The sequence below is a fragment of the Myotis nattereri genome (genome assembly GCF_964212035.1).
Source record: "Myotis nattereri genome assembly, chromosome: 10".
NCBI lineage: Eukaryota > Metazoa > Chordata > Mammalia > Chiroptera > Vespertilionidae > Myotis > Myotis nattereri.
In genome coordinates this window covers 7,635,019-7,923,376 of record NC_138085.1, presented here as the reverse complement: position 1 = coordinate 7,923,376, position 288,358 = coordinate 7,635,019, and the positions used below count along the sequence as shown (strand labels likewise).

Genomic DNA, 288,358 nt, shown 5'->3' with positions numbered 1-288,358 from the left:
ACTCAAACTACTCTTTTAAGCATTATGGTCGATCATTTCAGAGAGGTAAGGGAAAGAGCCAGGGACCTCAGTGCAGAGGTTCAGAAAGACCGGTGGCAGACTTTTTGTTCCAGGGAGATAGGCACTGTGGTCAGCTGGCCAGCTTAATAAAAGGCTCTTAAATTTAAATTCTGAGTCGGTGGTCTATCTCGTTGAGCCAACCCATAACATTTGGAGGCCCGCAGCGAGATACCCGGCAGGGAGGAGAGGGACCCCCTATTCAAGGCAGGAGGCTCTCCCCCAGCAGGGGTGAGAGGGACCCCTTGTTTAGGGCAGGAGGCTCTCCCCCACTTGTCGCTGGGCACTCAGCGAGATACCCCACACCTGTGGATTACGACTACCAAGGAGGCCTCCAGTGCACCCAAAAACTTTCAATTCGGAAACCGAGCCACCTGGACTCTCGAGAGAGGTAAGGACCGGTCGTTAAACTGGAATTGGGACGTCCCACGGAAGGACCTATACAGAGGGCTGGACTCAGCGGTACTCCTGGTCCTGACGTGGCCGCGGTCCCTGGTTCGTGCGGCTGTAGGCTTCACTGGGTTTGTCTGTCTGGTATTTGTTTGTCTTGGTGTTTATTGTCAAAAAGTTGTCTGCTTCTGTGTACACCCTGCTGCAATGTTTTTTGAAAATTTTCAGGACTTCAGGGAGCAAGCTGCAGGTTCCAGGCAACCTTAGGTTGCATTTGGCTGATTTATTTTGTCTCTGTTCTTTGTTGTCTTTGTCTTTGTCAAATGGGATAGGGTCAGTCATCTTCGTCGACCCCCTATCAGTCAGGCCCACTCCGGGTGAGTGGAAGGGGAGCTTGATCACCTCCCGGGAAGCTATAGAGCTCCCTCAGGAATTGGGAAATTGTTAGGAATCGGGTGGATTGTTTAAACTCTGAGTGAATGTCTGGTGAAAGTGTGTGAGTGTGGAGGGAGGGGGCCTGCCCTCTCCTCTCCTTTGTGTGGCTCCACGACTTCGGTTATGGAGTCCGAGTGGGCCCCAACCTGCGGTTCCGCGATTCGTCATATGGCATAACGGTAACTCACCCACACGTGGAGGTGACCAGGCCCAGGGTTTATATGGGTGCACCTTAGCTAAGACGAATCTAAGCTCCCAAGGGACATGGCCAGGCGGGCATCTGCGTGAGGATCTGTGAAAACAGGTCACCCCCTCCCTTGTCTGTCTCTCACCACCGATCATCATGAGGTCGGGAAAACGTTTGTTTGTTTGGGACTAGCCAAATTACTATAGAGAAGGAGGACTAGATACAGCTCTAGCCTGGGCTGATCTACTAAGAAAGTGTAAATCATTACTGGTCTATGTAAAGTAAAAGCTACTTTGATTTATTCTGCTTTCTGTTGATGCGCTTGGCTGAACGTTTGGGCTGGCCCCTTTAATAGTCTTCAAAGCCTCTTGCAGCTGCGAGAATTATTTTTTCTCAGAGTCTTTTGCTCACTGTTAAAGGGAATCAGCCCACTTAGTTAATAAAGATTTCTGTCTATCAGTTGCTCTTACCTGGGTTGTAATTTACTGTATTAAACTGAAGTTCTGGGGTAGATTTAAAAGTTATAATGTTAATGATTTTGATTTACAGCGATTCTGTGAATGGGAGTGGCCCACTCTCCAGGAGGGGTGGCCGGATGCAGGGTCTTTTGATCGGACAGCTGCCTACCGGGTCCATTATGTCATATACGGCCGCCCAGGGCATCCTGATCAAATTCCTTATATTCAGGTTTAGATTGACATATTGTCCAAGAAACCCCAGTGGATGAGGGCATGCCTCCCGAGGGGAAAATTGGGACAGAGACAGACAATTCTTTTGGCCAGGCCCCAGAAGGGAAAGGCTCCCCCGGTCCTTCAGGGAGAGAGAGGGAGAACCTGCAGGACCTTGCGACATCCGCCAGTCCTGCTGTTCCTATGTTGCCACTAGGGTAGGCCGGCCCTCTATAGATCTGGGGCCAGAGAAGCAGCCCTCTGGGGATGCAAGGCAGATAGAGGCGCTATTCCCCAGCTACAGACCAGGAGATTGGGTCTACGTCAGAAGGCACCGCCGGGAGACCCTAGAACCACGTTTGGAAGGGTCCCTACACTGTGGTGCTGACGACCCCCACCGCTCTCAAGGTAGACGGTGTCGCGACCTGGATCCATCACACTCACGTCCGGTCAGCGGATCCATCCATGACCCGGAAAGACTTCATCACCAAATGGAGCATCAATCGACATCAACGCAACCCGCTCAAGCTCAAGCTACGGCGTGCTTGACCTGCCTGATGCTGGTAACATGACTCGCGATCACTCCTGTCATCAGGAGCCCCCACAATACTGTGTAATACACTTAGATAATGCCTGCATCTTCATGGACAAGGCTCCAAAGAAACAAGGACAATTTATGGGGTCACATGTTTAGTAGCAGAAGATTTGGCTGCTTAAAGCGGCCATGATGTTTCATTGTATTGATATGTTATATTAACCTTTGCTTCTTTTGCAGGTTTGAGTGTGTGTTGGCTGTCCTGGAAGGGAGCTGTGTGGGGTGACCCCCAAAAGTAAAGGGTGTCTAGCTGCCAAGGGGGCAGGTGCCCAACTGGGCAGGAAAGGGTGCCCATCAGGTTTTGGACTCTGTTGAGAGACAGCTAACAGTTGGCAGCCTGTATACTGCCTTGCAGGCCTGAGTCACCATGCCCATGTTGGGTAGTAAAGCTAGGAAAAAAGCCTGTTTAGAATAGAAGGTCTGGGGCATAGTTATGCATGGATAGAAGGTTTTATGCCAACAGTTACTGTTTTGTTTTAAATCCATGAAAAGGAATTAGCAAGGAAAGTCAGAAAATCTTAGAGTAGATCAGTATGTTCTTCTCCTTATGTAATGCCTCCGGAATCTGGCGATATGTGAAGGGATTTATTCCCTCCTGGGAGGGCACTTAAGCATTCTGTATTGCCAAAAGGATCCCAATTGTCTACAGCTGTTGTCTGAGCTCTCCGTTCAAGCTGGGTTTATGAAGAGCTGGTACCATGGATCTGTCTCTTGCCCAATGGCGTAAGCCGGGCCCTCTCTGGAGAAGAAACCTGGGTTTCCCAAGAGATGTGATCAATGCCGGGGCCCCGCCAACAGGCGAGGGGAACCCAAGGCGGGTGCTGGGCGTGGAGGCCACAGGGGGCATAGGCTAACAAGGAGACGGAACTGAACCTCACATCACCCTACTTGGCCCAGAGATGGTTGGTAGTCAGAGACGGGTAAGACTCCACAGAGGTGGGGCGACCTAAGACAGACACAGCCGAGGGCCAGTAGGAGAGAACTTGGGGTTCAACAGAGGTGGGGCACAGATCCTCACCCCCCCAATGGTGCAGGGGCTTGAACACTCACCCCTTCTGAGGAAGGTCTCCTGTCCCCGTGGCTGCTTCTTGCTTCCCATGCCCATCCCAGACCAGGAACCAAATAACAGAAGAGACTTGGTCCAGCTGAAAATGGTGCCCAGAAAAACGGAGGCTTAGTTCAACAGACTCTAAATTTAAACCTAGCCTAACAAACAGGAATGCTTGAGCCTCTTCAAGGCAAATAATACTAAATCTTGATTTGGTTTTTTATGATAACCATGGAGGAATTCTAAGAAGAAAGATCCTATTTCAATAGAAGTTATTAAATCTAAAATGGTTTCTTTCACTTCCACCGGACCATTTGTTAACCTTATAGGGATAGTTCAGTTGATAGTTTTGGTGGAATAGAATTTCAGTCCGTCTCATGATTGAGCCAGAAGTTCCAAGACAAGGGGGGAATGAAAGGTGCGCCGCCCGCCTCTCCCGGCAGTGCGGGAGGAGGAGTCTGGCCGCTGGGCTCTGAAATCCCTCTGCGCCCGCCTTAGGGCCTGGCCTCCCTGGAGCGGGTCCGAGTGTCCGGACCGGCTGCATGGTGGCCGGCGGCGGGCCAAGGGTTGGGGCCGGGCGGCGACCGACCACGGGGGAGGTCATGGGAGCAGAAGGCCTCACCGCCTGGCTCTTTCCTCCCTTCCCCTGTGGTTGGCTCCCGCTTGCCCGCGCTGGGGCCGGGGGTCCATGCGGCCCTTGGGGCCCGGTCGGGGGGACCGGGGCCTGCGTGGGCCGACCGCCGGGCCCCATGGGGGGGGGCATTGGCTCCCCGGCCCACGGCGGGAGCCCAGCGCTGGCTGCCACCCGCCCGCTGCCCCCCAGACCGGGCCCAGTGCAGCAGCAGCAGCAGCGGAGTGGGGCGCGTGCCCTAGCTTGGGGAGGCCGCCATGCTGCAGTGCACCGGCCCCATGGCCGGGCCTGCTCCGAGCGGATGTCGCTCCTCCGGAGCTGGGCCACTCCACCGGCCGCACCCTGTTTGATGGGCCTGTGCCGCCCAGACGCGCTGGAGTCCCAGTCTGCCCGCAGGCCAGCTGTGGGTGCTGTGCGGGAGGGCCATCCTGCCTTGTGGCGAGTTCGAGCGGCAGCAGCAGGGGCCGGACAAGGACTGTGCCCTCCATCTTGCCTTGGGTCTTCCATCTTGGGCCAGAGCCATGTGCGCCCTCCAACTTGCCTTGGGTCCTCCATTTTGGGAGGGTGCCATGTGCTTCCTCACGGGAAGAAGCCGCTGCTAGCCACACCCAGGATTTCTCTGGACTAACCAATAATAATCAAGGGAAGTGCACGCCATCACTATGACCACATCCTGTACCTACTCGCGCCTGGCCAATCGGCGGGGCCCACAGTCCCCTCTCCTGCCCTCAGTCCACCCCCCTTTAAAACCCCCTGTCCCATCAGGCCTCTCTCTCGGCCACTGGAGCTTACCGTTGCATCAGTGAGTGTGGCAGGGGAGCCAAACCTAGGTTTGAAATAAATGACTCTTTGCTTTTGCATCGGACTGACTGGCTCCCTGGAGGTCTTGGGAACTTTGAAATCTGGGCACAACACCGGCCTCCTTCCCAGGTGAGCACAGTGTCACGTTAGCTCAAGTGAAAAATCTGGAAGCAATCCAGACAGCTGAAATGTGTTCTCCAAGTTACGGACAAATGTGTCCAAGTAACATCAGAGGGCAGTTCTTTCACCTCTATTTTTTCGTGATTTTTAAGCGTTAGTGTTCAGTGCAGGCAGAGTTAGGATTTATTTTTGGTGAAATAGTACTTTTAGAATTAGGACTCTATTCCTGACAACTACCTTTGCCCTGGGTATTTCCAGAAAAGGGTACATATTTTCAAATGTCAGGCGTTACATTAGGAGACTGGGTGAGACAGAATCAGTCTGACCTGTATTTAAGCTGCGTGGACTTTGTTGCGGGTTTAGGTTCGATTTAGTTCACTCCTTTCAACTATTCCGAAGCAGGATGTTTCCCTCAGCGGGGCCTGAGACCTGAACCTGCACGTTTGCGATCCGCTTGTGCTCACAGGGAAGCCAACAGCCTTTGGAAAACGTGAGCTCCATCGCCCTGCCTCACAGCGCGAGTGCTTTTCTGGGATCTGAGATCCCTTTGCTTTCCAGTTCTGACTTCAGAGCTCCCAGCCCTGTGTGAAGGCCTAGCTCTCCTGAGCCCTCCCCCATGTTTTGTAGTGCAAAGCCCTACGTGCATTGGGGTGGTTTTCATATACCTGAGGGGGTGGGCAGCAACAGGCAAGGGATGGTGTGCTCTCTGAGTCCTTTACCCGTCTCTCAGCCTAAAAGTACAGATCGCCTCGAATGGGTTTCCTTCAACTATTGCATTGTCCACCTTCCTGCCCTCAGATAGCGTCTGCCTTGCACTTAGAAGTCAGCCCAATCTTTCATTTTTCGCTTTCTCTGCCAACCTCATACTTGTCATACTATCCCTAAGGGTCCGTGATGACCCAGGGGAAAGAGTGGCTGGAAACGCCTCTGTGGTGTGGTTCTCTGGGTTTCTAAGCCCACACGCCAGCCAAGGCGACTGGTCTACGCAGGACATCACCTCTTCCTGCCCTTGCACCCAGGATGAGAGCCGCAACTCCTTGCTGATAAAAAATGTTCCTTCGTTTCTAGTGCGTTGTTCCTTTGGGTTTCTTTGTTCTGTTATTTTTGAAGCTTACCCAGTTGGTTTAACCAGAGCATGACTGATTTGTAAAAATTGGAAATTTTCTGTTTCTGACATAACAATTCCTTATAACTTTTTGTTTTCACACCTTGGCTAAAATTTCCATTACGTTGTTCAATAAATGTGATGAGCATCCTGGTAATTTTCTACAAAAAAAAAAAAGAATGCAAGTAATTAACCTCCTTTTGCCTGTCAATCAATGAGGTTTGCTGTTCGTGGGTGTACATCTGCAGCTCCTCCTGATGCCCATTCAGCCCCTTTAACTGGGCCTACCAGAGGATCACCTCCATTTGCAGGTCATTCAATGAGTTTCCCAGTTCCTGGGTGTAGATCTGCAGCTCCTCCTGCTCCTTGCTCAGCCAATTGCACTGGGCAGACAAACACTTTACCTCCAGCTGTGTGCCTTTCAGGGCAGTTTGCACCCCCTTGGTGTGGGTCTCCAGCTCAAACTCTTCCACTATTAGCCAGTTGCACTAAGAATGCAAGCAGTTATCCTCCTTTTGTCTGTCATTCAATGGGGTTTGCAGTTCCTGTGTGTAGATCTGTAGCTCCTCCTGCTGCCCATTGAGCACTTTATACTGATAGCAGATACTCATTTGCAATGGCTCATGTACATAATGCTATTTACAAGGTAGGGGACTCCACAGAAGCAAGAGGGAACCGGCAATAGACTACGCAGCCTGGGAGGCTGCCCTAAATCCAGTGGGGCCTCTACAGATTCTAGTGACTCTTCCAGACCCTGACCTACCCAATCTAAAAAATCTGAAATCCATAACCAATCTTTATTAGAGTTCTTACAGGCTTTACAGTCCCCCCAGAAACAGTCCAGAAGCACGTGCCAGATGCTCTGCCTTTATCAACTTCTGATCTGGTCCATCCCTTCAAACCTGGTGACTCTCTTTAGATAAAGAAATTTGCCACCCAAGGACTGACTCCTACCTGAAAAGGACCATGCCCATGGCATTCAAGGTCAATGGGATCCCGAAGTGTCTTTACCACAGACAGCTTAAGAGAACCAGGCAAAATAGAGTCCAGGACTCTTCAGACCCTCTAGAGCAGTGGATCTCAACCTTATGGCCCTTTAAATACAGTCCCTCATGTTGTGACCCAACCATAAAATTATTTTCTTTTTTTTTAAAAAAAATATATATATTATTGATTTTTTTACAGAGAGGAAGGTAGAGGGATAGAGAGTTAGAAACATCGATGAGAGAGAAACATCAATCAGCTGCCTCCTGCACATCTCCTACTGGGGATGTGCCCGCAACCCAGGTACATGCGCTTGACCGGAATCGAATCTGGGACCCTTCAGTCCACAGGCTGATGCTCTATCCACTGAGCCAAACCGGTTCGGCCATAAAATTATTTTCGTTGCTACTTCATAACTGTAATGTTGCTACTGTTATGAATCGTAATGTAAATGTCTGATATGCAGGATGGTCTTAGGCGACCCCTGTGATAGGGTTGTTCGACCGCTAAAGGGGTCTCGACCCACAGGTCGAGAACCAATGCTGTAGAGATTATTCCTGGCCCTCATTCTGGGCCCTTATCTTATAAACAGGCCCACTGACTTTATTTGGCAGATAATTAATTCTATGAAGCTTATAGTCCTCAGGGGTCAATATAACTCCCTCCCCAACAATGACACAAAAGAGTCAATGATTTGACTCATGTACATAAAACCAATGGGGAATGAAGTATCCATCTTATACAAAAACTGTTTGAAATTTTTTTTTTAATATTTTTTATTGATTAAGATATTACATATGTGTACCCTCTACCCCCCCTCCCCCCGCTCATCCCCTCACCTCCTCGTTGTCCGTGTCCATTGGTTAGGCCTATATGCTTGCATATAAGTCCTTTGGTTGATCTTTCCCCCTTGCCCCCACCCTCCCCTACCTTCCCTCCAAGGCCCGACAGTCCAATCAAAGCCTCTCCGTCTCTGGATCAGTCCTTGTTCATCAGTTTATGTTGTTCATTATATTCCACAAATAAGTGAGATCTTGTGGTATTTATCCGCTCTCCAGTTCCATCCATGCTGTGGCAAATGGTAAGAGTTCCTTTTTCTTCTTCCTCTTCTTAAAGAATACCTTTCAGCATTTCATATACTGCTGGTTTGGTGGTGATGAACTCCTTTAGCTTTTTCTTATCCGTGAAGCTCTTTATCTGACCTTCCATTCTGAATGATAGCTTTGCTGGATAAAGTAATCTTGGTTGCAGGTTCTTGCTATTCATCTCTTTGAATATTTCTTGCCACTCTCTTCTGGCCTGCATGGTTTCTGTTGAGAAATCAGCTGACAGCCGGATGGGTACTCCCTTGTAGGTAACTGACTGTCTTTCTCTTGCTGCTTTTAAGATTCTCTCTTTATCTTTTGCTCTTGGCATTTTAATTATGATGTGTCTTGGTGTGGTCCTCTTTGGATTCCTTTTGTTTGGAGTTCTCTGCGCTTCCTGGACTTGTAAGTCCATTTCTTTCACCAGGTGGGGGAAGTTTTCTGTCATTATTTCTTCGAAAAGGTTTTCAATATCTTGCCCTCTCTCTCCTTCTGGTACCCCTATAATTCTGATGTTGGTACGCTTGAAGTTGTCCCAGAGGTTCCTTACACTATCTTCGTATTTTTTGAATCTCTTTTCTTTTTTCTTTTTCGGTTGGGTATTTTTTTTCTTTGCATTTCAAATCTTTGACTTGGTTCTTGGGATCCTCTTGTCTGCTGTTGGATCTCTGTAAATTATTCTTTATTTTAGTCAGTGTATGCTTAATTTCTAGTTGGTCCTTTTTCATGACCTCCATGGTCTCACTATACTCCTTGAGGGATTTATTAAATTTATCGGCGGTTTCCATAAAATTCTTGAAAAACCTTATAAACGTGGCCTTGAACTCTATATCCAGTCGTCTGGCCTCCTCCGTTTCTGCCAATTGCGACCTGTTTCTTTGTCTTCGCATTTTGGCTGCTTCCCTGTGTTGATAGAGTGGCCCTGTGCGGCAGGTGTCCTGTAGGGCCCAGTGGCTCAGCCTCCCCAGTTACCCGGGGTGGACACTCTTGGTGCACTCTTGGTGCCTTGGTTGTTGTAGGATCACTGGGAGGAATTGACCTCCAGTCCAATTGGCTGTGGGAAGCAGCTGTGTCTGAAGTGGGAGAATGGTCCCCCTCTGACCACTGGGTACAGTGGCTCCTGGATCTAAGGAGGTGCTAAGTCAGCCCCTGCCTGAGGCCACACAGCAGGAGCCACGGAGAGGTTCAGCTGTGAAGCAATGCAAGCCGCTGCGGGGCCTTGGGCCTTCTCTTGGAAGTTCCGGGTCTGCTTGGCTGGGCTATAGTTAGGTACATTCACATGCAAAAGCCTCTGCCACAGCCTGGGTGGGGCGGGGTCTCAGGGAGTCAAAAGGGGCGGAGAAAGACACTATGGCTGATTCTCCGCGCCCGGAGTCGCGCGTCTCAGTGTCCCGGTAAAGGCTGCAAGCACCTCTGAGGGAAATCCGCCCTCAAGTTCGCCCGCTGCCGCCTGACAGAGTCGCCTCTCCCCCATATGAGACCTGGGTCCCCAGAGACTTCCCGGAACCGAAGTTCAGAGCAGTCGGGAGCTTGTGATTCAAAAAGACAGCCGCGTCCTCAGGTGCCACCCCCTTTCCGCGCGCGAGCCGCAGCCGCCACCTCCGCCGCCTCCGTACCTCTGCACTCAGCCTCCGCAGCTCCTCTGGCTCTCAGCGTGCTTTTCTTCTAGTTGTAGAAATTACACTCAGCCAGCCTTCCTGTTGTTTTGGACGATGTTTGCTCCGTCCTATGGGATAATTTTCAATTGTTGTGTGGGGCCACTATTTCCTGGTGTTTATGCTGCCATCTTGGTTTCTCCCCTCAACTGTTTGAAATTTTAACCCTGCTATTTGGCTTCTGTAAATGCTTGCTTGGTTAAATAATAAGGAAAATAAGACTACTCCCATTCTAGAGAGGCCATTAAACCTTCCCCGACGAACTTATCAGTGCTGGCACCAGGCCAAGCCTTTGGTTGAGGTCTCAAAGCCCCAGAAAACAGGGCCTCTCTAAGAACTCGCAAAGGTGACCAGAAAACCCCATATTTGGGAGACAAATAGGGTAAAAAGGTATAAATACAGGAAACTTCCTGTGTGACTTCGCCCAGAATTCTAGAGGCATTTTTCTCTGGGCCCGCGCGTAATAATAAATGTAACTCCATCTCTCTAAGCGTTGCTTGGTTCTTCTCCGGTCTTCTGTAACACCTGCACTAGGCTGCTCCAGGCTGGGAGGTGCTGACAGAAGGTGGCAGTCCCCAGAGCAGGGTCAGAACTGGGCCTCCGTGGGCTCTGCCGACCCCCCTTGTGGTGGGAAAGGACTGGTTGCATCGCCAAAGGGAAGCCCAGCTGGCACGCTGCTCAGCGGGGGGCAGCCTGAAGGGAAAAGTGGTGGGTGGCCATCCCCTGCATAGTCTTGGCCTTGAGTTCCCCTCACCTGCCTCACTCGTTCCCTCCCACCACCCCCTTTCCCAGATCAGGAGAAGGGTCTAGGTGGCTGCAAGGGTTTTGAGTGGGGCTGGTCTTCATGCATTTCTCTTCCTTGTGGCCTAAGATGAAACCCTCGCCAGGCGCCTGAGCTGGTGGACTGAGGACAGAGCACAGTCTGCCCAGTCAGCTCCGCCTCCCCCTCTGCTGGGCGGGAAATGAGGAACAGAAGGAAACAGTGGGCTGTGCTCAGGCTTCCAGGTGTGACCTGCCCTGAGTGGATGAGTTTGTGGAAAGCCACTTCCCTCTCTGGGTCTGTTTTCTTGCTGGTGAAGTTAGGGGCTGCCTCGTGCCATCTGGCTTTTCTCCCTGACCCTGTGTTGCACCGGTCCCACCATCCTCACCAAGGGCAGTGTGTGTGCTCTTGCCTCTCCCTTGCACAGCCCTGCACACTGGTCCCCAGGCCCCCGGGCAGAAGTCAGCCATGGCCCACCAGTCGGCACGGTGGGAGGTACCCAGGGATGGGGGCAGGCCAGTGCCCCAGGCACCCCCTCCCCCTGCTCCAAACCCTCAGACTGGCGGCATTGGCTGGGAGTCTCTTCCCCTCTGGCGCTTGTCTCCAGGAGCTTAGGAAACTGTGGTCCAGGCAGGTGGGCAGTGACCAGAGCCCTCCACACTGAAGCTTGTCCAGCCTCCAGGGCTCCCAGCTCAGCCTGTGAAATACTCATCCCCAGAAATCAAGGTGCGGGCAGGGTGGGCTCCTTCTGGGTCCACCCCAGCTGCTGGTGGCAGCCAGCTATCCTTGGTCCATGACTCGGAGACCCATCCCCCACCCACCCCTGAGTCCCAGTCACATGGCCTGTGAGTCCAAATTTCATCTTAGAAGAACACCTGTCATTGCAGGTAAGGCCCACCCAATCCAAGCCCTCCTCTGAACTTAATGACATCTGCAAAGGCCCTATTCCAAATAAGGTCACGGCCACTATTCCCAAAGGCATGGGTTGGGGACACTGTAGAACACACCCCAGGAGACGTATCACAGGCCACACGGAGACAGAGGCCCAGGGTTGAGTCGAAACCCAAGTCTCAGAGCAGCAAGTTGAGTATGAAATACCCCATAACCACTGGTAACACAAGCAGGAATAACTCGGCACATTTTCCTGTGGGTAGATGGGCATCCAGGTAGATGTGCCCACGTGTGAAAAGGTTCACGCCCTGCCGACGAGCAGGGTTCCTTCGGTGGCAGGTCCTGAAGAGGCCTCTTGTCCATAACCTGTAGGGACCTCCTGTACGAAGTGAGAACATATCCCTGCACTCACCACCAAGTCAGGGGACCATGTGTTCTGAGAGGAGACACACTGAGGCTGCTGAGCCTTTTCCGGCACTGCTGCCCTCCCGCCAACAGGGGGCGCCACCCCACCTCTCGCAGAGCGCTGCTCTCTACCTGGAAATCCTGCCCAGGCCAGAAGTCCACAGGCGAGGGAGCTTCTGCTGGTGGTTATGCACCACGTGGCCGCTGGAAGCCCAGAGGGGTCAGTGCCCTGAAGCAGCTAAGCCCATGGTGAGGAGTCCTTTCTGGGGCCTCCGAGGCCAGCCCTGCAGTGGAGCAGCGCCCATTGCAGGGGGTCCATTTCCTTCCCCCAGAAGGTGGCCAGGGCAGGGCAGGGCAGGCGGGGCTCATGTCCTCCCGTTGGGGCCCCCGCTCTGCGGGCACCAGCTGCTTAGGGAGCCACCTTCTGAGGTCAGGGTTTCCCTTCATCCTCACCAGAGCCAGGCCCGCTCCTCCCTGCAGAGTGTGACGGAGCCCAGCGCCTTCCTCGTGCCCTGTGCTGCCAGGACTCGGGGATGTGCCAGGGTTTCCTAGTGCCCGCCCTCCCTCTCCCCCGCAGCTTGCACCCTTTCCAATCTGGGACCCCCTCGGGGATTATCTGACTGCTGGTTTAGGCCTGATCCTGTAGTCAATCGCTGTAGGATCAGGCCTAAACTGGCAGTCAGACATCCCTCTCGCAATCCAGGACCACTGGCTCGTAACCGCTCACCTGCCTGTCTGCCTGATCGCCCCTAAGCACTCTGCCTGCCTGCTCACCCCCAACTGCCCCCTCCACTGGCCTTCTTGCCCCCAACCTCTCCCCCCCTTTGCCAGCCTGATTACCTCCACTGACCCCTGCAGGCCTGTTTTCCCCCAGCTGCCCCCACACCAGCCTGCTCACCCCCAACTGCCCTCCCCTTCTGGCCTGATCACCCCCAACTGCCCTCCCCTTCCAGCCTGATCGCCCCTAACTGCCTCTGCCGCGACTTCGCCACCATGGCTTTGTCTAGAAGGACTTCTGAAAGGTTTCCCGGAAGGTCCTGGTCTAATTAGCATATTACCCTTTATTAGTATAGAGGTCTGGTGCACAGGTGGGGGCTGGCTGCTGTGCCGTGTAGGGGGTCCCGCTTCAGGGTGGGGGTCCCTATGGGGGGCGGGACCGGCCTGGGTGAGGGGCTGCCAAGGGTTTGCAGGCGGTCACACCCTGATCAGGGTGGGGAGGGGGGGTCTTGCTGGGGGGCGTGGCCTGCCTGGTTGAGTGGCTGAGGGCTGTTTGCAGACTGGCCATGCCCCCACTAGGGTGAGAGTACCTGCTCGGGGGTATGGCTGGCCTGGGCGAGGAGCTGAGGGCCGTTTGGGGGTGGTTTGCAGGCTGGCCAAGCCCCGGCTTTGTCTGGAAGGACATCCAGAAGGTCTCCGGAAGGTCTCCCAGTCTAATTAGCATATTACTCTCTCATTAGTATAGATGATTAAATACCAGTGAGCTAGATGTCAACTCAAAAGTTTAGAAAAAGAATATGAAAGAAACAAAGAAAATAAAAGGAATGAAGTAGTAAAGGAACATCATGAAAGAAATAGAAAAAAATGAGAGGCTTGGCAAAGTTATTTATTGAATGAGAATAAGAAAATGGACAAATCTCTAGCAAATTGCTCAATTAGAAAAGTTAAAAGTCAATAGTAGTAATTTGAAAGAAAATATTACTATAATTAAAAGGATAAAAAATAAGGAAATTCTATAAACAACATGGTGCCAGAAAATGTAAAAAGAAAAAATATACCATTTTCTGTAAACATATAACTTACCAAAATCCACTCAAGAAGAAATCAAAAACCTACATATAACTAAAAATGTGTGGATGAAAGGGGTCACATGCTAACCTGACAAGCTCAGGGAAGGCCTGCTTGTCGGTCTTGAAAACTCAGACCTAAAGTCACCACAAAGGATGGTCTGAAATTAAACTTTAACTAAAACCAGTTATGGTGGGCAGTTACATCGTAGGCCCATATCTTCACTGACAAGGTCAACCTTTACCTTAAGTGAGCCTATGTGCCGTTGTGCATCTATAATAACTTATCCTTGAGATGTCTAGGTAACTTGTGACTTCTCTTTTCTGGACCCCTTGGGGCACAACCTAATGTGCTGGGCACCAGGACAGATACCACAAATTCCTTCATTGTTATCATGTTAATTGTTTCTGCACCCACCTAAGTGTGTGTCTATCATTTTACTTTTTATTCAATCCCAGGGGTTCCCGCCACCCCACCCCTTTGCTTTCTCCCTCCTCTCTAGTCTAGCACCAATGGATTTCATGTAACCCACCTACGTCCCTTTCCTTTGATTGCAATGTATAAATACAGATGTAACCCGCCATTCTCTGGAGCATTATCTCAATTCGTTGAGGTTCTGCTTCCCGGCATATGTCGACAGTTTGGCTCAAATAAACTCACAAAAATTCTTTACAAGTTTAAATGCTTTTTTATGTTAACAAATGTTTTTAAAACATTAAATCAGTATTTTAAAAGCCAATCGAACTCACCTAAGAGAGAAAAAAGAAAAGGAAAAAATGTACCCTGATAGCATGTAGAGGAATAGGAATAGGATCCCTGTCTTATATAAACTATTCCAAATTCATTTCATATAAAGCCATTACTTACCAACAGTGCTTCTGATTTTTTCTTTTTCTATACGCATCAATGTAAAAATTCTAAGTGAATCTTTAAATTAGTGGAACTAATATGAAGTCAGCAATATTGCTATGTACAAGATAACATTCCTACGCTTTGTCAAGAAAAACTTAGATATTCTAACTTTTATAAATAGGAACGAAAACTATAACATTAACAGAAATAAATTTAATATATGTATGCAGCATTACAAAGAAAATCATAAAAATGTTATTGAAGAACATAAAGACAAAAAATGGGAAGATATAAATATTCACTTAGGCAAAATCATTGATTGGAGAATTCAATATCCAAAGATGGCAGTTCTCTCCAAATTTACTTATAAATTCCATTCCACACTTCCTGTAGGGAAGCAACAGACTGAGACTAGAGAAGATAGTGAAGGAGGAGGAAGTCGGTCAGGGGAAAGGAGAAGAGAATAGTAGGTAAAGAGTGAAGAGGAAAAAGATCTCACTGCCCAGCTGACATGGCTCAGTAGTTGAGTGTCAATCTATGAACCAGACGATCACAGTTTGATTCCTGGTAAGGTTATAGGTTCAGGTTGTGGGTTCCATCCCTAGTGTGGAGTGTGCAAAAGGCAGCCGATCAATGATTCTCTCTCATCATTGATGCTTCTATCTCTCTTCCTCTCTGAAATGAATAAAAATATATATTTTTAAAAAAGATCTCAGCTTTCCAGATTTAAGACCTAGTGTAAAATCATGGCCTTTAAGACATTTGGGTTTGACTTAAGGCGAGGCAAATAGACAAAAGGAATTGAATGAAGAGCCTAGGAATAGATTCACGAGCATGCATAGGAATCTGGCATATGAAAGATTGAATTTTAAATCAGTAAGGAAAGGAATAACTGACTATTCAATGAAAGTTGGGTCAACTGGATTATCTATATAAAAAGAAATAAGATCTTCACCATGTCGTTTATAAAATTTCCTTATTTTTTAACCTCTTTTAATTGTAGTAAAATTAAAGTGTAGTAAAGTCAACATGCTAGAGATATGTCTATTTTATTATTATCATCCAATAAATAACTTTGTCAAGCCTCTTATTTTTTCTATTTCTTTCATGATGTTCCTTTACTACTTCCTTTCTTGTTCTGAGATGGGTCTCTTGTACACAGCATATAGTTGGGTCACATTTTTGTATCCATTCAGCTACCCCACAGAACAAAAGATACAGACAAGATGAGAGTAGTGGAATGATAGTAGAAATCAATCAGAGTATAAATAGCCAAAAGCAAACACATGAAGATTAAATAGCATGTTATTAAACAATGAATGGGTTATCAAGGAGATCAAGAAAGAAATCAAAAACTTCCTGAAACAAATGAAAATGAACACACAACAACCCAAAAATCTCTGGGACACAGCAAAAGCAGTCCTGAGAGGGATGTTCATAGTACTACAGGCATACCTCAAGACACAAGAAAAATCAACACTAAACTATTTAACCCTGCAACTTAAAGAACTAGAAAGAAAACAAAAAGAAAAGCCCTGAGTAAGTAGAAGGAATGAAATAATAAAGATTAGAGCAGAAGTAAATTAAATAGAGACCAAAAAAAAACCAATGAAACCTAGAGCTCGTTTTTTGAAAGGATAAACAAAATTGATGAACCATTAGCCAGACTCATCAAGAAAAAAAGAGAAAGGACCCAAATGAATAAAATCAGAAACAAAAGCAGAGAAGTAACCACTGACACCACAGAAATACAAAGGATTGTAACAAATACTATGAATAACTATATGCCAAGAAGCTGGACAATGTGGATGAAATGGACAAATTCATAGGAAAATACAATCTTCCAAAACTGAACCAGGAAGTATCAGAAAATCTGAATAGGCCAATAACAACTGATGAAATAGAAGCAGTAATGAAAAAATTCCCAGCAAACAAAAGCCCAGGTCCAGACGGCTTTACAGGGGAGTTTTACCGAACATTCAAAGAAGAACTATCACGTACACTCCTCAAATTATTCCAAAAAGTCCAAGAGGAAGGAACACTATCAAGTTCTTTTAATGAGGCCAGGATTATCCTAATTCCAAAACCAGATAAAGAGACTACAAAGAAATAGAATTATAGGCCAATATCCCTGATGAACACAGATGCTGAAATCCTCAACAAAATATTAGCAAATCGGATCTAGCAGTACATTAAAAAGATCATACACCATGTCCAAGTGGAGTTTATTCCAGGAATGCAAGACTGGTACAATATTTGCCCTAACCGGTTTGGCTCAGTGGATAGAGCATTGGCCTGTGGACTGAAGGGTAGCAGGTTTGATTCCGGTCAAGGGCATGTACCTTGGTTGCGGGCACATCACTAGTGGGGAATTCGCAGGAGGCAGCTGATGCATGTTTCTCTCTCATCGATGTTTGTGACTCTCTATGCCTCTCCCTTCCTCTCTGTAAAAAATCAATAAAATATATTTTAAAAAAACACACAAAAAATAATTGCCAAGTATAATAGAGGTGTTTGTGTGTCTGATCTGGCTACCCAGTATGGCAGAAATTGACCATTAACACAATTTTAAAACATGAAGTGGCCATCAAGAGCACTGATGTTGCCAAGGGTATGAAAATGCTTACAAAACAACATCACTGGCAAGTGAAGAGGTAGAAAAATTGTTGTTGATTGGGATAAACAAAAAGCAGTTAGCAGGTGATAGCATTTTGGAGGCAATGATATGTGAAAAGTAGAAGATGCTGCATACTGGCCTCCTGAAAGACACCCTGGGATGAACACTGAAAGAGATTCATTTAAACCCAGTAGGAGGTGGTTCGATAAATGTAAGAAAAGAGGTGGCATTCATAGTGTAGTGAGGCAGGGGAGGCTGCCTGTCCTACGCAAGTAGCTGCTGATAATTTCATGACAAAATTTCAAGAAAATAGAGATGTTCCCCAACAAGTGTTCAGTTGTGATGAGACAGGCCTCTTCTGGAAGAAAATGCCAACGAGGACCTACATCACCCGGGAGGAGAAGTCATTGCCAGGACACAAACCAGTGAAGGACAGGCTGATATTATTGTTAGTGGAATGCGAGTGGGGACTTCAGAATGAAACCTCTACTCATCTACCATTCTGGAAACTCACGAGGTTTTGAGAAAAATAATGTCATGAAAAACAAGGTGCATGCGATGTGGAAGGCTTAGAGCAAAGCTTGGGTAACCAGGAAATTTTTTATTGAGTGGATTCACAAAGTGTTTGCCCAGGCGTGAAGAAATTCCTCGGGGAAGAACAGTCGCCACTCAGAGCACTTGGGATGGACAAGGCTCCTGCCCACCCCCTGGGCTTGGAGACCGAGTTGGCGGAGGAGTACAGCTTCATCACTGTCAGGTTCTTGCCACCTAACGCCATTCCTCTCTTCCAGGCCATGGACCAGCAGCTCATTTCTAACTTTAAGAAACTCTACACAGCGACACTATTTCACAGGTGTTTTGAGGTGACCTCTGATCCTAATTTAACCCTCAGAGAGAGTTCTGGAAGGAACCTTTTATTTATTTATTTTAAGTATATTTTGATTTTAGAGAGGAAAGGAGAAGGAGAGAGAGATAGAAACATTGATGATGAGAATCATTGATTGGCTGCCTCCTGCGTGCCCCCTACTGGGGATTGAGCCGGCAACCTGTGCATGTGCCCTGGCCAGGAATTGAACCTGGGACCCTTCAGTCCCAAGGCGGATGCTCTATCCACTGAGCAAAACTGGCGAGGGTTGGAAGGAACATTTTAATATCCTCACTGGCTTGAGGCTCATAGACAAAGCATGGGGGGAAGTGTTTTCCAGGACCATGCAGTCAGCCTGGAAGAAACTGTGGCCTGAGTGTGTTGCTGAAAGAGACTTTGAGGATGAGCTGGTGTCTGATGTGAAGGCTATGGTGTCTCCGAGCAAGTCCATGGGCTTGGAGGTGGATGATGATAATGGGGAGGAGTTGTTGGAAGACCTCACCACTGAGCTGACCACCGAGGAACTCCAAGACCCTTCCGAGGGAGCAGCAAGAGACGGCAGCAGAGGAGCTCTCTTCAGAGGAGGAGGGCAGGGAGGATATTCCCACTTCACTAATCAAGGAAATGCTTGGGAAATGGGGAGAAATGCAAAGTTTTATTGAGAAATATCACTCTGACAAAGAAGCAGCAAACCGAGTGATTATCTTGTCCTGCCCACACTGCACAGATTGGTGAATTTTCCTTAGAGAAATGAAAGGACGGTGTACAACCATCCATGTAAGAACTGTGGGCTCTCTGAGATGCCATGAGGCCCACAATATATACCACATCTTTCAAGCTATTAGACTACGGAGAGGTTTAACTACTATCACAGACCGACACCCACTGGCTCAATACTTCACATGATGTTCAGCTAATCCAAGTTTCTGGTGTTCCCTTTAAAAAATCACCACTTGGCCAGATCCCTTAATTAGAATCCACATTCACAAGGTTAACTTCCCTCTATCTCCAGGAGAGAGGGGAAACCCCTGGGTATAAATTGTCCATTACCTGGCACATAACCTTTAGAACCTGAAATCTGGCTTTGTTTAGTTACAGAATACATGTAGCTGACATCTGATTTGAGATTGTTTTTCTTTTTTAAAAAAAGGTATTTTCTGTTGTTGTTTTATTTGCTTGTTGTCACCAATCACTAGCCAATAGTAAGGTTTTCTGGTGTTGCTCAGTAATGCACCATGGTTGCTTTTCCTTTTTACCCCTTTATCCATTTTTACCGTCCCCCAACTATGGCAGCCACTAGTCTGTCCTCTGCATCTATGAGGGTGTTTTGTTTATAATTCCACATATAAGCCAGGTCGTATGGTATTTGTCTTTCTCTGTCCAACTTAGTTCACTTAGCATCATGCCCTGAAGACCATCTATGTTGTTGCAAATGTCAAGATTTCATTCGTTTTTATGACTGAATAACACTCTCCTGTGTATATGCCCCACATCTTCTTTATCCAGTTGTCTATGGGTGGACACTTAGGCTGCTTCCATAGCTGTGCTCTTGTAAGTAATGTTGCAATAAACACAGAGGCACATATATCCTTTTGAATTAGTGTTTGGGATTTCCTCCTAGAACCATAATTGAAATAGCTGGGTCGTATCATAGTTCTATTTTTAATCTTTTGAGGAACTTTCATACTTTTTTTCCCTAGTGGGTGCACCAATTTATAATCCTACCAACAGTGCCCAAGGGTTCCCTTTTCCCCCCTTCCTCACACCACTTGTCCCTTCTTGTCTTTTTGATAACGGTCTTTCTGGCAGTGGGAGGTGACATTTTGTGGTTCTTATTTGCATTTTCCCTGTGATTAGTGACCTTGAGCATCTCCTATAATTTGATTTTGAATGCTAAAGAATAGGCAGCACTGTATGTAAAAGTGAAACCACTGCCATCCCCATTCCTCAAGGATTATAATTCTACTACACTAAAAACATCAATTATTTTACTTGTAAATACAAGCTTTTTTTGAAACCTCTTTTAACTAATACATTAGAAAGCTTTAACTTTCAACTGTTATACATTGGGAATATAAGAAATTCTAAGGTCAAATAATATCCCAAATCTGGAGATGAAGGATTTGACCTGATAAAACAATCACCATCAAGCAAGCATGGCAAGGTGCCAGTAACCTGAAACAATGAAAAATTAAAGTCACTAATAAAAATTAAAATGGGGGGTGGGGGGAGGGAGTGTTCAGCTCCATTCACTTGTAAATGCTTCATGACCTTGTAGCACAGTAAAGGTCTCTTACAGGAAACAAAACGCAGATGGACTGGACTCATCTGAACCAATGATTTGAAATGCAAAACTTTCACTTTGTGTTAAAGGGAAATAACTTTAAGTTCACTTACCCTTTCCTTAGAGAGGCTAAGTAAAACAAGTACTACACCTACACGCCCAGGGTGTGATGGATGTCATTTGCACATATAAGATCTTTATACTGGCCACAGTTCCTTGTGAACAGAGCTAAAATTAAAGACTTCATACTCACATTGGTATGTGAGCCCTGTGAATTTCCCTTTGCTCATTCTCCTCCCTCTCCTGGGACATCCACATACCTCTTTCCTGCCAATAAAACCCTACCATCCTTCAAGGTCTAGTTCTCCCTCCTCTGTGCTTCCACAGCACAGGAGGCCCACAACTGCTACATTCTGCCATTGAGACAGTTCTAACAGTACCCACCCCATAGGGTGCTCTAAGGATTCCATGAGATAATGCACATGGTTAGAGCTGCATAAACACAGGTGTTTAATTATGTGTGCATATGTTTCTTCCCTAACACCATGTAAGTTCCCTCAATACCTAGGAAAGGTGCCTTGTACCTCACAGATGCTAAATTTCATTCAACATACTTATCCTTCCAAACAGTTCACCTCTCTGTCTGAGAAAACATTAGAAAACTCTACTCCAAACACTTCACATACACAGACATGCCACAGCAGGACTATGAAGTGTTGTGCCAAAATACCAGCAGGAGGAAGCTTAGAGGATCACAGGGCCTTTTAGGAGTTGTACTCCAGACATGTGTGCACACACAGCACACAGCCTGCAGGCACCTCTGCCACACCTGGTGCCCTCTCACTGAACCTCTGTCCTGCTTTAAGGTCTTTTGATGCCATAAGAGGGAGTTAATGAAGGTTCTTAGGGTGCAGGGACACACGGGAACTAGTGTGGCAGGGAAGTAAATACTAAAGCAATGACAATGTGAGGGAAGACAAAATAAAGTGAAATAAACCACAGACAAGTAATCTTATCAAAAGAGCACCGACACCTTCGTCTTCATTGCTGCCACGCAGTGCTGACTCAGGGGTTGGAAACCACCGGGTCTCACTCCAGTCCCTTCATCCCTGTATTAACAGTCCCTGGGCGTGATGTCCCAGACACCTAGGCGTCAACCTTGATTTTATCTGAAGAAAGAACAGCTTTCATCTTTGGAAAACACCTCCGAAATGTCATTTTTCTGTTTTCATCAGAGGGGATTTGTTAGACTTGAACCCTGAAATGCATTGAATGAGATGATTCATAGGAATTATGACTTTGCTGAGTCAATAACGTAAGTAATTTTTATCTACATCTTCAAAGAACATTAAATAATCTAAAGATTTGAATCTGACCCCATATTTTCTAAACATAACCATGCCATTTCAGAAATACACTTTACATTCTCGCCTTAAAAATTAATTGCCTATCACTTGACAGATAAGAGAAGTTCACCTTCCATTGCATTCATTCAGCAGATGACTCACCTGGGGAGAAAGGTCCATGTTTTGGGCTTTCTAGGCTGCCATGTGGCTCTCACTGCACAAATGATGCTCAGAACCGGAAATGATATTTTCCCATTTGAAGCATGTAGGAAGCTCTCTGAAACACCAGGAAACCTCAACACCCCAAACAGTGAACAGGGACTATGCTGTCTGGGGCAGGGGGAGAAGGGTCTTTCACTTCTTTCTTTGTGCAATTCTGTGATTCCTTTTCGTTTAATGTCAAGTACATAGGAGAACAGTATGGAGCTTTCTCAAAAAACTAAAAATGGAACTCCCATTTGACCCAGTGATCCCACTGCTAGGAATATATCCCAAGAAACAAGAAACGCCAATCAGAAAGGATATATGCACCCTATGTTCATAGCAGCACAATTCACCATAGCTAAGATTTGGAAACAGCCTAAGTACCCATCAGCAGGTGAGTGGATTAGAAAACTGTGGTACATCCAATGGAATACTATGCTGCAGTAAAAAAGAAGGAACTCTTGCCTTTTGCAACAGCATGGATGGAACTGGAGAGCATTATGCTAAGTGAAATAAGCCAGTCAGAGAAAGATAAATACCACATGATCTCACTCATTTGTGGATTATAGAGAACAACATAGACTGATGAAAAGGGACAGATTCAAAGACTGAGAAACAGCGATCTGGCTATCAATCCCCAGAAGGAAAGTTGGGGAGGGAGGGGGTAAGGGGAAGAGATCAACTGAAGGACTTGTATACATGCATATAAGCCAAACCAATGGACATGGACAACAGGGGGATGGGAGCATGCATGAGTGTGCGGGGGGCGGGGACGGGGAGTCAGGGGGGGAGGTTGGACTTTAATGGGGTGCGGATGAGGACGCATTTGTAATACCTTAACTAATAATTAAAAATAAATGCAAGGACATTTAGGCAATGCCAAAAAAAAAAATTATCAAGTACATATATCACTTTAAAAATGATTAACAAAAACAAATTTTACAGGACTTATTTATAAAACAGAAAAGGAACTAATAAAATGAACCCAGACTCAGATCTTTGCACTAGTAATAAATTACATTAAGTGAGATACATCTGAACTGAACTAGGTTTATCAGAAAAGTCAGTGAAATTTCGGGTACAAATGACCTTTTAGGACACGTGACCTTGCCAGAGCATTTCATGTGTAGTCCCTCACCTGCCCCTCAGACAGACAAGGCAACAGCTCAGATACATGCTTCCATCTTCTTCAAGATCTCAAGGCCCATCCTACATAATAAAAGTCTACTATGCAAATTGACCAAACGGTGGAACGACTGGACGCTATGATGCACACTGACCACTTGGGGGCAGGAGCTTCCCCCTGGTGGTCAGTGTGCTCCCACAGCAGGAGCACCACTCACCCAGAAACCAGCCTCACAGCTGGTGAGCACAGCGGTGGTGGTGGGAGCCTCTCTTGCCTCCGTGGCAGCGCTAAGGACGTCTGACTGCTGACTTCTCCCAAGGGCTCCTGGACTGCAAGAGGGTGCAGGCTGGGCTGAGGGACCACCACCCATGCACTATATTCATGCCCTGGGCCTCTAATACATTATATTCTTCCTGCAACTTACTTCTTTTAAAATGCCACTGTAGAACCTAGCCCCACAATATACATAAAACAATGAAACACAACAGGGGCCATAACTGTAAAGATGGGTTCAAATTCTGTAAATTTATGGTCAAAATTGGCATCTTTCAAAGGAATAATCAATTTTTATTTTCAACAAATGTATTTTAGTATAGCACTTCTAAAACTAAGCTTTAAAAGTAATTAGAAATTACCCTAAAACATGTCAGCTTAGGTCAAATTCAATCCATTGCCCTCCAAGCCCCTACTGGTAGGCAGTTAGCAGTATCTCACGGGCATCCCAGTAGTTTTCCACATACGAAAGTTACCGTCTCCCTCAACACCTAATACACATGAATTTATTTAAACTCTCCCTAAAGTAATATGTATTATCAACCTGGACTCTTGGAGTACAAACTCCTTCTGACTATTATCTTCTGTTTAAGGTGAGACTGCATTTTATTTATTCTAAGATGCCAAGGAGAGGAGAGTTTGGAGCCAGAATGTAATAGAGAAAATCATGGCTGAAAAATCCCAAAATCTGGCAAAAGACATAAGCTACAGATTTAATAAGCTACACAAACCCCAACTAGGATAAACCCAAGAAATCCATGCCGAGATACAACTATTTTACTCCCAGTTCAGATGAAAGAACACCACTTTTCTTGAATCATGAGTTAGATGTCTACCAGGATAAGCTAAGCAAAACCCACCAACCCCTTCAGAGCTTATCTGCTTTCAGTGTCCTGACCAAAGTGTACATCAGCACCATGGACAGGACACATTCTCCTTGACCAGCCACATCTCAAAGGGAGACCTCATCTGCATCTCCTAGGCTGAAAGCAAACCTGCCCTTTGTTCCAGAGGCTGACACACTCTTCCAAAACTGTTCCCTACACACCAAGGAACAAGGGCAGACAGTGCCCCGTGCAAGACGGGCAGAACCATGGGGGAGCCCCAGAGAACTGTCTCCCATCAGGCAACATGTAACTTTCACTTTCAGGAAATTGTGTTATGAACAAGCACCCTCTCCAATAGGAAGATTCTTCTATACAAGTCAACTAAGGACGGAGAACCTGATTAGATAAAGGACATGGCGTATATTCCTTGCTGTTATCACTAACCTAGTGACAGTACACATTCCTGGCTATCTGACAGCTTCTGCAGTCAGGAGCAGGGCATGGCATAAGTGGTCCCTCTGATTTGGCGCTCACAAGACCAGGGTTTTGGCTGAGACTGTGGTCTCCCCTGAGTGTCCAGGAGGAAAGAAGATGCTTCCAATCTCACCCCAGTTGTGGGCAGAATTCGGTTTCCTGCAGGTGTAGGACTGAGGGTGGATCTCCTGCGGCTGCAGCTGCAGGCGTCCTCAGCTCTGAGAGGCCACAGGGAGCTTCTTGACCCATAGGTCACTTGCTGCTGCAGAACCCACAGAGCAAAGCGCCAGCAACTCCAGCTGAATGGGCACTGCAGTCTGTGTGAGGAACCCATCAATGTGTCGGTGCCACCGCGGTGGACATGTGCTCTCCTGCTGTCTTCAGATGTGTTCCTGGATGGGGCTGGATGGGATCAGAATCAGTGGGGTGGATGCCAGGGTGTCCTACCATAAGCCACCATTTGGGGTTGAGTGACAGTGTGTGTGTGAGGAGGGTGTGGGCACGAGGAGCCTGTGGACTTAGAAACTTGAGAAGTGGCCGTTGAATTGTCATTGAATGATCTGACTGGGTGTGTCTCTGTCCCACAGCCTGACCATTCCCTGACCCAAGGCCCTGACGGTCACCAAGTGGAGCAGGGTCCCAAGACAGGAAGCATTAACTGGGCTTTTCCCCAAAGGCCTTGGCTGGAAGCCCAGCTTCAACGTCCATGGAAACACCAGGGAGGAGGCGTGTTCTCCTGAGAGCTGGGGCTGCATCTGTGATTCTTGGGGGCAGGAGTCCTGCAGCTGTGGGCGCCGGGTTTGCATATCCTCCAGCTCCCACTCTAGCACCCAAACTAGCCATCCCTGACCAGGCCCTTCATGGGCTTCCACCCTCTGCCCTGTGCACAGGTGCAGGCCCTGGTTCATGCAGCACAGCCCAGGGCCCTTGGGGGGGCACCGCAGGGAAGTTCCCGTACCCTTTGCGGGCAATGGGTGAAAACCTGTGTGGCAGGTGTGCCCACTCAGTCACACAGGACAATCTCCTTGTACCCGAGAGAGAAGAAATGAGACTTAACTGGCTCCTTCCTGCCTTATTCCTACAGATCAAACAGTGCCCCCTGTATCCTCAGGCCAGGGAAATACGTGGATAGTTTGCTTTTAGGGAAATGACCATAGAGAACGACAGGCCACTCAAGTTCTAAGAGTGACACTGTCTTAGTATGTTTGGGCTGCTGTGACAAAAATACCATCAACTGCATGGCTTATAAGCAACAATTTATTTCTCATAGTTCTGCAGGCTGGGAAGTCCAAGATCATGGTGCTGGTAGTTTCAGTGTCTGCTGAGGGCCTGCTTTCTGGCTCATTGCCAACCTTCCCTTCACTGGGTCCTCACTTTGTGGAAGGGGCACTAATGCCAGTCAGGAATGCTCCACTCTCATGACCTAAGCACCACCTCCAAACACCATCACATACAGCATATGGCTTCCACATGGGAATTTTGGGGTGCAGCGGGGGGGGGGGGGGCACAAGTATTCCGTCCTCTCAGCACGCTCCTTCTTGGATTGAAGTCTTCTGAGAAGAGGCATTTGAGCTAAACCCTGAGGGCTGGCATTCCAAATAAAGAAATGAGGATGTACCCAGATCCCAAGACCACAAAGTGCAAGGTGTGTTTGGGGACTCTCAGGAGATGATCTTAGTGCAGACATAGGTTTCAGCCAATTTTATATTTCAGGATAAAGAATTTGAACTTGATTTCTTAGGCCATAAGTTGTCTATTGAATATATAGTTTTCATCTGAGGATTTATTTATTTATTTATTTAGAGAGAGAGAGAGAGAGAGAAAGAGAGAGACATCTATGTGAGAGAGAAACTTCAATCAATTGCCTCCTGCATGCCCCTCACCCGGGATCAAACTGCAACCTAGGTATGTGCCCTGATTGGAAATCAAACTCCCAACCTTTTTTGGTTACAAGAGGACACTCAACCAATTGAACAACGGGGTCAGAGCTCCATTGATATTTTTTAAAATATATTTTTTTTATTGATTTCAGAGAGGAAGGGAGGAGAGAGAGATAGAAACATCAATGATGAGAGAGAATCACTGATCAGCTGCCTCCTGCACACCCCCTACAGGGGATGGAGCCTGCAACCCAGGCATATGCCCTTGGCCTGGATGGAACCTGGGACCCCTCAGTCCGCAGGCTGACTCTGTATCCACTGATCCAAGCCTGCTAGGGCTCCATTGACATTTTTAACCTAGACATCCTATGCAGTGGGAGAGCAGAGCTCAGGAAAGTTTTCTAGTTTCCATCAGTGTGCGATTGTACAGCTAAGTCCACGGAGAGCGAAGGCCGGTAAAGCTGGGGTGCTTCATCCAGGTCTAGGGGTCACCTGGCGGTGTGTCTGTGAAGCTCAGAAATGGCACGCCATGTTTCTGTGAGGACCTCCGTGTCTTTCCTGCACTTTTCACAGGGTCTGGCCCTACAGGGTGAAGGAGCACCAGCAGAGGGGAAATCAGCGCGCCCCTCACCGCCCCAGTCCCACCGGGGAGCGAGCAGAACCGGCCTGGAAGTGCGGCAGCTCCGGGTGGAGGCAGCTCAGGCTCCTAGTGACAGGACCTGGCGCAGATGGAGAGGCCGGGACGGTCTGGTCACAGCTCAGACTCCAGCTGACCGGGTCCTGCTTCCGGGCTCCAGGCGGCGCCAGGGACCAGGTGGTACTGGCGGGCGGACCCAGCATCCTCCCCCAAGGCGAGCAGAGCCGGACCGCGGGCTGCGGCGCCTCCCGCGAGACCCGGTGCTGCAAGGCCCCGCCCCCGGGCCCCGCGCGAAGCAGGACGGGAAATTCAGCGGAGTCCTTCATTTGGTTTTAGAGCTGGAGCTGACGCCCGCGGTCCTCGGCTGCCGCTCGCTGGGTCTCGGGAGCGGGGGACGGAGGGGGAGGAAACGCTCAGCGGCGGCGGAGTCCCCGTGACCGACTCTGCTGTGGCCCCGGGGGCGCAGCCGGGCTCCCGCGCATCACGTGTCCCGAGTGACTCAGGCGAGGCCCGGCCGGCAGCGCTGCTGGTCACCGCGTGTCCCTGACCCCGCACCCGACCGCCCCGGGCGGCGCGGCCTGGGCTCCGCGCCGCCCCTCCCCGCGCCGCCCCCGGCCTCCTTCCCAGCTGAGCGCGGTGTCCCCGCGGCCCCAGCTCTGGGTGGGCCCTCCCAGCGGCTGGCGCTGCTGAGGCCCTGGCTCAGCCCGCGGGTCTTGCGGACCCTGAGGCCCCGGACGCGGCCCTTCCGACCAGACCCGGCTCCCGCTCCGGTGCCTCCTGTGCCTTCGGGTCCCCCCGAGCCGCCTCGGGTGCTCTTGGCAGGTCCCTGTTCCCAGGAAGCGAGGCCGCGGTCTCCCTGGGAGCGCATCAGTTCCATGTGGTGCTGTTATAGGGCCCTGGGAAGCGCACACACAGTTGGGGCTGCAAAGATCTAAATATACTAATCAGCACAAAGTGGCCATTGTTCTGTGCAGGCGATCCTTTAATTACCGATTCTGTGGCTTCCTCTCAGAGTTAATATGTTGGTTAACTCGTTGACTAGAACATAGGAAGGCCGGCTGGATTTTGTGGTGTTTGGTGTAAGTTTTATAAGGCACTGTGGGGTGCACAGTCCTCTGCCAGGGGCTGTACCCACGTGAATGCCGGGCAGTAGACAAAGAGGACATGAGAGACAGAGGCATATAGGAGAGTCTTTTTTAAAAAAATATTTTCATTTTTTTACATAGAGGAAGGGAGAGGGATAGTTAGAAACATCGTGAGAGAGAAACATGCATCACCTGCCTCCTGCACACTCCCTACTGGGGATGTGCCTGCAACCAAGGTACATGCCCTTGACTGTGACCCTTCAGTCCACAGGCTGTTCTCTATCCACTGAGCAAAACCGGTTAGGGCAGGAGAGTCTCTTTTGCAGGCCATGTAGCCATTGCTAACAAGGAGCCATCAGACAAAACAGTTCTTCAAAGTAGCTTCACACAGTGGCTGCGCCAAGCAGCCCTTGCTAATACAGTAGCAAACAGGAACCATACCAAGCAGCCACCCACTGGCTGGTTAGTAACACGTTTGTACTAACTTAGACACAAAGGCCTCCTGCCGAATAGTGACATCAGTATTTGGGCTATAGTAAGGTACTCCTGCCCAGTGTGTACAGTACAATCTCTGTGTCCTTGCTTAGATTGGCCTTGAACATCCTCATTAGGATTCTCCTGCTCAGATTGGCCTTGAACATCGGCGTTCTCTGATTAGGCTCCAACAGGCACTATCTCAGTCATGGCCCAAGTTTAAGTTTTCTCAAAACTGACTTATCGGAAGGAGGAAAAAGTGTCATGAATGTGACATAACCGTTCTCTCAGGAATAACACTTAACTCCCAGAAAACATAACTGCAACCCTAGAGGAGCTGCATGGGAACCACAGGCTCAGATATTTCAGCCAAGAAAGCTGCTGGTGCCAAAAAGACCTCAGAGGAGAAACCAAGTCAAATTAAACTGTTTGTGATGGGAAAGCCATTTCCAACACTGTTTTTAAAGGTTGTCTAGTGCTGACATGAATGTTTGTTTTGATTCCTGTATTTGAGGATTGCAGCTTAACCTCTATGCCACAAAACCGTTTTCCATATAAGAGTTGTCTGAGACAGAACTGTCATCCACCTTCTACAGTGGCCGAATTTGACTGGCTGTCAGTTACTGTTTGTAGAAATGTTCTGGAGGTAAGGGGTGAGGGCTGTTTCCACCCACAGCTCATCCACTTCTTTGTAGTAACAAGCTGAACTGTAGTAGATTATGTTCTTTCAAAGCTAGAACTGTTAAGTTTGCAAACAAGCATGACTGTTCCATTGCCAGTAATTTTATTCATGCCTTGGTCTTTTGGGTTTGCACCAGAAATTGGCATTGCTTGCAATTATATGTATAGGTGGATTGAGGCTCAAAATTAATGATGACATTTACTAGTTTCTTAAAGTACCAAGTGGTTCAACTTTTGATGAATTAGAAATGATATGTTGTTTTTGTTTCACTTCAATATGCCAGTGATCTGTTAGGTGTGCTTTTTAAATGTTGTTCCAGCATTTGAACAGAAATGCCCTTAAATGTTGAGAGCCATTTACTATAAAGTAAAACTTGTCTAAATCCTTCAATGTGAAATGTGGAGAAATTAGTGAGTAGTAGTAGGAAATGTAGGATCAATATTGTCAGACATAAGTGCTTATCTCTCAGCCCAGTGATTTCCTACAGTTGATTTTGTCAGCAGCTAACATGTAGCTGTAATGTTAATTATGTACTGATAGTGTAAGGTAACTATGAAATGGTAAGTAATTACCTGAAAGAATCAGATCTGGAATGCCCTTTGATGTTATGATTACTTGTACACCTACAATGTGATAGGATTGTATGACACTCATCTAAGGATTAATGGCTCTTCTGTAAACTTCTGATAATTTCCTTCTCGTTTTGATTCCAACAGCTGTCCAGAATGTGTTTGAATTCACACAGAAATAATATTGATATCTGAAAGCTATGTTGAACTTCTCTGAAGAAAGGGCAACAATGATTGCAGCTGGGGATTTGCAGGAATTTGTTCCTTTTGGTCGAGACCACTGCAGACACCACCCTAATGCTTTGAACCTTCAGCTTCGGCAGCTGCAGCCAGCCTCTGAGTTGTGGTCCTCTGATGGTGCTGCTGGCTTGGTGGGATCCCTGCAGGAGGTTACAATCCACGAAAAACAGAAGGTTTTATCAAAGTACTCAGTTTGCTTTTGAAATGTAGAGAGATTCGATCTACTTGTAATTTAAGGCTACCCAGATGCAACTGAGAAATGAGTATGATGCTACTTCTAGGGTATAGGTTAAGATTTGGTCATTTTTATCAAAGCTAAAAATAATGACCTTAATTGTATTACAGTGTCATGGCCGTTTAGACATATAACTCAGGGATTTATAATGAGAGTCACTATGATTATGCTCCATTTAAATCTCTTTTTCTCCACTTAGTATGTGGGACCAGATTTCATGTTATTTGATGGTTAGATAGTCGAGTTAGCAATGGTCCCTGCTGCCAAAAATTTACATGTTTCCAGAGGAGAAAAGAAATGCCACATAAGTAGATACAGTACTAGTTTTTAAATAGGGGAATGCGAAGTAAGTGCATGTTAAACAGTCAGTCTTTCTAATCTTAATTCCATTTCTGTATCCCTTTTGGGATACCAAAATTTCCAGGAGCGGAAGTCTGTAGTTGGGAATCCAAACCTTTCTCTGCCCTGTTCATTTTGATGGTTGGCACAAGGGCAGGAAGGTGAATGTATATGCAGTTGTGAAGCAGGGAAGTCTGCATGGTGGGTAAGCTCCCCAGTGTCCTATGTGCACTTCACTGCGCCCTCTGCTTCACCCCCCATATGCTTAATATGTCTAGTCTCCCAAGAATGTTGGTTTAATTTTTGGATATATAGGTAAGGTCTAGTTTTTGTTTATTTATGTTTTTAGCAGCATAAAATGGTAGTGTAATAATAAAATACTTAATATAGAGAATTCTTGAGGTAAATTCCCATTTTTGAAATCCTGTAAGATACAGTATGATACATACACCCACACCCCCTCCTCTGTTAATCAGTGGCACCAAACCTAAGAGTTGGGCTTGGACTGAGTCTTACTCCACAGACAGAGTAGGAGACTCTTATCTGGATTGCTGTTCAATTTTAATGAATAAATCTTGCTCCATAATGTTGCAAAAGAAATAAAAACCGTGTAAACATGTCTTATGTATGTAAATTTTTAAGGAAAGCTGGCAGTTAAGGAGAGGCGGAAGTGAAATTGGAGAAGTGGATTATGAGGAGGAACTCTATTTGGCTGGAAATATGGTGATCTGGAGCAAAGGAAGTAAAAGCCAGGCATTGGCTCTTTACAAGGCCTTTACAGTTGATAGTCCTGTTCAACAGGTGAGTTGATTGGAATTTTAGTATTTGATTGATTATTGAGTAATTTTTTTAAAAAAACAAAGCTTTTATCCTAAAATTTAACAGAAATAATAAAAACAATATATAATGATCCCAGTAGCTAGATATATGTTTTAACATATAGTGAAGATAATGGTAGGGAAATAAACATTTCATTTATTTTCTATATCATCATTTTTTTGCACTGTTCTTTGTCAATTTAATGGTAATGTGTAAACACTTGAGTAATTCCATTAGTTATTGCCAAAAAAATTTATAAGACTTAAATTTTAGGGTGTAAGAATATATTAGCACATGATTATATTTGGTTGCAAAGTGTTGAATAAATAAAAATCAAGTTCATAGTAAAAATACTCAGAGAGTAAGGGAAAGGAAAAAAAAATTTGCTGTCATTGCACATGCTTGGGTTGCACTCAGGGGGCAGACTCAGTGAGCACCAAAGCCCCATTGAAGCAAGTCTTGCCCCGGAGGGGTGTGTCCAGCATAGAAGTTCTCCCTCTGCAGACACAGCTGATTCTCACAGCCGATTGGCCTGGAGGTCAATTCCTCCCAGTGATAACTACAACAATCAAGGCTTAACTACAACAAGACTGTGCACAAAGACCACAAGGGGGTGCACCAAGAGTGTCCTCCTCAGGTAATTGGGGAGGCTGAACCACTGGGCCCTAGTGGACACTCAGCACAGAAAACCACTTTATCAACACAGGGAAGCATAAAAAATGCGGAGACAAAGAAGAAGGACACAAATGATAGAAATGGAGGAAAGCAAACTACTGGATATAGAGTTCAAAACCACACTTTTAAGGTTTTTCAAGAATTTCCTAGAAACTGCCGATAAACTTAATGAGGTCTACAAGAAATCTAATGAGACCCTCGAGGTTGCGATAAAGGACCAACTAGAAATTAAGCATACACTGACTGAAATAAAGAATATTATACAGACTCCCAACAACAGACTAGAGGATTGCGAGAATGAAGTCAACGATTTGAAATACGAAGAAGCAAAAAACACCCAACCAGAAAAGCAAAATGAAAAAAGAATCCAAAAATACGAAGATAGTGTAAGGAGCCTCTGGGATAGCTTCAAGCGTACCAACATCCGAATTATAGGGGTGCCAGAAGAAGAGAGAGAGCAAGATATTGAAAACCTATTTGAAGAAATAATGACAGAAAACTTCCTCTACCTGGTGAAAGAAATAGACTTACAAGTCCAGGAAGCGCAGAGAACCCCAAACAAAAGGAATCCAAAGAGGACCACACCAAGACACATCATCATTAAAATGCCAAGAGCAAAAGACAAAGAGAGAATCTTAAAAGCGGCAAGAGAAAGAAAGTCAGTTGCCTACAAGGGAGTGCCCATACGACTGTCAGCTGATTTCTCAACAGAAACTTTGCAGTCCAGAAGGGAGTGGAAGAAATTTTCAAAGTGATGAATGCCAAGAACCTACAACCAAGATGACTTTATCCAGGAAAGCTATCATTCAGAATTGAAGGTCAGATAAAGAGCTTCACAGATAAGGAAAAGCTAAAGGAGTTCATCACCACCAAACCAGCATTATATGAAATGCTGAAAGGTATCCTTTAAGAAGAGGAAGAAGAAGAAAAAGGTAAAGATACAAATTTTGACACCAAATACACATCTATCAACGAGTGAATCTGAAAATCAAGTGAACAATCTGATGAACAGAATGAACTGGTGATTATAATAGAATCAGGGGCATAGAAAGCAAGTGGACTGGCTATTCTTGGGGGGCAAAGGGGTGAAGGGGATGTGGGAAGAGATTGGACAAAAATCGCGCACCTATGGATGAGGACAGTGGATGGGGAGTGAGGGACGAGGGTGGGGTGAGAACTGGGTGGAGGGGAGTTATGGGGCGAAAAAAGAGGAACAAATGTAATAATCTGAACAATACAGATGTAATTACTTTAAAAAAAAAGAAAAAAAAAGAATAGTAGTAAAAAGCAAAAAAAAAAAAAAAAAAAAAAAAAAAAGAGTCATGGAGGGGGAAAAAGGTGGGGCCCATTCTATGTTAAAAGAGACTAAAGGGCCGAAACCGGTTTGGCTCAGTGGATAGAGCGTCGGCCTGCGGACTGAGAGGTCCCAGGTTCGATTCCGGTCGGGGGCATGTACCTGGGTTGCGGGCACATCCCCAGTAGGAGATGTGCAGGAGGCAGCTGATCGATGTTTCTCTCTCATCGATGTTTCTAACTCTCTACCTCTCTCCCTTTCTCTCTGTAAAAATTCAATAAAATATATTTAAAAAGAAAAAAAGAGACTAAAGGACATCACCAAATGCAATATTTTTTGCACCATTTTGAATGAACTTTGATTGAGTCCTGGTTCTAGAAAATTATCTTAAAAAAACATTTTGGGGAAAATTTGAAAAAGTTGCAAATGGACTGAATATTAGGCGATGTTAGAAAAATTTTTTCTTAGGCAAGATGATGGTTTTGTGGTGTATAGGAGAGAATATTTATTTTGGGGAAATGCATGATGAAGTCATGATGTGGGGGATATTCAGGTAGTCAGCACCCCCCACTCAAATCCCTCACCTGCACATAAGCAGATATGGCATAATGGTAACCACAGTTAGATTTATTTCTTTATTTTTAAAACATTTTTTATTGATTTTAGGGAGGAAGGGAGAGGGAGAGAGAGAGAGGAACATCAGTAACATCAATGGTAAGAAGAGAATCATTGATTGGCTGCCTCCTGCATGCCCACTACTAGGGATTGAGCCCGCAACCTGGGTATGTGCCCATGACTGGAATCAAACGCAGGACCAGTCTGCAGGCCGATGCTCTATCCACTGAACCAAACAGGCTAGGCCTTAACAACTGTTAGATTTAGATGAAACAGGTGTTCACTGTATTATTTCAAATTTTCTTAATGAATATTTTTAGAATAAAAAGTTTTGGAGCGAGGGAGAATATAATTATAGCAGTTTAATTAATTATTGGGCTATTGACAAGAGATTTCAAGACTTTTTGACTAATGTTAAATTCCTTAGTGGTAAGCACTGCAATCTTGGTACCTGGACATTGCTTTTTTGTGTTTTCCCCCATTAACTGTTTCCTGATGAACATTGTACCCTTCTAACAATATACTGGGAACAGTAAACTGAATTATTCCTAAACTTGAGGGCATGTGTAAAAGCATTTCTGTCCAGGAGTGTTGAAGCCAGTGACCATTTTTTTTAAAATATATTTTTATTGATTTCAGAGAGGAAGGGAGAGGGATAGAAAGATAGAAAAATTAATGATGAGAGAGAATCATTGATCGGCTGCCTCCTGCACGCCCCCTACTGGGGATTGAGCCCACAACCCGGTCATGTGACCTTGACTGGAATCGAACCTGGGACCCTTCAGTCTACAGGCTAACGCTCTATCCACTGAGCCAAACCAGCTAGGGCGCCAGTGACCATTTTGATGATATTTCCGCCCCGCCCTCCCCTCCACCCCCATGTAACCATATGGTTAGTGTAGTTGTGAAAGTGGCATGGCGATATCCAACAAGTGTTTGGTTTTTTGGTTGTTTTTTTTTTTTTAATATGTATTTTTATTTCCTCAGAGAGGAAAGGAGAGGGAGAGAGAGATAGAGACATCAATGATGAGAGAGAATCATTGCTTGGCTGCCTCCTGCACAACCCACACTGGGGATCGAGGCTGCAACTCAAACATATGCCCTGACCTGGAATCAAACTGTGACCTCCTGGTTCATTGGTCGATGCTTAACCACAGAGCCATGCTGGCTGGGCTCAAACTAATTCTTTGCTTCTATGTTTCCATCTTAAATTCTCCAAAGGATGATTGCATGTTTACTACATTCCATGGATGTGCAGTTAGATGAATTGTCTCTTTTGTCTCCTTTATCTTAAGATTGCTTGTAAATAGAACGATAAGATTTTTAATTTCAGTCCTTTTGGTCTGGAAAACATATTGTTCTTTAGTCTTCTTACTATATGGGGGAAGATATTTTGTATTTAGTTAGGAATCAAGACCAGGTGTATGTGACTCAGATTTAGTTGAACAAATAAACAGATAACTATAATGCTGTATGCAGATAAATTAAAATGCCATATAATACCTGTGTGTCCTGACTCCTGTGTGGTGAGTCAGGGGACTGGCTCTGAAGGCAGGATTTCTCAAAGAAGTTGCTGATTGAACTGGAAGTTGGGAAAAGAAGGGCATTCTAGGCAGAGCGAATCAGCCAAACGATTTATGGAAAAACATGATGTTTTCTAAGTTCAGAACGGATGTACACAGGGTTTGGGTGTGGAGAGATGCTTGCAGGTGCTGAGTGGATCCAAACTGAAGGGCCTTGTTTGTACCTGGGAACTTGAAATTTACACTGTGCACAGAAGGAGCCTGTCAAGGATGTTAAAATGGAAAGTACATCTTCAGTTCTGTATTTTGAGAAGATATGACTTTGGTGGCAATGTGTAGGATGTGTAGGATTGGCTGGAGAGTAGACAGACTGTTGTCAAGGATACTGTTCTATGATAGTCCAGGGGGAAAAGATTGGCTCTGAAGAGAGAAGACAGAGATGAGAGACAGAGCTGAGGGAATGTGCAAGTCCTGAGACATCCATCAGGATTAAGGGAGAGTATGAAAAAACTATTGGGATGGGGATGGGAGTGGCCTGGAAGAGATTAATGCGGGGAAAGGAGGACCTATGTAATACTTTCAACAATATAGATTTAAAAAATAAAAAGAAAATAAAATACTATCTGCTTTTAGAGACTGGGAGGATGGGATTTCATAAAAGGAAGCTGAGTCAATAATAGGTACAGTGTAGATTTGAGACATTTCAGGTGGGAGTGCAGCTCTAATGCCGGTTTTTCCTAAATTTAACAACCGCAGATCAGACAATTCAATTTAAAACTGGACAGAGAGCTTGAACGGGAATTTCTCTAAAGATATGTACATGGCCAATGAGCACATGAAACAGTGCTCAGCATGTTTAATCATTAGGCAAATGCAAATCAAAACCACAGTGAGATATCATGTCATACCTACTGAGATGACTGATATATTAAACAATGAAAAAAATAAGTGAGGATGTTGAAACTGGAACCCTGTGATTACTGGTGGAAAAGTAAAAAATGCCACTGTGGGAAACCATTTGCTGTTTCTCAAAAAGTTAAACCTCCGCAGGGTGGAGGGGATCAATGGGGGATAGAAAGGGACATCTATAATATTTTCAACAATAAATTTCAAGATAAATTGGGGGGGGGAGTTAAACCTAGAATCACCATATGATTCAACAATTCCCCTTTTGGGTATATATACACAAAAGACAGAAGCATCGATCAGATGCTCAAACCTCAGAGGGAAGGTAGGGGAGGGTGGGGGTCAGGGATAGAGGTCAACCAAAGGACTTGTATACATGCATATAAGCATAACCAATGGACACAGACCCAGGGGAGTGAGGTCATGAATGGGAGTGGGGTGGGGGGCAATGGGGGAATTATGACATATATGTAATACCTTAATAAAAAAATGTTGAAATTAAAAGAAAAGATTTGAAAGCAGGGACTCAGTCGAACACCAGTGTTCATAGCAGCATTATTCACAATAGCTGAAATTGGAAACAACCCCAATGTGTATGGAGAGATGACTGGATATACAATATGTGGTATATGCCTACAATGAAATATTTAGCCTTTAAAATGAAGGAAATTCTGAGATGTGCTACAACATGGATGAACCTTGAGGATGTTATACCCAACATAACATAAATACTGTATAATTCCACCTTCATGGGGTACTTTGCTTTGAATAGGTAAATTCATAAGGACAGAAAATATAATAGAAGCTGAGGGAGGGAGAAAGGGGGAGTTGTTGAATTGGCAGTTTCTGTTTGGGATAATGGAAAAGTTCTGGAAATGGATAGCATTGAGGTTACACAACTTTATGAATGAATGTATTTAATGGTACTGAATTTGTACACCATAAATGGTTAAAATGGTAAATTTTACATTATGTATATTTAACCACAATTAAAAAACCCATAAAATACCATGAAATAATTTCAAGTAAGTGATTGTTAGGCATGCTAGTGAAAGTTGAATGGCATTTCCTAGTTATGTTTTGCAAGATGAAACGGAAAGTTTAGTTTTTCTAAAGATTTTTTTCTGACTGTCTAAAAATGATGAGATCATTAAGAAACCTGTAGGTTATGAATAGCTCTTCTGGTAATCTTTAGTTTTATAAAGGACCTAAGGTCAATACAGGTTGAGCCACGGTTTGAGGACACTTTTGTGGCAAGGCTTCTATCTAGTAGATTTTTAAAATTTTGTCTACTCTTTCCTTAAAATTTATTTACACACATACTTTATCTTTTCTTATAATATTTATCATTAATCTGTTTAATTTTATTTTACCTTTTTTAGTTCCCATGGTGCATGTGTTGAGCTGGTGAGAAGATAGTATATAGCTATATGTCATAATTATTTATTTGTTTATTTTTAAAATCTTTCCTTTTGAAAGTATTATAGATGTCCCCCACCCCGTTTTTAAAAATATATTTTATTGATTTCTTACAGAGAGGAAGGGAGAGAGATAGAGAGTTAGAAACATCACTGAGAGAGAAACATCGATCAGCTGCCTCCTGCACACCCCCTGGGGATGTGCCCACAACCCAGGTACATGCCCTTGACCGGAATCGAACCTGGGACCTTTCAGTCTGCAGGCCGACGCTCTATCCACTGAGCCAAACTGGTTTTGGTGTCCCCCCTTTGTTATTGTTCCCTTCTAGCTCACCATAATTCTTATTTAGATACTATTTGTTAATAGGCTATTATTTAGATGCAATTCTTAGATAAGCATTTTGTCTTAATTTTAGGCATTTATCATATCACAGGGTAAGTCTGAAAAAGCCTACAATAAGTTTCTTTTTAGAATTTTATTGAACTTTTTGATTCCAAATGTATACCTCTTTTTTTTGTTGTTCAAAACAAAGTGAACAATTGTGGTTTTGTCTAAGCATTTTTATATTATTCATTAAAGGAAGAGTCCCACATCTCTTTCTGGAGAAGGTGCTGTGGAGACTGTGGAAATGACAACAAAGAGCCTCAAATCTCGTGGAGAAAGTGCTTTGGAGACTGGAAATGACAACAGAGGATTTAGAAGATCACTAAAGTCATTTAGGTGTTTTGATATTCCTTTCATTTTCCAGCATTGTGATTACTTAATTTTTAAAATGTTTTCATTGATTTCAGGGACAGGAAGGGAGAGGGAGAGAGATAGAAATATCCTTGATGAGAGAGAATCATCAGTTGGCTGCCTCCTGCACACTCCCTCCTGGGAATAAAACCGGAAACCTGGGCATGTGCCCGGGTCAGGAATTGAACCATGACCTCTTGGTTCATGGATTGATGCTCAACCACTGAGCCACACCTGCTGGGCCAGCATTGTGATTTTTTTTTTTCATATTCTTAGATCAACTTAATGTGAAAATGGAACTTGAATCCTTTAATTGAACTTTTTATTGTTTGAAGCAGTGGTTCTCAACCTGTGGGTCATGAGCCCTTTAGGGGTCGAATGACCCTTTCACAGGGGACGCCTAATACCATGGGAAAACACATATATAATTACATATTGTTTTTGTGATTAATCACTATGCTTTAATTATGTTTAATTTGTAACAGTGAAATTGGGAGTCAACATAACATGAGGAACTATATTAAAGGGTCGCGGCATTAGGAAGGTTGAGTTTAACACTGGTTTAAAGTATTACATATGTCTCCTTCTCCCCCCATCGACCCCTCCTTGGTCACTCCCACCCCCCTAATTACAAGGAGGCATGATTTAAAAAATCAATATCTGTTTCTTCTTCTCGGGATTGGGAGTATTTACTGAATTCAGACCACCCCCAGAAGGTTGAGTCTCACCTTTTGAACAGATCTTTATGTCTGAATCCTTTGGAAAGTTTCTCAGATGAAGGATGAAGACTTGTCACAGAATCTCAGTCTGGATTCTTCTACACTTCTCTCACATACCTGCAATCTTTTTCCTTCTTCACTGGGTCTCTGAGGAGCCTAAATGGAATACTCTGATGGGAGAAGGAATTCATTCACTTGTTGACCCCCCTTGTTCAGTTGGCAAGGTAAATACTGTGTGTAGAGTGAGAACTTCCAGGAGTGCTCAGGTGACTCAGAAATTGGCCTTAGGAACCCAGAGCATTTTTTGCAAAACACAGAATTGTTTGAAGATATTGGCTATGTAAGGTCTTATGAGTCATCTTTGTCCTAAGATCAGCAGGAAGCCAGGAAACATGGTAAACACTGGGGATGACCCAGTGCATTTCATGTTGACAAACTGACTGCCTGCACTGTGGATGAAGGTCTATAACAATACCTGCTATGCTGTAACAATACCTACATTCTAGTAGTGCTTACAGTTCCGAGAATTGCAGTTTAGCTAAATAAATTGTCAACAAGGCCAGGGAATCTGACCCCCATTAGTGATGAGAAAACCTGACAGAGTGTGTTTCCAAGACCATGACGCTTGGTTCGCTGTGGGCTCTCCTGCACTTGTGCTGTTGCCTTCGGTGTCTGTCAGGTTCCTGGTGGATCTGCGTTTAAATGGTGCTAACACTGCACTCTCCCAGCCTGGCCAGCACTCTGTTTAACACTGAATTCTAAAGGTCACACACTTGGGTATTGTGACCCTTGATAATAAAATTGAATGGAATAAAAATATCAACATCTGAGTTAATATTACAGCACGTTTTCTAATTTTTGTGATCTTCCTTGAGATAAAGAAGTTGTATTCTGAGACATGGCACTTTTAATTTTTTTATTTCTCTTAGGACAAATCATTACTATCATGAAAACTGTTTTATAATGAAATGATTTCCAACCCTAATAACGGGCTCTGGTATTTTTCACATATTTTATTTAGTTTTAAAACATCATAGTGAATTAACTGGTATTTCCCCATTTTCTGGAGAAAATATTGAGGCTGTAGAGATGGTTTTTTGAAGATTAACAGCTAAAAGGTAATGGAAGAGAACCGAGATCACAGTGTTTTTACAGTAGTTTCACCTGCACAAAATTTGTCTAGCAAAAGTCGTTGAGGTTGCACTTATCAAACTGGGCACTGGAAAGTCCAGAAATAGAATAAAGGGGCTCTGGATTTGATTATCTTTTTTCACATAAGTATGTTTTTAAATGGGAAAGTTCTACTGATGAATGCTAACTGTTGGGGTGTAAATATAATAATACCTTCCTAGTTATTTGTAGTTTATATGTTCTTGTTGTTGTAGGGACTAAAAATTGGAGTTTTACTTAGATCATTACTGCAAGGATTACACAATGCTTTTCAGAACAACTGAAGAAGTATGCACACTTGATCAAGGTAAGCATCTGTGTCATTAAAGGTTTTGTGAAGAGTATGGTGACATTTGCTTGTATTTCTGTTATGTTTGGACTCTATGTCATAAACTCGCTTCTAAACAACATAGAGTACAGCCCAGCTGATGGGGTGTCAGGTCCTGTCACTTCTCTGGTACTCTCGTTCTTGAGGTCCCTTCCTTCCTCTCAGCCTCTCTCTCGCTTTCTCTGTGTGTGTGCGTCTCTGTCTGTGTCACTGACCTCCTGTTGTTCAGTCAGTAAGCTGAGTCCACCCCCTTTTCCTTACCACTTTAGTAAATCTTGGTTTTGGTAAGTGCTCCATTTTGTTCTGAGAGTGTCTTGGTCTGAGAAAAGATATGGCATATCGTGCTACTTTATTATAACTTCTAGACATAAACTGTCAAGTGCCATGAGTGGGATAGATTTCCACCTTGACATTCCTGATACGACGATTCTAGTGTGAAGCCATCAAGGTGAGCAGCAAGAGTACTAAGCCACATTGACTTCAGGGCCTCCTGATACCATGTGTTCTCTGCGACCTGTCAACCTCTAGTATCGCCAGGTCCCTAACCATTCTCTACCTGCAGGCCGAAGGATCTTTTGAAAATGTCAATATGATCATGTCTCTTCTGAAAACTGCCAGTGGTCTCCTATGGCCTTTAGAAATGAGTCCCAAATCCTTAGCGTGTCCGTCCAGGCTGTCCATGATCCGACCTTAGCTTCTTTTGCAGTCTTATCTCTCCCTCACCCCTTTTCTGTGGTCACACTTTGAGATCCGCATTGGCATCATACTCTGCCAGCCCCGCTTAGAGCTGTGCCATGCCCTGTATCCGAACGTCTCCCTCTGGAGTCGGTGGGAGGCTGGTGTTCTTTGCGGCATCTCCCATCTTTCCCCTGTCCTGCTCTCTGCTCCCATAGTTGTTTTGTTTTTGTTTTCGTGTTTGTTGTTGTTGTTTTCAGCAATACCATGAAATGCTACAACCTTGTCCACCCTCAGGAGTTTTAAGGATCTCATTCAGTGTGGAAGTTGAGAATTATAAGCAGCAGAATAGTGATGAAGCTAACAGGAGGGACTTGTCTTTCTCACAAAAGAACAAGTCCACAGGTAGGTGGATCCAATATTGAAGTCAGCTGCTCAGTGATGTCAGGGTAAGCTCCCAGCATCAACGAGAGGAAAAAAATCCTCTGCTCGCTATTGTGCTTTATATCAGGGAGGAAAATAGTGTCTCAGAAATCAACTATGAGACTCTTGGGTGAACCCATGGGCAGAACGGGCCGAATTGCAAGGGACATAGAGCAGTTTAGTGTCAAACTGCTCCTGAAAGAGGTGCCTCAGCCCAGGAGGAGGTGGTGAGGGGAAGGGCAGTGGGGACCTGTGGGATGGTGAGCTTCGTGTTTCTACTGTGATCACTGATAGCCCCGGACATTTCTTCTTTGTAGACTTGTGGAGGAAAGGTGCCCCGAGATTCAGGGATGACTTTTAAACAACGGTTTCCTAGCGTTTTGAAGTGCCCTGTCTCATAGGGTCCATATTATCCACATATAACTGGTTAAACATATATGTCATTATTGATCTCAGAGAGAGGAAGGGAAAGGGAACAGAGAGAGCGGGGGGTGGGGATGGGGGCGGTGAGCAGGCTGGGGAAGGGGAAAGAGAAACATCAATGATGAGAGAGCATCATCAGTCCCATAGCCCCAGCGCGCAACCCCGGTACGGGCCCTGACTGGGAATGAAACGGGGATCTCTTGGTTCTGGGGTCCACGCTCAAGCACTGAGCCACGCCATCCCGGCAGCCACATATCACTTTAAAATGAAACTTTTTTTTTTAATTCAAATTTACTAATACTTAAAATTCACTGGGACATTTCGGTTTCTCTTGTTGGATACCTGAGGAGTGTTGGCTTGGTGTATTGACAACCTGGTTTGCCTTGAAAGCAAATATGAAATGAAAGAAAGGAAATGTGTCTCCCCTCAGAGCAAAGTGTTCACATGAGAATGATGAGCTTTGGATGATTGGGCCACAGCACTGAACGGATCCCTCTTGCACAGCGTGCCTCCCTTTGAAATACTCACCAGTGGCATTGCTTTGTCCTTTTCTGCTTAGAATTTTCTGACATGGTGGTTTTCATTTTAATTATAGATTGTTCCAGTGGTGGGCCTTCCGGTGGAACCAGGCTGTGTACCTTGTTTCCCTAGCGACCTGTTCCAGTGGAACCATTGCCTCTCCCTAAGCTGAGTTTGACTGGTGAGTTAAATTCTGTGGGCATGGAGGAAGGGAAATGATTCAGGAAGTGTTTAGTGGAGGGAGTTGTTTTGAGTTACTCCTGTTGCAACCAAAGCAATGCTCTTGCTATTCCTAGTGATATTAAATATGGTTAAGAGCTAGTCTACTGGTTGTTTCTGGCCAAATAGCAAATCCAGCTAAATAGCAAGGGAAGTAGAAGGTCCCCCATTAAGTAATTTTTCCTTTCATGAGACCATTTCAAGATACAAATTGGCATTTGGGAAAGTTTAGAAAGATATGATTGAGTCTGGCCAGTGTTGCACAGTGGTTGAGCGTCTGCCTGGGAACCAGACAGGAGTGCACAGTTGGTTTGATTCGGGGTCAGGGAACAGGCCCGGGTTGCAGACTGGATCACCAATAGGGGTCGTGAAGGAGGCAACCGATCAATGCTTCTCTCTCATCATTTACGTTTCTGTCTCGCCCTTTCTCCCTCCCTGAAATCAATCAAAGTGTATTTTTAAAATATAGATTGAGTCTAGCCCCGGCTGATGGGGCTCATTGGATGGGCATCTCCCCTTGCACTGAAAGGTTTCCGGATCAGTTCCCAGGGAGGGCACGTGGCAGGGTTTTGCGGTCAATTCCATGTCACGGGGGTGGGCAGGAGGCGGCTGGTGCGCCTCTCATCTGTGCTCTCTGCCTCTCCCTTCCTCTCTCTACTGTCTGTGTATATACTGGAGGTATGATCCTTGTGTCAACCAGAACCTATACATGAAGCAAAATGAGAAGAAACTGTCACTTCTGGTAGTTTCACTGCTGACAGTTCACCAGTGTGAACATTCTGGTGTATATATTTCCAGATTTTATTTGCCCATTTTATCAGTGTAAACGTAGTTATCAGAAGAAATTAAATGTTTCAAAACTTATTTTAAAACTGTATTATACAGTGAGCACCTTCCATGTCAGCATGTATGTGTACGTGTGTGCGTGCGTGTGTGTGTGTGTGTGTGTGTGTATGGAATTATGTATATGTACATGAGAAGACATGGTCTACACGTTTTTTTATTTTTTTTATTTTTTTTTTATTTGTTAAGGTATTACAAATGTGTCCTCATCCCCCCCTTTAACCCCCAACCTCCCCCACACACACAAACTCATGCTCCCATCCCCCCGTTGTCCATGTCCATTTATTTGGCTTATATACATGTATACAAGTCCTTCTGTTGATCTCTTCCCCTTACCCCGCCCTCCCCTACTTTCCTTCTGGGGATTGATAGCCTGATCGCTGTTTCTCAGTCTTTGGGTCTGTCCTTTTTCATCAGTCTATGTTGTTCTCTATAATCCACAAATGAGTGATATCATGTGGTATTTATCTTTCTCTGACTGGCTTATTTCACTTAGCATAATGCTCTCCAGTTCCATCCATGCTGTTGCAAAAGGCAAGAGTTCCTTTTTTTTACCGCAGCATAGTATTCCATTGTGTATATGTACCACAGTTTTCTAATCCACTCATCTGCTGATGGGCACTTAGGCTGTTTCCAAATCTTAGCTATGGTGAATTGTGCTGCTATGAACATAGGGGTGCATATATCCTTTCTAATTGGCGTTTCTGGTTTCTTGGGATATATTCCTAGGAGTGGGATCACAGGGTCAAATGGGAGTTCCATTTTTAGTCTTCTGAGGTAGCTCCATACTGTTCTCCACAGTGGCTGCACCAGTCTGCATTCCCACCAGCAGTGCAGAAGAGTTCCTTTTTCTCCACATCCTCTCCAACACTTGTTGTTTGTTGATTTGTTGATGATAGCCATTCTGACAGGTGTGAGATGATAACGCATTGTCGTTTTGATTTGCATCTCTCGTATAATTAGTGACTTTGAGCAGGTTTTCATATGTCTTTCTGCCTTCTGTATGTCCTCTTTCGAAAAGTGTCTATCTAGGTCCGTTGCCCATTTTTTTATTGGATTTTTTATCTTCCTTTTGTTAAGTTTCATGAGATCCCTGTATATGTTGGAAATTAAACCCTTATCGGTGGTATCATTGGTAAATATGTTCTCCCATGTAGTGGGTCTTCTTGTTGTTTTTTTGATGGTTTCCTTTGCTGTGCAAAAGCTTTTTATTTTGATGTAGTCCCATTTGTTTATTTTCTCTTTAGTTTCCATTGCCCTAGGAGCATTATCAGAGAAGAAATTTCTTCGGCATATGTTTGCGATTTCGCTGCCTGTGGATTCCTCTAGTATTTTTATGGTTTCCCGTCTTACGTTTAAGTCTTTTATCCATTTTGAGTTTATTTTTGTGTATGGTGTGAGTTGGTGATCTAGTTTCATCCTTTTGCATGTATCTGTCCAATTTCCCAACACCATTTATTGAAAAGACTGTCTTGACTCCATTGAATGCTCTTGCCTCCTTTGTCGAATATTAATTGGGCATAGTGGTTTGGGTCGACTTCTGGGGTCTCTATTCTATTCCATTGATCTATATGTCTGTTCTTGTGCCAGTACCAAGCTGTTTTAAGAACAGTGGCTTTGTAATACAGTTTGATATCTGGTATTGAGATCCCACCTACTTTGTGTTTTCTCAGGATTGCTGCAGCTATTCGGGGTCTTTTTTTATTCCAGATGAATTTTTGGAACGTTCGTTCTAGATTTGTGAAATATGCCGTTGGTAATTTAATGGGGATTGCATTGAATCTATAAATTGCTTTGGGTAGTATGGACATTTTGATGATGTTGATTCTACCAATCCGTGAACACGGTATATTCTTCCATCTGTTTATGTCTTCCTCTATCTCTTTTTTCAGTGTCCTGTAGTTTTCAGCATATAAGTCTTTTACCTCCTTAGTTAAGTTTATTCCTAGGTATTTTAATTTTTTTGGTGCAATGGTAAATGGGATTGCTTCTGTAGTTTCACTTTCTGTAAGTTCACTATTGGTGTAAAGAAATGCCATGGATTTCTTAGCATTAATTTTGTATCCTGCTACATTGCCAAATTCATTTATTAAGTCTAATAATTTTTTGATGGAGGCTTTAGGGTTCTGTATGTACAGTATCATGTCATCTGCAAATAAGGACAGTTTTACTTCTTCTTTTCCAATCTGGATGCCTTTTATTTCTTCTTCGTGTCTGATCGCAATGGCTAGTACTTCCAGTACTATGTTGAACAGGAGTGGTGAGAGGGGGCATCCCTGTCTTGTTCCTGTTTTTAGGGGGAATGGTTTTAGTTTTTGCCCATTGATTATGATGTTGGCTGTGGGTTTGTCATATATGGCTTTTATTATGTTGAGGTATGATCCCTCAATTCCTATCTTGCTGAGAGTTTTTATCAAGAAAGGGTGTTGGATTTTGTCAAATGCTTTTTCCGCATCAATTGATATGACTATGTGGTTTTTTTCTCTCAATTTGTTTATGTGGTGTATCACGTTTATTGATTTGCGGATATTGTACCATCCTTGCATCCCTGGGATAAATCCTACTTGGTCATGGTGTATGATCTTTTTGATGTACTGCTGGATCCGATTTGCTAGGATTTTGTTGAGGATTTTGGCATCTATGTTCATGAGGGATATTGGCCTATAATTCTCTTTCATTGTATTGTCTTTATCTGGTTTTGGGATTAGGGTGATGTTGGCTTCATAGAATGAGCTGGGAAGTGTTCCTTCCTCAAAGATCTTTCGACATAGTCTGAGGAGGATAGGTTTTAGGTCTTCCTTGAATGTTTGGTAAAACTCCCCTGTGAAGCCATCTGGCCCCGCGCTTTTGTTTGCTGGAAGCTTTTTGATTACTGCTTCGTTTTCCTCCATAGTTATTGGCCTATTGAGATTTTTAGATTCTTCCTGGTTAAGTTTTGGAAGGTTGTATTTATCTAGGAATATGTCCATTTCCTCCAGGTTGTCTAGTGTGTTGGAGTAGAGTTGTTCATAGTATTTTCTAACAATCCTTTGTATTTCTACGGGGTCTGTTGTTATTTCTCCTCTTTCATTTCTGATTTTGTTTATTTGGGTCCTCTCTCTTTGTTTCTTGGTGAGCCTGGCTAGAGGTGTATCAATCTTGTTTATCCTTTCAAAGAACCAGCTCTTGGTTTTGTTGATCTTTTGTATTGTTTTTTTGGTCTCTATGTCGTTTATCTCCGCTCTGATCTTTGTTATTTCCTTCCTTCTGCTTACAGTGGGCTTTTTTTGTTGCTCTCTTTCTAATTCTTCGAGTTGTAGAGTTAGGTCATTTATTCTCATTGTTTCTTGTTTCTTGCAGTAGGCTTGTAGAGCTGTGAACTTCCCTCTCAAGACTGCTTTTGCTGTGTCCCATAGGTTTTGGATTGTTGTGTTTTCATTGTCATTCGTTGCCATGATGTTTTTTATTTCTTCTTTGATGTTTTTTATTTCTTCTTTGATCTCACTGGTGACCCAGTCGTTGTTTAATAGCATGCTATTTAGTCTCCATGTGTTTGATTTTTTTGGATTGTTTTTGTTGTAGTTGATTTCCAGTTTTATGCCTTTGTGGTCTGAGAAGATACTTGATATGATTTCAATTTTCTTGAATTTGAAGAGACTTTGTCTGTGACCCAATATATGGTCTATCTTTGAAGATGACAAATGTGCACCTGAGGAGAATGTATATTCTGTGGCTTTGGGGTGAAATGTTCTGAAGATGTCAATTAATTCCATCTGATCTAGTGAGTCATTTAGGATTGATGTTTCTTTGCTGAGTTTCTGTTTAGAGGATTTGTCCAGTGGCAATAATGGGGTGTTAAGGTCTCCTACTATGATTGTATTGCTGTCAATCTCTCCCTTGATCTTCTCCAGAAGATTTCTTACGTATTTGGGTGCTCCTATATTGGGTGCATATATATTTACCAGAGTTATTTCTTCTTGTTGGACTGCTCCCTTTAGTATTATGAAGTGGCCTTCTTGATCTCTTTTTATGTCCTTCACTTTGAGATCTAATTTGTCAGATATAAGTATTGCTACCCCGGCTCTTTTTTCACTTCCATTGGCCTGAAAAACCTTTTTCCATCCCTTCACCATCAGTCTGTGTGCGTCTTTTTTTCTGAGGTGGGTTTCCTGTAGACAGCAGATATATGGGTCATGTTTTCTTATCCACTCATTTACCCTATGCCTTTTGACTGGGGAATTTAATCCATTTACATTTAAAGTTATTATTGATAGAAACTTGTTAGTCACCATTTTTGTTCTTTACCGCTGTGTTCCTTCTTTGTTTCCTGTTTTTTCTATTTACAGCAGACACTTTAGCATTTCTTGCATTGCTGGTTTGGTTGTAATCAACTCCCGTAGACCATTTTTGTCTGTGAAGCTCCTGATTTGACCCTCAATTTTGATTGATAGCCTCGCTGGGTATAGTATTCTTGGATTCAGACCCTTCCTTTGCATGACTTTGTATATTTCATTCCATTCCCTTCTTGCCTGATGTGTTTCTGTTGAGAAATCGGTCGCTAGTCTGATGGGGGATCCTTTGTAGGTAACTTTCCGTCTCTCTCTGGCTGCTTTTAAGATTCTTGCTTTGTCGTTGGTGTTTGCCAATTTAATTATTATGTGCCTTGGTGTCGGTCTTTTCGGGTTCATTTTGTTTGGGACTCTGTGAGCTTCTTGGATTTGTGTGAGTTTTTTCCTCCCTATATCAGGGAAATTTTCTGTTAATATTTTTTCAAACAGGTTTTCTATTCCTTGCTCAGTTTCCTCTCCTTCTGGCACCCCTATTATTCAGATGTTGTTCCGTTTAGCATTGTCCCAGAGTTCTCTTAGGCTCTCTTCCTGCTTTTTAATTTTTTTACACGTGTTTTTAAATAACAACCTTATTTATTCAAAAGGAGTATTTAACTTAATGGGAAATAGTCTACATAAATAGGTAGGTACTTTTAGAAATTATCCTTATTTACTATTATAAATGTACAGTTGGGATGTATTCCTCTGAATTATTGAAGATAATTGCCTAGAACTCTTCTGACAGCACAAGAGAAGTCTTCCAGGGCAGCCAGTAGCTGGCTCCATAATGGCTTCAGGTACTGCCTCGGGCCAGGCCTAGCCAGGGCAGGGCCTCTCATTGGACCAGTCTGGCCCCTGAGCAGGCCCTTCCTCTGCCTCCGGAGAGCTCTGGAGCTCTGGGCTTGGACCTGGAGCAGGAGAAAGAGACACATTGACTCACACTCCTGGCTTTCCTGTGACTTAGTGCAGACAGGAAAGATGCCACCGCCTTAAGGAAACTCCAACCCATGAGCCTGCCATTCCCCGATGATCTGCCCACATGATCATTCCCCCTCACCTTGTTGAGTTGCCTCGGTGGGCTCAAGGTGCTGCAGTGCCAACCATAGATTTTGGGCATGGCCCACCAAGTGTGAGGCAGAGTTGACGGTCACCAAGGCCTGCTCTACCTCGAAGCAGGCGAAAGGAAGGGGCTGCCCAAAACCCTGGACCTGGTCCAGCCAGGTCCCCACCATCGCAGCAAAGGCCCTGGGGAGAGGCAGGTGGGCAACAGAGTCTGAGTCCTGGTCTTTCTTTCCACTCTGCCCTCCCATGGCACACTTGTTTAGATCTGAGCCTCTGTGCAGGCCCCCCTTGCCCACCCAGGGGACAACCCCATGCCACCCTCGGCCCCTGTGTGGCTCTGCTGGTTGTAGCAGTTGTGGGATCCAGCAGGTTCAACACGGAGTCTGAGTAAGACTCTTCTTCCCACTGGCAGCTCTCCGGAAGGTCCTGTGCACTGCACACACCCACCCTCGGGGCACTGGGTGTCTGGGATGAGGACTGAGACAGACTGCTGACCACAGTCCTGTTCTGAGCTTGGCCACAGTGGTAAGGGGAGATGGATATGGAGAGGGGAAGGGAGAGCGAGGCGGGATGTTTTTCACAAAACTTTCTCATACTGGCAAGGAAAAAAGAAGGTGATGTTTAATATAGGTTTGAATTTGGGAGGGTGGGAGGAATGGTGGTGGTCAAAGTCATGAGAAACAGGGTGTTGTGTTAGTGCCGGCAGTGTATAATAATGAATTTGATTTCCTTTTACATGGTAGACTATTGAATATTGTTAAACTCTTGAAAGGATGGTCAGCTCAATATCTGAAGTTTTATGCCACAACTGGTCCAGTTTTTCATTTAAAAACTTGGTCTAGAACAGCATGGTTGGATATTGGAGATACTAGAGAAGTGAGGTTTTACTGTTTCACTGATGTTTCACTTCATGTTACTTTTGCCCCATACATAAGTAAGATATTAGCACTAAGGGAAATTGGGTATGGTGTACATGGTTATTATCTTCACAATTTTTCTGTAAATGTGGAACTATTCTAAAATAAACATCCATTAAAACAACACTCAATATCCTAGGAAATTGTAGCAACTGAACCTAGTGGAATGGACCACTGAAATGACGGGGGAGTATGGGAATTGTCTTAGAGGAAACACCACCTCCCTGCCAAATGCTGGACTGTAATGGAACAAGAGGAAATGAGAGAGAGAGAGGACAGTTTGGGAAAAATGTTAGGAGTTAAGAGGAAGGTCTCAGTTTTAAAACTAGAGTGCGTGAGATTTCAGCATCTTCTGCCACCCCCGCCCCTCCTGGATAGTCTAGCTGAGGCTTTGTGATGTCACGCCCCACCATGGCAACCACAGATTTTGGGCAACCAAAGCTGAAGGGAGTGGCTCCTCATTACCCTAAAGAATATAAATGGAGACCAGGCCCCCTTCAGTAGTGTCTGTTGCCTCAAGATAGCGAACCTTAATAAGAGGATATTGTAGACTAGTAGAGATAAGGAGTAAGACTCCAAACAGAAGGGTGAATGAAGAAACTGTGAGTCCAAACGTGAATTTATGTTCGTATTGGGGGTAGGTGGGATGGATGGTGGACGTCGCAGTCATGAGTAACTGCGTGTTGTGTTAGTGATGGCAGTGTATAATTAAGTATTTGATTTCCTTTTTATATGTCAGACTATTGAATATTGTTAAAGTATGGAAAGGATGGTCAGCTCAAGATGTGAATTTTATTCCACAACTGGTACAGTTTTTCTTTTAACAACTTGGTCTAGAACAGCACTTTTGGATATTGGAGATACTAGAGAACTGAGGTTTTACTCTGTTTCACAGATGATTCACTTCATGTTACTTTTGCCCCATACATAAGAAAGATATTAGTGCTAAGGGAAATTGGGTATGATGTACATGGTTATTATCTTCACAATTTTTCTGTAAATGTGGAATTATTCTAAAATAAACATCCATTAAAACAACACTCAAAATCTTAGGAAATTGTAGCAACTGAACCTAGTGGAATGGACTATTGAAATGACGGGGGAGTATGGGAATTGTCTTAGAAGAAACAACACCTCCCTCCCATATGCTGGACTGTAATAGAACTAGAGGAAATGAGAGAGAGAGAGGACAGTTTGGGAAAAATGTTAGGAGTTAAGAGGAAGGTCTCTGTTTTATAACCAGAGTGTGTGAGATTTCTGCATCTTCTGCCACCCACGCCCCACCTGGATGGTCTAGCTGAGGCATTGTGATGTCAAGCCACACCATGGCAACCACAGAATTTGGGCATCCAGACCTGAAGGGAGTGGCTCCTCATTACCCTAAAGAGTATAAATAGAGGCCAGGCCCCCTTCAGAAGTGTCTGTTGCCTCAAGACAGCGAACCTTAATAAGAGGATTTTGTAGACTAGTAGAGATAAGGAGTAAGACTCCAAACAGAAGGGTGGATGAAGAAACTGTAAGTCCAAAAGTGAATTTATATTCGTATTGGGGGTAGGTGGGATGGATGGTGGAGGTCGCAGTCATGAGTAACAGGGTGTTGTGTTAGTGATGGCAGTGTATAATTATTTGATTTCCTTTTTATATGGCAGACTATTGAATATTGTTAAAGTATGGAAAGGATGGTCAGCTCAAGATGTGAATTTTATGCTACAACTGGTACAGTTTTTCCTTTAACAACTTGGTCTAGAACATCATTTTTGGATGTTGGAGATACTAGAGAAGTGAGGTTTCACTCTGTTTCACTGATGATTCACTTCATGTTATTTTTGCCCCATACATAAGTAAGATATTAGTAATAAGGGAAATTGGGTATGGTGTACATGGTTATTATCTTCACAATTTTTCTGTAAATGTGGAACTATTCTAAAATAAACATCCATTAAACCAACACTCAAAATCCTAGGAAATTGTAGCAACTCAACCTAGCGGAATGGACCACTGAAATGACGGGGGAGTATGGGAATTGTCTTAGAGGAAACACCACCTCCCTGCCATATGCTGGACTGTAATGGAACTAGAGGAAATGACAGAGAGAGAGAGGACAGTTTGGGAAAAATGTTAGGAGTTAAGAGGAAGGTCTCTGTTTTATAACCAGAGTGTGTGAGATTTCTGCATCTTCTGCTCCCCCCGCCCCTCCTGGATGTTCTAGCTGAGGCATTGTGATGTCAAGCCACACCATGGCAACCACAGAATTTGGGCAACCAGAGCTGAAGGGAGTGGCTCCTCATTACCTTATAGAGTATAAATAGAGGCCAGGCCCCCTTCAGTAGTGTCTGTTGCCTCAAGGTAGCGAAACTTAATAAGACGATATTGTAGACTAGTAGAGATAAGGAGTAAGACCTCAAACAGAAGGGTGGATGAAGAAACTGTAAGTCCAAAAGTGAATTTATGTTCGTATTGGCGGTGGGTGGGATGGATGGTGGAGGTCGCAGTCATGAGTAACAGGGTGTTGTGTTAGTGATGGCTGTGTATAATTAAGTATTTGATTTCCTTTTTATATGGCAGACTATTGAATATTGTTAAAGTATGGAAAGGATGGTCAGCTCAAGATGTGAATTTTATTCCACAACTGGTACAGTTTTTCTTTTAACAACTTGGTCTAGAACAGCACTTTTGGATATTGGAGGTACTAGAGAACTGAGGTTTTACTCTGTTTCACAGATGATTCACTTCATGTTACTTTTGCCCCATACATAAGAAAGATATTAGTGCTAAGGGAAATTGGGTATGATGTACATGGTTATTATCTTCACAGTTTTTCTGTAAATGTGGAACTATTCTAAAATAAACAGCCATTAAAACAACACTCAAAATCCTAGGAAATTGTAGCAACTCAACCTAACGGAATGGACCACTGAAATGACGGGGGAGTATGGGAATTGTCTTAGAGGAAACACCACCTCCCTGCCATATGCTGGAGTGTAATGGAACTAGAGGAAATGAGAGAGAGAGAGAGGACAGTTTGGGAAAAATGTTAGGAGTTAAGAGGAAGGTCTCTGTTTTATAACCAGAGTGTGTGAGATTTCTGCATCTTCTGCTCCCCCCGCCCCTCCTGGATGGTCTAGCTGAGGCATGGTGATGTCAAGCCACACCATGGCAACCACAGAATTTGGGCAACCAGAGCTGAAGGGAGTGGCTCCTCATTACCTAATAGAGTATAAATAGAGGCCAGGCCCCCTTCAGTAGTGTCTGTTGCCTCAAGGTAGCGAAACTTAATAAGACGATATTGTAGACTAGTAGAGATAAGGAGTAAGACGTCAAACAGAAGGGTGGATGAAGAAACTGTAAGTCCAAAAGTGAATTTATGTTCGTATTGGGGGTAGGTGGGATGGATGGTGGAGGTCGCAGTCATGAGTAACAGGGTGTTGTGTTAGTGATGGCTGTGTATAATTAAGTATTTGATTTCCTTTTTATATGGCAGACTATTGAATATTGTTAAAGTATGGAAAGGATGGTCAGCTCAAGATGTGAATTTTATGATACAACTGGTAGAGTTTTTCCTTGAACAACTTGGTCTAGAACAGCATTTTTGGATATTGGAGATACTAGAGAAGTGAGGTTTCACTCTGTTTCACTGATGATTCACTTCATGTTACTTTTGCCCCATACATAAGTAAGATATTAGTAATAAGGGAAATTGGGTATGGTGTATATGGTTATTATCTTCACAATTTTTCTGTAAATGTGGAACTATTCTAAAATAAACAGCCATTAAAACAACACTCAAAATCCTAGGAAATTGTAGCAACTCAACCTAGCGGAATGGACAACTGAAATGACGGGGGAGTATGGGAATTGTCTTAGAGGAAACACCACCTCCCTGCCATATGCTGGAGTGTAATGGAACTAGAGGAAATGAGAGAGAGAGAGAGGACAGTTTGGGAAAAATGTTAGGAGTTAAGAGGAAGGTCTCTGTTTTATAACCAGAGTGTGTGAGATTTCTGCATCTTCTGCTCCCCCTGCCCCTCCTGGATGGTCTAGCTGAGGCATGGTGATGTCAAGCCACACCATGGCAACCACAGAATTTGGGCAACCAGAGCTGAAGGGAGTGGCTTCTCATTACCTTATAGAGTATAAATAGAGGCCAGGCCCCCTTCAGTAGTGTCTGTTGCCTCAAGGTAGCGAAACTTAATAAGAGGATATTGTAGACTAGTAGAGATAACGAGTAAGACGTCAAACAGAAGGGTGGATGAAGAAACTGTAAGTCCAAAAGTGAATTTATGTTCGTATTGGCGGTAGGTGGGATGGATGGTGAAGGTCGCAGTCATGAGTAACAGGGAGTTGTGTTAGTGATGGCAGTGTATAATTAAATATTTTATTTCCTTTTTATATGGCAGACTATTGAATATTGTTAAACTATGGAAAGGATGGTCACCTCAAGATGTTAATTTTATTCCACAACTGGTACAGTTTTTCTTTAACATCATGGTGTAAAACAGAATTGTTGGATATTGGAGATACTAGAGAAGTGATTTTTGACTCTGTTTCACTGAAGGGGAGGGAGCTAAGCAGGGGGCAGGCATGTGAGACTGGAGTAATGTAGATTTCCCCTGTTGTGGCACCTGAGAAGCCATTCCATACTGAGCCTGACACTTAGAATAAGGACAAGGAGAAGTCTGAATCGGGATTTTTTCACAACACTTTCTCATACTGGAAAATAAAAAACAAGTTGATGTTTAATTTAGGTTTGGATTCGCTGGGTGGGATAGATGGTAGTGGTCGCAGTCATGAGGAACAGGGTGTTGTGTTAGTGCTGGCAGTGTATAATAATGCATTTGATTTCCTTTTTACTTGGTAGACTATTGAATATTGTTAAATTCTTGAAAGGATGGTCAGCTCAAGATCTGAAGTTTTATGCCACAACTGGTCCAGTTTTTCCTTGAACAAGTTGGTCTAGAACAGCATTGCTGGGTATTGGAGATACTAGAGAATTGAGGTTTCACTCTGTTTCACTGATTATTCATTTCATGTTACATTTGCCCAAACATAAGTAAGATGTTAGTAATAAGGGAAATTGGGTATTGTGTACATGGTTATTACCTTCACAATTTTTCTGTAAATGTGGAACTATTCTAAAATAAAACATCCATTAAAACAACACTCAAAATCCTAGGAAATGATTGCAACTGAACATAGTGGAATGGACCACTGAAATGACGGGGAGTATGGGAATTGTCTTAGAGGAAACACCACCTCCCTGCCATATGCTGGGCTATAATGGAACTAGAGGAAATGAGAGAGAGAGAGGACAGTTTGGGAAAAATGTAAGGAGTTAAAAGGAAGGTCTCTGTTTTATAACCAGAGTGTGTGAGATTTCTGCATCTTCTGCCACCCCCGCCCCTCCTGGATGGTCTAGCTTAGGCTTTGTGATGTCAAGCCACACCATGGCAACCACAGAATTTGGGCAACCAGAGCTGAAGGGAGTGGCTCCTCATTACCCTAAAGAGTATAAATAGAGGCCAGGCCCCCTTCAGTAGTGTCTGTTGCCTCAAGATAGCGAACCTTAATAAGATGATATTGTAGACTAGTAGAGATAAGGAGTAAGACTCTTAACAGAAGGGTGGATGAAGATTCTGTAAGTCCAAAAGTGAATTTATGTTCGTATTGGGGGTAGGTGGGATGGATGGTGATTGGAGTCATGAGTAACAGGGTGTTGTGTTAGTGATGGCAGTGTATAATAAAAAATTTGATTTCTTTTTTATATGGCAGACTATTGAATATTGTTAAAGTAAGGAAAGGATGATCAGCTCAAGATGTGAATTTTATGCCACAACTTGTACAGTTTTTCCTTTAACATCATGGTCTAGAACAGCATTGTTGGATATTGGAGATTCTAGAGAAGTGAGGTTTGACTCTGTTTCACTGATGGGGAGGAATCTAAGGAGGGGGCTGGCATGTGAGAAGGGAGTAATGTAGATTTCTTTAGTGGGGGCACCAGACAAGCCATTCCATACTGAGCCATAAACTTTAAATAAGGAGAAGGAGGAGTCTGACTGGGGATGTTTTTCGCAAAACTTTCTCATACTGGAAAAGAAAATGGAAGCTGATGTTTAATTTAGGTTTGGTTTCGGGGGGTGGGATGGATGGTAGTGGTCGCAGTCATAAGGAACAGGGTGTTGTGTTAGTATTGGCAGTGTATAATAATGCATTTGATTTCCTTTTTACATGGTAGACTATTGAATATTGTTAACTTTTGAACGGATGGTCAGCTCAATATCTGAAATTTTAAGCCACACCTGGTCCAGTTTTACGTTTAACAACTTGGTCTAGAACAGCATTGTTGGATATTGGAGATACTAGAGAAGTGAGGTTTTACTCTGTTTCACTGATGATTCACTTCATGTTACTTTTGCCCCATACATAATTATGATATTAGTAATAAGGGAAATTGGGTAGGGTGTACATGGTTATTATTTCACAATTTTTCTGTAAATGTAGAACTATTCTAAAATAAAACAGCCATTAAAACAACACTCAAAATCCTAGGAAATTGTAGCAACTGAACATAGGAATGGACCACTGAAATGACGGGGAGTATGGCAATTGTCTTAGAGGAAACACCACCTCCCTGCCATATGCTGGACTGTAATGGAACTAGAGGAAATGACAGAGAGAGAGAGGACAGTTTGGGAAAAATGTTAGGAGTTAAGAGGAAGGTCTCTGTTTTTTAACCAGAGTGTGTGAGATTTCTGCATCTTCTGCTACCCCCGCCCCTCCTGGATGGTCTAGCTGAGGTGTTGTGATGTCAAGTCATACCATGGAAACCACTGATGTTGGGCAACCTGATCTTAAGTGAGTGGCTCTTCATTAACCTAAAAAGTACATATAGAGGCCAGTACCCTCTGAGTAGTGTCTGTTGCCTCAAGATAGCGAAACTTAATAACACGATCTTGTAGACTAGTAGAGATAAGGGGTAAGACTCCAAACAGAAGGGTGGATGAAGACACTGCAAGTCCAAAAGTGAATTTATGTTTGTATTGGGGATAGGTGGGATGGATGCTGCAGTTCGCAGTCATGAGTAACAGTTTGCGGTGTTAGTGCTGGCAGTGTATAATAATGAATTTGATTTCCTTTTACATGGTAGACTATTGAATATTGTTAAATTATTGAAAGGATGGGCAGCTCAAGATCTGAAGTTTTATGCCACAACCGGTCCAGTTTTTTCGTTAACAACTTGGTCTAGAACAGCATTCCTGGATATTGGAGATACTAGAGAATTGAGGTTTCACTCTAACTGTTACACTGATTATGCATTTCATGTTACATTTGCCCAAACATAAGAAAGATATTAGTAATGAGGGAAATTGGGTATGGTGTACATTGTTATTATCTTAGCGATTTTTCTGTAAATCTGGAACTATTCTAAAATCAAACATCCATTGAAACAACACTCAAAAGCATAGGAAATTGTATTAAGGGAACATAGTGGAATGGACCACTGAAATGTCGGGGGAGTTTGGGAATTGTCTTAGAGGAAACACCACCTCCTTGCCATATCCTGGACTATAATGGAAGTAGAGGAAATGAGAGAGAAAGACAGATTGGGAAAAATTTTAGGAGTTAGGAGGAAGTTTTCTGTTTTATAACCAGAGTGTGTGAGATTTCTGCATCTTCGGCCACTCCCGCCCCTCCTGGATGGTCTAGCTGAGGCTTTGTGATGTCAAGCCACACCATGGCAACCACAGATTTTGGGCAACCAGAGCTGAAGTGAGTGGCTCCTCATTAACCTAGAGTATATATAGATGCCAGGCACCCTTGAGTACTGTCTGGTGCCTCAAGATAGTGAAACTTAATAAGACGATATTGTAGACTAGTAGAGATAAGGAGTAAGACTCCAAACACAAGGATGGATGAAGAAACTGCAAGTCCAAAAGTGAATTTATGTTCGTAGTGGGGGTAGGTGGGATGGATGGTGGAGGTCGCAGTCCTAACAGGGTGTTGTGTTAGTGATGGCAGTGTATAATAAAGAATTTGATTTCGTTTTTATGTGGCAGACTATTGAATATTGTTAAACCATTTGAAAGGATGGTCAGCTCAAGACGTGAATTTTATGCCACAACTTGTACAGTTTTTCCTTAACATCATGGTCTAGAACATCATTTTTGGATGTTGGAGATACTAGAGAAGTGAGGTTTGACTCTGTTTCACGGATGGGGAAGGATCTACGGAGGGGCAGGCATGTGAGAAGGGAGTAATGTAGATTCCTTTAGTTGGGGCACCAGACAAGCCATTCCATAATGAGCCAGAAACTTAGAATATGGAGAAGAAACCTGATTGAGGATGTTTTTCACAAAACTTTCTCATACTGGCAAGGAAAAAAGAACCTGATGTTGAATATAGGCTTGGAATTGGGAGGGTGGGATGGATGGTGGTGGTCGCAGTCCTGAGGAACAGGGTGTTGTGTTAGTGCTGGCCATGTATAATAATGAATTTGATTTCCTTTTACATGGTAGACTATTGAATATTGTTAAATTATTGAAAGGATGGGCAGCTCAAGATCTGAAGTTCTATGCCACAACCCGTCCAGTTTTTTCGTTAACAACTTGGTCTAGAACAGCATTGCTGGATATTGGAGATACTAGAGAATTGAGGTTTCACTCTGTTTCACTGATTATGCATTTCATGTTACATTTGCCCAAACATAAGTAAGATATTAGTAATGAGGGAAATTGGGTATCGTGTACATTGTTATTATCTTCACGATTTGTATGTAAACCTGGGACTATTCAAAAATCAAACATCCATTAAAACAACACTCAAAATCCTAGGAAATGATTGCAACTGAACATAGTGAAATGGACCACTGAAATGAGGAGGAGTATGATAATTGTCTTAGAGGAAACACCACCACTCTGCGATATCCTGGACTATAATGGAAGTAGAGAAAATGAGATGGAAAGAGGAGAAATTGGGAAAAATTTTAGGAGTTAAGAGGAAGTTTTCTGTTTTATAACCAGAGTGTGTGAGATTTCTGCATCTTCGGCCACCCGCCACCTCCTGGATGGTCTAGCTGAGGCTTTGTGATGTCAAGCCACACCATGGCAACCACAGATTTGGGGCAACCAGAGCTGAAGTGAGTGGCTCCTCATTAACCTAGAGTATATATAGATGCCAGGCACCCTTCAGTACTGTCTGGTGCCTCAAGATAGTGAAACTTAATAAGACGATATTGTAGACTAGTAGAGATAAGGAGTAAGATTCCAAACACAAGGATGGATGAAGAAACTGCAAGTCCAAAAGTGAATTTATGTTCGTAGTGGGGGTAGGTGGGATGGATGGTGGAGGTCTCAGTCGTAACAGGGTGTTGTGTTAGTGATGTCAGTGTGTAAAAAAGAATTTGATTTCCTTTTTATATGGCAGACTATTGAATATTGTTAAATTATTGAAAGGATGGTCAGCTCAAGACGTGAATTTTATGCCACAAGTTGTACAGTTTTTCCTTAACATCATGGTCTAGAACAGCATTCTGGGATAATCGAGATACTAGAGAAGTGAGGTTTGACTCTGTTTCACGGATGGGGAATGATCTAAGGAGGGGCAGGCATGTGAGAAGGGAGTAATGTAGATTCCTTTAGTTGGGGCACCAGACAAGCCATTCCATACTGAGCCAGAAACTTAGAATATGGAGAAGAAGTCTGATTGAGGAGGTTATTCACAAAACTTTCTCATACTGGCAAGGAAAAAAGAAGCTGATGTTGAATATAGGTTTGGAATTGGGAGGGTGGGATGGATGGTGGTAGTCGCAGTCCTGAGAAACAGGGTGTTGTGTTAGTGCTGGCAGTGTATAATAATGAATTTGATTTTCTTGTACATGGTAGACTATTGAATATTGTTAAATTATTGAAAGGATGGGCAGCTCAAGATCTGAAGTTTTATGCCACGACCGGTCCAGTTTTTTCGTTAACAACTTGGTCTAGAACAGCATTGCTGGATATTGGAGATATTAGAGAATTGAGGTTTCACTCTAACTGTTACACTGATTATGCATTTCATGTTACATTTGCCCAAACATAAGAAAGATATTAGTAATGAGGGAAATGGGTATGGTGTACATTGTTATTATCGTCACGATTTTTCTGTAAATCTGGAACTATTCTAAAATCAAACATCCATTGAAACAACACTCAAAAACATAGGAAATTGTATTAAGGGAACATAGTGGAATGGACCACTGCAATGTCGGGGGAGTTTGGGAATTGTCTTAGAGGAAACACCACCTCACTGCCATATGCTGGAGTATAATGGAAGTAGAGGAAATGAGAGAGAAAGAGGACAGATTGGGAAAAATTTTAGGAGTTAGGAGGAAGTTTTCTGTTTTATAACCAGAGTGTGTGAGATTTCTGCATCTTCGGCCACCCCCGCCCCTCCTGGATGGTCTAGCTGAGGCTTTGTGATGTCAAGCCACACCATGGCAACCACAGATTTTGGGCAACCAGAGCTGAAGTGAGTGGCTCCTCATTAACCTAGAGTATATATAGATGCCAGGAACCCTTCAGTACTGTTTGGTGCCCCAAGATAGTGAAACTTAATAAGACGATATTGTAGACTAGTAGAGATAAGGAGTAAGATTCCAAACACAAGGATGGATGAAGAAACTGCAAGTCCAAAAGTGAATTTATGTTCGTAGTGGGGGTAGGTGGGATGGATGGTGGAGGTCGCAGTCAAGAGTAACAGGGTGTTGTGTTAGTGATGTCAGTGTGTAAAAAAGAATTTTATTTCCTTTTTATACGGCAGATGAATATTGTTAAACTATTGAAAGGATGGTCAGCTCAAGATGTGAATTTTACGCCACAACTTGTGCATTTTTTTCTTTAACATCCTGGTGGTCAACAGAATTGTGGGAGATTAGAGGTACTAGAGAAGTGAGGTTTGACTCTGTTTCACGGATGGGGAGGGACCTAAGGAGGGGCCAGGCATGTGAGAAGGGAGTAATGTAGATTTCTTTAGTTGGGGCACCAGACAAGGCATTCCATACTGAGCCAGAAACTTAGAATAAGGAGAAGGAGAAGTCTGATTGGGGATGTTTTTCACAAAACTTTCTCATACTGGCAAGGAAAAAAGAAGCTGATGTTTAATATAGGTTTAGAATTGGGATGGTGGGATGGATGGTGGTGGTGGCAGTCATGAGGAACAGGGTGTTGTGTAGGTGCTGGCAGTGTATAATAATGAATTTGATTTCCTTTTACATGGTAGACTATTGAATATTGTTAGATTATTGAAAGGGTGGTCAGCTCCAGATCTAAAGTTTATGCCAAAACCGGTCCAGTTTTTCCTTTAACAACTTGGTCTAGAACTGCATAGCTGGATATTGGAGATACTAGAAAATGAGGTTTCACTCTAACTGTTTCAGTGATTATTCACTTCATGTTACACTTGCCCAAACATAAGTAAGATAGTAGTTATAAGGGAAATTGGGTATGGTGTACATGGTTATTATCTTCACGATTTTTATGTAAATCTGGGACTATTCAAAAATCAAACATCCATTAAAACAACACTCAAAATCCCAGGAAATGATTGCAATTGAACATAGTGGAATGGACCACTGAAATGACGGGAAGTATGTTAATTGTCTTAGAGGATACACCACCTCCCTGCCATATGCTGGACTCTAATGGAAGTAGAGGAAATGAGAGAGAAAGAGGACAGATTGAGAAAATTTTAGGACTTAAGAGGAAGTTTTCTGTTTTATAACCAGAGTACGTGAGATTTCTGCATCTTCGGCCACCCCCGCCCCTCCTGGATGGTCTAGCTTAGGCTTTGTGATGTCAAGCCACACCATGGCAACCACAGATTTTGGGCAACCAGAGCTGAAGTGAGTGGCTCCTCATTAACCTAGAGTATATATAGATGCCAGGCACCCTTCAGTAATGTCTGGTGCCTCAAGATAGTGAAACTTAATAAGACGATATTGTAGACTAGTAGAGATAAGGAGTAAGACTCCAAACACAAGGATGGATGAAGAAACTGCAAGTCCAAAAGTGAATTTATGTTCCTAGCGAGGGTAGGTGGGATGGATGGTGGAGGTCGCAGTCATAACAGGGTGTTGTGTTAGTGATGGCAGTGTATAATCTGAATTTGATTTCGTTTTTATGTGGCAGACTATTGAATATTGTTAAACTATGGAAAGGATGGTCAGCTCAAGATGTGAATTTTATGCCACTTGTACAGTTTTTCCTTAACATCATGGTCTAGAACAGCATTCTGGGATAATCGAGATACTGGAGAAGTGAGGTTTGACTCTTGTTTCAAGGATGGGGAATGATCTAAGGAGGGGCAGGCATGTGAGAAGGGAGTAATGTAGATTCCTTTAGTTGGGGCACCAGACACACTATTCCATACTGAGCCAGAAACTTAGATTAGGAGAACGAGAAGTCTTATTTGGGATGTTTTTCACAAAACTTTCGCATCCTGGCAAGGAAAAAAGAAGCGGATTTTTAATTTAGCTTTGGATTCGGGGGGTGGGATGGATGGTGGTGGTCGCAGTCATGAGGAACAGTTTGCGGTGTTAGTGCTGGCAATGTATAATAATGAATTTGATTTTCTTTATACATGGCAGACTATTGAATATTGTTAAACTCTTGAAAGGATGGTCAGCTCAAGATGGGAAGTTTTATGCCACAACTGGTACAGTTTACACTTTAACAACTTGGTCTAGAACAGCACTGTTGGATATTGGAGATACCAGAGAAGTGATTTTTGACTCTGTTTCACTGATGGGGAGGGATCTAAGCTGGGGGCAGGCATGTGAGAAGGGAGTAATGTAGATTTCCTACGTTGGGGCACCAGAGAAGCCATTCCATACTGAGCCAGACACTTAGAATAAGGACAAGGAGAAGTCTGAATGGGGATTTTTTTCACAACACTTTCTCATACTGGAAAAGAAAAAAGGAGCGGATGTTTAATTTAGGTTTGGATTCCGGGGGTGGGATGGATGGTAGTGGTCGCAGTGATGAGGAACAGGGTGTTGTGTTGGTGCTGGCAGTGTATAATAATGCATTTGATTTCCTTTTTACATGGTAGACTATTGAATTTTGATAAATTCTTGAAAGGATGGTCAGCTCCAGATCTGAGGTTTTATGCCACTACTGGTCCAGTTTTTCCTTTAAGAACTTAGTCTAGAACAGCACTGCTAGATATTGGAGATACTAGAGGATTGAGGTTTCACTCTAACTGTATCACTGATTATTCACTTCATGTTACATTTGCCCAAACATAAGTAAAATGTTAGTAATGAGGGAAAATGGGTATGGTGTACATGGTTATTATCTTCACAATTTTTCTGTAAATCTGGAACTGTTGTAAAATAAAAGAGCCCTTAAAACAACACTCAAAATCATAGGAAATTATATTAACTGAACCTATTGGAATGGACCACTGCAATGACGGGGGAGTATGGGAATTGTCTTAGAGGAAACACCACCTCCCTGCCATATGCTGGACTGTAATGGAACTACAGGAAATGAGAGAGAGAGAGGACAGTTTGGGAAAAATATTAGGCGTTAAGAGGAAGGTCTCTGTTTTATAACCAGAGTGTGTGAGATTTCAGCATCTTCTGCCACCCCCGCCCCTCCTGGATGGTCTAGCTGAGGCTTTGTGATGTCAAGCCACACCATGGCAACCACAGAATTTGGGCAACCAGAGCTGAAGGGAGTGGCTCCTCATTAACCTAAAGTGTATAAATAGAGGCCAGGCCCTCTTCAGTAGTGTCTGTTGCCTCTAGATAGCGAAACTTAATAAGACGATATTGTAGACTAGTAGAGATAAGGAGTAAGACTCCAAACAGAAGGGTGGATGAAGAAACTGTGAGTCCAAAAGTGAATTTATGTTCGTATTGGGGGTAGGTGGGATGGATGGTGGAGATCGCAGTCATGAGTAACAGGGTGTTGTGTTAGTGATGGCAGTATATAATAAAGAATTTGATTTCCTTTTTATATGGCAGTCTATTGAATATTGTTAAACTGTGGAAAGGATGGTCAGCTCAAGATGTGAATTTTATGCCACAACTTGTACAGTTTTTCCTTTAACATCATGGTCTAGAACAACATTGTTGGATATTGGAGATACAGAGAAGTGAGGTTTGACTCTGTTTCACTGATGGGGAGGGACATACGGAGGGGCCAGGCATGTGAGAAGGGAGTAATGTAGATTTCTTTAGTTGGGGCAACAGACACGCTATTCCATACTGAGCCAGAAACTTAGATTAGGAGAACGAGAAGTCTGATTGGGGATGTTTTTCACAAAACTTTCGCATACTGGCAAGGAAAAAAGAAGCGGATTTTTAATTTAGCTTTGGATTCGGGGCGTTGGATGGATGGTGGTGGTCGCAGTCATGAGGAACAGTTTGCGGTGTTAGTGCTGGCAATGTATAATAATGAATTTGATTTTCTTTTTACATGGCAGACTATTGAATATTGTTAAACTCTTGAAAGGATGGTCAGCTCAAGATGGGAAGTTTTATGCCACAACTGGTACAGTATACACTTTAACAACTTGGTCTAGAACAGCACTGTTGGATATTGGAGATACCAGATAAGTGATTTTTGACTCTGTTTCACTGATGGGGAGGGATCTAAGCAGGGGGCAGGCATGTGAGAAGGGAGTAATGTAGATTTCCTACGTTGGGGCACCAGAGAAGCCATTCCATACTGAGCCAGACACTTAGAATAAGGACAAGGAGAAGTCTGAATGGGGATTTTTTTCACAACACTTTCTCATACTGGAAAAGAAAAAAGGAGCGGATGTTTAATTTAGGTTTGGATTCTGGGGGTGGGATGGATGGTAGTGGTCGCAGTGATGAGGAACAGGGTGTTGTGTTGGTGCTGGCAGTGTATAATAATGCATTTGATTTCCTTTTTACATGGTAGACTATTGAATTTTGATAAATTCTTGAAAGGATGGTCAGCTCCAGATCTGAGGTTTTATGCCACTACTGGTCCAGTTTTTCCTTTAAGAACTTAGTCTAGAACAGCACTGCTAGATATTGGAGATACTAGAGGATTGAGGTTTCACTCTAACTGTATCACTGATTATTCACTTCATGTTACATTTGCCCAAACATAAGTAAAATGTTAGTAATGAGGGAAAATGGGTATGGTGTACATGGTTATTATCTTCAAATTTTTTTGTAAATCTGGAACTGTTGTAAAATAAAAGAGCCCTTAAAACAACACTCAAAATCATAGGAAATTATATTAACTGAACCTATTGGAATGGACCACTGCAATGACGGGGGAGTATGGGAATTGTCTTAGAGGAAACACCACCTCCCTGCCATATGCTGGACTGTAATGGAACTGAGAGAGAGAGGACAGTTTGGGAAAAATATTAGGCGTTAAGAGGAAGGTCTCTGTTTTATAACCAGAGTGTGTGAGATTTCAGCATCTTCTGCCACCCCCGCCCCTCCTGGATGGTCTAGCTGAGGCTTTGTGATGTCAAGCCACACCATGGCAACCACAGAATTTGGGCAACCAGAGCTGAAGGGAGTGGCTCCTCATTAACCTAAAGTGTATAAATAGAGGCCAGGCCCTCTTCAGTAGTGTCTGTTGCCTCTAGATAGCGAAACTTAATAAGACGATATTGTAGACTAGTAGAGATAAGGAGTAAGACTCCAAACAGAAGGGTGGATGAAGAAACTGTGAGTCCAAAAGTGAATTTATGTTCGTATTGGGGGTAGGTGGGATGGATGGTGGAGATCGCAGTCATGAGTAACAGGGTGTTGTGTTAGTGATGGCAGTGTATAATAAAGAATTTGATTTCCTTTTTATATGGCAGACTATTGAATATTGTTAAACTATGGAAAGTATGGTCAGCTCAAGATGTGAATTTTATGCCACAACTTGTACAGTTTTTCCTTTAACATCATGGTCTAGAACAACATTGTTGGATATTGGAGATACTAGAGAAGTGAGGTTTGACTCTGTTTCACTGATGGGGAGGGACGTAAGGAGGGGCCAGGCATGTGAGAAGGGAGTAATGTAGATTTCTTTAGTTGGGGCAACAGACAAGCTATTCCATACTGAGCCAGAAACTTAGATAAGGGGAACGAGAAGTCTGATTGGGGATGTTTTTCACAAAACTTTCGCATACTGGCAAGGAAAAAAGAAGCGGATTTTTAATTTAGCTTTGGATTCGGGGGTTGGGATGGATGGTGGTGGTCGCAGTCATGAGGAACAGTTTGCGGTGTTAGTGCTGGCAATGTATAATAATGAATTTGATTTTCTTTTTACATGGCAGACTATTGAATATTGTTAAACTCTTGAAAGGATGGTCAGCTCAAGATGGGAAGTTTTATGCCAGAACTGGTACAGTTTACACTTTAACAACTTGGTCTAGAACAGCACTGTTGGATATTGGAGATACCAGAGAAGTGATTTTTGACTCTGTTTCACTGATGGGGATGGATCTAAGCAGGGGGCAGGCATGTGAGAAGGGAGTAATGTAGATTTCCTACGTTGGGGCACCAGAGAAGCCATTCCATACTGAGCCAGACACTTAGAATAAGGACAAGGAGAAGTCTGAATGGGGATTTTTTTCACAACACTTTCTCATACTGGAAAAGAAAAAAGGAGCGGATGTTTAATTTAGGTTTGGATTCCGGGGGTGGGATGGATGGTAGTGGTCGCAGTGATGAGGAACAGGGTGTTGTGTTGGTGCTGGCAGTGTATAATAATGCATTTGATTTCCTTTTTACATGGTAGACTATTGAATTTTGATAAATTCTTGAAAGGATGGTCAGCTCCAGATCTGAGGTTTTATGCCACTACTGGTCCAGTTTTTCCTTTAACAACTTAGTCTAGAACAGCACTGGTAGATATTGGAGATACTAGAGGATTGAGGTTTCACTCTAACTGTATCACTGATTATTCACTTCATGTTACATTTGCCCAAACATAAGTAAAATGTTAGTAATGAGGGAAAATGGGTATGGTGTACATGGTTATTATCTTCACAATTTTTCTGTAAATCTGGAACTGTTGTAAAATAAAAGAGCCCTTAAAACAACACTCAAAATCATAGGAAATTATATTAACTGAACCTATTGGAATGGACCACTGCAATGACGGGGGAGTATGGGAATTGTCTTAGAGGAAACACCACCTCCCTGCCATATGCTGGACTGTAATGGAACTGAGAGAGAGAGGACAGTTTGGGAAAAATATTAGGCGTTAAGAGGAAGGTCTCTGTTTTATAACCAGAGTGTGTGAGATTTCAGCATCTTCTGCCACCCCCGCCCCTCCTGGATGGTCTAGCTGAGGCTTTGTGATGTCAAGCCACACCATGGCAACCACAGAATTTGGGCAACCAGAGCTGAAGGGAGTGGCTCCTCATTAACCTAAAGTGTATAAATAGAGGCCAGGCCCTCTTCAGTAGTGTCTGTTGCCTCTAGATAGCGAAACTTAATAAGACGATATTGTAGACTAGTAGAGATAAGGAGTAAGACTCCAAACAGAAGGGTGGATGAAGAAACTGTGAGTCCAAAAGTGAATTTATGTTCGTATTGGGGGTAGGTGGGATGGATGGTGGAGATCGCAGTCATGAGTAACAGGGTGTTGTGTTAGTGATGGCAGTGTATAATAAAGAATTTGATTTCCTTTTTATATGGCAGTCTATTGAATATTGTTAAACTGTGGAAAGGATGGTCAGCTCAAGATGTGAATTTTATGCCACAACTTGTACAGTTTTTCCTTTAACATCATGGTCTAGAACAACATTGTTGGATATTGGAGATACAGAGAAGTGAGGTTTGACTCTGTTTCACTGATGGGGAGGGACATACGGAGGGGCCAGGCATGTGAGAAGGGAGTAATGTAGATTTCTTTAGTTGGGGCAACAGACACGCTATTCCATACTGAGCCAGAAACTTAGATTAGGAGAACGAGAAGTCTGATTGGGGATGTTTTTCACAAAACTTTCGCATCCTGGCAAGGAAAAAAGAAGCGGATTTTTAATTTACCTTTGGATTCGGGGGGTGGGATGGATGGTGGTGGTCGCAGTCATGAGGAACAGTTTGCGGTGTTAGTGCTGGCAATGTATAATAATGAATTTGATTTTCTTTTTACATGGCAGACTATTGAATATTGTTAAACTCTTGAAAGGATGGTCAGCTCAAGATGGGAAGTTTTATGCCACAACTGGTACAGTATACACTTTAACAACTTGGTCTAGAACAGCACTGTTGGATATTGGAGATACCAGAGAAGTGATTTTTGACTCTGTTTCACTGATGGGGAGGGATCTAAGCAGGGGGCATGCATGTGAGAAGGGAGTAATGTAGATTTCCTTCGTTGGGGCACCAGAGAAGCTATTCCATACTGAGCCAGACACTTAGAATAAGGACAAGGAGAAGTCTGAATGGGGATTTTTTTCACAACACTTTCTCATACTGGAAAAGAAAAAAGGAGCTGATGTTTAATTTAGGTTTGGATTCGGAGTGTGGGATGGATGGTAGTAGTCGCAGTTATGAGGAACAGGGTGTTGTGTTAGTGCTGGCAGTGTAATAATGCATTTGATTTCCTTTTTACATGGTAGACTATTGAATTTTGATAAATTCTTGAAAGGATGGTCAGCTCTAGATCTGAGGTTTTATGCCACTACTGGTCCAGTTTTTCCTTTAACAACTTAGTCTAGAACAGCACTGCTCGATATTGGATATACAAGAGGATTGAGGTTTCACTCTAACTGTATCACTGATTATTCACTTCAGTTACATTTGCCCAAACATAATTAAGATGTTAATAAGAAGGGAAATTGGGCATGGTGTATATGGTTATTATCTTCACAATTTTTCTGTAAATCTGGAACTGTTGTAAAATAAAAGAGCCCTTACAACAACACTCAAAATCATAGGAACTTATATTAACTGAACCTAGTAATGGACCACTGCAATGATGGGGGAGTCTTGGAATTGTCTTAGAGGAAACACCACCTCCCTGCCATATGCTGGACTGTAATGGAACTACAGGAAATGAGAGAGAGAGAGGACAGTTTGGGAAAAATATTAGGCGTTAAGAGGAAGGTCTCTGTTTTATAACGAGAGTGTGTGAGATTTCTGCATCTTCTGCCACCCCCGCCAGAGCTAAAGGGAGTGGCTCCTCATTAACCTAAAGTGTATAAATAGAGGCCAGGCCCTCTTCAGTAGTGTCTGTTGCCTCAAGATAGCGAAACTTAATAAGACGATATTGTAGACTAGTAGAGATAAGGAGTAAGACTCCAAACAGAAGGGTGGATGAAGAAACTGTAAGTCCAAAAGTGAATTTATGTTCGTATTTGGGGTAGGTGGGATGGATGGTGGAGATCGCAGTCATGAGTAACAGGGTGTTGTGTTAGTGATGGCAGTGTATAATAAAGAATTTGATTTCCTTTTTATATGGCAGACTATTGAATATTGTTAAACTATGGAAAGTATGGTCAGCTCAAGATGTGAATTATATGCCACAACTTGTACAGTTTTTCCTTTAACATCATGGTCTAGAAAAACATTGTTGGATATTGGAGATACTAGAGAAGTGAGGTTTGACTCTGTTTCACTGATGGGGAGGGACATACGGAGGTGCCAGGCATGTGAGAATGGAGTAATGTAGATTTCTTTAGTTGGGGCAACAGACACGCTATTCCATACTGAGCCAGAAACTTAGATAAGAGAACGAGAAGTCTGATTGGGGATGTTTTTCACAAAACTTTCGCATCCTGGCAAGGAAAAAAGAAGCTGATTTTTAATTTAGCTTTGGATTCGGGGGGTGGGATGGATGGTGGTGGTCGCAGTCATGAGGAACAGTTTGCGGTGTTAGTGCTGGCAATGTATAATAATGAATTTGATTTTCTTTTTACGTGGCAGACTATTAAATATTGTTAAACTCTTGAAAGGATGGTCAGCTCAAGATGGGAAGTTTTATGCCACAACTGGTACAGTATACACTTTAACAACTTGGTCTAGAACAGCACTGTTGGATATTGGAGATACCAGAGAAGAGATTTTTGACACTGTTTCACTGATGGGGAGGGATCTAAGCAGGGGGCATGCATGTGAGAAGGGAGTAATGTAGATTTCCTTCGTTGGGGCACCAGAGAAGCTATTCCATACTGAGCCAGACACTTAGAATAAGGACAAGGAGAAGTCTGAATGGGGATTTTTTTCACAACACTTTCTCATACTGGAAAAGAAAAAAGGAGCTGATGTTTAATTTAGGTTTGTATTCGGGGTGGGGAAGGATGGTAGTAGTCGCAGTTATGAGGAACAGGGTGTTGTGTTACTGCTGGCAGTGTAATAATGCATTTGATTTCCTTTTTACATGGTAGACTATTGAATTTTGATAAATTCTTGAAAGGATGGTCAGCTCCAGATCTGAGGTTTTATGCCACTACTGGTCCAGTTTTTCCTTTAACAACTTAGTCTAGAACAGCACTGCTCGATATTGGATATACAAGAGGATTAAGGTTTCACTCTAACTGTTTCACTGATTATTCACTTCAGTTACATTTGCCCAAACATAATTAACATGTTAGTAAGAAGGGAAATTGGGCATGGTGTACATGGTTATTATCTTCACAATTTTTCTGTAAATCTGGAACTGTTGTAAAATAAAAGAGCCCTTAAAACAACACTCAAAATCATAGGAAATTATATTAACTGAACCTATTGGAATGGACCACTGCAATGACGGGGGAGTATGGGAATTGTCTTAGAGGAAACACCACCTCCCTGCCATATGCTGGACTGTAATGGAACTGAGAGAGAGAGGACAGTTTGGGAAAAATATTAGGCGTTAAGAGGAAGGTCTCTGTTTTATAACCAGAGTGTGTGAGATTTCAGCATCTTCTGCCACCCCCGCCCCTCCTGGATGGTCTAGCTGAGGCTTTGTGATGTCAAGCCACACCATGGCAACCACAGAATTTGGGCAACCAGAGCTGAAGGGAGTGGCTCCTCATTAACCTAAAGTGTATAAATAGAGGCCAGGCCCTCTTCAGTAGTGTCTGTTGCCTCTAGATAGCGAAACTTAATAAGACGATATTGTAGACTAGTAGAGATAAGGAGTAAGACTCCAAACAGAAGGGTGGATGAAGAAACTGTGAGTCCAAAAGTGAATTTATGTTCGTATTGGGGGTAGGTGGGATGGATGGTGGAGATCGCAGTCATGAGTAACAGGGTGTTGTGTTAGTGATGGCAGTGTATAATAAAGAATTTGATTTCCTTTTTATATGGCAGTCTATTGAATATTGTTAAACTGTGGAAAGGATGGTCAGCTCAAGATGTGAATTTTATGCCACAACTTGTACAGTTTTTCCTTTAACATCATGGTCTAGAACAACATTGTTGGATATTGGAGATACAGAGAAGTGAGGTTTGACTCTGTTTCACTGATGGGGAGGGACATACGGAGGGGCCAGGCATGTGAGAAGGGAGTAATGTAGATTTCTTTAGTTGGGGCAACAGACACGCTATTCCATACTGAGCCAGAAACTTAGATTAGGAGAACGAGAAGTCTGATTGGGGATGTTTTTCACAAAACTTTCGCATACTGGCAAGGAAAAAAGAAGCGGATTTTTAATTTAGCTTTGGATTCGGGGGGTGGTTTGGATGGTGGTGGTCGCAGTCATGAGGAACAGTTTGCGGTGTTAGTGCTGGCAATGTATAATAATGAATTTGATTTTCTTTTTACATGGCAGACTATTGAATATTGTTAAACTCTTGAAAGGATTGTCAGCTCAAGATGGGAAGTTTTATGCCACAACTGGTACAGTATACACTTTAACAACTTGGTCTAGAACAGCACTGTTGGATATTGGAGATACCGGAGAAGTGATTTTTGACTCTGTTTCACTGATGGGGAGGGATCTAAGCTGGGGGCAGGCATGTGAGAAGGGAGTAATGTAGATTTCCTTCCTTGGGGCACCAGAGAAGCTATTCCATACTGAGCCAGACACTTAGAATAAGGACAAGGAGAAGTCTGAATGGGGAATTTTTTCACAACACTTTGTCATACTGGAAAAGAAAAAAGGAGCTGATGTTTAATTTAGGTTTGGATTCGGGGTGTGGGATGGACGGTAGTAGTCGCAGTTATGAAGAACAGGGTGTTGTGTTAGTGCTGGCAGTGTAATAATGCATTTGATTTCCTTTTTACATGGTAGACTATTGAATTTTGATAAATTCTTGAAAGGATGGTCAGCTCCAGATCTGAGGTTTTATGCCACTGCTGGTCCAGTTTTTCCTTTAACAACTTTGTCTGGAACAGCACTGCTCGATATTGGATATACAAGAGGATTGAGGTTTCACTCTAACTGTTTCACTGATTATTCACTTCAGTTACATTTGCCCAAACATAATTGAGATGTTAGTAAGAAGGGAAATTGGGCATGGTGTACATGGTTATTATCTTCACAATTTTTATGTAAATCTGGAACTGTTGTAAAATAAAAGAGCCCTTACAACAACACTCAAAATCATAGGAAATTATATTAACGGAACCTAGTGGAATGGACCACTGGAGTCTGGGAATTGTCTTAGAGGAAACACCACCTCCCTGCCATATGCTGGACTGTAATGGAACTACAGGAAATGAGAGAGAGAGAGGACAGTTTGGGAAAAATATTAGGCGTTAAGTGGAAGGTCTTTGTTTTACAACCAGAGTGTGTGAGATTTCTGCATCTTCTGTCCCACCCCGCCCCCCCCCCCCCCGCCCCTCCTGGATGGTCTAGCTGAGGCTTTGTGATGTCAAGTCACACCATGGCAACCACAGAATTTGGGCAACCAGAGCTGAAGGGAGTGGCTCCTCATTAACCTAGTGTATAAATAGAGGCATGGCCCTCTTCAGTAGTGTCTGTTGCCTCAAGATAGCGACACTTAATAAGAGGATATTGTAGACTAGTAGAGATAAGGAGTAAGCCTCCAAACAGAAGGGTGGATGAAGAAACTGTGAGTCCAAAAGTGAATTTATGTTCGTATTGGGCGTAGGTGGGATGGATGGTGGAGATCGCAGTCATGAGTAACAGGGTGTTGTGTTAGTGATGGCAGTGTATAATAAAGAATTTGATTTCCTTTTTATATGGCAGACTATTGAATATTGTTAAACTATGGAAACGATCGTCAGCTCAAGATGTGAATTTCATGCCACAACTTGTACAGTTTTTCCTTTAACATCATGGTCTAGAACAGCATTGTTGGATATTGGAGATACTAGAGAAGTGAGGTTTGACTCTGTTTCAGTGATGGGGAGGGACCTAAGGAGGGGCTAGGCATGTGAAAAGGGAGTAATGTAGATTTCTTTAGTTGGGGCAACAGACAAGCTATTCCATACTGAGCCAGAAACTTAGATAAGGAGAACGAGAAGTCTGATTGGGGATGTTTTTCACAAAACTTTCACATACTGGCAAGGAAAAAAGAAGCGGATTTTTAATTTAGCTTTGGATTCGGGGGGTGGGATGGATGGTGGTGGTCGCAGTCATGAGGAACAGTTTGCGGTGTTAGTGCTGGCAATGTATAATAATGAATTTGATTTTCTTTTTACATGGGAGACTATTGAATATTGTTAAACTCTTGAAAGGATGGTCAGCTGAAGATGGGAATTTTTATGCCACAACTGGTACAGTTTACACTTTAACAACTTGGTCTGGAACAGCACTGTTGGATATTGGAGATACTAGACAAGTGATTTTTGACTCTGTTTCACTGATGGGGAGGGATCTAAGCTGGGGGCAGGCATGTGAGAAGGGAGTAATGTAGATTTCCTACCTTGGGGCACCAGAGAAGCCATTCCATACTGAGCCAGACACTTAGAATAAGGACAAGGAGAAGTCTGAATGGGGATTTTTTTCACAACACTTTCTCATACTGGAAAAGAAAAAAGGAGCTGATGTTTAATTTAGGTTTGGATTCGGGGTGTGGGATGGACGGTAGTAGTCGCAGTTATGAAGAACAGGGTGTTGTGTTAGTGCTGGCAGTGTAATAATGCATTTGATTTCCTTTTTACATGGTAGACTATTGAATTTTGATAAATTCTTGAAAGGATGGTCAGCTCCAGATCTGAGGTTTTATGCCACTACTGGTCCAGTTTTTCCTTTAACAACTTTGTCTGGAACAGCACTGCTCGATATTGGATATACAAGAGGATTGAGGTTTCACTCTAACTGTTTCACTGATTATTCACTTTAGTTACATTTGCCCAAACATAATTCAGATGTTAGTAATAAGGGAAATTGGGCATGGTGTACATGGTTATTATCTTCACAATTTTTATGTAAATCTGGAACTGTTGTAAAATAAAAGAGCCCTTACAACAACACTCAAAATCATAGGAAATTATATTAACTGAACCTAGTGGAATGGACCACTGGAGTCTGGGAATTGTCTTAGAGGAAACACCACCTCCCTGCCATATGCTGGACTGTAATGGAACTACAGGAAATGAGAGAGAGAGGACAGTTTGGGAAAAATATTAGGCGTTAAGTGGAAGGTCTTTGTTTTACAACCAGAGTGTGTGAGATTTCTGCATCTTCTGTCCCCCCCCCCACCCCCCCCCGCCCCTCCTGGATGGTAAAGCTTAGGCTTTGTGATGTCAAGCCACACCATGGCAACCACAGAATTTGGGAAACCAGAGCTGAAGGGAGTGGCTCCTCATTAACCTAAGTGTATAAATAGAGGACAGGCCTCCTTCAGTAGTGTCTGTTGCCTCAAGATAGCGAAACTTAATAAGGCGATATTGTAGACTAGTAGAGATAAGGAGTAAGACTCCAAACACAAGGATGGATGAAGAAACTGTAAGTCCAAAAGTGATTTTATGTTCGTATTGGGGGTAGGTGGGATGGATGGTGGAGATCGCAGTCATGAGTAACAGGGTGTTGTGTTAGTAATGGCAGTGTATAATAAAGAATTTGATTTCCTTTTTATATGGCAGTCTATTGAATATTGTGAAACTATGGAAACGATCGTCAGCTCAAGATGTGAATTTTATGCCACAACTTGTACAGTTTTTCCTTTAACATCATGGTCTAGAACAGCATTGTTGGATATTGGAGATACTAGAGAAGTGAGGTTTGACTGTTTCACTGATGGGGAGTGACCTAAGGAGGGGGCAGGCATGTGAGAAGGGAGTAATGTAGATTTCTTTAGTTGGGGCAACAGACAAGCCATTCCATATTGAGCCAGAAACTTAGATAAGGAGAACAACAATTCTGATTGGGGATGTTTATCACAAAACTTTCGCATACTGGCAAGGAAAAAAGAAGCGGATTTTTAATTTAGCTTTGGATTCGGGGGGTGGGATGGATGGTGGTGGTCGCAGTCATGAGGAACAGTTTGCGGTGTTAGTGCTGGCAATGTATAATGAATTTGATTTTCTTTTTACATGGCAGACTATTGAATATTGTTAAACTCTTGAAAGGATGGTCAGCTCAAGATGGGAAGTTTTTTGCCACAACTGGTACAGTTTATCCTTTAACATCATGGTGTAGAACAGAGTTGTTGGATACTGGAGATACCAGAGAAGTGATTTTTGACTCTGTTTCACTGATGGGGAGGGATCTAAGCAGGGGGCATGCATGTGAGAAGGGAGTAATGTAGATTTCCTACGTTGGGGCACCAGAGACGCCATTCCATACTGAGCCAGACACTTAGAATAAGGACTGGAGAAGTCTGAATGGGGATTTTTTTCACAACATTTTCTCATACTGGAAAAGAAAAAAGCAGCTGATGTTTAATTTAGGTTTGGATTCGGGGTGTGGGATGGACGGTAGTAGTCGCAGTTATGAGGAACAGGGTGTTGTGTTGGTGCTGGCAGTGTAATAATGCATTTGATTTCCTTTTTACATGGTAGACTATTGAATTTTGATAAATTCTTGAAAGGATGGTCAGCTCCAGATCTGAGGTTTTATGCCACTGCTGGTCCAGTTTTTCCTTTAACAACTAAGTCTGGAACAGCACTGCTCGATATTGGATATACAAGAGGATTGAGGTTTCACTCTAACTGTTTCACTGATTATTCACTTCAGTTACATTTGCCCAAACATAATTAAGATGTTAGTAAGAAGGGAAATTGGGCATGGTGTACATGGTTATTATCTTCACAATTTTTCTGTAAATCTGGAACTGTTGTAAAATAAAAGAGCCCTTACAACAACACTCAAAATCATAGGAAATTATATTAACTGAACCTAGTGGAATGGACCACTGGAGTCTGGGAATTGTCTTAGAGGAAACACCACCTCCCTGCCATATGCTGGACTGTAATGGAACTACAGGAAATGAGAGAGAGAGGACAGTTTGGGAAAAATATTAGGCGTTAAGTGGAAGGTCTTTGTTTTACAACCAGAGTGTGTGAGATTTCTGCATCTTCTGTCCCCCCCCCACCCCCCCCGCCCCTCCTGGATGGTCAAGCTTAGGCTTTGTGATGTCAAGCCACACCATGGCAACCACAGAATTTGGGAAACCAGAGCTGAAGGGAGTGGCTCCTCATTAACCTAAGTGTATAAATAGAGGACAGGCCTCCTTCAGTAGTGTCTGTTGCCTCAAGATAGCGAAACTTAATAAGACGATATTGTAGACTAGTAGAGATAAGGAGTAAGACTCCAAACACAAGGATGGATGAAGAAACTGTAAGTCCAAAAGTGATTTTATGTTCGTATTGGGGGTAGGTGGGATGGATGGTGGAGATCGCAGTCATGAGTAACAGGGTGTTGTGTTAGTAATGGCAGTGTATAATAAAGAATTTGATTTCCTTTTTATATGGCAGTCTATTGAATATTGTGAAACTATGGAAACGATCGTCAGCTCAAGATGTGAATTTTATGCCACAACTTGTACAGTTTTTCCTTTAACATCATGGTCTAGAACAGCATTGTTGGATATTGGAGATACTAGAGAAGTGAGGTTTGACTGTTTCACTGATGGGGAGTGACCTAAGGAGGGGGCAGGCATGTGAGAAGGGAGTAATGTAGATTTCTTTAGTTGGGGCAACAGACAAGCCATTCCATATTGAGCCAGAAACTTAGATAAGGAGAACAACAAGTCTGATTGGGGATGTTTTTCACAAAACTTTCGCATACTGGCAAGGAAAAAAGAAGCGGATTTTTAATTTAGCTTTGGATTCGGGGCGTTGGATGGATGGTGGTGGTCGCAGTCATGAGGAACAGTTTGCGGTGTTAGTGCTGGCAATGTATAATAATGAATTTGATTTTCTTTTTACATGGCAGACTATTGAATATTGTTAAACTCTTGAAAGGATGGTCAGCTCAAGATGGGAAGTTTTATGCCACAACGGGTACAGTATACACTTTAACAACTTGGTCTAGAACAGCACTGTTGGATATTGGAGATACCAGAGAAGTGATTTTTGACTCTGTTTCACTGATGGGGACGGATCTAAGCAGGGGGCATGCATGTGAGAAGGGAGTAATGTAGATTTCCTTCGTTTGGGCACCAGAGAAGCTATTCCATACTGAGCCAGACACTTAGAATAAGGACAAGGAGAAGTCTGAATGGGGATTTTTTTCACAACACTTTCTCATACTGGAAAAGAAAAAAGGAGCTGATGTTTAATTTAGGTTTGGATTCGGGGTGGGGAAGGATGGTAGTAGTCGCAGTTATGAGGAACAGGGTGTTGTGTTAGTGCTGGCAGTGTAATAATGCATTTGATTTCCTTTTTACATGGTAGACTATTGAATTTTGATAAATTCTTGAAAGGATGGTCAGCTCCAGATCTGAGGTTTTATGCCACTACTGGTCCAGTTTTTCCTTTAACAACTTAGTCTAGAACAGCACTGCTCGATATTGGATATACAAGAGGATTAAGGTTTCACTCTAACTGTTTCACTGATTATTCACTTCAGTTACATTTGCTCAAACATAATTAAGATGTTAGTAAGAAGGGAAATTGGGCATGGTGTACATGGTTATTATCTTCACAATTTTTCTGTAAATCTGGAACTGCTGTAAAATAAAAGAGCCCTTACAACAACACTCAAAATCATAGGAAATTATATTAACTGAACCTAGTGGAATGGACCACTGCAATGACGGGGGAATCTGGGAATTGTCTTAGAGGAAACACCACCTCCCTGCCATATGCTGGACTGTAATGGAACTACAGGAAATGAGAGAGAGAGAGGACAGTTGGGGAAAAATATTAGGCGTTAAGAGGAAGGTCTGTTTTACAACCAGAGTGTGTGAGATTTCTGCATCTTCTGTTCCCCTCCCCACACCCCCCCCCTCCTGGATGGTCAAGCTGAGGCGTTGTGATGTAAAGCCACACCATGGCAACCACAGAATTTGGGCAACCAGACCTGAAGGGAGTGGCTCCTCATTAACCTAAAGTGTATAAATAGAGGCCAGGCCCTCTTCAGTAGTGTCTGTTGCCTCTAGATAGCGAAACTTAATAAGACGATATTGTAGACTAGTAGAGATAAGGAGTAAGACTCCAAACAGAAGGGTGGATGAAGAAACTGTGAGTCCAAAAGTGAATTTATGTTCGTATTGGGGGTAGGTGGGATGGATGGTGGAGATCGCAGTCATGAGTAACAGGGTGTTGTGTTAGTGATGGCAGTGTATAATAAAGAATTTGATTTCCTTTTTATATGGCAGTCTATTGAGTATTGTTAAACTGTGGAAAGGATGGTCAGCTCAAGATGTGAATTTTATGCCACAACTTGTACAGTTTTTCATTTAACATCATGGTCTAGAACAACATTGTTGGATATTGGAGATACAGAGAAGTGAGGTTTGACTCTGTTTCACTGCTGGGGAGGGACATACGGAGGTGCCAGGCATGTGAGAAGGGAGTAATGTAGATTTCTTTAGTTGGGGCAACAGACACGCTATTCCATACTGAGCCAGAAACTTAGATTAGGAGAACGAGAAGTCTGATTGGGGATGTTTTTCACAAAATTTTCGCATACTGGCAAGGAAAAAAGAAGCTGATTTTTAATTTAGCTTTGGATTCGGGGGCTAGGATGGATAGTGGTGGTCGCAGTCATGAGGAACAGTTTGTTGTGTTAGAGCTGGCAATGTATAATAATGAATTTGATTTCCTTTTTACATGGCAGACTATTGAATATTGTTAAACTCTTGAAAGGATGGTCAGCTCAAGATGAGAAATTTTATGCCACAACTGGTACAGTTTATCCTTTAACATCATGGTGTAGAACAGAGTTGTTGGATATTGGAGATACCAGAGAAGTGATTTTTGACTCTGTTTCACTGATGGGGAGGGATCTAAGCAGGGGGCATGCATGTGAGAAGGGAGTAATGTAGATTTCCTAAGTTGGGGCACCAGAGAAGCCATTCCATACTGAGCCAGACACTTAGAATAAGGACAAGGAGAAGTCTGAATGGGGATTTTTTTCACAACACTTTCTCATACTGGAAAAGAAAAAAGCAGCTGATGTTTAATTTAGGTTTGGATACGGGGTGTGGGATGGACGGTAGTAGTCGCAGTTATGAGGAACAGGGTGTTGTGTTAGTGCTGGCAGTGTAATAATGCATTTGATTTCCTTTTTACATGGTAGACTATTGAATTTTGATAATTTCTTGAAAGGATGCTCAGCTCCAGATCTGAGGTTTTATGCCACTACTGGTCCAGTTTTTCCTTTAACAACTTAGTCTAGAACAGCACTGCTAGATATTGGAGATACTAGAGGATTGAGGTTTCACTCTAACTATATCACTGATTATTCACTTCATGTTACATTTGCCCAAACATAAGTAAGATGTTAGTAATGAGGGAAAATGGGTATGGTGTACATGGTTATTATCTTCACAATTTTTCTGTAAATCTGGAACTGTTGTAAAATAAAAGAGCCCTTACAACAACACTCAAAATCATAGGAAATTATATTAACTGAACCTAGTGGAATAGACCACTGCAATGACGGGGGAGTATGGGAATTGTCTTAGAGGAAACACCACCTCCCTGCCATATGCTGGACTGTAATGGAACTACAGAAAATGAGAGAGAGAGAGGACAGTTTGGGAAAAATATTAGGCGTTAAGAGGAAGGTCTCTGTTTTATAACCAGAGTGTGTGAGATTTCTGCATCTTCTGCCACCCCCGCCCCTCCTGGATGGTCAAGCTGAGGCTTTGTGATGTCAAGCCACACCATGGCAACCACAGAATTTGGGCAACCAGAGCTGAAGGGAGTGGATCCTCATTAACCTAAAGTGTATAAATAGAGGCCAGGCCCTCTTCAGTAGTGTCTGTTGCCTCTAGATAGCGAAACTTAATAAGACGATATTGTAGACTAGTAGAGATAAGGAGTAAGACTCCAAACAGAAGGGTGGATGAAGAAACTGTGAGTCCAAAAGTGAATTTATGTTTGTATTGGGGGTAGGTGGGATGGATGGTGGAGATCGCAGTCATGAGTAACAGGGTGTTGTGTTAGTGATGGCAGTGTATAATAAAGAATTTGATTTCCTTTTTATATGGCAGACTATTGAATATTGTTAAACTATGGAAAGGATGGTCAGCTCAAGATGTGAATTTTATGCCACAACTTGTACATTTTTTCCTTTAACATCATGGTCTAGAACAGCATTGTTGGATATTGGAGATAATAGAGAAGTGAGGTTTGACTGTTTCACTGATGGGGAGTGACCTAAGGAGGGGGCAGGCATGTGAGAAGGGAGTAATGTAGATTTCTTTAGTTGGGGCAACAGACAAGCCATTCCATACTGAGCCAGAAACTTAGATAAGGAGAACAACAAGTCTGATTGGGGATGTTTTTCACAAAACTTTCGCATACTGGCAAGGAAAAAAGAAGCGGATTTTTAATTTAGCTTTGGATTCGGGGCGTTGGATGGATGGTGGTGGTCGCAGTCATGAGGAACAGTTTGCGGTGTTAGTGCTGGCAATGTATAATGAATTTGATTTTCTTTTTACATGGCAGACTATTGAATATTGTTAAACTCTTGAAAGGATGGTCAGCTCAAGATGGGAAGTTTTTTGCCACAACTGGTACAGTTTATCCTTTAACATCATGGTGTAGAACAGAGTTGTTGGATACTGGAGATACCAGAGAAGTGATTTTTGACTGTTTCACTGATGGGGAGGGATCTAAGCAGGGGGCATGCTTGTGAGAAGGGAGTAATGTAGATTTCCTACGTTGGGGCACCAGAGAAGCCATTCCATACTGAGCCAGACACTTAGAATAAGGACAAGGAGAAGTCTGAATGGGGATTTTTTTCACAACACTTTCTCATACTGGAAAAGAAAAAAGGAGCTAATGTTTAATTTAGGTTTCGATTCGGGGGGTGGGATGGATGGTAGTGGTCGCAGTCATGAGGAACAGGGTGTTGTGTTGGTGCTGGCAGTGTATAATAATGCATTTGATTTCCTTTTTACATGGTAGACTATTGAATTTTGATAAATTCTTGAAAGGATGGTCAGCTCCAGATCTGAGGTTTTATGCCACTACTGGTCCAGTTTTTCCTTTAACAACTTAGTCTAGAACAGCACTGCTCGATATTGGATATACAAGAGGATTGAGGTTTCACTCTAACTGTTTCACTGATTATTCACTTCAGTTACATTTGCCCAAACATAATTAAGATGTTAGTAATAAGGGAAATTGGGCATGGTGTACATGGTTATTATCTTCACAATTTTTCTGTAAATCTGGAACTGTTGTAAAATAAAAGAGCCCTTACAACAACATTCAAAATCATAGGAAATTATATTAACTGAACCTAGTGGAATGGACCACTGCAATGACGGGGGAGTATGGGAATTGTCTTAGAGGAAACACCACCTCCCTGCCATATGCTGGACTGTAATGGAACTACAGGAAATGAGAGAGAGAGAGGACAGTTTGGGAAAAATATTAGGCGTTAAGAGGAAGGTCTCTGTTTTATAACCAGAGTGTGTGAGATTTATGCATCTTCTGCCACCCCTACCATAGCTAAAGGGAGTGGCTCCTCATTTACCTAAAGTGTATAAATAGAGGCCAGGCCCTCTTCAGTAGTGTCTGTTGCCTCAAGATAGCGAAACTTAATAAGACGATATTGTAGACTAGTAGAGATAAGGAGTAAGCCTCCAAAGAGAAGGGTGGATGAAGAAACTGTGAGTCCAAAAGTGAATTTATGTTCGTATTGGGGGTAGGTGGGATGGATGGTGGAGATCGCAGTCATGAGTAACAGGGTGTTGTGTTAGTGAAGGCAGTGTATAATAAAGAATTTGATTTCCTTTTTATACGGCAGACTATTGAATATTGTTAAACTATGGAAAGGATCGTCAGCTCAAGATGTGAATTTTATGCCACAACTTGTACAGTTTTTCCTTTAACATCATGGTCTAGAACAACATTGTTGGATATTGGAGATACTAGAGAAGTGAGGTTTGACTCTGTTTCACTGAAGGGGAGGGACCTAAGGAGGGGCCAGGCATGTGAGAAGGGAGTAATGTAGATTTCTTTAGTTGGGGCAACAGACAAGCTATTCCATACTGAGCCAGAAACTTAGATAAGGAGAATGAGAAGTCTGATTGGGGATGTTTTTCACAAAACTTTCGCATACTGGCAAGGAAAAAAGAAGCTGATTTTTAATTTAGCTTTGGATTCGGGGGGTTGGATGGATGGTGGCGGTCGCAGTCATGTGGAACAGTTTGCGGTGTTAGTGCTGGCAATGTATAATGAATTTGATTTTCTTTTTACATGGCAGACTATTGAATATTGTTAACCTCTTGAAAGGATGGTCAGCTCAAGATGGGAAGTTTTTTGCCACAACTGGTACAGTTTATCCTTTAACATCATGGTGTAGAACAGAGTTGTTGGATTTGGAGATACCAGAGAAGTGATTTTTGACTCTGTTTCACTGATGGGGAGGGATCTAAGCAGGGGGCATGCATGTGAGAAGGGAGTAATGTAGATTTCCTACGTTGGGGCACCAGAGAAGCCATTCCATACTGAGCCAGACACTTAGAATAAGGACAAGGAGAAGTCTGAATGGGGATTTTTTTCACAACATTTTCTCATACTTGAAAAGAAAAAAGGAGCTGATGTTTAATTTAGGTTTCGATTCGGGGGGTGGGATGGATGGTAGTGGTCACAGTCATGAGGAACAGGGTGTTGTGTTGGTGCTGGCAGTGTATAATAATGCATTTGATTTCCTTTTTACATGGTAGACTATTGAATTTTGATAAATTCTTGAAAGGATGGTCAGCTCCAGATCTGAGGTTTTATGCCACTACTGGTCCAGTTTTTCCTTTAACAACTTAGTCTAGAACAGCACTGCTAGATATTGGAGATACTAGAGGATTGAGGTTTCACTCTAACTGTTTCACTGATTATTCACTTCAGTTACATTTGCCCAAACATAATTAAGATGTTAGTAAGAAGGGAAATTGGGCATGGTGTACATGGTTATTATCTTCACAATTTTTGTGTAAATCTGGAACTGTTGTAAAATAAAAGAGCCCTTACAACAACACTCAAAATAATAGGAAATTATATTAACTGAACCTAGTGGAATGGTCCACTGCAATGACGGGGGAGTATGGGAATTGTCTTAGAGGAAACACCACCTCCCTGCCATATGCTGGACTGTAATGGAACTACAGGAAATGAGAGAGAGAGAGGACAGTTTGGGAAAAATATTAGGAGTTAAGAGGAAGGTCTGTTTTACAACCAGAGTGTGTGAGATTTCTGCATCTTCTGTCCCACCCCGCCCCCCCCCCCCGCCCCTCCTGGATGGTCTAGCTGAGGCTTTGTGATGTCAAGCCACACCATGGCAACCACAGAATTTGGGCAACCAGAGCTGAAGGGAGTGGCTCCTCATTAACCTAGTGTATAAATAGAGGCATGGCCCTCTTCAGTAGTGTCTGTTGCCTCAAGATAGCGACACTTAATAAGAGGATATTGTAGACTAGTAGAGATAAGGAGTAAGCCTCCAAACAGAAGGGTGGATGAAGAAACTGTGAGTCCAAAAGTGAATTTATGTTCGTATTGGGCGTAGGTGGGATGGATGGTGGAGATCGCAGTCATGAGTAACAGGGTGTTGTGTTAGTGATGGCAGTATATAATAAAGAATTTGATTTCCTTTTTATACGGCAGACTATTGAATATTGTGAAACTATGGAAACGATCGTCAGCTCAAGATGTGAATTTTATGCCACAACTTGTACAGTTTTTCCTTTAACATCATGGTCTAGAACAACATTGTTGGATATTGGAGATACTAGAGAAGTGAGGTTTGACTCTGTTTCACTGAAGGGGAGGGACCTAAGGAGGGGCCAGGCATGTGAGAAGGGAGTAATGTAGATTTCTTTAGTTGGGGCAACAGACAAGCTATTCCATACTGAGCCAGAAACTTAGATAAGGAGAATGAGAAGTCTGATTGGGGATGTTTTTCACAAAACTTTCGCATACTGGCAAGGAAAAAAGAAGCTGATTTTTAATTTAGCTTTGGATTCGGGGGGTTGGATGGATGGTGGCGGTCGCAGTCATGTGGAACAGTTTGCGGTGTTAGTGCTGGCAATGTATAATGAATTTGATTTTCTTTTTACATGGCAGACTATTGAATATTGTTAACCTCTTGAAAGGATGGTCAGCTCAAGATGGGAAGTTTTATGCCACAACTGGTACAGTTTATCCTTTAACATCATGGTGTAGAACAGAGTTGTTGGATTTGGAGATACCAGAGAAGTGATTTTTGACTCTGTTTCACTGATGGGGAGGGATCTAAGCAGGGGGCATGCATGTGAGAAGGGAGTAATGTAGATTTCCTACGTTGGGGCACCAGAGAAGCCATTCCATACTGAGCCAGACACTTAGAATAAGGACAAGGAGAAGTCTGAATGGGGATTTTTTTCACAACATTTTCTCATACTTGAAAAGAAAAAAGGAGCTGATGTTTAATTTAGGTTTCGATTCGGGGGGTGGGATGGATGGTAGTGGTCACAGTCATGAGGAACAGGGTGTTGTGTTGGTGCTGGCAGTGTATAATAATGCATTTGATTTCCTTTTTACATGGTAGACTATTGAATTTTGATAAATTCTTGAAAGGATGGTCAGCTCCAGATCTGAGGTTTTATGCCACTACTGGTCCAGTTTTTCCTTTAACAACTTAGTCTAGAACAGCACTGCTAGATATTGGAGATACTAGAGGATTGAGGTTTCACTCTAACTGTTTCACTGATTATTCACTTCAGTTACATTTGCCCAAACATAATTAAGATGTTAGTAAGAAGGGAAATTGGGCATGGTGTACATGGTTATTATCTTCACAATTTTTGTGTAAATCTGGAACTGTTGTAAAATAAAAGAGCCCTTACAACAACACTCAAAATAATAGGAAATTATATTAACTGAACCTAGTGGAATGGTCCACTGCAATGACGGGGGAGTATGGGAATTGTCTTAGAGGAAACACCACCTCCCTGCCATATGCTGGACTGTAATGGAACTACAGGAAATGAGAGAGAGAGAGGACAGTTTGGGAAAAATATTAGGAGTTAAGAGGAAGGTCTGTTTTACAACCAGAGTGTGTGAGATTTCTGCATCTTCTGTCCCACCCCGCCCCCCCCCCGCCCCTCCTGGATGGTCTAGCTGAGGCTTTGTGATGTCAAGCCACACCATGGCAACCACAGAATTTGGGCAACCAGAGCTGAAGGGAGTGGCTCCTCATTAACCTAAAGTGTATAAATAGAGGCCAGGCCCTCTTCAGTAGTGTCTGTTGCCTCTAGATAGCGAAACTTAATAAGACGATATTGTAGACTAGTAGAGATAAGGAGTAAGACTCCAAACAGAAGGGTGGATGAAGAAACTGTGAGTCCAAAAGTGAATTTATGTTCGTATTGGGGGTAGGTGGGATGGATGGTGGAGATCGCAGTCATGAGTAACAGGGTGTTGTGTTAGTGATGGCAGTGTATAATAAAGAATTTGATTTCCTTTTTATATGGCAGACTATTGAATATTGTTAAACTATGGAAAGTATGGTCAGCTCAAGATGTGAATTTTATGCCACAACTTGTACAGTTTTTCCTTTAACATCATGGTCTAGAACAACATTGTTGGATATTGGAGATACTAGAGAAGTGAGGTTTGACTCTGTTTCACTGATGGGGAGGGACGTAAGGAGGGGCCAGGCATGTGAGAAGGGAGTAATGTAGATTTCTTTAGTTGGGGCAACAGACAAGCTATTCCATACTGAGCCAGAAACTTAGATAAGGGGAACGAGAAGTCTGATTGGGGATGTTTTTCACAAAACTTTCGCATACTGGCAAGGAAAAAAGAAGCGGATTTTTAATTTAGCTTTGGATTCGGGGGTTGGGATGGATGGTGGTGGTCGCAGTCATGAGGAACAGTTTGCGGTGTTAGTGCTGGCAATGTATAATAATGAATTTGATTTTCTTTTTACATGGCAGACTATTGAATATTGTTAAACTCTTGAAAGGATGGTCAGCTCAAGATGGGAAGTTTTATGCCAGAACTGGTACAGTTTACACTTTAACAACTTGGTCTAGAACAGCACTGTTGGATATTGGAGATACCAGAGAAGTGATTTTTGACTCTGTTTCACTGATGGGGATGGATCTAAGCAGGGGGCAGGCATGTGAGAAGGGAGTAATGTAGATTTCCTACGTTGGGGCACCAGAGAAGCCATTCCATACTGAGCCAGACACTTAGAATAAGGACAAGGAGAAGTCTGAATGGGGATTTTTTTCACAACACTTTCTCATACTGGAAAAGAAAAAAGGAGCGGATGTTTAATTTAGGTTTGGATTCCGGGGGTGGGATGGATGGTAGTGGTCGCAGTGATGAGGAACAGGGTGTTGTGTTGGTGCTGGCAGTGTATAATAATGCATTTGATTTCCTTTTTACATGGTAGACTATTGAATTTTGATAAATTCTTGAAAGGATGGTCAGCTCCAGATCTGAGGTTTTATGCCACTACTGGTCCAGTTTTTCCTTTAAGAACTTAGTCTAGAACAGCACTGGTAGATATTGGAGATACTAGAGGATTGAGGTTTCACTCTAACTGTATCACTGATTATTCACTTCATGTTACATTTGCCCAAACATAAGTAAAATGTTAGTAATGAGGGAAAATGGGTATGGTGTACATGGTTATTATCTTCACAATTTTTCTGTAAATCTGGAACTGTTGTAAAATAAAAGAGCCCTTAAAACAACACTCAAAATCATAGGAAATTATATTAACTGAACCTATTGGAATGGACCACTGCAATGACGGGGGAGTATGGGAATTGTCTTAGAGGAAACACCACCTCCCTGCCATATGCTGGACTGTAATGGAACTGAGAGAGAGAGGACAGTTTGGGAAAAATATTAGGCGTTAAGAGGAAGGTCTCTGTTTTATAACCAGAGTGTGTGAGATTTCAGCATCTTCTGCCACCCCCGCCCCTCCTGGATGGTCTAGCTGAGGCTTTGTGATGTCAAGCCACACCATGGCAACCACAGAATTTGGGCAACCAGAGCTGAAGGGAGTGGCTCCTCATTAACCTAAAGTGTATAAATAGAGGCCAGGCCCTCTTCAGTAGTGTCTGTTGCCTCTAGATAGCGAAACTTAATAAGACGATATTGTAGACTAGTAGAGATAAGGAGTAAGACTCCAAACAGAAGGGTGGATGAAGAAACTGTGAGTCCAAAAGTGAATTTATGTTCGTATTGGGGGTAGGTGGGATGGATGGTGGAGATCGCAGTCATGAGTAACAGGGTGTTGTGTTAGTGATGGCAGTGTATAATAAAGAATTTGATTTCCTTTTTATATGGCAGTCTATTGAATATTGTTAAACTGTGGAAAGGATGGTCAGCTCAAGATGTGAATTTTATGCCACAACTTGTACAGTTTTTCCTTTAACATCATGGTCTAGAACAACATTGTTGGATATTGGAGATACAGAGAAGTGAGGTTTGACTCTGTTTCACTGATGGGGAGGGACATACGGAGGGGCCAGGCATGTGAGAAGGGAGTAATGTAGATTTCTTTAGTTGGGGCAACAGACACGCTATTCCATACTGAGCCAGAAACTTAGATTAGGAGAACGAGAAGTCTGATTGGGGATGTTTTTCACAAAACTTTCGCATCCTGGCAAGGAAAAAAGAAGCGGATTTTTAATTTACCTTTGGATTCGGGGGGTGGGATGGATGGTGGTGGTCGCAGTCATGAGGAACAGTTTGCGGTGTTAGTGCTGGCAATGTATAATAATGAATTTGATTTTCTTTTTACATGGCAGACTATTGAATATTGTTAAACTCTTGAAAGGATGGTCAGCTCAAGATGGGAAGTTTTATGCCACAACTGGTACAGTATACACTTTAACAACTTGGTCTAGAACAGCACTGTTGGATATTGGAGATACCAGAGAAGTGATTTTTGACTCTGTTTCACTGATGGGGAGGGATCTAAGCAGGGGGCATGCATGTGAGAAGGGAGTAATGTAGATTTCCTTCGTTGGGGCACCAGAGAAGCTATTCCATACTGAGCCAGACACTTAGAATAAGGACAAGGAGAAGTCTGAATGGGGATTTTTTTCACAACACTTTCTCATACTGGAAAAGAAAAAAGGAGCTGATGTTTAATTTAGGTTTGGATTCGGAGTGTGGGATGGATGGTAGTAGTCGCAGTTATGAGGAACAGGGTGTTGTGTTAGTGCTGGCAGTGTAATAATGCATTTGATTTCCTTTTTACATGGTAGACTATTGAATTTTGATAAATTCTTGAAAGGATGGTCAGCTCTAGATCTGAGGTTTTATGCCACTACTGGTCCAGTTTTTCCTTTAACAACTTAGTCTAGAACAGCACTGCTCGATATTGGATATACAAGAGGATTGAGGTTTCACTCTAACTGTATCACTGATTATTCACTTCAGTTACATTTGCCCAAACATAATTAAGATGTTAATAAGAAGGGAAATTGGGCATGGTGTATATGGTTATTATCTTCACAATTTTTCTGTAAATCTGGAACTGTTGTAAAATAAAAGAGCCCTTACAACAACACTCAAAATCATAGGAACTTATATTAACTGAACCTAGTAATGGACCACTGCAATGATGGGGGAGTCTTGGAATTGTCTTAGAGGAAACACCACCTCCCTGCCATATGCTGGACTGTAATGGAACTACAGGAAATGAGAGAGAGAGAGGACAGTTTGGGAAAAATATTAGGCGTTAAGAGGAAGGTCTCTGTTTTATAACGAGAGTGTGTGAGATTTCTGCATCTTCTGCCACCCCCGCCAGAGCTAAAGGGAGTGGCTCCTCATTAACCTAAAGTGTATAAATAGAGGCCAGGCCCTCTTCAGTAGTGTCTGTTGCCTCAAGATAGCGAAACTTAATAAGACGATATTGTAGACTAGTAGAGATAAGGAGTAAGACTCCAAACAGAAGGGTGGATGAAGAAACTGTAAGTCCAAAAGTGAATTTATGTTCGTATTTGGGGTAGGTGGGATGGATGGTGGAGATCGCAGTCATGAGTAACAGGGTGTTGTGTTAGTGATGGCAGTGTATAATAAAGAATTTGATTTCCTTTTTATATGGCAGACTATTGAATATTGTTAAACTATGGAAAGTATGGTCAGCTCAAGATGTGAATTATATGCCACAACTTGTACAGTTTTTCCTTTAACATCATGGTCTAGAAAAACATTGTTGGATATTGGAGATACTAGAGAAGTGAGGTTTGACTCTGTTTCACTGATGGGGAGGGACATACGGAGGTGCCAGGCATGTGAGAATGGAGTAATGTAGATTTCTTTAGTTGGGGCAACAGACACGCTATTCCATACTGAGCCAGAAACTTAGATAAGAGAACGAGAAGTCTGATTGGGGATGTTTTTCACAAAACTTTCGCATCCTGGCAAGGAAAAAAGAAGCTGATTTTTAATTTAGCTTTGGATTCGGGGGGTGGGATGGATGGTGGTGGTCGCAGTCATGAGGAACAGTTTGCGGTGTTAGTGCTGGCAATGTATAATAATGAATTTGATTTTCTTTTTACGTGGCAGACTATTAAATATTGTTAAACTCTTGAAAGGATGGTCAGCTCAAGATGGGAAGTTTTATGCCACAACTGGTACAGTATACACTTTAACAACTTGGTCTAGAACAGCACTGTTGGATATTGGAGATACCAGAGAAGAGATTTTTGACACTGTTTCACTGATGGGGAGGGATCTAAGCAGGGGGCATGCATGTGAGAAGGGAGTAATGTAGATTTCCTTCGTTGGGGCACCAGAGAAGCTATTCCATACTGAGCCAGACACTTAGAATAAGGACAAGGAGAAGTCTGAATGGGGATTTTTTTCACAACACTTTCTCATACTGGAAAAGAAAAAAGGAGCTGATGTTTAATTTAGGTTTGTATTCGGGGTGGGGAAGGATGGTAGTAGTCGCAGTTATGAGGAACAGGGTGTTGTGTTACTGCTGGCAGTGTAATAATGCATTTGATTTCCTTTTTACATGGTAGACTATTGAATTTTGATAAATTCTTGAAAGGATGGTCAGCTCCAGATCTGAGGTTTTATGCCACTACTGGTCCAGTTTTTCCTTTAACAACTTAGTCTAGAACAGCACTGCTCGATATTGGATATACAAGAGGATTAAGGTTTCACTCTAACTGTTTCACTGATTATTCACTTCAGTTACATTTGCCCAAACATAATTAACATGTTAGTAAGAAGGGAAATTGGGCATGGTGTACATGGTTATTATCTTCACAATTTTTCTGTAAATCTGGAACTGTTGTAAAATAAAAGAGCCCTTAAAACAACACTCAAAATCATAGGAAATTATATTAACTGAACCTATTGGAATGGACCACTGCAATGACGGGGGAGTATGGGAATTGTCTTAGAGGAAACACCACCTCCCTGCCATATGCTGGACTGTAATGGAACTGAGAGAGAGAGGACAGTTTGGGAAAAATATTAGGCGTTAAGAGGAAGGTCTCTGTTTTATAACCAGAGTGTGTGAGATTTCAGCATCTTCTGCCACCCCCGCCCCTCCTGGATGGTCTAGCTGAGGCTTTGTGATGTCAAGCCACACCATGGCAACCACAGAATTTGGGCAACCAGAGCTGAAGGGAGTGGCTCCTCATTAACCTAAAGTGTATAAATAGAGGCCAGGCCCTCTTCAGTAGTGTCTGTTGCCTCTAGATAGCGAAACTTAATAAGACGATATTGTAGACTAGTAGAGATAAGGAGTAAGACTCCAAACAGAAGGGTGGATGAAGAAACTGTGAGTCCAAAAGTGAATTTATGTTCGTATTGGGGGTAGGTGGGATGGATGGTGGAGATCGCAGTCATGAGTAACAGGGTGTTGTGTTAGTGATGGCAGTGTATAATAAAGAATTTGATTTCCTTTTTATATGGCAGTCTATTGAATATTGTTAAACTGTGGAAAGGATGGTCAGCTCAAGATGTGAATTTTATGCCACAACTTGTACAGTTTTTCCTTTAACATCATGGTCTAGAACAACATTGTTGGATATTGGAGATACAGAGAAGTGAGGTTTGACTCTGTTTCACTGATGGGGAGGGACATACGGAGGGGCCAGGCATGTGAGAAGGGAGTAATGTAGATTTCTTTAGTTGGGGCAACAGACACGCTATTCCATACTGAGCCAGAAACTTAGATTAGGAGAACGAGAAGTCTGATTGGGGATGTTTTTCACAAAACTTTCGCATACTGGCAAGGAAAAAAGAAGCGGATTTTTAATTTAGCTTTGGATTCGGGGGGTGGGATGGATGGTGGTGGTCGCAGTCATGAGGAACAGTTTGCGGTGTTAGTGCTGGCAATGTATAATAATGAATTTGATTTTCTTTTTACATGGCAGACTATTGAATATTGTTAAACTCTTGAAAGGATTGTCAGCTCAAGATGGGAAGTTTTATGCCACAACTGGTACAGTATACACTTTAACAACTTGGTCTAGAACAGCACTGTTGGATATTGGAGATACCGGAGAAGTGATTTTTGACTCTGTTTCACTGATGGGGAGGGATCTAAGCTGGGGGCAGGCATGTGAGAAGGGAGTAATGTAGATTTCCTTCCTTGGGGCACCAGAGAAGCTATTCCATACTGAGCCAGACACTTAGAATAAGGACAAGGAGAAGTCTGAATGGGGAATTTTTTCACAACACTTTGTCATACTGGAAAAGAAAAAAGGAGCTGATGTTTAATTTAGGTTTGGATTCGGGGTGTGGGATGGACGGTAGTAGTCGCAGTTATGAAGAACAGGGTGTTGTGTTAGTGCTGGCAGTGTAATAATGCATTTGATTTCCTTTTTACATGGTAGACTATTGAATTTTGATAAATTCTTGAAAGGATGGTCAGCTCCAGATCTGAGGTTTTATGCCACTGCTGGTCCAGTTTTTCCTTTAACAACTTTGTCTGGAACAGCACTGCTCGATATTGGATATACAAGAGGATTGAGGTTTCACTCTAACTGTTTCACTGATTATTCACTTCAGTTACATTTGCCCAAACATAATTGAGATGTTAGTAAGAAGGGAAATTGGGCATGGTGTACATGGTTATTATCTTCACAATTTTTATGTAAATCTGGAACTGTTGTAAAATAAAAGAGCCCTTACAACAACACTCAAAATCATAGGAAATTATATTAACGGAACCTAGTGGAATGGACCACTGGAGTCTGGGAATTGTCTTAGAGGAAACACCACCTCCCTGCCATATGCTGGACTGTAATGGAACTACAGGAAATGAGAGAGAGAGAGGACAGTTTGGGAAAAATATTAGGCGTTAAGTGGAAGGTCTTTGTTTTACAACCAGAGTGTGTGAGATTTCTGCATCTTCTGTCCCACCCCGCCCCCCCCCCCCCCGCCCCTCCTGGATGGTCTAGCTGAGGCTTTGTGATGTCAAGTCACACCATGGCAACCACAGAATTTGGGCAACCAGAGCTGAAGGGAGTGGCTCCTCATTAACCTAGTGTATAAATAGAGGCATGGCCCTCTTCAGTAGTGTCTGTTGCCTCAAGATAGCGACACTTAATAAGAGGATATTGTAGACTAGTAGAGATAAGGAGTAAGCCTCCAAACAGAAGGGTGGATGAAGAAACTGTGAGTCCAAAAGTGAATTTATGTTCGTATTGGGCGTAGGTGGGATGGATGGTGGAGATCGCAGTCATGAGTAACAGGGTGTTGTGTTAGTGATGGCAGTGTATAATAAAGAATTTGATTTCCTTTTTATATGGCAGACTATTGAATATTGTTAAACTATGGAAACGATCGTCAGCTCAAGATGTGAATTTCATGCCACAACTTGTACAGTTTTTCCTTTAACATCATGGTCTAGAACAGCATTGTTGGATATTGGAGATACTAGAGAAGTGAGGTTTGACTCTGTTTCAGTGATGGGGAGGGACCTAAGGAGGGGCTAGGCATGTGAAAAGGGAGTAATGTAGATTTCTTTAGTTGGGGCAACAGACAAGCTATTCCATACTGAGCCAGAAACTTAGATAAGGAGAACGAGAAGTCTGATTGGGGATGTTTTTCACAAAACTTTCACATACTGGCAAGGAAAAAAGAAGCGGATTTTTAATTTAGCTTTGGATTCGGGGGGTGGGATGGATGGTGGTGGTCGCAGTCATGAGGAACAGTTTGCGGTGTTAGTGCTGGCAATGTATAATAATGAATTTGATTTTCTTTTTACATGGGAGACTATTGAATATTGTTAAACTCTTGAAAGGATGGTCAGCTGAAGATGGGAATTTTTATGCCACAACTGGTACAGTTTACACTTTAACAACTTGGTCTGGAACAGCACTGTTGGATATTGGAGATACTAGACAAGTGATTTTTGACTCTGTTTCACTGATGGGGAGGGATCTAAGCTGGGGGCAGGCATGTGAGAAGGGAGTAATGTAGATTTCCTACCTTGGGGCACCAGAGAAGCCATTCCATACTGAGCCAGACACTTAGAATAAGGACAAGGAGAAGTCTGAATGGGGATTTTTTTCACAACACTTTCTCATACTGGAAAAGAAAAAAGGAGCTGATGTTTAATTTAGGTTTGGATTCGGGGTGTGGGATGGACGGTAGTAGTCGCAGTTATGAAGAACAGGGTGTTGTGTTAGTGCTGGCAGTGTAATAATGCATTTGATTTCCTTTTTACATGGTAGACTATTGAATTTTGATAAATTCTTGAAAGGATGGTCAGCTCCAGATCTGAGGTTTTATGCCACTACTGGTCCAGTTTTTCCTTTAACAACTTTGTCTGGAACAGCACTGCTCGATATTGGATATACAAGAGGATTGAGGTTTCACTCTAACTGTTTCACTGATTATTCACTTTAGTTACATTTGCCCAAACATAATTCAGATGTTAGTAATAAGGGAAATTGGGCATGGTGTACATGGTTATTATCTTCACAATTTTTATGTAAATCTGGAACTGTTGTAAAATAAAAGAGCCCTTACAACAACACTCAAAATCATAGGAAATTATATTAACTGAACCTAGTGGAATGGACCACTGGAGTCTGGGAATTGTCTTAGAGGAAACACCACCTCCCTGCCATATGCTGGACTGTAATGGAACTACAGGAAATGAGAGAGAGAGGACAGTTTGGGAAAAATATTAGGCGTTAAGTGGAAGGTCTTTGTTTTACAACCAGAGTGTGTGAGATTTCTGCATCTTCTGTCCCCCCCCCCACCCCACCCCCCCGCCCCTCCTGGATGGTAAAGCTTAGGCTTTGTGATGTCAAGCCACACCATGGCAACCACAGAATTTGGGAAACCAGAGCTGAAGGGAGTGGCTCCTCATTAACCTAAGTGTATAAATAGAGGACAGGCCTCCTTCAGTAGTGTCTGTTGCCTCAAGATAGCGAAACTTAATAAGACGATATTGTAGACTAGTAGAGATAAGGAGTAAGACTCCAAACACAAGGATGGATGAAGAAACTGTAAGTCCAAAAGTGATTTTATGTTCGTATTGGGGGTAGGTGGGATGGATGGTGGAGATCGCAGTCATGAGTAACAGGGTGTTGTGTTAGTAATGGCAGTGTATAATAAAGAATTTGATTTCCTTTTTATATGGCAGTCTATTGAATATTGTGAAACTATGGAAACGATCGTCAGCTCAAGATGTGAATTTTATGCCACAACTTGTACAGTTTTTCCTTTAACATCATGGTCTAGAACAGCATTGTTGGATATTGGAGATACTAGAGAAGTGAGGTTTGACTGTTTCACTGATGGGGAGTGACCTAAGGAGGGGGCAGGCATGTGAGAAGGGAGTAATGTAGATTTCTTTAGTTGGGGCAACAGACAAGCCATTCCATATTGAGCCAGAAACTTAGATAAGGAGAACAACAATTCTGATTGGGGATGTTTTTCACAAAACTTTCGCATACTGGCAAGGAAAAAAGAAGCGGATTTTTAATTTAGCTTTGGATTCGGGGGGTGGGATGGATGGTGGTGGTCGCAGTCATGAGGAACAGTTTGCGGTGTTAGTGCTGGCAATGTATAATGAATTTGATTTTCTTTTTACATGGCAGACTATTGAATATTGTTAAACTCTTGAAAGGATGGTCAGCTCAAGATGGGAAGTTTTTTGCCACAACTGGTACAGTTTATCCTTTAACATCATGGTGTAGAACAGAGTTGTTGGATACTGGAGATACCAGAGAAGTGATTTTTGACTCTGTTTCACTGATGGGGAGGGATCTAAGCAGGGGGCATGCATGTGAGAAGGGAGTAATGTAGATTTCCTACGTTGGGGCACCAGAGACGCCATTCCATACTGAGCCAGACACTTAGAATAAGGACTGGAGAAGTCTGAATGGGGATTTTTTTCACAACATTTTCTCATACTGGAAAAGAAAAAAGCAGCTGATGTTTAATTTAGGTTTGGATTCGGGGTGTGGGATGGACGGTAGTAGTCGCAGTTATGAGGAACAGGGTGTTGTGTTGGTGCTGGCAGTGTAATAATGCATTTGATTTCCTTTTTACATGGTAGACTATTGAATTTTGATAAATTCTTGAAAGGATGGTCAGCTCCAGATCTGAGGTTTTATGCCACTGCTGGTCCAGTTTTTCCTTTAACAACTAAGTCTGGAACAGCACTGCTCGATATTGGATATACAAGAGGATTGAGGTTTCACTCTAACTGTTTCACTGATTATTCACTTCAGTTACATTTGCCCAAACATAATTAAGATGTTAGTAAGAAGGGAAATTGGGCATGGTGTACATGGTTATTATCTTCACAATTTTTCTGTAAATCTGGAACTGTTGTAAAATAAAAGAGCCCTTACAACAACACTCAAAATCATAGGAAATTATATTAACTGAACCTAGTGGAATGGTCCACTGCAATGACGGGGGAGTATGGGAATTGTCTTAGAGGAAACACCACCTCCCTGCCATATGCTGGACTGTAATGGAACTACAGGAAATGAGAGAGAGAGAGGACAGTTTGGGAAAAATATTAGGCGTTAAGAGGAAGGTCTGTTTTACAACCAGAGTGTGTGAGATTTCTGCATCTTCTGTCCCACCCCGCCCCCCCCCCCGCCCCTCCTGGATGGTCTAGCTGAGGCTTTGTGATGTCAAGCCACACCATGGCAACCACAGAATTTGGGCAACCAGAGCTGAAGGGAGTGGCTCCTCATTAACCTAGTGTATAAATAGAGGCATGGCCCTCTTCAGTAGTGTCTGTTGCCTCAAGATAGCGACACTTAATAAGAGGATATTGTAGACTAGTAGAGATAAGGAGTAAGCCTCCAAACAGAAGGGTGGATGAAGAAACTGTGAGTCCAAAAGTGAATTTATGTTCGTATTGGGCGTAGGTGGGATGGATGGTGGAGATCGCAGTCATGAGTAACAGGGTGTTGTGTTAGTGATGGCAGTGTATAATAAAGAATTTGATTTCCTTTTTATATGGCAGACTATTGAATATTGTTAAACTATGGAAACGATCGTCAGCTCAAGATGTGAATTTCATGCCACAACTTGTACAGTTTTTCCTTTAACATCATGGTCTAGAACAGCATTGTTGGATATTGGAGATACTAGAGAAGTGAGGTTTGACTCTGTTTCAGTGATGGGGAGGGACCTAAGGAGGGGCTAGGCATGTGAAAAGGGAGTAATGTAGATTTCTTTAGTTGGGGCAACAGACAAGCTATTCCATACTGAGCCAGAAACTTAGATAAGGAGAACGAGAAGTCTGATTGGGGATGTTTTTCACAAAACTTTCACATACTGGCAAGGAAAAAAGAAGCGGATTTTTAATTTAGCTTTGGATTCGGGGGGTGGGATGGATGGTGGTGGTCGCAGTCATGAGGAACAGTTTGCGGTGTTAGTGCTGGCAATGTATAATAATGAATTTGATTTTCTTTTTACATGGGAGACTATTGAATATTGTTAAACTCTTGAAAGGATGGTCAGCTGAAGATGGGAATTTTTATGCCACAACTGGTACAGTTTACACTTTAACAACTTGGTCTGGAACAGCACTGTTGGATATTGGAGATACTAGACAAGTGATTTTTGACTCTGTTTCACTGATGGGGAGGGATCTAAGCTGGGGGCAGGCATGTGAGAAGGGAGTAATGTAGATTTCCTACCTTGGGGCACCAGAGAAGCCATTCCATACTGAGCCAGACACTTAGAATAAGGACAAGGAGAAGTCTGAATGGGGATTTTTTTCACAACACTTTCTCATACTGGAAAAGAAAAAAGGAGCTGATGTTTAATTTAGGTTTGGATTCGGGGTGTGGGATGGACGGTAGTAGTCGCAGTTATGAAGAACAGGGTGTTGTGTTAGTGCTGGCAGTGTAATAATGCATTTGATTTCCTTTTTACATGGTAGACTATTGAATTTTGATAAATTCTTGAAAGGATGGTCAGCTCCAGATCTGAGGTTTTATGCCACTACTGGTCCAGTTTTTCCTTTAACAACTTTGTCTGGAACAGCACTGCTCGATATTGGATATACAAGAGGATTGAGGTTTCACTCTAACTGTTTCACTGATTATTCACTTTAGTTACATTTGCCCAAACATAATTCAGATGTTAGTAATAAGGGAAATTGGGCATGGTGTACATGGTTATTATCTTCACAATTTTTATGTAAATCTGGAACTGTTGTAAAATAAAAGAGCCCTTACAACAACACTCAAAATCATAGGAAATTATATTAACTGAACCTAGTGGAATGGACCACTGGAGTCTGGGAATTGTCTTAGAGGAAACACCACCTCCCTGCCATATGCTGGACTGTAATGGAACTACAGGAAATGAGAGAGAGAGGACAGTTTGGGAAAAATATTAGGCGTTAAGTGGAAGGTCTTTGTTTTACAACCAGAGTGTGTGAGATTTCTGCATCTTCTGTCCCCCCCCCACCCCCCCCGCCCCTCCTGGATGGTCAAGCTTAGGCTTTGTGATGTCAAGCCACACCATGGCAACCACAGAATTTGGGAAACCAGAGCTGAAGGGAGTGGCTCCTCATTAACCTAAGTGTATAAATAGAGGACAGGCCTCCTTCAGTAGTGTCTGTTGCCTCAAGATAGCGAAACTTAATAAGACGATATTGTAGACTAGTAGAGATAAGGAGTAAGACTCCAAACACAAGGATGGATGAAGAAACTGTAAGTCCAAAAGTGATTTTATGTTCGTATTGGGGGTAGGTGGGATGGATGGTGGAGATCGCAGTCATGAGTAACAGGGTGTTGTGTTAGTAATGGCAGTGTATAATAAAGAATTTGATTTCCTTTTTATATGGCAGTCTATTGAATATTGTGAAACTATGGAAACGATCGTCAGCTCAAGATGTGAATTTTATGCCACAACTTGTACAGTTTTTCCTTTAACATCATGGTCTAGAACAGCATTGTTGGATATTGGAGATACTAGAGAAGTGAGGTTTGACTGTTTCACTGATGGGGAGTGACCTAAGGAGGGGGCAGGCATGTGAGAAGGGAGTAATGTAGATTTCTTTAGTTGGGGCAACAGACAAGCCATTCCATATTGAGCCAGAAACTTAGATAAGGAGAACAACAAGTCTGATTGGGGATGTTTTTCACAAAACTTTCGCATACTGGCAAGGAAAAAAGAAGCGGATTTTTAATTTAGCTTTGGATTCGGGGCGTTGGATGGATGGTGGTGGTCGCAGTCATGAGGAACAGTTTGCGGTGTTAGTGCTGGCAATGTATAATAATGAATTTGATTTTCTTTTTACATGGCAGACTATTGAATATTGTTAAACTCTTGAAAGGATGGTCAGCTCAAGATGGGAAGTTTTATGCCACAACGGGTACAGTATACACTTTAACAACTTGGTCTAGAACAGCACTGTTGGATATTGGAGATACCAGAGAAGTGATTTTTGACTCTGTTTCACTGATGGGGACGGATCTAAGCAGGGGGCATGCATGTGAGAAGGGAGTAATGTAGATTTCCTTCGTTTGGGCACCAGAGAAGCTATTCCATACTGAGCCAGACACTTAGAATAAGGACAAGGAGAAGTCTGAATGGGGATTTTTTTCACAACACTTTCTCATACTGGAAAAGAAAAAAGGAGCTGATGTTTAATTTAGGTTTGGATTCGGGGTGGGGAAGGATGGTAGTAGTCGCAGTTATGAGGAACAGGGTGTTGTGTTAGTGCTGGCAGTGTAATAATGCATTTGATTTCCTTTTTACATGGTAGACTATTGAATTTTGATAAATTCTTGAAAGGATGGTCAGCTCCAGATCTGAGGTTTTATGCCACTACTGGTCCAGTTTTTCCTTTAACAACTTAGTCTAGAACAGCACTGCTCGATATTGGATATACAAGAGGATTAAGGTTTCACTCTAACTGTTTCACTGATTATTCACTTCAGTTACATTTGCTCAAACATAATTAAGATGTTAGTAAGAAGGGAAATTGGGCATGGTGTACATGGTTATTATCTTCACAATTTTTCTGTAAATCTGGAACTGTTGTAAAATAAAAGAGCCCTTACAACAACACTCAAAATCATAGGAAATTATATTAACTGAACCTAGTGGAATGGACCACTGCAATGACGGGGGAATCTGGGAATTGTCTTAGAGGAAACACCACCTCCCTGCCATATGCTGGACTGTAATGGAACTACAGGAAATGAGAGAGAGAGAGGACAGTTGGGGAAAAATATTAGGCGTTAAGAGGAAGGTCTGTTTTACAACCAGAGTGTGTGAGATTTCTGCATCTTCTGTTCCCCTCCCCACACCCCCCCCCTCCTGGATGGTCAAGCTGAGGCGTTGTGATGTAAAGCCACACCATGGCAACCACAGAATTTGGGCAACCAGACCTGAAGGGAGTGGCTCCTCATTAACCTAGTGTATAAATAGAGGCATGGCCCTCTTCAGTAGTGTCTGTTGCCTCAAGATAGCGACACTTAATAAGAGGATATTGTAGACTAGTAGAGATAAGGAGTAAGCCTCCAAACAGAAGGGTGGATGAAGAAACTGTGAGTCCAAAAGTGAATTTATGTTCGTATTGGGCGTAGGTGGGATGGATGGTGGAGATCGCAGTCATGAGTAACAGGGTGTTGTGTTAGTGATGGCAGTATATAATAAAGAATTTGATTTCCTTTTTATACGGCAGACTATTGAATATTGTGAAACTATGGAAACGATCGTCAGCTCAAGATGTGAATTTTATGCCACAACTTGTACAGTTTTTCCTTTAACATCATGGTCTAGAACAGCATTGTTGGATATTGGAGATACTAGAGAAGTGAGGTTTGACTCTGTTTCAGTGATGGGGAGGGACCTAAGGAGGGGCTAGGCATGTGAAAAGGGAGTAATGTAGATTTCTTTAGTTGGGGCAACAGACAAGCTATTCCATACTGAGCCAGAAACTTAGATAAGGAGAACGAGAAGTCTGATTGGGGATGTTTTTCACAAAACTTTCACATACTGGCAAGGAAAAAAGAAGCGGATTTTTAATTTAGCTTTGGATTCGGGGGGTGGGATGGATGGTGGTGGTCGCAGTCATGAGGAACAGTTTGCGGTGTTAGTGCTGGCAATGTATAATAATGAATTTGATTTTCTTTTTACATGGGAGACTATTGAATATTGTTAAACTCTTGAAAGGATGGTCAGCTGAAGATGGGAATTTTTATGCCACAACTGGTACAGTTTACACTTTAACAACTTGGTCTAGAACAGCACTGTTGGATATTGGAGATACTAGACAAGTGATTTTTGACTCTGTTTCACTGATGGGGAGGGATCTAAGCTGGGGGCAGGCATGTGAGAAGGGAGTAATGTAGATTTCCTACGTTGGGGCACCAGAGAAGCCATTCCATACTGAGCCAGACACTTAGAATAAGGACAAGGAGAAGTCTGAATGGGGATTTTTTTCACAACACTTTCTCATACTGGAAAAGAAAAAAGGAGCTGATGTTTAATTTAGGTTTGGATTCGGGGTGTGGGATGGACGGTAGTAGTCGCAGTTATGAAGAACAGGGTGTTGTGTTAGTGCTGGCAGTGTAATAATGCATTTGATTTCCTTTTTACATGGTAGACTATTGAATTTTGATAAATTCTTGAAAGGATGGTCAGCTCCAGATCTGAGGTTTTATGCCACTACTGGTCCAGTTTTTCCTTTAACAACTTTGTCTGGAACAGCATTGCTCGATATTGGATATACAAGAGGATTGAGGTTTCACTCTAACTGTTTCACTGATTATTCACTTTAGTTACATTTGCCCAAACATAATTCAGATGTTAGTAATAAGGGAAATTGGGCATGGTGTACATGGTTATTATCTTCACAATTTTATGTAAATCTGGAACTGTTGTAAAATAAAAGAGCCCTTACAACAACACTCAAAATCATAGGAAATTATATTAACTGAACCTAGTGGAATGGACCACTGGAGTCTGGGAATTGTCTTAGAGGAAACACCACCTCCCTGCCATATGCTGGACTGTAATGGAACTACAGGAAATGAGAGAGAGAGGACAGTTTGGGAAAAATATTAGGCGTTAAGTGGAAGGTCTTTGTTTTACAACCAGAGTGTGTGAGATTTCTGCATCTTCTGTCCCCCCCCCACCCCCCCCCCCCGCCCCTCCTGGATGGTCAAGCTTAGGCTTTGTGATGTCAAGCCACACCATGGCAACCACAGAATTTGGGAAACCAGAGCTGAAGGGAGTGGCTCCTCATTAACCTAAGTGTATAAATAGAGGACAGGCCTCCTTCAGTAGTGTCTGTTGCCTCAAGATAGCGAAACTTAATAAGACGATATTGTAGACTAGTAGAGATAAGGAGTAAGACTCCAAACACAAGGATGGATGAAGAAACTGTAAGTCCAAAAGTGATTTTATGTTCGTATTGGGGGTAGGTGGGATGGATGGTGGAGATCGCAGTCATGAGTAACAGGGTGTTGTGTTAGTAATGGCAGTGTATAATAAAGAATTTGATTTCCTTTTTATACGGCAGACTATTGAATATTGTGAAACTATGGAAACGATCGTCAGCTCAAGATGTGAATTTTATGCCACAACTTGTACAGTTTTTCCTTTAACATCATGGTCTAGAACAGCATTGTTGGATATTGGAGATACTAGAGAAGTGAGGTTTGACTGTTTCACTGATGGGGAGTGACCTAAGGAGGGGGCAGGCATGTGAGAAGGGAGTAATGTAGATTTCTTTAGTTGGGGCAACAGACAAGCCATTCCATATTGAGCCAGAAACTTAGATAAGGAGAACAACAAGTCTGATTGGGGATGTTTTTCACAAAACTTTCGCATACTGGCTAGGAAAAAAGAAGCGGATTTTTAATTTAGCTTTGGATTCGGGGCGTTGGATGGATGGTGGTGGTCGCAGTCATGAGGAACAGTTTGCGGTGTTAGTGCTGGCAATGTATAATGAATTTGATTTTCTTTTTACATGGCAGACTATTGAATATTGTTAAACTCTTGAAAGGATGGTCAGCTCAAGATGGGAAGTTTTTTGCCACAACTGGTACAGTTTATCCTTTAACATCATGGTGTAGAACAGAGTTGTTGGATACTGGAGATACCAGAGAAGTGATTTTTGACTCTGTTTCACTGATGGGGAGGGATCTAAGCAGGGGGCATGCATGTGAGAAGGGAGTAATGTAAATTTCCTACGTTGGGGCACCAGAGAAGCCATTCCATACTGAGCCAGACACTTAGAATAAGGACAAGGAGAAGTCTGAATGGTGATTTTTTTCACAACATTTTCTCATACTGGAAAAGAAAAAAGGAGCTGATGTTTAATTTAGGTTTGGATTCGGGGTGTGGGATGGACGGTAGTAGTCGCAGTTATGAGGAACAGGGTGTTGTGTTGGTGTTGGCAGTGTAATAATGCATTTGATTTCCTTTTTACATGGTAGACTATTGAATTTTGATAAATTCTTGAAAGGATGGTCAGCTCCAGATCTGAGGTTTTATGCCACTGCTGGTCCAGTTTTTCCTTTAACAATTAAGTCTGGAACAGCACTGCTCGATATTGGATATACAAGAGGATTGAGGTTTCACTCTAACTGTTTCACTGATTATTCACTTCAGTTACATTTGCCCAAACATAATTAAGATGTTAGTAAGAAGGGTAATTGGGCATGGTGTACATGGTTATTATCTTCACAATTTTTCTGTAAATCTGAAACTGTTGTAAAATAAAAGAGCCCTTACAACAACACTCAAAATCGTAGGAAATTATATTAACTGAACCTAGTGGAATGGACCACTGCAATGACGGGGGAGTCTGGGAATTGTCTTAGAGGAAACACCACCTCCCTGCCATATGCTGGACTGTAATGGAACTACAGGAAATGAGAGAGAGAGAGGACAGTTTGGAAAAAATATTAGGCGTTAAGAGGAAGGTCTTTGTTTTACAACCAGAGTGTGTGAGATTTCTGCATCTTCTGTCCCCCACCCCCACCCCACCCCCGCCCCTCCTGGATGGTCAAGCTTAGGCTTTGTGATGTCAAGCCACACCATGGCAACCACAGAATTTGGGAAACCAGAGCTGAAGGGAGTGGCTCCTCATTAACCTAAGTGTATAAATAGAGGACAGGCCTCCTTCAGTAGTGTCTGTTGCCTCAAGATAGCAAAACTTAATAAGACGATATTGTAGACTAGTAGAGATAAGGAGTAAGACTCCAAACACAAGGATGGATGAAGAAACTGTAAGTCCAAAAGAGATTTTATGTTCGTATTGGGGGTAGGTGGGATGGATGGTGGAGATCGCAGTCATGAGTAACAGGGTGTTGTGTTAGTGATGGCAGTGTATAATAAAGAATTCGATTTCCTTTTTATACGGCAGACTATTGAATATTGTTAAACTATGGAAAGGATCGTCAGCTCAAGATGTGAATTTTATGCCACAACTTGTACAGTTTTTCCTTTAACATCATGGTCTAGAACAACATTGTTGGATATTGGAGATACTAGAGAAGTGAGGTTTGACTCTGTTTCACTGATGGGGAGGGACCTTAGGAGGGGCCAGGCATGTGAGAAGGGAGTAATGTAGATTTCTTTAGTTGGGGCAACAGACAAGCTATTCCATACTGAGCCAGAAACTTAGATAAGGAGAATGAGAAGTCTGATTGGGGATGTTTTTCACAAAACTTTCGCATACTGGCAAGGAAAAAAGAAGCTGATTTTTAATTTAGCTTTGGATTCGGGGGGTTGGATGGATGGTGGCGGTCGCAGTCATGTGGAACAGTTTGCGGTGTTAGTGCTGGCAATGTATAATGAATTTGATTTTCTTTTTACATGGCAGACTATTGAATATTGTTAACCTCTTGAAAGGATGGTCAGCTCAAGATGGGAAGTTTTATGCCACAACTGGTACAGTTTATCCTTTAACATCATGGTGTAGAACAGAGTTGTTGGATTTGGAGATACCAGAGAAGTGATTTTTGACTCTGTTTCACTGATGGGGAGGGATCTAAGCAGGGGGCATGCATGTGAGAAGGGAGTAATGTAGATTTCCTACGTTGGGGCACCAGAGAAGCCATTCCATACTGAGCCAGACACTTAGAATAAGGACAAGGAGAAGTCTGAATGGGGATTTTTTTCACAACATTTTCTCATACTGGAAAAGAAAAAAGGAGCTGATGTTTAATTTAGGTTTCGATTCGGGGGCTGGGATGGATGGTAGTGGTCGCAGTCATGAGGAACAGGGTGTTGTGTTGGTGCTGGCAGTGTATAATAATGCATTTGATTTCCTTTTTACATGGTAGACTATTGAATTTTGATAAATTCTTGAAAGGATGGTCAGCTCCAGATCTGAGGTTTTATGCCACTACTGGTCCAGTTTTTCCTTTAACAACTTAGTCTAGAACAGCACTGCTAGATATTGGAGATACTAGAGGATTGAGGTTTCACTCTAACTGTTTCACTGATTATTCACTTCAGTTACATTTGCCCAAACATAATTAAGATGTTAGTAATAAGGGAAATTGGGCATGGTGTACATGGTTATTATCTTCACAATTTTTCTGTAAATCTGGAACTGTTGTAAAATAAAAGAGCCCTTACAACAACACTCAAAATCATAGGAAATTATATTAACTGAACCTAGTGGAATGGTCCACTGCAATGACGGGGGAGTATGGGAATTGTCTTAGAGGAAACACCACCTCCCTGCCATATGCTGGACTGTAATGGAACTACAGGAAATGAGAGAGAGAGAGGACAGTTTGGGAAAAATATTAGGCGTTAAGAGGAAGGTCTGTTTTACAACCAGAGTGTGTGAGATTTCTGCATCTTCTGTCCGACCCCGCCCCCCCCCCGCCCCTCCTGGATGGTCTAGCTGAGGCTTTGTGATGTCAAGCCACACCATGGCAACCACAGAATTTGGGCAACCAGAGCTGAAGGGAGTGGCTCCTCATTAACCTAGTGTATAAATAGAGGCATGGCCCTCTTCAGTAGTGTCTGTTGCCTCAAGATAGCGACACTTAATAAGAGGATATTGTAGACTAGTAGAGATAAGGAGTAAGCCTCCAAACAGAAGGGTGGATGAAGAAACTGTGAGTCCAAAAGTGAATTTATGTTCGTATTGGGCGTAGGTGGGATGGATGGTGGAGATCGCAGTCATGAGTAACAGGGTGTTGTGTTAGTGATGGCAGTGTATAATAAAGAATTTGATTTCCTTTTTATATGGCAGACTATTGAATATTGTTAAACTATGGAAACGATCGTCAGCTCAAGATGTGAATTTCATGCCACAACTTGTACAGTTTTTCCTTTAACATCATGGTCTAGAACAGCATTGTTGGATATTGGAGATACTAGAGAAGTGAGGTTTGACTCTGTTTCAGTGATGGGGAGGGACCTAAGGAGGGGCTAGGCATGTGAAAAGGGAGTAATGTAGATTTCTTTAGTTGGGGCAACAGACAAGCTATTCCATACTGAGCCAGAAACTTAGATAAGGAGAACGAGAAGTCTGATTGGGGATGTTTTTCACAAAACTTTCACATACTGGCAAGGAAAAAAGAAGCGGATTTTTAATTTAGCTTTGGATTCGGGGGGTGGGATGGATGGTGGTGGTCGCAGTCATGAGGAACAGTTTGCGGTGTTAGTGCTGGCAATGTATAATAATGAATTTGATTTTCTTTTTACATGGGAGACTATTGAATATTGTTAAACTCTTGAAAGGATGGTCAGCTGAAGATGGGAATTTTTATGCCACAACTGGTACAGTTTACACTTTAACAACTTGGTCTGGAACAGCACTGTTGGATATTGGAGATACTAGACAAGTGATTTTTGACTCTGTTTCACTGATGGGGAGGGATCTAAGCTGGGGGCAGGCATGTGAGAAGGGAGTAATGTAGATTTCCTACGTTGGGGCACCAGAGAAGCCATTCCATACTGAGCCAGACACTTAGAATAAGGACAAGGAGAAGTCTGAATGGGGATTTTTTTCACAACACTTTCTCATACTGGAAAAGAAAAAAGGAGCTGATGTTTAATTTAGGTTTGGATTCGGGGTGTGGGATGGACGGTAGTAGTCGCAGTTATGAAGAACAGGGTGTTGTGTTAGTGCTGGCAGTGTAATAATGCATTTAATTTCCTTTTTACATGGTAGACTATTGAATTTTGATAAATTCTTGAAAGGATGGTCAGCTCCAGATCTGAGGTTTTATGCCACTACTGGTCCAGTTTTTCCTTTAACAACTTTGTCTGGAACAGCACTGCTCGATATTGGATATACAAGAGGATTGAGGTTTCACTCTAACTGTTTCACTGATTATTCACTTTAGTTACATTTGCCCAAACATAATTCAGATGTTAGTAATAAGGGAAATTGGGCATGGTGTACATGGTTATTATCTTCACAATTTTTATGTAAATCTGGAACTGTTGTAAAATAAAAGAGCCCTTACAACAACACTCAAAATCATAGGAAATTATATTAACTGAACCTAGTGGAATGGACCACTGGAGTCTGGGAATTGTCTTAGAGGAAACACCACCTCCCTGCCATATGCTGGACTGTAATGGAACTACAGGAAATGAGAGAGAGAGGACAGTTTGGGAAAAATATTAGGCGTTAAGTGGAAGGTCTTTGTTTTACAACCAGAGTGTGTGAGATTTCTGCATCTTCTGTCCCCCCCCCACCCCCCCCCGCCCCTCCTGGATGGTCAAGCTTAGGCTTTGTGATGTCAAGCCACACCATGGCAACCACAGAATTTGGGAAACCAGAGCTGAAGGGAGTGGCTCCTCATTAACCTAAGTGTATAAATAGAGGACAGGCCTCCTTCAGTAGTGTCTGTTGCCTCAAGATAGCGAAACTTAATAAGACGATATTGTAGACTAGTAGAGATAAGGAGTAAGACTCCAAACACAAGGATGGATGAAGAAACTGTAAGTCCAAAAGTGATTTTATGTTCGTATTGGGGGTAGGTGGGATGGATGGTGGAGATCGCAGTCATGAGTAACAGGGTGTTGTGTTAGTGATGGCAGTGTATAATAAAGAATTTGATTTCCTTTTTATACGGCAGACTATTGAATATTGTGAAACTATGGAAACGATCGTCAGCTCAAGATGTGAATTTTATGCCACAACTTGTACAGTTTTTCCTTTAACATCATGGTCTAGAACAGCATTGTTGGATATTGGAGATACTAGAGAAGTGAGGTTTGACTGTTTCACTGATGGGGAGTGACCTAAGGAGGGGGCAGGCATGTGAGAAGGGAGTAATGTAGATTTCTTTAGTTGGGGCAACAGACAAGCCATTCCATATTGAGCCAGAAAATTAGATAAGGAGAACAACAAGTCTGATTGGGGATGTTTTTCACAAAACTTTCGCATACTGGCAAGGAAAAAAGAAGCGGATTTTTAATTTAGCTTTGGATTCGGGGCGTTGGATGGATGGTGGTGGTCGCAGTCATGAGGAACAGTTTGCGGTGTTAGTGCTGGCAATGTATAATGAATTTGATTTTCTTTTTACATGGCAGACTATTGAATATTGTTAAACTCTTGAAAGGATGGTCAGCTCAAGATGGGAAGTTTTTTGCCACAACTGGTACAGTTTATCCTTTAACATCATGGTGTAGAACAGAGTTGTTGGATACTGGAGATACCAGAGAAGTGATTTTTGACTCTGTTTCACTGATGGGGAGGGATCTAAGCAGGGGGCATGCATGTGAGAAGGGAGTAATGTAGATTTCCTACGTTGGGGCACCAGAGAAGCCATTCCATACTGAGCCAGACACTTAGAATAAGGACAAGGAGAAGTCTGAATGGTGATTTTTTTCACAACATTTTCTCATACTGGAAAAGAAAAAAGGAGCTGATGTTTAATTTAGGTTTGGATTCGGGGTGTGGGATGGACGGTAGTAGTCGCAGTTATGAGGAACAGGGTGTTGTGTTGGTGCTGGCAGTGTAATAATGCATTTGATTTCCTTTTTACATGGTAGACTATTGAATTTTGATAAAATCTTGAAAGGATGGTCAGCTCCAGATCTGAGGTTTTATGCCACTGCTGGTCCAGTTTTTCCTTTAACAATTAAGTCTGGAACAGCACTGCTCGATATTGGATATACAAGAGGATTGAGGTTTCACTCTAACTGTTTCACTGATTATTCACTTCAGTTACATTTGCCCAAACATAATTAAGATGTTAGTAAGAAGGGTAATTGGGCATGGTGTACATGGTTATTATCTTCACAATTTTTCTGTAAATCTGAAACTGTTGTAAAATAAAAGAGCCCTTACAACAACACTCAAAATCGTAGGAAATTATATTAACTGAACCTAGTGGAATGGACCACTGCAATGACGGGGGAGTCTGGGAATTGTCTTAGAGGAAACACCACCTCCCTGCCATATGCTGGACTGTAATGGAACTACAGGAAATGAGAGAGAGAGAGGACAGTTTGGAAAAAATATTAGGCGTTAAGAGGAAGGTCTTTGTTTTACAACCAGAGTGTGTGAGATTTCTGCATCTTCTGTCCCCCACCCCCACCCCACCCCCGCCCCTCCTGGATGGTCAAGCTTAGGCTTTGTGATGTCAAGCCACACCATGGCAACCACAGAATTTGGGAAACCAGAGCTGAAGGGAGTGGCTCCTCATTAACCTAAGTGTATAAATAGAGGACAGGCCTCCTTCAGTAGTGTCTGTTGCCTCAAGATAGCAAAACTTAATAAGACGATATTGTAGACTAGTAGAGATAAGGAGTAAGACTCCAAACACAAGGATGGATGAAGAAACTGTAAGTCCAAAAGAGATTTTATGTTCGTATTGGGGGTAGGTGGGATGGATGGTGGAGATCGCAGTCATGAGTAACAGGGTGTTGTGTTAGTGATGGCAGTGTATAATAAAGAATTCGATTTCCTTTTTATACGGCAGACTATTGAATATTGTTAAACTATGGAAAGGATCGTCAGCTCAAGATGTGAATTTTATGCCACAACTTGTACAGTTTTTCCTTTAACATCATGGTCTAGAACAACATTGTTGGATATTGGAGATACTAGAGAAGTGAGGTTTGACTCTGTTTCACTGATGGGGAGGGACCTAAGGAGGGGCCAGGCATGTGAGAAGGGAGTAATGTAGATTTCTTTAGTTGGGGCAACAGACAAGCTATTCCATACTGAGCCAGAAACTTAGATAAGGAGAATGAGAAGTCTGATTGGGGATGTTTTTCACAAAACTTTCGCATACTGGCAAGGAAAAAAGAAGCTGATTTTTAATTTAGCTTTGGATTCGGGGGGTTGGATGGATGGTGGCGGTCGCAGTCATGTGGAACAGTTTGCGGTGTTAGTGCTGGCAATGTATAATGAATTTGATTTTCTTTTTACATGGCAGACTATTGAATATTGTTAACCTCTTGAAAGGATGGTCAGCTCAAGATGGGAAGTTTTATGCCACAACTGGTACAGTTTATCCTTTAACATCATGGTGTAGAACAGAGTTGTTGGATTTGGAGATACCAGAGAAGTGATTTTTGACTCTGTTTCACTGATGGGGAGGGATCTAAGCAGGGGGCATGCATGTGAGAAGGGAGTAATGTAGATTTCCTACGTTGGGGCACCAGAGAAGCCATTCCATACTGAGCCAGACACTTAGAATAAGGACAAGGAGAAGTCTGAATGGGGATTTTTTTCACAACATTTTCTCATACTGGAAAAGAAAAAAGGAGCTGATGTTTAATTTAGGTTTCGATTCGGGGGCTGGGATGGATGGTAGTGGTCGCAGTCATGAGGAACAGGGTGTTGTGTTGGTGCTGGCAGTGTATAATAATGCATTTGATTTCCTTTTTACATGGTAGACTATTGAATTTTGATAAATTCTTGAAAGGATGGTCAGCTCCAGATCTGAGGTTTTATGCCACTACTGGTCCAGTTTTTCCTTTAACAACTTAGTCTAGAACAGCACTGCTAGATATTGGAGATACTAGAGGATTGAGGTTTCACTCTAACTGTTTCACTGATTATTCACTTCAGTTACATTTGCCCAAACATAATTAAGATGTTAGTAATAAGGGAAATTGGGCATGGTGTACATGGTTATTATCTTCACAATTTTTCTGTAAATCTGGAACTGTTGTAAAATAAAAGAGCCCTTACAACAACACTCAAAATCATAGGAAATTATATTAACTGAACCTAGTGGAATGGTCCACTGCAATGACGGGGGAGTATGGGAATTGTCTTAGAGGAAACACCACCTCCCTGCCATATGCTGGACTGTAATGGAACTACAGGAAATGAGAGAGAGAGAGGACAGTTTGGGAAAAATATTAGGCGTTAAGAGGAAGGTCTGTTTTACAACCAGAGTGTGTGAGATTTCTGCATCTTCTGTCCCACCCCGCCCCCCCCCCCCGCCCCTCCTGGATGGTCTAGCTGAGGCTTTGTGATGTCAAGCCACACCATGGCAACCACAGAATTTGGGCAAACAGAGCTGAAGGGAGTGGCTCCTCATTAACCTAGTGTATAAATAGAGGCATGGCCCTCTTCAGTAGTGTCTGTTGCCTCAAGATAGCGAAACTTAATAAGAGGATATTGTAGACTAGTAGAGATAAGGAGTAAGCCTCCAAACAGAAGGGTGGATGAAGAAACTGTGAGTCCAAAAGTGAATTTATGTTCGTATTGGGCGTAGGTGGGATGGATGGTGGAGATCGCAGTCATGAGTAACAGGGTGTTGTGTTAGTGATGGCAGTGTATAATAAAGAATTTGATTTCCTTTTTATATGGCAGACTATTGAATATTGTTAAACTATGGAAACGATCGTCAGCTCAAGATGTGAATTTCATGCCACAACTTGTACAGTTTTTCCTTTAACATCATGGTCTAGAACAGCATTGTTGGATATTGGAGATACTAGAGAAGTGAGGTTTGACTCTGTTTCAGTGATGGGGAGGGACCTAAGGAGGGGCTAGGCATGTGAAAAGGGAGTAATGTAGATTTCTTTAGTTGGGGCAACAGACAAGCTATTCCATACTGAGCCAGAAACTTAGATAAGGAGAACGAGAAGTCTGATTGGGGATGTTTTTCACAAAACTTTCACATACTGGCAAGGAAAAAAGAAGCGGATTTTTAATTTAGCTTTGGATTCGGGGGGTGGGATGGATGGTGGTGGTCGCAGTCATGAGGAACAGTTTGCGGTGTTAGTGCTGGCAATGTATAATAATGAATTTGATTTTCTTTTTACATGGGAGACTATTGAATATTGTTAAACTCTTGAAAGGATGGTCAGCTGAAGATGGGAATTTTTATGCCACAACTGGTACAGTTTACACTTTAACAACTTGGTCTGGAACAGCACTGTTGGATATTGGAGATACTAGACAAGTGATTTTTGACTCTGTTTCACTGATGGGGAGGGATCTAAGCTGGGGGCAGGCATGTGAGAAGGGAGTAATGTAGATTTCCTACGTTGGGGCACCAGAGAAGCCATTCCATACTGAGCCAGACACTTAGAATAAGGACAAGGAGAAGTCTGAATGGGGATTTTTTTCACAACACTTTCTCATACTGGAAAAGAAAAAAGGAGCTGATGTTTAATTTAGGTTTGGATTCGGGGTGTGGGATGGACGGTAGTAGTCGCAGTTATGAAGAACAGGGTGTTGTGTTAGTGCTGGCAGTGTAATAATGCATTTAATTTCCTTTTTACATGGTAGACTATTGAATTTTGATAAATTCTTGAAAGGATGGTCAGCTCCAGATCTGAGGTTTTATGCCACTACTGGTCCAGTTTTTCCTTTAACAACTTTGTCTGGAACAGCACTGCTCGATATTGGATATACAAGAGGATTGAGGTTTCACTCTAACTGTTTCACTGATTATTCACTTTAGTTACATTTGCCCAAACATAATTCAGATGTTAGTAATAAGGGAAATTGGGCATGGTGTACATGGTTATTATCTTCACAATTTTTATGTAAATCTGGAACTGTTGTAAAATAAAAGAGCCCTTACAACAACACTCAAAATCATAGGAAATTATATTAACTGAACCTAGTGGAATGGACCACTGGAGTCTGGGAATTGTCTTAGAGGAAACACCACCTCCCTGCCATATGCTGGACTGTAATGGAACTACAGGAAATGAGAGAGAGAGGACAGTTTGGGAAAAATATTAGGCGTTAAGTGGAAGGTCTTTGTTTTACAACCAGAGTGTGTGAGATTTCTGCATCTTCTGTCCCCCCCCCACCCCCCCCCGCCCCTCCTGGATGGTCAAGCTTAGGCTTTGTGATGTCAAGCCACACCATGGCAACCACAGAATTTGGGAAACCAGAGCTGAAGGGAGTGGCTCCTCATTAACCTAAGTGTATAAATAGAGGACAGGCCTCCTTCAGTAGTGTCTGTTGCCTCAAGATAGCGAAACTTAATAAGACGATATTGTAGACTAGTAGAGATAAGGAGTAAGACTCCAAACACAAGGATGGATGAAGAAACTGTAAGTCCAAAAGTGATTTTATGTTCGTATTGGGGGTAGGTGGGATGGATGGTGGAGATCGCAGTCATGAGTAACAGGGTGTTGTGTTAGTGATGGCAGTGTATAATAAAGAATTTGATTTCCTTTTTATACGGCAGACTATTGAATATTGTGAAACTATGGAAACGATCGTCAGCTCAAGATGTGAATTTTATGCCACAACTTGTACAGTTTTTCCTTTAACATCATGGTCTAGAACAGCATTGTTGGATATTGGAGATACTAGAGAAGTGAGGTTTGACTGTTTCACTGATGGGGAGTGACCTAAGGAGGGGGCAGGCATGTGAGAAGGGAGTAATGTAGATTTCTTTAGTTGGGGCAACAGACAAGCCATTCCATATTGAGCCAGAAAATTAGATAAGGAGAACAACAAGTCTGATTGGGGATGTTTTTCACAAAACTTTCGCATACTGGCAAGGAAAAAAGAAGCGGATTTTTAATTTAGCTTTGGATTCGGGGCGTTGGATGGATGGTGGTGGTCGCAGTCATGAGGAACAGTTTGCGGTGTTAGTGCTGGCAATGTATAATGAATTTGATTTTCTTTTTACATGGCAGACTATTGAATATTGTTAAACTCTTGAAAGGATGGTCAGCTCAAGATGGGAAGTTTTTTGCCACAACTGGTACAGTTTATCCTTTAACATCATGGTGTAGAACAGAGTTGTTGGATACTGGAGATACCAGAGAAGTGATTTTTGACTCTGTTTCACTGATGGGGAGGGATCTAAGCAGGGGGCATGCATGTGAGAAGGGAGTAATGTAGATTTCCTACGTTGGGGCACCAGAGAAGCCATTCCATACTGAGCCAGACACTTAGAATAAGGACAAGGAGAAGTCTGAATGGTGATTTTTTTCACAACATTTTCTCATACTGGAAAAGAAAAAAGGAGCTGATGTTTAATTTAGGTTTGGATTCGGGGTGTGGGATGGACGGTAGTAGTCGCAGTTATGAGGAACAGGGTGTTGTGTTGGTGCTGGCAGTGTAATAATGCATTTGATTTCCTTTTTACATGGTAGACTATTGAATTTTGATAAAATCTTGAAAGGATGGTCAGCTCCAGATCTGAGGTTTTATGCCACTGCTGGTCCAGTTTTTCCTTTAACAATTAAGTCTGGAACAGCACTGCTCGATATTGGATATACAAGAGGATTGAGGTTTCACTCTAACTGTTTCACTGATTATTCACTTCAGTTACATTTGCCCAAACATAATTAAGATGTTAGTAAGAAGGGTAATTGGGCATGGTGTACATGGTTATTATCTTCACAATTTTTCTGTAAATCTGAAACTGTTGTAAAATAAAAGAGCCCTTACAACAACACTCAAAATCGTAGGAAATTATATTAACTGAACCTAGTGGAATGGACCACTGCAATGACGGGGGAGTCTGGGAATTGTCTTAGAGGAAACACCACCTCCCTGCCATATGCTGGACTGTAATGGAACTACAGGAAATGAGAGAGAGAGAGGACAGTTTGGAAAAAATATTAGGCGTTAAGAGGAAGGTCTTTGTTTTACAACCAGAGTGTGTGAGATTTCTGCATCTTCTGTCCCCCACCCCCACCCCACCCCCGCCCCTCCTGGATGGTCAAGCTTAGGCTTTGTGATGTCAAGCCACACCATGGCAACCACAGAATTTGGGAAACCAGAGCTGAAGGGAGTGGCTCCTCATTAACCTAAGTGTATAAATAGAGGACAGGCCTCCTTCAGTAGTGTCTGTTGCCTCAAGATAGCAAAACTTAATAAGACGATATTGTAGACTAGTAGAGATAAGGAGTAAGACTCCAAACACAAGGATGGATGAAGAAACTGTAAGTCCAAAAGAGATTTTATGTTCGTATTGGGGGTAGGTGGGATGGATGGTGGAGATCGCAGTCATGAGTAACAGGGTGTTGTGTTAGTGATGGCAGTGTATAATAAAGAATTCGATTTCCTTTTTATACGGCAGACTATTGAATATTGTTAAACTATGGAAAGGATCGTCAGCTCAAGATGTGAATTTTATGCCACAACTTGTACAGTTTTTCCTTTAACATCATGGTCTAGAACAACATTGTTGGATATTGGAGATACTAGAGAAGTGAGGTTTGACTCTGTTTCACTGATGGGGAGGGACCTAAGGAGGGGCCAGGCATGTGAGAAGGGAGTAATGTAGATTTCTTTAGTTGGGGCAACAGACAAGCTATTCCATACTGAGCCAGAAACTTAGATAAGGAGAATGAGAAGTCTGATTGGGGATGTTTTTCACAAAACTTTCGCATACTGGCAAGGAAAAAAGAAGCTGATTTTTAATTTAGCTTTGGATTCGGGGGGTTGGATGGATGGTGGCGGTCGCAGTCATGTGGAACAGTTTGCGGTGTTAGTGCTGGCAATGTATAATGAATTTGATTTTCTTTTTACATGGCAGACTATTGAATATTGTTAACCTCTTGAAAGGATGGTCAGCTCAAGATGGGAAGTTTTATGCCACAACTGGTACAGTTTATCCTTTAACATCATGGTGTAGAACAGAGTTGTTGGATTTGGAGATACCAGAGAAGTGATTTTTGACTCTGTTTCACTGATGGGGAGGGATCTAAGCAGGGGGCATGCATGTGAGAAGGGAGTAATGTAGATTTCCTACGTTGGGGCACCAGAGAAGCCATTCCATACTGAGCCAGACACTTAGAATAAGGACAAGGAGAAGTCTGAATGGGGATTTTTTTCACAACATTTTCTCATACTGGAAAAGAAAAAAGGAGCTGATGTTTAATTTAGGTTTCGATTCGGGGGCTGGGATGGATGGTAGTGGTCGCAGTCATGAGGAACAGGGTGTTGTGTTGGTGCTGGCAGTGTATAATAATGCATTTGATTTCCTTTTTACATGGTAGACTATTGAATTTTGATAAATTCTTGAAAGGATGGTCAGCTCCAGATCTGAGGTTTTATGCCACTACTGGTCCAGTTTTTCCTTTAACAACTTAGTCTAGAACAGCACTGCTAGATATTGGAGATACTAGAGGATTGAGGTTTCACTCTAACTGTTTCACTGATTATTCACTTCAGTTACATTTGCCCAAACATAATTAAGATGTTAGTAATAAGGGAAATTGGGCATGGTGTACATGGTTATTATCTTCACAATTTTTCTGTAAATCTGGAACTGTTGTAAAATAAAAGAGCCCTTACAACAACACTCAAAATCATAGGAAATTATATTAACTGAACCTAGTGGAATGGTCCACTGCAATGACGGGGGAGTATGGGAATTGTCTTAGAGGAAACACCACCTCCCTGCCATATGCTGGACTGTAATGGAACTACAGGAAATGAGAGAGAGAGAGGACAGTTTGGGAAAAATATTAGGCGTTAAGAGGAAGGTCTGTTTTACAACCAGAGTGTGTGAGATTTCTGCATCTTCTGTCCCACCCCGCCCCCCCCCCCCGCCCCTCCTGGATGGTCTAGCTGAGGCTTTGTGATGTCAAGCCACACCATGGCAACCACAGAATTTGGGCAAACAGAGCTGAAGGGAGTGGCTCCTCATTAACCTAGTGTATAAATAGAGGCATGGCCCTCTTCAGTAGTGTCTGTTGCCTCAAGATAGCGAAACTTAATAAGAGGATATTGTAGACTAGTAGAGATAAGGAGTAAGCCTCCAAACAGAAGGGTGGATGAAGAAACTGTGAGTCCAAAAGTGAATTTATGTTCGTATTGGGCGTAGGTGGGATGGATGGTGGAGATCGCAGTCATGAGTAACAGGGTGTTGTGTTAGTGATGGCAGTGTATAATAAAGAATTTGATTTCCTTTTTATATGGCAGACTATTGAATATTGTTAAACTATGGAAACGATCGTCAGCTCAAGATGTGAATTTCATGCCACAACTTGTACAGTTTTTCCTTTAACATCATGGTCTAGAACAGCATTGTTGGATATTGGAGATACTAGAGAAGTGAGGTTTGACTCTGTTTCAGTGATGGGGAGGGACCTAAGGAGGGGCTAGGCATGTGAAAAGGGAGTAATGTAGATTTCTTTAGTTGGGGCAACAGACAAGGTATTCCATACTGAGCCAGAAACTTAGATAAGGAGAACGAGAAGTCTGATTGGGGATGTTTTTCACAAAACTTTCACATACTGGCAAGGAAAAAAGAAGCGGATTTTTAATTTAGCTTTGGATTCGGGGGGTGGGATGGATGGTGGTGGTCGCAGTCATGAGGAACAGTTTGCGGTGTTAGTGCTGGCAATGTATAATAATGAATTTGATTTTCTTTTTACATGGGAGACTATTGAATATTGTTAAACTCTTGAAAGGATGGTCAGCTGAAGATGGGAATTTTTATGCCACAACTGGTACAGTTTACACTTTAACAACTTGGTCTGGAACAGCACTGTTGGATATTGGAGATACTAGACAAGTGATTTTTGACTCTGTTTCACTGATGGGGAGGGATCTAAGCTGGGGGCAGGCATGTGAGAAGGGAGTAATGTAGATTTCCTACGTTGGGGCACCAGAGAAGCCATTCCATACTGAGCCAGACACTTAGAATAAGGACAAGGAGAAGTCTGAATGGGGATTTTTTTCACAACACTTTCTCATACTGGAAAAGAAAAAAGGAGCTGATGTTTAATTTAGGTTTGGATTCGGGGTGTGGGATGGACGGTAGTAGTCGCAGTTATGAAGAACAGGGTGTTGTGTTAGTGCTAGCAGTGTAATAATGCATTTGATTTCCTTTTTACATGGTAGACTATTGAATTTTGATAAATTCTTGAAAGGATGGTCAGCTCCAGATCTGAGGTTTTATGCCACTACTGGTCCAGTTTTTCCTTTAACAACTTTGTCTGGAACAGCACTGCTCGATATTGGATATACAAGAGGATTGAGGTTTCACTCTAACTGTTTCACTGATTATTCACTTTAGTTACATTTGCCCAAACATAATTCAGATGTTAGTAATAAGGGAAATTGGGCATGGTGTACATGGTTATTATCTTCACAATTTTTATGTAAATCTGGAACTGTTGTAAAATAAAAGAGCCCTTACAACAACACTCAAAATCATAGGAAATTATATTAACTGAACCTAGTGGAATGGACCACTGGAGTCTGGGAATTGTCTTAGAGGAAACACCACCTCCCTGCCATATGCTGGACTGTAATGGAACTACAGGAAATGAGAGAGAGAGGACAGTTTGGGAAAAATATTAGGCGTTAAGTGGAAGGTCTTTGTTTTACAACCAGAGTGTGTGAGATTTCTGCATCTTCTGTCCCCCCCCCACCCCCCCCCCGCCCCTCCTGGATGGTCAAGCTTAGGCTTTGTGATGTCAAGCCACACCATGGCAACCACAGAATTTGGGAAACCAGAGCTGAAGGGAGTGGCTCCTCATTAACCTAAGTGTATAAATAGAGGACAGGCCTCCTTCAGTAGTGTCTGTTGCCTCAAGATAGCGAAACTTAATAAGACGATATTGTAGACTAGTAGAGATAAGGAGTAAGACTCCAAACACAAGGATGGATGAAGAAACTGTAAGTCCAAAAGTGATTTTATGTTCGTATTGGGGGTAGGTGGGATGGATGGTGGAGATCGCAGTCATGAGTAACAGGGTGTTGTGTTAGTGATGGCAGTGTATAATAAAGAATTTGATTTCCTTTTTATACGGCAGACTATTGAATATTGTGAAACTATGGAAACGATCGTCAGCTCAAGATGTGAATTTTATGCCACAACTTGTACAGTTTTTCCTTTAACATCATGGTCTAGAACAGCATTGTTGGATATTGGAGATACTAGAGAAGTGAGGTTTGACTGTTTCACTGATGGGGAGTGACCTAAGGAGGGGGCAGGCATGTGAGAAGGGAGTAATGTAGATTTCTTTAGTTGGGGCAACAGACAAGCCATTCCATATTGAGCCAGAAAATTAGATAAGGAGAACAACAAGTCTGATTGGGGATGTTTTTCACAAAACTTTCGCATACTGGCAAGGAAAAAAGAAGCGGATTTTTAATTTAGCTTTGGATTCGGGGCGTTGGATGGATGGTGGTGGTCGCAGTCATGAGGAACAGTTTGCGGTGTTAGTGCTGGCAATGTATAATGAATTTGATTTTCTTTTTACATGGCAGACTATTGAATATTGTTAAACTCTTGAAAGGATGGTCAGCTCAAGATGGGAAGTTTTTTGCCACAACTGGTACAGTTTATCCTTTAACATCATGGTGTAGAACAGAGTTGTTGGATACTGGAGATACCAGAGAAGTGATTTTTGACTCTGTTTCACTGATGGGGAGGGATCTAAGCAGGGGGCATGCATGTGAGAAGGGAGTAATGTAGATTTCCTACGTTGGGGCACCAGAGAAGCCATTCCATACTGAGCCAGACACTTAGAATAAGGACAAGGAGAAGTCTGAATGGTGATTTTTTTCACAACATTTTCTCATACTGGAAAAGAAAAAAGGAGCTGATGTTTAATTTAGGTTTGGATTCGGGGTGTGGGATGGACGGTAGTAGTCGCAGTTATGAGGAACAGGGTGTTGTGTTGGTGCTGGCAGTGTAATAATGCATTTGATTTCCTTTTTACATGGTAGACTATTGAATTTTGATAAAATCTTGAAAGGATGGTCAGCTCCAGATCTGAGGTTTTATGCCACTGCTGGTCCAGTTTTTCCTTTAACAATTAAGTCTGGAACAGCACTGCTCGATATTGGATATACAAGAGGATTGAGGTTTCACTCTAACTGTTTCACTGATTATGCACTTCAGTTACATTTGCCCAAACATAATTAAGATGTTAGTAATAAGGGAAATTGGGCATGGTGTACATGGTTATTATCTTCACAATTTTTCTGTAAATCTGAAACTGTTGTAAAATAAAAGAGCCCTTACAACAACACTCAAAATCATAGGAAATTATATTAACTGAACCTAGTGGAATGGACCACTGCAATGACGGGGGAGTCTGGGAATTGTCTTAGAGGAAACACCACCTCCCTGCCATATGCTGGACTGTAATGGAACTACAGGAAATGAGAGAGAGGACAGTTTGGGAAAAATATTAGGCGTTAAGAGGAAGGGCTTTGTTTTACAACCAGAGTGTGTGAGATTTCTGCATCTTCTGTCCCCCACCCCCACCCCCCCCCCCCCGCCCCTCCTGGATGGTCAAGCTTAGGCTTTGTGATGTCAAGCCACACCATGGCAACCACAGAATTTGGGAAACCAGAGCTGAAGGGAGTGGCTCCTCATTAACCTAAGTGTATAAATAGAGGACAGGCCTCCTTCAGTAGTGTCTGTTGCCTCAAGATAGCGAAACTTATTAAGACGATATTGTAGACTAGTAGAGATAAGGAGTAAGACTCCAAACACAAGGATGGATGAAGAAACTGTAAGTCCAAAAGAGATTTTATGTTCGTATTGGGGGTAGGTGGGATGGATGGTGGAGATCGCAGTCATGAGTAACAGGGTGTTGTGTTAGTGATGGCAGTGTATAATAAAGAATTTGATTTCCTTTTTATATGGCAGACTATTGAATATTGTTAAACTATGGAAAGGATCGTCAGCTCAATATGTGAATTTTATGCCACAACTTGTACAGTTTTTCCTTTAACATCATGGTCTAGAACAGCATTGTTGGATATTGGAGATACTAGAGAAGTGAGGTTTGACTGTTTCACTGATGGGGAGACCTAAGGAGGGGGCAGGCATGTGAGAAGGGAGTAATGTAGATTTCTTTAGTTGGGGCAACAGACAAGCCATTCCATACTGAGCCAGAAACTTCGATAACGAGAACAACAAGTCTGATTGGGGATGTTTTTCACAAAACTTTCGCATACTGGCAAGGAAAAAAGAAGCGGATTTTTAATTTAGCTTTGGATTCGGGGGTTGGATGGATGGTGGTGGTCGCAGTCATGAGGAACAGTTTGCGGTGTTAGTGCTGGCAATGTATAATGAATTTGATTTTCTTTTTACATGGCAGACTATTGAATATTGTTAAACTCTTGAAAGGATGGTCAGCTCAAGATGGGAAGTTTTTTGCCACAACTGGTGCAGTTTATCCTTTAACATCATGGTGTAGAACAGAGTTGTTGGATACTGGAGATACCAGAGAAGTGATTTTTGACTCTCTTTCACTGATGGGGAGGGATCTAAGCAGGGGGCATGCATGTGAGAAGGGAGTAATGTAGATTTCCTACGTTGGGGCACCAGAGAAGCCATTCCATACTGAGCCAGACACTTAGAATAAGGACAAGGAGAAGTCTGAATGGGGATTTTTTTCACAACACTTTCTCATACTGGAAAAGAAAAAAGGAGCTGATGTTTAATTTAGGTTTGGATTCGGGGTGTGGGATGGACGGTAGTAGTCGCAGTTATGAGGAAACGGGTGTTGTGTTAGTGCTGGCAGTGTAATAATGCATTTGATTTCCTTTTTACATGGTAGACTATTGAATTTTGATAAATTCTTGAAAGGATGGTCAGCTCCAGATCTGAGGTTTTATGCCACTACTGGTCCAGTTTTTCCTTTAACAACTTAGTCTAGAACAGCACTGCTAGATATTGGAGATACTAGAGGATTGAGGTTTCACTCTAACTGTATCACTGATTATTCACTTCATGTTACATTTGCCCAAACATAAGTAAGATGTTAGTAATGAGGGAAATTGGGTATGGTGTACATGGTTATTATCTTCACAATTTTTCTGTAAATCTGGAACTGTTGTAAAATAAAAGAGCCCTTAAAACAACACTCAAAATCATAGGAAATTATATTAACTGAACCTAGTGGAATGGACCACTGCAATGACGGGGGAGTCTGGGAATTGTCTTAGAGGAAACACCACCTCCCTGCCATATGCTGGACTGTAATGGAACTACAGGAAATGAGAGAGAGGACAGTTTGGGAAAAATATTAGGCGTTAAGAGGAAGGTCTCTGTTTTATAACCAGAGTGTGTGAGATTTCTGCATCTTCTGCAACCCCTGCCCCTCCTGGATGGTCTAGCTGAGGCTTTGTGATGTCAAGCCACACCATGGCAACCACAGAATTTGGGCAACCAGAGATGAAGGGAGTGGCTCCTCATTAACCTAAAGTGTATAAATAGAGGCCAGGCCTACTTCAGTAGTGTCTGTTGCCTCAAGATAGCGAAACTTAATAAGACGATATTGTAGACTAGTAGAGATAAGGAGTAAGACTCCAAACACAAGGATGGATGAAGAAACTGTAAGTCCAAAAGTGATTTTATGTTCGTATTGGGGGTAAGTGGGATGGATGGTGGAGATCGCAGTCATGAGTAACAGGGTGTTGTGTTAGTGAAGGCAGTGTAAAATAAAGAATTTGATTAACTTTTTATATGGCAGACTGTTGAATATTGTTAAACTATGGAAAGGATGGTCAGCTCAAGATGTGAATTTTATGCCACAACTTGTACAGTTTTTCCTTTAACATCATGGTCTAGAACAGCATTGTTGGATATTCGAGATACTAGAGAAGTGAGGTTTGACTCTGTTTCACTGATGGGGAGGGATCTAAGGAGGGGGCAGGCATGTGAGAAGGGAGTAATGTAGATTTCTTTACTTGGGGCAACAGACAAGCCATTTCATACTGGGGCAGAGACTTAGAGCAGGAGAACGAGAAGTCTGATTGGGGATGTTTTTCACAAAACTTTCGCATACTGGCAAGGACAAAAGAAGCTCATTTTTAATTATAGCTTTGGATTCGGGGGCTGGGTGGATGGTGGTGGTCGCAGTCATGAGGAACAGGGTGTTGTGTTAGAGCTGGCAATGTATAATAATGAATTTGATTTCCTTTTACATGGTAGACTATTGAATTTTGATAAATTCTTGAAAGGATGCTCAGCTCCAGATCTGAGGTTTTATGCCACTACTGGTCCAGTTTTTCCTTTAACAACTTAGTCTAGAACAGCACTGCTAGATATTGGAGATACTAGAGGATTGAGGTTTCACTCTAACTGTTTCACTGATTATTCACTTCAGTTACATTTGCCCAAACATAAGTAAGATGTTAGTAATGAGGGAAAATGGGTATGGTGTACATGGTTATTATCTTCACAATTTTTCTGTAAATCTGGAACTGTTGTAAAATAAAAAAGCCCTTACAACAACACTCAAAATCATAGGAAATTATATTAAATGAACCTCATGGAATGGACCACTGCAATGACGGGGGAGTATGGGAATTGTCTTAGAGGAAACACCACCTCCCTGCCATATGCTGGACTGTAATGGAACTACAGGAAATGAGAGAGAGAGAGGACAGTTTGGGAAAAATATTAGGCGTTAAGAGGAAGGTCTCTGTTTTATAACCAGAGTGTGTGAGATTTCTGCATCTTCTGCCACCCCCGCCAGAGCTAAAGGGAGTGGCTCCTCATTAACCTAAAGTGTATAAATAGAGGCCAGGCCCTATTCAGTAGTGTCTGTTGCCTCAAGATAGCGAAACTTAATAAGACGATATTGTAGACTAGTAGAGATAAGGAGTCAGCCTCCAAACAGAAGGGTGGATGAAGAAACTGTGAGTCCAAAAGTGAATTTATGTTCATATTGGGGGTAGGTGGGATGGATGGTGGAGATCGCAGTCATGAGTAACAGGGTGTTGTGTTAGTGATGGCAGTGTATAATAAAGAATTTGATTTTCTTTTTATATGGCAGACTGTTGAATATTGTTAAACTATGGAAAGGATGGTCAGCTCAAGATGTGAATTTTATGCCACAACTTGTACAGTTTTTCCTTTAACATCATGGTCTAGAACAGCATTGTTGGATATTGGAGATACTAGAGAAGTGAGGTTTGACTCTGTTTCACTGATGGGGAGGGACCTAAGGAGGGGGCAGGCATGTGAGAAGGGAGTAATGTAGATTTCTTTAGTTGGGGCAACAGACAAGCCATTCCATACTGAGCCAGAAACTTAGATAAGGAGAACAAGTCTGATTGGGGATGTTTTTCACAAAACTTTCGCATACTGGCAAGGAAAAAAGAAGCTGATTTTTAATTTAGCTTTGGATTCGGGGGGTGGGATGGATGGTGGCGGTCGCAGTCATGTGGAACAGTTTGCGGTGTTAGTGCTGGCAATGTATAATGAATTTGATTTTCTTTTTACATGGCAGACTATTGAATATTGTTAAACTCTTAAAAGGATGGTCAGCTCAAGATGGGAAGTTTTATGCCACAACTGGTACAGTTTATCCTTTAACATAATGGTGTAGAACTGAGTTGTTGGATATTGGAGATACTAGAGAAGTGATTTTTGACTCTGTTAAACTGATGAGGAGGGATCTAAGCAGGGGCCATGCATGTGAGAAGGGAGTAATGTAGATTTCCTACGTTGGGGCACCAGAGAAGCCATTCCATACTGAGCCAGACACTTAGAATAATGACAAGGAGAAGTCTGAATGGGGATTTTTTTCACCACACTTTCTCATACTGGAAAAGAAAATGGAGCTGATGTTTAATTTAGGTTTGGATTCGGGGGGTGGGATGGATGGTAGTGGTCGCAGTCATGAGGAACAGGGTGTTGTGTTGGTGCTGGCAGTGTATAATAATGCATTTGATTTCCTTTTTACATGGTAGACTATTGAATTTTGATAAATTCTTGAAAGGATTGTCAGCTCCAGATCTGAGGTTTTATGCCACTACTGGTCCAATTTTTCCTTTAACAACTTAGTCTAGAACAGCACTGCTCGATATTGGATATACAAGAGGATTGAGGTTTCACTCTAACTGTTTCACTGATTATTCACTTCAGTTACATTTGCCCAAACATAAATAAGATGTTAGTAATAAGGGAAATTGGGCATGGTGTACATGGTTATTATCTTCACAATTTTTCTGTAAATCTGGAACTGTTGTAAAATAAAAGAGCCCTTACAACAACACTCAAAATCATAGGAAATTATATTAACTGAACCTAGTGGAATGGACCATTGCAATGACGGGGGAGTCTCGGAATTGTCTTAGAGGAAACACCACCTCCCTGCCATATGCTAGACTGTAATGGAACTACAGGAAATGAGAGGACAGTTTGGGAAAAATATTAGGCGTTAAGAGGAAGGTCTTTGTTTTACAACCACAGTGTGTGAGATTTCTGCATCTTCTGCCCCCCCCCCCCGCCCCCCCGCCCCTCCTGGATGGTCTAGCTTAGGCTTTGTGATGTCAAGCCACACCATGGCAACCACAGAATTTGGGCAACCAGAGATGAAGGGAGTGGCTCCTCATTAACCTAAAGTGTATAAATAGAGGCCAGGCCTACTTCAGTAGTGTCTGTTGCCTCAAGATAGCGAAACTTAATAAGACGATATTGTAGACTAGTAGAGATAAGGAGTAAGACTCCAAACACAAGGATGGATGAAGAAACTGTAAGTCCAAAAGTGATTTTATGTTCGTATTGGGGGTAAGTGGGATGGATGGTGGAGATCGCAGTCATGAGTAACAGGGTGTTGTGTTAGTGAAGGCAGTGTAAAATAAAGAATTTGATTAACTTTTTATATGGCAGACTGTTGAATATTGTTAAACTATGGAAAGGATGGTCAGCTCAAGATGTGAATTTTATGCCACAACTTGTACAGTTTTTCCTTTAACATCATGGTCTAGAACAGCATTGTTGGATATTCGAGATTACTAGAGACGTGAGGTTTGACTCTGTTTCACTGATGGGGAGGGATCTAAGGAGGGGGCAGGCATGTGAGAAGGGAGTAATGTAGATTTCTTTACTTGGGGCAACAGACAAGCCATTTCATACTGGGGCAGAGACTTAGAGCAGGAGAACGAGAAGTCTGATTGGGGATGTTTTTCACAAAACTTTCGCATACTGGCAAGGAAAAAAGAAGCTCATTTTTAATTATAGCTTTGGATTCGGGGGCTGGGATGGATGGTGGTGGTCGCAGTCATGAGGAACAGGGTGTTGTGTTAGAGCTGGCAATGTATAATAATGAATTTGATTTCCTTTTACATGGTAGACTATTGAATTTTGATAAATTCTTGAAAGGATGGTCAGCTCCAGATCTGAGGTTTTATGCCACTACTGGTCCAGTTTTTTCTTTAACAACTTAGTCTAGAACAGCACTGCTAGATATTGGAGATACTAGAGGATTGAGGTTTCACTCTAACTGTTTCACTGATTATTCACTTCAGTTACATTTGCCCAAACATAAGTAAGATGTTAGTAATGAGGGAAAATGGGTGTGGTGTACATGGTTATTATCTTCACAATTTTTCTGTAAATCTGGAACTGTTGTAAAATAAAAAAGCCCTTACAACAACACTCAAAATCATAGGAAATTATATTAAATGAACCTCATGGAATGGACCACTGCAATGACGGGGGAGTATGGGAATTGTCTTAGAGGAAACACCACCTCCCTGCCATATGCTGGAATGTAATGGAACTACAGGAAATGAGAGAGAGAGAGGACAGTTTGGGAAAAATATTAGGCGTTAAGAGGAAGGTCTCTGTTTTATAACCAGAGTGTGTGTGATTTCTGCATCTTCTGCCACCCCCGCCAGAGCTGAAGGGAGTGGCTCCTCATTAACCCAAAGTGTATAAATAGAGGCCGGCCCTCTTCAGCAGTGTCTGTTGCCTCAAGATAGCGAAACTTAATAAGACGATATTGTAGACTAGTAGAGATAAGGAGTAAGCCTCCAAACAGAAGGGTGGATGAAGAAACTGTGACTCCAAAAGTGAATTTATGTTCATATTGGGGGTAGGTGGGATGGATGGTGGAGATCGCAGTCATGAGTAACAGGGTGTTGTGTTAGTGATGGCAGTGTATAATAAAGAATTTGATTTTCTTTTTATATGGCAGACTGTTGAATATTGTTAAACTATGGAAAGGATGGTCAGCTCAAGATGTGAATTTTATGCCACAACTTGTACAGTTTTTCCTTTAACATCATGGTCTAGAACAGCATTGTTGGATATTGGAGATACTAGAGAAGTGAGGTTTGACTCTGTTTCACTGATGGGGAGGGACCTAAGGAGGGGGCAGGCATGTGAGAAGGGAGTAATGTAGATTTCTTTAGTTGGGGCAACAGACAAGCCATTCCATACTGAGCCAGAAACTTAGATAAGGAGAACAAGTCTGATTGGGGATGTTTTTCACAAAACTTTCGCATACTGGCAAGGAAAAAAGAAGCTGATTTTTAATTTAGCTTTGGATTCGGGGCGTTGGATGGATGGTGGCGGTCGCAGTCATGAGGAAGAGTTTGCGGTGTTAGTGCTGGCAATGTATAATGAATTTGATTTTCTTTTTACATGGCAGACTATTGAATATTGTTAAATTCTTAAAAGGATGGTCAGCTCAAGATGGGAAGTTTTATGCCACAACTGGTACAGTTTATCCTTTAACATAATGGTGTAGAACTGAGTTGTTGGATATTGGAGATACCAGAGAAGTGATTTTTGACTCTGTTAAACTGATGAGGAGGGATCTAAGCAGGGGCCATGCATGTGAGAAGGGAGTAATGTAGATTTCCTACGTTGGGGCACCAGAGAAGCCATTCCATACTGAGCCAGACACTTAGAATAAGGACAAGTAGAAGTCTGAATGGGGATTTTTTTCACAACACTTTCTCATACTGGAAAAGAAAAAAGGAGCTGATGTTTAATTTAGGTTTGGATTCGGGGGGTGGGATGGACGGTAGTGGTCGCAGTTATGAGGAACAGGGTGTTGTGTTGGTGCTGGCAGTGTATAATAATGCATTTGATTTCCTTTTTACATGGTAGACTATTGAATTTTGATAAATTCTTGAAAGGATGGTCAGCTCCAGATCTGAGGTTTTATGCCACTACTGGTCCAGTTTTTCCTTTAACAACTTAGTCTAGAACAGCACTGCTCGATATTGGATTTACAAGAGGATTGAGGTTTCACTCTAACTGTTTCACTGATTATTCACTTTAGTTACATTTGCCCAAACATAATTGAGATGTTAGTAATAAGGGAAATTGGGCATGGTGTACATGGTTATTATCTTCACAATTTTTCTGTAAATCTGGAACTGTTGTAAAATAAAAGAGCCCTTAAAACAACACTCAAAATCATAGGAAATTATATTAACTGAACCTAGTGGAATGGACCACTGCAATGACGGGGGAGTCTGGGAATTGTCTTAGAGGAAACACCACCTCCCTGCCATATGCTGGACTGTAATGGAACTACAGGAAATGAGATAGAGAGAGGACAGTTTGGGAAAAATATTAGGCGTTAAGAGGAAGGTCTCTGTTTTATAACCAGAGTGTCTGAGATTTCTGCATCTTCTGCCACCCCCGCCCCTCCTGCATGTTCTAGCTGAGGCTTTGTGATGTCAACCCACACCATGGCAACCACAGAATTTGGGCAACCAGAGCTGAAGGGAGTGGCTCCTCATTAACCTAAAGTGTATAAATAGAGGCCAGGCCCCCTTCAGTATTGTCTGTTGCCTCAAGATAGGGAAACTTAATAAGACGATATTGTAGACTAGTAGAGATAAGGAGTTAGACTCCAAACTAAAGGATGGATGAAGGAACTGTAAGTCCAAAAGTGATTTTATGTTCGTATTGGGGGTAAGTGGGGTGGATGGTGGAGATCGCAGTCATGAGTAACAGGGTGTTGTGTTAGTGATGGCAGTGTATAATAAAGAATTTGATTTCCTTTTTATATGGCAGACTATTGAATATTGTTAAACTATGGAAAGTATGGTCAGCTCAAGATGTGAATTTTATGCCAAAACTTGTACAGTTTTTCCTTTAACATCATGGTCTAGAACAGCATTGTTGGATATTCGAGATACTAGAGAAGTGAGGTTTGACTCTGTTTCACTGATGGGGAGGGATTTAAGGAGGGGACAGGCATGTGAGAAGGGAGTAATGTAGATTTCTTTAGTTGGGGCAACAGACATGCCATTTCGTACTGGGCCAGAGACTTAGGTCAGGAGAACGAGAAGTCTGATTGGGGATGTTTTTCACAAAACTTTCGCATACTGGCAAGGACAAAAGAAGCTGATTTTTAATGATAGCTTTGGATTCGGGGGCTGGGATGGATGGTGGTGGTCACAGTCATGAGGAACAGGGTGTTGTGTTAGAGCTGGCAATGTATAATAATGAATTTGATTTCCTTTTACATGGTAGACTATTGAATATTGTTAAACTCTTTAAAGGATGGTCAGCTCCATAGCTGAAGGTTTATGCCACAACTGGTCCAGTTTTTCCTTTAACAACTTGGTCTAGACCAGCACTGTTGGATATTGGAGATACTAGAGAAGTGGCGTTTTACTCTGTTTCGCTGAGGATTTAATTCATGTAACTTTTGCCCCAAACATGAGTAAGATATTAGTAATAAGGGAAATTGGGTATGGTGTACATGGTTATGATCTTCACAATTTTTCTGTAAATGTGGGACTATTCTAAAATGAAACATCCATTAAACAACACTCAAATTCCTAGGAAATTGTAGCAACTGAACATGGTGGACTGGACCACTGAAATGTCGGGGGAGTATGGGAATTGTCTTAGAGGAAACACCACCTCCCTGCCATATGCTGGAGTGTAATGGAACTACAGGAAATGAGAGTGAGAGAGGGCAGTTTAGGAAAAATTTTAGGAGTTAAGAGGAAGGTCTCTGTTTTATAACCAGAGTGTGTGAGATTTCTGCATCTTCTGCTACCCCCGCCCCTCCTGGATGGCCTAGCTGAGGCGTTGTGATGTCAAGTCACACCATGGCAACCACTGAATTTGGGCAACCATATCATAAGTGAGTGGCTCTTCATTAACCTAAAAAGTACATATAGAGGCCAGTACCCTCTGGGTAGTGTCTGTTGCCTCAAGATAGCGAAACTTAATAAGACGATCTTGTAGACTAGTAGAGATGAGGAATAAGACTCCAAACAGAAGGGTGGATGAAGACACTGCAAGTCCAAAAGTGAATTTATGTTTGTATTGGGGGTAGGTGGGATGGATGCTGCAGTTCGCAGTCATGAGTAACAGTTTGCTGTGTTAGTGCTGGCAGTGTATAATGAAGAATTTGATTTTCTTTTTACATGCCAGACTATTGAATATTGTTAAACTATTGAAAGAATGGTCAGCTCAAGATGAGAAGTTTTATGCCTAACTGGTACAGTGTATCGTTTAACATCATGGTGTAGAACAGAATTGTTGGATATTGGAGATACCAGAGAAGTGATTTTTGACTCTGTTTCACTGATGGGGAGGGATCTAAGCAGGGGGCAGGCATGTGAGAAGGGAGTAATGTAGATTTTCTACGTTGGTTCACCAGAGAAGCCATTCCATACTGAGCCAGACACTTAGAATAAGGACAAGGAGAAGTCTGAATGGGGATTTTTTTCACAACACTTTCTCATACTGGAAAAGAAAAAAGGAGCTGATGTTTAATTTAGGTTTGGATTCGGGGGGTGGGATGGATGGTAGTGGTCGCAGTCATGAGGAACAGGGTGTTGTGTTAGAGCTGGCATGTATAATAATGAATTTGATTTCCTTTTACATGGTAGACTATTGAATATTGTTAAACTCTTGAAAGGATGGTCAGCTCAATATCTAAAGTTTTATGCCATAACTGGTCCAGTTTTTCCTTTAACAACTTGGTCTAGAACAGCATTGTTGTATATTGGAGATACTAGAGAATTGCGGTTTCACTCTAACTGTTTCAATGATTATTCACTTCATGTTACATTTGCCCAAACATAAGTAAGATATTAGTAATAAGGGAAATTGGGTATGATGTACATGGTTATTATCTTCACGATTTTTCTGTAAATCCTGAACTATTCTAAAATTAAACATCCATTAAACCAACACTCTAAATCCTAGGAAATGATAGGAACTGAGCATAGAGGAATGGACCACTGAATTGACGGGGGAGTATGGGAATTGTCTTAGTGGAAACACCACCTCCCTGTCATGTACTGGACTATAATGGATCTAGAGGAAATGAGAGAGAGAGAGGACAGTTTGGGAAACATTTTTGGAGTTAAGAGGAAGGTCTCTGTTTTATATCCAGACTGTGTGAGATTTCTGCATCTTCTGCTACTCCCGCCCCTCCTGGATGGTCTAGCTGAGGCGTTGTGATGTTAAGGCACGCCATCGCAACCTCTGATTTTTGGGAACCAGATCTTAATTGAGTGGCTCCTCATTAACCTAAAAAGTACATATAGAGGCCAGTACCCTCTGAGTAGTGTCTGTTGCCTTAAGCTAGCGAAGCTTAATAAGACGATATTGTAGACTAGTCGACATGACAAATAAGACTCCAAACAGAAGGGTGGATGAAGACACTGCAAGTCCAAAAGTGAATTTCTGTTTGTATTGGGGGTAGGTGGGATGGATGCTGGAGGTCGCAGTCATGGGTAACAGTTTGCGGTGTTATCGCTGGCAGTGTATAGTAACGAATTTGATTTTCTTTTTACATGGCAGACTATTGAATATTGTTAAACTATTGAAAGGATGGTCAGCTCAAGATGTGAATTTTGAAAATTGGTTTCTTAGTTAAAAGGTGAAAAAAGAGAAAAAAAATTGCAGTAGTGAAGGTCCTTCGGTTCTTCTATTCTTCAGTGTGGCTCGCCTTCGACCTGCCAGGTATTCAGGAGAGTGTTGAGTTTCCCTGCGATACACTGTTCCTCTGTGTTGTAGACCACAGTCCTTATTTTAAAGCAGGCTGCATTTGTTTCCCAGACTGCCTTATTTTGTGTTTAGCAAAGAGTCAGTTTGTGGGTCAGCCTCTGGGTGGCAGTGTTCTGGGGTTGGCCTGTGAGGCTGTAAGCCCTCTCTGTCCAGTTTACGTTCACTGTCCTGAGCCGGCTATGTAATAGTTAAGGGTGCTGTGTTGTTGCTGGGATTGAAAATCCTTCTATAGGCCAGACCCTGTTAACTCCCAGGGACTGATCAGGTTATTTTAATCCTTGATCTCCTACAGGGTGGAATCTGGGTGTGGCTGTGCTCCTTGCCTGGGGTCTGGGGGGAGGAGTCTCACTCTCCTGGGAGAATGGCTGCCCCAGTCCTGGGCTCAGGAGTGTCTCAGCACTCAATTCGCTGCCACCTCTCTCGGCCCCCCTTCTCTCCTCAGTCTCTCCCCAGATTCCACTCCTCCGCACACTCTCCCTCTCTTCAGCACAGGTGAGTTTCTATATCCAAAATGTCCCATGAACAGGATTCAGTGAAAACAAACAAACAAACGCGGGCTGCGGCGTAGGGAAGGCTTGGTTTCTGTAAGCTTCTTCTCTTACCGGGACTGCATGGTCTGGTCAGCTCTTCAGGCTGCCCCCTTTAGGCTCAGTCCTCTGTGATCACAGAACCCAGCTCTCAATTCCCCCGGCGACACCAGGAATCCCACGGATCTCCTTTCCCCAGTCAGGGGCTGTGCCTGTCCCAAGGGACGCAGCTGTCTGCCAAGTGGTCTCCCTCGGACTCTCTGGGCTCAGAGGTCTGGCAAACTTTCCTGCCCAAATCCCTGGTTTTTTTACCTTTCCAGAGGAGTTCTGCTCTTCCCGGCTGCCAACCGTCTCCTTCTTTCTTTGTACAATTCTGTGATTCCTTTTCATTTAATATCAAGTACATATATCACTTTTAAAAAGACTAACAAAAGCAAATTTTACAGGCTTATTTATAAAACAGAAAAGGAACTAATAAAATGAACCCAGGCTCAGATCTTTGCACTAGTAATAAATTACATTAAGTGAGATACATCTGAACTGAACTAGGTTTATCAGAAAAGTCAGTGAAATTTCGGGTACAAATGACCTTTTAGGACACGTGACCTTGTCAGAGCATTTCATGTGTAGTCCCTCACCTGCCCCTCAGACAGACAAGGCAACAGCTCAGATACATGCTTCCATCTTCTTCAAGATCTCAAGGCCCATCCTACATAATAAAAGTCTACTATGCAAATTGACCAAAGGGTGGAATGACTGGACGCTATGATGCACTCTGACCACCTGGGGGCAGATGCTCAATTCAGGAGCTGCCCCCTGGTGGTCATTGTGCTCCCACAGGGGGATCACTGCTCACCCAGAAACCAGCCTCACAGCTGGTGAGCACAGTGGTGGTGGTGGGAGCTTCTCTCGCCTCCATGGCAGCGCTAAGGATGTCCGACTGCTGACTTCTCCCAAGGGCTCCTGGGCACTGGGCCTCTAGTACATTATATTCTTCTTGCAACTTATTTCTTTTAAAATGCCACTGTAGATCTTAGCCCCACAATATACATAAAACAATGAAACAAAAAAGGGACCAAAACTGTAAAGATGGGTTCAAATTCTGTAAATTTATGGTCAAAATTGACATCTTTCAAAGGAATAGTAATCAATTTTTATTTTCAACAAGTGTATTTTAGTATAGCACTTCTAAAACTAAGCTTTAAAAGTAATTAGAAATTACCCCAAACATGTCAGCTTAGGTCAAATTCATTCCATTGCCCTCCAAGCCCCTACTGGTAGGCAGTTAGCAGTATCTCACGGGCATCCCAGTAGTTTTCCACATACGAAAGTTCCCGTCTCCATCAACACCTAATACACATGAATTTATTTAAACTCTCCCTAAAGTAATATGTATTATCAACCTCGACTCTTGGAGTACAAACTCCTTCTGACTATTATCTTCTGTTTAAGGTGAGACTGCATTTTATTTATTCTAAGGTGCCAAGGAGAGGAGAGTTTGGAGCCAGAATGTAATAGAGAAAATAATGGCTGAAAAATCCCAAACTCTGGCAAAAGACATAAGCTACAGATTTAATAAGCTACACAAACCCCAACTAGGATAAACCCAAGAAATCCATGCCGAGATACAACTATTTTACTCCCAGTTCAGATGAAAGAACACCACTTTTCTTGAATCATGAGTTTGATGTCTACCAGGATAAGCTAAGCAAAACCCACCAACCCCTTCAGAGCTTATCTGCTTTCAGTGTCCTGACCAAAGTGTACATCAGCACCATGGACAGGACACATTCTCCTTGACCAGCCACATCTCAAAGGGAGACCTCATCTGCATCTCCTAGGACTGAAAGCAAACCTGCCCTTTGTTCCAGAGGCTGACATGCTCTTCCAAACCTGTTCCCTACACACCAAGGAACAAGGGCAGACAGTGCCCCGTGCAAGACAAGCAGAACCATGGGGGAGCCCCAGAGAACTGTCTCCCATCAGGCAACATGTAACTTTCACTTTCAGGAAATTGTGTTATGAACGAGCACCCTCTCCAATAGGAAGGTTCTTCTATACAAGTTCAACTAAGGACGGAGAACCTGATTAGATAAAGGACATGGCGTATATTCCTTGCTGTTATCACTAACCTAGTACACATTCCTGGCTATCTGACAGCTTCTGCAGTCAGGAGCAGGGCATGCCGTAAGCCAGCCGTGGGCAAACTACGGCCCGCGGGCCGGATCCGGCCCATTTGAAATGAATAAAACTAAAAAAAAAAAAAAAAAAAAAGAACCGTACCCTTTTATGTAATGATGTTTACTTTGAATTTATATCAGTTCACACAAACACTCCATCCATGCTTTTGTTCCGGCCCTCCGGTCCAGTTTAAGAACCCATTGTGGCCCTCGAGTCAAAAAGTTTGCCCACCCCTGGGTAAGCGGTCCCTCTGATTGGGGCTCAGAAGACCAGGGTTTTGGCTGAGACGGTGGTCTCCCCTAAGTGTCCAGGAGGAAAGGAGATGCTTCCAATCTCACCCCAGTTGCGGGCAGAATTCGGTTTCCTGTAGGTGTAGAACTGAGGGGTGGATCTCCTGTGGCTGCAGGCGTCCTCAGCTCCGAGAGGCCACAGGGAGCTTCTTGACCCGTGGCCACTTGCTGCTGCAGAGCCCACAGAGCAAAGGGCCAGCAACTCCAGCAGAATGGCCACTGCAGTCTGTGTGAGGAACCCGTCAATGTGTCGGTGCCACCACGGTGGACATGTGCTCTCGTGCTGTCTTCAGATGTGTTCCTGGATGGGGCTGGATGGGATCAGAATCAGTGGGGTGGATGCCAGGGTGTCCTGGCAAAAGGCACCATTGGGGTTGAGTGACAGTGTGTGTGTGAGGAGGGTGTGGGCACGAGGTGCCTGTGGACTTAGAAAGTTGAGAGAAGTGGCCGCTGAATTGTCATTGAATGATCTGACTGGGTGTGTCTCTGTCCCACAGCCTGACCATTCCCTGACCCAAGGCCCTGACGGTCAGCAAGTGGAGTGTGGTCCCAGGACAGGAAGCCCTTACTGGGCTTTTCCCCAAAGGCCTCGGCTGGAAGCCCAGCGTCACTGCCCATGGAACCACCAGGGAGGAGGCGTGTTCTCCTGAAAGCTGGGGCTGCATCTGTGATTCTTGGGGGCAGGAGTCCTGCAGCTGTGGGTTCCGGGTTTGCATTTCCTCCAGCTCCCACTCTAGCATCCAAACTAGCCATCGCTGACCAGGCCCTTCATGGCCTTCCACCCTCTGCCCTGTGCACAGGTGCAGGCCCCGGTTCATGGCGCACAGCCCAAGGCCCTGGGGGGCACCACTGGGAAGTTCCCGTACCCTTTCTGGGGAATGGGTGAGAACCTGTGTGGCAGGTGTGCCCACTCAGTCACACAGGACAATCTCCTTGTACCCGAGAGAGAAGAAATGAGACTTAACTGGCTCCTTCCTGCCTTATTCCTACAGATCAAACTTTGCCCCCTGTATCTCAGGCCAGGGAAATACGTGGATATTTTGCTTTTAGGGAAATGACCATAGAGAACGACAGGCCACTCAAAGTTCTAAGAGTGACTCTGTCTTAGTATGTTTGGGCTGCTATGACAAAAATACCATCAACTGCATGGCTTATAAGCAACAATTTATTTCTCATAGTTCTGCAGGCTGGGAAGTCCAAGATCATGGTGCTGGTAGTTTCATTGTCTGCTGAGGGCCTGTTTTCTCGATCATTGCCAACCTTCCCTTCACTGGGTCCTCACTTTGTGGAAGGGGCACTAATGCCAGTCAGGAATGCTCCACGCTCATGACCTAAGCACCACCTCCAAACACCATCACATACAGCATATGGTTTCCACATGGGAATTTTGGGGTGGGGGCACAAGTATTCCGTCCTCTCAGTGCGCTCATTCTTGGATTGAAGTCTTCTGAGAAGAGGAATTTCAGCTAAACCCTGAGGGCTGGCATTCCAAATAAAGAAATGAGGATGTACCCAGATCCCAAGACCACAAAGTGCAAGGTGTGTTTAGGGACGCTCAGGAGATGATCTTAGTGCAGACATAGGTTTCAGCCAATTTTATATTTCTGGATAAAGAATTTGAACTTGATTTCTTAGGCCATAAGTTGTCTATTGAATATATATATATATATATATATATATATATATATATATATATATATAGTTTTCACCTGAGGATATATTTATTTATTTATTTATTTAGAGAGAGAGAGAAGAAGAGAGAGACATCTATGTGAGAGAGAAACTTCAATCAATTGCCTCCTGCATGCCCCTCACCCCCGGGATCAAACTGCAACCTAGGTATGTGCCCTGATTGGAAATCAAACTCACAACCTTTTTTTGTTACAGGAGGATGCTCAACCAATTGAACAACGGGGGTCAGAGCTCCACTGATATTTTTAAAATATGTATTTTTTTATTGATTTCAGAGAGGAAGGGAGGAGAGAGAGATAGGAACATCAGTGATGAGAGAGAATCACTGACCAGCTTCCTCCTGCACAGCCCCTACTGGGGATGGAGCCTGCAACCCAGGCATATGCCCTTGGCCTGGATGGAACCTGGGACCCCCCTCAGTCCTCAGGCTAAAGCTGTATCCACTGAGCCAAGCCGGCTAGGGCTCCATTGACATTTTTAACCTAGACATCCTATGCAGTGGGAGAGCAGAGCTCAGGAAAGTTTTCTAGTTTCCATCAGTGTGAGATTGTACAGCTAAGTCCATGGAGAGGGAGGGCAGGTAAAGCTGGGGTGCTTCATCCAGGTCTAGGGGTCACCTGGCGGTGTGTCTGTGAAGCTCAGAAATTGCACGCCATGTTTCTGTGAGGACCTCCGTGTCTTTCCTGCACTTTTCACAGGTCTGGCCCTACAGGGTGAAGGAGCACCAGCAGAGAGGAAATCAGCGCGCCCCTCACCGCCCCAGTCCCACCGGGGAGCGAGCAGAACCGGCCTGGAAGTGCGGCAGCTCCGGGTGGAGGCAGCTCAGGCTCCTAGTGACAGGACCCAGCGCAGATAGAGAGGCCGAATGGTCCGGTCACAGCTCTGACTCCAGCTGACCGGGTGCTGCTTCCGGGCTCCACGAGGTACCGGGGACGAGGCAGTATCAGCGGGCGGACCCAACATCCTCCCCCTAGGCAAGCAGAGCCGGACCACGGGCTGTGGCGCCTCCCGCGAGACCCGGTGCTTCAAGGCCCCGCCACCGGGCCCCGCGCGAAGCAGGATGGGAAATTCAGTTGAGTCCCATCCTTTGGTTTTAGAGCGGGAGGTAATGCCTGCGGTCCTCTGCTGCTGCTCGAAGGTTCTCAGAGCGGGGGACAGAAGGCAAGGAAATGCTGCAGTGGCGGCGGAGTCCCTGTGACCGACTCTGCTGTGGCCCCGGGGGCGCAGCCGGGCTCCTGTGCCTCACGCGTCCTGGGTGACTCAGGCGAGGCCCGGCTGGCGGCCCTGCTGGTCGCCGCATGTCCCTGACCCAGCGCCTGACCACCTTGGGCGCCCTCCCTGCACTGCCCCCCAGCTGAAAGGCACGCTGCCTGCCTCTCCTGGAGGTGCAGGAGGAGGAGTCTGGCCGCTGGGCTCTGAAATCCCTCCGTGCCCACAGTAGGGCCTGGCCTCTCCAGAGCGGTTCCGAGTGTCCAGACAGGCTGCGTGGTGGCCGGCAGCGGTTCGAGGGGAGGGGCTGGGCGGCAACCGACCGCAGCGGAGGTCATGGGAGCAGAAGGCCTCACTGCCTGGCTCTTTCCTCCCTTCCCCCGTGGTCGGCTCCCGCTTGCCCGCGCTGGGGCCGGGGGTCCATGCGGCCCTTGGGGCCCGGTCGGGGGGACCGGGGCCTGCGTGGGCCGACCACCGGGCCCCGTGGGGGGGGGGGGCATTGGCTCCCCGGTCATTGGCCCGCTGCCTCCCGTACCGGGCCCAGTGCAGCAGCAGCGGCAGCGGAGTGGGGCGCGTTCCCTAGCTCGGGGAGGGCGCCATGCTGCAGTGCACCGGCCCAATGGGCCGGGCCTGCTCCGAGCGGATGTCGCTCCTCCGGAGCTGGGCCACTCCACCGGCCGCACCCCATTTGATGGGCCTGTTCCGCCCAGACGCGCTGGAGTCCCAGTCTGCCCGCAGGCCAGCTGTGGGTGCTGTGCGGGAGGGCCATCCTGCCTTGTGGCGAGTTTGAGCGGCAGCAGCAGGGGCCGGACAAGGACTGTGCCCTCCATCTTGCCTTGGGTCTTCCATCTTGGGCCAGAGCCATGTGCGCCCTCCAACTTGCCTTGGGTCCTCCATTTTGGGAGGGTGCCATGTGCTTCCTCACGGGAAGAAGCCGCTGCTAGCCACACCCAGGATTTCTCTGGACTAACCAATAATAATCAAGGGAAGTGCACGCCATCACTATGACCACATCCTGTACCTACTCGCGCCTGGCCAATCGGCGGGGCCCACAGTCCCCTCTCCTGCCCTCAGTCCACCCCCCTTTAAAACCCCCTGTCCCATCAGGCCTCTCTCTCGGCCACTGGAGCTTACCGTTGCATCAGTGAGTGTGGCAGGGGAGCCAAACCTAGTTTTCAAATAAATGACTCTTTGCTTTTGCATCGGACTGACTGGCTCCCTGGAGGTCTTGGGAACTTTGAAATCTGGGCACAACATTTTGGGGGCTCGTCTGGGATTCCCAGGACCATTGAGGGACCCCCAGTCCGAAGAGTCTGACTGACCACACGGTACGTGTGTTGTTGTTTGTTGTGTGTTCTGTTTGGTGTGAGCTCGTTTCTGGAATCTGTAATTGCCTGAGGGGTCTAGGTGGACGCGCTCGATAAAGACCACAGGCGGGGGGGAGTTGGAAGACGTTCCGCCCCCCCAGGAGGGATGGATATGCCCCTCGCGGAAAGCAGGTCGCTCATGCTAGCTAGTTTGGTATAAGGCCATTGTCTAGCTTTCGGGTTTGGCTTCCGTGGAATTGGAAGCCTGTTTTGGTTCTGCTTCCATGGAGTTGGAAGACTGTATTTTCGGGCCCGTTTGTTGTTTGTGTTTGTGTCTTTTTGGTTTTATTTTGTGGACTCACTGGACGGACATTATGGGACAGACTCAAACTACTCTTTTAAGCATTATGGTCGATCATTTCAGAGAGGTAAGGGAAAGAGCCAGGGACCTCAGTGCAGAGGTTCAGAAAGACCGGTGGCAGACTTTTTGTTCCAGGGAGATAGGCACTGTGGTCAGCTGGCCAGCTTAATAAAAGGCTCTTAAATTTAAATTCTGAGTCGGTGGTCTATCTCGTTGAGCCAACCCATAACATTTGGAGGCCCGCAGCGAGATACCCGGCAGGGAGGAGAGGGACCCCCTATTCAAGGCAGGAGGCTCTCCCCCAGCAGGGGTGAGAGGGACCCCTTGTTTAGGGCAGGAGGCTCTCCCCCACTTGTCGCTGGGCACTCAGCGAGATACCCCACACCTGTGGATTACGACTACCAAGGAGGCCTCCAGTGCACCCAAAAACTTTCAATTCGGAAACCGAGCCACCTGGACTCTCGAGAGAGGTAAGGACCGGTCGTTAAACTGGAATTGGGACGTCCCACGGAAGGACCTATACAGAGGGCTGGACTCAGCGGTACTCCTGGTCCTGACGTGGCCGCGGTCCCTGGTTCGTGCGGCTGTAGGCTTCACTGGGTTTGTCTGTCTGGTATTTGTTTGTCTTGGTGTTTATTGTCAAAAAGTTGTCTGCTTCTGTGTACACCCTGCTGCAATGTTTTTTGAAAATTTTCAGGACTTCAGGGAGCAAGCTGCAGGTTCCAGGCAACCTTAGGTTGCATTTGGCTGATTTATTTTGTCTCTGTTCTTTGTTGTCTTTGTCTTTGTCAAATGGGATAGGGTCAGTCATCTTCGTCGACCCCCTATCAGTCAGGCCCACTCCGGGTGAGTGGAAGGGGAGCTTGATCACCTCCCGGGAAGCTATAGAGCTCCCTCAGGAATTGGGAAATTGTTAGGAATCGGGTGGATTGTTTAAACTCTGAGTGAATGTCTGGTGAAAGTGTGTGAGTGTGGAGGGAGGGGGCCTGCCCTCTCCTCTCCTTTGTGTGGCTCCACGACTTCGGTTATGGAGTCCGAGTGGGCCCCAACCTGCGGTTCCGCGATTCGTCATATGGCATAACGGTAACTCACCCACACGTGGAGGTGACCAGGCCCAGGGTTTATATGGGTGCACCTTAGCTAAGACGAATCTAAGCTCCCAAGGGACATGGCCAGGCGGGCATCTGCGTGAGGATCTGTGAAAACAGGTCACCCCCTCCCTTGTCTGTCTCTCACCACCGATCATCATGAGGTCGGGAAAACGTTTGTTTGTTTGGGACTAGCCAAATTACTATAGAGAAGGAGGACTAGATACAGCTCTAGCCTGGGCTGATCTACTAAGAAAGTGTAAATCATTACTGGTCTATGTAAAGTAAAAGCTACTTTGATTTATTCTGCTTTCTGTTGATGCGCTTGGCTGAACGTTTGGGCTGGCCCCTTTAATAGTCTTCAAAGCCTCTTGCAGCTGCGAGAATTATTTTTTCTCAGAGTCTTTTGCTCACTGTTAAAGGGAATCAGCCCACTTAGTTAATAAAGATTTCTGTCTATCAGTTGCTCTTACCTGGGTTGTAATTTACTGTATTAAACTGAAGTTCTGGGGTAGATTTAAAAGTTATAATGTTAATGATTTTGATTTACAGCGATTCTGTGAATGGGAGTGGCCCACTCTCCAGGAGGGGTGGCCGGATGCAGGGTCTTTTGATCGGACAGCTGCCTACCGGGTCCATTATGTCATATACGGCCGCCCAGGGCATCCTGATCAAATTCCTTATATTCAGGTTTAGATTGACATATTGTCCAAGAAACCCCAGTGGATGAGGGCATGCCTCCCGAGGGGAAAATTGGGACAGAGACAGACAATTCTTTTGGCCAGGCCCCAGAAGGGAAAGGCTCCCCCGGTCCTTCAGGGAGAGAGAGGGAGAACCTGCAGGACCTTGCGACATCCGCCAGTCCTGCTGTTCCTATGTTGCCACTAGGGTAGGCCGGCCCTCTATAGATCTGGGGCCAGAGAAGCAGCCCTCTGGGGATGCAAGGCAGATAGAGGCGCTATTCCCCAGCTACAGACCAGGAGATTGGGTCTACGTCAGAAGGCACCGCCGGGAGACCCTAGAACCACGTTTGGAAGGGTCCCTACACTGTGGTGCTGACGACCCCCACCGCTCTCAAGGTAGACGGTGTCGCGACCTGGATCCATCACACTCACGTCCGGTCAGCGGATCCATCCATGACCCGGAAAGACTTCATCACCAAATGGAGCATCAATCGACATCAACGCAACCCGCTCAAGCTCAAGCTACGGCGTGCTTGACCTGCCTGATGCTGGTAACATGACTCGCGATCACTCCTGTCATCAGGAGCCCCCACAATACTGTGTAATACACTTAGATAATGCCTGCATCTTCATGGACAAGGCTCCAAAGAAACAAGGACAATTTATGGGGTCACATGTTTAGTAGCAGAAGATTTGGCTGCTTAAAGCGGCCATGATGTTTCATTGTATTGATATGTTATATTAACCTTTGCTTCTTTTGCAGGTTTGAGTGTGTGTTGGCTGTCCTGGAAGGGAGCTGTGTGGGGTGACCCCCAAAAGTAAAGGGTGTCTAGCTGCCAAGGGGGCAGGTGCCCAACTGGGCAGGAAAGGGTGCCCATCAGGTTTTGGACTCTGTTGAGAGACAGCTAACAGTTGGCAGCCTGTATACTGCCTTGCAGGCCTGAGTCACCATGCCCATGTTGGGTAGTAAAGCTAGGAAAAAAGCCTGTTTAGAATAGAAGGTCTGGGGCATAGTTATGCATGGATAGAAGGTTTTATGCCAACAGTTACTGTTTTGTTTTAAATCCATGAAAAGGAATTAGCAAGGAAAGTCAGAAAATCTTAGAGTAGATCAGTATGTTCTTCTCCTTATGTAATGCCTCCGGAATCTGGCGATATGTGAAGGGATTTATTCCCTCCTGGGAGGGCACTTAAGCATTCTGTATTGCCAAAAGGATCCCAATTGTCTACAGCTGTTGTCTGAGCTCTCCGTTCAAGCTGGGTTTATGAAGAGCTGGTACCATGGATCTGTCTCTTGCCCAATGGCGTAAGCCGGGCCCTCTCTGGAGAAGAAACCTGGGTTTCCCAAGAGATGTGATCAATGCCGGGGCCCCGCCAACAGGCGAGGGGAACCCAAGGCGGGTGCTGGGCGTGGAGGCCACAGGGGGCATAGGCTAACAAGGAGACGGAACTGAACCTCACATCACCCTACTTGGCCCAGAGATGGTTGGTAGTCAGAGACGGGTAAGACTCCACAGAGGTGGGGCGACCTAAGACAGACACAGCCGAGGGCCAGTAGGAGAGAACTTGGGGTTCAACAGAGGTGGGGCACAGATCCTCACCCCCCCAATGGTGCAGGGGCTTGAACACTCACCCCTTCTGAGGAAGGTCTCCTGTCCCCGTGGCTGCTTCTTGCTTCCCATGCCCATCCCAGACCAGGAACCAAATAACAGAAGAGACTTGGTCCAGCTGAAAATGGTGCCCAGAAAAACGGAGGCTTAGTTCAACAGACTCTAAATTTAAACCTAGCCTAACAAACAGGAATGCTTGAGCCTCTTCAAGGCAAATAATACTAAATCTTGATTTGGTTTTTTATGATAACCATGGAGGAATTCTAAGAAGAAAGATCCTATTTCAATAGAAGTTATTAAATCTAAAATGGTTTCTTTCACTTCCACCGGACCATTTGTTAACCTTATAGGGATAGTTCAGTTGATAGTTTTGGTGGAATAGAATTTCAGTCCGTCTCATGATTGAGCCAGAAGTTCCAAGACAAGGGGGGAATGAAAGGTGCGCCGCCCGCCTCTCCCGGCAGTGCGGGAGGAGGAGTCTGGCCGCTGGGCTCTGAAATCCCTCTGCGCCCGCCTTAGGGCCTGGCCTCCCTGGAGCGGGTCCGAGTGTCCGGACCGGCTGCATGGTGGCCGGCGGCGGGCCAAGGGTTGGGGCCGGGCGGCGACCGACCACGGGGGAGGTCATGGGAGCAGAAGGCCTCACCGCCTGGCTCTTTCCTCCCTTCCCCTGTGGTTGGCTCCCGCTTGCCCGCGCTGGGGCCGGGGGTCCATGCGGCCCTTGGGGCCCGGTCGGGGGGACCGGGGCCTGCGTGGGCCGACCGCCGGGCCCCATGGGGGGGGGCATTGGCTCCCCGGCCCACGGCGGGAGCCCAGCGCTGGCTGCCACCCGCCCGCTGCCCCCCAGACCGGGCCCAGTGCAGCAGCAGCAGCAGCGGAGTGGGGCGCGTGCCCTAGCTTGGGGAGGCCGCCATGCTGCAGTGCACCGGCCCCATGGCCGGGCCTGCTCCGAGCGGATGTCGCTCCTCCGGAGCTGGGCCACTCCACCGGCCGCACCCTGTTTGATGGGCCTGTGCCGCCCAGACGCGCTGGAGTCCCAGTCTGCCCGCAGGCCAGCTGTGGGTGCTGTGCGGGAGGGCCATCCTGCCTTGTGGCGAGTTCGAGCGGCAGCAGCAGGGGCCGGACAAGGACTGTGCCCTCCATCTTGCCTTGGGTCTTCCATCTTGGGCCAGAGCCATGTGCGCCCTCCAACTTGCCTTGGGTCCTCCATTTTGGGAGGGTGCCATGTGCTTCCTCACGGGAAGAAGCCGCTGCTAGCCACACCCAGGATTTCTCTGGACTAACCAATAATAATCAAGGGAAGTGCACGCCATCACTATGACCACATCCTGTACCTACTCGCGCCTGGCCAATCGGCGGGGCCCACAGTCCCCTCTCCTGCCCTCAGTCCACCCCCCTTTAAAACCCCCTGTCCCATCAGGCCTCTCTCTTTCTCGGCCACTGGAGCTTACCGTTGCATCGGTGAGTGTGGCAGGGGAGCCAAACCTAGGTTTGAAATAAATGACTCTTTGCTTTTGCATCGGACTGACTGGCTCCCTGGAGGTCTTGGGAACTTTGAAATCTGGGCACAACACCGGCCTCCTTCCCAGGTGAGCACAGTGTCACGTTAGCTCAAGTGAAAAATCTGGAAGCAATCCAGACAGCTGAAATGTGTTCTCCAAGTTACGGACAAATGTGTCCAAGTAACATCAGAGGGCAGTTCTTTCACCTCTATTTTTTCGTGATTTTTAAGCGTTAGTGTTCAGTGCAGGCAGAGTTAGGATTTATTTTTGGTGAAATAGTACTTTTAGAATTAGGACTCTATTCCTGACAACTACCTTTGCCCTGGGTATTTCCAGAAAAGGGTACATATTTTCAAATGTCAGGCGTTACATTAGGAGACTGGGTGAGACAGAATCAGTCTGACCTGTATTTAAGCTGCGTGGACTTTGTTGCGGGTTTAGGTTCGATTTAGTTCACTCCTTTCAACTATTCCGAAGCAGGATGTTTCCCTCAGCGGGGCCTGAGACCTGAACCTGCACGTTTGCGATCCGCTTGTGCTCACAGGGAAGCCAACAGCCTTTGGAAAACGTGAGCTCCATCGCCCTGCCTCACAGCGCGAGTGCTTTTCTGGGATCTGAGATCCCTTTGCTTTCCAGTTCTGACTTCAGAGCTCCCAGCCCTGTGTGAAGGCCTAGCTCTCCTGAGCCCTCCCCCATGTTTTGTAGTGCAAAGCCCTACGTGCATTGGGGTGGTTTTCATATACCTGAGGGGGTGGGCAGCAACAGGCAAGGGATGGTGTGCTCTCTGAGTCCTTTACCCGTCTCTCAGCCTAAAAGTACAGATCGCCTCGAATGGGTTTCCTTCAACTATTGCATTGTCCACCTTCCTGCCCTCAGATAGCGTCTGCCTTGCACTTAGAAGTCAGCCCAATCTTTCATTTTTCGCTTTCTCTGCCAACCTCATACTTGTCATACTATCCCTAAGGGTCCGTGATGACCCAGGGGAAAGAGTGGCTGGAAACGCCTCTGTGGTGTGGTTCTCTGGGTTTCTAAGCCCACACGCCAGCCAAGGCGACTGGTCTACGCAGGACATCACCTCTTCCTGCCCTTGCACCCAGGATGAGAGCCGCAACTCCTTGCTGATAAAAAATGTTCCTTCGTTTCTAGTGCGTTGTTCCTTTGGGTTTCTTTGTTCTGTTATTTTTGAAGCTTACCCAGTTGGTTTAACCAGAGCATGACTGATTTGTAAAAATTGGAAATTTTCTGTTTCTGACATAACAATTCCTTATAACTTTTTGTTTTCACACCTTGGCTAAAATTTCCATTACGTTGTTCAATAAATGTGATGAGCATCCTGGTAATTTTCTACAAAAAAAAAAAAGAATGCAAGTAATTAACCTCCTTTTGCCTGTCAATCAATGAGGTTTGCTGTTCGTGGGTGTACATCTGCAGCTCCTCCTGATGCCCATTCAGCCCCTTTAACTGGGCCTACCAGAGGATCACCTCCATTTGCAGGTCATTCAATGAGTTTCCCAGTTCCTGGGTGTAGATCTGCAGCTCCTCCTGCTCCTTGCTCAGCCAATTGCACTGGGCAGACAAACACTTTACCTCCAGCTGTGTGCCTTTCAGGGCAGTTTGCACCCCCTTGGTGTGGGTCTCCAGCTCAAACTCTTCCACTATTAGCCAGTTGCACTAAGAATGCAAGCAGTTATCCTCCTTTTGTCTGTCATTCAATGGGGTTTGCAGTTCCTGTGTGTAGATCTGTAGCTCCTCCTGCTGCCCATTGAGCACTTTATACTGATAGCAGATACTCATTTGCAATGGCTCATGTACATAATGCTATTTACAAGGTAGGGGACTCCACAGAAGCAAGAGGGAACCGGCAATAGACTACGCAGCCTGGGAGGCTGCCCTAAATCCAGTGGGGCCTCTACAGATTCTAGTGACTCTTCCAGACCCTGACCTACCCAATCTAAAAAATCTGAAATCCATAACCAATCTTTATTAGAGTTCTTACAGGCTTTACAGTCCCCCCAGAAACAGTCCAGAAGCACGTGCCAGATGCTCTGCCTTTATCAACTTCTGATCTGGTCCATCCCTTCAAACCTGGTGACTCTCTTTAGATAAAGAAATTTGCCACCCAAGGACTGACTCCTACCTGAAAAGGACCATGCCCATGGCATTCAAGGTCAATGGGATCCCGAAGTGTCTTTACCACAGACAGCTTAAGAGAACCAGGCAAAATAGAGTCCAGGACTCTTCAGACCCTCTAGAGCAGTGGATCTCAACCTTATGGCCCTTTAAATACAGTCCCTCATGTTGTGACCCAACCATAAAATTATTTTCTTTTTTTTTAAAAAAAATATATATATTATTGATTTTTTTACAGAGAGGAAGGTAGAGGGATAGAGAGTTAGAAACATCGATGAGAGAGAAACATCAATCAGCTGCCTCCTGCACATCTCCTACTGGGGATGTGCCCGCAACCCAGGTACATGCGCTTGACCGGAATCGAATCTGGGACCCTTCAGTCCACAGGCTGATGCTCTATCCACTGAGCCAAACCGGTTCGGCCATAAAATTATTTTCGTTGCTACTTCATAACTGTAATGTTGCTACTGTTATGAATCGTAATGTAAATGTCTGATATGCAGGATGGTCTTAGGCGACCCCTGTGATAGGGTTGTTCGACCGCTAAAGGGGTCTCGACCCACAGGTCGAGAACCAATGCTGTAGAGATTATTCCTGGCCCTCATTCTGGGCCCTTATCTTATAAACAGGCCCACTGACTTTATTTGGCAGATAATTAATTCTATGAAGCTTATAGTCCTCAGGGGTCAATATAACTCCCTCCCCAACAATGACACAAAAGAGTCAATGATTTGACTCATGTACATAAAACCAATGGGGAATGAAGTATCCATCTTATACAAAAACTGTTTGAAATTTTTTTTTTAATATTTTTTATTGATTAAGATATTACATATGTGTACCCTCTACCCCCCCTCCCCCCGCTCATCCCCTCACCTCCTCGTTGTCCGTGTCCATTGGTTAGGCCTATATGCTTGCATATAAGTCCTTTGGTTGATCTTTCCCCCTTGCCCCCACCCTCCCCTACCTTCCCTCCAAGGCCCGACAGTCCAATCAAAGCCTCTCCGTCTCTGGATCAGTCCTTGTTCATCAGTTTATGTTGTTCATTATATTCCACAAATAAGTGAGATCTTGTGGTATTTATCCGCTCTCCAGTTCCATCCATGCTGTGGCAAATGGTAAGAGTTCCTTTTTCTTCTTCCTCTTCTTAAAGAATACCTTTCAGCATTTCATATACTGCTGGTTTGGTGGTGATGAACTCCTTTAGCTTTTTCTTATCCGTGAAGCTCTTTATCTGACCTTCCATTCTGAATGATAGCTTTGCTGGATAAAGTAATCTTGGTTGCAGGTTCTTGCTATTCATCTCTTTGAATATTTCTTGCCACTCTCTTCTGGCCTGCATGGTTTCTGTTGAGAAATCAGCTGACAGCCGGATGGGTACTCCCTTGTAGGTAACTGACTGTCTTTCTCTTGCTGCTTTTAAGATTCTCTCTTTATCTTTTGCTCTTGGCATTTTAATTATGATGTGTCTTGGTGTGGTCCTCTTTGGATTCCTTTTGTTTGGAGTTCTCTGCGCTTCCTGGACTTGTAAGTCCATTTCTTTCACCAGGTGGGGGAAGTTTTCTGTCATTATTTCTTCGAAAAGGTTTTCAATATCTTGCCCTCTCTCTCCTTCTGGTACCCCTATAATTCTGATGTTGGTACGCTTGAAGTTGTCCCAGAGGTTCCTTACACTATCTTCGTATTTTTTGAATCTCTTTTCTTTTTTCTTTTTCGGTTGGGTATTTTTTTTCTTTGCATTTCAAATCTTTGACTTGGTTCTTGGGATCCTCTTGTCTGCTGTTGGATCTCTGTAAATTATTCTTTATTTTAGTCAGTGTATGCTTAATTTCTAGTTGGTCCTTTTTCATGACCTCCATGGTCTCACTATACTCCTTGAGGGATTTATTAAATTTATCGGCGGTTTCCATAAAATTCTTGAAAAACCTTATAAACGTGGCCTTGAACTCTATATCCAGTCGTCTGGCCTCCTCCGTTTCTGCCAATTGCGACCTGTTTCTTTGTCTTCGCATTTTGGCTGCTTCCCTGTGTTGATAGAGTGGCCCTGTGCGGCAGGTGTCCTGTAGGGCCCAGTGGCTCAGCCTCCCCAGTTACCCGGGGTGGACACTCTTGGTGCACTCTTGGTGCCTTGGTTGTTGTAGGATCACTGGGAGGAATTGACCTCCAGTCCAATTGGCTGTGGGAAGCAGCTGTGTCTGAAGTGGGAGAATGGTCCCCCTCTGACCACTGGGTACAGTGGCTCCTGGATCTAAGGAGGTGCTAAGTCAGCCCCTGCCTGAGGCCACAGAGCAGGAACCAAGAAGAGGCTCAGCTGTGAAGCAATGCAAGCCGCTGCGGGGCCTTGGGCCTTCTCTTGGAAGTTCCGGGTCTGCTTGGCTGGGCTATAGTTAGGTACATTCACATGCAAAAGCCTCTGCCACAGCCTGGGTGGGGCGGGGTCTCAGGGAGTCAAAAGGGGCGGAGAAAGACACTATGGCTGATTCTCCGCGCCCGGAGTCGCGCGTCTCAGTGTCCCGGTAAAGGCTGCAAGCACCTCTGAGGGAAATCCGCCCTCAAGTTCGCCCGCTGCCGCCTGACAGAGTCGCCTCTCCCCCATATGAGACCTGGGTCCCCAGAGACTTCCCGGAACCGAAGTTCAGAGCAGTCGGGAGCTTGTGATTCAAAAAGACAGCCGCGTCCTCAGGTGCCACCCCCTTTCCGCGCGCGAGCCGCAGCCGCCACCTCCGCCGCCTCCGTACCTCTGCACTCAGCCTCCGCAGCTCCTCTGGCTCTCAGCGTGCTTTTCTTCTAGTTGTAGAAATTACACTCAGCCAGCCTTCCTGTTGTTTTGGACGATGTTTGCTCCGTCCTATGGGATAATTTTCAATTGTTGTGTGGGGCCACTATTTCCTGGTGTTTATGCTGCCATCTTGGTTTCTCCCCTCAACTGTTTGAAATTTTAACCCTGCTATTTGGCTTCTGTAAATGCTTGCTTGGTTAAATAATAAGGAAAATAAGACTACTCCCATTCTAGAGAGGCCATTAAACCTTCCCCGACGAACTTATCAGTGCTGGCACCAGGCCAAGCCTTTGGTTGAGGTCTCAAAGCCCCAGAAAACAGGGCCTCTCTAAGAACTCGCAAAGGTGACCAGAAAACCCCATATTTGGGAGACAAATAGGGTAAAAAGGTATAAATACAGGAAACTTCCTGTGTGACTTCGCCCAGAATTCTAGAGGCATTTTTCTCTGGGCCCGCGAGTAATAATAAATGTAACTCCATCTCTCTAAGCGTTGCTTGGTTCTTCTCCGGTCTTCTGTAACACCTGCACTAGGCTGCTCCAGGCTGGGAGGTGCTGACAGAAGGTGGCAGTCCCCAGAGCAGGGTCAGAACTGGGCCTCCGTGGGCTCTGCCGACCCCCCTTGTGGTGGGAAAGGACTGGTTGCATCGCCAAAGGGAAGCCCAGCTGGCACGCTGCTCAGCGGGGGGCAGCCTGAAGGGAAAAGTGGTGGGTGGCCATCCCCTGCATAGTCTTGGCCTTGAGTTCCCCTCACCTGCCTCACTCGTTCCCTCCCACCACCCCCTTTCCCAGATCAGGAGAAGGGTCTAGGTGGCTGCAAGGGTTTTGAGTGGGGCTGGTCTTCATGCATTTCTCTTCCTTGTGGCCTAAGATGAAACCCTCGCCAGGCGCCTGAGCTGGTGGACTGAGGACAGAGCACAGTCTGCCCAGTCAGCTCCGCCTCCCCCTCTGCTGGGCGGGAAATGAGGAACAGAAGGAAACAGTGGGCTGTGCTCAGGCTTCCAGGTGTGACCTGCCCTGAGTGGATGAGTTTGTGGAAAGCCACTTCCCTCTCTGGGTCTGTTTTCTTGCTGGTGAAGTTAGGGGCTGCCTCGTGCCATCTGGCTTTTCTCCCTGACCCTGTGTTGCACCGGTCCCACCATCCTCACCAAGGGCAGTGTGTGTGCTCTTGCCTCTCCCTTGCACAGCCCTGCACACTGGTCCCCAGGCCCCCGGGCAGAAGTCAGCCATGGCCCACCAGTCGGCACGGTGGGAGGTACCCAGGGATGGGGGCAGGCCAGTGCCCCAGGCACCCCCTCCCCCTGCTCCAAACCCTCAGACTGGCGGCATTGGCTGGGAGTCTCTTCCCCTCTGGCGCTTGTCTCCAGGAGCTTAGGAAACTGTGGTCCAGGCAGGTGGGCAGTGACCAGAGCCCTCCACACTGAAGCTTGTCCAGCCTCCAGGGCTCCCAGCTCAGCCTGTGAAATACTCATCCCCAGAAATCAAGGTGCGGGCAGGGTGGGCTCCTTCTGGGTCCACCCCAGCTGCTGGTGGCAGCCAGCTATCCTTGGTCCATGACTCGGAGACCCATCCCCCACCCACCCCTGAGTCCCAGTCACATGGCCTGTGAGTCCAAATTTCATCTTAGAAGAACACCTGTCATTGCAGGTAAGGCCCACCCAATCCAAGCCCTCCTCTGAACTTAATGACATCTGCAAAGGCCCTATTCCAAATAAGGTCACGGCCACTATTCCCAAAGGCATGGGTTGGGGACACTGTAGAACACACCCCAGGAGACGTATCACAGGCCACACGAAGGAGACAGAGGCCCAGGGTTGAGTCGAAACCCAAGTCTCAGAGCAGCAAGTTGAGTATGAAATACCCCATAACCACTGGTAACACAAGCAGGAATAACTCGGCACATTTTCCTGTGGGTAGATGGGCATCCAGGTAGATGTGCCCACGTGTGAAAAGGTTCACGCCCTGCCGACGAGCAGGGTTCCTTCGGTGGCAGGTCCTGAAGAGGCCTCTTGTCCATAACCTGTAGGGACCTCCTGTACGAAGTGAGAACATATCCCTGCACTCACCACCAAGTCAGGGGACCATGTGTTCTGAGAGGAGACACACTGAGGCTGCTGAGCCTTTTCCGGCACTGCTGCCCTCCCGCCAACAGGGGGCGCCACCCCACCTCTCGCAGAGCGCTGCTCTCTACCTGGAAATCCTGCCCAGGCCAGAAGTCCACAGGCGAGGGAGCTTCTGCTGGTGGTTATGCACCACGTGGCCGCTGGAAGCCCAGAGGGGTCAGTGCCCTGAAGCAGCTAAGCCCATGGTGAGGAGTCCTTTCTGGGGCCTCCGAGGCCAGCCCTGCAGTGGAGCAGCGCCCATTGCAGGGGGTCCATTTCCTTCCCCCAGAAGGTGGCCAGGGCAGGGCAGGGCAGGCGGGGCTCATGTCCTCCCGTTGGGGCCCCCGCTCTGCGGGCACCAGCTGCTTAGGGAGCCACCTTCTGAGGTCAGGGTTTCCCTTCATCCTCACCAGAGCCAGGCCCGCTCCTCCCTGCAGAGTGTGACGGAGCCCAGCGCCTTCCTCGTGCCCTGTGCTGCCAGGACTCGGGGATGTGCCAGGGTTTCCTAGTGCCCGCCCTCCCTCTCCCCCGCAGCTTGCACCCTTTCCAATCTGGGACCCCCTCGGGGATTATCTGACTGCTGGTTTAGGCCTGATCCTGTAGTCAATCGCTGTAGGATCAGGCCTAAACTGGCAGTCAGACATCCCTCTCGCAATCCAGGACCACTGGCTCGTAACCGCTCACCTGCCTGTCTGCCTGATCGCCCCTAAGCACTCTGCCTGCCTGCTCACCCCCAACTGCCCCCTCCACTGGCCTTCTTGCCCCCAACCTCTCCCCCCCTTTGCCAGCCTGATTACCTCCACTGACCCCTGCAGGCCTGTTTTCCCCCAGCTGCCCCCACACCAGCCTGCTCACCCCCAACTGCCCTCCCCTTCTGGCCTGATCACCCCCAACTGCCCTCCCCTTCCGGCCTGATCGCCCCTAACTGCCTCTGCCGCGACTTGCCGCGACTTCGCCACCATGGCTTTGTCTGGAAGGACTTCTGAAAGGTTTCCTGGAAGGTCCTGGTCTAATTAGCATATTACCCTTTATTAGTATAGAGGTCTGGTGCACAGGTGGGGGCTGGCTGCTGTGCCGTGTAGGGGGTCCCGCTTCAGGGTGGGGGTCCCTATGGGGGGCGGGACCGGCCTGGGTGAGGGGCTGCCAAGGGTTTGCAGGCGGTCACACCCTGATCAGGGTGGGGGGGGGGGGGTCTTGCTGGGGGGCGTGGCCTGCCTGGTTGAGTGGCTGAGGGCTGTTTGCAGACTGGCCATGCCCCCACTAGGGTGAGAGTACCTGCCTCGGGGGTATGGCTGGCCTGGGCGAGGAGCTGAGGGCCGTTTGGGGGTGGTTTGCAGGCTGGCCAAGCCCCCGGCTTTGTCTGGAAGGACATCCAGAAGGTCTCCAGAAGGTCTCCCAGTCTAATTAGCATATTACTCTCTCATTAGTATAGATGATTAAATACCAGTGAGCTAGATGTCAACTCAAAAGTTTAGAAAAAGAATATGAAAGAAACAAAGAAAATAAAAGGAATGAAGTAGTAAAGGAACATCATGAAAGAAATAGAAAAAAATGAGAGGCTTGGCAAAGTTACTTATTGAATGAGAATAAGAAAATGGACAAATCTCTAGCAAATTGCTCAATTAGAAAAGTTAAAAGTCAATAGTAGTAATTTGAAAGAAAATATTACTATAATTAAAAGGATAAAAAATAAGGAAATTCTATAAACAACATGGTGCCAGAAAATGTAAAAAGAAAAAATATACCATTTTCTGTAAACATATAACTTACCAAAATCCACTCAAGAAGAAATCAAAAACCTACATATAACTAAAAATGTGTGGATGAAAGGGGTCACATGCTAACCTGACAAGCTCAGGGAAGGCCTGCTTGTCGGTCTTGAAAACTCAGACCCAAAGTCACCACAAAGGATGGTCTGAAATTAAACTTTAACTAAAACCAGTTATGGTGGGCAGTTACATCGTAGGCCCATATCTTCACTGACAAGGTCAACCTTTACCTTAAGTGAGCCTATGTGCCGTTGTGCATCTATAATAACTTACCCTTGAGATGTCTAGGTAACTTGTGACTTCTCTTTTCTGGACCCCTTGGGGCACAACCTAATGTGCTGGGCACCAGGACAGATACCACAAATTCCTTCATTGTTATCATGTTAATTGTTTCTGCACCCACCTAAGTGTGTGTCTATCATTTTACTTTTTATTCAATCCCAGGGGTTCCCGCCACCCCACCCCTTTGCTTTCTCCCGCCTCTCTAGTCTAGCACCAATGGATTTCATGTAACCCACCTACGTCCCTTTCCTTTGATTGCAATGTATAAATACAGATGTAACCCGCCATTCTCTGGAGCATTATCTCAATTCGTTGAGGTTCTGCTTCCCGGCATATGTCGACAGTTTGGCTCAAATAAACTCACAAAAATTCTTTACAAGTTTAAATGCTTTTTTATGTTAACAAATGTTTTTAAAACATTAAATCAGTATTTTAAAAGCCAATCAAACTCACCTAAGAGAGAAAAAAGAAAAGGAAAAAATGTACCCTGATAGCATGTAGAGGAATAGGAATAGGATCCCTGTCTTATATAAACTATTCCAAATTCATTTCATATAAAGCCATTACTTACCAATAGTGCTTCTGATTTTTTCTTTTTCTATACGCATCAATGTAAAAATTCTAAGTGAATCTTTAAATTAGTGGAACTAATATGAAGTCAGCAATATTGCTATGTACAAGATAACATTCCTACGCTTTGTCAAGAAAAACTTAGATATTCTAACTTTTATAAATAGGAACGAAAACTATAACATTAACAGAAATAAATTTAATATATGTATGCAGCATTACAAAGAAAATCATAAAAATGTTATTGAAGAACATAAAGACAAAAAATGGGAAGATATAAATATTCACTTAGGCAAAATCATTGATTGGAGAATTCAATATCCAAAGATGGCAGTTCTCTCCAAATTTACTTATAAATTCCATTCCACACTTCCTGTAGGGAAGCAACAGACTGAGACTAGAGAAGATAGTGAAGGAGGAGGAAGTCGGTCAGGGGAAAGGAGAAGAGAATAGTAGGTAAAGAGTGAAGAGGAAAAAGATCTCACTGCCCAGCTGACATGGCTCAGTAGTTGAGTGTCAATCTATGAACCAGACGATCACAGTTTGATTCCTGGTAAGGTTATAGGTTCAGGTTGTGGGTTCCATCCCTAGTGTGGAGTGTGCAAAAGGCAGCCGATCAATGATTCTCTCTCATCATTGATGCTTCTATCTCTCTTCCTCTCTGAAATGAATAAAAATATATATTTTTAAAAAAGATCTCAGCTTTCCAGATTTAAGACCTAGTGTAAAATCATGGCCTTTAAGACATTTGGGTTTGACTTAAGGCGAGGCAAATAGACAAAAGGAATTGAATGAAGAGCCTAGGAATAGATTCACGAGCATGCATAGGAATCTGGCATATGAAAGATTGAATTTTAAATCAGTAAGGAAAGGAATAACTGACTATTCAATGAAAGTTGGGTCAACTGGATTATCTATATAAAAAGAAATAAGATCTTCACCATGTCGTTTATAAAATTTCCTTATTTTTTAACCTCTTTTAATTGTAGTAAAATTAAAGTGTAGTAAAGTCAACATGCTAGAGATATGTCTATTTTATTATTATCATCCAATAAATAACTTTGTCAAGCCTCTTATTTTTTCTATTTCTTTCATGATGTTCCTTTACTACTTCCTTTCTTGTTCTGAGATGGGTCTCTTGTACACAGCATATAGTTGGGTCACATTTTTGTATCCATTCAGCTACCCCACAGAACAAAAGATACAGACAAGATGAGAGTAGTGGAATGATAGTAGAAATCAATCAGAGTATAAATAGCCAAAAGCAAACACATGAAGATTAAATAGCATGTTATTAAACAATGAATGGGTTATCAAGGAGATCAAGAAAGAAATCAAAAACTTCCTGAAACAAATGAAAATGAACACACAACAACCCAAAAATCTCTGGGACACAGCAAAAGCAGTCCTGAGAGGGATGTTCATAGTACTACAGGCATACCTCAAGAAACAAGAAAAATCAACACTAAACTATTTAACCCTGCAACTTAAAGAACTAGAAAGAAAACAAAAAGAAAAGCCCTGAGTAAGTAGAAGGAATGAAATAATAAAGATTAGAGCAGAAGTAAATTAAATAGAGACCAAAAAAACCCAATGAAACCTAGAGCTCGTTTTTTGAAAGGATAAACAAAATTGATGAACCATTAGCCAGACTCATCAAGAAAAAAAGAGAAAGGACCCAAATGAATAAAATCAGAAACAAAAGCAGAGAAGTAACCACTGACACCACAGAAATACAAAGGATTGTAACAAATACTATGAATAACTATATGCCAAGAAGCTGGACAATGTGGATGAAATGGACAAATTCATAGGAAAATACAATCTTCCAAAACTGAACCAGGAAGTATCAGAAAATCTGAATAGGCCAATAACAACTGATGAAATAGAAGCAGTAATGAAAAAATTCCCAGCAAACAAAAGCCCAGGTCCAGACGGCTTTACAGGGGAGTTTTACCGAACATTCAAAGAAGAACTATCACGTACACTCCTCAAATTATTCCAAAAAGTCCAAGAGGAAGGAACACTATCAAGTTCTTTTAATGAGGCCAGGATTATCCTAATTCCAAAACCAGATAAAGAGACTACAAAGAAATAGAATTATAGGCCAATATCCCTGATGAACACAGATGCTGAAATCCTCAACAAAATATTAGCAAATCGGATCTAGCAGTACATTAAAAAGATCATACACCATGTCCAAGTGGAGTTTATTCCAGGAATGCAAGACTGGTACAATATTTGCCCTAACCGGTTTGGCTCAGTGGATAGAGCATTGGCCTGTGGACTGAAGGGTAGCAGGTTTGATTCCGGTCAAGGGCATGTACCTTGGTTGCGGGCACATCACTAGTGGGGAATTCGCAGGAGGCAGCTGATGCATGTTTCTCTGTCATCGATGTTTGTGACTCTCTATGCCTCTCCCTTCCTCTCTGTAAAAAATCAATAAAATATATTTTTAAAAAACACACAAAAAATAATTGCCAAATATAATAGAGGTGTTTGTGTGTCTGATCTGGCTACCCAGTATGGCAGAAATTGACCATTAACACAATTTTAAAACATGAAGTGGCCATCAAGAGCACTGATGTTGCCAAGGGTATGAAAATGCTTACAAAACAACATCACTGGCAAGTGAAGAGGTAGAAAAATTGTTGTTGATTGGGATAAACAAAAAGCAGTTAGCAGGTGATAGCATTTTGGAGGCAATGATATGTGAAAAGTAGAAGATGCTGCATACTGGCCTCCTGAAAGACACCCTGGGATGAACACTGAAAGAGATTCATTTAAACCCAGTAGGAGGTGGTTCGATAAATGTAAGAAAAGAGGTGGCATTCATAGTGTAGTGAGGCAGGGGAGGCTGCCTGTCCTACGCAAGTAGCTGCTGATAATTTCATGACAAAATTTCAAGAAAATAGAGATGCTGAAGGATTTGTTCCCCAACAAGTGTTCAGTTGTGATGAGACAGGCCTCTTCTGGAAGAAAATGCCAACGAGGACCTACATCACCCGGGAGGAGAAGTCATTGCCAGGACACAAGCCAGTGAAGGACAGGCTGATATTATTGTTAGTGGAATGCGAGTGGGGACTTCAGAATGAAACCTCTACTCATCTACCATTCTGGAAACTCACGAGGTTTTGAGAAAAATAATGTCATGAAAAACAAGGTGCATGCGATGTGGAAGGCTTAGAGCAAAGCTTGGGTAACCAGGAAATTTTTTATTGAGTGGATTCACAAAGTGTTTGCCCAGGCGTGAAGAAATTCCTCGGGGAAGAACAGTCGCCACTCAGAGCACTTGGGATGGACAAGGCTCCTGCCCACCCCCTGGGCTTGGAGACCGAGTTGGCGGAGGAGTACAGCTTCATCACTGTCAGGTTCTTGCCACCTAACGCCATTCCTCTCTTCCAGGCCATGGACCAGCAGCTCATTTCTAACTTTAAGAAACTCTACACAGTGACACTATTTCACAGGTGTTTTGAGGTGACCTCTGATCCTAATTTAACCCTCAGAGAGAGTTCTGGAAGGAACATTTTATTTATTTATTTTAAGTACATTTTGATTTTAGAGAGGAAAGGAGAAGGAGAGAGAGATAGAAACATTGATGTTGAGAATCATTGATTGGCTGCCTCCTGCGTGCCCCCTACTGGGGATTGAGCCGGCAACCTGTGCATGTGCCCTGGCCAGGAATTGAACCTGGGACCCTTCAGTCCCAAGGCGGATGCTCTATCCACTGAGCAAAACTGGCGAGGGTTGGAAGGAACATTTTAATATCCTCACTGGCTTGAGGCTCATAGACAAAGCATGGGGGGAAGTGTTTTCCAGGACCATGCAGTCAGCCTGGAAGAAACTGTGGCCTGAGTGTGTTGCTGAAAGAGACTTTGAGGATGAGCTGGTGTCTGATGTGAAGGCTATGGTGTCTCCGAGCAAGTCCATGGGCTTGGAGGTGGATGATGATAATGGGGAGGAGTTGTTGGAAGACCTCACCACTGAGCTGACCACCGAGGAACTCCAAGACCCTTCCGAGGGAGCAGCAAGAGACGGCAGCAGAGGAGCTCTCTTCAGAGGAGGAGGGCAGGGAGGATATTCCCACTTCACTAATCAAGGAAATGCTTGGGAAATGGGGAGAAATGCAAAGTTTTATTGAGAAATATCACTCTGACAAAGAAGCAGCAAACCGAGTGATTATCTTGTCCTGCCCACACTGCACAGATTGGTGAATTTTCCTTAGAGAAATGAAAGGACGGTGTACAACCATCCATGTAAGAACTGTGGGCTCTCTGAGATGCCATGAGGCCCACAATATATACCACATCTTTCAAGCTATTAGACTACGGAGAGGTTTAACTACTATCACAGACCGACACCCACTGGCTCAATACTTCACATGATGTTCAGCTAATCCAAGTTTCTGGTGTTCCCTTTAAAAAATCACCACTTGGCCAGATCCCTTAATTAGAATCCACATTCACAAGGTTAACTTCCCTCTATCTCCAGGAGAGAGGGGAAACCCCTGGGTATAAATTGTCCATTACCTGGCACATAACCTTTAGAACCTGAAATCTGGCTTTGTTTAGTTACAGAATACATGTAGCTGACATCTGATTTGAGATTGTTTTTCTTTTTAAAAAAAAGGTATTTTTTGTTGTTGTTTTATTTGCTTGTTGTCACCAATCACTAGCCAATAGTAAGGTTTTCTGGTGTTGCTCAGTAATGCACCATGGTTGCTTTTCCTTTTTACCCCTTTATCCATTTTTACCGTCCGCCAACTATGGCAGCCACTAGTCTGTCCTCTGCATCTATGAGGGTGTTTTGTTTATAATTCCACATATAAGCCAGGTCGTATGGTATTTGTCTTTCTCTGTCCAACTTAGTTCACTTAGCATCATGCCCTGAAGACCATCTATGTTGTTGCAAATGTCAAGATTTCATTCGTTTTTATGACTGAATAACACTCTCCTGTGTATATGCCCCACATCTTCTTTATCCAGTTGTCTATGGGTGGACACTTAGGCTGCTTCCATAGCTGTGCTCTTGTAAGTAATGTTGCAATAAACACAGAGGCACATATATCCTTTTGAATTAGTGTTTGGGATTTCCTCCTAGAACCATAATTGAAATAGCTGGGTCGTATCATAGTTCTATTTTTAATCTTTTGAGGAACTTTCATACTTTTTTTCCCTAGTGGGTGCACCAATTTATAATCCTACCAACAGTGCCCAAGGGTTCCCTTTTCCCCCCTTCCTCACACCACTTGTCCCTTCTTGTCTTTTTGATAACGGTCTTTCTGGCAGTGGGAGGTGACATTTTGTGGTTCTTATTTGCATTTTCCCTGTGATTAGTGACCTTGAGCATCTCCTATAATTTGATTTTGAATGCTAAAGAATAGGCAGCACTGTATGTAAAAGTGAAACCACTGCCATCCCCATTCCTCAAGGATTATAATTCTACTACACTAAAAACATCAATTATTTTACTTGTAAATACAAGCTTTTTTTGAAACCTCTTTTAACTAATACATTAGAAAGCTTTAACTTTCAACTGACATACATTGGGAATATAAGAAATTCTAAGGTCAAATAATATCCCAAATCTGGAGATGAAGGATTTGACCTGATAAAACAATCACCATCAAGCAAGCATGGCAAGGTGCCAGTAACCTGAAACAATGAAAAATTAAAGTCACTAATTAAAATTAAAATGGGGGGTGGGGGGAGGGAGTGTTCAGCTCCATTCACTTGTAAATGCTTCATGACCTTGTAGCACAGTAAAGGTCTCTTACAGGAAACAAAAAGCAGATGGACTGGACTCATCTGAACCAATGATTTGAAATGCAAAACTTTCACTTTGTGTTAAAGGGAAATAACTTTAAGTTCACTTACCCTTTCCTTAGAGAGGCTAAGTAAAACAAGTACTACACCTACACGCCCAGGGTGTGATGGATGTCATTTGCACATATAAGATCTTTATACTGGCCACAGTTCCTTGTGAACAGAGCTAAAATTAAAGACTTCATACTCACATTGGTATGTGAGCCCTGTGAATTTCCCTTTGCTCATTCTCCTCCCTCTCCTGGGACATCCACATACCTCTTTCCTGCCAATAAAACCCTACCATCCTTCAAGGTCTAGTTCTCCCTCCTCTGTGCTTCCACAGCACAGGAGGCCCATAACTGCTACATTCTGCCATTGAGACAGTTCTAACAGTACCCACCCCATAGGGTGCTCTAAGGATTCCATGAGATAATGCACATGGTTAGAGCTGCATAAACACAGGTGTTTAATTATGTGTGCATAGGTTTCTTCCCTAACACCATGTAAGTTCCCTCAATACCTAGGAAAGGTGCCTTGTACCTCACAGATGCTGAATTTCATTCAACATACTTATCCTTCCAAACAGTTCACCTCTCTGTCTGAGAAAACATTAGAAAACTCTACTCCAAACACTTCACATACACAGACATGCCACAGCAGGACTATGAAGTGTTGTGCCAAAATACCAGCAGGAGGAAGCTTAGAGGATCACAGGGCCTTTTAGGAGTTGTACTCCAGACATGTGTGCACACACAGCACACAGCCTGCAGGCACCTCTGCCACACCTGGTGCCCTCTCACTGAACCTCTGTCCTGCTTTAAGGTCTTTTGATGCCATAAGAGGGAGTTAATGAAGGTTCTTAGGGTGCAGGGACACACGGGAACTAGTGTGGCAGGGAAGTAAATACTAAAGCAATGAAAATGTGAGGGAAGAGAAAATAAAGTGAAATAAACCACAGACAACTAATCTTATCAAATGAGCACCGACACCTTCGTCTTCATTGCTGCCACGCAGTGCTGACTCGGGTTGGAAACCACCGGGTCTCACTCCAGTCCCTTCATCCCTGTATTAACAGTCCCTGGGCATGATGTCCCAGACACCTAGGCGTCAACCTTGATTTTATCTGAAGAAAGCACAGCTTTCATCTTTGGAAAACACCTCCGAAATGTCATTTTTCTGTTTTCATCAGAGGGGATTTGTTAGACTTGAACCCTGAAATGCATTGAATGAAATGATTCATAGGAATTATGACTTTGCTGAGTCAATAACGTGAGTAATTTTTATCTACATCTTCAAAGAACATTAAATAATCTAAAGATTTGAATCTGACCCCATATTTTCTAAACATAACCATGCCATTTCAGAAATACACTTTACATTCTCGCCTTAGAAATTAATTGCCTATCACTTGACAGATAAGAGAAGTTCACCTTCCATTGCATTCATTCAGCAGATGACTCACCTGGGGAGAAAGGTCCATGTTTTGGGCTTTCTAGGCTGCCATGTGGCTCTCACTGCACAAATGATGCTCAGAACCGGAAATGATATTTGAACCATTTGAAGCATGTAGGAAGCTCTCTGAAACACCAGGAAACCTCAACACCCCAAACAGTGAACAGGGACTATGCTGTCTGGGGCAGGGGGAGAAGGGTCTTTCACTTCTTTCTTTGTGCAATTCTGTGATTCCTTTTCGTTTAATGTCAAGTACATAGGAGAACAGTATGGAGCTTTCTCAAAAAACTAAAAATGGAACTCCCATTTGACCCAGTGATCCCACTACTAGGAATATATCCCAAGAAACGAGAAACGCCAATCAGAAAGGATATATGAACCCTATGTTCGTAGTAGCACAATTCACCATAGCTAAGATTTGGAAACAGCCTAAGTACCCATCAGCAGATGAGTGGATTAGAAAACTGTAGTACATCCAGACAATGGAATACTATGCTGCAGTAAAAAAGAAGGAACTCTTGCCTTTTGAAACAGCATGGATGGAACTGGAGAGCATTATGCTAAGTGAAATAAGCCAGTCAGAGAAAGATAAATACCACATGATCTCACTCATTTGTGGATTATAGAGAACAACATAGACTGATGAATAGGGACAGATCCAAAGACTGAGAAACAGCGATCAGGCTATCAATCCCCAGAAGGAAAGTTGGGGAGGGAGGGGGTAAGGGGAAGAGATCAACTGAAGGACTTGTATACATGCATATAAGCCAAACCAATGGACATGGACAACAGGGGGATGGGAGCATGCATGAGTGTGCGGGGGGGGAAGGGACGGGGAGTCAGGGGGGGAGGTTAGGCTTTAATGGGGTGGGGATGAGGACGCATTTGTAATACCTTAACTAATAATTAAAAATAAATGCAAGGACATTTAGGCAATGCCAAAAACAATTATCAAGTACATATATCACTTTAAAAATGATTAACAAAAACAAATTTTACAGGACTTATTTATAAAACAGAAAAGGAACTAATAAAATGAACCCAGACTCAGATCTTTGCACTAGTAATAAATTACATTAAGTGAGATACATCTGAACTGAACTAGGTTTATCAGAAAAGTCAGTGAAATTTCGGGTACAAATGACCTTTTAGGACACGTGACCTTGCCAGAGCATTTCATGTGTAGTCCCTCACCTGCCCCTCAGACAGACACGGCAACAGCTCAGACACATGCTTCCATCTTCTTCACGATCTCAAGCCCATCCTACATAATAAAAGTCTACTATGCAAATTGACCAAATGGTGGAACGACTGGACGCTATGATGCACACTGACCACTTGGGGGCAGGAGCTTCCCCCTGGTGGTCAGTGTGCTCCCACAGCGGGAGCACCACTCACCCAGAAACCAGACTCACAGCTGGTGAGCACAGCGGTGGTGGTGGGAGCCTCTCTTGCCTCTGTGGCAGTGCTAAGGATGTCTGACTGCTGACTTCTCCCAAGGGCTCCTGGACTGCAAGAGGGTGCAGGCTGGGCTGAGGGACCACCCCCCCCATGCACGATTTTCGTGCCCTGGGCCTCTAGTACATTATATTCTTCCTGCAACTTACTTCTTTTAAAATGCCACTGTAGAACCTAGCCCCACAATATACATAAAACAATGAAACACAACAGGGGCCATAACTCTAAAGATGGGTTCAAATTCTGTAAATTTATGGTCAAAATTGGCATCTTTCAAAGGAATAATCAATTTTTATTTTCAACAAATGTATTTTAGTATAGCACTTCTAAAACTAAGCTTTAAAAGTCATTAGAAATTACCCCAAACATGTCAGCTTAGGTCAAATTCAATCCATTGCCCTCCAAGCCCCTACTGGTAGGCAGTTAGCAGTATCTCACGGGCATCCCAGTAGTTTTCCACATACGAAAGTTCCCATCTCCATCAACACCTAATACACATGAATTTATTTAAACTCTCCCTAAAGTAATATGTATTATCAACCTGGACTCTTGGAGTACAAACTCCTTCTGACTATTATCTTCTGTTTAAGGTGAGACTGCATTTTATTTATTCTAAGATGCCAAGGAGAGGAGAGTTTGGAGCCAGAATGGAATAGAGAAAATAATGGCTGAAAAATCCCAAAATCTGGCAAAAGACATAAGCTACAGATTTAATAAGCTACACAAACCCCAACTAGGATAAACCCAAGAAATCCATGCCGAGATACAACTATTTTACTCCCAGTTCAGATGAAAGAACACCACTTTTCTTGGATCATGAGTTAGATGTCTACCAGGATAAGCTAAGCAAAACCCACCAACCCCTTCAGAGCTTATCTGCTTTCAGTGTCCTGACCAAAGTGTACATCAGCACCATGGACAGGGCCCATTCTCCATGACCAGCCACATCTCAAAGGGAGGCCTCATCTGCATCTCCTAGGCTGAAAGCAAACCTGCCCTTTGTTCCAGAGGCTGACACACTCTTCCAAAACTGTTCCCTACACACCAAGGAACAAGGGCAGACAGTGCCCGTGCAAGACAAGCAGAACCATGGGGGAGCCCCAGAGAACTGTCTCCCATCAGGCAACATGTAACTTTCACTTTCAGGAAATTGTGTTATGAACAAGCACCCTCTCCAATAGGAAGATTCTTCTATACAAGTCAACTAAGGACGGAGAACCTGATTAGATAAAGGACATGGCGTATATTCCTTGCTGTTATCACTAACCTAGTGACAGTACACATTCCTGGCTATCTGACAGCTTCTGCAGTCAGGAGCAGGGCATGGCATAAGTGGTCCCTCTGATTTGGCGCTCAAGACCAGGGTTTTGGCTGAGACTGTGGTCTCCCCTGAGTGTCCAGGAGGAAAGAAGATGCTTCCAATCTCACCCCAGTTGTGGGCAGAATTCGGTTTCCTGCAGGTGTAGGACTGAGGGTGGATCTCCTGAGGCTGCAGCTGCAGGCGTCCTCAGCTCCGAGAGGCCACAGGGAGCTTCTTGACCCATAGGTCACTTGCTGCTGCAGAACCCACAGAGCAAAGCGCCAGCAACTCCAGCTGAATGGGCACTGCAGTCTGTGTGAGGAACCCATCAATGTGTCGGTGCCACCACGGTGGACATGTGCTCTCCTGCTGTCTTCAGATGTATTCCTGGATGGGGCTGGATGGGATCAGAATCAGTGGCGTGGATGCCAGGGTGTCCTACCATAAGCCACCATTTGGGGTTGAGTGACAGTGTGTGTGTGAGGAGGGTGTGGGCACGAGGAGCCTGTGGACTTAGAAACTTGAGAAGTGGCCGTTGAATTGTCATTGAATGATCTGACTGGGTGTGTCTCTGTCCCACAGCCTGACCATTCCCTGACCCAAGGCCCTGACGGTCACCAAGTGGAGCAGGGTCCCAAGACAGGAAGCATTAACTGGGCTTTTCCCCAAAGGCCTTGGCTGGAAGCCCAGCTTCAACGTCCATGGCAACACCAGGGAGGAGGCGTGTTCTGAGAGCTGGGGCTGCATCTGTGATTCTTGGGGGCAGGAGTCCTGCAGCTGTGGGTTCCGGGTTTGCATTTCCTCCAGCTCCCACTCTAGCACCCAAACTAGCCATCCCTGACCAGGCCCTTCATGGGCTTCCACCCTCTGCCCTGTGCACAGGTGCAGGCCCTGGTTCATGCAGCACAGCCCAGGGCCCTGGGGGGCACCGCAGGGAAGTTCTCATACCCTTTCTGGGGAATGGGTGAAAACCTGTGTGGCAGGTGTGCCCACTCAGTCACACAGGACAATCTCCTTGTACTGGAGAGAGAAGAAATGAGACTTAACTGGCTCCTTCCTGCCTTATTCCTACAGATCAAACAGTACCCCCTGTATCCTCAGGCCAGGGAAATACGTGGATAGTTTGCTTTTAGGGAAATGACCATAGAGAACGACAGGCCACTCAAGTTCTAAGAGTGACACTGTCTTAGTATGTTTGGGCTGCTGTGACAAAAATACCATAAACTGTATGGCTTATAAGCAACAATTTATTTCTCATAGTTCTGCAGGCTGGGAAGTCCAAGATCATGGTGCTGGTAGTTTCAGTGTCTGCTGAGGGCCTGCTTTCTGGCTCATTGCCAACCTTCCCTTCACTGGGTCCTCACTTTGTGGAAGGGGCACTAATGCCAGTCAGGAATGCTCCACTCTCATGACCTAAGCACCACCTCCAAACACCATCACATACAGCATATGGCTTCCACATGGGAATTTTGGGGTGCGGGGGGGGGGGGAGGGCACAAGTATTCCGTCCTCTCAGCACGCTCCTTCTTGGATTGAAGTCTTCTGAGAAGAGGCATTTGAGCTAAACCCTGAGGGCTGGCATTCCAAATAAAGAAATGAGAATGTACCCAGATCCCAAGACCACAAAGTGCAAGGTGTGTTTGGGGATGCTCAGGAGATGATCTTAGTGCAGACATAGGTTTCAGCCAATTTTATATTTCTGGATAAAGAATTTGAACTTGATTTCTTAGGCCATAAGTTGTCTATTGAATATATAGTTTTCATCTGAGGATTTATTTATTTATTTATTTATTTAGAGAGAGAGAGAGAGAGAGAAAGAGAGAGACATCTATGTGAGAGAGAAACTTCAATCAATTGCCTCCTGCATGCCCCTCACCCGGGATCAAACTGCAACCTAGGTATGTGCCCTGATTGGAAATCAAACTCCCAACCTTTTTTGGTTACAAGAGGACACTCAACCAATTGAACAACGGGGTCAGAGCTCCATTGATATTTTTTAAAAATATATATTTCTTTATTGATTTCAGAGAGAAAGGGAGGAGAGAGAGATAGAAACATCAATGATGAGAGAGAATCACTGATCAGCTGCCTCCTGCACACCCCCTACAGGGGATGGAGCCTGCAACCCAGGCATATGCCCTTGGCCTGGATGGAACCTGGGACCCCTCAGTCCGCAGGCTGACTCTGTATCCACTGATCCAAGCCTGCTAGGGCTCCATTGACTTTTTTTTTTTTTTTTTTTTAAATATATTTTATTGATTTTTTACAGAGAGGAAGGGAGAAAGATAGAGAGTTAGAAACATCGATGAGAGAAAAACATCGATCAGCTGCCTCCTGCACATCTCCCACTGGGGATATGCCCGCAACCCAGGCACATGCCCTTGACCGGAATCGAACCTGGGACCCCTCAGTCCGCAGGCCGATGCTCTATCCACTGAGCCAAACCGGTTTCGGCTCCATTGACATTTTTAACCTAGACATCCTATGCAGTGGGAGAGCAGAGCTCAGGAAAGTTTTCTAGTTTCCATCAGTGTGCGATTGTACAGCTAAGTCCACGGAGAGTGAAGGCCGGTAAAGCTGGGGTGCTTCATCCAGGTCTAGGGGTCACCTGGCAGTGTGTCTGTGAAGCTCAGAAATGGCACGCCATGTTTCTGTGAGGACCTCCGTGTCTTTCCTGCACTTTTCACAGGGTCTGGCCCTACAGGGTGAAGGAGCACCAGCAGAGGGGAAATCAGCACGCCCCTCACCGCCCCAGTCCCATGGGGGAGCAAGCAGAACCGGCCTGGAAGTGCGGCAGCTCCGGGTGGAGGCAGCTCAGGCTCCTAGTGACAGGACCTGGCGCAGATGGAGAGGCCGGGACGGTCTGGTCACAGCTCAGACTCCAGCTGACCGGGTCCTGCTTCCGGGCTCCAGGCGGCGCCGGGGACCAGGCGGTACCGGCGGGCGACCCAGCATCCTCCCCGGAGGCGAGCAGAGCCGGACCGCGGGCTGCGGCGCCTCCCAAGAGACCCGGTGCTGCAAGGCCCCGCCCCCGGGCCCCGCGCGAAGCAGGACGGGAAATTCAGCGGAGTCCGTCATTTGGTTTTAGAGCAGGAGCGACCGCCCGCGGTCCTCGGCTGCTGCTCGCCGGTTCTCGGAGCGGGGGACGGAGGGGGAGGAAACGCTCAGCGGCGGCGGAGTCCCCGTGACCGACTCTGCTGTGGCCCCGGGGGCGCAGCCGGGCTCCCGCGCCTCGCGCGTCCCGAGTGACTCAGGCGAGGCCCGGCCGGCGGCGCTGCTGGTCCCGCGTGTCCCTGTCCCCGCACCCGACCGCCCCGGGCGGCGTGGCCTGGGCTCCGCGCCGCCCCTCCCCGCGCCGCCCCCGGCCTCCTTCCCAGCTGAGCGCGGTGTCCCCGCGGCCACAGCTCCGGGTGGGCCCTCCCGGCGGCCGGCGCTGCTGAGGCCCCAGCTCAGCCCGCGGGTCTCGCCGACCCTGAGGCCCCAGACGCGGCCCTTCCGCCCAGACCCTGCTCCGGTGCCTCCTGTGCCTTCGGGTCCCCCCTACCCCCCTGAGCCGCCTCGGGTGCTCTTGGCAGGTCCCTGTTCCCAGGAAGCGAGGCCGCGGTCTCCCTGGGAGCACATCAGTTCCATGTGGTGCTGTTATAGGGCCCCGGGAAGCGCACACACAGTTGGGGCTGCAAAGATCTAAATATACTAATCAGCACAAAGTGGCCATTGTTCTGTGCAGGCGATCCTTTAATTACCGATTCTGTGGCTTCCTCTCAGAGTTAATATGTTGGTTAACTCGTTGACTAGAACATAGGAAGGCCGGCTGGATTTTGTGGGTGTTTGGTGTAAGTTTTATAAGGCAATGTGGGGTGCACAGTCCTCTGCCAGGGGCTGTACCCATGTGAATGCCGGGCAGTAGACAAAGAGGACATGAGAAGACAGAGGCATATAGGAGAGTCTTTTTAAAAAAAATATTTTCATTTTTTTACATAGAGGAAGGAAGAGGGATAGATAGAAACATCATGAGAGAGAAACATGCATCACCTGCCTCCTGCACACTCCCTACTGGGGATGTGCCTGCAACCAAGGTACATGCCCTTGACTGTGACCCTTCAGTCCACAGGCTGTTCTCTATCCACTGAGCCAAACCGGTTAGGGCAGGAGAGTCTCTTTTGCAGGCCATGTAGCCATTGCTAACAAGGAGCCATCAGACAAAACAGTTCTTCAAAGTAGCTTCACACAGTGGCTGCGCCAAGCAGCCCTTGCTAATACAGTAGCAAACAGGAACCATACCAAGCAGCCACCCACTGGCTGGTTAGTAACACGTTTGTACTAACTTAGACACAAAGGCCTCCTGCCGAATAGTGACATCAGTATTTGGGCTATAGTAAGGTACTCCTGCCCAGTGTGTACAGTACAATCTCTGTGTCCTTGCTTAGATTGGCCTTGAACATCCTCATTAGGATTCTCCTGCTCAGATTGGCCTTGAACATCGGCGTTCTCTGATTAGGCTCCCACAGGCACTATCTCAGTCATGGCCCAAGTTTAAGTGTTCTCAAAACTGACTTATCGGAAGGAGGAAAAAGTGTCATGAATGTGACATAACCGTTCTCTCAGGAATAACACTTAACTCACAGAAAACATAACTGCAACCCTAGAGGAGCTGCATGGGAACCACAGGCTCAGATATTTCAGCCAAGAAAGCTGCTGGTGCCAAAAAGACCTCAGAGGAGAAACCAAGTCAAATTAAACTGTTTGTGATGGGAAAGCCATTTCCAACACTGTTTTTAAAGGTTGTCTAGTGCTGACATGAATGTTTGTTTTGATTCCTGTATTTGAGGATTGCAGCTTAACCTCTATGCCACAAAACCGTTTTCCATATAAGAGTTGTCTGAGACAGAACTGTCATCCACCTTCTACAGTGGCCGAATTTGACTGGCTGTCAGTTACTGTTCGTAGAAATGTTCTGGAGGTAAGGGGTGAGGGCTGTTTCCACCCACAGCTCATCCACTTCTTTGTAGTAACAAGCTGAACTGTAGTAGATTATGTTCTTTCAAAGCTAGAACTGTTAAGTTTGCAAACAAGCATGACTGTTCCATTGCCAGTAATTTTATTCATGCCTTGGTCTTTTGGGTTTGCACCAGAAATTGGCATTGCTTGCAATTATATGTATAGGTGGATTGAGGCTCAAAATTAATGATGACATTTACTAGTTTCTTAAAGTACCAAGTGGTTCAACTTTGGATGAATTAGAAATGATATGTTGTTTTTGTTTCACTTCAATATGCCAGTGATCTGTTAGGTGTGCTTTTTAAATGTTGTTCCAGCATTTGAACAGAAATGCCCTTAAATGTTGAGAGCCATTTACTATAAAGTAAAACTTGTCTAAATCCTTCAATGTGAAATGTGGAGAAATTAGTGAGTAGTAGTAGGAAATGTAGGATCAATATTGTCAGACATAAGTGCTTATCTCTCAGCCCAGTGATTTCCTACAGTTGATTTTGTCAGCAGCTAACATGTAGCTGTAATGTTAATTATGTACTGATAGTGTGAGGTAACTATGAAATGGTAACTAATTACCTGAAAGAATCAGATCTGGAATGCCCGTTGATGTTATGATTACTTGTACACCTACAATGTGATAGGATTGTATGACACTCATCTAAGGATTAATGGCTCTTCTGTAAACTTCTGATAATTTCCTTCTCGTTTTGATTCCAACAGCTGTCCAGAATGTGTTTGAATTCACACAGAAATAATATTGATATCTGAAAGCTATGTTGAACTTCTCTGAAGAAAGGGCAACAATGATTGCAGCTGGGGATTTGCAGGAATTTGTTCCTTTTGGTCGAGACCACTGCAGACACCACCCTAATGCTTTGAACCTTCAGCTTCGGCAGCTGCAGCCAGCCTCTGAGTTGTGGTCCTCTGATGGTGCTGCTGGCTTGGTGGGATCCCTGCAGGAGGTTACAATCCATGAAAAACAGAAGGTTTTATCAAGGTTCTCAGTTTGCTTTTGAAATGTAGAGAGATTCGATCTACTTGTAATTTAAGGCTACCCAGATGCAACTGAGAAATGAGTATGATGCTACTTCTAGGGTATAGGTTAAGATTTGGTCATTTTTATCAAAGCTAAAAATAATGACCTTAATTGTATTACAGTGTCATGGCTGTTTAGACATATAACTCAGGGATTTATAATGAGAGTCACTATGATTATGGTCCATTTAAATCTCTTTTTCTTCACTTAGTATGTGGGACCAGATTTCATGTTATTTGATGGTTAGATAGTCGAGTTAGCAATGGTCCCTGCTGCCAAAAACTTACATGTTTCTAGAGGAGAAAAGAAATGCCTCATAAGTAGATACAGTACTAGTTTTTAAATAGGGGAATGAGAAGTAAGTGCATGTTAAACAGTCAGTCTTTCTAATCTTAATTCCATTTCTGTATCCCTTTTGGGATACCAGAATTTCCAGGAGCGGAAGTCTGTATTTAGGAATCCAAACCTTTCTCTGCCCTGTTCATTTTGATGGTTGGCACAAGGGCAGGAAGGTGAATGTATATGCAGTTGTGAAGCAGGGAAGTCTGCATGGTGGGTAAGCTCCCCCAGTGTCCCATGTGCACTTCACTGCCCCCTCTGCTTCACCCCCCATATGCTTCATATGTCTTTGGTCTCCCAAGAATGTTGGTTAAATTTTTGGATATATAGGTAAGGTCTAGTTTTTGTTTATTTATGTTTTTGGCAGCATAAAATGGTAATGTAATAATAAAATACTTAATATAGAGAATTCTTGAGGTAAATTCCCATTTTTGAAATCCTGTAAGATACAGTATGATACATACACCCACACCCCCACCTCTGTTAATCAGTGGCACCAAACCTAAGAGTTGGGCTTGGACTGAGCCTTACTCCACAGACAGAGCAGGAGACTTGTATCTGGATTGCTGTTCAATTTTAATTAATAAATCTTGCTCCATAATGTTGCAAAAGAAATAAAAACCGCGTAAACATGTCTTACGTATGTAAATTTTTAAGGAAAGCTGGCAGTTAAGGAGAGGCGGAAGTGTAATTGGAGAAGTGGATTATGACAAGGAACTCTATGTGGCTGGAAATATGGTGATCTGGAGCAAAGGAAGTAAAAGCCAGGCATTGGCTCTTTACAAGGCCTTTACAGTTGATAGTCCTGTTCAACAGGTGAGTTGATTGGAATTTTAGTATTTGATTGATTCTTGAGTAATTTTTTTTAAAAAACGAAGCTTTTATCCTAAAATTTAACATAAATAATAAAAACAATATATAATGATCCCAGTAGCTAGATATATGTTTTAATATATAGTGAAGATAATGGTAGGGAAATAAACATTTCATTTATTTTCTATATCATTTTTTGCACTGTTCTTTGTCAATTTAATGGTAATGTGTAAACACTTGAGTAATTCCATTAGTTATTGCCAAAAAAATTTATAAGACTTAAATTTAAGGGTATAAGAACATATTAGCACATGATTATATTTGGTTGCAAAGTGTTGAATAAATAAAAATCAAGTTCCTAGTACAAATACTCAGAGAGTAAGGGAAAGGAAAAAAAAATCTAATTTGCTGTCATTGCACATGCTTGGGTTGCACTCAGGGGGCAGACACAGTGAGCACCAAAGCCCCATTGAAGCAAGTCTTGCCCCAGAGTGGTGTGTCCAGCACAGAAGTTCTCCCTCTGCAGACACAGCTGATTCTCACAGCCGATTGGCCTGGAGGTCAATTCCTCCCAGTGATAACTACAACAATCAAGGCTTAACTACAACAAGACTGTGCACAAAGACCACAAGGGGGTGCACCAAGAGTGTCCTCCTCAGGTAATTGGGGAGGCTGAACCACTGGGCCCTAGTGGACACTCAGCACAGAAAACCACTTTATCAACACAGGGAAGCATAAAAAATGCGGAGACAAAGAAGAAGGACACAAATGATAGAAATGGAGGAAAGCAAACTACTGGATATAGAGTTCAAAACCACACTTTTAAGGTTTTTCAAGAATTTTCTAGAAACTGCCGATAAACTTAATGAGGTCTACAAGAAATCTAATGAGACCCTCGAGGTTGCGATAAAGGACCAACTAGAAATTAAGCATACACTGACTGAAATAAAGAATATTATACAGACTCCCAACAGCAGACTAGAGGATTGCAAGAATCAAGTCAATGATTTGAAATACGAAGAAGCAAAAAACACCCAACCAGAAAAGCAAAATGAAAAAAGAATCCAAAAATACGAAGATAGTGTAAGGAGCCTCTGGGATAGCTTCAAGCGTACCAACATCCGAATTATAGGGGTGCCAGAAGAAGAGAGAGAGCAAGATATTGAAAACCTATTTGAAGAAATAATGACAGAAAACTTCCTCTACCTGGTGAAAGAAATAGACTTACAAGTCCAGGAAGCGCAGAGAACCCCAAACAAAAGGAATCCAAAGAGGACCACACCAAGACACATCATAATTAAAATGCCAAGAGCAAAAGACAAAGAGAGAATCTTAAAAGCGGCAAGAGAAAGAAAGTCAGTTGCCTACAAGGGAGTGCCCATACGACTGTCAGCTGATTTCTCAACAGAAACTTTGCAGTCCAGAAGGGAGTGGCAAGAAATTTTCAAAGTGATGAATGCCAAGAACCTACAACCAAGATGACTTTATCCAGCAAAGCTATCATTCAGAATTAAAGGTCAGATAAAGAGCTTCACAGATAAGGAAAAGCTAAAGGAGTTCATCACCACCAAACCAGTATTATATGAAATGCTGAAAGGTATCCTTTAAGAAGAGGAAGAAGAAGAAAAAGGTAAAGATACAAATTTTGAACACCAAATACACATCTATCAACAAGTGAATCTGAAAATCAAGTGAATAATCTGATGAACAGAATGAACTGGTGATTATAATAGAATCAGGGGCATAGAAAGTGAGTGGACTGGCTATTCTTGGGGGGCAAAGGGGTGAGGGGGGTGTGGAAAGAGACTGGACAAAAATCGCGCACCTATGGATGAGGACAGTGGATGGGGAGTGAGGGAGGAGGGTGGGGTGGGAACTGGGTGGAGGGGAGTTATGGGGGGAAAAAAAGAGGAACAAATGTAATAATCTGAACAATAAAGATGTAATTAATTAAAAAAAAAAAAAAAAAAAGAGCCGAAACCGGTTTGGCTCAGTGGATAGAGCGTCGGCCTGTGGACTGAAAGGTCCCTGGTTCGATTCCGGTCAAGGGCATGTACCTGGGTTGGGGGCATATCCCCAGTAGGAGATGTGCAGGAGGCAGCTGATCGATGTTTCTCTCTCATCAATGTTTCTAACTCTCTCTCTCTCTCCCTTCCTCTCTGTAAAAAATCAATACAAAAATATATATTTAAAAAAAAAAAAAAGAACAGTAGTAAAAAGCAAAAAAAAAAAAAAAAAAGAGTCATCGAGGGGGAAAAAGGTGGGGCCTATTCTAGGTTAAAAGAGGCTAAAGGACATCACCAAATGCAATATTTTTTGCACCATTTTGAATGAACTTTGATTGAGTCCTGGTTCTAGAAAATTATCTTAAAAAAACATTTTGGGGGAAATTTGATAAAGTTGCAAATGGACTGAATATTAGGCAATGTTAGAAAAATTCTCTCTTAGGCAAGATGATGGTTTTGTGGTGTATAGGAGAGAATATTTATTTTGGGGAAATGCATGATGAAGTCATGATGTGGGGGATTTTCAGGTAGTCAGCAACCCCCACTCAAATCCCTCACATGCACATAAGCAGATATGGCATAATGATAACCACAGTTAGATTTATTTGTTTATTTTTAAAACATTTTTTATTGATTTTAGGGAGGAAGGGAGAGGGAGAGAGAGAGAGAGGAACATCAGTAACATCAATGGTAAGAAGAGAATCATTGATTGGCTGCCTCCTGCATGCCCCCTACTAGGGATTGAGCCTGCAACCTGGGTATGTGCCCATGACTGGAATCAAACGCAGGACCAGTCCGCAGGCCGATGCTCTATCCACTGAGCCAAAGAGGCTAGGCCTTAACAACTGTTAGATTTAGATGAAACAGGTGTTCACTGTATTATTTCAACTTTTCTTACTGAATATTTTTAGAATAAAAAGTTTTGGGGCGAGGGAGAATATATTTATAGCAGTTTAATTAATTATTGGGCTATTGACAAGAGCTTTCAAGACTTTTTGACTAATGTTAAATTCCTTAGTGGTAAGCACTGCAATCTTGGTACCTGGACATTGCTTTTTTGTGTTTTCCCCCATTAACTGTTTCCTGATGAACATTGTACCCTTCTAACAATATACTGGGAACGGTAAACTGAATTATTCCTAAACTTGAGGGCATGTGTAAAAGCATTTCTGTCCAGGAGTGTTGAAGCCAGTGACCATTTTTTTTTAAAATATATTTTTATTGATTTCAGAGAGGAAGGGAGAGGGATAGAAAGATAGAAACATCAATGATGAGAGAGAATCATTGATCGGCTGCCTCCTGCACGCCCCCTACTGGGGATTGAGCCCGCAACCCGGGCATGTGCCCTTGACTGGAATCGAACCTGGGACCCTTCAGTCTACAGGCTAACGCTCTATCCACTGAGCCAAACCAGCTAGGGCGCCAGTGACCATTTTGATGATATTTCCGCCCCGCCCTCCTCCTCCACCCCCATGTAACCATATGGTTAGTGTAGTTGTGAAAGTGGCATGACGATATCCAACAAGTATTTGTTTGTTTGTTTGTTTGTTTTTTTTTAATATGTATTTTTATTTCCCCGGAGAGGGAGAGGGAGAGAGAGATAGAAACATCAATGATGAGAGAGAATCATTGATTGGCTGCCTCCTGCACAACCCACACTGGGGATCGAGGATGCAACTCAAACATATGCCCTGACCTGGAATCAAACTGTGACCTCCTGGTTCATTGGTCGATGCTTAACCACAGAGCCATGCTGGCTGGGCTCAAACTAATTCTTTGCTTCTATGTTTCCATCTTAAATTCTCCAAAGGATGATTGCATGTTTACTAGATTCCATGGATGTGCAGTTAGATGAATTGTCTCTTTTGCCTCCTTTATCTTAAGATTTCTTGTAAATAGAACGATAAGATTTTTAATTTCAGTCCTTTTGGTCTGGAAAACATATTGTTCTTTAGTCTTCTTACTATATGGGGGAAGATATTTTGTATTTGGTTAGGAATCAATACCAGGTGTATGTGACTCAGATTTAGTTGAACAAATAAACAGATAACTAAAATGCTGTATGCAGATAAATTAAAATGCCATATAATACCTGTGTGTCCTGACTCCTGTGTGGTGAGTCAGGGGACTGGCTCTGAAGGCAGGATTTCTCAAAGAAGTTGCTGATTGAACTGGAAGTTGGTAAAAGAAGGGCATTCTAGGCAGAGCGAATCAGCCAAACGATTTATGGGAAAACATGATGTTTTCTAAGTTCAGAACGGATGTACACAGGGTTTGGTTGTGGAGATATGCTTGCAGGTGCTGAGTGGATCCAAAATGAAGGGCCTTGTTTGTACCTGGGAACTTGAAATTTAAACTGTGCACAGAAGGAGCCTGTCAAGGATGTTAAAATGGAAAGTACGTCTTCAATTCTGTATTTTGAGAAGATATGACTTTGGTGGCAATGTGTAGGATGTGTAGGATTGGCTGGACATAAGTAAGATATTAGTAATAAGGGAAATGGGGTATGGTGTATATGGTTATTATCTTCACAATTTTTCTGTAAATGTGGAACTATTCTAAAATCAAACATCCATTAAAACAACACTCAAAATCCTAGGAAATTGTAGCAACTGAACATAGTGGAAAGGACCACTGAAATGACGGGGGAGTATGGGAATTGTCTTAGAGGAAACACCACCTCCCTGCCATATGCTGGAGTGTAATGGAACTACAGGAAATGAGAGAGAGAGAGGACAGTTTGGGAAAAATTTTAGGAGTTAAGACGAAGGTCTCTTTTATAACCAGAGTGTGTGATATTTCTGCATCTTCTGCCACCCCCGCCCCTCCTGTATGGTCTAGCTGAGGCATTGTGATGTCAAGCCACACCATGGCAACCTCAGAATTTGGGCAACTGGAGCTGAAGGGAGTGGCTCCTCATTACCCTAAAGAGTATAAATAGAGGCCAGGCCCCCTTCAGTAGTGTCTGTTGCCTCAAGATAGCGAAACTTAATAAGACGCTATTGTAGACCAGTTCAGATAAGGAGTAAAACTCCAAACGGAAGGGTGGATGAAGAAACTGTAAGTCCAAAAGTGAATTTATGTTCCTATTGGGGGTAGGTGGGATCGATGGTGGAGGTCGCAGTCATGAGTAATAGGGTGTTGTGTTAGTGTTGGCAGTGTATAATAAAGAATTTGATTTCTTTTTTATATGGCAGACTATTGAATATTGTTAAAGTATGGACAGGATGGTCAGCTCAAAATGTGAATTTTATGCGACAACTGGTACAGTTTTTCCTTTAACATCATGGTCTAGAACAGCATTGTTGGATATTGGAGAAACTAGAGAAGTGATTTTTGACTCTGTTTCACTGATGGGGAGAGATCTAAGCAGGAGGCAGGCATGTGAGACAAGAGAAATGTAGATTTCTTAAGTTGTGGCACCAGAGAAGCCATTCCATACTGAGCCAGACACTTAGAATAAAAACAAGGAGAAGTCTGAATGGGGATTTTTTTCACAACACTTTCTCATACTGGAAAAGAAAAAAGAAGCTGATGTTTAACATAGGTTTGGATTCAGGGGGTGGGATGGATGGTAGTGGTCGCAGTCATGAGGAACAGGGTGTTGTGTTAGTGCTGGCAGTGTATAATAATGCATTTATTTCCATTTTACATGGTAGACTATTGAATATTGTTAAATTCTTGAAAGGATGGTCAGCTCAATATCTGAAGTTTCATGGCACAACTGGTCCAATTTTACCTTTAACAACTTGGTCTACAACAGCATTGTTGGATATTGGAGATATTAGAGAAGTGAGATTTGACTCTGTTTCACTGATGGGGAGGGATCTAAGCAGGGGGCAGGCATTTGAGAAGGGAGAAATGTAGATTTCTTAAGTTGGGACACCAGACAAGCCATTCCATACTGAGCCAGAAACTTAGAATAAGGACAAGGAGAAGTCTGAATGGGGATTTTTTTCACAACACTTTCTCATACTGGAAATGAAAAAAGAAGCTGATGTTTAATTTAGGTTTGGAGTTGGGAGGGTGGGATGGATGGTGGTGGTCGCATTCATGAGGAGCAGGGTGTTGTGTTAGTGCTGGCAGTGTATAATCATGAATTTAATTTCCTTTTACATGGTAGACTATTGAATATTGTTAAACTCTTGAAAGGATGGTCAGCTCAATATCTGAAGTTTTATGCCACAACTGGTCTAGTTTTTCCTTTAACAAGTTGGTCTAGAACAGCATTGTTGGATATTGGAGATACTAGAGAAGTGAGGTTTTACTCTGTTTCACTGATGATTCACTTCAAGTTACTTTTGCCCCATACATAAGTAAGATATTAGTAATAAGGGAAATTGGGTACATGGTTATTATCTTCACAATTTTTCTGTAAATGTGGAACTATTCTAAAATAAAACATCCTTTAAAACAATACTCAAAATCCTAGGAAATTGTCGCAACTGAACATAGTGGAATGGACCACTGAAATGACGGGGGAGTATGGGAATTATCTTAGAGGATACACCACCTCCCTGCCATATGCTGGAGTGTAATGGAACTACAGGAAATGAGAGAGAGGACAGTTTGGGAAAAATGTTAGGAGTTAAGAGGAAGGTCTCTGTTTTATAACCAGAGTGTGTGAGATTTCTGCATCTTCTGCCACCCCCGCCCCTCCTGTATGGCCTATCTGAGGCATTGTGATGTCAAGCCACACCATGGCAACCACAGAATTTGGGCAACCAGAGCTGAAGGGAGTGGCTCCTCATTACCCTAAAGAGTATAAATAGAGGCCAGGCCCCCTTCAGTAGTGTCTGTTGCCTCTAGATAGCGAACCTTAATAAGACGATATTGTAGACTAGTAGAGATAAGGAGTAAGACTCCAAACAGAAGGGTGGATGAAGAAACTGTAAGTCCAAAAGTGAATTTATGTTCCTATTGGGGGTAGGTGGGATGGATGGTGGAGGTCGCAGTCATGAGTGACAGGGTGTGGTGATAGTGATGGCAGTGTGTAATAATTTGATTTCCTTTTTATATGGCAGACTATTGAATATTGTTAAAGTATGGACAGGATGGTCAGCTCAAAATGTGAATTTTATTCCACAACTGGTACAGTTTTTCCTTTAACATCATGGTCTAGAACAGCATTGTTGGATATTGGAGATACTCGAGAAGTGAGGTTTGACTCTGTTTCACTGATGGGGAGGGATCTAAGGAGGGGACAGGCATTTGAGAAGGGAGTAATGTAGATTTCTTTAGTTGGGGCACCAGACAAGCCATTTCATACTGAGCCAGAAACTTAGAATAAGGAGAAGGAGAAGTCTGATTGGAGATGTTTTTCACAAAACTTTCTCATACTGGCAAGGAAAAAAGAAGCTGATGTTTAATATAGGTTTGGAATTGGGAGGGTGGGATGGATGGTGGTGGTCGCAGTTGAGGAACAGGGTGTTGTGTTAGTGCTGGCAGTGTATAATAATGAATTTGATTTCCTTTTACATGGTAGACTATTGAATATTGTTAAACTCTTGAAAGGATGGTCAGCTCAATATCTGAAGTTTTATGCCACAACTGGTCCAGTTTTTCCTTTAACAACTTGGTCTAGAACAGCATTGTTGGATATTGGAGATACTAGAAAAGTGAGGTTTTACTCTGTTTCACTGATGATTCACTTCATGTTACTTTTGCCCCATACATAAGTAAGATATTAGCAATAAGGGAAATTGGGTATGGTGTACATGGTTATTATCGTCACAATTTTTCTGTAAATCGGGAACTATTCTAAAATTAAACATCCTTTAAAACAATACTCAAAATCCTAGGAAATTGTAGCAACTGAACATAGTGGAGTGGACCACTGAAATGACAGGAGAGTATGGGAATTGTCTTAGAGGAAACACCACCTCCCTGCCTTATGCTGGAGTGTAATGGAACTACAGGAAATGAGAGAGAGGACAGTTTGGAATCATTTTAGTAGTTAAGAGAAAGGTCTCTGCTTTATAACCAGAGTGTGTGATATTACTGCTTCTTCTGCCACCCCCACCCCTCCTGGATTGTCTAGCTGAGGCACTGTGATGTCAAGCCACACCATGGCAACCACAGAATTTGGGCAACCAGAGCTGAAGGGAGTGGCTCCTCATTACCCTAGAGTATAAATAGAGGCCAGGCCCCCTTCAGTAGTGTCTGTTGAATCCAGATAGCGAAACTTAAGAGGATATTGTAGACTAGTAGAGATAAGGAGTAAGACTCCAAACAGAAGGGTGGATGAAGAAACTGTAAGTCCAAAAGTGAATTTATGTTCCTATTGGGGGTAGGTGGGATGGATGGTGGAGGTCACAGTCATGAGTAACAGAGTGTTGTGTTAGTGATGGCAGTGTATAATAATTTGATTTCCTTTTTATATGGCAGACTATTGAATATTGTTAAAGTATGGACAGGATGGTCAGCTCAAAATGTGAATTTTATTCACAACTGGTAAAGTTTTTCCTATAACATCATGGTCTAGAACAGCATTGTTGGATATTGGAGAAACTAGAGAAGTGATTTTTGACTCTGTTTCACTGATGGGGAGGGATCTAAGCAGGGGGCAGGCATGTGAGAAGGGAGAAATGTAGATTTCTTAAGTTGGGGCACCACAGAAGCCATTCCATACTGAGCCAGACACTTAGAATAAGGACAAGGAGAAGTCTGAATGGGGATTTTTTTCACAACACTTTCTCATACTGGAAAAGAAAAACGAAGCTGATGTTCAATTTAAGTTTGGATTCAGGTGGTGGGATGGATGGTAGTGGTCGCAGTCATGAGGAACAGGGTCTTGTGTTAGTGCTGGCAGTGTATAATAATGAATTTGATTTCCTTTTTACATGATAGACTATTGAATATTGTTAAACTCTTGAAGGAATGGTCAGCTCAATATCTGAAGTTTTATGGCACAACTGGTCCAATTTTACCTTTAACAAAGTGGTCTAGAACAGTATTGTTGTATATTGGAGATACTAGAGAAGTGAGGTTTTACTCTGTTTCACTGATGATTCACTTCACCTTACTTTTGCGCCATACATAAGTAAGATATTAGTAAGAAGGGAAATTGGGTATGGTGTACATGGTTATTATCTTCATAATTTTTCTGTAAATGTGGAACTATTCTAAAATAAAACATCCTTTAAAACAATACTCAAAATCCTAGGAAATTGTAGCAACTGAACATAGTGGAGTGGACCACTGAAATGACTGGGGAGTATGGGAATTGTCTTAGAGGAAATACCACCTCCCTGCCATATGCTGGAGTGTAATGGAACTACAGGAAATGAGAGAGAGGACAGTTTGGGAAAAATTTTAGGAGTTAAGATGAAGGTCTCTGTTTTATAACCAGAGTGTGTGAGATTTCTGCATCTTCTGCCACCACTGCCCCTCCTGGATGGTCTATCTGAGGCATTGTGATGTCAAGCCACACCATGGCAACCACAGAATTTGGGCAACCAGAGCTGAAGGGAGTGGCTCCTCATTACCCTAAAGAGCATAAATAGAGGCCAGGCCCCCTTCAGTGGTGTCTGTTGCCTCAAGATAGCGAAACTTAATAAGACGATATTGTAGACTAGTAGAGATAAGGAGTAAGACTCCAAACAGAAGGGTGGATGAAGAAACTGTAAGTCCAAAAGTGAATTTATGTTCCTATTGGGGGTAGGTGGGATGGATGGTGGAGGTCGCAGTCATGAGTAACAGAGTGTTGTGTTAGTGATGGCAGTGTATAATAATTTGATTTCCTTTTTATATGGCAGACTATTGAATATTGTTAAAGTATGGACAGATGGTCAGCTCAAAATGTGGATTTTATTCCACAACTGGTACAGTTTTTCCTTTAACATCATGGTCTAGAACAGCATTGTTGGATATTGGAGATACTAGAGAAGTGAGGTTTGACTCTGTTTCACTGATGGGGAGGGATCTAAGGAGGGGACAGGCATGTGAGAAGGGAGTAATGTAGATTTCTTTAGTTGGGGCACCAGACAAGCCATTACATACTGAGCCAGACACTTAGAATAAGGAGAAGGAGAAGTCTGATTGGGGATGTTTTTCACAAAACTTTCTCATACTGGCAAGGAAAAAAGAAGCTGATGTTTAATATAGGTTTGGAATTGGGAGGGTGGGATGGATGGTGGTGGTCGCAGTCATGAGGAACAGGGTGTTGTGTTAGTGCTGGCAGTGTATAATAATGAATTTGATTTCCTTTTACATGGTAGACTATTGAATATTGTTAAACTCTTGAAAGGATGGTCAGCTCAATATCTGAAGTTTTATGCCACAACTGGTCCAGTTTTTCCTTTAACAACTTGGTCTAGAACAGCATTGTTGGATATTGGAGATACTAGAGAAGTGACGTTTTACGCTGTTTCACTGATGATTCACTTCATGTTACTTTTGCCCCATACATAAGTAAGATATTAGCAATAAGGGAAATTGGGTATGGTGTACATGGTTATTATCTTCACAATTTTTCTGTAAATGGGGAACTATTCTAAAATAAAACATCCTTTAAAACAATACTCAAAATCCTAGGAAATTGTAGCAACTGAACATAGTGGAGTGGACCACTGAAATGACAGGAGAGTATGGGAATTGTCTTAGAGGAAACACCACCTCCCTGCCATATGCTGGAGTGTAATGGAACTACAGGAAATGAGAGAGAGAGAGGACAGTTTGGAAAAATTTTAGGAATTAAGAGAAAGGTCTCTGCTTTATAACCAGAGTGTGTGATATTTCTGCTTCTTCTGCCACCCCCGCCCCTCCTGGATTGTCTAGCTGAGGCATTGTGATGTCAAGCCACACCATGGCAACCACAGAATTTGGGCAACCAGAGCTGAAGGGAGTGGCTCCTCATTACCCTAGAGTATAAATAGAGGCCAGGCCCCCTTCAGTAGTGTCTGTTGAATCCAGATAGCGAAACTTAAGAGGATATTGTAGACTAGTAGAGATAAGGAGTAAGACTCCAAACGGAAGGGTGGATGAAGAAACTGTAAGTCCAAAAGTGAATTAATCTTCCTGTTGGGGGTAGGTGGGATGCATGGTGGAGGTCGCAGTCATGAGTAACTGGGTGTTGTGTTAGTGATGGCAGTGTATAATAAAGAATTTGATTTCATTTTTATATGGCAGACTATTGAATATTGTTAAAGCATGGAAAGGATGGTCAGCTCAAGATGTGAATTTTATGCCACAACACGTACAGTTTTTCCTTTAACATCATGGTGTAGAACAGCATTGTTGAATATTGGAGAAACTAGAGAAGTGAGGCTTGACTCTGTTTCACTGATGGGGAGGGATCTAAGCAGGGGGCAGGCATGTGAGAAGGGAGAAATGTAGATTTCTTAAGTTGGGGCACCAGAGAAGCCATTCCATACTGAGCCAGACACTTAGAATAAGGACAAGGAGAAGTCTGAATGGGGATTTTTTTCACAACACTTTCTCATACTGGAAAAGAAAAACGAAGCTGATGTTCAATTTAAGTTTGGATTCAGGTGGTGGGATGGATGGTAGTGGTCGCAGTCATGAGGAACAGGGTGTTGTGTTAGTGCTGGCAGTGTATAATAATGAATTTGATTTCCTTTTACATGGTAGACTATTGAATATTGTTAAACTCTTGAAAGGATGGTCAGCTCAATATCTGAAGTTTTATGCCACAACTGGTCCAGTTTTTCCTTTAACAACTTGGTCTAGAACAGCATTGTTGGATATTGGAGATACTAGAGAAGTGAGGTTTTACTCTGTTTCACTGATGATTCACTTCACCTTACTTTTGCGCCATACGTAAGTAAGATATTAGTAAGAAGGGAAATTGGGTATGGTGTACATGGTTATTATCTTCATAATTTTTCTGTAAATGTGGAACTATTCTAAAATAAAACATCCATTAAAACAATACTCAAAATCCTAGGAGATTGTAGCAACTGAACATAGTGGAGTGGACCACTGAAATGACTGGGGAGTATGGGAATTGTCTTAGAGGAAACACCACCTCCCTGCCATATGCTGGAGTGTAATGGAACTACAGGAAATGAGAGAGAGGACAGTTTGGGAAAAATTTTAGGAGTTAAGATGAAGGTCTCTGTTTTATAACCAGAGTGTGTGAGATTTCTGCATCTTCTGCCACCCCTGTCCCTCCTGGATGGTCTATCTGAGGCATTGTGATGTCAAGCCACACCATGGCAACCACAGAATTTGGGCAACCAGAGCTGAAGGGAATGGCTCCTTATTACCCTAAAGAGCATAAATAGAGGCCAGGCCCCCTTCAGTGGTGTCTGTTGCCTCAAGATAGCGAAACTTAATAAGACGATATTGTAGACTAGTAGAGATAAGGAGTAAGACTCCAAACAGAAGGGTGGATGAAGAAACTGTAAGTCCAAAAGTGAATTTATGTTCCTATTGGGGGTAGGTGGGATGGATGGTGGAGGTCGCAGTCATGAGTAACAGAGTGTTGTGTTAGTGATGGCAGTGTATAATAATTTGATTTCCTTTTTATATGGCAGACTATTGAATATTGTTAAAGTATGGACAGGATGGTCAGCTCAAAATGTGAATTTTATTCCACAACTGGTATAGTTTTTCCTTTAACATCATGGTCTAGGACAGCATTGTTGGATATTGGAGATACTAGAGAAGTGAGGTTTGACTCTGTTTCACTGATGGGGAGGGATCTAAGGAGGGGACAGGCATTTGAGATGGGAGTAATGTAGATTTCTTTAATTGGGGCACCAGACAAGCCATTCCATACTGAGCCAGACACTTAGAATAAGGACAAGAAGTCTGATTGGGGATGTTTTTCACAAAACTTTCTCATACTGGCAAGGAAAAAAGAAGCTGATGTTTAATATAGGTTTGGAATTTGGAGGGTGGGATGGATGGTGGTGGTCGCAGTCATGAGGAACAGGGTGTTGTGTTAGTGCTGGCAGTGTATAATAATGAATTTGATTTCCTTTTACATGGCAGACTATTGAATATTGTTAAACTCTTGTAAGGATGGTCAGCTCAATATCTGAAGTTTTATGCCACAACTGGTCCAGTTTTTCCTTTAACAACTTGGTCTAGAACAGCATTGTTGGATATTGGAGATACTAGAGAAGTGAGGTTTTACTCTATTTCACTGATGATTCACTTCATGTTACTTTTGCCCCATACATAAGTAAGATATTAGCAATAAGGGAAATTGGGTATGGTGTACATGGTTATTCACAATTTTTCTGTAAATGGGGAACTATTCTAAAATAAAACATCCTTTAAAACAATACTCAAAATCCTAGGAAATTGTAGCAACTGAACATAGTGGAGTGGACCACTGAAATGACAGGAGAGTATGGGAATTGTCTTAGAGGAATCACCACCTCCCTGCCATATGCTGGAGTGTAATGGAACTACAGGAAATGAGAGAGAGGGAGGACAGTTTGGAAAAATTTTAGGAATTAAGAGAAAGGTCTCTGCTTTATAACCAGAGTGTGTGATATTTCTGCTTCTTCTGCCACCCCTGCCCCTCCTGGATTGTCTAGCTGAGGCATTGTGATGTCAAGCCACACCATGGCAACCACAGAATTTGGGCAACCAGAGCTGAAGGGAGTGGCTCCTCATTACCCTAGAGTATAAATAGAGGCCAGGCCCCCTTCAGTAGTGTCTGTTGAATCCAGATAGCGAAACTTAAGAGGATATTGTAGACTAGTAGAGATAAGGAGTAAGACTCCAAACAGAAGGGTGGATGAAGAAACTGTAAGTCCAAAAGTGAATTAATCTTCCTGTTGGGGGTAGGTGGGATGGATGGTGAAGGTCGCAGTCATGAGTAACTGGGTGTTGTGTTAGTGATGGCAGTGTATAATAAAGAATTTGATTTCATTTTCATATGGCAGACTATTGAATATTGTTAAAGCATGGAAAGGATGGTCAGCTCAAGATGTGAATTTTATGCCACAACACGTACAGTTTTTCCTTTAACATCATGGTGTAGAACAGCATTGTTGGATATTGGAGAAACTAGAGAAGTGAGGCTTGACTCTGTTTCACTGATGGGGAGGGATCTAAGCAGGGGGCAGGCATGTGAGAAGGGAGAAATGTAGATTTCTTAAGTTGGGGCACCAGAGGAACCATTCCATACTGAGCCAGACACTTAGAATAAGGACAAGGAGAAGTCTGAATGGGGATTTTTTTCACAAAACTTTCTCATACTGGAAAAGAAAAACGAAGCTGATGTTCAATTTAAGTTTGGATTCAGGTGGTGGGATGGATGGTAGTGGTCGCAGTCATGAGGAACAGGGTGTTGTGTTAGTGCTGGCAGTGTATAATAATGAATTTGATTTCCTTTTACATGGTAGACTATTGAATATTGTTAAACTCTTGAAAGGATGGTCAGCTCAATATCTGAAGTTTTATGCCACAACTGGTCCAGTTTTTCCTTTAACAACTTGGTCTAGAACAGCATTGTTGGATATTGGAGATACTAGAGTAGTGAGGTTTTACTCTATTTCACTGATGATTCACTTCACCTTACTTTTGCCCCATACATAAGTTAGATATTAGCAATAAGGGAAATTGGGTATGGTGTACATGGTTATTATCTTCACAATTTTTCTGTAAATGGGGAACTATTCTAAAATAAAACATCCTTTAAAACAATACTCAAAATCCTAGGAAATTGTACCAACTGAACATAGTGGAGTGGACCACTGAAATGACAGGAGAGTATGGGAATTGTCTTAGAGGAAACACCACCTCCCTGCCATATGCTGGAGTGTAATGGAACTACAGGAAATGAGAGAGAGAGAGGACAGTTTGGAAAAATTTTAGGAGTTAAGAGAAAGGTCTCTGTTTTATAACCAGAGTGTGTGATATTTCTGCTTCTTCTGCCACCCCGCCCCTCCTGGATTGTCTAGCTGAGGCATTGTGATGTCAAGCCACCCCATGGCAACCACAGAATTTGGGCAACCAGAGCTGAAGCTAGTGGCTCCTCATTACCCTAGAGTATAAATAGAGGCCAGGCCCCCTTCAGTAGTGTCTGTTGAATCCAGATAGCGAAACTTAAGAGGATATTGTAGACTAGTAGAGATAAGGAGTAAGACTCCAAACAGAAGGGTGGATGAAGAAACTGTAAGTCCAAAAGTGAATTTATGTTCCTGTTGGGGGTAGGTGGGATGGATGGTGGAGGTCCCAGTCATGAGTAACAGGGTGTTGTGTTAGTGATGGCAGTGTATAATAAAGAATTTGATTTCGCCGAAACCGGTTTGGCTCAGTGGATAGAGCGTCGGCTTGCTGACTGAAAGGTCCCGGGTTCGATTCCGGTCAGGGGCATGTACCTGGGTTGCGGGCACATCCCCAGTAGATGTGCGGGAGGCAGCTGATCGATGTTTCTCTCTCATCGATGTTTCTAACTCTCTATCTCTCTACCTTTCTCTCTGTGAAATATCAATAAAATATATTTAAAAAAAAAAGAATTTGATTTCATTTTTATATGGCAGACTATTGAATATTGTTAAAGCATGGAAAGGATGGTCAGCTCAAGATGTGAATTTTATGCCACAACACGTACAGTTTTTCCTTTAACATCATGGTCTAGAACTGCATTGTTGGATATTGGAGAAACTAGAGAAGTGATTTTTGACTCTGTTTCACTGATGGGGAGGGATCTAAGCAGGGGGCAGGCATGTGAGAAGGGAGAAATGTAGATTTCTTAAGTTGGGGCACCAGAGAAGCCATTCCATACTGAGCTAGACACTTAGAATAAGGACAAGGAGAAGTCTGAGTGGGGATTTTTTTCACAACACTTTCTCATACTGGAAAAGAAAAAAGAAGCTGATGTTTAATTTAAGTTTGGATTCAGGTGGTGGGATGGATGGTAGTGGTCGTAGTCATGAGGAACAGGGTGTTGTGTTAGTGCTGGCAGTGTATAATAATGAATTTAATTTCCTTTTACATGGTAGACTATTGAATATTGTTAAACTCTTGAAGGAATGGTCAGCTCAATATCTGAAGTTTTATGCCACAACTGGTCCAATTTTACATTTAACAACTTGGTCTAGAACAGCATTGTTGTATATTGGAGATACTACAGAAATGAGTTTTTACTCTGTTTCACTGATGATTCACTTCACCTTACTTTTGCGCCATACATAAGTAAGATATTAGTAAGAAGGGAAATTGGGTATGGTGTACATGGTTATTATCTTCACAATTTTTCTGTAAATGGGGAACTATTCTAAAATAAAACATCCTTTAAAACAATACTCAAAATCCCAGGAAATTGTAGCAACTGAACATAGTGGAGTGGACCACTGAAATGACTGGGGAGTATGGGAATTGTCTTAGAGGAAACACGACCTCCCTGCCATATGCTGGAGTGTAATGGAACTACAGGAAATGAGAGAGAGGACAGTTTGGGAATAATTTTAGGAGTTAAGATGAAGGTCTCTGTTTTATAACCAGAGTGTGTGAGATTTCTGCATCTTCTGCCACCACTGCCCCTCCTGGATGGTCTATCTGAGGCATTGTGATGTCAAGCCACACCATGGCAACCACAGAATTTGGGCAACCAGAGCTGAAGGGAGTGGCTCCACATTACCCTAGAGTATAAATAGAGGCTAGGCCCCCTTCAGTAGTGTCTGTTGAATCCAGATAGCGAAACTTAAGAGGATATTGTAGACTAGTAGAGATAAGGAGTAAGACTCCATACAGAAGGGTGGAAGAAGAAACTGTAAGTCCACAGTGAATTTATGTTCGTATTGCGGGTAGGTGCGATGTATGGTGGAGGTTGCAGTCATGAGTAACAGGGTGTTGTGTTAGTGCTGGCAGTGTATAATAATGAATTTAATTTCCTTTTACATGGTAGACTATTGAATATTCTTAAACTCTTGAAAGGATGGTCAGCTCAATATCTGAAGTTTTATGCCACAACTGGTCCAGTTTTTCCTTTAACAACTTGGTCTAGAACATCATTGTTGGATATTGGAGATACTAGAGAAGTGAGGTTTTACTCTGTTTCACTGATGATTCACTTCATGTTACTTTTGCCCCATACATAAGTAAGATATTAGGAATAAGGGAAATTTGGTATGGTGTGCATGGTTATTCACAATTTTTCTGTAAATGTGGAACTATTCTTAAATCAAACATCCATTAAAACAACACTCAATGTCCTAGGAAATTGTAGCAACTGAACTTAGTGGAATGGACCACAAAAATGTCGGGGGAGTATGAAAATTGTCTTCGAGGAAACACCACCTCCCTGCCATATGCTGGAGTGTAATGGAACTACAGGAAATGAGAGAGAGGACAGTTTCAGAAAAATTTTAGGAGTTAAGAGGAAGGTCTCTGTTTTATAACCAGAGTGTGTGAGATTTCTGCATCTTCTGCCACCCCCGCCCCTCCTGGATGGTCTATCTGAGGCATTGTGATGTCAAGCCACACCATGGCAACCACAGAATTTGGGCAACCAGAGCTGAAGGGAGTGGCTCCTCATTACCCCAAAGAGTATAAATAGAGGCCAGGCCCCCTTCAGTAGTGTCTGTAGAATCAAGATAGCGAACCTTAATAAGACGATATTGTAGACTAGTTGAGATAAGGAGTAAGACTCCAAACACAAGGGTGGATGAAGAAACTGTAAGTCCAAAAGTGAATTTATGGGGGTAGGTGGGATGGATGGTTAGGGTCGCAGTCATGAGTAACAGGGTGTTGTGTTAGTGATGGTAGTGTATAATAAAGAATTTGCTTTCCTTTTTATATGGCAGACTATTTAATATTGTTAAAGTATGGAAAGGATGGTCAGCTCAAGATGTGAATTTTATTCCACAACTGGTACAGTTTTTCCTTTAACATCATGGTCTAGAACAGCATTGTTGGATATTGGAGATACTCGAGAAGTGAGGTTTGACTCTCTTTCACTGATGGGGAGGGATCTAAGGAGGGGGAACTCATGTGAGAAGGGAGTAATGTAGATTTCTTTCGTTGGGGCACCAGACAAGCCATTCCATACTGAGCCAGAAACATAGAATAAGGAGAAGGAGAAGTCTGATTGGGGATGTTTTTAACAAAACTTTCTCATACTGGCAAGGAAAAAAGAAGCTGATGTTTAATATAGGTTTGGAATTGGGAGGGTGTGATGGATGGTGGAGGTCGCAGTCATGAGTAACAGGGTGTTGTGTTAGTGATGGCAGTGTATAATAAAGAATTTGATTTCCTTTTTATATGGCAGACTATTGAATATTGTTAAACTATTGAAAGGATGGTCAGCTCAAGATGTGAATTTTTTTTATTTCATTTTATTTATTTATTTTTTATTATTAGTTAAGGTATTACAAATGTGTCCTCTTCTCCCTCATTAACCTCCAACCTCCCCCCCCCACACACACACAAACTCATGCTCTCATCCCCCGTTGTCCATGTCCATTGGTTTGGCTTATATACATGTATACAAGTCCTTCAGTTGATCTCTTCCCCTTACCCCCTCCCTCCCCTACTTTCCTTCTGGGGATTGATAGCCTGATCGCTGTTTCTCAGTCTTTGGGTCTGTCCCTTTTCATCAGTCTATGTTGTTCTCTATAATCCACAAATGAGTGAGATCATGTGGTATTTATCTTTCTCTGACTGGCTTATTTCACTTAGCATAACGCTCTCCAGTTCAATCCATGCTGTTGCAAAAGGCAAGAGTTCCTTTTTTTTTACTGCAGCATAGTATTCCATTGTGTATATGTAGCACAGTTTTCTAATCCACTCATCTGCTGATGGGCTCCTAGGCTGTTTCCAAATCTTAGCTATGGTGAATTGTGCTGCTATGAACATAGGGGTGCATATATCCTTTCTGATTGTCGTTTCTGGTTTCTTGGGATATATTCCTAGTAGTGGGATCACTGGGTCAAATGGGAGTTCCATTTTTAGTCTTCTGAGGTAGCTCCATACTGTTCTCCACAGTGGCTGCACCAGTCTGCATTCCCACCAGCAGTGCAGAAGGCTTCCTTTTTCTCCAAATCCTCTCCAACACTTGTTGTTTGTTGATTTGTTGATGATAGCCATCTGACAGGTGTGAGATGATAACGCATTGTCGTTTTGATTTGCATCTCTCGTATAATTAGTGACTTTGAGCAGGTTTTCATATGTCTTTCGGCCTTCTGTATGTCCTCTTTCGAATAGTGTCTATCTAGATCCGTTGCCTATTTTTTTATCGGATTGTTTATCTTCCTTTTGTTAAGTTTCATGAGCTCCCTGTAAATGTTGGAAATTAAACCCTTATCGGTGGTATCATTGGTAAATATGTTCTCCCATGTAGTGGGTCTTCTTGTTGTTTTGTTGATGGTTTTCTTTGCTGGGCAAAAGCTTTTTCTTTTGATGTAGTCCCATTTGTTTATTTTCTCTTTAGTTTCCATTGCCCTAGGAGCATTATCAGAGAAGAAATTTCTTCGGCATATGTTTGCGATTTCGCTGCCTGTGGATTCCTCTAGTATTTTTATGGTTTCCCGTCTTACGTTTAAGTCTTTTATCCATTTTGAGTTTATTTTTGTGTATGGTGTGAGTTGGTGATCTAGTTTCATCCTTTTGCATGTATCTGTCCAATTTTCCCAACACCATTTATTGAAAAGACTGTCTTGACTCCATTGTATGCTCTTGCCTCCTTTGTCGAATATTAATTGGGCATAGTGGTTTGGGTCGATTTCTGGGGTCTCTATTCTATTCCATTGATCTATATGTCTGTTCTTGTGCCAGTACCAAGCTGTTTTAAGAACAGTGGCTTTGTAATACATTTTGATATCTGGTATTGATATCCCACCTACTTTGTTCTTTCTCAGGATTGCTGCAGCTATTCGGGGTCTTTTTTTATTCCAGATGAATTTTTGGAACGTTTGTTCTAGATTTGTGAAATATGCCGTTGGTAATTTAATGGGGATTGCATTGAATGTATAAATTGCTTTGGGTAGTATGGACATTTTGATGATGTTGATTCTACCAATCCATGAACACGGTATATTCTTCCATCTGTGTATGTCTTCCTCTATCTCTTTTTTCAGTGTCCTGTCGTTTTCAGCATATAAGTCTTTTACCTCCTTAGTTAAGTTTATTCCTAGGTATTTTAATTTTTTTGGTGCAATGGTAAATGGGATTGCTTCTGTAGTTTCACTTTCTGTAAGTTCACTATTGGTGTAAAGAAATGCCATGGATTTCTTAGCATTAATTTTGTATCCTGCTACATTGCCGAATTCATTTATTAAGTCTAATAATTTTTTGATGGAGTCTTTAGGGTTCTGTATGTACAGTATCATGTCATCTGCAGATAAGGACAGTTTTACTTCTTCTTTTCCAATCTGGATGCCTTTTATTTCTTCTTTGTGTCTGATCGCAATGGCTAGTACTTCCAGTACTATGTTGAACAGGAGTGGTGAGAGGGGGCATCCCTGTCTGTTCCTGTTTTTAGGGGGAATGGTTTTAGTTTTTGCCCATTGATTATGATGTTGGCTGTGGGTTTGTCATATATGGCTTTTATTATGTTGAGGTATGATCCCTCAATTCCTATCTTGCTGAGAGTTTTTATCAAGAAAGGGTGTTGAATTTTGTCAAATGCTTTTTCCGCATCAATTGATATGACTATGTGGTTTTTTTCTCTCAATTTGTTTATGTGATGTATCACGTTTATTGATTTGCAGATATTGTACCATCCTTGCATCCCTGGGATAAATCCTACTTGGTCATGGTGTATGATCTTTTTGATGTATTGCTGGATCCAATTTGCTAGGATTTTGTTGAGGATTTTGGCATCTATGTTCATGAGGGATATTGGCCTATAATTCTCTTTCATTGTATTGTCTTTATCTGGTTTTGGTATTAGGGTGATGTTGGCTTCATAGAATGAGCGGGGAAGTGCTCCTTCCTCTTGGATCTTTTGACATAGTCTGAGGAGGATAGGTTTTAGGTCTTCCTTGAATGTTTGGTAAAACTCCCCTGTGAAGCCATCTGGCCCCGGGCTTTTGTTTGCTGGAAGCTTTTTGATTACTGCTTCGATTTCCTCCATAGTTATTGGCCTATTGAGATTTTTAGATTCTTCCTGGTTAAGTTTTGGAATGTTGTATTTTTCTAGGAATATGTCCATTTCCTCCAGGTTGTCTAGTGTGTTGGGTTAGAGTTCTTCATAGTATTTTCTAACAATCCTTTGTATTTCTATGGGGTCTGTTGTTATTTCTCCTCTTTCATCTCTGATTTTGTTTATTTGGCTCCTCTCTCTTTGTTTCTTGGTGAGCCTGGCTAGAGGTGTATCAATCTTGTTTATCCTTTCAAAGAACCAGCTCTTGGTTTTGTTGATCTTTTGTATTGTTCTTTTCGTCTCTATGTCGTTTATCTCCGCTCTGATTTTTGTTATTTCCTTCCTTCTGCTTACAGTGGGCTTTTTCTGTTGCTCTCTTTCTAATTCTTCGAGTTGTGGAGTTAGGTCATTTATTCTCATTGTTTCTTGTTTCTTGGAGTAGGCTTGTAGAGTTATGAACTTCCCTCTCAAGACTGCTTTTGCTGTGTCCCATAGGTTTTGGATTGTTGTGTTTTCATTGTCATTTGTTGCCATGATGTTTTTTATTTCTTCTTTGATCTCACTGGTGACCCAGTCATTGTTTAATAGCATGCTATTTAGTCTCCATGTGTTTGATTTTTTTGGATTGTTTTTGTTGTAGTTGATTTCCAGTTTTATGCCTTTGTGGTCTGAGAAGATACTTGATATGATTTCAATTTTCTTGAATTTGAAGAGACTTTGTCTGTGACCCAATATATGGTCTATCTTTGAAGATGACAAATGTGCACCTGAGGAGAATGTATATTCTGTGGCTTTGGTGTGAAATGTTCTGAAGATGTCAATTAATTCCATCTGATCTAGTGAGTCATTTAGGATTGATGTTTCTTTGCTGAGTTTCTGTTTAGAGGATTTGTCCAGTGGAGATAATGGGGTGTTAAGGTCCCCTACTATGATTGTATTGCTGTCAATCTCTCCCTTGATCTTCTCCAGAAGATTTCTTACATATTTGGGTGCTCCTATATTGGGTGCATATATATTTATCAGAGTTATTTCTTCTTGTTGGACTGCTCCCTTTAGTATTATGAAGTGGCCTTCTTGATCTCTTTTTATGTCCTTCACTTTGAGATCTAATTTGTCAGATATAAGTATTGCTACCCCGGCTTTTTTTTCACTTCCATTGGCCTGAAAAACCTTTTTCCATCCCTTCACCATCAGTCTGTGTGCATCTTTTTTTCTGAGGTGGGTTTCCTGTAGACAGCAGATATATGGGTCATGTTTTCTTATCCACTCATTTACCCTATGCCTTTTGACTGGGGAATTTAATCCATTTACATTTAAAGTTATTATTGATAGAAACTTGTTAGTCGCCATTTTTGTTCTTTACCGCTGCGTTCCTTCTTTGTTTCCTGTTTTTTCTATTTACAGCAGACCCTTTAGCATTTCTTGCATTGCTGGTTTGGTTGTAATAAACTCCCGTAGATCGTTTTTGTCTGTGAAGCTCCTGATTTGACCCTCAATTTTGATTGATAGCCTCGCTGGGTATAGTATTCTTGGATTCAGACCCTTCCTTTGCATGACTTTGTATATTTCATTCCATTCCCTTCTTGCCTGATGTGTTTCTGTTGAGAAATCGGTCGCTAGTCTGATGGGGGATCCTTTGTAGGTAACTTTCCGTCTCTCTCTGGCTGCTTTTAAGATTCTTGCTTTGTCGTTGGTGTTTGCCAATTTAATTATTATGTGCCTTGGTGTCGGTCTTTTCGGGTTCATTTTGTTTGGGACTCTGTGAGCTTCTTGGATTTGTGTGAGTTTTTTCCTCCCTATGTCAGGGAAATTTTCTGTTACTATTTTTTCAAACAGGTTTTCTATTCCTTGCTCAGTTTCCTCTCCTTCTGGCACCCCTATTATTCGGATGTTGTTTCGTCTAGCATTGTCCCAGAGTTCTCTTAGGCTCTCCTCCTGCTTTTTAATTTTTTTTTCCTAGAAGCTGTTCTGTTTGGGTATTTTTTTCTACCTTGTCTTCTAGCTCGCTGATGCGGTCCTCTGCTTCTTCTAGTCTACTGTTGATGCTTTCTATTGAGTTCTTCATGGCAGTGATGTCGTTTTTCATTTCTTCTTGGTTTCTCTTCATTTCCTCTTGGTTCTTCTTCATTTCCTCTTGGTTCCTACACATATGGTTGAATTGGTCTTCCATTCTTTTCATCCACCTTATGGTCATTACTCTGAATTCTTTCTCTGACAGGTTGCTTGCCTCCATTGCCTCCATTTCGTTTACTTCCTTTTCTGATGATGCCTGTTTTTCTTTCATATTTGGGTTGGTTCTTTGTTTCACCATGATTTCTCTTCTCAAGGTGTTTGGTATTTGTTTACTAGACTGCATTTATTTGTGATCGCAAAAGAGACAGTTCGTGGCTCTGCCTCTGGGTGGCAGTGTGTCTGGATTGACCTCTGAGGCTATAAGTCCTCTCTATCAGTAGGGTTTTGTTTGTTTTTTTGTTTTTTTGTTTGTTTGTTTGTTTTTTCCTCTATGGTATTTGGAACTGATTCGGGAAAGACCACTGCCCAGAGCTGGTTCCTTGCCACTGTCCGCTGTTTCCCAGGCTCCCCAAAAAGAACTTTCCCCTACAGGCTCTGCGAATGACCCCAACTGGGGAATCCCATGTACTGGGTTTAATAATCAAATGCACGGATCAAAGGGAAACTGTAACAAGAGCCTGATAGTTGTGCGAATTCGCAAGCCTCCACCTTCCAGGTCTGCACACAGTCTCCGCGCGCCCACTCGCCCCTGGCACCAAGCAGCCAGCAGATTGACAAAGTCCAAGGCTGCTCCTTTACATCCAGTCCAGCTATGGGCTCATTTTTCACGTTCCATTCTGCCAGCAGCCCTGTGTGGCCCCTTCCCCACTCGCGGGTCACGCTGGTCCCAACAGCTGCGGACTCTGTGGGGCGCAGATTCCACTCCACGTGCGCGAGCTCGGTCCTCCCTCCAAACCGAACTGCAAAACACACCTTTAGGGGATGTCCAACCTTTCCCTGAGAAGAAGCAGTGCTCCTCTGAGTTCAGGCAGTCACGCTGCTTGAGATCCCTTGTTTCCAGGTTAGTAGCTGGTCTCTGGATGCCTGCAACAACCACCCAAGATGGCGCAGTCTCCGCTGCTTAGCTGGCACACCAGGAGGGGCTTCAGCCCCCGTCTCCAACCGTCCTTTTTTTTTCCTGGGGGTTCTCGTCCTTTTTTTTTCCTGGGGGTTCTCGATCTTTCCTAGCTGCAGACAGTCTCTCAGCTGAAAATCCTCTGCCTATTCGGGCTGCATGTTACCCGTTTCAGCTGCTCACCCTTATCTGCTCCAGGACAAGGCACAGGACACGTCCTTTTAAACCTCCGCCATTTTACCTCCTCCAAGATGTGAATTTTATGCCACAACTCTTACAGTTATTCCTTTAACATCATGGTTAAGAACAGCATTGTGGGATATTGGAGATACTAGAGAAGTGAGGTTTGACTCTGTTTCACTGATGGGGAGGGATCTAAGGAGGGGGAAAGCATGTGAGAAGGGAGTAATGTAGAATTCTTTAGTTGGGACACCAGACAATCCATTCCATACTGAGCCAGAAACTTAGAATAAGGAGAAGGAGAAGTCTGATTGGGGATGTTTTTCAGAAACTTTCTCATACGGGCAAGGAAAAAAGAAGCTGATGTTTAATTTAGGTTTGGAAGTGGGAGGGTGGGATGGATGGAGGTGGTCGCAGTCATGAGGAACAGGATGTTGTGTTAGTGCTGGCAGTGTATAATAATGAATTTGATTTTCTTTTACATGGTAGACTATTGAATATTGTTAAATTATTGAAAGGATGGTCAGCTCAAGATCTGAAGTTTTATGCCACAACCAGTCCAGTTTTTCCTTTAACAAGTTGGTCTAGAACAGCATTGCTGGATATTGGAGATAGTAGAGAATTGACGTTTCACTCTAACTGTTTCACTGATTATTCACTTCATGTTAGAGATACTAGAGAATTGAGGTTTCACTCTAACTGTTTCACTGATTATTCACTTCATGTTACATTTGCCCAAACATAAGTAAGATATTAGTAATAAGGGAAATTGGGTATGGTGTGCATGGTTATTATCTTCACGATTTTTCTGTAAATCTGGACCTATTATCTAAAATAAAACATCCATTAAAACAACACTCACAATCCTAGGAAATGATAGCAACTGAACATAGTGGAATGGACCACTGAATTGACGGGGGAGTATGGAAATTGTCTTAGAGGAAACACCACCTCCCTGCCATATGCTGGACTATAATGGATCTAGAGGAAATGAGAGAGAGAGGACAGTTAGAGAAAAATTTTAGGAGTTAAGAGGAAGATCTCTGTTTTTTAACCAGATGTGTGAGATTTCTGCATCTTCTGACACCACCGCCCCTCCTTGATGGTCTAGCTGAGGCTTTGTGATGTCAACCAACACCATGGCAACCACAGAATTTGGGCAACCAGAGCTGAAGTGAGTGGCTCCTCATTAACCTAAAGAGTATATATAGAGGCCAGGCACCCTTCAGTAGTGTCTGGTGCCGCAAGATAGCGAAACTTAATAAGACGATATTGTAGACTTGTAGAAATAAGGAGTAAGACTGCAAACACAAGGATGAATGAAGAAACTGTAAGTCCAAAGTGAATTTATGTTCGTAATGGGGGTAGGTGGGATGGATGGATGGAGGTCGCAGTCATGACTAACAGGGTGTTGTGTTAGTGATGGCACTGTATAATAAAGAATTTGATTTCCTTTTTATACGGCAGACTATTGAATATTGTTAAACTATTGAAAGGATGGTCAGCTCAAGATGTGAATATTATGCCACTACTGGTACAGTTTTTCCTTTAACATCATGGTCTAGAACAGCATTGTTGGATATTGGAGATACTAGAGAAGTGAGGTTTGACTCTGTTTCACTGATGGGGAGGGATCTAAGGAGGGGGCAGGCATGTGAGAAGGGAGTAATGTAGATTTCTTTAGTTGGGGCACCAGACAAGACATTCCATACTGAGCCAGAAACTTAGAATAAGTTGAAGGAGAAGTCTGATTGGAGATGTTTTTCACAAAACTTTCTCATACTGGCAAGGAAAAAAGAAGCTGATGTTTAATATAGGTTTGGAATTGGGAGGGTGGGATGGATGGTGGTGGTCGCAGTCATGAGGAACAGGGTATTCTGTTAGTGCTGGCAGTGTATAATAATGAATTTGATTCCTTTTACATGGTAGACTATTGAATATTGTTAAATTATTGAACGGATGGTCAGCTCAAGATCTGAAGTTTTATGCCACAACCGGTCCAGTTTTTCCTTTAACAACGTGGTCTAGAAGAGCATTGCTGGATATTGGAGATACTAGAGAATTGAGGTTTCACTCTGTTTCACTGATTATTCACTTCATTTTACATTTGCCCAAACATGTGTAAGATATTAGTAATAAGGGAAATTGGGTATGCTGTACATGGTTATTATCTTCACGATTTTTCTGTAAATCTGGAACTATTCTAAAATAAAACATCCATGAAAACAACACTCAAAATTCTAGGAAATGATAGCAACTGAACATAGTGGAATGGACCACTGAAATGACGGGGGAGTATGGAAATTGTCTTAGAGAAAACACCACCTCCCTGCCATATGCGGGACTCTAATGGATCTAGAGGAAATGAGAGAGAGAGGACAGTTAGAGAAAAATTTTAGGAGTTAAGAGGAAGATCTCTGTTTTTTAACCAGAGTGTGTGAGATTTCTGCATCTTCTGACACCCCCGCCCCTCCTTGATGGTCTAGCTGCGGCTTTGTGATGTCAACCAACACCATGGCAACCACAGAATTTGGGCAACCAGAGCTGAAGTGAGTGGCTCCTCATTAACCTAAAGAGTATATATAGAGGCCAGGCACCCTTCAGTAGTGTCTGGTGCCGCAAGATAGCGAAACTTAATAAGATGATATTGTAGACTTGTAGAAATAAGGAGTAAGACTGCAAACACAAGGATGAATGAAGAAACTGTAAGTCCAAAGTGAATTTATGTTCGTAATGGGGGTAGGTGGGATGGATGGTGGAGGTCGCAGTCATGAGTAACAGGGTGTTGTGTTAGTGATGGCACTGTATAATAAAGAATTTGATTTCCTTTTTATATGGCAGACTATTGAATATTGTTAAACTATGGAAAGGATGGTCAGCTCAAGATGTGAATATTATGCCACAACTGGTACAGTTTTTCCTTTAACATCATGGTCTAGAACAGCATTGTTGGATATTGGAGATACTAGAGAAGTGAGGTTTGACTCTGTTTCACTGATGGGGAGGGATCTAAGGAGGGGGCAGGCATGTGAGAAGGGAGTAATGTAGATTTCTTTAGTTGGGGCACCAGACAAGACATTCCATACTGAGCCAGAAACTTAGAATAAGGAGAAGGAGAAGTCTGATTGGGGATGTTTTTCACAAAACTTTCTCATACTGGCAAGGAAAAAAGAAGCTGATGTTTAATATAGGTTTGGAATTGGGAGGGTGGGATGGATAGTGGTGGTCGCAGTCATGAGGAACAGGATGTTGTGTTAGTGCTGGCAGTGTATAATAATGAATTTGATTCCTTTTACATGGTAGACTATTGAATATTGTTAAATTATTGAACGGATGGTCAGCTCAAGATCTGAAGTTTTATGCCACAACCGGTCCAGTTTTTCCTTTAACAACGTGGTCTAGAAGAGCATTGCTGGATATTGGAGATACTAGAGAATTGAGGTTTCACTCTATTTCACTGATTATTCACTTCATTTTACATTTGCCCAAACATGTGTAAGATATTAGTAATAAGGGAAATTGGGTATGCTGTACATGGTTATTATCTTCACGATTTTTCTGTAAATCTGGAACTATTCTAAAATAAAACATCCATGAAAACAACACTCAAAATTCTGGGAAATGATAGCAACTGAACATAGTGGAATGGACCACTGCAATGACGGGGGAGTATCATAATTGTCTTAGAGGAAACACCAAGTCCCTGCCATATACTGGACTATAATGGAAGTAGAGGAAATGAGAGAGAGAGAGGACAGATTGGGAACTATTGAATATTGTTAAAGTATGGAAAGGATGGTCAGGTCAAGATGTGTATTTTATGGCACAACCTGTACAGTTTTTCCTTTAACATCATGGTCTAGAACAGCATTGTTGGATATTGGAGATATTAGAGAAGTGATGTTTTACTCTGTTTCACTGACGATTCACTTCATGTTACTTTTGCCCAATACATAAGTAAGATATTAGTAATAAGGGAAATTGGGTATGGTACATGGTTATTATCTTCACAATATTTCTGTAAATGTGGAACTATTCTAAAATAAAACATCCATTAAAATAACACTCAAAATCCTAGGAAATTGTAGCAACTGAACATAGTGGAATGGACCACTGAAATGTCGGGGGAGTATGAGAATTGTCTTCGAGGAAACACCACCTCCCTGCCATATGCTGGACTGTAATGGAACTACAGCAAATGAGAGAGAGGACAGTTTGGGAAAAATGTTAGGAGTTAAGAGGAAGGTCTCTGTTTGAAAACCAGAGTGTGTGAGATTTCTGCATCTTCTGCCACCCCAGACCCTCGTGGATGGTCTAGCTTAGGCTTTGTGATGTCAAGCCACACCATGGCAACCACAGAATTTGGGCAACCAGAGCTGAAGGGAGCTGCTCCTCATTACCCTAGAGTATAAATAGAGGCCAGTACACTGTGAGTATTGTCTGTTGCCTCAACATAGCGAAACTTAATAAGACGATATTGTAGACTAGTAGAGATAAGGAGTAAGACTCCAAACAGAAGGGTGGATGAAGAAACTGTAAGTCCAAAAGTGAATTTATGTTCGTATTGAGGGTAGGTGGGATGGATTGTGGAGGTCGCAGTCATGAGTAACAGGGTGTTGTGTTAGTGATGGCAGTGTATAATAAAGAATTTGATTTCCTTTTTATATGGCAGACTATGAATACTGTTAAAGTATGGAAAGGATGGTCAGCTCAAGATGTGAATTTTATGCCACAACTTGTACAATTTTTCCTTTAACATCATGGTCTAGAAAAGCGTTGTTGTATATTGGAGATACTAGAGTAGTGAGGTTTGACTCTGTTTCACTGATGGGGAGGGATCTAAGGAGGGGGCAGGCATGTGAGAAGGGAGTAATGTAGATTTATTTAATTGGGGCACCAGACAAGCCATTCCATACTGAGCCAGAAGCTTAGAATAAGGAGAAGGAGAAGTCTGATTGGGGATGTTTTTCACAAAACTTTCTCATACTGGCTAGGAAAAAAGAAGCTGATGTTTAATATAGGTTTGGAATTGGGAGGGTGGGATGGATGGTGGTGGTCGCAGTCATGATGAACAGGGTGTTGTGTTAGTGCTGGCAATGTATAATAATGAATTTAATTTCCTTTTACATGGTAGACTATTGAATATTGTTAAACTCTTGAAAGGATGGTCAGCTCAATATCTGAAGTTTTATGCCACAACTGGTCCAGTTTTTCCTTTAACAAGTTGGTCTAGAACAGCATTGCTGGATATTGGAGATACTAGAGAATTGAGGTTTCACTCTGTTTCACTGATTATTCACTTCATGTTCCATTTGCCCAAACATAAGTAAGATGTTAGTAATAAGGGAATTTGGGTATGGTGTACATGGTTATTACCTTCACAATTTTTCTGTAAATGTGGAACTATTCTAAAATAAAACATCCATTAAAACAACACTCAAAATCCTTGGAAATTGTCGGAACTGAAGATAGTGGAATGGACCACTGAAATGACGGGGGAGTATGGGAATTGTCTTCAAGGAAACACCACTTCCCTGCCATATGCTGGACTCTAATGGAACTACAGGAAATGAGAAAGAGACTACATTTTGGGAAAAATTTCAGGAGTTAAGAGGAAGGTCTCTGTTTTATAACCAGACTGTGTGAGATTCCTGCATCTTCTTCTACCCCCGCCCCTCCTGGATGGTCTAGCTGAGGCATTGTGATGTCAAGCCCCACCATGGCAACCATAGAATTTGGGCCACCAGAGCTGAAGGGAGTGGCTCCTCATTAACCTAAAGAGTATATATAGAGGCCAGTACCCTCTGAGTAGTGTCTGGTGCGTCAAGATAGCGAAACTTAATAAGACGATATTGTAGACTAGTAGAGATGAGGAGTAAGACTCCAAACACAAGGATGGATGAAGAAACTAAGTCCAAAAGTGAATTTATGTTCATATTGGGGGTAGGTGGCATGGATGGTGGAGGTCGCAGTCATGAGTACCAGGGTTTTGTGTTAGTGATGTCAGAGCATAATAAAGAATTTGGCCGGGAGCAAATGGAATGAGCAGCTGAGACTAGTGACACCCACACCGAATTGGCGAAATTGCTCAGCTGGTGGGACTGTTTGCGACCTGGAAGAGCAGAACTCCCCTGGAAAGGTAAAAAAAAACAGGGATTTGGGCAGGAAATTTTGCCCGACCTCTGAGCCCAGAGAGTCGGAGGGAGACCAAGTGGCAGACAGCCGAGTCCCTTGGGACAGGCACAGCTCCTGAAGGTGCAAAGGAGAACTGCGGGATTCCTGGTGCTGCCAGGGGAATTGATAGCTGGGTTCTGAGATCACAGAGGACTGAGCCTAGAGGGGGCAGCCAGAAGAGCTGACTAGACCATGCAGTCCTGGTAAGAGAAGAAGGTTACAGAATCCAAGCCTTCCCCGTTTCCGTGGCCGGCGTTTGTTTGTTTTCACTGAAATCTGTTCATGGGACATTTCAGATACAAACAGTCACCTGTGCTGAAGAGAGGGAGAGTGTGCGGAGGAGTGGAATCTGGGGAGAGACTGGGGAGAGGGGGGGGGGCCGGGAGAGGTGGCAGCCAGTTGAGGGCTGGGACACCCCTGAGCCCAGGATTGGGGCAGCCATTCTCTCAGGAGAGTGAGAGTCCTCCCCCTAGCCCCCAGCAAGGAGCACAGCCACACCCAGATTCTGCCCTGTAGGAGATCAAGGATGAAAATAACCTGATCAGTCCCTGGGAGTTAACAGGGTCTGGCCTATAGAGGGATTTTCAATCCCAGCAACAACACAGTGCACGTAACTAACTATTACGCATTCAGCTCTGCGCAGTGAACTTCCACTGGACAGAGAGGCCCTATAGCCTCACAGGCCAACCCCAGAACACTGCCACCCAGAGGCTGACCCACAAACTGACTCTTTGCTAAACACAAAATAAGGCAGTCTGGGAAACAAATGCGGCCTGCTTTAAAATAAGGACTGTGGTTTACAACACAGAGGAACAGTGTATCGCAGGGAAACTCAACACTCTCCTGAATACCTGGCAGGTCTAAGGCGAGCCACACTGAAGAATAGAAGAACCGAAGGGCCTTCACTACTGCAATTTTTTTTTTCTTTTTTCACCTTTTAACTAAGAAACCAATTTTTTTTTCTCTTTTTTTCTTCTTTTTTTTTCTTTCTTCTTTTTCAATCACCTGATTTTACCCTTTTAATTACTACCTTCTTTTTTTTAACCTGTATTCTTACTGCTACCATTTTACCATTTTTTAAAGTGCCATTTTATTTTCTCTTTATTTTATTTTGGGATTAGTGTTCTCCATTCTATTTTCATCATTATATTATTGGTTGTTTCTAGTTTGCATTCATCTCCAGGGAGCTGTTGCTGGAATTTGTTGGGATTAGTGGCTGTTCTGTAGGAGTATTCTCCTCATATAAAAAGTCTCTTCCCCTCTTCCACTTCATTCTCTCTTTTCGCTCTTTTTTTTTTCTCTTTTCTTCTCTCGCTTTTATTTTCCCCCGTCCTTTTTCCCAATTTCATTTTTGCACTCCTTTCTTTGGTCCCTACGTTTCTTTTCTTTTTTCTTTTTATCTTTTTCTCTTCCTTCTTCCTTATCCCCTAATTCTCTTAATTCCAGTGGTCACCTTATTTGGGGTTATTAATATCGTGAATAAATTTGTGTATAGTGCCTGGTACGTGGTGCCTTGTTGTGTTGTATTTTGTGCCTTTAAATCAACACAGCAGATCCAAGCAACAGCAAACTCCTGAGCACCACACCCTCTGCTGAGGAACAGCACCTGTACGTGAAACCTCGCCCCACCACAGCTGTGAACAGCACCCACCAGAGGAGCTGCTGCCAACTGAAGAGCAGCTGCTACCGCAACCGCCCGAAGAGCAACCACAGACCATGGAGTCTCTGCCACCAAGGGAGCAACCACTGAACAACTCAACGTCTAGATATGTCAGTGAGATCAAACATGGGTAGGCAAAGAAAATCCCAAAGGAAAGAGAAGGAGGACTCTCCAGAAAAGCAGCTAAGTAATACAGAGGTATGCAACATGACAGAAAAAGAATTCAGAATAAGGGTCCTAGAGTGCATAAACCGGATGGAGGAAAAAATCGACAACCTCTGCAAGAAGCAAGAAGAAACAGATGAAAAAATTGATAACGTATGGAAGACGCTAGAAGAAACAGATGAAAAAATCAACAACGTAAGTAAGACCCAAGAAAAAATGAAGAGTGATATAGCTGCAATGAAAAACTCCATTGAAAGTATCAATAGTAGACTAGGAGAAGTGGAGGACCAAATTAGTGAATTAGAAGACAAGGAAGAAAAACACACCCAAAATGTACTGCAATTGGAGAAAAAAATTAAAAGACAGGAGGAGAGCCTAAGGGAGCTTTGGGACAACATGAAACAAAACAACATACGAATAATAGGGGTACCAGAACAACCCAAGGATGAACAAGGATTAGAAAACCTATTAGAAGAAATAATATCAGAAAACTTCCCTGAGGTGGGGAAGAAAAAAGTCACACAAGCCCAGAGAGTCCCAAACAAGGTGAACCCAAAATGACCAACAACAAGACACATCATAATTACCATGGCAAATGTTCAGGACAAAGAGAGAATCTTACAGGCTGCAAGAGAGAGACGGAAAGTTACATACAAGGGATCTCCCATTAGATTGTCAAATGATTTCTCAACAGAAACACATCAGGCCAGAAAACAATGGACGGAAATTTACAAAGTGATGCAAAGCAAAGGACTGAACCCAAGAATACTCTATCCAGCAAGGCTATCATTCAAACTTGAAGGGGAAATAAGAAGCTTCACAGACAAAAAAAGGCTAAGGGAGTTTATCACCACCAAGCCAGCAATGCAAGGAATGCTAAAGGGACTGGTGTAAAAAGAAGAAATTAAAAGCTCAGAAAGAAAACAGCCACACACAAAAAGAAATGGTTACAAACAAGTACCTTTCAATAATAACTTTAAACGTAAACGGACTAAATGCTCCAACCAAAAGACATCGAGTGGCTGAATGGATAAAAAAAACATGACCCATACATCTGCTGTCTACAAGAAACCCACCTCATTAGAAGGGACTCACACAGACTGAAAGTGAAAGGATGGAAAAATATCTTTCAGGCAAATGGAAAGGAAAAGAAAGCTGGGGTAGCAATACTTATATCGGACAAAATAGACATCAAAGTGAAGGCCATAACAAGAGATAAGGAAGGCCACTTCATAATACTAAAGGGATCAATACAACAAGAAGATATAACCCTGGTAAACATATATGCACCCAATGCAGGAGCACCCAAATTCATAAAAAAACTCCTGGAAGATATCAAAGGAGAGATCGACAATAATACAATCATAGTAGGGGACTTTAATACACCACTGACAGCACTGGATAAGCCCTCTAGACAAACAATCAGCAAAGATACAGCAATCCTAAATGACTCACTAGATCAGATGGACTTAGTAGACATCTTCAGAACACTTCACCCCAATGCCACGGAATATATATTCTACTCAAATGCTCATAAGACATATTCAAAAATAGACCATATATTGGGTCACAAGCAAAGTATCCCCAAATTCAAGAAGATTGAAATCATAAAAAGTGTCTTCGCAGACCACGATGGTATAATAGAAATAAACTACAATAAAAACAACCCAAAATACTCAAACACCTGGAATCTGAATAGCATGTTATTAAATATTGATTGGGTTACCAATGAAATCAAAGAAGAAATTCAAAACATCCTGGAAACTAATGACAATGAGAACACAACAATCCAAAACCTATGGGACACAATGAAAGCAGTCCTGAGAGGGAAGTTTATAGCTCTACAGGCCTGTCTCAAAAAACAAGAAATAATGGTAGTAAATCATCTAACTCTACAACTCAAAGAACTAGAAAGAGAGCAACAAGAAAACCCCAGAGTGAGCAGAAGGAAGGAGATAATAAAGATTAGAGCATAAATAAATGACATAGAGACCAAAAAAACAATACAGAAAATCAATGAAACCAAGAGCTGATTCTTTGAACGGATAAACAAGATTGACAAACCTCTAGCCAGACTCACCAAGAAGCAAAGAGAGAGGACCCAAATAAACAAAATCAGAAACGATAGAGGCAAAATAACAACAGACCCCACAGAAATACAAATGATTGTTAAAAAATACTATGGACAGCTCTACTCCAACAAACTAGACAACCTGGAGGAAATGGACAAATTCCTAGAAAAATACAACATTCCAAAACTCAATCAGGAAGAATCTAATAATCTCAACAGGCCAATAACTATGGAAGAAATTGAAGCAGTCATCAAAAAGCTTCCAGCAAACAAAAACCCAGGACCAGACGGCCTCACAGGGGAGTTTTACCAAATATTCAAGGAAGAACTAAAACCTATCCTCCTCAGACTACTACAAAAAACTCAAAAGGAAGGATCACTTCCAAGCTCATTCTATGAAGCCAGCATCACCCTAATACCAAAACCAGGTAAAGACAACACAATGAAAGAGAATTACAGGCCAATATCCCTCATGAACATAGATGCCAAAATCCTCAACAAAATCTTAGCAAATCGGATCCAGCAGTACATCAGAAAGATCATACACCATGACCAAGTAGGATTTATCCCAGGGATGCAAGGATGGTACAATATCCGCAAATCAATAAACGTGATACATCACATAAACAAACTGAAAGAAAAAAACCACATGGTCATATCAATTGATGCAGAAAAAGCATTTGACAAAATTCAACACCCATTTTTGATAAAACTCTCAGCAAGGTGGGAGTAGAAGGATCATACCTCCACATAATAAAAGCCATATATGACAGGCCCACAGCCAACATCATACTCAATGGACAAAAACTAACACCATTTCCCCTAAGAACAGGAACAAGACAGGGATGCCCCCTCTCACCACTCCAGTTCAACATAGTACTGGAAGTGTTAGCCATTGCAATTCGGCAAGAAGAAGACATAAAAGGTATCCAAATTGGAAAAGAGGAAGTAAAACTGTCCTTATTTGCAGACGACATGCTATTATACATACAAAACCCTAGAGACTCCATCAAAAAGCTACTAGACTTAATACATGAATTTGGCAATGTAGCAGGATACAAAATTAACCCCAAGAAATCTGAGGCATTTCTATACACCAATAGTGAACTTTCAGAAAGAGAGATTATAAAAACAACCCCGTTTACCATCGCACCAAAAAAATTAAGCTACCTAGGAATAAACTTAACTAAAGAGGTAAAAGACCTCTACTCAGAAAACTACAGGACGTTGAAAAAAGATATAGAGGAAGACATAAACAGATGGAAGAACATACCGTGTTCATGCATTGGTAGAATCAACATCATTAAAATGTCCATACTACCCAAAGCAATCTATAAATTCAACACACTTCCCATTAAAATAACAACGGCATACTTCATAGATCTAGAACGAACTCTCCAAAAATTCATCTGTAATAAAAAAAGACCCCGAATAGCTGCAGCAATCCTGAAAAAGAACAAAGTAGGTGGGATCTCAATACCAGATATCAAGTTGTATTATAAAGCCACTGTTCTCAAAACTGCCTGGTACTGGCACAAGAATAGACATATAGATCAATGGAATAGAATAGAGAGCCCAGAAATCGGCCTGAACCAATATGCTCAATTAATATTTGGCAAAGGAGGCAAGAACATGCAATGGAGCCAAGATAGTCTCTTCAATAAATGGTGTTGGGAAAATTGGACAGATATATGCAAGAAAATGAAACTAGACCACCAACTTACACCATACACAAAAATAAACTCAAAATGGATAAAGGACTTAAATGTACGACAGGAAATCATAAAAATTCTAGAAGAATCCAAAGGCAACAAAATCTCAGACATATGCCGAAGCAATTTCTTCACTGATACAGCTCCTAGGGCACTTGAAAGTAAAGAGAAAAGGAACAAATGGGACAACATCAAAATAAAAAGCTTCTGCACAGCAAAAGAAACCATCAACAAAACAATGAGAAAGCCCACTGTGTGGGAAAACATATTTGCCAATGTCATATCTGATAAGGCCTAATCTCCAAAATTTATAGGGAACTCATACAACTTAACAAAAGGAAGATAAACAATGCAGTCAAAAAATGGGCAAAGGACCTAAATAGACACCTTTCAAAAGAACACATTCAGAAAGCCAAGAGACATATGAAAACATCCTCAAAGTCACTAATCATCCGAGAGATGCAAATCAAAACAACAATGAGGTACCATCTCACACCTGTCAGAATGGCTATCATCAACAAATCAACAAACGACAAGTGCTGGAGAGGATGTGGAGAAAAAGGAATACTCCTGCACTGCTGTTGGGAATGCAGACTGGTGCAGCCACTATGGAAGACAGTATAGAGCTTCCTCAAAAACTAAAAATGGAACTCCCATTTGACCCTGTGATCCCACTTCTAGGAATATTCTCAAGAAACCAGAAACACCAATCAGAAAGGATATATGCACCCCTATGTTCATAGCAGCACAATTCACCATAGCTAAGATCTGGAAACAGCCTAAGTGCCCATCATTAGATGAATGGATTAGAAAACTGTGGTACATCTACACGATGGAATACTATGCTGCTGTAAAAAAGAAGGAACTCTTACCATTTGCAACGGCATGGATGGAACTGGAGAGCATTATGCTAAGTGAAATAAGCCAGTCAATGAAGGAAAAATACCACATGACCTCACTCATTCATGGATAATAGAGACCATTATAAACTTTTGAACAATAATAGATACAGAGGCAGAGCTGCCTCAAACAGATTGTCAAACTGCAGCGGGAAGGCCGGGGAGTGTTGGGGGACAGGAGGTAGGAAGGTAAGAGATCAACCAAAGGACTTGTATGCATGCATATAAGCATAACCAATGGACATAAGACACTGGGGGATAGGCGAGGCTAGGGGACTGTCTAGGGCGGGGGGGAAAAATGGACACATATGTAATACCCTTTGTATTACTTTAAGCAATAAAAAAAATGTATAATTCAGTGTCATTTAGTGCATTCATGATGGTGGGCACCCATCACCTCTATTTCATTCCAAAACATTTTCATCATCCCAGAGGAAAACCCCAGTCACTCCCCATCCCCAACATCTCCAGCCTCTGGCAACCACCAACCCATTTTTTGTCTCTATGGACTTACCCATTTTTGATATCCTATCTAATAAAAGAGAAACATGGTAATTAGCGTACATCCGCTACCCTTCCCATTGGCTAATCAGCGAGATATGCAAATTAACTGCCAGCCAAGTTGGCGGCCGGCAGCCAGGCAGCTTGAAACTAACATGAGGCTTTCTTGCTTCAGTGACGGAGGACTCCAACGTTCACCGCCTGCCTTGCCGGCCTCTGAGCTTGCAGTTTGAAACATAGTTACAAATATAGAAGCTAAGCAAAACCCCAGAAACCTGCTTTCAGCCCACCAGATTTCAGAGCTGGAGTTGATACAGTGTTTCGATAAGAGAACCCAAACAAACCAGATACCTGCTTTCAGCAGCAGAGGCCTCAGAGCTGGAGCCAGAGCTAAAGCTGGCCCAGAATAAAAAAGAAAAAGAAAAAAAGGAGCAGTTGGGAGCTTCAGTCCCAGCCTGAAAACAGCCCTCAGCCCCTCACCAGACTGGCCAGGCACCCCAGTGGGGACCCCCACCCTGAAGGGTGTGTGACCAGCTGCAAACAGCCATCATCCCCTCACCCAGGCTGGCCAGGCACCCCAGTGGGGACCCCCACCCTGATCCAGGACACCCTTCAGGGCAAACCAGCCGGCCCCCACCCGTGCACCAGGCCTCTATCCTATATAGTAAAAGGGTAATATGCCTCCCAGCACCGAGATCAGCGGAGCCGCGAGGCCTCCCGGCACCGGGATCAGTGTGACGGGGCAGCGCCCAAACCCCCTGATCGCCCTGTGGTTCTGTGCGTGACAGGGGGCGGGGCCACAACCTCCCTATCCACCCTGCTCTGTTCGTGACAGGGGGAGGAGCCCCAACCCCATGATCAGCCCTGCTCTGTGCCTGATAGGGGGGAGCTCCCCAACCCCCTGATCGCCCTGCGGCTCTGTGTGTGACAGAGTGCAGCGCCCCAAGCCCCTGATCGGCCCTGCTCTGTGTGTGACAGGGTGCAGTGCCCCAAACCACCCCCCCCAACAGCCCTGCCTTGTGTGTGATGGGGTAGAGCTATAACCTCCCCATTGGCCCTGCCCTGTGTGTGAGAGTGGCAGCGTCCCAACCCCCTGAAGGGCCCTGCTCTGTGGGAGATAGAGGGCGGCGCCCCAACCCCCTCCCCTCCAACGGGCCCTGCTCTGTGTGTGATGGGGTAGAGCCTTAACCTCCCCATCGGCCCTGACCTGAGTGTGACAGTGGCGGTGCCCCAACCCCCTGATGGGCCCGGCTCTGTGCGTGACAGGGTACGGAGCCCCAACCCCCCTGATGGGCCCTACTCTGTGCATGACTGGGGTGGCGCCCCAACCTCCCCATCGACCCTGCCTTGAGTGTGACAGGGGGAGGTGCCCAAACCCCCCCAATCGGCCCTACCCTGAGCGTGACTGAGGGTGGCACTGCAACCTCCAGATCCGCCGTGCTCTGTGCATGACAGGGGGCGGCGCCCCAACTCCCCAATCGGCCCTGCTCTGAGCCCGACCAGGGGCTGCACCTAGGGATTGGGCCTGCCCTCTGCCACCCAGGAGCAGGCCTAAGCCAGCATGTCGTTATCTCCCGAGGGATCCCAGACTGCGAGAGGGCACAGGCCAGGCTGAGGGATCCCCGTCTCTCCCCCGAGTGCACAAATTTTTGTGCACCGGGCCTCTAGTTTTATATAAATGATATCATGCTGTATGTGGTCTTTCATGTTTGTCTTCTTACACTCAGCACCATGCTTGCAAAGTTCATGCAATAGCCCACCTTGTAGCAGTGACCAGTACGTCATTTTTTTCTATGGCTGAATATTGGATATTACACTGCATTTTGTTATCCGTTCATCAGTTGTTAGATATTTGGGTTGTTTCCATCTTTGGGTTATTGTGAACGGCGGTGCTATGAACATTCGTGGAAAAGTACTTGTTGCAACATTTGTTTCCAATTCTTTTGGGTAGATGCCTAGGAGTGGGATTGCTAGATTGTTTGATAATTATTAATTTTTGAGGAAATGCTAAACTATTTTTACAGCATCTGCAACAGCTGTGAATGAGGATTCAGTATCTCTGCATCCTCACTAATATGAGGGCTGTGGATCCATGATGATGTGAGAGGGAAGGGGACCCCCTTAGTCCTCTTCCCTAGACTTGTGCCCACACGCCACCTCCCAAGGGCACAGGGGCAGGGGTTGCCACATTGTACAGAGCTTCTCAGCCTCATTGGGACCATCTCTACCTCTTTCCTCGTCTTTGAATTGAGGATAAAAGGCTGCCTTCTGTTCTTCTAACTTGCTGAGTGCCTGCCCGGGAAGGATGGCGTGTGTCCCAGGAATGGGGGGAGGGCGTTGTCCTTTCACGATCAGGACTTCGGGCAGCCAGAGGTGTAGAGGTTAAGAATGCTCATTTTGGCCCTGGCTGGTGTGGTTCAGTTAGTTGGATTATCCTCCTGTGTACCAAGAGGTCACGGGTTTGATTCCTGGTCAGGGCTCATATCCAGGGTTCAGGTTCGATCCCTGGTTGCGTACAGGAAGCAACCCATCAATGTTTCTCTCACACATCAATGTTTCTCTCTCTCTCTCTCTTTCAATCCTCATCCCAGGATGAGAGAGAGAGAGAGAGAGAGAGAGAGAGAGAGAGAGAGAGAGAGAGAGAGAATGCTCATTTTGAAGTTTGGGAGACCTGGCTCAAATCAAGGCTTTGACATTTCCATGTTGAATGGCTATGGGAAAGTGACATAGTGTCTCAATGACTCAGTTTTCCTCATCTGTACAGTGGGTGTCATGACAGGCCCGATGTCATAGAGACTGTAGCATGGATTAAATTAGATCAGGCATGTGCCTGTTTAGCATAGCACCTGGCACCTGGTGAGTTTGAAATACTGGTTGCCATTCACTCATTCATTTACTTGCTCATTTATTCATTAAAAAAAACAAGCTCTTTAAATTTCAAAAAAATTACAGTAGACATTCAATATTATATTAGTGTCAGGTGTACAGTGGTTAGACGTTTACGTGCCTCACAAAGTGCTCCCCCTGATAAGTCTGTGGCCCGTCTGGCACATTCGTATCTATGACAGTGTTAGTGACTCTGTCCCCTGTGCTGTACTGCACTTCCCCGTGACCAGTTTGTAACTGCCGATGTGGACTTCTTCCTCCCTTCACCTTTCACCCATCCTCCCTGCCCCCATCCCCAATGGCAACCGTCAGTTAATTCTCCGTATCTATGAGTTTGTTTCTGTTTTGACTGTTCATTTATTTTACACTTGAGATTCCACATATACGTGAAACAACATAGTATTTGTCTATTCCAGTAGTCGGCAAACCGTGGCTCGCGAGCCACATGCGGCTCTTTGGCCCCTTGAGTGTGGCTCTTCCACAAAATACCACGTGCGGGCGCGCACGGACAGTTGACTTAAAACTTTAAGTAGAGTTTATTAAGTTAATTTAAGGGAATGTTGTGGAGTGAAAGAAGATGTAGTGTTGAGGATTGGGAAAGGTATGTTGAGATGGTTTGGACATATAGAGAGGATGAACGAAAGGAGATAGACGAAACAAGTATACAAGACGAGTGTGGATGGGAGAGTTGGAAGGGGTCGACCTCAGCGAACATACCTCAATCAGATTGAGGACGTTTTTAGCAAAGGCCAGCTTAGGAGCACCCTAATGAAGTTAATAACAATGTACCTACCTATACAGTTTAAGTTTAAAAAATTTGGCTCTCAAAAGAAATTTCAATCGTTGTACTGTTGATATTTGGCTCTGTGGACTAATGAGTTTGCCGACCACTGGTCTATTCTAGCTGACTTGTTTTACTTAGCATAATAACCTCCAGGTCCATCCATGCTGTCGTAAATGGTAAGATTTCATTCTTTTTATGGTTGAGCAATGTTCCATTGTATGTATATGCCACATCTTTGTGATCCAATTGTCTATGAATGGATATTTAATTGCTTCTGTATCTTGGCTATTGTATATAAAACATCCTCCTTTGTCTCTTGTTGTAACCTTTGTCACTCACTCACTCACTCACTCATTCATTCATGCATTTATTCACTTGCTCATTCATTCAAGCATTTATGATGCATCTCTTCTCTTCCCAATGGAAGGGAAGTAGAACTTCATCAGAACTGTCCCTACCCATCAAGGGGCTCCAGCCTAGAGGGTGGGCAGACAAGGCTCAGGCAGGCACTTTCACACCCACATGTCCACATGCATACATGTTCAAGTGTACGTCACTGTCACACACACAGGTGTCAGACAACAGGCTGCCATGAACACACAAGTCAGTATCAACCCATGTGGATTCTGACAATACACATAGTGTCAAGATCTATGTCTTAGCCTGAGGCACGCCATGCTATTACCATGCTCTTGATGTTGCATATTGGTGCACCCACTGAGAGTGGTGACACAGGTGTATATCTGGGTTCTGTCAACAAGGGCACCTGTTGTCAATAAAACATGCGAAAGCTCACTGTCATGTCTGTGGTCACACACATGTAATATTCTCATGTGTGTCATGGTCACCTGCGTGGGTGCTGAGGTATACGTTGGTGTTGGTGCAGATAACTGCCCTGACAGCGGTTTGATGGGAACTGTGGCCCAAGTCCCCTGCTCAGGCTCTCAGAGCTCTGGCGCCCCCTACAGGAGGATCTCTCACTCACAGCAGGGCGGCCAGGGGTCCTATCCAGAGCCCTGAACCCCAACTCTCCTGCACACAGGTCTCTCAGAGCTCAGTGAGCGAGTCTCAGTGGCCACGGCAGGTCTCCGAGGTGTATGCACAGCCCTCACTGTCTAGCTGGCCCCTCTGCTTTTGCTTCTCTCATAATCTATTCTACACCGTCACATGAACACTCTCATTTAGCCCTTACTTCAAAACGTCAGATATAAGGAAAAATGGACATTTGACTGAATATTGTCTTGTTCATCTTAAACCTAAACTTCTCCTTCATCAGAAGCAGGAACACCTGGCTCTGTTGTGTCTGTGAGCATCGACCTACGGAGCACCTCTGGTGTCTTATAAACTCCAGGCTCGCCGTCCACACACCACAACCCAAGGTCCCAGTGGCTGCACAGGAGACACTGCTGTCTGACGTGCTGGCTGGCAAAGCCTGGCCTGAACAGGCTCGTGTGGTGTCTGCATTCTTCCCGCTTCGGTGTGAAGGGCTCCTGTTTCACTGCGGAAACATGAATGTGCATGATCCCAGTAGTCGCCCTGAGCCCAGCGGGGCTTTCTATCATTAGTGCCACACCCACGGGTCACCTTCCCATGGTCCCCACTCCTCCCCGGTGCTCACACACTCATATCTGGTCAAGGGCTGTGGACTGTATTTTCTCTTGTTTCTTCTCTACCTTACAGAGAATGTATTGCAACGACTTTGAGATTAGAGGTTATATACCGGGATGGGTAAGTTATGCTGTGTATGAATTTCATTTCATAATAATAAAGAAAATATTGTAAAAAATAATTTTTTTAAAGGAGGATAATGCATTGGAGAGACTTAAGAACAGAAAGCTTATGCAGGTGGTTCCCAAAGTCTGGTCCCCGAGCCCTGGAGGTCACTGATGTCCTTTCATGAGGTCCACAGGGTCAAAACTAGTCTCATAATAACACTGAGAGGTTCTCTTCCTCACTCTTTCCCCCGGTGCGAGGTGAATGTTCCAGAGGCCACGTGATATGTGATGGTGCCATTGCTCTGATATTAACATGGAATGAGTTTATTGTTGCTATTTTTACTGTAAACAAATACATAAATCTCTAAAAAATGTCTCGGTTTGAATTTGTTTAAGTTAAAGATGAATAGTTATCCCATGGTGTACTGGTGCCGGCCCCTACTGGACACAGAGAGCCAAATGTTCAATTCTTAGGCATGTGACCCGGTTGTTAATTAATTAATTAATTAATTATTTTTAAAAATATACTTTATTGATTTTTTACAGAGAGGAAGGGAGAGGGATAGAGAGTTAGAAACATGGATGAGAGAGAAACATCAATCAGCTGCCTCCTGCACACCCCCCACTGGGGATGTGCCCACAACCAAGGTAATTGCCCTTGACTGGAATCGAACCTGGGACCTTTCAGTCCGCAGGCCGATGCTCTATCCACTGAGCCAAACCGGTTCAGGCTCAGTTGTTAATTCTTTGGTAGCTTGAGATGGGCCCTGGTGGGAGTATTTATCGCACAGAAATACTATAGCACGGGGTTACCTTCCCCTCAGAGAGCTGGTTTAGCAGGACACCTTACTGTATATAGCACACATACCCCAAAACACGTCGGGGGTCCTCAATGATTTTTAAGAGCATAAGGAGTTCCATACCAAAACATTTGAGAACCACTGCTCTATTTAAATTACAACCAGTCAACCCTAACCTAAGACTGATGCGCCCTCTGCTGGTATACAGTATAATGGATGCGATGTTATACACACAATCTTTCACAACTGAAAATGTGTGTTTCTTGTGAAGAAATAGCTACATACAAAGATCACATTTGTCACATGTTTTTTAAAAAATATATTTTTAATGATTTTTTACAGAGAGGAAGGGAGAGGATTGAGAGTTAGAAACATCGATGAGAGAGAAACATTGATCAGCTGCCTCCTGCACACCCCCTACATGCCCTTGACTGGAATTGAACCTGGGACCCTTCAGTCCAGAGGCCGACGCTCTATCCACTGAGCCAAACCGATTAGGGCTGGTCACATGTTTTTAGTGTCTTTATATTATATCATAACACCTTTAATTTATTGAAAGATGATGTGCCAAAAACTGTAATCAGATTTCACATCCTATACTTTAATCCTCACACCTATCCTTTGAGGTGAATATCGTTACCTCACTTGTTTCCTAAACCATTTGAAAGTAAGTGGCCAACATAGTGTCTCATCACCTCACTTTTGCACCTGCTGGTTGGTGCAAACAAGGGCACCTCCCTACACAACCAGATCCAAGATGGGAGGTTAACATAACATGTCACTACCATCTCATCCTCACAGCTCACCCAGGTCTCACCAAATGCTCTCCAAAGCTGCCTTTAGAACGGAAGTGCCACATTCGGAAGCACGCATTGCATTTCATGGCCATGTCTAACGTTCACTTGCATGGTCTTCACACTTTGGGAGATTATAGGCCAATTATTTTCTAGGACATCCCTCAGTTTAGGTTTGTCTGATGTTTTCTCAGGATGTGCTTTGAGGTTTGCAACCCTTGTAAGAAAAGCACAGAAGTGACTCGGTGTTCTCCTGGCTGGATCCTCTCGGGTGGTACGGGATGATGGTTTGTCCCATTAACCATGAAATTCACGCCCATCACTTGGTTAGGGTGGTGCCTGCCGGGTTTCTCCTGTGTAACGTGGCTCTTTCTCCCTTTGCAATTAATAAATATTTGGTGGAGAGGAAATTTGACAGTATGCAAATATCTCTTCCTCATCAAACTTTCACCCCTATATACAGTTTCCATTGATGTTACTTGGCTGAATTAATTAATACTATGAAAATTGTCACATGATAATTTTCTAATTCTGTCTTTTTGTTGTTAATCCTCTCCAGAGGATATTTTTTCATTGATTTTTAGAGAGTGTGGAAGGGAGAGAGGAAGGGAAAGAGAAAAAGAGAGAGAGAGATGTGAGAGAGACACATTGATCAGTTGCCTGGACCAGCGATTGAACCCGCAACCCTGGTACTTGTCCTTGACTGGGAATGGATCTCTCCACCCTTTGGTGAGAGGGCCGATGCTCTAACCACTTAGTTACACTGGCCAGTGTTCTAGTTCTCTCTTTCTTCTACAGTTATTAGTTGCATTTCACTGTAAGAATAATATTCATCTTCTCATTTGTTTTAATTCATTATGTATGTCATTATGAACTTCTGGAATTCTCTTTCATTCATTAGGTTATAATTCATATCATTATTTTGATTCTCTAATTGTCCAACATTTGGTGAGTGGGAGCCGCCACTAGCTCGCCCCTGCATTTTTTTTAAAAAATAGACTTTAGCCCTAACTGGTTTATTAATTTCAGAGAGAGAAGAAGGAAGATGAGAAAGAGAGAGAGATAGACATAGATAGACAGATAGATAGATAGATAGAGAAACATTGATTTGCTGCTCCATTCACTCATACATTCATTGGTTGCTTCTTGTATGTGCCCTGACCGGACATCAAACCCACAAGCTTGGCATATTGGGATGATGCTCGAGCCAACTTAGCTCCCAGGCCAGAGCTCAGTGGAATATTTTAAAATAGTATCAGACTCCTGGCCATCAATTTGAAGGAAAATAGTTAGATGCCAACTTCACAGCATTCATAAAACCACAACGTGATCTGGGATAGAAGGGTAAATATCAAAAAGCAACAAAATTATTAGAAGAAAATATAGGGAATGAGTTTAAGCAGGCTGGTAAAAATGCCTCCTAAAGGCCTATGAGGAAAAAGGCTTATGAATCAGATTCTATTCAGACTAAAATCTCAATATTTTATGTGTAGGACTGAGCAAACGATAATGTACATTGACGTGTTCCAAAGAGCTGTGGTTTCCTCTGTGGGAGAATGAAGTCAGAAACACGGGTGGCTGAGGGAGGATCTCGGGGGCAGTGGATGGGCACTGGGAGCCCTTCTGTTTCTAAAGACACCCCACCCCCTTCCACCCGGAGGACCCAGCTTCTTGGGGAAACGGCTGATTCCAGGTCTGGGTCAGCAAAGGGACCAGCGGAGTCTGGCATGTGCTGTTGATACAAAGAGTGAAGATGTTCTAGAAAAGGACGGGGACATTGTGAGAAGAGAAAAAAGCCAGCACTAAGAAGATCCTTGTGTCAACTTGGGGGACCTGGAGCAGCCCCCCAAATGCACAGGCTGCATTATCAATTTAAAAAAAGTATTTTATTGATTTTTTACAGGGAGGAAGGGAGAGGGAGAGAGAGAGTGAGATACATTGATGAGAGAGAAACATTGATCAGCTGCCTCCTGCACACCCCCTACTGGGGATGTGCCTGCAACTAAGGTATATGCCCTTGACGGGAATCGAACCTGGGACCCTTCAGTCCTCAGGCTGATGCTCTATCCATTGAGCCAAACCGATTAGGGCTGCATTATCGATTTTGTTAATAAAAAGGGAAAGGGGGGCGGGGGGGGGGGAGAAAGGAATATTTTGGCATGGAGCAGAACGTCAACTCTACAAATATAAATTATAAGAAATTTATAATTATGTAATGTGATAAATATCGCTACAACAGCAATCATATTACAACATCCAAAAGTATCAAAGTAACAGGTCTACGCTTTATGTGTACACACTGTTATATGTCAAACATACTCAATTAAAAATACAAAAATTATCTTTGGCAACCGTTATGAAAGATTGGTTCCAAAAAAAAGGTTGATTCAGTAATTCCATTGTAGCTTTGGAACTAGATAATGAATCACTGTTTCTAATTTTAATATCTTGTTTTTTCCCCCCTTTAATCCTCACCAGAGGATATTTGTTCTATTGATTTTTCTCGAGATAGTGGAAGGGCGGGGGACAAAGGGAAAGAAACACCCGCTGGTTGCCTCCCACAGGCGCCCTCCTGGGGCCTGGCAACGGAGCCTGCAAGGGAGGACCAGGTGCCCCTGACCCAGAATCCAACCTGCGACCCTCAGTCCCAGGGCCGGCGCTCTAACCACTGAGAGAAACCAGCCAGGGCCTCTGTAAATGTCTAAAACCAAATAACTGTGTTCTCGCCTTACAGTGATTGACATTTTAAAATATACTGTCAAGTCAAGAGAGCAATTTTCTATTGGGCGGAGTCAGGCTGACAAAGCGGGAATCACCTGGGGGTGTGGGGTAGGGAGGTGTGAAGCCCCGCCCCTTGTCTCCCATGATCCACTGCGGCTATTTTTTGGCTCCTCCTCCTTTTTCAGGCAGCATCACTCCACTTTCCCAGCTCATCTACTGGCTTGAGCGGATCTGGGGGAAACAGTCAAGGTCACTGACTGCCTGTATTCTTGGGTGTCACTGTCACGTCCCAGTTGTGTTTCCCTAAGTCCCTCAGGGAGTGGGTCTCTCTTTAAACAGACGTGGGGCTGGGTTCAGGTTATGGTGAGAATGGGCATGAGCTGAACCTGTGCATAATCTGGCCACTTCCAAGAAACTTGCTCAAGGCCGGGACACCCATTCACCCCAGTGCCCCCTCTGCCCCCCCTCACCCCCCTTTCCCACACACACACCTGGTAGGTCATGGTGGCAGGTGAATCAGAGAAGGAAACCCGGGGTTTCCACCTGTCACTGGCTTCCCCAGCCTGCATTCCTGACCTGCTGGGAGCTGAGATGACAGTCCTCACATTCTTGTCTGTCCCCAGGGAGGGGCCCCCTGAAGCCAGGTGGAAAGAACACCCCAATGCTGCCAGGAGGGAGCCTCAGCCTGTTTAGCTGCTGTTCCACATGAGGCAGTGGAATGACTCATTTCCTTCGGTGCTTCTATATGGTTTTGCTGAATATGGCCCAGTTTTTTTTAATATACATTTTTTATTGATTTCAAAGAGGAAGGGAGAGAGAGAGAGAGAGAGAGAGAGAGAGAGAGAGAGAGAGAGAAGAGAAACATCAGTGATGACAGAGAATCATTGATTGCCTGCCCCCTGCATACTGGATGGAGCCTGAAACTGGAAATGTGCCCTGACCGGGAATCACACCATGACCTCCTGGTTCAGAGGTGGACACTCAACCACTGACCCACACCGGCCAGGCCAGTCCAAGTTTTTTAAATAAAAAAATGTCAATCTTTTCAGTTTGACAGTGTTGTCTCAGGCATGTCTGGAGTCAGCACGGAGCATGTTCCTCCTGCCAGAGAACTGATGTGCCCCCAGCCCCTGTACTAAAGCTCCTTGTGCTTACATGGGGGTGAGTGGTTTCTGTTTGCTGGCAGGAGCCCGTTAAGCAGGAAAGGATGTGGGGAGCCCCTCCAGGCGGTGATCAGGAAAGCCCTGCTGCCGGGACTGCCATCAGCCTGAAGCCTGAAGAACACAGGGGGGCCCAGGAGCACCTCCCTGCAGCAGCAAGCACAGGGTGGGCCTGAGCCCTGGGAGTCCCCCTGCATTCCTGACATGCTTGGAGAGGAGATGACATTCCTCACATTCTGGTCTGTCCCCAGGGAGGGCCCCCCTGAAGCCAGGTGGAAAGAACACCCCAATGCTGCCAGGAGGGAGGCTCAGCCTTTGTAGCTGCTGGGCCCCTGGGAAGCTAGCGGGGAAGCCTGTGACAGGCGGGAGCCCCACATTCCTTCTCTGACTCACCTTCCAGAAGCACAGGCCTGCCAGCAGCACCTGGAGCTGGGGGGACATCTCACCTGGGGTGTGTCCAGCAGAGCCTCACACCGGGCAGCTCCCCATTCCAGAGGGGCTGGGCCTGGGCCTGAGGGAGACCCTGGCTGGTGCTGGGTGTGTGAGTCCAGTCCAGACCATCCCTGGAACTGCACAGGGGCCTCGCGCCAGGGTCTACCTTCCATAGAGGGAGCTGGGCAGAGGGGTGTCAATATCTCCTATTTCCCACGAGACCCCCGAGTGTCCTCTGGTCTTTGGAAGACACAGTGCCCCCAACTACTGGGCCCTTGCTGTGGCCATGGCAGTGCTGTCCCTGACATCACAGAGCTTAAGTCCAGTAGAGGTGGCCGACTGGCAGGGACCACTGACACTGGGCAGAGGAAGCTGCTATAGCACGTTTGTTGGTGGTGGCGGTGGCTTTGGGTGCCCAGTGACCCTGTCTGGATGCAGGACAGCCCCTCAGGCAGGAATGTATATGAATATCAGGAGGAGTGACACAGCACTAATTTATGCACAATGAGGTTTGTTATGCTCACAGGAGACAACAATAGGACTCCCCCAGGAGAAGGGCTCAGGTTTCCTCTGGAGTGAAGTAAAGGGGAAGTGGGGGGAGAGGGGTGGGGAGGATGGGGGAGCACTGGGGGGGGGGTGTTAGCATTGGCTTCTATTTTGGCTGGGAGTTGGGCAGGTCTTGCTTTTTATGGTCGAACTTCCCTTGGGGTGAGGGGTGGCAGCCCAGAGGGCTTCCTAGTGGCTGACCCAGATGTGGAGCTGAAGGAGGGGGCATGGGCCCTGAAAGCTGCCAATCAAACATCCAACAGGGAGCCTGCCTCTTGATTCCAGGGAGTGAAAGGAACTCTGTAAAGAGTGTTTGTTCCCTTGGTTTCATGTCTCCATTGATGAAGTTCCTGCTGTTATTCCCGTTTTTATATCCCTGTATAAATCTGAGCTCGCCCTCAAAATGGTCTATATAGTGACGAGTAGGCCAGGGGGTGGGTGGTGGCTCTAGATAGTATTTCTTCCAGGTGGCTATTATTTATCTCCCAAAGATCATTTCCTCTTATTCTTCTTTTAATGCTCATGCAAAAATATTTTTTCCATTCATTTTTTTTTACAGAGACTGGGTTGGTGGTGGGGGGAGATCAACACGGATGTGAGAGAGACACATGGATTGGTTGCCTCCAGCAGGCGCCCTCTGACCTCGAATGGAACCCCAGACCCTTCCTCTGGTGCCGATGCTCTAACCACTGAGAGAAACAAGCCAGGGCTTCTTATTTTTACGATTTTATTTGAGACACACTGACTCCATGTGCCAGGGAACAAAATCTCAGATGCTCTTATTTTGAAACACACAGCACTAGAAGGAGGAGAGGCCCACATCCTCTTTTTGTTGTTGTTGTAGTTGTTGTTGTTGATTTTGTTAATACTCACCCGAGGATATTTGTCCACTGACTTTTAGAGAGAGTGGAAGGGAGGGGAAGAGACAGAGAGGGAAGCATCAATATGAGAGGGACCCATCGATTGGCTGCCCCCTATTCCTGGCCCAGGTGTCAGGAGTCTGTTCAGTAATGAATTTGTCTATGACTTGGCTGTGCCACATTGCAGAACTCACTGTCTTTCTTTAATAGAAGAGTGATTTTCCTTCTTTTTTCCTTATCTCCTTTCCTTCCCCTCTTCTTCTTTAATTATTTATTATGGGAAATTTCCATTTCAAACATAAGCAAATGTAGAGAAAATAGTACAATAAGCCCTCATGTACTCATCAGCTTTAACAGCTATCATCATATAATCTATCTTGTTCATCCATACCTCTACTCACCTCACCCCTGACTTCTTCTTTTTTAAAAATCCTCATCCAAGGATATGTGTATCATTTTTTTAGAGAGAGGGGGATGGATATGGAGAGAGAGAGAAAGAGACATTGGTTGCTTCCTATATGCGCCTCAACTGGTGATCAAACTCAAAACCCAGGTATGTACTCAGACTGGGAATCAACCAAACCTGAAACTATTTTTTTTTTCCAGTGTACAGGACAATGCTTCCACCAGCTGAGCCACTGGGTTAGAGTACGCCTGCTTTCTTTTGAAGCAAATCCCTAAACATCAATAAATTCATCTGTAAATATTTCAGTTACATATCTATTGCTGTTGTCTAGTTGCTAGAAATAGTAATGAATCTGTGAGATCATGATTTTGTGGGTTGACAATTTTGCTTGAGATCAGCTGAACGATTCTTCTATAGTTTTTGTCTGCTTTCTCATGCAGGTGCAGTGAGCTGGTGACTTCTTTAGGGTTGGACAGTCCCTGATGGCCTCACTCACATGTCTGACAGTTGACCAAGGAGCCTTAGTTCTCCACCTGGCCTCTCCAGCAGGCTCCCTTGGGCTTGCTCCCATGGTGGCAGTATTCCCTGAGCTCCCTGTGGCAAGAGAAGCCCAATTCAGAATCTTTTAATTAAAGAAATTTTTTTAACTTTACTTTTATTGTTGACATCTGTTGACACAGATGTCCCCATCTGACCCACCCCTTTGCCCACCTGAATCCAACCCCTAGCTCCCCATTCCTCTCACCATCACCACACTTCTCTCTGTGAATCCCTTCACCTTCTTTCATCTACTCCTTCTGGCAAGTGTTAGTCTGTTCCATGTATCCATGCCTCTGTTTCTATTTCATCATTTTAATTTGTTCATTACATTCCACTTGGAAATCTTAATGTTGAAAAACATTCTGATTTAACTTGTGTTTTATTGTTTTATTTAACTTTTTTTAATGACTCTAAAATGTGTCATTAATTGGGTGTGCTATAATTTATTGAATAGGTCATCATGATTAAATCATACTTATTCAAGTGTTATTATTACAAATAACTTTTCATCTTAAACGTCCAATCTTGGTGGATGTATGTTGGAAGTTGGCCAAGAGGGTGAAGCACAAAGGCTAAAACACTGTTGGCATTAGCAGTGCCAAGGGACTTACTGTGGAAAGGAAATGACACAAAGACTTTCTATCTTCAGGTCTGCTGAGGATCAATTTCTGTGATCTCCCAGGACCTCAGGATGGGAGTCCTTACCTCCAGGACCACTAATTCTTTGCCATTGGTCAAGTCAGAAAAGTGGGTACCTTTTGGGTGTGTCCTACTCTGAAGGATAAATACTTGGAGAGGCACATAGGCTGGATTATAGACACACTCACCCACTTGTTCTTTCGCCCTTATTCATGCATTTTTCCTGCTAATCCTTTGTCACCCACAAATTCCTCACTGAAGTTTCTATTGCATCACAACAAATCCTTTTGAAGGACATAGTTGTGATTGATTGTATTTATGATACCCCACACCTTCTCACCTCCTGGGAATCTGTCTAGAAGAGACTTAGAAACTGGAAGGAAGCCAGAGGGTGGGGCTCCCAAAAATCATTTATAACCTGCCACTTGCAGAGCTCACACACACAACTAGACACAATTTGGAAGAGCTTCCCAGCAGAAGGCACAACAATGACACTGATACCGGTGAGTTGCAAAGACACAGCCTTCAATGATCCCAGGTCCAATAAGGGAAGGAGGAAAGAATCTGAGATTTTCTGAGATGAAAATATTGAGAATGTTTTACTGGGGGTTGAGAATGTGTTCTAATTACTTGGTCATTTGCAAAACTTTCCTAAGCTATCCCACCTCTCTGTCTTTGTTCATCAGCATTTGGTGGTATCTGACTGAGGGTGAACTCTATTGAGACACTGACCCTGTGTGGGAAGTGAACAGCTGACTGGGATGAAGGAGTGTGTGCATAGGTGCAAGGGGTGAGATTGCACATTTGTCTTCATGCCTCTGAGTATGTGTGTGTGAGTGCAGCTGGGGCAGTGGTTGAACAGCTGTGCATGTCATCATGAGTAGTACTGTTGGGAGATATGTGTGAGATGGTGAGTCTCATGTCTTTTTGTAACTGTGTGTGTATAATGATCTATGACTGTGTGTTGAACTATGAATATGTATGTAGCTGTTTCTGCTTGTGAGGGTTCTCCCGTACATGGTAGTGACTGTGTAAGCAGCTGTGGTTCTGTCCCTGTGTATCATTGTGGCTCCTGGTGGGCAGAACTGGTGGTCTTTGGGAGAGTGGGTTTCCCAGGACTCCTCTGTGAGCATTAATGAGCGCAGAATGAGTCAGTCCTCAGAGCCTCTTCTCGAGAATGCTGGGGGAAGGTGAACTCAGACTGTGGGTCACAGGAGCTCCTGTCTGAATCAGCACACAGTGGACCCTGCTCCTGCCTCAGGTCCCCTCCACCAGCCAATCCTTCTTTTGTCCTCACAAAAAAAACAGTAAGCAGATCCTGGCTCCCTGGGGAAGGTGATTGGGAGAATTGGATTCAGAGAATGGATCACCTGAAGATGGAAGGAACAATATCGGTCTCAGTCCAGACAAAGCTTACAGTCGATATCAGGGAACATCCTGTAGATTCTATCTAATTACTTTCCTGTCTCCTGCCCTGTGTGGAGGTACTGACTGTCCTTAGCAACTTGTACACATTCCTGAAAGGACACCATTGTCCTTGAAAATTCTGATGCATATACATGCCACACGCAGGAGTCTCCTTTTCCATTATTTCCCTCTCCCTTTAAACAACTATCTTATATTGGAATGAAGTTTTATATTTTATACTTTTACATTCTAAAGTCTTATCTTCACAGTTTCAGATAAAAACTGATGGGAGGGTAGCATCCTAGAAAGGGTCCTCCCCTTCCGCTAAGTCACCCTGTATATACCCTTTACCGGCCAGGGACCATGCTAAAGGTTTTATATCTATTAGCTCAGATATTCCTGAGAATATCCTATGAATAGGAATTTTCATAATCCTTCTTGTAGTGAGAAAATGGAGTCAGGGAGCATTCAAGTAATGGAACTCAGTTCTCATTGGTCGTAAGAGGCAGAATCAACATTAGAATCCAGGCCACCTGGCTTTAGAACTCTTCCTGTTAACTTCAACCTTCTCATTTCTTCAAAGACACAGGGACCTGCCTGTGGTGAGGGGGAAAGAAGAGGGTCCTCAGAGTATGTCCTTTGATGTGTAACCTGCTTTGCCACTGGGAACGGTTATAGGATGGGAGACCACACCTGGCCTTACCTCTCTCAACCACTCTTGTCTCCCATGGCAGGTCCCATATACAAAATATGTGTCCTTGTCTGTTGGTTCTTCAGTGAAAATCAAAGGGACACCTGCCATGTCTTTCAGGTGAGTATCTATAGCCCATGGGGAGGAGATGAAGGAGAAGTGAGATTATTAGAGCTTTAGGGGTCACTTCATGCATGACTGAGGTTAAAACTAATAATTAGCATAATGGTAGTGCAATGCAGCTGCAGGTTCTGGAGACCCATATGGGTCAGGCATTAAACCTACAGGTGCATGACTATGGGCAAGTGTGAAGTCTAGGGGCTCAGGTTGCTCAGGCATTGGAGCTGGGGTGTATTATCAAGGGACACAGTATTTCCAGGGCATGAAAAGTATCCCCAGGCCAGTGACTGCTGCTCAGTGTGAGTCCGGGGCTAAGAGACCAGGCACCTCCCCAGCCTGGGCAGGACAAGCTGAAGCAGCCCCACAGGGACACGTACTGCAGTCACACCCAGGAAGGCCTTCCCTCCCCCAGGAGGAGTTGGGAGGGTGTGGATGTGTGTGTTGAATGTGGGCCCCCACAAGGAAGAGTCCTGCTCAACAGGCTGTGTGCTTTCCCTTCAGTATGAACCCAGAAATGCAGGTGGATTTCCACACTGAAACTGAAGTGAACGCAAACATTGCCTTTCATTTCCGCGTGTACTTTGGCGACTGTGTGGTGATGAACAGCCGTCAGTGTGGGACCTGGGGTCCAGAAGAGAAATCCTCTGTTATGCCCTTTGAGAATGGCGAACCCTTTGAACTGGGCATCTCTGTGCTGCCAGACAAGTACCAGGTGAGTGTGCCCAGGAACATCCACTACATGGGCTCCCGGGGCTCTCACAGGAGCACACAGCTCTCCCTGGCCTGGCCCCCAGAGTCACTTGTGGTTCATCTCCTGCCCCTCCCGTCACACAGCACCCTCTGCTTGTACTGCCATGCTCAGGTCCTTTTCCAAATCTGAGCAGGTCAAGATCAGCCCACATGCCTTATTCTCCAGGGTGGAGAAGTTCCTGTCTTCATTCACAGCCATCATTTCTATCTATGCTGTCATTCCTTCAGTTTTCATGTAGGAGATTGTCAAAATATGCATATAAATAATTATAATCTGTCTAAAATTAAGTCTTTCATACATTCCCAAACCTAGTCCCTCTCTCCAGAGCAACAATTCCTAATTCCTTTATGCTCCTTCCAGATATACTATATGCTTGTTCGAGTCTATCTATCTATCTATCTATCTATCTATCTATTATTTATCTCTATTTGCTTTTATTTTTAAACAAATGATGTTATAAGTTTCTCTAGAAATCACATATTGATAGTAGATTTTACTTGTTGTCAAAGGATGTATGATAGAGAAACTAACATCGTGCTATTTGTGATGCCCCCACATCATTTAATGTTTGCATAATATTTCAATAGAAGCATTTTCAGAATAATTTAACTTGACCCTTATTGATGCACATTAGGGTGGTTTCCATATTTTTCTCTCATGAATGATGCTTCATTCTATATCACATTTTTGTCATTATCAACCTCCCTATTCTTGTAAGGGAGGATAATTTCAGAGGGATTGAATAACTGGTTCAAAAAATGTGTGCATTTTAATTTAAAAAATTAAGACCTAAATAGTCCACTTTTTTGTCCATAGCCACACCCATAAAGTGTATATTTAAACCTTCTATCATTGGAGAAGCAAAAAGATTTAAAGTCCTATGTTTGAAGTGAGTCATGGTTCTATTTGCTTATAAGCTGAATAAAAAAAATCCTCATTTTAATCATATGTACTATTCCTCTCTTTAGGAACATTCACGTTTTGGCTCAGTGGTTAAACCATTGGCCTGCACACTGGAGGGTCTCAAGTTAGATTCTCAGTCAAGGGCAGGTCGCTGGGTTGCAGGTTCAATCCAGGTCCCATCGGGGCGCATGAGGAGGCAAGCAATTGAGTCTCACATCAATCTCTCTCTCTCTCTCTCTCTCTCTCTCTCTCTCTCTCTCTCCCCTTCCCCCTTCCTTCCATGCTCGCTCTATAAAAAATAGGAAAAAAAAGCTTTAATCTTTACCTTTACCACCTCAAATCTGAGCTACTTGGTCATCAGGAGTAAATGGCAGTAAAGTTTAGCAGAGCTAAAACGAAGGCACTCAATACACACTTAATGGCCAATTAGCCTATGATACTCTGTGCAAGACCCAGACTCGCGAGTCATGAAACAGTTTCTGGCCAGAAGGAAGCCCAAGCAAACATAGACAGTGCAACATAGAGTGCTAACACCTCAGTGGAAGAATGAGAAAAACACAGAAAATAGGGCGAATAACTGTCTGGAATAGTCACAAAGGGTAGGCTACAAAAAGAAGCATATTTATTGGGTTTTTAGTGTGACTAGGAGTTTCTGGTGAGTGGTGTGTGTATAGAAAAGAAAAGGAAAGGAAGGTGGTAAGTTTGTTTGATGACATACTATATTTCTGACACACATTCTCTTCCAGGTAACAGTAAATGGCTGCCCATGTTACACTTTCCCCCATCGACTTGACCCAGGATCTGTGAAGATGATCCAGGTGTGGAGAGATGTCTCCCTGACCTCAGTGATTATCACTTAGAGAAGGATGTGACCAGACTCCCGTTGTCAAGGAGATCCCTCCACCTAAGTGACGCTGTGATTCCCAGAGCTCACTGACAACATGGAATCTCACCCTTCCCCCACACTTGGTCATTAAAACTCCTGAAAACACAACAAGATTTGCTTCTTGCTTGCAGTGGTTCTCAACCTTCTGGCCCTTTACATACAGTTCCTCATGTTGTGACCCAACCATAAAGTTATTTTCGTTGCTACTACATAACTGCAATGTTGCTACTGTTATGAATCATAATGTAAATACTTGAGATGCAGGATGGTTTTAGGCGACCCCTATGAAAGGGTCCTTCAGCCCTGACTGGTTTGGCTCAGTGGATAGTGCATCGGCCTGTGGACTGAAAGGTCCCAGGTTAGATTCCGGTCAAGGGCATGTACCATGGTTGCGGGCACATCCCCAGTAGGGGGTGTGCAGGAGGCAGCTGATCGATGTTTCTCCCCCATCGATGTTTCTAACTCTCTCTCCCTCTCCCTTCCTCTCTGTAAAAAAAATCAATAAAATAAATATTTTAGAAAGTGAAAGGATCCTTCGACCGCCAAAGGGATCGTGACCCACAGGTTGAGACTGCTGCTTTAGAGGGGAAAAATGAGAGAGGGGAAAGAGATTATGTGGTTATCAGCAATAGGGGTGTGAGAATATTGTGGGATAGATCAGGGTATCAAAGTGGGTAAACATTTCTCTGATACAAGGAGTGAGTGACAGGCTCATGAAATATCTTAGAAGACATTAGATCCATATTCTTATGATGTAGTGCTTAGGATATGTTTAAAACTCTGAAGCAAAATCCTTCCCCAATTTCAGATAGCTAAACTAAGACTTTAGGCATCTCTCTGAACACATAGTGCTATTGGTGGTTTGGGGAAGAAACTTTGAGGAAAATCTGGTGGAAAGTCTTAGTTCTTCCTTCATGCTAAAGGTGCTTAATATATATTGACACTGTGCCTGTTTTTGTGTAACATGCATTGAGGAAAATAAAGAAAATGACAAGGCCAGCACTTGAAAAATTTTTTAATCCTCACCTGAGGATATATTTTTATTGATTTTTGAGGGAGAAAAAGAGGGGGGGGAGAGAGAGAGAGAGAGAGAGAGACTAATGAGAGAGAGAAACATCAATTGATTGCCTTCCACATGTGCCCTGACTGGGAGCAAAACCCGCAACCTTTTGGTGTACAGGATGATGTTCCAACCAACTGAGCCACCCGGCCAGGGTGCACTTAAAAAAATTATAATCCAAGGACTATTTGAAGAACCAAAAAGATTTGCCTCAAAGATTTTTCTATTATTCAAACAATTGCTCGATTTTTCCAATTTATGTGGGCAGAAGCCTGGGGCTTGTTTGGTAATGAATTGTCACCATTCTAGACCAGGGAGGATAAAAATTGTTATTAAAACAAGAACATTGTATACACCCGGATGCAGTGACCAGACTCTGGTTTTGATGTCGTCTCACTTAATCATTACAGAATGACAAACCTCCCCCAAATATATTGGTTTAAAACAATAATTTATTATTATCTCTGTTTTGCAGGGTTATTGCACTTATTTGGGTAGTATATCATGTGGCCATAATGAAACTGCGGTGGGAAGTGAAGTTTTCTGATGGATGTTTTCCTCATGTCTGACCCTTAGCTTGGGCCGGCTGAAACAGCTGGGGGCTGGCTGATTATTTCTCTTTTCACATGACCTTCATGGTTGTCTTAGACCTCTTCAAATCACAGAGGTCTCAGGGGTTTGGGATTTAATAAATGGTGACTGGCTTCTGCCACAGAGAACCCTTGACAAAGCTCCAGCAGAAAGAGTAAGGTGTAATGGGACCCAGCTCTAGAAGCCATGCAGTGTCACTCCCAACACATCCTATTGTTCAAACGTGAGTGAGAGAGATGGCCATAGTTATGTGGAGAAGACTACACCAGGGCATGGGCATGTTGCCTTGTGATTCATGACAAGTCATCCTCGACTAGTACTGTTCCACCATCAGGCTCCAGAGACGCTCACACTTCCCACATACCCCGAACTCTGACAACGATCCAAGGAATTCCCAAGTGTAATACAATAAGAGCAACAAGCTCAAGACAGAAGTTCAGGATTTCACCATTTAAACCAGAACCTGGGGCTCACGAAGTGAACTGAGTATAACTTCTCAGGTGCAGTTCTTTTCAATATGTGCACTAATGGGGCAAAATACCTCATACATGCCAAATCTACACGATGAAACAGACACAGAGTAAATGCAATCCACATTTTCAGAGGCAGCAGTAGGGGATGTATAGCAGCCACAGCTTCATATCACATAGGACACCCAGTCAGGTTCATATCTACCCTTCTTTCTAGGACTGTTTTCTCTGTAGAGATTGAGTCCACCCTCCATTCTCAGCTTCGCTGAGTTTTTGCCAAGATGTCAGAATGACAACTCCAGGGGCTGTGATTGATCATCAGCTTCTTAGCAGGTCCAGAGAACCACTGAGCAGACACACTACTCAGAAGACACTAAAAACATACCAGGGCAGATTTAAGAAAGTGGGGAGGAGGGGAGTCAATCAAGGGAAAAGGGGAACATCTGTAACACTTTCAACAACAAAGATAAAAATTTAAAGAGAGCCTGGTACATCAAAACAAAGGAAAGTCTTCTGGAAATCGCCTCTTTGTCCACAAGGACTACCTCAGGCATCAATCGTGTCATCTCTCACCATGTCCATTGTCACAGCATCTCTTCAACTCCAACCTTACTAACTGGAATGACTCTTTCCTTAGCCTTCTTCAACCTAACATCCAGAAGCCTTGAGGTGGCAACACATTGCTAATGGCACTCCTCAGGCCTTTCTTCTGGGTTTCATTTCATACTGGAATGAAATCTCCCCCTCATTATCCATAAACTCTTGAGCCTTGATTAGGCACAATCTCCTCCTTTCACCTTTTTTGTCTTAATCTTGGTCACTTCTCTTTTTTTAGTTTTGTTAATCCTCACCCCAGGATATTGTATCCCATTTTCTAGAGAAAGAGGAATATCTAGACAATCTTACCTGGTGGCCTTGCTAATCAAATTCACAATAATTGCCCTTTCTGTGAATGATATTCGTCAACTCAGTCCACTTCAAGTGGATTATTACAACCATCTTTATCTGCTTTGTGCTCATTGTGGCCAGTATTGATGTTTCACATACTAAGATATGACATAGAGAGCCCAGGGATCAGTGTTCAATAAGAAATCTTTGAAGTACCTCTGAGGACTTCCCCAGACCCCAATTTTTCAATCCTCCTCAATGCAAATCTCCCAGCAGATAAAGCATATCTCCGAGAATACAAAGACATTCTTATTCCCTAAAGCCTTCTCTTCTCAGTGTATTTTGCTTGACCATGAATGATATGAAACCTTCAAGATAGTAAGTTCTGGGTCTTGGGCCTTATTTCTAACCCTCTCCATCTACCAAATCTATTGGATATCTGATATCTCAGGTGTTCTATGAGTGACAGCAAAACTCTAAATTTTGATTTTTATAGATGAATTGTTCACCTGATCCCTCCCTCCCCACTGAACCTGATCCTCCCCAAAGCATATATATCATGAGGCCCTTTACCTTCTATACATGTTCACCCTAGAATTGGAATCAATCCTGTGCTTCTGGTGTTCATTATCATGTTAATGTTTAGAAACCTTTGCTTGGTCACACAGCATTTGACCATGCTCACTTCAGCCTGTGTGTGTGTGTGAGCACATCGGGCCCCAGCCGGTACAGCCGGATCAGGAGCTCCTCATCCTCAGCACAGCCAGGTGGATGGGGACAGGGACGTTCCCGGCTTGGTGACCCATTGCCTGGCTGGCCCATTCATTCAACCTGGCCTCCGCTCAGAGTTCTGTGGTCCGTTGTTCCCGGTTGGCTTCACAGTCAACCCAGCAGAACTAGGGATTCTCTACAGGGCAGGGCTCCCATCTCTGCCTGGATGCCCTGGCCCTTTGTGCGCATGCGCATGTGTTTTACTGGAAGCCAGAGGTGAGACGCTGGGGTGAATGAATTACAGGTGCAGGTGTAGGGAGGCCCCAGGCGGGGAGAGGCTCCGTGTGTCTCCCGGATGTTCCTCCCATGTGAGATGAAGTCCTGCTCACAGCTTAGTTCTGTGTCTGGGGGAATGAAGGCCAAATGGGCCCCTGGTACAGGTCTCCACATCCTTTCAGGACAAAGTGCTGCTGCAGGTGGTTGGCCCTTGGTGGGCAAGAACTTGCCCGGAACAACAGGGTGAATGCGCGAGGGTGTGGAAGTGGGCACTTTCCCACCTGAATGGCCTTGTTCTGATCTGGCAGTGGGTGGGGAGGGCGCCCTCTCCTGTTGTGCGCATGCGCGGGTCCCTGCAGCTGGAGGCAGGTGGCGCTCAGGCTTCCTCTCCAGGGAAGCCCCAGGTTCCAGTGTCTCTTGCACCTGCAGAAAATTCTGGGACCCTGCGGGCCTCTGTCCATGGTCCTGGGCTTCCCTTCTCCAGCCCTAGATCCAACCCTCCATCCAAGCTGGGCGGTTCCTGATCCTCCAGGTTCTGGGGCAACTTTTCCTCCCAGCCGTTGGGATCATCCAGTGGACACCGATGTCCTCCCTCAACCCGGCCCCTCCCTGTGTGCTGTCGTTCGGAGAGTCCAGGACTTCAGGAAGGTTTTCCATGGCTCTTTGGGGTGAAAGTGGACAGTGGAAACGTCCCAAAATAGGCGACATGAAAGTGGGTGAGAGGGCCATGGTCGGTCTTGGCAGGGACACGGGCTTGTTGATGCAGAGGGCGGCCATATCCAAGGGCCTAGAGGGGTGGGCAAACTTTTTGACTCGAGGGCCACAATGGGTTCTTAAACTGGACCGGAGGCCCGGAACAAAAGCATGGATGGAGTGTTTGTGTGAACTAATATAAATTCAAAGTAAACATCAGTACATAAAAGGGTACGGTCTTTTTTTTTTTTTTTTAGTTTTATTCATTTCAAACGGGCCGGATCCGGCCCACGGGCCGTAGTTTGCCCACGGCTGGAGGGGGGTTTGAGTACCATTTAGGGGTCATTAGACTGGGGTTTTGGTTTTTGATTTTTAAATCAGGTTTTATGTACACTTCTTAGAGTGGACACAGAAAATACTGGGAAGGATAGACCTCAATAATGTCAAGCGACGTCTCAGTTGGGGAAACACTGTGTTTTGCTTCCAATGATTTGCTTCATGTGTGTACTTTTATCAGTGAATCTTTCAGTGAAAATATTGCAAAGATGTTTTTTAATTTTCTTACAAAATGTTTGGCAAAAGCATTTAATCATAGAAACGGAAAGTGACATACTGATTGGAAACTCGGTGAGCAAAACAATTTACTCCCCAAGGACTATAAATGGTGAGCATCCCTTGCCCTTATTGGGCATTTCTAAATTTTGATTAAAGAAATATGTTTGCATCCTTCAAGATTTTTTAAAATTGATTTCAGAGAGGAAGGGAGAGGGAGAGAGAGGTAGAAACATCAATGATAAGAGAGAATCATTTATTGGCTGCCTCCTGCATGCCCCACCATCACCACCACCACTACAGGGGATGGAGCCCGCAACCCAGGTGATAACCAGGAATTGAACCTTGACCTCCAGGTTCGTAGGTCAACACTCTCCCACTGAGTAACACCAGTCGGGTTTCTTTTTTAAAAATCCTCACCAAAGATATGTTTTTATTGGCTTTATAGAGAGTGGGAAAAGGTAGAGGGAGAGAGAGAAACAGCCCTTGTCTCCCGTACATGCCCCAATCTGGGATGGAACCCGATTCCTTTTGTTGTATGGGACAGCGCTCCAACCAACTGAGCCACCTGAGCGTGTTTACTTTACTTTTTAAAAAAATATATATTTTATTGATTTTTTACAGAGAGGAAGGGAGAGGGATAGAAAGTTAGAAACATCGATGAGAGAGAAACATCCATCAGCTGCCTCCTGCATGCCCCCTAGTGGGGATGTGCCCCCAACCAAGGTACATGCCCTTGACTGGAATCAAACCTGGGACCTTTCAGTCCCCAGGCTGACGCTCTATCCACGGAGCCAAACCAGTTAGGGCATTTACTTTACTTTTGACTGTTGACTTACAAAAGTTCTTATTATATTCTGAATAAAATTCTTTTATTGTGCATGTGATTCGCAAATATCTTCTCCCTTAGAGTGAGTTGTCTTTGCACTTTCTTAAGTATGTCCTTTGAAGATTTTCATTTTGATGAAATCTAATTGATCTATTTTTACTTTTTTCTCTTCTGCATTTTGGTGTCCTCTAAGAAACCACTGCTTTACTCTAGGTCACAAGGGTTTATTCCTAGCTTTTTTGAAGAACTTTTTAGTCTTAGCCTTTCATTTAGTTCTTTAATTCATTCTGAAGCAATCTTTTTCTCTGGTGGGAGGAACAAGTCTGATTTGGTTCTTTTGCATGAACCATTTGGTTCTTGTGCATGTCAGTTGTCCCAGCAGTATTTGTTGAAAATACAATCCTTTCTCATTGAATTATCTTGGCACCGTTATCAAAAGTCAGTTGCCTAGCCCTAGCTGGTTTGGCTCAGTGGATAAAGGGTTGGTCTGGGTACTGAAGGGTCCCGGGTTTGATTCCGGTCAAGGGCGTATGCACAGGTTGCGGGCTCGATCCCCAGTAATGGGGTGTGCAGGAGGCAGCCAATCAATGATTATCTCTCATCATGGATGTTTCTATCTCTCCCTCTCCCTTCCTCTCTGAAATCAATAAAAATATATATATTTTTTAAAAAGTCAATTGCCTATTCAAGTGAGGGTCTATTTGTGGAATCTCAATTCCATTATGTTTTTGGTCATCATTAGGCCAGTCCACACTGCTCTCCCCTATGGTAGCTTTACAGTGAGTTTTGAAATAGGACATTTAAATTCTGCAACGTTTTCTTCTTTTTTAAGCTTGTGTTAGCTATTTTGGCCCCTACCTTTCCTGATGAATTTGTATCGGGTAGCGACTTTCTGCAGGATAGAGAGCTGGCTTTTGATAGGATTATGGTGAATCTGTAGATCAATGTGTAGTTATTTCCATTTTAACAGTATTAAATCACCTGATCCAGGAACATGGAAAAATAGTATTATTTCATAAAATATGTCACATGACATCATTTAAATAGCCTTTTGTGTGGTAAGAATGTAATAAACTATTCCCAGTTCTCCTTTTCTGTTGTGGTCAAGAAGGTGTTAATATGTAAATTAATTTGGGACATAAATCACCTTGTCCAGGATAGTTGTATTGTATGTTCCTGAGTCATCACTTTGCTCGGTATTTTCCTCCAATTCACTCTCAGGGAAGTTCTTGTGGTGACCTCTGTCCCCAGAGCTGGTCCTGGGATCCAGCTGTTAGGTTGCGTTCTAGGTTCCTGCTTATTCTTTGGCTCCTCCTCCTTGTTCAGGCAGCTTCACTCCACTTTCCCAGCTCACCTACGGGCTGAGAGGATCTGGGGGAAACGTTTAAGGCCATCGTCCACCGTGTTCTGGTGTATCACTGTCACCTCCCAATTGTGTTTCTCTAAGTCACTCCTAGAGGAGGGAGTCGGGATCTCTCTTTACTGAGACCCCGGGGCTGAGTTCAGGTTGTGGTGAGAGTGGGCATCAGCTGAACCTGTGCATAATGTGGCCACTTCCAAGAAACTTGCTCAAGGCCGGGACACCCATTCACCCCAGTGCCCCACCTGGGGCCTCCCCCACCACACCTGGTAGGTAATTGTGGCAGGTGAATCAGAAAAGGAAACCCCCGGTTTCCACCTGTCACAGGCTTTCCCAGCCTGCATTCCTGACCTGCTTGGAGCAGAGATGACATTCCTCACATTCTTGTCTGTCCCCAGGGAGGGGCTCCCTGAAGCCAGGTGGAAAGAACACCCCTGTCCTGCCAGGAGGGAGGCTCAGCCTGTTTAGCCGCTGGGCCACATGAGGCAGTGGAATGACTCATTTCCTTCTGAACTTCTCTATGGTTTTGCTGAATATGGTCCAGTGTTTTTAAATATACATTTTTTATTGATTTCAAAGAGAAAGGGAGAGGGAGAGAGAGAGATAGAAACATCAGTGATGACAGAGAATCATTGATTGGCTGCCCCCTGTGTGCTGGACGGAGCCTGAAACTGGTAATGTGCTCTGACCGGGAATCACACCATGACCTCCTGGTTCAGAGGTGGACACTCAACCACTGACCCACACCGGCCAGGCCAGTCCAAAGGTTTTTAAATAAAAAAATGTCAATCTTTTCAGTTTGACAGTGTTGTCTCGGGCATGTCTGGAGTCAGCACGGAGCATGTTCCTCCTGCCAGAGAACTGATGTGCCCCCAGCCCCTGTACTAAAGCTCCTTGTGCTTACATGGGGGTGAGTGGTTTCTGTTTGCTGGCAGGAGCCCGTTAAGCAGGAAAGGATGTGGGGAGCCCCTCCAGGCGGTGATCAGGAAAGCCCTGCTGCCGGGACTGCCATCAGCCTGAAGCCTGAAGAACACAGGGGGGCCCAGGAGCACCTCCCTGCAGCAGCAAGCACAGGGTGGGCCTGAGCCCTGGGAGTCCCCCTGCATTCCTGACATGCTTGGAGCAGAGATGACATTCCTCACATTCTTCCCTGTCCCCAGGGAGGGGCCCCCTTAAGCCAGGTAGGAAGAACACCCCAATGCTGCCAGGAGGGAGGCTCAGCCTGTGTAGCTGCTGGGCCCCAGGGAAGCTAGCGGGGAAGCCTGTGACAGGCGGGAGCCCCACATTCCTTCTCTGACTCACCTTCCAGAAGCACAGGCCTGCCAGCAGCACCTGGAGTTGCGGGGACCTCTCACCTGGGGTGTGTCCAGCAGAGCCTCACACCGGGCGGCTCCCCTTTCTGCAGTGGCTGGGCCTGGGCCTGAGGGAGACCCTGGCTGGTGCTGGGTGTGTGAGTCCAGTCCAGACCGTGCCTGGAACTGCACAGGGGCCTTGCGCCAGGGTCTACCTTCCACAGAGGGAGCTGGGCAGAGGGTGTCAATATCTCCTATTTCCCACAAGACCCTGAGTGTCCTCTGGTCTTTGGAAGGTACAGTGCCCCCAACTACTGGGCCCTTGGCTGTGGCCATGGCAGTGCTGTCCCTGACATCACAGAGCTTAAGTCCAGTAGAGGTAGCCGACTGGCCCCAGACGGGGACCACTGAGACTGGGCAGAGGAAGCTGCTATAGAACTTTTGTTAGTGGTGGTGTTAAGCTCAGATTTCAGGATCCCCAAAAGACCACCAGGGAGCCAGCCGAGTCCGATGCAAAAGCAAAAGAGTCTTTATTCGAGCTAGCTCGAGCTCCCCATCCACCACACTCGCCGATGCAGCGGCAGGAGGCAGAGAGAGAGAGCTCTGTGGGGAGAGGGGTTTTATAGGAGGGTTGGAGTAAGGGGAGGAGAGAGGACTGTGGGCCCTGCCGATTGGCCAGGCCCAAGTCTGGGTCTTGTTACACAGGATGTGGTTGTGTCTATGGCACGCGCTTCCCTTGATTATCATTGGTTAGTTTAAAGAAATCCTAGGTGTGGCTAGCAGAGGCTTGGGCTTCTGGGAAGAAGCTCCTTGCTGAGCACATGGCTAATGGCTGCTGCCCAAAAATGGAGGATCCGGGCTAAGATAGAGGGCGTAGCCCTCGCCCTTTCAGTGGCGGTGGCTTTGGGTGCCTAATGACCCTGGCTGGATGCAGGACAACTCCTCAGGCAGGAATGTATATGAATATCAGGAGGAGTGACACAGCACTAATTTATGCACAATGAGGTTTGTTATGCTCACAGGAGACAACAATAGGACTCCCCAAAGGAGAAGGGCTCTGGTTTCCTCTGAAGTGAAGTAAAGGAGAAGCATGGTGCAGGGGTGGGGGGGGGGGGGAGCATTGTGGGGGGGTGTTACCATTGGCTTCTATTTTGGCTATGAGTTGGGCAGGTCTTGCTTTTTATGGTTGAACTTCCCTTGGGGTGAGGGGTGGCAGCCCAGATGTAGGGCTGAAGGAGGGGGCATGGGCCCTGAAAGCTGCCAATCAAACATCCAACAGGGAGTCTGCCTCTTGATTCCAGGGAGTGAAAGGGGCTCTGTAAGGGGCATTTGTTCCCTTGGGTCCATGTCTTCATTGAGGAAGTTCCTGCTGTTATTCCAGTTTTAATGTCCCTGTATAAATCTGAGCTCGCTCTCAAAATGGTCTATATAGTGACAAGTAGGCCTGGGGGTGGTGGCTCTAGATAGTATTTCTTCCAGGTGGCTATTATTTGTCTGCCAAAGATCATTTCCTCTTATTCTTCTTTTAATCCTCACGCAAAAGTATTTTTTTCATGCATTTTTTTACAGAGACTGGGTTTGGGGCAGAGGGGCGGGGGGAGATAAACACAGATGTGAGAGTGACACATGGATTGGTTGCTTCCAGCAGGCGCCCTCTGACCTCGAATAGAACCCCAGACCCTTCCTCTGGCTGCCGATGCTCTAACCACTGAGAGAAACAAGCCAGGGCTTCTTATTTTTAAGATTTTATTTGAGACACACTGACTCCATGTGCCAGGGAACGAAATCTCAAATGCTCTTATTTTGAAACACACAGCACTAGAAGGAAGAGAGGCCCACGTCCTCTTCTTGTTGTTGTTGTTGATTTTGTTAATACTCACCCGAGGATATTTTTCCACTGATTTTTAGAGAGAGTGGAAGGGAGGGGAAGAGACGGAGAGGAAAACATCAATGTGAGAGCGACCCATCGGTTGGCTGCCTCCCGCACACGGGATCGAGCCTACAACCGTGGTGCACGCCCTTGATGGGAATCAAACCCGAGATCCTTCAGTCCACAGACTGCGGCTCTGTCCACTGAGCCAAACAGGTGGGGCCCACGTCCTCTCTGACGATGCAGAGTTGGACCCACATTCCCATAGAAACAAGACAGCTGCTTAGGTACAGTCCACAGAATAAAATCAGTTTCTGAGCAGTGTTGATGGGAATCTGTCCACATTAAAAGTGAATTCAAACATTTTTTTTTTAATACTCACTGGAGGATATTCTTCCATTGATTTTTAAAGAGAGTAGAAGACAGAGGAGAAGACAGAGAGAAACACTGATGTGAGATAAACACATCAATAGGATGCCTCCTGCACCTGCCCGACCTGGGCCCTGGCCAGGGAGAAGCCTGCAACTGAAGTACGTGCTCTTGACCAAAATCAAACCCGGGACCTTTAGGTCCTCAGGCTGACACTCTGTCCATTGAGCAGAACCGGCCAGGGCCCAAATACTTTTTATTTTCTAATAAAGTCTTTTAAATTGCTGAGCTTTTTAATAGTCCTCTTTTTGTGTGTGACTTTTTTACAGCAAAATTGCCTTAAGGCCAATTAGTTATGGGGCAAAAATATTTGCAGTAAAAAACGGTTGCAGCAAGATGTCTGTGCAAAAATACCAGGCACATTATTTCTTGATGCCTTGGAAGGAGACAGAGGGAGGGTTCAAACCTGGGCCCTCTGACCCCAAGGCCTCAGGCTGTTGAGTGAGAGGCTCTCAGTGTCCACACCTCCCGGGACCAGCCACTGCCCTCCAACCGTCAGAGCCCCCTGACCTCCTGCCCTGGCCCAGAGTCTGACTCAGCTGTTCTGGGAGACCAGGCTCCATGCTCAGCAACTCCAGCTCCAAACATGCCCCAGGGAACATGCTGCTCTCTCACCCTGGCTCCCTGCTCCACCTCACCCTCTTCCTGGCACACACCCCAGCTGGTGCCAAGCCTGCTCCCAGCCTCCCCAGAGGAGCTGGCTCGCATTTAGAGTGGCCAAGGTTCCCAGCATCCTCATTCACTTTGGATTCTGAAAGAATTGTCAGCTAACGAGGTGGCCATGGAGGGGGCAGGAGAGTGTGTGGGGTCCCAGTGAAGGGGCAGTGTCTGGGGAAAGAGAGACCCTTGGGGCAGCAGGACATGGGAGCCATGGAGGGTTATGTGAATGTCTGTGGGCCCACTGATAGAAGGGGATGTCTGAGGGGGTGCCGGATGGGGGTAAGGAATGTGGGGGTGGGCAGGGAGACAGGTGGGTGTTAGAGGGCATCAGGTTTATGCTGGCCTTAGGAAACAGGTTCCATTTTCTGCGACAGTTCGTATAAGATTGCTGCTTGGTTATGGGTGCCCTGGGTTCTTGCAATCTTCCAGGATAGACATCAAGGGAGGTCACCCGAAACCGATACTGACAAAGGTTTATTTAAGCTTCTGCACCAGGAAGTCAGCACTACAAAGGGAGAGGAGACAGGCTGCTTCCCATCAGATCCTGGGGAGAATGGTGAAGAGGTTGAGGCAGGAAAAGTGCCTGCAAGTATGCAGAGCAGGGGCTGTGGGCGCCGGCAATGTGGAACTACATGCTTCTTCTTGCCTGGCGCGTCCTATTAGCATGTTAAAGCCCCACCCAGGGTGTGTGTTTTAGTATTTAAATGAGGGACTGTCACCAAAAGGACAGTGTTTGTTGCATGATGAGCTGAGCCCTGAAGTGGATCCTGTAGAGGGCAGGCTCCTTCAGGTCAGTCCCTGGTTGGCTGTTTGTCCTAAGGGGAGGGAGGGCCTGAGGGGAGCAGCTTGCCTGCCTCAGTGTTATTCTTAAGCCTTTGTAAGAGTTCACCGATGATGCCAGTGGGCCTGGAGTTTTCTTGATGAGAAGTATTTAAACGTGGCCTGAACGTCCTGTCACCTATTTAAGAAACTATAGACATTTTTTTTTTCTTAATCCTCAACCCAAGGAGAGTGTGAGCGGGAGAAAGAGAGACATGGATGTGAGAGACCCATCCATTGGTTGCCTCCTGCACCAATGGTGATGGAGCCAGCAGCCCAGGTACATGCCCTGGACCAGGAAATTGGCATTTCTTCCTGCCTTCAGCCCCTCACTGGCTTCCCCTTTTGTCCAGGACGAATAGGCTGAGCCTCCCTCCTGGCAACAGGACGTGGTTATCTCCATTGGTCTCCAGAAGGCTCTCCCCGGGGAAAGCAGGAGTTGGGTGGAGAACCAGCTGAGGGGGAAAGAGGCCGGTGAGCAGGATGTCACTGAGGAAGAAGGGCTGGGACTCCAGGGCCACATGCCAGCCTGCACAGGTAGCCTGCTCCCTGCCACAGCCAACAGGGAGCCCCCAGTCCAACTTCAGGGTTTCTGGCCTGATCTCTGCTACCTGCAGCAGGGCGTTAGGGGACCATGACCTGGATGAGCACCCAGACCCTTCCTTGCTCTTAGAAGGAGGCTGACAAGTTCCCTGGCAGGTGGATGTGCAGGCCCATGCTGGGGCTCCAGAGGTGCCCAGAGCAACACTGTACAACAGGGAAAATTCAAAAATTTAAAAATTAGAGCCTATGCAGCAAAAGCAGAGAGAAGTCCCCAAGGACATGAGCCATCCCTTCCCTTGTGGGTGGGGCCACCACAATTAGATACCAGGTGTGGTGGGGACCCTGGGGTGGCACGGTGCCCCATCCATGGACACGGGTCTTTGAGGTGGCACATTATGCACAAGTTCATATGATGTCCACCCTCACTATAAACTGAACGCAGACCCAGCTCTGTCCAAAGAGATTTCAACTCCCTCCTCCCAGGGGGACATAAAGAAATACAAGTAGGAGGTGATGGTGATGCCGGAAAGGACAGGAAGATGATGGCCTTGAGTGTGTCCCCCTCACCCTCTCAGGCCTGTCCGTGAGCATGGAGAGTGGAATAGTGCTGCCTGGACAAGGAAGAGGAGCCACAGACACACAGATACATTGGAATCCATCAGAGTTAAAGCTTTCACTTCAAAGGCACCATCAATGGAGCGAGCTCAGCTGGTGTAGCTTAGTGCACGGAGCGTCTTCCCCTGGACCAGTGGTCGGCAAACTCATTAGTTCACAGAGCCAAATATCAACAGTACAATGATTGAAATTTCTTTTGAGAGCCAAATTTTTAAACTTAAACTATAAAGGTAGGTACATTGTTATTAACTTGATTAGGGTACTCCTAAGCTGGCCTTTGCTAAAAACGTTCTCAGTCTGATTGAGGTACGTTTGCTGAGGTTGACCCCTTCCAACTCTCCCATTCACACTGGTCTTGTATACTTGTTTCGTCCATCTCCTTTGGTTCATCCTCTCTATATGTCCAAACCATCTCAACATACCTTTCTCAATTCTTGACACCACATCTTCTTTCACTCCACAACGTTGCCTAAAATTAACTTAATAAACTTTACATAAAGTTTTAAGTCAACTTCGCACTGTATATGTGCACCCGCAAGTGATGTTTTGTGGAAGAGCCACACTCAAGGGGCCAAAGAGACACATGTGGCTCATGAGCCGCGGTTTGCCGACCACTGTCCTGGACCAAGAGGTTCCGGGTTTGATTCTCATTCAGGGCACATGCCCGGGTTGCAGGTTTGACCCACAGTAGGAGGCGAGCAGGAGGCAGCCAATCAATATGTATATCTCATCGATGTTTCTATCTCTCTGTCCTCCCTTCCTCTCTGAAATCAATAAAAATAAATATTAAAAAAAAATGGAAGTGAAAAGCCAACTCCCAGTATGAAAGAAAATATTTGCAGATCATATGCCTGATAAGGGAACTGTATCCAGAATATAGTAAAAACTCTTACCAGTCAACAATAAAAAGCCAAACAACCAAGTAAAAAGTGGGCAAAGGATTTGAAGACATTTCCCCAAAGATGACAAACAAACAGACGCAGAACCCATGACAAAATGATCCACATGCTGAGTCATTAGGGAAAGTGAATCAAAACCACAAACCTCTTCACACCCACGGGTACAAGTGTGCATTCATAGCACAATTACTCTTAACAGCCTCAAGTTGGAAAGGACCCAAATGCCTATAAGCTGGTGAATGGTGATGTGCGGGTCTCCGCTGTGGATGCCACAGGGTGGGAACGCCTGGAGCCCTGGCCTGGGCCATTTGTACTTGTGGCCAATCCCGCAGGCATTTCCTCGATGGCAGTCCCGTTGTGGCTGGACCAGCCCTCGGAGTTATTATGATTGCAGGACACGCATCCGCACAAGCCATTAGAAAATCTTAAGAACAGGATTTATTACTCACAGATCCCGGAGGGCACACGGCAGGCCAGAGCGCCGCACAGCGAGTGGAGAGAGGGGAGGAGGGTGGACCTGCAGGTCTGCCTTTATTAGGGTCCAGGGGTGGGATTTCTAGGGTTTGGAGGGCTCACTGTTTATTGGTGAATTTAATGCGATAAGAGCAGGAACTAGAGCACAGGAGGGGAGGCACAGGGGTCACCAAGCTGTCAGTTACCAAGGTTACCCAGGACTTTCTACAGGGGATCCTCAAGGGTGTGAGCCATCCGGTTCCTTATCTGCGTGTTTTGCTGGTAGCTGCCTCCTACCCCTGGCAATTTGTTCCTTGTAGATGACTGTGATTTCGATGACATTTACATTTACATTTACAATCATTAACATTACAGTCAGAACACTAATGCCAGGCACTTGCACCACAATGAATGAACAGGATGTGCTGTGTCCAGACAATGGAATATTATTGTCACTAAAAAGAAGTGGAACACTGATACCTGTGACAACATGGATGAACCTTGAGAACCTTACACTCCATGAAAGACACAAATGACCACCCAGCACATGATCCCACTTACATGAAACGTCCAGAATAGGCAAATCCATAGAGACAGAAAGCAGATCAGTGGATGTGAAGGGGCAGGGGAAAGGGTCATGGGGGAGCCCCAGAGAACTGTCTCCCATCAGGCAACATGTAACTTTCACTTTCAGGAAACTGTGTTATGAATGAGAACCCTCTCCAATAGGAAGGTTCTTCTATACAAGTTCAACTAAGGACGGAGAACCTGATTAGATAAAGGACATGGCGTATATTCCTTGCTGTTATCACTAACCTAGTGACAGTACACATTCCTGGCTATCTGAAAGCTTCTGCAGCCGTGGGCAAACTACGGCCCGCGGACCTTGAAATGAATAAAACTAAAAAAAAAAAATAAGACCGTACCCTTTTATGTAATGATGTTTACTTTGAATTTATATCAGTTCACACAAACACTCCATCCATGCTTTTGTTCCGGCCCTCCGGTCCAGTTTAAGAAACCATTGTGGCCCTCGAGTCAAAAAGTTTGCCCACCCCTGGGTAAGCGGTCCCTCTGATTTGAGGCTCAGAAGACCAGGGTTTTGGCTGAGACTGTGGTCTCCCCTGAGTGTCCAGGAGGAAAGGAGATGCTTCCAATCTCACCCCAGTTGCGGACAGAATTCGGTTTCCTGCAGGTGTAGGACTGAGGGTGGATCTCCTGTGGCTGCGGCTGCAGGCGTCCTCAGCTCCGAGAGGCCACAGGGAGCTTCTTGATCCGTGGGCCACTTGCTGTTGCAGAGCCCACAGAGCAAAGGGCCAGCAACTCCAGCTGAATGGGCGCTGCGGTTGGTGTGAGGAACCCGTCAATGTGTCGGTGCCATCACGGTGGACATGTGCTCTCCTGCTGTCTTCAGATGCGTTCCTGGATGGGGCTGGATGGGATCAGAATCAGTGGGGTGGATGCCAGGGTGTCCTGGCAAAAGGCACCATTGGGGTTGAGTGACAGTGTGTGTGTGTGAGGAGGGTGTGGGCACGAGGTGCCTGTGGACTTAGAAACTTGAGAGAAGTGGCCGCTGAATTGTCATTGAATGATCTGACTGGGTGTGTCTCTGTCCCACAGCCTGACCGTTCCCTGACCCAAGGCCCTGACGGTCAGCAAGTGGAGCAGGGTCCCAGGACAGGAAGCCCTTACTGGGCTTTTCCCTAAAAGCCTTGGCTGGAAGCCCAGCTTCACCGTCCATGGAACCACCAGGGAGGAGGCGTGTTCTCCTGAGAGCTGGGGCTGCATCTGTGATTCTTGGGGGCAGGAGTCCTGCAGCTGTGGGTGCCGGGTTTGCATTTCCTCCAGCTCCCACTCTAGCACCCAAACTAGCCATTCCTGACCAGGCCCTTCATGGACTTCCACCCTCTGCCCCGTGCACATGTGCAGGCCCTGGTTCATGCAGCACAGCCCAGGGCCCTGGGGGGCACCGCAGGGAAGTTCTCATACCCTTTCTGGGGAATGGGTGAGAACCTGTGTGGCAGGTGCGCCCACTCAGTCACACAGGACAATCTCCTTGTACTGGAGAGAGAAGAAATGAGACTTAACTGGCTCCTTCCTGCCTTATTCCTACAGATCAAACTTTGCCCCCTGTATCCTCAGGCCAGGGAAATACGTGAATAGTTTGCTTTTAGGGAAATGACCACAGAGAACGGCAGGCCACTCAAAGTTGTAAGAGTGACTCTGTCTTAGTGTTTGGGCTGCTATAACAAAAATACCATAAACTGCATGGCTTATAAGCAACAATTTATTTCTCATAGTTCTGCAGGCTGGGAAGTCCAAGATCATGGTGCTGGTAGTTTCAGTGTCTGCTGAGGGCCTGCTTTCTGGCTCATTGCCAACCTTCCCTTCACTGGGTCCTCACTTTGTGGAAGGGGCACTAATGCCAGTCAGGAATGCTCCACTCTCATGACCTAAGCACCACCTCCAAACACCATCACATACAGCATATGGCTTCCACATGGGAATTTTGGGGCGGGGCGGGGGGGCGGGGGGTCACAAGTATTCAGTCCTCTCAGCGTGCTCATTCTTGGATTGAAATCTTCTGAGAAGAGGCATTTGAGCTAAACCCTGAGGGCTGGCATTCCAAATAAAGGAATGAGGATGTACCCAGATCCCAAGACCACAAAGTGCAAGGTGTGTTTGGGGATGCTCAGGAGATGATCTTAGTGCAGACATAGGTTTCAGCCAATTTTATATTTCTGGATAAAGAATTTGAACTTGATTTCTTAGGCTATAAGTTGTATATTGAATATATAGTTTTCACCTGAGGATATATTTATTTATTTATTTATTTATTTATTTAGAGAGAAAGAGGAGACATCTATGTGAGAGAGAAACTTCAACCAATTGCCTCCTGCATGCCCCTCACCCGGGATCAAACTGCAACCTAGGTATGTGCCCTGATTGGAAATCAAACTCCCAACCTTTTTTGGTTACAAGAGGACACTCAACCAATTGAACAACGGGTCAGAGCTCCACTGATATTTTTTAAAAATATATATTTCTTTATTGATTTCAGAGAGGAAGGGAGGAGAGAGAGATAGAAACATCAATGATGAGAGAGAATCACTGATCAGCTGCCTCCTGCACACCCCCTACTGGGGATGGAGCCTGCAACCCAGGCATATGCCCTTGGCCTGGATGGAACCTGGGACCCCTCAGTCCGCAGGCTGATGCTGTATCCACTGAGCCAAGCCGGCTAGGGCTCCATTGACATTTTTAACCTAGACATCCTATGCAGTGGGAGAGCAGAGCTCAGGAAAGTTTTCTAGTTTCCATCAGTGTGAGATTGTACAGCTAAGTCCACGGAGAGCGAAGGCCGGTAAAGCTGGGGTGCTTCATCCAGGTCTAGGCGTCACCTGGCGGTGTGTCTGTGAAGCTCAGAAATTGCACGCCATGTTTCTGTGAGGACCTCCGTGTCTTTCCTGCACTTTTCACAGGGTCTGGCCCTACAGGGTGAAGGAGCACCGGCAGAGGGGAAATCAGCGCGCCCCTCAGCGCCCCAGTCCCACGGGGGAGCGAGCAGAAACGGCCTGGAAGTGTGGCAGCTCCAGGTGGAGGCAGCTCAGGCTCCTAGTGACAGGACCCGGCGCAGATGGAGAGGCCGGGACGGTCCGGTCACAGCTCCGACTCCAGCTGACCGGGTCCTGCTTCCGGGCTCCACGCGGCACCGGGGACCAGGCGGTACCGGCGGGCGGACCCAGCATCCTCCCCGGAGGCGAGCAGAGCCCGACCGCGGGCTGCGGCGCCTCCCGCGAGACCCGGTGCTTCAAGGCCCCGCCCCCGGCCCCGCGCAAAGCAGGACGGGAAATTCAGCGGAGTCCGTCCTTTGGTTTTAGAGCAGGAGCTGACGCCCGCGGTCCTCGGCTGCTGCTCGCAGGTTCTCGGGAGCGGGGGACGGAGAGGGAGGAAACGCTCAGCGGCGGCGGAGTCCCCGTGACCGACTCTGCTGTGGCCCCGGGGGCGCAGCCGGGCTCCCGCGCCTCGCGCTTCCCGAGTGACTCAGGCGAGGCCCGGCCGCCGGCGCTGCTGGTCGCCGCGTGTCCCTGTCCCCGCACCCGACCGCCCGGGCGGCGTGGCCTGGGCTCCGCGCCGCTCCTCCCTGCGCAGCCCCGGCCTCCTTCCCAGCTGAGCGCGGTTTCCCCGCGGCCGCAGCTCTGGGCGGGCAGCCCTGTGGCCGGCGCTGCTGAGGCCCCGGCTCAGCCCGAGGGTCTCACCGACCCTGAGGCCCCGGACCAGGCCCTTCCACTCAGACCCGGGTCCGGTGCCTCCTGTGCCTTCGGGTCCCGCCCTCCCCCCCCCCCCCCCCAGCCGCCTTGTGTGCTCTTGGAGGCCCGTGTTCCCAGGAAGCGAGGCCTCGGTCTCCCTGGGAGCTCATCAGTTCATATTAAACTGTTTGTGATGTGAAAGCCATTTCAAACAGTTTTTAAAGGTTGTCTAGTGCTGACATGAATGTTTGTTTTGATTCCTGTATTTGAGGATTGCAGCTTAACCGCTATGCCACAAAACCGTTTTCCATATAAGAGTTGTCTGAGGCAGATCTGTCATCCACCTTCTACAGTGGCCGAATTTGACTGGCTGTCAGTGACTGTTCGCAGAAATGTTCTGGAGGTAATGGGTGAGGGCTGTTTCCACCCCCAGCTCGCCCACTTCTTTGTAGTAATGAGCTGAACTGTAGTAGATTGTGTTCTTTCAAAGCCAGAACCGTTCAGTTTGCAAACAAGCGTGACTGTTCCATGGCCAGTGATTTTGTTCATGCCTTGGTCTTTGGGGTTTACACCAGACATTGGCAGTGCTTGCAATTACATGTTTAGGTGGATTGAGGCTCACAATTAATGATGACATTGACTAGTTTCTTAAAGCACCAAGTGGTTCAACTTTGGATGAATTAGAAATGATATGTTGTTTTTGTTTGTCTCATTTCAATATGCCAGTGATCTGTTAGGTGTGCTTTTTAAATGTTGTTCCAGCATTTGAACAGAAATGCCCTTAAATGTTGAGAGCCATTTACTATAAAGTAAAACTTGTCTAAATCCTTAAATGTGAAATGTGGAGAAATTAGTGAGTAGTAGTAGGAAATGTAGGATCAATATTGTCAGACATAAGTGCTTATCTCTCAGCCCAGTGATTTCCTACAGTTGATTTTGTCAGCAGCTAACATGTAGCTGTAATGTTAATTATGTACTGATAGTGTAAGGTAACTATGAAATGGTAACTAATTACCTGAAAGAATCAGATCTGGAATGCCGTTGATGTTATGATTACTTGTACACCTACAATGTGATAGGATTGTATGACACTCATCTAAGGATTAATGGCTCTTCTGTAAACTTCTGATACTTTCCTTCTCGTTTTGATTCCAACAGCTGTCCAGAATGTGTTTGAATTCATACAGAAATAATATTGATATCTGAAAGCCATGCTGAACTTCTCTGAAGAAAGGGCATCAATGATTGCAGCTGGGGATTTGCAGGAATTTGTTCCTTTTGGTCGAGACCACTGCAGACACCACCCTAATGCTTTGAACCTTCAGCTTCGGCAGCTGCAGCCAGCCTCTGAGTTGTGGTCCTCTGATGGTGCTGCTGGCTTGGTGGGATCCCTGTAGGAGGTTACAATCCTTGAAAAACAGAAGGTTTTATCAAGGTTCTCAGTTTGCTTTTAAAATGTAAAGAGATTCGATCTACTTGTAATTTAAGGCTACCCAGATGCAACTGAGAAATGAGTATGATGTTACTTCTAGGGTATAGGTTAAGATTTGGTCATTTTGATCAAAGCTAAAAATAATGACCTTAATTGTATTACAGTGTCATGGCTGTTTAGACATATAACTCAGGGATTTATAATGGGAGTCACTATGATTATGGTCCATTTAAATCTCTTTTTCTTCACTTAGTATGTGGGACCAGATTTCATGTTATTTGATGGTTAGATAGTAGAGTTAGCAATGGTCCCTGCTGCCAAAAACTTACATGTTTCTAGAGGAGAAAAGAAATGCCACATAAGTAGATACAGTACTAGTTTTTAAATAGGGGAATGAGAAGTAAGTGCATGTTAAACAGTCAGTCTTTCTAATATTAATTCCATTTCTGTATCCCTTTTGGGATACCAAAATTTCCAGGAGCGGAAGTCTGTAGTTAGGAATCCAAACCTTTCTCTGCCCTGTTCATTTTGATGGTTGGCACAAGGGCAGGAAGGTGAATGTATATGCAGTTGTCAGGCAGGGAAGTCTGCATGGTGGGTAAGCTCCCCCAGTGTCCCATGTGCACTTCACTGCCCCCTCTGCTTCACCCCCCTATGCTTCATATGTCTTTAGTCTCCCAAGAATGTTGGTTTAATTTTTGGATATATAGGTAAGGTCTAGTTTTTGTTTATTTATGTTTTTGGCAGCATAAAATGGTAATGTAATAATAAAATACTTAATATAGAGAATTCTTGAGGTAAATTCCCATTTTTGAAATCCTGTAAGATACAGTATGATACATACACCCACACCCCCTCCTCTGTTAATCAGTGGCACCAAACCTAAGAGTTGGGCTTGGACTGAGCCTTACTCCACAGACAGAGCAGGAGACTTGTATCTGGATTGCTGTTCAATTTTAATTAATAAATCTTGCTCCATAATGTTGCAAAAGAAATAAAAACTGCGTAAACATGTCTTATGTATGTAAATTTTTAAGGAAAGCTGGCAGTTAAGGAGACGTGTAAGTGAAATTGGAGAAGTGGATTATGACGAGGAACTCTATGTGGCTGGAAATATGGTGATCTGGAGCAAAGGAAATAAAAGCCAGGCACTGGCTCTTTACAAGGCCTTTACAGTTGATAGTCCTGTTCAACAGGTGAGTTGATTGGAATTTTAGTATTTGATTGATTATTGAGTAATTTTTTTAAAAAAACAAAGCTTTTATCCTAAAATTTAACAGAAATAATAAAAACAATATATAATGATTCCAGTAGCTAGATATATGTATTAACATATAGTGAAGATAATGGTAGGGAAATAAACATTTCATTTATTTTCTATATCATCATTTTTTGGCACTGTTCTTTGTCAATTTCATGGTAATGTGTAAACACTTGAGTAATTCCATTAGTTATTGCCAAAAAAATTTATAAGACTTAAATTTAAGGGTATAAGAATATATTAGCACATGATTATATTTGGTTGCAAAGTGTTGAATAAATAAAAATCAAGTTCCTAGTACAAATACTCAGAGAGTAAGGGAAAGGAAAAAAAATCTAATTTGCTGTCATTGCACATGCTTGGGTTGCACTCAGGGGGCAGACTCAGTGAGCACCAAAGCCCCATTGAAGCAAGTCTTGCCCCAGAGTGGTGTGTCCAGCACAGAAGTTCTCCCTCTGCAGACACAGCTGATTCTCACAGCCGATTGGCCTGGAGGTCAATTCCTCCCAGTGATAACTACAACAATCAAGGCTTAATTACAACAAGGCTGTGCACAAAGACCACAAGGGGGTGCACCAAGAGTGTCCTCCTCAGGTAATTGGGGAGGCGGAACCACTGGGCCCTAGTGGACACTCAGCACAGAAAACCACTTTATCAACACAGGGAAGCATAAAAAATGCGGAGACAAAGAAGAAGGACACAAATGATAGAAATGGAGGAAAGCAAACTACTGGATATAGAGTTCAAAACCACACTTTTAAGGTTTTTCAAGAATTTTCTAGAAACTGCCGATAAACTTAATGAGGTCTACAAGAAATCTAATGAGACCCTCGAGGTTGCGATAAAGGACCAACTAGAAATTAAGCATACACTGACTGAAATAAAGAATATTATACAGACTCCCAGCAGCAGACTAGAGGATTGCAAGAATCAAGTCAACGATTTGAAATACGAAGAAGCAAAAAACACCCAACCAGAAAAGCAAAATGAAAAAAGAATCCAAAAATACGAAGATAGTGTAAGGAGCCTCTGGGATAGCTTCAAGCGTACCAACATCCGAATTATAGGGGTGCCAGAAGAAGAGAGAGAGCAAGATATTGAAAACCTATTTGAAGAAATAATGACAGAAAACTTCCTCTACCTGGTGAAAGAAATAGACTTACAAGTCCAGGAAGCGCAGAGAACCCCAAACAAAAGGAATCCAAAGAGGACCACTCCAAGACACATCATAATTAAAATGCCAAGAGCAAAAGACAAAGAGAGAATCTTAAAAGCGGCAAGAGAAAGAAAGTCAGTTGCCTACAAGGGAGTGCCCATACGACTGTCAGCTGATTTCTCAACAGAAACTTTGCAGTCCAGAAGGGAGTGGCAAGAAATTTTCAAAGTGATGAATGCCAAGAACCTACAACCAAGATGACTTTATCCAGCAAAGCTATCATTCAGAATTGAAGGTCAGATAAAGAGCTTCACAGATAAGGAAAAGCTAAAGGAGTTCATCACAACCAAACCAGTATTATATGAAATGCTGAAAGGTATCCTTTAAGAAGAGGAAGAAGAAGAAAAAGGTAAAGATACAAATTTTGACACCAATATACACATCTATCAACAAGTGAATCTGAAAATCAAGTGAATAATCTGATGAACAGAATGAACTGGTGATTATAATAGAATCAGGGGCATAGAAAGCGAGTGGACTGGCTATTCTTGGGGGGCAAAGGGGTGAGGGGGGTGTGGGAAGAGACTGGACAAAAATCTCGCACCTATGGATGAGGACAGTGGATGGGGAGTGAGGGAGGAGGGTGGGGTGGGAACTGAATGGAGGGGAGTTATGGGGGGAAAAAAGAGGAACAAATGTAATAATCTGAACAATAAAGATGTAATTAATTAAAAAAAAAAAAGAACAGTAGTAAAAAGCAAAAAAAAAAAAAGAGTCACGGAGGGGGAAAAAGGTGGGGCCTATTCTAGGTTAAAAGAGACTAAAGGACATCACCAAATGCAATATTTTTTGCACCATTTTGAATGAACTTTGAGTCCTGGTTCTAGAAAATTATCTTAAAAAAACATTTTGGGGAAAATTTGAAAAAGTTGCAAATGGACTGAATATTAGGCGATGATAGAAAAATTTTTTCTTAGGCAAGATGATGGTTTTGTGGTGTATAGGAGAGAATATTTATTTTGGGGAAATGCATGATGAAGTCATGATGTGGGGGATTTTCAGGTAGTCAGCACCCCCCACTCAAGTCCCTCACATGCACATAAGCAGATATGGCATAATGGCAACCACAGTTAGATTTATTTGTTTATTTTTAAAACATTTTTTATTGATTTTAGGGAGGAAGGGAGAGGGAGAGAGAGAGAGAGGAACATCAGTAACATCAATGGTAAGAAGAGAATCATTGATTGGCTGCCTCCTCCATGCCCACTACTAGGGATTGAGCCCGCAACCTGGGTATGTGCCCATGACTGGAATCAAACGCAGGACCAGTCCGCAGGCCGATGCTCTATCCACTGAGCCAAACAGGCTAGGCCTTAACAACTGTTAGATTTAGATGAAACAGGTGTTCACTATATTATTTCAACTTTTCTTACTGAATATTTTTAGAATAAAAAGTTTTGGGGCGAGGGAGAATATATTTATAGCAGTTGAATTAATTATTGGGCTATTGTCAAGAGATTTCAAGACTTTTTGACTAATGTTAAATTCCTTAGTGGTAAGCACTGCAGTCTTGGTACCTGGACATTGCCTTTTTGTGTTTTCCCCCATTAACTGTTACCTGATGAACATTGTACCCTTCTAACAATATACTGGGAACGATAAACTGAATTATTCCTAAACTTGAGGGCATGTGTAAAAGCATTTCTGTCCAGGAGTGTTGAAGCCAGTGACCATTTTTTTAAAATATATTTTTATTGATTTCAGAGAGGAAGGGAGAGGGATAGAAAGATAGAAACATCAATGATGAGAGAGAATCATTGATCGGCTGCCTCCTGAACGCCCCCTACTGGGGATTGAGCCCGCAACCCGGGCATGTGCCCTTGACTGGAATCGAACCTGGGACCCTTCAGTCTACAGGCTAACGCTCTATCCACTGAGCCAAACCAGCTAGGGCGCCAGTGACCATTTTGATGATATTTCCGCCCCGCCCTCCCCCACACCCCCATGTAACCATATGGTTAGTGTAGTTGTGAAAGTGGCATGACGATATCCAACAAGTGTTTGGTTTTTTGGTTTGTTTTTTTTTAAATTTGTATTTTTATTTATCAGAGAGGAAGGGAGAGGGAGAGAGAGATAGAAACATCAATGATGAGAGAGAATCATTGCTTGGCTGCCTCCTGCACAACCCACACTGGGGATGGAGGCTGCAATTCAAACATATGCCCTGACCTGGAATCAAACTGTGACCTCCTGGTTCATTGGTCGATGCTTAACCACAGAGCCATGCTGGCTGGGCTCAAACTAATTCTTTGCTTCTATGTTTCCATCTTAAATTCTCCAAAGGATGATTGCATGTTTACTAGATTCCATGGATGTGCAGTTAGATGAATTGTTTCTTTTGTCTCCTTTATCTTAAGATTGCTTGTAAATAGAATGATAAGATTTTTAATTTCAGTCCTTTTGGTCTGGAAAACATATTGTTCTTTAGTCTTCTTACTATATGGGGGAAGATATTTTGTATTTGGTTAGGAATCAATACCAGGTGTATGTGACTCAGATTTAGTTGAACAAATAAACAGATAACTAAAATGCTGTATGCAGATAAATCAAAATGCCATATAATACCTGTGTGTCCTGACTCCTGTGTGGTGAGTCAGGGGACTGGCTCTGAAGGCAGGATTTCTCAAAGAAGTTGCTGATTGAACTGGAAGTTGGGAAAAGAAGGGCATTCTAGGCAGAGCGAATCAGCCAAACGATTTATGGAAAAACATGATGTTTTCTAAGTTCAGAACGGATGTACACAGGGTTTGGGTGTGGAGAGATGCTTGCAGGTGCTGAGTGGATCCAAACTGAAGGGCCTTGTTTGTACCTGGGTACTTGCAATTTAAACTGTGCACAGATGGAGCCTGTCAAGGATGTTAAAATGGAAAGTACATCTTCAGTTCTGTATTTTGAGAAGATATGACTTTGGTGGCAATATGTAGGATGTGTAGGATTGGCTGGAGAGTAGAGAGACTGTTGTCAAGGATACTATTCTATGATAGTCCAGGGGGAAAAGATTGGCTCTGAAGAGAGAAGACAGAGATGAGAGACAGAGCTGAGGGAATGTGCAAGTCCTGAGACATCCATCAGGAGTAAGGGAGAGTATGAAAATACTATTGGGGTGGGGATGGGAGTGGCCCGGAAGAGATTAATGCAGGGAAAGGAGGACCTATGTAATACTTTCAACAATGTAGATTTTAAAAATAAAAATAAAATAAAATACTATCTGCTTTTAGAGACTGGGAGGATGGGATTTCATAAAAGGAAGCTGAGTCAATAATAGGTACAGTGTAGATTTGAGACATTTCAGGTAGGAGTGCAGCTCTAATGCCGGTTTTTCCTAAATTCAACAACCACAGATCAGACAATTCAATTTAAAACTGGAGAGAGGGCTTGAACGGGAATTTCTCTAAAGATATGTACATGGCCAATAAGCACATGAAACAGTGCTCAGCATGTTTAATCATTAGGCAAATGCAAATCAAAACCACAGTGAGATATGTCATACCTACTGAGATGACTGATATATTAAACAATGAAAAAAATAAGTGAGGATGTTGAAACTGGAACCCTGTGATTACTGGTGGAAAAGTAAAAAATGCCACTGTTGGAAACCATTTGCTGTTTCTCAAAAAGTTAAACCTCGGCAGGGTGGAGGGGATCAATGGGGGATAGAAAGGGACATCTATAATATTTTCAACAATAAATTTCAAGATAAATTGGGAGCGGGGGAGTTAAACCTAGAATCACCATATGATTCAACAATTCCCCTTTTGGGTATATATACACAAAGGAGAGAAGCATCGATCAGATGCTCAAACCTCAGAGGGAAGGTAGGGGAGGGTGGGGGTCAGGGATAGAGGTCAACCAAAGGACTTGTATACATGCATATAAGCATAACCAATGGACACAGACCCAGGGGAGTGAGTTCATGAATGGGAGTGGGGTGGGGGGCAATGGAGGAATAAGGACATATATGTAATACCTTAATAAAAAAATGTTGAAATAAAAAGAAAAGATTTGAAAGCAGGGACTCAGTCGAACACCAGTGTTCATAGCAGCATTATTCACAATAGTTGAAATTGGAAACAACCCCAATGTGTATGGAGAGATGACTGGATATACAATATGTGGTATTTGCCTACAATGAGATATTTAGCCTTTAAAATGAATGAAATTCTGAGATGTGCTACAACATGGATGAACCTTGAGGATGTTATACCCAACATAACATAAATACTGTATAATTCCACCTTCATGGGGTACTTTGCTTTGAATAGGTAAATTCATAAGGACAGAAAATATAATAGAAGCTGAGGGAGGGAGAACGGGGGAGTTGTTGAATTGGCAGTTTCTGTTTGGGATAATGGAAAAGTTCTGGAAATGGATAGCATTGAGGTTACACAACTTTATGAATGAATGTATTTAATGGTACTGAATTTGTACACCATAAATGGTTAAAATGGTAAATTTTACATTATGTATATTTAACCACAATTAAAAAACCCATAAAATACCATGAAATAATTTCAAGTAAGTGATTGTTAGGCATGCTAGTGAAAGTTGAATGGCATTTCCTAGTTATGTTTTGCAAGATGAAAGGGAAAGTTTAGTTTTTCTAAAGATTTTTTTCTGACTGTCTAAGAATGATGAGATCATTAAGAAGCCTGTAGGTTATGAATAGCTCTTCTGGTAATCTTTAGTTTTATAAAGGACCTAAGGTCAATACAGGTTGAGCCAAGGTATGAGGACACTTTTGTGGCAAGGCTTCTATCTAGTAGATTTTTAAATTTCTGTCTACTCTTTTCTTAACATTTACACACATACTTTATCTTTTCTTATAACATTTATCATTGATCTGTTAAATTTTATTTTACCTTTTTTAGTTCCCATGGTGCATGTGTTGAGCTGTTGAGAAGATAGTATATAGCTATATGTCATAATTATTTCTTTGTTTTTTTTTTTAAAATCTTTCCTTTTGAAAGTATTATAGATGTCCCCCCCCCTTTTTAAAAATATATTTTATTGATTTCTTACAGAGAGGAAGGGAGAGAGATAGAGAGTTAGAAACATCACTGAGAGAGAAACATTGATCAGCTGCCTCCTGCACACCCCCTGGGGATGTGCCCTCAACCCAGGTACATGCCCTTGACCGGAATCGAACCTGGGACCTTTCAGTCTGCAGGCCGATGCTCTATCCACTGAGGCAAACCGGTTTCCGTGTCCCCCCTTTGTTATTGTTCCCTTCTAGCTCACCATAATTCTTATTTAGATACTATTTGTTAATAGGCTATTATTTAGATGCAATTCTTAGATAAGCATTTTGTTTTAATTTTAGGTATTTATCATATCACAGGGTAAGTCTGAAATAGCCTACAATAAGTTTCTGTTTAGAATTTTAATGAACTTTTTGATTCCAAATGTATACCTCTTTTTTGTTGTTGTTCAAAACAAAGTGAATAATTGTGGTTTTGTCTAAGCATTTTTATATTATTCATTAAAGGAAGAGTCCCACATCTCTTTCTGGAGAAGGTGCTGTGGAGACTGTGGAAATGACAACAAAGAGCCTCAAATCTCGTGGAGAAAGTGCTTTGGAGACTGGAAATGACAACAGAGGATTTAGAAGATCACTGAAGTCATTTAGGTGTTTTGATATTCCTTTCATTTTCCAGCATTGTGATTACTTAATTTTTAAAATGTTTTAATTGATTACAGGGACAGGAAGGGAGAGGGAGAGAGATAGAAATATCCTTGATGAGAGAGAATCATCAGTTGGCTGCTTCCTGCACACTCCCTCCTGGGAATAAAACCAGAAACCTGGGCGTATGCACTGGTCAGGAATTGAACCATGACCTCTTGGTTCATGGATTGATGCTCAGCCACTGAGCCACACCTGCTGGGCCAGCATTGGGATTTTTTTTTTCATATTCTTAGATCAACTTAATGTGAAAATGGAACTTGAATCCTTTAATTGAACTTTTTATTGTTTAAAGCAGTGGTTCTCAACCTGTGGGTCGTGAGCCCTTTAGGGGTCAAATGACCCTTTCACAGGGGTCGCCTAATACCATAGGAAAACACATATATAATTACATATTGTTTTTGTGATTAATCACTATGCTTTAATTATGTTTAATTTGTAACAGTGAAATTGGGGGTCAACATAACATGAGGAACTATATTAAAGGGTCGCGGCATTAGGAAGGTTGAGTTTAACACTGGTTTAAAGTATTACATATGTCTCCTTCTCCCCCCATCGACCCCTCCTTGATCACTCCCACCCCCCTAATTACAAGGAGGCATGATTTAAAAAATCAATATCTGTTTCTTCTTCTCGGGATTGGGAGTACTTACTGAATTCAGACCACCCCCAGAAGGTTGAGTCTCACCTTTTGAACAGATCTTTATGTCTGAATCCTTTGGAAAGTTCCTCAGATGAAGGATGAAGACTTGTCACACAATCTCAGTCTGGATTCTTCTACACTTCTCTCACATACCTGCAATCTTTTTCCTTCTTCACTGGGTCTCTGAGGAGCCTAAATAGAATACTCTGATGGGAGAAGGTATTCATTCACTTGTTGACCCCCCTTGTTCAGTTGGCAAGGTAAATACTGTGTGTAGAGTGAAAACTTCCAGGAGTGCTCAGGTGACTCAGAAATTGGCCTTAGGAACCCAGAGCATTTTTTGCAAAACACAGAATTGTTTGAAGATATTGGCTATGTAAGGTCTTGTGAGTCATCTCTGTCCTAAGATCAGCAGGAAGCCAGGAAACATGGTAAACACTGGGGGTGACCCAGTGCATTTCATGTTGACAAGCTGACTGCCTGCACTGTGGTTGAAGGTCTGTAACAATACCTGCTATGCTGTAACAATACCTACATTCTAGTAGTGCTTACAGTTCAGAGAATTGCAGTTTAGCTACATAAATTGAAAACAAGGCCAGGGAATCATGACCCCCATGAGTGATGAGAAAACCTGTCAGAGTGTGTTTCCAAGAACCTGACGCTGGGTTCGCTGTGGACTCTGCTGCACCTGTGCTGTGGCCTTCTGTGTCTCTCAGGTTCCTGGTGGATCTGCGTTTAAATGGTGCTGACATTGCACTCTCACAGTCTGGCCAGCACTCTGTCTAACACTGAATTCTAAAGGCCACACACTTGGGTATTGTGACCCTTGATAATAAAATTGAATGGAATAAAAATATCAACATCTGAGTTAATATTACAGCACGTTTTCTAATTTTTGTGATCTTCCTTGAGATAAAGAAGTTGTATTCTGAGACATGGCACTTTTAATTTTTTTATTTCTCTTAGGACAAATCATTACTATCATGAAAACTGTTTTATAATGAAATGATTTCCCACCCTAATAACGGGCTTTGGTATTTTTCACATATTTTATTTAGTTTTAAAACTTCACAGTGAATTAACTGGTATTTCCCCATTTTCTGGAGAAAATATTGAGGCTCTAGAGATGGTTTTTTGAAGATCAACAGCTAATAGGAAAAGGAAGAGAACCGAGATCACAGTGTTTTTACAGTAGTTTCACCTGCACAAAATTTGTCTAGCAAAAGTCGTTGAGGTTGCACTTATCATACTGGGCACTGGAAAGTCCAGAAATAGAATAAAGGGGCTCTGGGTTTGATTATCTTTTTTCTCATAAGTATGTTTTTAAATGGGAAAGTTCTACTGATGAATGCTAACTGTTGGGGGTAAATATTGGAATACCTTCCTAGTTATTTGTATTTTATATGTCCTTGTTGTTGTAGGGACTAAAAATTGGAGTTTTACTTAGATCATTACTGCAAGGATTACACAATGCTTTTCAGAACAACTGAAGAAGTATGCACACTTGATCAAGGTAAGCATCTGTGTCATTAAAGGTTTTGTGAAGAGTATGGTGACATTTGCTTGTATTTCTGTTATGTTTGGACTCTATGTCATAAACTCACTTCTAAACAACATAGAGTACAGCCCAACTGATGGGGTGTCAGGTCCTGTCACTTCTCTGGTACTCTCGTTCTTGAGGTCCCTTCCTTCCTCTCAGCTTCTCTCTCGCTTTCTCTGTGTGTGTGTGTCTCTGTCTGTGTCACTGACCTCCTGTTGTTCAGTCAGTAAGCTGAGCCCACCCCCTTTTCCTTACCACTTTAGTAAATCTTGGTTTTGGTAAGTGCTCCATTTTGTTCTGAGAGTGTCTTGGTCTGAGAAAACATACGGCATATCCTGCTACTTTATTATAACTTCTAGACATAAACTGTCAAGTGCCATGAGTGGGATAGATTTCCACCTTGACATTTCTGATACGACGATTCTAGTGTGAAGCCATCCAGGTGAGCCGCAAGAGTACTAAGCCACATTGACTTCAGGGCCTCCTGATACCATGTGTTCTCTGCGACCTGTCAACCTCTAGTATCGCCAAGTCCCTAACCATTCTCTACCGGCAGCCTGAAGGATCTTTTGAAAATGTCAATATGATCATGTCTCTTCTGAAAACTGACAGTGGTCTCCTATGGCCTTTAGAAATGAGTCCCAAATCCTTAGCGTGTCCGTCCAGGCCATCCATGATCCGACCTTAGCTTCTTTTGCAGTCTTGTCTCTCCCTCACCCCTTTTCTGTGGTCACACTTTGAGATCCTCATTGGCATCACACTCTGCCAGCCCAGCTTAGAGCTGTGCCATGCCCTGTATCTGGACGTCTCCCTCTGGAGTCGGTGGGAGGCTGGTGTTCTTTGCGGCATCTCCCATCTTTCCCTGTCCTGCTCTGTGCTCCCATAGTTGTTTTGTTTTTGTTTTCGCAGGATCTCATTCAGTGTGGAAGTTGAGAATTATAAGCAGCAGAATAGTGATGAAGCTAACAGGAGGGACTTGTCTTTCTCACAAAAGAACAAGTCCACAGGTAGGTGGATCCAATATTGAAGTCAGCTGCTCAGTCATGTCAGAGTAGGCTCCCAGCATCAACGAGAGGAAAAAAATCCTCTGCTCCCTATTGTGCTTTATATCAGGGAGAAATTTAGTGTCTCAGAAATCAACCATGAGACTCTGGCGTGTACCCTTGGGCAGAACAGGCCGAATTGCAAGGGACATAGAACAGTTTAGTGTCAAACTTCTCCTGAAGGAGGTGCTTCAGCCCAGGAGGAGGTGGTGAGGGGAAGGGCAGTGGGGACCTGTGGGATGGTGAGCTTCGTGTTTCTACTGTGATCACTGATAGCCCCGTACATTTCTTCTGTGTGGACTTGTGGAGGAAAGGTGCCCCGAGATTCAGGGATGACTGTTAAACAACGGTTTCCTAGCGTTTTGAAGTGCCCTGTCTCATAGGGTCCATATTATCCACATATAACTGGTTAAACATATATGTCATTATTGATCTCAGAGAGAGGAAGGGAAAGGGAACAGAGAGAGGGGGGGTGGGGGTGGGGGCGGTGAGGAGGCTGGGGAAGGGGAAAGAGAAACATCATTGATGAGAGAGCATCATCGGTCCCATAGCCCCAGCGCGCAACCCCGGTACTGGCCCTGACTGGGAATGAAACAGGGATCTCTTGGTTCTGGGGTCTACACTCAAGCACTGAGCCCCGCCATCCCGGCAGCCACATATCACTTTAAAATGAAACTTTTTTTTAATTCAAATTTACTAAAACTTAAAATTCACTGGGACATTTCGGTTTCTCTTGTTGGATACCTGAGGAGTGTTGACTTGGTGTATTGACAAGCTGGTTTGCCTTGAATGCAAATATGAAATGAAAGAAAGGAAATGTGTCTCCCCTCAGAACAAGAGTGTTCACATGAGAATGATGAGCTTTGGATGATTGGGCCACATCACTGAACAGATCCCTCTTGAACAGCGTGCCTCCTTTTGAAATACTCACCAGTGGCATTCCTTTGTCCTTTTCTGCTTAGAATTTTCTGACATGGTGGTTTTCATTTTAATTATAGATTGTTCCAGTGGTGGTGTCAGTGAACTATGGCCCTTGCTGTAGGACCAGGGCTGCGGACCTTGTTTCCGTACCGTCCTGTTCCAGTGGAACCATTGCCTCTCTCTAAGCTGAGTTTGACTGTTGAGTTAAATTCTGGGCTCATGGAGGAAGGGAAATGATTCAGGAAGTGTTTAGTGGAGGGAGTTGTTTTGAGTTACTCCTGTTGCAACCAAAGCAATGTTCTTGCTATCCCTACTGATTTTATTTATTTTTATTTTTTTAAATATATTTTATTGATTTTTTTACAGAGAGAAAGGGAGAGGGATAGAGAGTTAGAAACATCGATGAGAGAGAAACATCGATCAGCTGCCTTCTGCACACCCCCTACTGGGTATATGCCCGCAACCAAGGTACATGCCCTTGACCGGAATCGAACCTGGGACCTTTGAGTCCTCAGGCCAACGCTCTATCCGCTGAGCCAAACTGGTTAGGGCCCTACTGATTTTAAATATGGTTAAGGGCTAGTCTACTGGTTGTTTCTGGCCAAGTAGCAAATCCAGCTAAACAGCAAGGGAAGTAGAATGCCTCCCATTAAGTAATTTTTTCTTTCCTGAGACGTTTTCAGGATACAAATTGGCACTTGGGAAAGTTTAGAAAGGTATGATTGAGTCTGGCCAGTGTTGCACGGTGGTCGAGCGTCCGCCTGTGAAGCAGGCAGGAGTGCACAGTTGGTTTGATTCCGGGTCACGGCACAGGCCCGGGTTGCAGACTGGATCACCAATAGGGGTTGGGATGGAGGCAACCTATCCACGCTTCTCTCTCATCGTTTACATTTCCGTCTCGCCCTTTGTCCCTCCCTGAAATCAATCAAAGTGTATTGTTAAAATATATATTGAGTCTAGCCCCGGCTGATGGGGCTTATTGGATGGGCATCTCCCCTTGCACTGAAAGGTTTCCGGATCAGTTCGTAGGGAGGGCACATGGCAGGGTTTTGTGGTCAATTCCATGTGGGGGGTGGGCAGGAGGCGGCTGGCGCACCTCTCATCTGTGTTCTCTGCCTCTCCTTTCCTCTTTCTACTGTCTATCTATATCGTGGAGTTATGATCCTTGTGTCAACCAGAACCTGTACATGAAGCAAAAGGAGAAGAAACTGTCACTTCTGGTAGTTTCACTGCTGACAGTTCACTAGTGTGAACTCTTTGGTGTATATATTTCCAGATTTTATTTCCCCATTTTATCAGTGTATACGTAGTTATCAGAAGAAATTAAATGTTTCAAAACTTACTTTAAAACAGTATTATACAGTGAGTACCTTCCATGTCAGCATATATGTGTACGTGTGTGCGTGCCTCTGTGTGTGTGTGTGTGTGTGTGTGTGTGTATGGAATTATGTATGTGTACATGAGAAGACATGGTCTACACGTGTTTTTAATAAACAAACTTATTTATTCAAAAGGAGTATTTAACTTAATGGGAAATAGTCTACATAAATAGGTAGGTACTTTTAGAAATTATCCTTATTTACTATTATAAATGTACAGTTGGGATGTATTCCTCCGAATTATTTAAGATAATCGCCTAGAACTCTTCTGACAGCACGAGAGAAGGCTTCCAGGGCAGCCAGTAGCTGGCTCCATAATGGCTTCAGGTACTGCCTTGGGCCAGGCCTGGCCAGGGCAGGGCCTCTCATTGGACCAGGTTCTGGCCCCTGAGCAGGCCTTTCCTCTGCGTCCAGAGAGCTCTGGAGCTCTGGGCATGGACCTGGAGCAGGAGAAAGAGACACAATGACTCACACTCCTGGCTTTCCTGTGACTTAGTGCAGACAGGAAAGATGCCACCGCCTTTAAGGGAACTCCAGCCCATGAGCCTGCCCTCCCCCGATGATCTGCCCAAGTGATCATTCCCCCCCACCTTGTTGAGTTTCCTCTGTGGGCTCAAGGTGCTGCAGCGCCAACCATAGATTTTGGGCGTGGCCCACCAGGTGTGAGGCAGAGGAGTTAACGTGCACCAAGGCCTGCTCTACCTCGAAGCAGGCGAAAGGAAGGGGCTGCCCCAAACCCTGGACCTGGTCCAGCCAGGTCCCCACCATCACAGCAAAGGCCCTGGGGAGAGGCAGGTGGGCAGCAGATTCTGAGTCCTGGTCTTTCTTTCCACTCTGCCCTCCCATGGCACACGTGTTTAGATCTAAGCCTCTGTGCAGGCCCCATTGCCCTCCCAGGGGACAGCCCCATGCCACCCTAGGCCACAGTGTGGCTGTCCTGGCTGTAGCAGTTGTGGGATCCAGCAGGTTCAACACGGAGTCTGAGTGAGACTCTTCTTCCCACTGGCAGCTCTCCTGAAGGTCCTGTGCACTGCCCACCCCCACCCTCCAGGCCCTGGGCATCTGGGCTGAGGACTGAGACAGACTTGTGAGCAGCCTGCTCACCACAGTCCTGTTCTGAGCCTGGCCACCGTGGTCAGGGGAGATGGATATGGACAGGGGCAGGCAGAGCGGGGTGGGTCTGTGCGGTTGAGGGGACTGTGAGGGACAACTCAGCACAGTGTCCCCTCTGGGTGTACAAGGCCCGGGACCCCACCCACTGTCATCTTTGCCTCCTGTCCTCCGGGAATAGAAGACTCCAGAGCCCAGGCCTTTCTTGGGAATCAGATGATGTATAAGATTAGGGTTCTGCCAGGCACTCTCCACCCCCCACCCACCACAGTCCCCACGATGCTGACTCTGGGGGGCCCTCCTTCTGGACCCGGAGACCACTCACTTTATGACTTGGTCCTGCGGTGTGTCAGCGCGGTCATTGTAAGCATGTGTGCCTCCAGATGGAAAAATCACTCTGATTGCATCAGCCCTGATGGATGGTGGACACGACCTGCAAATGATGGAGAGCGTGACTGCTGGACCCAATGCCCAGAACTGAGTCCCAGGGATTGTGTCTGCTTCATTCCTTGAGTCAGGCTAAGTGTCTCCACAAGTGCGTGCACATTGTCGAGTAAAGAAACTCCAACCAGAAGCCTGCCATACATCTGAGTGGGCCTGGGCCCGTGCTCTCCCCAGAAATCCCAAGTGTGGCTACACCAAGTTCCAGGACCGGCTAGGTGAAATCTCACACTGCTTAACAGGTTGCTTTGCATGTGCTTTTCCAACCTCTGATGCCACAGGCCGCTGATGGGTGTGTCATAGTTCTTTCCGTGGGACAGAGTGAAAGAGTTGCCACCAATAAGCGCCGCACATCCAGCTTCCCTGTCTGCAGAGCCAGGGAGCAGGTGAGACCTGCCCTGGCTTGTCCCCACAGTAGTGCTATGAGGTTCCCCCCACAGCAGCCCACTTTCAGAGGAGCATCCTGAGACTCGGGAAGATGTGGTGATGTTTTCATACCTCACAGCTAGCAGTGGGCAGAGTCACGAGTGTGTGCTCACCTAGTTAGAAGCTCGTCCAGGAACCGTTGGGCTCTGGAGCAGGCCAGCGTGGAGACGTGGGGGACGATTCCCCACGGGAAAGCTGGTACCATGGCCATGGCCACCTTCTCCGAGGTGCCTTCCTGGAGGGCCTGCATCCTGCAGGACTCATGCAGGTTACCAGTTCGCTCAGCTGCACACTGGGTGGGAGAAGGAAGGATATCCATGTCAGCGGCATGACCGTGAATCCCACAAGGATGGAGGTTCGGAGCTCAGTCGGGAGGTCCCAGCCCCACTGGGACGTGTGCAAGAGGAGGGACAGGAGTGCCCCGGCTGGAGGAGGTTCTAGGCCTTCAAAGTGCCACTGAAGTTCCGTACATGTTCATACAATTGCCACCTTCTCGGCACCTTTCCCCCCTCACGGCCCCCTTCCCTTTAGCTGAGGATCCACAAACCTCCTTGTAGTGATAGTGTATATGAGACCCCGGGCCCTGTGAGTCCCAAAGAAAGGTCCTCGTTACAGAGATGAGAACACACAGGCTTAGGAAATATCAGATGCCTGCTCACGGGCATGCAGGTCAGAACTGGGTGCTGTCCCGCATGACATCCCCTCTCAGGTGCCAGAGACTTCCCTGCCACTGACATGGGTGGAGAGGGTGTGGGGACCTTGTCCCTCCCCAGCGTGGGAACAGTGTACACGGTAGAAATGGCCTGTGAAAGCCTTTGACTTCAAAAGAGAAAGTTATGTTTTATCCTTTTACATTAAAGGGCATTGTAAGACCCTCATTATGGGGATGGCAGATTCCGCAAGGTGGCAAATGCCTGGAGACTGCAGATGGGAGAAAGGCGATCACGGGGCAGGAATCTGACCAGAGGACTCGGGGAGGAGCTGATCCAGGTGATGGGTGTAAAGTGACAGGTGCCTCAGTGTCCCCATGAGGCAATTGCCAGGGACGGAACACTGTGTTTGAGTTGGACACCTTGACGTCGGCCAGGTGAAAATTTCAATGAGTGAGATTTCCTGGGCCAGGCTGAGAGCAAGGCAGCAGCCATCATCAGAAACTGCTGTTGGCAACGTCCCTGCCACAGCCCTTTGGGCTTGGAATCTGCCTGCAGCCATTCAAATTTTACACGTGCTCGTCCTTCCCCCAGCAGTGGGCGTTCATCTCCAGCTGGGGACATTACATGTACTGTGGCCTGAATTGTGTACCCCTAATCCCATGACTTTGCAACCCCTCGAACTTGATTATGTGTCTGCGTTTGAGTTTTAGTCTTCAAGCAAGTCATTCAGGTGACGTGAATTCAGTGGTGTGGGTCTTCATCGAATCTGACCAGTGTCCTTAGAAGAGGAGGGGAGGACACGTGGCAGTGCAGAGGGGAGTCCATGTGACACACAGAGAGAAGACAGCCATCTACAAGCTGAGGAGCGACCCCCTCAGGAGATACCAGCCCCACTGACAGCACCACCTCTCACTTCTAGCCTCCGGAATTGTGAGAAAATGAATGTCTGCTGTTAACACCACCCAGTGCGGCCCTATGTTATGGCAGCACAAGCAAGCAACCTAACACAGTCCGTTCCGACACACATCAGTGTTCCGGGCAGCACTGCTGACATGGCAGCTGAACTGCATTAGGCCCATGCCCATCAGCACTGAAAGGCCGCATCGCTGGGCAAACGACCTCCCCGACTGGACCAGGTCTGCAAGGACAGTGGAGCTGAGTGCTCCAGAGGATTTGTGGCAAGTGTAGTTTAAGCAACACAAACAGCGAAATGCCCACGTGCTCATGGTCGACTGTGAAGTCACACGACATTTCTCTCTCTGATATTGCTACAAATATGTGAGGAGCGTCTCCCTACCATCCCATGTAGCTGGAGGGGGGCGTGGGTGTCCACATTTCTTTGTCTTGGGGCTGTGGGACACTAGGGAGAGTCCTGCGAGGGTGCCCGGGGAGTCCCCAGATTGGAGTGTGGGTTCTGGGCACTGCCAGGTTGTGTTGGGGTTTTGGGTGTAGAGACCCTCGAGGCCAACTCTCACCTCAGACAGGCACTGGTCTGTGTCATCAGCCTGGTGCACCTGCACCCTGACCCCGTAGGTGGTGTAGTCGGGTCCATGGGCCAGCACCTCAATGATGTCCTCCTTGGAGCTCTGCAAAGACAGAGTGGGTACTGAGCCAGGAGGCATCAGGAACCTTCCACCCAATCTGTGGTCCTGTGTCATGGCAGACCTAGTCTGTGAGGACACAGGGAGGATGTTCCTGGCAGCCCTGCTGAGCTAGCAACAATTGATTTGTGTCAAGGTGTAGCCACAGTGAAAGCCTGAATGACTGAAGAAAACTCTGTCCTTGTTGGGATGATATGGAGTTGGGTCAGGCCACAGCTCCTGAGCTGGCCGCACTGCAATGGTTTGTCGTCCTCTGTGAGGTGATAGGTTGCAGAGAAAAGTATTCAAGACCTTAATCCCTTCCTACACCCCTAACCGCCCCCCCGCTCCCCCCCCCCCTTTTTTTTTCTTTTTTAAATACACTGCACTATCAAGTGGGATGATGTGTAAGGCTTGCAGAAGGCCTACAAGGACAGTCGGGCAGGGGCTGGTCCACAGGATACTTGGGGCAGGGTGTTCATCAGTTGAAAGGGGCATGAGGCAAAGACAGCAACAGATGCTTTCTCTCTGATCCCAAGAACACAGGAAGAAAGACTGCTTTTCTCCCCTACCAGGGAGCTGGTCGGGAGGATTGAAGGTGCAGATCACTTTGGGAGTGGGCCTGTGAGAACTTGAGGCCGCAGATTTGAGTCTGACTTCTGGTCCCACCCCAGTCACCTCAGGGTCCTGGGTGTGGGCCAGCTCTCACCTCAGTTTGGCACTGGACGGTTTTCCTGCCCTGACGCACTTGTCCTTTGTAGCCGTTGAGGGCATAAGTGAACCTGTCAGCCAGCTCCTCGACGCTGCCCTTGTTGGAGCTCTGCAAAGACAGAGCCCGCTACCGGGCCAGGAGGCATGAGGGGCCCGGGCATTACCAGTGGGGAAGATGCCCACCACCCATTCTGCTCCCCAGATCAGGCAGAGAGGGGCATCTGCAAAGACCTCCAGGCAGGGAGTGAAGTTGATGACCCCTTGAGCACCCCTGCGATTTAACAGGTGGGTAGCAGAGCTCCGACCCCAGCACTCAGCTTCCCTTCCTGTGAGCCATGACCTGGGCAGTGAACATGACACACCCTCCAACACCCTCCAGACTTCTGACACTTACCAACCTGCTCCTGAGCCCAGGATGAGCATCCCTCATTCCCCGCTTCCTTCCCCTCACTGTCCCGGACACACACACACACACACACACACACACACACACACACCCGGGATGAGGGGTAAGAGGTGTGGTGCTCCCCAGGTGTGACCCCCTAATTGGCACCCAAGTGTGAGCTTAAAGGGCCTGCCCTCGGTTACCTGTGTGTGCCTCCTGCCAGAGGGCGAGGGGTCTCGGTGGTGGCGCTTGCGCCTGTTTCCCCAGCAACAGAAACATCTCTTGCCCTGGGCTTTCTTCTTGCCAGAGCATCGGAAGAACGGGAAGCAACAGAGAGACATCCTGGTCTCCTGACCTTCTCCACTCAAGTGAGCTGGAAAGGCAGTTGTCTCTAGAATGTGGGTACCTGGTTACCACGGTTCCCATTTCTGTTGGGGATCTGTCCCCAGGGAAGTGAGGTCACCCCTTCAAGGTTCCATGACCTGTGCCCCTTCCTCCAATCAGGGCCACCCAATGGCCCCTCTGGGCTGCTGACCTCTCACCTTTCTGGCCCATGTTATCTCCATACCTGTGTACAAGCATCCAACACAGCCCTCCCCCATGCTCCCTGGGAAGAAGGAGGCCCCTGGTTTTGGGGGAGAAAGCCGAGTTCACACCTCCTTTTTCTTAGGTGATCTGTGCCCTGGGGGAAGCCTCTGTGCCTCTCAGGGCCTCCCCCAGGCTCCCAAGCTGCCCAGTGAGGATGATGCTAGACACCATTTCCATAGGAAGTCATCAGGTGCAGATGGGACAATTCCCCTAACAGCTGTGGGCTGGTGTCCCATGAATCTGGTACACAAACATAGAGGTGGAAGGTGACAAGAATGAGTGGGACACAGCATGCAACACTAGACAAAAGAGCCCTGGGCCCAGCCTGTGATCTCAGGGAAGTCACTGCTCATGTGGGCCTCATTTTCAAGTCTGTACCTTTAAGGGTTTGAAAGGACAGGAAATTCAGATATGGTCACTCACTGGCCTAAAACCTCACCGTGGTCTCTTGTTATAAACTTAGCCTCGGACAAGTGCCTCATGTGGGTCCAAGCGTTAGGGGCCTTCACAGTGGCTTGGAGTGAGTCCAGCCTCCTGGTGGGAACATCCTTGTGTGTCCGCTGAGTGCTCAGTAACTGGCTTCTGAACAACATAGAGGACAGCCCAGCTGATGGGGTGTCAGGTCCTGTCACTTGTCTTGTACTCTCGTTCTTGAGGTCCCTTCCTTGCTCTCAGCCTCTCTCTGGCTTTCTGTGTGTGTGTGCGTCTCTGTCTGTGCCACTGACCGGTTGTTCTGTCTGGAAGCTGAGTCCACACCCTTTTCCTTACCACTTTAACCAATCTTGGTTTTGGTATGTTCTCCACTTTGTTCGGAGAGTGTCTTGGTCTGAGAAAACATACGGCATATCCTGCTACTTTATGATAACTTCTAGACATAAGCTGTCTAGTCCCATGAGTGGGATAGATTTCCACCTTGACATTCCTGATACGACGATTCTAGTGTGAAACCATCAAGGTTAACAGCAAGAGTACTAAGCCACATTGACTTCAGGGCCTCCTGATCCCATGTGTTCTTTGTGACCTGTCAACCTCTAGTATCGCCAGGTCCCTAAGCATTCTCTACCAGCAGCCCGAAGGATCTTTTGAAAATGTCAGTATGATCATGTCTCTTCTGAAAACTGCCAGTGGTCTCCTATGGCCTTTAGAAATGAGTCCCAAATCCTTAGCGTGTCCGTCCAGGCCGTCCATGATCCGACCTTAGCTTCTTTTGCAGTCTTGTCTCTGCCTCACCCCTTTTCTGTGGTCACACTTTGAGATCCTCATTGGCATCACACTCTGCCAGCCCAGCTTAGAGCTGTGCCATGCCCTGTATCCCGACGTCTCACTCTGGAGTCAGTGGAAGGCTGGTGTACATTCCGGAATCGCCCATCTTTCCCCTGTCCTGCTCTCTGCTCCCATCGGTTTTTGTTTTTGTTTTCGTGTTTGTTGTTGTTGTTGTTTTGCAGTACCATGAAATGCTACAACCTTGTCCACCCTCAGGAGTTTTAAGGATCTCATTCAGTGTGGCAGCTGAGAATTATAAGCAGCAGAATAGTGATGAAGCTAACAGTAGGGACTTGTCTTTCTCACAAAAGAACAAGTCCACAGGTAGGTGGATCCAATATTGAATTCAGCTGCTCAGTGATGTCAGGGTAGGCTCCCAGCATCAACGAGAGGAAAAAAATCCTCTGCTCGCTATTGTGCTTTATATCAGGGAGAAACTTAGTGTCTCAGAAATCAACTATGAAACTCTGGCGTGAACCCTTGGGCAGAACGGGCCAAATTGCAAGGGACATGGGGCAGTTTAGTGTCAAAGTGCTCCCGAAGGAGGTGCCTCAGCCCAGGAGGAGGTGGTGAGGGGAAGGGCAGTGGGGACCTGTCGGATGGAGAACTTCCTGTTTCTACTGTGATCACTAAGGGCCCCGTACATTTCTTCTGTGTGGACTTGTGGAGGAAAGGTGTCCCGAGACTCAGGGATGACTGTTTCACAACAGTTGCCTAGTGTTTTGAAGTACCCTGTCTCATAGGGTCCATATTATCCACATAGAACTGGTTAAACATATATGTTTTCATTGATCTCAGAGAGAGGAAGGGAAGGGGAACAGAGAGAGCCGGGGGTGGGGGTGGGGGTGGGGGTGGTGAGGAGGCTGGGGAAGGGGAGAGAGAAACATCAATGATGAGAGAGCATCATCAGTCCCATAGCTCCTAGCGCGCAACCCCAGTACGGGCCCTGACTGGGAATGAATCGGGGATCTCTTAGTTCCGGGGTCCACGCTCAAGCACTGAGCCACGCCAGTCGGGCAGCCACATATCAATTTAAAATGAAACCTTTTTTTAAGTCAAATTTAGTAAAACTTAAAATTCACTGAGACATTTAGGTTTCTCTTGTTGGATACCTGAGGAGTGTTGGCTTGGTGTATTGACCAGCTGGTTTTCCTTGAAAGCAAATATGAAATGAAAGAAAGGAAATGTGTCTCCCCTCAGAGCAAGAGTACTGCTCACATGAGAACGTTGAGCTTTGGATGATTGGGCCACAGCACTGAATGGATCCCTCTTGCACAGCGTGCCTCCTTTTGAAATACTCACCAGTGGCATTCCTTTGTCCTTTTCTGCTTAGAATTTTCTGACATGGTGGTTTTCATTTTAATTATAGATTGTTCCAGTGGTGGTGTCAGTGAACTATGGCCCCTCGGGTAGAACCAGGGCTGTGTACCTTGTTTCCGTACTGTCCTGTTCCAGTGGAACCATTGCCTCTCCCTAAGCTGAGTTTGACTGGTGAGTTAAATACTGGGCTCATGGAGGAAGGGAAATGATTCAGGAAGTGTTTAGTGGAGGGAGTTGTTTTGAGTTACTCCTGTTGCAACCAAAGCAATGCTCTTGCTATCCCTAGTGATTTTAAGTATGGTTGAGAGCTAGTCTACTGGTTGTTTCTGGCCAAATAGCAAATGCAGCTAAACGGCGAGGGAAGTAGAATGCCCCCCATTAAGTAATTTTTCCTTTCCTGAGACCATTTCAGGACACAAATTGGCACTTGGGAAAGTTTAGAAAGATATGATTGACTCTGGCCAGTGTTGCACGGTGGTCGAGCGTCCGTCTGTGAAGCAGGCAGGAGTGCACAGTTGGTTTGATTCCGGGTCAGGGCACAGGCCTGGGTTGCAGACTGGATCACCAATAGGGGTCGTGAAGGAGGCAACCTATCCATGTTTGTCTCTCATGGTTCACGTTTCTGTCTCGCCCTTTGTCCCGCCCTGAAATCAATCAAAGTGTATTGTTAAAATATATATTGAGTCTAACCCCAGCTGATGGGGCTCATTGGATTGGCCTCTCCCCTTGCACTGAAAGTTTCTGGATCTGTTCCCAGGGAGGGCACATGGCAGGGTTTTGTGGTCAATTCCATGTCACGGGGGTGGGCAGGAGGCGGCTGGTGCGCCTCTCATCTGTGTTCTCTGCCTCTCCCTTCCTCTCTCTACTGTCTGTCTATATCTTGGAGGTATGATCCTTGTGTCAACCAGAACCTATACATGAAGCAAAATGAGAAGAAACTGTCACTTCTGGTCGTTTCACTGCTGACAGTTCACCAGTGTGAACATTCTGGTGTATATATTTCCAGATTTTATTTCCCCATTTTATCAGTGTATACGTAGTTATCAGAGGAAATTAAATGTTTCAAAACTTATTTTAAAACTGTATTATACAGTGAGCACCTTCCATGTCAGCATATATGTGTACGTGCATGTGTGTGTGTGTGTGTGTGTGTGTGTGTGTATGGAACTATGTATATGTACGTGAGAAGACATGATCTACACATGTTTTTAATAAACAAACTTATTTATTCAAAAGGAGTATTTAACTGAATGGGAAATAGTCTACATAAATAGGTAGGTACTTTTAGAAATTATCCTTATTTACTATTATAAATGTCCAGTTGGGATGTATTCCTCTGAATTATTTAAGATAATCGCCTAGAACTCTTCTGATAGCACGAGAGAAGGCTTCCAGCGCAGCCAGTAGCTGGCTCCATAATGGCTTCAGGTACTGCCTCGGGCCAAGCCTGGCCAGGGCAGGGCCTCTCGTTGGACCAGGCTCTGGCCCCTGAGCGGGCCCTTCCTCTGCCTCCGGACAGCTCTGGAGCTCTGGGCGTGCACCTGGAGCAGGAGAAAGAGACACATTGACTCACACTCCTGGCTTTCCTGTGACTTAGTGCAGACAGGAAAGATGCCACCGCCTTTAAGGGAACTCCAGCCCATGAGCCTGCCCTCCCCCGATGATCTGCCCGGATGATCATTCCGCCTCACCTTGTTGAGTTGCCTCGGTGGGCTCAAGGTGCTGCAGCGCCAACCATAGATTTTGGGCGTGGCCCACCAGGTGTGAGGCAGGGGAGTTGACGGGCACCAAGACCTGCTCTACCTCGAAGCAGGCGAAAGGAAGGGGCTGCCCCAAACCCTGGACGTGGTCCAGCCAGGTCCCCACCATCGCAGCAAAGGCCCTGGGGAGAGGCAGGTGGGCAGCAGATTCTGAGTCCTGGTCTTTCCTTCCACTCTGCCCTCCCATGGCACACTTGTTTAGATCTGAGCCTCTATGCAGGCCCCCCTTGCCCACCCAGGGGACAGCCCCATGCCACCCCCGGCCCCAGTGTGGCTGTCCTGGTTGTAGCAGTTGCGGGATCCAGCAGGTTCAACATGGAGTCTGTGTGAGACTCTTCTTCCCACTGGCAGCTCTCCTGAAGGTCCAGTGCACTGCCCACCCCCACCCTCCAGGCCCTGGGCATCTGGGCTGAGGACTGAGACAGACTTGTGAGCAGCCTGCTCACCACAGGCCTGTTCTGAGCCTGGCCACCGTGGTCAGGGGAGATGGATATGGAGAAGGGCAGGCAGAGCGGGTGGGTCTGTGGGGGGTGGGAGGGGACTGTGAGGGACAACTCAGCACAGCGTCTCCTCTGGGTCTACAAGGCCCGGGACCCCACCCACTGTCATCTTTAACTCCTGTCCTCCTGGAATAGAAGACTCCAGAGCCCAGGCCTTTCTTGGGAATCAGATGATGTATAAGATTAGGGTTCTGCCAGGCACTCTCCACCCCCCACCCACCACAGTCCCCACGATGCTGACTCTGGGGGGCCCTCCTTCTGGACCCGGAGACCACTCACTTTATGACTTGGTCCTGCGGTGTGTCAGCGCGGTCATTGTAAGCATGTGTGCCTCCAGATGGAAAAATCACTCTGATTGCATCAGCCCTGATGGATGGTGGACACGACCTGCAAATGATGGAGAGCGTGACTGCTGGACCCAATGCCCAGAACTGAGTCCCAGGGATTGTGTCTGCTTCATTCCTTGAGTCAGGCTAAGTGTCTCCACAAGTGCGTGCACATTGTCGAGTAAAGAAACTCCAACCAGAAGCATGCCATACATCTGAGTGGGCCTGGGCCCGTGCTCTCCCCAGAAATCCCAAGTGTGGCTACACCAAGTTCCAGGACCGGCTAGGTGAAATCTCACACTGCTTAACAGGTTGCTTTGCATGTGCTTTTCCAACCTCTGATGCCACAGGCCGCTGATGGGTGTGTCATAGTTCTTTCCGTGGGACAGAGTGAAAGAGTTGCCACCAATAAGCGCCGCACATCCAGCTTCCCTGTCTGCAGAGCCAGGGAGCAGGTGAGACCTGCCCTGGCTTGTCCCCACAGTAGTGCTATGAGGTTCCCCCCACAGCAGCCCACTTTCAGAGGAGCATCCTGAGACTCGGGAAGATGTGGTGATGTTTTCATACCTCACAGCTAGCAGTGGGCAGAGTCACGAGTGTGTGCTCACCTAGTTAGAAGCTCGTCCAGGAACCGTTGGGCTCTGGAGCAGGCCAGCGTGGAGACGTGGGGGACGATTCCCCCCGGGAAAGCTGGTACCATGGCCATGGCCACCTTCTCCGAGGTGCCTTCCTGGAGGGCCTGCATCCTGCAGGACTCATGCAGGTTACCAGTTCGCTCAGCTGCACACTGGGTGGGAGAAGGAAGGATATCCATGTCAGCGGCATGACCGTGAATCCCACAAGGATGGAGGTTCGGAGCTCAGTCGGGAGGTCCCAGCCCCACTGGGACGTGTGCAAGAGGAGGGACAGGAGTGCCCCGGCTGGAGGAGGTTCTAGGCCTTCAAAGTGCCACTGAAGTTCCGTACATGTTCATACAATTGCCACCTTCTCGGCACCTTTCCCCCCTCACGGCCCCCTTCCCTTTAGCTGAGGATCCACAAACCTCCTTGTAGTGATAGTGTATATGAGACCCCGGGCCCTGTGAGTCCCAAAGAAAGGTCCTCGTTACAGAGATGAGAACACACAGGCTTAGGAAATATCAGATGCCTGCTCACGGGCATGCAGGTCAGAACTGGGTGCTGTCCCACATGACATCCCCTCTCAGGTGCCAGAGACTTCCCTGCCACTGACATGGGTGGAGAGGGTGTGGGGACCTTGTCCCTCCCCAGCGTGGGAACAGTGTACACGGTAGAAATGGCCTGTGAAAGCCTTTGACTTCAAAAGAGAAAGTTATGTTTTATCCTTTTACATTAAAGGGCATTGTAAGACCCTCATTATGGGGATGGCAGATTCCGCAAGGTGGCAAATGCCTGGAGACTGCAGATGGGAGAAAGGCGATCACGGGGCAGGAATCTGACCAGAGGACTCGGGGAGGAGCTGATCCAGGTGATGGGTGTAAAGTGACAGGTGCCTCAGTGTCCCCATGAGGCAATTGCCAGGGACGGAACACTGTGTTTGAGTTGGACACCTTGACGTCGGCCAGGTGAAAATTTCAATGAGTGAGATTTCCTGGGCCAGGCTGAGAGCAAGGCAGCAGCCATCATCAGAAACTGCTGTTGGCAACGTCCCTGCCACAGCCCTTTGGGCTTGGAATCTGCCTGCAGCCATTCAAATTTTACACGTGCTCGTCCTTCCCCCAGCAGTGGGCGTTCATCTCCAGCTGGGGACATTACATGTACTGTGGCCTGAATTGTGTACCCCTAATCCCATGACTTTGCAACCCCTCGAACTTGATTATGTGTCTGCGTTTGAGTTTTAGTCTTCAAGCAAGTCATTCAGGTGACGTGAATTCAGTGGTGTGGGTCTTCATCGAATCTGACCAGTGTCCTTAGAAGAGGAGGGGAGGACACGTGGCAGTGCAGAGGGGAGTCCATGTGACACACAGAGAGAAGACAGCCATCTACAAGCTGAGGAGCGACCCCCTCAGGAGATACCAGCCCCACTGACAGCACCACCTCTCACTTCTAGCCTCCGGAATTGTGAGAAAATGAATGTCTGCTGTTAACACCACCCAGTGCGGCCCTATGTTATGGCAGCACAAGCAAGCAACCTAACACAGTCCGTTCCGACACACATCAGTGTTCCGGGCAGCACTGCTGACATGGCAGCTGAACTGCATTAGGCCCATGCCCATCAGCACTGAAAGGCCGCATCGCTGGGCAAACGACCTCCCCGACTGGACCAGGTCTGCAAGGACAGTGGAGCTGAGTGCTCCAGAGGATTTGTGGCAAGTGTAGTTTAAGCAACACAAACAGCGAAATGCCCACGTGCTCATGGTCGACTGTGAAGTCACACGACATTTCTCTCTCTGATATTGCTACAAATATGTGAGGAGCGTCTCCCTACCATCCCATGTAGCTGGAGGGGGGCGTGGGTGTCCACATTTCTTTGTCTTGGGGCTGTGGGACACTAGGGAGAGTCCTGCGAGGGTGCCCGGGGAGTCCCCAGATTGGAGTGTGGGTTCTGGGCACTGCCAGGTTGTGTTGGGGTTTTGGGTGTAGAGACCCTCGAGGCCAACTCTCACCTCAGACAGGCACTGGTCTGTGTCATCAGCCTGGTGCACCTGCACCCTGACCCCGTAGGTGGTGTAGTCGGGTCCATGGGCCAGCACCTCAATGATGTCCTCCTTGGAGCTCTGCAAAGACAGAGTGGGTACTGAGCCAGGAGGCATCAGGAACCTTCCACCCAATCTGTGGTCCTGTGTCATGGCAGACCTAGTCTGTGAGGACACAGGGAGGATGTTCCTGGCAGCCCTGCTGAGCTAGCAACAATTGATTTGTGTCAAGGTGTAGCCACAGTGAAAGCCTGAATGACTGAAGAAAACTCTGTCCTTGTTGGGATGATATGGAGTTGGGTCAGGCCACAGCTCCTGAGCTGGCCGCACTGCAATGGTTTGTCGTCCTCTGTGAGGTGATAGGTTGCAGAGAAAAGTATTCAAGACCTTAATCCCTTCCTACACCCCTAACCGCCCCCCCGCTCCCCCCCCCCCCTTTTTTTTTCTTTTTTAAATACACTGCACTATCAAGTGGGATGATGTGTAAGGCTTGCAGAAGGCCTACAAGGACAGTCGGGCAGGGGCTGGTCCACAGGATACTTGGGGCAGGGTGTTCATCAGTTGAAAGGGGCATGAGGCAAAGACAGCAACAGATGCTTTCTCTCTGATCCCAAGAACACAGGAAGAAAGACTGCTTTTCTCCCCTACCAGGGAGCTGGTCGGGAGGATTGAAGGTGCAGATCACTTTGGGAGTGGGCCTGTGAGAACTTGAGGCCGCAGATTTGAGTCTGACTTCTGGTCCCACCCCAGTCACCTCAGGGTCCTGGGTGTGGGCCAGCTCTCACCTCAGTTTGGCACTGGACGGTTTTCCTGCCCTGACGCACTTGTCCTTTGTAGCCGTTGAGGGCATAAGTGAACCTGTCAGCCAGCTCCTCGACGCTGCCCTTGTTGGAGCTCTGCAAAGACAGAGCCCGCTACCGGGCCAGGAGGCATGAGGGGCCCGGGCATTACCAGTGGGGAAGATGCCCACCACCCATTCTGCTCCCCAGATCAGGCAGAGAGGGGCATCTGCAAAGACCTCCAGGCAGGGAGTGAAGTTGATGACCCCTTGAGCACCCCTGCGATTTAACAGGTGGGTAGCAGAGCTCCGACCCCAGCACTCAGCTTCCCTTCCTGTGAGCCATGACCTGGGCAGTGAACATGACACACCCTCCAACACCCTCCAGACTTCTGACACTTACCAACCTGCTCCTGAGCCCAGGATGAGCATCCCTCATTCCCCGCTTCCTTCCCCTCACTGTCCCGGACACACACACACACACACACACACACACACACACACCCGGGATGAGGGGTAAGAGGTGTGGTGCTCCCCAGGTGTGACCCCCTAATTGGCACCCAAGTGTGAGCTTAAAGGGCCTGCCCTCGGTTACCTGTGTGTGCCTCCTGCCAGAGGGCGAGGGGTCTCGGTGGTGGCGCTTGCGCCTGTTTCCCCAGCAACAGAAACATCTCTTGCCCTGGGCTTTCTTCTTGCCAGAGCATCGGAAGAACGGGAAGCAACAGAGAGACATCCTGGTCTCCTGACCTTCTCCACTCAAGTGAGCTGGAAAGGCAGTTGTCTCTAGAATGTGGGTACCTGGTTACCACGGTTCCCATTTCTGTTGGGGATCTGTCCCCAGGGAAGTGAGGTCACCCCTTCAAGGTTCCATGACCTGTGCCCCTTCCTCCAATCAGGGCCACCCAATGGCCCCTCTGGGCTGCTGACCTCTCACCTTTCTGGCCCATGTTATCTCCATACCTGTGTACAAGCATCCAACACAGCCCTCCCCCATGCTCCCTGGGAAGAAGGAGGCCCCTGGTTTTGGGGGAGAAAGCCGAGTTCACACCTCCTTTTTCTTAGGTGATCTGTGCCCTGGGGGAAGCCTCTGTGCCTCTCAGGGCCTCCCCCAGGCTCCCAAGCTGCCCAGTGAGGATGATGCTAGACACCATTTCCATAGGAAGTCATCAGGTGCAGATGGGACAATTCCCCTAACAGCTGTGGGCTGGTGTCCCATGAATCTGGTACACAAACATAGAGGTGGAAGGTGACAAGAATGAGTGGGACACAGCATGCAACACTAGACAAAAGAGCCCTGGGCCCAGCCTGTGATCTCAGGGAAGTCACTGCTCATGTGGGCCTCATTTTCAAGTCTGTACCTTTAAGGGTTTGAAAGGACAGGAAATTCAGATATGGTCACTCACTGGCCTAAAACCTCACCGTGGTCTCTTGTTATAAACTTAGCCTCGGACAAGTGCCTCATGTGGGTCCAAGCGTTAGGGGCCTTCACAGTGGCTTGGAGTGAGTCCAGCCTCCTGGTGGGAACATCCTTGTGTGTCCGCTGAGTGCTCAGTAACTGGCTTCTGAACAACATAGAGGACAGCCCAGCTGATGGGGTGTCAGGTCCTGTCACTTGTCTTGTACTCTCGTTCTTGAGGTCCCTTCCTTGCTCTCAGCCTCTCTCTGGCTTTCTGTGTGTGTGTGCGTCTCTGTCTGTGCCACTGACCGGTTGTTCTGTCTGGAAGCTGAGTCCACACCCTTTTCCTTACCACTTTAACCAATCTTGGTTTTGGTATGTTCTCCACTTTGTTCGGAGAGTGTCTTGGTCTGAGAAAACATACGGCATATCCTGCTACTTTATGATAACTTCTAGACATAAGCTGTCTAGTCCCATGAGTGGGATAGATTTCCACCTTGACATTCCTGATACGACGATTCTAGTGTGAAACCATCAAGGTTAACAGCAAGAGTACTAAGCCACATTGACTTCAGGGCCTCCTGATCCCATGTGTTCTTTGTGACCTGTCAACCTCTAGTATCGCCAGGTCCCTAAGCATTCTCTACCAGCAGCCCGAAGGATCTTTTGAAAATGTCAGTATGATCATGTCTCTTCTGAAAACTGCCAGTGGTCTCCTATGGCCTTTAGAAATGAGTCCCAAATCCTTAGCGTGTCCGTCCAGGCCGTCCATGATCCGACCTTAGCTTCTTTTGCAGTCTTGTCTCTGCCTCACCCCTTTTCTGTGGTCACACTTTGAGATCCTCATTGGCATCACACTCTGCCAGCCCAGCTTAGAGCTGTGCCATGCCCTGTATCCCGACGTCTCACTCTGGAGTCAGTGGAAGGCTGGTGTACATTCCGGAATCGCCCATCTTTCCCCTGTCCTGCTCTCTGCTCCCATCGGTTTTTGTTTTTGTTTTCGTGTTTGTTGTTGTTGTTGTTTTGCAGTACCATGAAATGCTACAACCTTGTCCACCCTCAGGAGTTTTAAGGATCTCATTCAGTGTGGCAGCTGAGAATTATAAGCAGCAGAATAGTGATGAAGCTAACAGTAGGGACTTGTCTTTCTCACAAAAGAACAAGTCCACAGGTAGGTGGATCCAATATTGAATTCAGCTGCTCAGTGATGTCAGGGTAGGCTCCCAGCATCAACGAGAGGAAAAAAATCCTCTGCTCGCTATTGTGCTTTATATCAGGGAGAAACTTAGTGTCTCAGAAATCAACTATGAAACTCTGGCGTGAACCCTTGGGCAGAACGGGCCAAATTGCAAGGGACATGGGGCAGTTTAGTGTCAAAGTGCTCCCGAAGGAGGTGCCTCAGCCCAGGAGGAGGTGGTGAGGGGAAGGGCAGTGGGGACCTGTCGGATGGAGAACTTCCTGTTTCTACTGTGATCACTAAGGGCCCCGTACATTTCTTCTGTGTGGACTTGTGGAGGAAAGGTGTCCCGAGACTCAGGGATGACTGTTTCACAACAGTTGCCTAGTGTTTTGAAGTACCCTGTCTCATAGGGTCCATATTATCCACATAGAACTGGTTAAACATATATGTTTTCATTGATCTCAGAGAGAGGAAGGGAAGGGGAACAGAGAGAGCCGGGGGTGGGGGTGGGGGTGGGGGTGGTGAGGAGGCTGGGGAAGGGGAGAGAGAAACATCAATGATGAGAGAGCATCATCAGTCCCATAGCTCCTAGCGCGCAACCCCAGTACGGGCCCTGACTGGGAATGAATCGGGGATCTCTTAGTTCCGGGGTCCACGCTCAAGCACTGAGCCACGCCAGTCGGGCAGCCACATATCAATTTAAAATGAAACCTTTTTTTAAGTCAAATTTAGTAAAACTTAAAATTCACTGAGACATTTAGGTTTCTCTTGTTGGATACCTGAGGAGTGTTGGCTTGGTGTATTGACCAGCTGGTTTTCCTTGAAAGCAAATATGAAATGAAAGAAAGGAAATGTGTCTCCCCTCAGAGCAAGAGTACTGCTCACATGAGAACGTTGAGCTTTGGATGATTGGGCCACAGCACTGAATGGATCCCTCTTGCACAGCGTGCCTCCTTTTGAAATACTCACCAGTGGCATTCCTTTGTCCTTTTCTGCTTAGAATTTTCTGACATGGTGGTTTTCATTTTAATTATAGATTGTTCCAGTGGTGGTGTCAGTGAACTATGGCCCCTCGGGTAGAACCAGGGCTGTGTACCTTGTTTCCGTACTGTCCTGTTCCAGTGGAACCATTGCCTCTCCCTAAGCTGAGTTTGACTGGTGAGTTAAATACTGGGCTCATGGAGGAAGGGAAATGATTCAGGAAGTGTTTAGTGGAGGGAGTTGTTTTGAGTTACTCCTGTTGCAACCAAAGCAATGCTCTTGCTATCCCTAGTGATTTTAAGTATGGTTGAGAGCTAGTCTACTGGTTGTTTCTGGCCAAATAGCAAATGCAGCTAAACGGCGAGGGAAGTAGAATGCCCCCCATTAAGTAATTTTTCCTTTCCTGAGACCATTTCAAGACACAAATTGGCACTTGGGAAAGTTTAGAAAGATATGATTGACTCTGGCCAGTGTTGCACGGTGGTCGAGCGTCCGTCTGTGAAGCAGGCAGGAGTGCACAGTTGGTTTGATTCCGGGTCAGGGCACAGGCCTGGGTTGCAGACTGGATCACCAATAGGGGTCGTGAAGGAGGCAACCTATCCATGTTTGTCTCTCATGGTTCACGTTTCTGTCTCGCCCTTTGTCCCGCCCTGAAATCAATCAAAGTGTATTGTTAAAATATATATTGAGTCTAACCCCAGCTGATGGGGCTCATTGGATTGGCCTCTCCCCTTGCACTGAAAGTTTCTGGATCTGTTCCCAGGGAGGGCACATGGCAGGGTTTTGTGGTCAATTCCATGTCACGGGGGTGGGCAGGAGGCGGCTGGTGCGCCTCTCATCTGTGTTCTCTGCCTCTCCCTTCCTCTCTCTACTGTCTGTCTATATCTTGGAGGTATGATCCTTGTGTCAACCAGAACCTATACATGAAGCAAAATGAGAAGAAACTGTCACTTCTGGTCGTTTCACTGCTGACAGTTCACCAGTGTGAACATTCTGGTGTATATATTTCCAGATTTTATTTCCCCATTTTATCAGTGTATACGTAGTTATCAGAGGAAATTAAATGTTTCAAAACTTATTTTAAAACTGTATTATACAGTGAGCACCTTCCATGTCAGCATATATGTGTACGTGCATGTGTGTGTGTGTGTGTGTGTGTGTGTGTGTGTGTGTATGGAACTATGTATATGTACGTGAGAAGACATGATCTACACATGTTTTTAATAAACAAACTTATTTATTCAAAAGGAGTATTTAACTGAATGGGAAATAGTCTACATAAATAGGTAGGTACTTTTAGAAATTATCCTTATTTACTATTATAAATGTCCAGTTGGGATGTATTCCTCTGAATTATTTAAGATAATCGCCTAGAACTCTTCTGATAGCACGAGAGAAGGCTTCCAGCGCAGCCAGTAGCTGGCTCCATAATGGCTTCAGGTACTGCCTCGGGCCAAGCCTGGCCAGGGCAGGGCCTCTCGTTGGACCAGGCTCTGGCCCCTGAGCGGGCCCTTCCTCTGCCTCCGGACAGCTCTGGAGCTCTGGGCGTGCACCTGGAGCAGGAGAAAGAGACACATTGACTCACACTCCTGGCTTTCCTGTGACTTAGTGCAGACAGGAAAGATGCCACCGCCTTTAAGGGAACTCCAGCCCATGAGCCTGCCCTCCCCCGATGATCTGCCCGGATGATCATTCCGCCTCACCTTGTTGAGTTGCCTCGGTGGGCTCAAGGTGCTGCAGCGCCAACCATAGATTTTGGGCGTGGCCCACCAGGTGTGAGGCAGGGGAGTTGACGGGCACCAAGACCTGCTCTACCTCGAAGCAGGCGAAAGGAAGGGGCTGCCCCAAACCCTGGACGTGGTCCAGCCAGGTCCCCACCATCGCAGCAAAGGCCCTGGGGAGAGGCAGGTGGGCAGCAGATTCTGAGTCCTGGTCTTTCCTTCCACTCTGCCCTCCCATGGCACACTTGTTTAGATCTGAGCCTCTATGCAGGCCCCCCTTGCCCACCCAGGGGACAGCCCCATGCCACCCCCGGCCCCAGTGTGGCTGTCCTGGTTGTAGCAGTTGCGGGATCCAGCAGGTTCAACATGGAGTCTGTGTGAGACTCTTCTTCCCACTGGCAGCTCTCCTGAAGGTCCAGTGCACTGCCCACCCCCACCCTCCAGGCCCTGGGCATCTGGGCTGAGGACTGAGACAGACTTGTGAGCAGCCTGCTCACCACAGGCCTGTTCTGAGCCTGGCCACCGTGGTCAGGGGAGATGGATATGGAGAAGGGCAGGCAGAGCGGGTGGGTCTGTGGGGGGTGGGAGGGGACTGTGAGGGACAACTCAGCACAGCGTCTCCTCTGGGTCTACAAGGCCCGGGACCCCACCCACTGTCATCTTTAACTCCTGTCCTCCTGGAATAGAAGACTCCAGAGCCCAGGCCTTTCTTGGGAATCAGATGATGTATAAGATTAGGGTTCTGCCAGGCACTCTCCACCCCCCACCCACCACAGTCCCCACGATGCTGACTCTGGGGGGCCCTCCTTCTGGACCCGGAGACCACTCACTTTATGACTTGGTCCTGCGGTGTGTCAGCGCGGTCATTGTAAGCATGTGTGCCTCCAGATGGAAAAATCACTCTGATTGCATCAGCCCTGATGGATGGTGGACACGACCTGCAAATGATGGAGAGCGTGACTGCTGGACCCAATGCCCAGAACTGAGTCCCAGGGATTGTGTCTGCTTCATTCCTTGAGTCAGGCTAAGTGTCTCCACAAGTGCGTGCACATTGTCGAGTAAAGAAACTCCAACCAGAAGCATGCCATACATCTGAGTGGGCCTGGGCCCGTGCTCTCCCCAGAAATCCCAAGTGTGGCTACACCAAGTTCCAGGACCGGCTAGGTGAAATCTCACACTGCTTAACAGGTTGCTTTGCATGTGCTTTTCCAACCTCTGATGCCACAGGCCGCTGATGGGTGTGTCATAGTTCTTTCCGTGGGACAGAGTGAAAGAGTTGCCACCAATAAGCGCCGCACATCCAGCTTCCCTGTCTGCAGAGCCAGGGAGCAGGTGAGACCTGCCCTGGCTTGTCCCCACAGTAGTGCTATGAGGTTCCCCCCACAGCAGCCCACTTTCAGAGGAGCATCCTGAGAATCGGGAAGATGTGGTGATGTTTTCATACCTCACAGCTAGCAGTGGGCAGAGTCACGAGTGTGTGCTCACCTAGTTAGAAGCTCGTCCAGGAACCGTTGGGCTCTGGAGCAGGCCAGCGTGGAGACGTGGGGGACGATTCCCCCCGGGAAAGCTGGTACCATGGCCATGGCCACCTTCTCCGAGGTGCCTTCCTGGAGGGCCTGCATCCTGCAGGACTCATGCAGGTTACCAGTTCGCTCAGCTGCACACTGGGTGGGAGAAGGAAGGATATCCATGTCAGCGGCATGACCGTGAATCCCACAAGGATGGAGGTTCGGAGCTCAGTCGGGAGGTCCCAGCCCCACTGGGACGTGTGCAAGAGGAGGGACAGGAGTGCCCCGGCTGGAGGAGGTTCTAGGCCTTCAAAGTGCCACTGAAGTTCCGTACATGTTCATACAATTGCCACCTTCTCGGCACCTTTCCCCCCTCACGGCCCCCTTCCCTTTAGCTGAGGATCCACAAACCTCCTTGTAGTGATAGTGTATATGAGACCCCGGGCCCTGTGAGTCCCAAAGAAAGGTCCTCGTTACAGAGATGAGAACACACAGGCTTAGGAAATATCAGATGCCTGCTCACGGGCATGCAGGTCAGAACTGGGTGCTGTCCCACATGACATCCCCTCTCAGGTGCCAGAGACTTCCCTGCCACTGACATGGGTGGAGAGGGTGTGGGGACCTTGTCCCTCCCCAGCGTGGGAACAGTGTACACGGTAGAAATGGCCTGTGAAAGCCTTTGACTTCAAAAGAGAAAGTTATGTTTTATCCTTTTACATTAAAGGGCATTGTAAGACCCTCATTATGGGGATGGCAGATTCCGCAAGGTGGCAAATGCCTGGAGACTGCAGATGGGAGAAAGGCGATCACGGGGCAGGAATCTGACCAGAGGACTCGGGGAGGAGCTGATCCAGGTGATGGGTGTAAAGTGACAGGTGCCTCAGTGTCCCCATGAGGCAATTGCCAGGGACGGAACACTGTGTTTGAGTTGGACACCTTGACGTCGGCCAGGTGAAAATTTCAATGAGTGAGATTTCCTGGGCCAGGCTGAGAGCAAGGCAGCAGCCATCATCAGAAACTGCTGTTGGCAACGTCCCTGCCACAGCCCTTTGGGCTTGGAATCTGCCTGCAGCCATTCAAATTTTACACGTGCTCGTCCTTCCCCCAGCAGTGGGCGTTCATCTCCAGCTGGGGACATTACATGTACTGTGGCCTGAATTGTGTACCCCTAATCCCATGACTTTGCAACCCCTCGAACTTGATTATGTGTCTGCGTTTGAGTTTTAGTCTTCAAGCAAGTCATTCAGGTGACGTGAATTCAGTGGTGTGGGTCTTCATCGAATCTGACCAGTGTCCTTAGAAGAGGAGGGGAGGACACGTGGCAGTGCAGAGGGGAGTCCATGTGACACACAGAGAGAAGACAGCCATCTACAAGCTGAGGAGCGACCCCCTCAGGAGATACCAGCCCCACTGACAGCACCACCTCTCACTTCTAGCCTCCGGAATTGTGAGAAAATGAATGTCTGCTGTTAACACCACCCAGTGCGGCCCTATGTTATGGCAGCACAAGCAAGCAACCTAACACAGTCCGTTCCGACACACATCAGTGTTCCGGGCAGCACTGCTGACATGGCAGCTGAACTGCATTAGGCCCATGCCCATCAGCACTGAAAGGCCGCATCGCTGGGCAAACGACCTCCCCGACTGGACCAGGTCTGCAAGGACAGTGGAGCTGAGTGCTCCAGAGGATTTGTGGCAAGTGTAGTTTAAGCAACACAAACAGCGAAATGCCCACGTGCTCATGGTCGACTGTGAAGTCACACGACATTTCTCTCTCTGATATTGCTACAAATATGTGAGGAGCGTCTCTCTACCATCCCATGTAGCTGGAGGGGGGCGTGGGTGTCCACATTTCTTTGTCTTGGGGCTGTGGGACACTAGGGAGAGTCCTGCGAGGGTGCCCGGGGAGTCCCCAGATTGGAGTGTGGGTTCTGGGCACTGCCAGGTTGTGTTGGGGTTTTGGGTGTAGAGACCCTCGAGGCCAACTCTCACCTCAGACAGGCACTGGTCTGTGTCATCAGCCTGGTGCACCTGCACCCTGACCCCGTAGGTGGTGTAGTCGGGTCCATGGGCCAGCACCTCAATGATGTCCTCCTTGGAGCTCTGCAAAGACAGAGTGGGTACTGAGCCAGGAGGCATCAGGAACCTTCCACCCAATCTGTGGTCCTGTGTCATGGCAGACCTAGTCTGTGAGGACACAGGGAGGATGTTCCTGGCAGCCCTGCTGAGCTAGCAACAATTGATTTGTGTCAAGGTGTAGCCACAGTGAAAGCCTGAATGACTGAAGAAAACTCTGTCCTTGTTGGGATGATATGGAGTTGGGTCAGGCCACAGCTCCTGAGCTGGCCGCACTGCAATGGTTTGTCGTCCTCTGTGAGGTGATAGGTTGCAGAGAAAAGTATTCAAGACCTTAATCCCTTCCTACACCCCTAACCGCCCCCCCGCTCCCCCCCCCCTTTTTTTTTCTTTTTTAAATACACTGCACTATCAAGTGGGATGATGTGTAAGGCTTGCAGAAGGCCTACAAGGACAGTCGGGCAGGGGCTGGTCCACAGGATACTTGGGGCAGGGTGTTCATCAGTTGAAAGGGGCATGAGGCAAAGACAGCAACAGATGCTTTCTCTCTGATCCCAAGAACACAGGAAGAAAGACTGCTTTTCTCCCCTACCAGGGAGCTGGTCGGGAGGATTGAAGGTGCAGATCACTTTGGGAGTGGGCCTGTGAGAACTTGAGGCCGCAGATTTGAGTCTGACTTCTGGTCCCACCCCAGTCACCTCAGGGTCCTGGGTGTGGGCCAGCTCTCACCTCAGTTTGGCACTGGACGGTTTTCCTGCCCTGACGCACTTGTCCTTTGTAGCCGTTGAGGGCATAAGTGAACCTGTCAGCCAGCTCCTCGACGCTGCCCTTGTTGGAGCTCTGCAAAGACAGAGCCCGCTACCGGGCCAGGAGGCATGAGGGGCCCGGGCATTACCAGTGGGGAAGATGCCCACCACCCATTCTGCTCCCCAGATCAGGCAGAGAGGGCCATCTGCAAAGACCTCCAGGCAGGGAGTGAAGTTGATGACCCCTTGAGCACCCCTGCGATTTAACAGGTGGGTAGCAGAGCTCCGACCCCAGCACTCAGCTTCCCTTCCTGTGAGCCATGACCTGGGCAGTGAACATGACACACCCTCCAACACCCTCCAGACTTCTGACACTTACCAACCTGCTCCTGAGCCCAGGATGAGCATCCCTCATTCCCCGCTTCCTTCCCCTCACTGTCCCGGACACACACACACACACACACACACACACACACACACCCGGGATGAGGGGTAAGAGGTGTGGTGCTCCCCAGGTGTGACCCCCTAATTGGCACCCAAGTGTGAGCTTAAAGGGCCTGCCCTCGGTTACCTGTGTGTGCCTCCTGCCAGAGGGCGAGGGGTCTCGGTGGTGGCGCTTGCGCCTGTTTCCCCAGCAACAGAAACATCTCTTGCCCTGGGCTTTCTTCTTGCCAGAGCATCGGAAGAACGGGAAGCAACAGAGAGACATCCTGGTCTCCTGACCTTCTCCACTCAAGTGAGCTGGAAAGGCAGTTGTCTCTAGAATGTGGGTACCTGGTTACCACGGTTCCCATTTCTGTTGGGGATCTGTCCCCAGGGAAGTGAGGTCACCCCTTCAAGGTTCCATGACCTGTGCCCCTTCCTCCAATCAGGGCCACCCAATGGCCCCTCTGGGCTGCTGACCTCTCACCTTTCTGGCCCATGTTATCTCCATACCTGTATACAAGCATCCAACACAGCCCTCCCCCATGCTCCCTGGGAAGAAGGAGGCCCCTGGTTTTGGGGGAGAAAGCCGAGTTCACACCTCCTTTTTCTTAGGTGATCTGTGCCCTGGGGGAAGCCTCTGTGCCTCTCAGGGCCTCCCCCAGGCTCCCAAGCTGCCCAGTGAGGATGATGCTAGACACCATTTCCATAGGAAGTCATCAGGTGCAGATGGGACAATTCCCCTAACAGCTGTGGGCTGGTGTCCCATGAATCTGGTACACAAACATAGAGGTGGAAGGTGACAAGAATGAGTGGGACACAGCATGCAACACTAGACAAAAGAGCCCTGGGCCCAGCCTGTGATCTCAGGGAAGTCACTGCTCATGTGGGCCTCATTTTCAAGTCTGTACCTTTAAGGGTTTGAAAGGACAGGAAATTCAGATATGGTCACTCACTGGCCTAAAACCTCACCGTGGTCTCTTGTTATAAACTTAGCCTCGGACAAGTGCCTCATGTGGGTCCAAGCGTTAGGGGCCTTCACAGTGGCTTCGAGTGAGTCCAGCCTCCTGGTGGGAACATCCTTGTGTGTCCGCTGAGTGCTCAGTAACTGGCTTCTGAACAACATAGAGGACAGCCCAGCTGATGGGGTGTCAGGTCCTGTCACTTGTCTTGTACTCTCGTTCTTGAGGTCCCTTCCTTGCTCTCAGCCTCTCTCTGGCTTTCTGTGTGTGTGTGCGTCTCTGTCTGTGCCACTGACCGGTTGTTCTGTCTGGAAGCTGAGTCCACACCCTTTTCCTTACCACTTTAACCAATCTTGGTTTTGGTATGTTCTCCACTTTGTTCGGAGAGTGTCTTGGTCTGAGAAAACATACGGCATATCCTGCTACTTTATGATAACTTCTAGACATAAGCTGTCTAGTCCCATGAGTGGGATAGATTTCCACC

The 288,358-nt window shown here is 44.7% G+C and overlaps 2 protein-coding genes and 1 long non-coding RNA gene across 3 annotated transcripts; all 3 read left to right on the top strand.

Moving 5' to 3' along the window:
• The first annotated feature begins 29,857 nt into the window (after positions 1-29,857).
• Positions 29,858-43,035, top strand: LOC308525720 (anaphase-promoting complex subunit 1-like). The gene is made up of 5 exons (XM_081100514.1): positions 29,858-30,210; positions 31,254-31,412; positions 38,442-38,582; positions 40,702-40,793; positions 42,931-43,035. Exons 1-3 carry the CDS (start codon positions 29,998-30,000, stop codon positions 38,544-38,546), a joined length of 477 nt encoding a protein of 158 aa, XP_080956640.1. The 5' UTR covers positions 29,858-29,997; the 3' UTR covers positions 38,547-38,582; positions 40,702-40,793; positions 42,931-43,035.
• A 72,295-nt stretch (positions 43,036-115,330) lies between these two features.
• On the top strand, positions 115,331-228,105 carry LOC308526378 (galectin-10-like). Its single transcript, XM_081101508.1, has 4 exons — positions 115,331-115,424; positions 225,396-225,472; positions 225,974-226,184; positions 227,873-228,105. The coding sequence occupies exons 1-4, from the start codon at positions 115,410-115,412 to the stop codon at positions 227,984-227,986; spliced, it is 417 nt and encodes a 138-aa protein (XP_080957634.1). The 5' UTR covers positions 115,331-115,409; the 3' UTR covers positions 227,987-228,105.
• Positions 228,106-248,887: 20,782 nt separating this feature from the next.
• LOC308525719 lies at positions 248,888-262,354 on the top strand. The gene is made up of 5 exons (XR_013996469.1): positions 248,888-249,900; positions 256,667-256,807; positions 258,926-259,017; positions 259,954-260,051; positions 262,187-262,354. It is a non-coding gene; the product is annotated as an uncharacterized lncRNA (long non-coding RNA).
• Positions 262,355-288,358: the final 26,004 nt, after the last annotated feature.

What these genes read in the sequence shown, in the direction of transcription:
- LOC308526378 (XM_081101508.1), top strand. An exon ending in ACACCTGCCATGTCTTTCAG is followed by an intron (nt 225,473 to 225,973) that starts GTGAGTATCTAT and finishes CTTTCCCTTCAG; the next exon opens with TATGAACCCAGAAATGCAGG. An exon ending in TGCTGCCAGACAAGTACCAG is followed by an intron (nt 226,185 to 227,872) that starts GTGAGTGTGCCC and finishes ATTCTCTTCCAG; the next exon opens with GTAACAGTAAATGGCTGCCC.
- LOC308525720 (XM_081100514.1), top strand. Translation starts at nt 29,998, where the DNA reads ATGTTGAACTTCTCTGAAGAAAGGGCAACAATGATTGCAGCTGGGGAT. An exon ending in CAATCCACGAAAAACAGAAG is followed by an intron (nt 30,211 to 31,253) that starts GTTTTATCAAAG and finishes TAAATTTTTAAG; the next exon opens with GAAAGCTGGCAGTTAAGGAG. An exon ending in TTGATAGTCCTGTTCAACAG is followed by an intron (nt 31,413 to 38,441) that starts GTGAGTTGATTG and finishes TATTCATTAAAG; the next exon opens with GAAGAGTCCCACATCTCTTT.